Genomic DNA, 288358 nt, shown 5'->3' on the forward strand with positions numbered 1-288358 from the left:
TTTTTTCAGTTCCTCAACATGTAGAACATTGCATCAGATATTTATTTTTATTCCAATTCCAACCATTTGTCATTTGTACAGAGGTTCTAAGTTTGTTTTAAAATGGGAAGGAAGCAGCTTCCCTCCTTCAGGGCCCAAGATTGTCTAGTCTATGTGCCAAACTTGGGTGTTTCCATCTCTGACAAGGCTGGTAACTCTGTGGCTAGGGTGCCAGCACCCTAGAAACAGAACCCAAGCATCTCCTCAGGCATGTGGCCCCCTCAGACCTTCATCTCCTTCTCAGGCAGGGGCTTCTCCTCACTGCTGCTGCTTCGCAAAGACCAGACTGTCTCCTACTTTCCAAGAAACCCAGCACAACTCTTCTCAGTAGCTTAGGCTAGAATATGTCTTGCAAGTCACCCTTCCTTTGACCCAGAAACAGAAATTTCTCCTGAGACAAGGAAGCATGGGAGATCATGCTATCTTTGTGAAATGGGTGGAGAATGAGAAGGACCAGGAGGAAAAGAAAGCAAATTAGTATCTCAGTGGGTCATTCTGTCACGTAAACATTGCAGACAAGTAGAAAGGAAATAGGCAAAGAGGACAAGATAGGCCCTTGTAGGTTACCTGAGATTGCAGTAGGCTGTAGTGCCTGGCTACCCAAGCGTGATTCTAGCACCAGCAACAACTGTATCTCATGGCAGTTTGTTAGGAACGTAGAAACTCATTGTGCTCCCAAGTCCACGAATGAGCACTAATAAATGCTAATGAATGGTACTGTCACAAGATTCCCTGGTGGTTTGTATGCATATTAAAGCTCTAAAACTACTGTATAGAGGGCAAAAAGCACAAAGTATGCTCGCCCAAAGTATAGTATATAGATCATTTGGTTACAACACAGGGTTTGTGCAAGAGAAGAAGTTTGATGTGTCTAGAGTCTAGAAATGATGGCTCAAGAGACTTGAAAGACATGTTCAAGGAATTAGAAGTTTCCCTGTATTCATCGGGGGGATCGTTGGAAATTTTTGCACCATTTGTGAAAGAGTATGGTAATCTGTAGCCTTAAATATTCTCTGTAGGATATGCCTTTAAGTCCATCTGACACTTTCAAAATACATAGGCTTTTTCAGGCTGCTGGAAGGCCATTAATTTACTGACATTTTATGATGTAAAGATGTTCTGATTAATGACTTGTGAGAATAATTTTAGCTCTTAGGGTCACTGGGTTCTGCAAAGAGGCAGTGGGAGCTACGATCTCAGGGATAAGAGAGATTGAATGAATGTTCACAGTCACAAACAGAATATGTAGGGCTAACAGGCCACCAGGAACACCGTATATGAATCCTTCAGGTTTTTTAACACTAAAGTGTGCACCTTTTTTCATCTGCCCTTTGAATTCTTATTTGAATCCTCATCCGAGATAGGTCAGATGCAGAGCGGAGCCAGCTCTCCTCATCCTCCTGAAACAGCCTCCAGGTTAGTCATTTGCAGCCATCACTGCACATTAGAATCACCTGGGGAGCTTGAAACACTCCATCTGCCCAGCCATATTCCCAGACTAATCAAGTGATTATTTCTAGTAGTGCTAATAATCAGCCAGGTATGGCTAGAATCACTTAAATGCCCTCAAACTGAGAATTACAATAAAAGAGGAAGTATTCTTCTGGTTCAGTGTTTGGAGTGAACCAGAAGATTATCATTTATTAGGTCCATAACACTGAGATCTGTGTTTCATGTGCATCATCTGTTAAGGAGTCCCCTAGAGAGATAACGGTGTGTCAAGGAAGATTTTTACCATAATCCCCCCTTTTACGAAACAGCAAATGGAGGCTCAAAGAAAAGAATGCAGTTGCCTACACTCAGGAAGCAGTTGAGCTGAGATTCAACCCAGTGGAGTAAGACTTGGAGCCTGACTCCTGGTCCAAATCACAAATCCTGAGAATTGCATGTGAATTCATTCATTCTTCCTGATGCTGATCCAAGGCTATTGAGTACAAAGTATTTTGTTGTTGTTTTCAATCCTCACCCAAGGATATTTTTCCATTGAATTTTAGAGAGAGTGAAAGGGAGGGGGAGAGACTGGGAGAGAGAGAGAAGCATTGATGTGAAGGAGACACATTGATTGGTTCTTTCATACCCTGCTCCTTAGCCCAGGTGTCTTTTTGGACATCAGACACCTTTCCCAAAGCCCTGATCTTTGTCAACCTTCTAACTAGGATCAATGTTTATTTCTCCAAACTAATTTGGAGACTGACATCACCAATCTGTTCTTGACCTTGGTAATACGTTTATTTACCTTCCCACTGCCGATCTAGACTCAATAATATTGTCTGGTTCTCACTTGGAAATCTATATACAGGGTGGGGCAAAAGTAGGTTTGCAATTGTGAGTATGTGAAACAGAGTTTACTCTTGTTTTAGTGTTTATTAGATATGGAATTATTTTCCATAAAAACAACCATAAACCTACATTTGCCTCACCCTGTATTTCTTGATTCATATTAATATATGAGAATTTTTTTTTTTTTACTTTAACTGTTTGGGTTCTTGCACAACATTTAAGTGACTACCTAGAGTCAGACAGACCTGAGCTGGAATTTTGAGTATGCTATTAGCCTGCTGTGTCACTTTGGGAAAGTCCCTTAACTTTTTACAATCTTAGGTACCTCATTTGAAAATTGTGACTACAAACCTAACCTCAGAGATTAATGTGAAGATTAAATGAAGTAAAGCATATTAAACACTAAGCACAGTGGGTAGTATAATTACCTACTCAGGCAATCAGTTAATGATGGCCATGTAAGACACACACAGCGAATGGGAGAAAGAGAGAGAGAGAGAGAGAGAGAGAGAGAGAGAGAGAGAATTTTATTTAATCTTCTTGCAGACTCAAATGCTAAAAATGATAATGTTAGGAAATTCTGACTTAGAATAAGGAATGTATCACCCATTAATAAAGAATGTATCACCCATAAATAAAGGAGTTAAGTTATGGTTATAATATCCAAAAACAGACTGAGTCAAGTTCACATAATGTGATGGTCAAAACATTGTGAGTGACAAAATATTTACCATAAAAAAAAAAATCATGAATTTAGATGACTGCCCCTGCTTCTCCATGACCTAAATCTTTTTAGATCTCCTATCACTCAAGGGAAATTTGTTGAAAAATGCCCCTGCATCCTCCCCTCTTTGGATGTTCCCTTCTTCCTCAGCTTACATCAGTGTGAACTGCTTTCATCCCCGTGAGTCTTCACCTCTGTGGGAGAGGATGCACACAAATATTTTGAGGGAATTTATGTCAATGGGCTCTAAAAATAAAAAAACAAAACAAAACAAAAAACAACTACAACAACAAACCAGACAGTGCTGCTGTGCTGCCCGTGACCCTCAGCATCAGGGTGCCTACACAGAACTGCAATCTCAGGAAGTGGGGAGCAGATCTGAAGTGAGAAGTGACACAAAATGATTAATTCCGCTCCACAGACCCAGGGTGCTGGCAGGCTGAGGACCAAGTCAAGCGTCTTAGTCGTGAATTTGTTTGTGAAGGTGTCTGTGATTTGCACCACAAGGAAAGATGAAGAGGACATAAAACCACATTTTAGGACTATGTGTGATGGTGAGAAAATATTTTATTGGTGGTGTTATTTCCTGACAGCTTTGATGAACCTGCAGACTTCCTCTCTCTCCTCCATTCATGCTTCCACATGTGTCCCTGTTAATGTTAACCCTCCTACTAAAAACAAAATAAACACACATAGTTACTATGAGTCAGAAGCATTTAACATGCATTTCCATTATGGCCTTTGCAAATGAGGGCAGGTAAACAGTGCCAGCTCTGCAGGTGGGTAAGCTGGACATGAATCTCAGCTCTGTGGTTACTGACCCTGCAACTTGGGCAAGTTACTTAACCTTCCTTTGCCTCAGTTTCCTCATCTGACTTAAAAAGATTGACGATGATAATAGTACATATCTCATGGCCTACTCAGTTTTGCAGTTGGAACATGAAAGCAGGTATAGACAGTATGTAAACTAGTGAGCATGGCTGTGTTCCCAATAAAACTTTATTTATAAATCAGGGGCAGGCAGAACTTGGCCAGAGATAGTTTGCCAACCCTTGACTTAGGTAATCTTAGATGTGGGAGGAACTTTAGGGATCACCTATTTTACATATGAGACAACTAAGAGACAGGAAGAGGCTGTAACTTGACCACCTCTCCCCTAAGCCTCCCCCAAAAATCATCTCACAAGTAGTGTTACAGAAAAACTAGTTATTTTTCTTACATAACTCATGATATAGTTTTCATCTGCAGAGTTCCAATAATGATGTCTTATTTTTCAGAAACAAAGTTCTCCCTAGGATGCATCTCATACTTTCCACTTATCTTAGATTCATTCCCCAGAAGCAGACCAAGAGAGAAGGATTCTTGGACAAGTGATAAGCAAGTAGGGGAAATAAGACAGGAAGTGGGAGGGTAAACCAGCAAAGGATGATAGCTCTTCTCAGGATACATTGGAACATGACTGCACGGGGATCCCTGGAGTGCGGACTGCTTCTGAGCTGTCCTGTTCCCTGCCAGGTAATCACTGCCTAATGGACACCCCGGGAGGTTGCAAACTCTCCAGGTCTTTCTCAGTGGCCCAAAGCTGCCCCGGTGGCCCAAGAGTGGTATACTGAAGAGGTTGCATACAGGATGTAGAAATTACTCCAAAAAATGTGTATGTGCTTGTGTGATTTGGGGGAGATATGTAATGCAGAAATGATCTGAGGGAACTTAGGAGGGGCACTGGTGTCTTCTTCAGGCCCTTAGTAGCAAAGGCAAGCACAGTAATTAACCTGTGGAGGCATAGACCAGAGGTTCCCGCGAGAGGCTAGATACTTATTTCAGGTTTCTTGTTTTATCTATAATAATTCATGTGAATTTTGTGTTTTATTTAAGATCACAATGATTACTTACTTGAGGGTCTTTCTAAATCTAGTTGCTGTCTTCAAAAGTTGTTTTAACTGATGATACATGATTTTTTAAATCTTTATATTTTAGATTTTTTTTCCTACCACCACTCTCCCACTGTACTTTCTTTCCTAGTAACACTTCAGTTTGGGTCAAATAACATCTTAATGATTTTCTTTTCTTGTGTCCTGGTAATACTCCCCTCTCTGGATAGAAGAACTCAGGCTCCCAAAAGAAAACACACACACACACACACACACACACACACAGTTAGATGAGCATCCATTTTACTATTCACGTTTCTTATAGTAAGTTCTTAAGGGCTTTTCCAGTCTAATTTTAAAAGAATCTGGTGTACAAGATGAAATACAATATTTCTTCCCCAAGTCAGTTCAACTTCACACTAAGATTAAAAAGAAATACAATGCTATGCCATTCCTTCCAAATATTCTCATGTCCCTTTGAATATAAAGATGACATAAAAGACCCCCTCAAATCACTAGTGCCTTTTCCATGATATGAGAGGTATTTTGTTTTTTGTTCCGGTGAATATCTTACTGTGTTTTACCACTAGTGGATCTTTTTTTTTTAGTAAAGGCTTTCCCAGTTGTGACCTCTTTTTCCTGAAATCTCCTTGGATTATGCTCTTCTTAGTTTATGCCTTTCTTTTTTTTTTTTTTTAAATATATTTTATTGATTTTTTACAGAGAGGAAGGGAGAGGGATAGAGAGTTAGAAACATCGATGAGAGAGAAACATCGACCAGCTGCCTCCTGCACATCTCCCACTGGGGATGTGCCCGCAACCAATGTACATGCCCCTGACCGGAATCGAACCCGGGACCCTTGAGTCCGCAGGCCGACGCTCTATCCACTGAGCCAAACCGGTCTCGGCTATGCCTTTCTTATAACATTAATATTCTATTGCTTAATCATTTTTTTTTTTTTTGCTATCTTCCTCACCCTGCTACAATTTAGCTCCTTAAGGAAAGGAACTTTATCTAATCTATCTTTTTGTTCTCTGCAGAACCAAGTGAATTTCTATGTACATAGATGTGCAGTATATTCACTGAATTGCTGAATTTGATTTTGGCAGCCTGTATCATAGAGGTGACCTTGTCGTCTAATGATGTTCAGGTTAACGTCACATTTGAATGCTGATCACTCACACTAGTGATCTTTTCCCTTTTGACATCCTCGCCCCAGGATATGTTTTTATTGGTTGTTTTGAAAAAGAGGAAGGGGAAGGGGGCATGTGGGGGGGGGGGGTTAGAGAGAGAGAGAGAGAGAGAGAGAGAGAGAGAGAAACATCTATGTGAGAGGAAAAACATTTATATGAGAAACAATGATCAGCTGCCTCCCTATGCACAACAATCAGGGATGGAACCACTTTGATCAGGGATGGAATCAGCAGCCTAAGTATGTATGTGCCCTGCCTGACCTGGAATCGAACCCGCAGTCTTTTGGTGTATGGGATGACACTCCAACCAACTGAGCCACTCTGGCAGGGCCCACACTAGTGACTTCTGATGATCAGAGATACTTAAGAGTTAGGAAGCCCTCACTTCAGTCTAAACTATAAGAGTATATCTTATAAAATTTTGGCAGGTTGTTCCTACCCAAATTGTTTAGTGTGAGATTCCCAAATGTTTGCATACCGCCTACATTTTTTTTTTCAAATCTGTGCACCACCTGCTCTGCTTTTCCTTAAAAACATTTTCTTTTTTTAATTATTAATTTCAGAGAGAGGGAAGGAGAGGGAGAGATAGAAACATCAATGATGAGAGAGAATCATTGATCAGCTGCCTCCTACATGCTCCCAAAGGGGATCAAGCCCACAACCTGGGCACGTGCCCTGACTGGGGAATGGAACCCGAAAGGTGACCTCCTGTTTTATGGGTTGATGCTTAACCATTGAGCAACACCAGCTGGGTGGCTTTTTTTTATCAGTATGTTCTTAAACTTACACAGTTTTAACTGAAATAAATTTATTTAAATGAAAGATGCTATTACTATCTTCATGGAACTCTATTATTGACCACAAATAAAGTATATACATAATGATAAAGACCAATGATTTGTATCCGAAGACTTTTATCCCTCAGTTCAAATGGACAAGGAACAAGTAAGTCATAGAGGAATATTGACAAACTGTGACTTTCTTTGTGACTAACTCAGGTTGAAAGAGAGTTGAGACACATGGTGATATTCCTATTTATACCTCTGTCCATGCAATATCCAGAATCATCTCTTAAACCATCAAGGGTCTTCATGCCAACTTCTGGATAAAGTGCATGTTTGGAGCATGCCAAATTCCCAACGTTCCCATTGCTTTTTGTTGATGCATCATTGGCTCTAATAGCTATATCACTCAATTCTAAATTTCCAAAAAGATAAATTATATTTAGCAAAAATCCCACAAATATTTCAATTACAAATGGGCAAAAGGCCCTTAATAGACATTTCTCCAAAGAAGATACATGCATGGCTAACAGGTACATGAAAAAGTGCTGAACATCACTAATCATTAGGGAAAAGTGTATCAAAAACCTAAGTGAGATATCAGCTCATTCCCTGTTATAGAGACTACTGTCAAAAAGACAAGAGATAACAAATGCTGTTGAGGATATGGAGGAAAAGGAACACTTGTGAACTGTTGGTGGGATTGTAAAGTGATATAGCCACTTTTGAAAACAGTATGGAGGTTTCTCAAAAAATAATAATAACACTACCATATGATCCAGCAATTCCACTCCTGCAGAATATATTCTAGGGAAACAAAACACATATATGCAATAGACATCTGCAGCACCATTTCATAGCGCTATTATTTATAGTAGCCAGGACATGGAAACAACCTAAGTGTCCATCAACAAATTAATGGATAAAGAAGTTGTGATATATATGACAAAAAAAGACAAATGACGGGCTCACTTACATGTGGGATCCAAACAACAACAACAGACTCATAGAGGAGGAGATTAGATTTGTGGTTACCAGAGGCGGGTGTGGGGAAGCTGGATGAAGACAATCAAGGCTACACATTCCAGTTATACGTAAGCACTAGCGATGTAATGTACAACATGATGACTATCGTTAACACTGCTGCATGATATCTTTGAAAGCTGTGAAGACAGTAAATTCTTTGAGTTCTCATCACAAAGAGAACCTTTTTTGGTGTATCTATATGAGATGATGGATGTTAGCTAAATTAATTGGGGTAGCCATTTCACAATATGTGTAAATCAAATCATTATGCTGTACAATGAAACATATATACAATGCTATATGTCAATTATAGCTCAATACAACTGGAAAAATTAAAAAGACAAGTTACATTTAAAACAGTAAACCCTGGTAGACATTGGTTGATGGGCTTTCTCGCCTGAAAGGGATTGACTTTATCTTAAGGAGCAGTGGCTGTGCTCTCTGCACCACATGGGACAGCCCTCTGTAGGAACACTTGTACTCATGGCCCTTAATCATTGACCCTAAAACCAAATTCATCTTCTTGGGAGCTTGGACCTAAATGATCTTCATGCAATTTCTGTGATGAGAGAATTATGTTAAAACAAACGGAAGGAAAGAGTGTTGATTACCACCTATTCTTTAGGTTTCCAATTAGAGAAAATATTCACTCTAACAGACTTTGCCTGGTTCTCCATTGCTCCTTTTCTGCAGAAAAGCTTTTCTTAATCACAAAACCTTTGACACTTTCAGAAATTGTGAAATGGGGATAATATTAGAACTTACCTCATAGTAAGTTCTAATTAATTAGGTGTAGTAGAGAGGTTAGAATATAAGGTCAGGAAAGGTCATTTAATATCAACAATGACTTACATTTTATAGTTCTATACCAAACAAAGCTCTATTTCTATTATTAAGGAAAATTATATGTTAACATCTAATTGATTATTAATATGGGAAATAATGTATTTAATTGCTTAGACAGCAAAAAGGTTGTTGTGAAATTCATTTATTCAACAAAGTATAAGTGGAACTAATGAAATTATTTGATATAAACATTATAATATTTTTACTACTAGTATAGGTCTCTGTTACCCAAATATTCAAGTATTAAAGATGTTCTATACCTAGTCATTCTTGTTCATAATTTTATTAAAATTTTCTATTGATCTTTGCATGTATTTACATGTTTATTCATTTATAGCATGATTATTTTTAAAGTTTTCAGGGTGACTTTTTCATACATGACTATGTGAGTTGCTAAAATATTAAGTAGTAATCATCTACCCTTGACATAAATCTGAGAGACCACATATTCCTAGACTGATGTGTTCATTCATTCATTCTTACTGGCTACTTGCAAGGACACTGCTTTAAGTGAATGTTCTGGAACCTCTTCTAGTCATACCCAAGTCCCTATGTCACAAAATCTTTATCAAAAATTTATGGTTAGTAATAATACCTCTTCTACCTATGGTAGGAATGTGTGGTTTTTATCTGTACAACCTCCATTCCTTCTCTTTCTTGTAATAGCACATTAACATCTTCCTTTGGATAATCATTTCTCAACCATTCCTAGTCCAATGGTTTGGATATGGTTTACCCCAACTTCAGGACCAGGGGTGAGAGCCAGCTCACCAAGAAGAACAAGTGCTGGTTGACGATGGAACTATGATCCAAGGCCCCATAGACTGGCCTATCTTGTAGTTTTGGTGGAGTTACTAAAATGCTCATCTTCTCAGGGTTGGTAATTGAAATCATGGGAGATAGTAGCTGATGGCCATCTTTGGAAAAGAGCCTGTGTGAGAATGAAGTCAACTTTCATAAAATCAAATTGTGAATGAAATAGGTTAAGCCTCTAAGTCCACCGATACTCCGAGCTGAACACCCTGGACTTTTTTAGTTACATGACCTAATATTCACTTTTGCTAATTCGAGTTTGGTTTCCGTCACTTGCAACCCAAGAGCACTGAATAATACACTACTGAGTAATACACTTCAAATAATTAAATGTGTAATTGTTGATGTTTATCATAGAGTGAGCAAGCTAGTAAGCAAGCACTCAAGAAATATTAGCTATGAATAATAATTATAATTTATCAGTTAGAGTACCTCAAACATGTTAGGGCCTGTAGAGTAATAAAAATAAGAATGAAAGTCCCTTGTAGAATTGGAGCAAATGGAGATGTTTGCAAAGAGAATTTTAACAAAATCAAAAACAAAAAAAGGAAGATGCTAAACCTGGTTTTAGATGCATAGAAGTGGGGAGAGACTGACCCTGACTGAGGATGGAGACAGATGGTGCTTTTTAATACCTTCATAAGCCCAAGTCCTCTCTCTAACTTTTGGAGACCCCTTGACACAATATAAAGCAGATTAAAATGTAACTTCCCCGTGTAAAATTTAAATGTGTGCAATTATAGACATGGTATTACATTTTATAGACATTTTATTAAACATTAACTAATTTCAACATTGCAGTTTGCTTTTTAAATATGGAGCCAATATGGACATATTTGAAAATTTCAACATTTTTATAGGTTCTCAAAATGGTTATAGACCCTGGACTCTCTAACTCATCTAGTGGGAAAGAGCCCTGACACAGGGGTATCAGGAAAGGACTCAGTGGTGTGACTCACATTTGGAAAACTCCTTTTTACACATTGACTCACCTATCTATGGGCATCTCTCAATGGCCTTCCCTAAGAAACCAACTGGCAAGAGATTTTAAAAATATATTCCTTAGGACCTTCCGTGTCACTGCTTATACATCAGTTTTGTTCCATTACTTATATTGATAAGGCACACCTCCCCTTTAGATTTTGAGAAGCAGTTGGTAAAAAGAGACTTTTCTCCTATTGTATCCTTTCATAGCATAAGGGATGTGCTATTTCATTACTGCTCAAACTGCACGTGAATAGGGTTAGCATCCCCAGGGTGTTGGTGCTTAGGTAATGTCCTCACCTAACAATTTTACCTAGATTTAGAGCATCCGTGATTTTTTAATGTAATTTTTTCTTTATTGATTAAGGTATTAAATATGTGTCCTTATGCCCCCTTTCCCTCCCCATCCCCTCCCCACCCCCACTCATGCCCTCACCCCCTCGTTTCTGTGTCCATTGGTTAGGCTTATATGCATGTATACAAATCCTTTGGTTGATCTCTCCCCCTTACTCCCACCCTCCCCTGCCTTCCCTTTGAGGTTTGACGGTCTGATAGATGCTTCTCTGACTCTGGATCTGCTTTTGTTCATCACTTTGTGTAGTTCATCATATTCCATAAATGAGTGAGATCATGTGATATGTCTCTTTCTATGACTGGCTAATTTCACTTAGCATAATGCTCTCCAGTTCCATCCACGCTGTTGCAAATGGTAAGAATTCCTCCTTTTTTACTGCAGCATAGTATTCCATTGTGTAGATGTATCACAGTTTTTTAATCTACTCATCTACTGATGGGCACTTAGGCTGTTTGCAAATCTTAGTTATGGTAAATTGTGCTGCTATAAATATAGGGGTGCATATATCCTTTCTGATTGGTGTTTCTAATTTCTTGGGATATATTCCTAGAAGTGGGATCACTGGGTCAAATGGGCGTTCCATTTTTAGTTATTTAAGGAAACGCCATACTGTTCTCCACAGTGGCTATACCAGTCTGCAGTCCCACCAGCAATGCAAGAGGGTTCCTTTTTCTCTGCATCCTTGCCAGCACTTGCCATTTGTTGATTTGTTGATGATAGCCATTCTGACAAGTGTGTGATGGTACCACACTGTTGTTTTGATTTGCATCTCTAGGATGATTAGTGACTTTGAGCATGTTTTTATATGTCTCTTGGCTTTCCTTATGTCTTCGTTTGAAAAGTATCTATTTAGGTCCATTGCCCACTTTTTGAGTGGGTTGTTTATCTTCCTTTTGTTAAGTTGTATGAGTTCCCTGTAAATGATGGAGATTAAATCCTTATCTGAGATAGCATTGGCAAATATGTTCTCCCATTCAGTGGGCTTTCTTGTTGTTTTGTTTATGGTTTCTTTTGCTGTGCAGAAGCTTTTTATTTTGATATAGTCCCATTTGTTTATTTTCTCTTTAGTTTCCATTGCCCTAGGAGCAGTATCAGTGAAGAAATTGCTTTAGCATATGTCTGAGATTTTGCTGCCTGTGGATTCCTCTAGTATTTTTATAGTTTCCCATCTTATGTTTAAGTCCTTTATCCATTTTGAGTTTATTTTTGTGTATGGTGTAAGTTGGTGGTCCAGTTTCATTTTTTTGCATGTATCTGTCCAATTTTCCCAACACCATTTATTGAAGAGACTGTCTTGACTCCATTGTATGTTTATGCCTCCTTTCCATGATTTTATTCTATATTTGAGGCACACTTTTCTGGACTCTTGAAGATTCATTACTTTGAGGTAGTGCTAAAAGGTATACTCCTTCAAAAAGTGTCCTGTAACTCCAGCTCTCAACATTTCCGGTTGGTGATGTGATTGTTAAATCCAATCTCTGTTAGGTTCAGAAATCCTTTGTCTGGCCTAAGAGTTTATTTCTGTTATGTTGACTCAGGCTGAGATAAGTTGAGAATAGTAGAGGAGATAAAATTAGAAGAGTATTATTTATAAAGTCACACAGTTATCAGGAAGGGCCTGAGTCCTTTAATATTTTCTTATAAACTGTGATTTTATGGCAACTTAACCCCTACTTCTGTAACCTCATAGATAAAATGGGGGTAATAGTAGTTAACATTTTACAGGCATATAGTGAGGATTAAATAAGTACATTTACTGTATAAAAAGAATTTGCAACAGCATCTGACATATTGATGGTATTTTACTATTACATGTTACATTTTTAGTTAAAGATCAAAATTGATTTATATGTCATGAGATATTGTGGTCAAGCATTTTATGCAAGTTTTGATGTTAGTGCTACTTGCTGAAGGAGAAACATCCAGGAGTTGGTGGGCATTTCTAATTCTGCAGAGTAAAACTTCATTGAGCAATAAGCCCATATTTTGGAATTTATGGTCATTTAGGAGCAATTTTATTTTCCAGTGTTTGTGAAGGCAATGATTTTAGGCAAATACATAAAAGGTATTTTTGACCAGCATAAGGGAAAAATATTTGATAAAATTAAATTGCTCTAGGAGTATTCATTAGCACATAAAAATAAAGGTGCATTCATATATAAATTTTATTTTAAATGGTTCTTACTTGTATATTACAGTGCATCCAGGAAGCCATATACTTGATAATACTTTACTAGTAATTGGTAAGTTTGTGCTATTGTATCATCCCCATCAACTTTATTCCACCACCACCACTGGGCTGTGCAAACCAGAAATGCATGAGCCATCCTTGAATTCTTCCCTCCAGCCCCCCATCCCATCTGTCACAAAGGTTAGCCAGTTATCCCACATAACTCCAGCCACTTCTCTCCATCTTCAGTCACTATCCTAATTCAGACCAAAATCACCTCTCACCTGGACTCCTGCTATAACAGATCCCCTACAGCCATTACTCTCTTTCTCCAGGGTGATTCACACTCATCTTGCCACTCCTCTACAATAGATCAATGGTCCCAAATTACTTCTGCTCAGCTTTCTAACCACATCACCCTTAGAGCTCACTGACCTTTGTCCCCTAGTCTTACTGCTCTCCCTTCATTCTTCATCATGCTCTCCTCTCTTGGCCCAGGATATTTGTACATACTTACTGTATTTCTTCTTCCTGGAATACTCTTCCCTCAACTCTTCATCAGGCTTACCCATCTTTCAAATCTGAATTGAAGAATCTCTTCATGAGGCACAATGCATCCAAATCCTCAAACTGAGTTATTTGCACCAATTATGGATTCCTACTATTCTATTTTTCCCACTTCACAGTACACGCTCCATCTTTATTACGTCTACAATGGTTCCTTCCCACTCTGGAGTATAAGCTCCAAGTAGATAAGGACCACATCTGTCTTTTCAACACAACACCCCGCGTGCTTATAGAAAATGTTTGACATAGAATAGGTGCCCACCATATATTTACTAAATAGATGAATGACTACTATAGTGAAAGTTAATAGCACATGGCTAGTGACGGCTTTTATTCGGCACTTATATACTTCATATTCAAGATGACTTTGAATGATGATCTCTTAAGGGTGCTTACCTTTTGCCTTCTCATTGTATTTCTGGGATCATGGAGGATGCTCTCTAACAATGGACCCTCCCTTTGCACATCACTGTTCTAATGTTCACATCTCTAGGCAGTGTTGTCAGCAAAGTCTTCCAGAGAGATGTCTTAGTCTTAGTGTTGATTCGGCTTTTCAATAAGGATTCACTTTAGGTATACGTTGAAATCAGGTTTCATAACTAGTAGGGTTATCTCTTTAACTACATTAGTTACAACTACCGGTAAGAGATATCTCAGAGATGTTACCACACCAAGAACATAAATAACCTTTTATCTTTTTTCCTTTTGATTACTGCTGGATCTTGACTATATTTTCTTCTTAACCTTCCATTAATTCCCTTGAAATACATTCTCCTCTCTTCTCAGGCTTAATCTATGATAAATGTACCAAATTTATGTCCACTCAGTCTTTATAGATTAATGCTACTAAGCTTTGTTTGCTTTCCTGTCCATTCATTACACCTCATTCATTAAAATTTGCCAATCTTATTAATCACATGCCAAATGCTACGTATGTATTTGTAATTCTACAACAATCAAACGGAGAAGGTACTATTATTATTTTCATTTTCATAGAAGAGGGAACTAAGGTTTGGAGAGGGTAAGTGACCTGCCCAAGTCACAAAGGTTACTAAGTACTTGAGCTGAAATTTGAACCCAGAGTAGGCCTCTAGTTCCCGGGCCATCATCATTTTCAGTGGATGACAGTATTTGTGGTTTTGTTCTGTTTACTGAGTTTTAGTCTTTAGCCTAAACTGAAGTGAGCCTAAGTAGGAGGGGCAGGCAGTGTGGAAGGTGCCCTGTGGATAACCAGGGGTCAGAAGGAAAACCCTGTTTTGAGGTGTTGTCTAGAGGAAGAGATTTTTAGGGCTTCACCTTGGTTTGCCTGGGGTTCAGGAACCCTCTGGGTATAATGTTAACAATCTGAACTTTGTTTTCCCTCCTATATAGCAGTTTGTGTAAAAGATTCCCATTGTGTATAAGAGGAGGAAAGTGGAAAATGGGTCGTTTTTCTCTGCCATTGGTATACATTTTGATTTCTTTAAGTCTCAACCCAAGTAATTACAGAATTACAGATAGGAGAGCTACAGATTTCAATTCTCTTCCCTGGGCCTGGGGATTGGAGGGTGGTGGTGGTGGAGGGTCTGGGTGTGGGGTGTGGTGGAGGTTGGAGTGGGGGGGTGGTGGTGGTGGGGGGGGGGGGGGGTGTGTGTGTGTGTATCTTTGGATGGACTACTATGAGCCTGACAGCCCTGTAAGAACCCTTGGCTGGAGATCTGCATTGTTCATGGTGCTGTTTTACCTGCCTCTAAGGCAGAAACTCCCTTAATCTGTGAAGGCACAGGGCTCTCCCTTCCTGCTGGCCTTCCAGCCCCGGGGAGCTGTAGGCTCCCTGCCTCCCAGCTCTCCACACTTCCCTCTGAGTCATCCCCTTAGCTGCCCAGAGTGAGCCTCTGATCCAGGCAACAATAAGGACGTCAAGAAGTAAATGGGTCAAGTGCAGCTCCAACCAGGACCCTGAGGGGTCCTCGGTGCTGTGGAGACTTCGAGCCAGTTGAGCAATCCAGGCTCACTACTGCCTATTCCAGCGGCGGGCGTCCCCTTCTCTCCCCAGACACCAGCGGGCCAGCCTGGTGCGGGGAGCTCCTCTCCCCCCTTTCCCCCCTGTGGCCACCAAGGGCTCCCGAGTCTAGGGAGTTTCGCCACAGCGACCAGCCAGCAGTGGGCAAGGTGGGGGACCTGGGAGTCAAGGCTGTCTGGTAAGGGAAGCAGGTTTTGGAGTCCAATCCTGGTTCCACTTCTAGCCACCGGGTGATCTTGGCCAAGTTACTGAGCTTCCATGGCCACTTTCTAAATCCATAACATGGGGAAACTAAGGTGATAGCTAATCTAGGATAATTGTAGACATTAATTAATGAAGCACTCCTGGCACATAGTAGGCGCTCAGCTAATGGTAAAGATGGTTGGTAGGAGGAGGAGGAGTTCGAAGTTGAGCTTTGGTGTCCAGCATGTAGGTTAGACCTAAGACTCCTAAAGGTATTCACCCAGGGGAGGGGGAGGGGGAGGGGGTATAGGGAGCAGCTTCCAGGATAATCCCGGAGTGCCCGGGGCCATTCCTCCAGGCTCCTCCAGAAGGTCAGGATGCCCCGAGCCTGGGGGCACCTCGGGGCGTCAGTGGCACGTCTCTCCACCTGGGGCTGCGGAAAGACTCCTTCCACGAATTGAGTGTCTCCCTCCCGCTCCAGCCCCCGAGCGCGCTCGCGTCTCCTCGGGGTCTCGGCGGCCGAGGCTTGCCCGATCCGGTCTCAGGCGGAAACGAAGAGGCACCTTCGGGGTGTGCCGTCCCTCCGGGCCCCTGGAAAGGGAGAGAAGGCGAGTTGTGGTGCAGAGCGCTGGAGATCGCGGTGCCCCGGGCGGCCCCGGAGCCCCTCCCCATTGTGCCTGCCTTCTAGGGACCACTCTGGCTTTGGGCACAGCCCCGGAACAGCCGGTATCCCCGCCCGCCCCCTCCCTCCCTCCCTCCCTCCCCTTCCCTTCCCCTGCCCTCCCGGCTGGGGCGCACGCGGCGGGAGTGGGCTGCAGCGCAGCCCCGCGAGGTAAGGAGGGGCGGGCGCGCCCGGGGACTGAGCCTGCACTTGCGCGCGTGTGCGCGTGCCCCGAGGGGGCGTGGGGCCCGCGGGGCGCATCCCGCTCCGCCACCTGCCCTCTCGCACCCTCCTTAGGGTGCTGCCTCTTTCCATGTCCTACCCCCCGCTTCAAACCCCACTCTCCATGCTAATAGTCCCCCACTGCAGAGTCAGACTGAAACCTGGAGAGGCAGCGCTGCCTTCTCTCCCGTCGCCCCCCCTCGCCCTTCTGCTATAAATAATCCCGACTAGCGGGTCAGCCACGTCACACCGGGAGGAACCGGGACCCCGAGGGTTTCTTCTCAGGGAATAGGGGGCAAAGGGTGAGGAGCAGGATAAAGACATCGCTCGTGAGTAGTGAAGAAAAGCTTGCTCCTTGACTCCTAGGGAAAAATAGGCAGCATTTTATTCTTCTCTTTCTCTGGCTTCCTTTTTTATTGTTCCGTGTCTTTTTTATTCTCTACTCCTCCCCCCCCCCCCCGCCCTAAATCCAAAGGATTGCTCAACACTCCTCCCATTGGTTTATTTTCTCCCTCCCCCTTCCACTCCTGCTCCCACCACCCTCCCCTCCCCCCACCGCACAACCCCCACCTCCACTATCCTCTCGCCCCAGGCAGGGGATGCTCTTCGCCATGGAAATAAAGTTCAAACTCCTCTCCCCATCTGCTTGCTGAGACCAGAAGTGGTCTCCCAGGAACCCGTTTTCCGCTCGCACTCCACACCTGCTCTCGCCTAAATTTCTAATCTGGTTTTGCATATTTAAGAGGACACACACACACACACACACACACACACAACCTACAACCCGCGAGGTGCAAAACTGCCTCCTGCAACTACCGAAACTTACCAGCTGCTCTAGTTGTTTTTGTCTTAACGGGAGGACAACAGAGATTTTTACTCCGGGTCCTCTTGCGGGGTGATTTTTTTTATAGTATTCAAATATGTATATAGTATGCATATGTATGTTTTTCCTTTTTCCCCTTTAATTTATTTTTATTTATTTTTCTTAGCAAGAAAATCTGCTAGGTCCCAGGCAGCCGCCGCTGCCCCTTTGATGTTTTGGTACGCCGTGCGCATGCGCCTCACATTAGAATTACTGCACTGGGCAGACTAAGTTGGATCTCGTCTCTTCAGTGAAGCCCTCAATCCCATCAAAAACTAAAGGGATGTGGAGAGTTCGGAAAAAAGGCTGCTTTGGGATCTGGCCATTCCCCTTGCTAATCGCCGCTGTCTGTGCGCAGAGGTAAGTGTGCCTAAGGCTTCCGTTTTTTCCTTTTACACTTTGAAGGGCTCTGCATACCTCGGTGAAGCGGGATCGGTGGGGAGGATCAGATAGACGCTGAGGACGCCGTGCCTGCTGCCTGACTGATGCCTACTTATTGTCTTTTCTTTCTTTAGTGTCAATGATCCTAGTAACATGTCACTGGTTAAAGAGACGGTGGATAGACTCCTGAAAGGCTATGACATTCGTCTGAGACCAGATTTTGGAGGTAATGGGGTTGCCGTGGAAATAAGAAACAACCCAGCGATAGCCTCCTAAGCTGTCATTTGAGCGTTGTGCTGGCTTGTCTCTTCCCTCTCCCTCATCGTGGTGAATGGAATGTGTCTCAGTGTTACCATATTGAGACACTGACCCAAACTTAATCTGGCTGGTTACTAGATGGTCTCTCAGTGAGAGAGACCCTCCTAGCATGTATTGGCGCTTGCTGTCCTTGGGCTTCACAGTTATAAATCCTTTGCTTCACTGCCATTGCCTCATTCAGTTACAAATCTCAAGTTTGGTTAATGGTGTGCCCAGAGAACCTGGCTTAGTGAACATTCTGGAGGACAAGAAGTGCAGACAATTGGTTGAGAAGTGGCATTAACCCCCTGTGCCCGCCTACTTTGGAAGAGTTCTGACCACCGTTTAAAGTGCCTGGTGTCTGGATATTATCCAGTCCTGGGAGCCTCGCTGCAGGGGCAGTGGAATGGGGGGGGGGGGGGGTGTGGAGGGTGGGGGGAGGACTTCAGGTGCTTGCAGGGGAAGCAGGGAGAAGGGTCAGAGACCTCTTTCGCTGCAGCCTGAGAAACCTTGATATGCCCATTTAATTTTGCTTCAGAGTCTTATGAAGCTCGGAGAGTTAAAAGCTGCACACAAAAGCTGTGGGGGTGAATGAGGAGGAGGGTTTCAAGGCAATATATAAAATTCCCTTGGGCTGGAGTGTTCCTGTGCTTCTGTGAGTTGTGTGTATGCTCCCGCTGAGGCATCTACATGTGTAGACAGAGCTGGAATCCCTCGTCCCTCAGGACACGTGTGTGCCTGTTCAATACAGCATTTCCTAGAGGAGCTCCTGCCACCCTTTTAGAAAAGCAGGACTTGAAGGGTTTGAGGGTAAGCCGTGGGGAGGGACTTGGGGCAGAGTGTCCCATGCCCGGGGACAACTCTTGCTAAGAATGAATGAAGTTCTGAGAAATCACGTGGCTGGCCCTCTTGGTTTGCAGGTCCCCCCGTGGCCGTGGGAATGAATATTGACATTGCCAGCATCGATATGGTTTCTGAAGTCAATATGGTGAGTACTGAGGTTTATGACCGTGTCTCCTCAGACATTCATTGGGGACAGGGAGGCGAAAGGAGCCAGGGTGTGTGTGGCTATGTGTGTGAAGCGGGGGCAAGGACGGGATTTTTGCTTTGCAACCCCGTGTGTTTGTAGTTTCAGAGCCAGCTCTTTCTGGTCCCTCCAGATTTTTCCAACTTGATTCAACTACTTGGGACTTGGCATAAAGCAAGTAAAATGCAGCACACGTTCACATGCAGGAGACCCCTGCAGAAGCCACATTTCCTAAGGTCCTATTAGAAACCAGGTTCATCAAATAAATTTCTGGGTTTGGGGTGGGGTTAGCGGAAGAGGGGAAGGTTTTGATTTAACATGTAAGAGAGAATATTACCTACAAATTAAACTGTTGCAAAGAGGCTGAACAAATTCCCCAGGCAATATTCACATCCACTTGTTGCTTTCAGAGATGGCCTCTTTTCCAAGGGCAAGCCCCCCTCCAGCTCCTTTAAGCCTCCTGATCACCAAAATAAATAAAATAAAATCAGTCACCCTTGTGACCCATGTGTCATCTGCAGTCATTTCTGCAATGTTATTCACCTGATGTCCTCAGCTTGTACAAGTTACTGATAGCAGCACTCTTTCGTGGCTACCTCCTTGGACTTGGGGCAAGTGTTAACAGAAGAAGGCTGGGTGTTCCAAACTAGGAAACACTTGTGGGGGGGTTAGCCTCATGCAGGTCCGCCCCCTGCTGCCAATGTTGGGGCACTGCAGATACACAAGACAGACCAGTGTCCCAGATACCCCCACTTACTTTGGAGTTTTCTACTCCGTGTTTTGAAGTTTTCCCCTTCAAAAGTTTCTCCAAGAAGGGCACATGTGAATGTCAGGTTGCAGTCTTACTTTCAACTCTGGTAGCACAAAGCACATTTCTCAGAAGATTGTGTGGTGGCACGGTTCTGCCTAGAAATGAAATGCACTGTTGAAGAGAATGTTGCACCTGAGGTTTAATGCAAACACTTCTAAGCCAGCCAGCAGGATTTGAAATTTAGAACACATATCAACTAATCAGTGGTTCTCAACCTGTGGGTCGCGAACAATGAAAATACATCCTGCATAGCAGATATTTACGTTATGAATCATAACAGTAGCAAAATTACAGTTATGAAGTAGCAACAAAAATAATTTTATGGTTGGGGGTCACCACAACATGAGGAACTGTATTAAAGGGTTGTGGCATTAGGAAGGTTGAGAACCACTGAACTAGATCCAAAGTACTCTGTAGTGGACATGCTTTCCACATTACACCAATTTTCATAGTCCCAGAATTCAAATAAAGAGGAAGCTTAAGTAGCTATCCTTGTTCCCCTTTACACTGTCCAAAGATAGGTGATAACACTGCGGTATTAAAAGATTCTGAAACAGCTTATGACTGCTGGAGGGAATATTCAACTCCAGTGTGTCCCCAAAAATGTATACACACACTGAATAATTATAAAGGCAGTGTTTATTAAAATACATTTCATTTTAAAAACTGACACCCTCCAATAAGGACATGCATCTTCTTATTTTCTAATTATTTGGCAAGATTTGACCCTATAGGACATAAACACAAACTTAATGCAATCCTGAATGATTCAGAAACTCAGATTTCCCACACATTTTGTAAGTCTCATGTGGGTAGAGAATGCTTGTTTCTTAGGAAACTAATTTTTCATATATACAAATGTCCACTTTTGTGGGACTTTAGAGGTCTTTCATCAGTGTATGTTTTGAGTTTTACCATAAAAAATTAAAAATGTCCTAATGTGGGTGCTTCCTTAATCCCAGGTACTTGAATCTAAATTGTGTTGCTAAAACAAAGTAATATAAAAATTAAGTGTGGTTCACTGTGACTGAATTAGAGTCCTCTCTTTTGCATTTTGATTTATTTATGCTCTTTTCTCCTCCCAAATTTATTTTACTACCTTCCCCTTTATAGGGTCACAAGCACAGGAATTTATGGAAAAAAATAAGAAATATTTAAAATCCAGAGACAGCGGTGGCATAACTAGAAGTTGCTACAATAGATTAAGAACTTAGATGTATTATATCCCAAATTGTTTGGTACAGGGTTTTTCTTTTATTTTTTTTCTTGTTAAGCTTTGTTCATTTATTTTACCTGTATGCAGCATTTTGGGGAGGTATCTGAATTGGACACAATGCCAAGACCTGCTAGTCAAAATATAGACCCAGCTAAGGCGAGGTGTCATCTTTGAAAGTTATTTACTGTTGCTGAAAAATCATGGGATGCTGAAAGTGTAAAGACAAATGTCAGGTTGTAAATAGGACAGCGGTGCAGCATTAATGACTAGAACCCAGTGTTAAAACCCCTGCCAGACCCTTTCTTAGCCCGGTGCTTACACGTGGACTTGTCCAGACACATTCTGACTTGTAAAATCAACTTATTTCAGCTAGCAATTGTACTGACCTTACATTACTCCTCCAAAGAAACATTTTGTGATGCATGCTAGTTTATGTAAACATGGTTATTTGATTCAAAGCAGCAGATGGAAAAGTCCATAGCTGGTGTCTCAATAAAATAAGATGTGTGTGGCATTCTGCCTCCTGTGTACAGGTCTATAAGGATTAGGATTTTCTTTTTTATTAGATTCAGTTCTGGAAGAATGGTTGATTGATTAAGTGAAACCTCAAAATTGATTAACACCCATGTTTCTGCCTTATCATCCTTTGTGGCCTGCAACCTCTGGTGATTGTAACTTGCTTTTATTTTAGCAAATCTCCCTTTGAAGAATGGTGGGCACTAGAGTCCATTCACATTGATATCGACTCATTTGTACCAAAAGGAAAAGGTCCGTGTCCATTGTGATGACAATGCTAGAAACACCCTGACCTGAGCCAGGAGTCTTGGCTGCTAGCTCTGCTTCTGCGGTTCCGTCACCCTGAAAGAGTGACTCACCTGTTAAAGGGGACTAGTCGTCCCGTTTTACCTATCTTGGGTGACCACCAGAATTAATGAAAGGATGTATGTGGAAGGTATTGGTGTTCTGTGAGGGGAGCCTATATAGAAGACTTAACACCTGGCTATCACTTAAGAGACCCAGTGTCCACTTCAGCTGCTACCCTAGGTGAGGATGGGTCAGGAATGTACATCACTGTGTCTCAGTTTCCTCATGTTTGAAATGAAAGAGGACATATGAACTTGATTTCCAACTCAAGGTAACACGTGACTCTGGTCTGGTTTATTAATATAGCTCTGTTGGGTACGAAGAAGTTCTAGGAAAATCAGCACAGACTAAGGAAAATGCAGAAAACCTAAATGACATGCAGTCCCGAGTTCTTGCTCAGGAGGGTGACGATGGCATCTTACCCGGCCATGTGACTCAGGTTGGCTCAATGGAACATCTTTGGAGGAACATGGCATCAATTAGAATGTTCCTGAGCAGAGCGCTTGGCTTTCGAGTGACATATTTTTAGATGTCTTGGTTAAACTGGCAAGAATCTTTTTGTTAAGATTCTTGATGAAAAGTGCATTTTAAGATCCAAAATTGGCTCTGGGGATTAGGGACTGAAATAGCTTTTCTTCATTTAAAGCAGATCCTTCCCCGTCTTGAAACAACACATTTGCCATCCAGAGAGGGAAGCAATATTTCACTTTTGAGGAAAGAGTTCTAGTAAACACAAACACAAATTACCTTCTTATGGGATGGCAAGTGGAGAAAAGCACTGCCTTAACAGACACAACAAAACAAAAAACCCAGATGTTTTCTTTTCCAGCTGCAAAGTTTAAAATTCACTTCAGCACAAATACTTATTTAGTGGCTACTCTGATCCTGCCATGTGTTTGGCTTAGGAGCAGAGCAGTGAACAAGGCCAACTTTTCCCCTCCCCTCATGAAACTTAATATAGAGGTGTTCACTATTGATAATCCTGCAGGCTTCTACAGTACTTATACTCACTGTAAGTCTTATTTTCTCCCTAGAACTTTCTCTGAGCATCTAGTGAGTACCTCATGGTCTGTGTCTCCCATGGGTTTCTTTGTGACTTGTTGACTCCTACATCATTCATTTGTTATCTGATGGTTCAAGTTGCTTTATATTTACATATTTATTCTACCCTAATTTATATTTATAAAATACACAAAGACAAGGTTATTCTGTCTCTCCCTGTGGTTTTGACTATATAATGGTTGCTTGGATGTTTGACTCCTGGTGAATGCCACAAGTATTGGGTGAAGTATTTGTTTTTAAGGCAGTGATTTGTTATTATTCACTAGATATTAGGCCATATGTGTGGAGATAACCATACATAGAATCATAGTTCTAAATGTCAAGGCATTTTACTTTTTAAATCAACAGATGTAGAAAGAATGTAGGATCATCAGTGCTTTGAAAGATGGAATATTGAGAATATGGAGTACTGAGGTATTACACAGAAATTAGGTGAGTGAAGACAGGAGGTACAGGTCTCTGGATATATGTTCCATGCATAAAGGTGGCATAGAGGAGAATAAGACACAGGAAAAATATGGATTTTCATGTAACTTAAAATAGCTGGAGTTGGGAGTAGCTGTGAGGAGGTGTAATGTTGGTATTGAAATCAGAGATGGTGATCGGATTATGAATACCATTTTTGTGGCTTGCTGAGGAGTTTAATTTTTATTCCCAAGTCTGTAGGGATCCAGGAATGGATGTCCGTAGGAGAATCGCAGGAACAGATTCACACTTCAGGGTGAATTGAAGTGGAACAAGGCCTAAGGTTGGGAGATGAGATGGAAACCCAATGCAAAAATTCAGGAAGGATTGATGAATTAACTCAGGGATGCAAAGGAGATATAAAATCATGGCATTTATAAGGTAGAAGTAACAGGACTTGGTGAATCCCAGGTTTCTCATGGTGTCATTTATTGACACACAGAACAGGAAGAGCAACCAAATTGAGAAGGTAGGGGTGGGCAGTCTGGGAAATGTTGGCTTTTCTACACATGTGGAATCTCTGAGTAGAGATAGCCAGTAGGTGATTGGAAAATATAGGTCTAGAGCTAAGTAAGGAGCCATGACTAGAGAAATGAACTTGGACATGTCAGCTTGTAAGTGGCACTAGTAACAGCTGTGTGAATGGATACAATTGAAAAGGGAAAGTGAGAGACAGCTGAAAATGGAGTTCTGGTGAGCACTGTAACTCACATGGTGGAACCTGAGAAGTAGCCTCCTCTGGCGATGACTAAGCAGCTGAGCAGCAGTCAGAGAGTTAGTAGGAGAACCTTCAGATAATGTCTTCAAAGCTGAGGCAAAGGAGCGTTCACAAAAGGAAGAAATGGTCAGCAGTGTCTTATTGAGCAAACACACAAAAGAAACACAACTTCCACAGCTGAAAGCCCTTTTACATTAGGCCAAGAAGGAGCAGGGCCCGGGACGTGAAGTCTAAACCGGCAGCAACAGCGTTAAGTGCGAAAGGCGACGGGTCTGCTGTCCTGGAGTTGAGGAGCGCTTTTCGTTCTTGGTGTTTTGGAGAAGAAAGTTGTTTGGAAAGAATTTACACAAGTAAGGTGTAGGGGGGTGGGAAAAGGGGAAGCCTGGGTAGTTTTACGACAGGAGCGTAGTCCATAAGGAAGAAGTATTTTCTACTTTCGGTTGCTCACAGGCAACAGGACTGAAAGTTCATGCCCATGCAGATACTGTGGTCCTGTTTGTGGTTGGCTCGTGGCCAGTTGAATGTTGACTCATCGATCCAGCATCCATTCAGGAACAGGGGCAAGTTGTCAGCTGGCCCCCGGCTTTTAATGGTCTAACTGTTCTGTCCCGCTGTAATTTAATTTAGAACTCAGACTTGTTTTTCTTGTCAGTCAGATGCCACAGTGATATAATGAAGTAAGTTCTGAGACTTGTCTCTCGGAAATGGTAGCAGGAGCTCATTGGTAAGTGTAGGGAGGGGAGCTTTAGTGGTTGAAATTACTCTTCTGAAAAGTTTGGGTCTCAATTGAAGTAGGCGCAGGGGTGGGCAAACTTTTTGACTCGAGGGCCACAATGGGTTCTTAAACTGGACGGGAGGGCCGGAACAAAAGCATGGATGGAGTGTTTGTGTGAACTAATATAAATTCAAAGTAAACATCATTACATAAAAGGGTACGGTCTTTTTTTTTTTTAGTTTTAATCATTTCAAATGGGCCGGATCCAGCCCTCGGGCCGTAGTTTGCCCACGGCTGAAGTAGGGAGGGGGCACTTGCAAAAAGGACTCATAATTTGTCGGAGGAGCATCCTTTAGATCAGCGGTTCTCAACCTGTGGGTCGCGACCCCTTTGGGGGTCGAACGACCCTTTCACAGGGGTCGCCTAAGACCATCCTGCATATAAGATATTTACATTACGATTCATAACAGTAGCAACATTACAGTCATGAAGTAGCAACGAAAATGATTTCATGGTTGGGTCACAACATGAGGAACTGCATTTAAAGGGCCAGAAGGTTGAGAACCACTGCAGGGCAAAGATTGCAAATACAAAGCGGGAAGTGGGGTGGGGTGACAGCCAGCAATTGAAAGGATTGCTTGATTGAAGAACTCTGTATTCTCTGTGACATGGGAGACCTTTTCTGTTGAGGTTACAGGAGGGCTGCTACGGAGATGGGTGAGGTTACTCAGGACATACGGAGAAGGTTATGTGAGAACCATGAAGCATGCTGAAGGTGGATGTGAACACTCACTGACCACAGGCAGGCTCTAAATTATGCTTAGAAGCCTCCTACCCAATATTAGCAAGCCATTATGTTCTCACCTTCTTTTTCTGCTTTTCCTTCCCTTTCTCCCCTTGTACAGTGCTCAGCCTTTTTCACCACCATTGTAATACTAATATAATAAAATAATTAAGAAGCTACTGCTTATTGAGTCATAACTTGTGCAGGCATCCTGTTAATATGCATTATCTTATCTAATCCTCCTGTTAAAAAAGTGAGATGGTTACTAAGAATCTATTTACAAAAGAGGAACTTGAGGCCCAGAGAGGTTAAGTGACTTGTTCAAGGTCACACAGTTTTATTGTAGTTGTTTGTTTTTTTGTCTTGTTTTGTTTTCTGGATCAGACGAACTAAGCATAAGATGTTACTATCACTCCTCACCTTCTTTCCCTTGAAAAAAAATCTAGTATCATTAAAATAATTTTTTCAGGTAGATACTTTATTCAGTGTCTATTAAATATAAGATGTGCCCCCCTGTTCTTGAGAAACTTACATTTTATATTTCATATGTGAAGCATAATGTATACCAAGCAATAAAGAAAGATTTATGTAAGATGTTGTGGAGCCAAGGATATTGCTTTTGTCAATTCTTTCATTGTGAGTGGGTGCTGTTTAACTTGTTTAATAATTATGTTTTGCTTCAGCAGAGTCTGTCAGATAACCATTAAGGACAATAATTGTCACTAAATGTTGCATGGTATATGTTTGAGAACTGTCAGCTATCTCAGTGGATTTAGGCTGTGGGCGGGCGCTATGTGAAAAGACCATGCCCTTTCCCCTTTTTTTCTTTATTATCAAAAACTCATTTTCAATTGAGCTTTTTTTTGCATTGAGAATACATTTTTGTGATTTCTGAAGAATTGTTCCTGCAGATAATTCTCTTAAGGGTCGTTGTGTTTTTTCTTCTCTTCCCAGATCTTACTGTCCTCCATCCCACTTAATATATATGAGACTCCTTATAAAGGTTATATCTCTAGAAGATGTACACATCTATTTGAAAACAACAATGCCACTTGATTTTGACAGTTTATAAGTCGATTTCTCTTGGTTAACTCTTACGGCACATTTTTGGCTGTTGCTTTGTGGGTACCCTGAGCAATGCTCTTGCTCAAATGTGGCATGAAGTAAAGATCTGACTGTGGCTTTACCCTGCACGAGAAGGCAGGGGAGAGCAGTATATCTAGTGTTATATTTTAGAAGTACAGCATGTATGCTTTAGTATGCTCTCCCATCCCCATCCGTGATTAAGTGGTCATGGGAATTCCTATAAGAATGTAAATCATAGAACATAATTTTCTTAAACTTGGGGGGCGCCTTAATTTTAGGGGTGGGCACTCACTAGTTTTGTGATCCTTCTATGGCAGGGTTTCTTAACCTGGTAACAGATTATTCTCTGTTGGGGGCCTGTCTTGTTCATTATAAGATATTTAACAGTGTATCTGGCCTCTACTAAGAGGTACCTACTAGTAAAAGTTGTGAAAACCAAAAATGTCTCCAGAAATTGTCAAATGTGCCCCCGGGGGGGTGGGGCGGGGGACGGGGCCAGTATTGTCCCCAGTTGAGAACCACAGGTATAAAGAATAGTCTTGTGCTTTTTGTCTCCAAACAACCAGAGAAAAGGATTTTCTCATTGAGTAATAGGTTTTGTGCTTAATTGCAATGCCCATTTGTGTTTGGAAGTATACTGTGATAAAACACCAACAAACATCAAAGGCAAAATGGTCCACATTCAATCACTTCATTGAAATGGTGTTTTAATTTGCCTATGCTACCTTCTGGTTCTTGTCTATTTTCACATTTAACTTACTTTATTTTGTAGAGAAAATTTTATAGTCTACATTTTCACTTAGCAGACTATGAATATTTTCAGTTTTATGCTTTCTTTTAAAAAATATAAAGCTACACACCAATGAAAACTGGTGTATATGTGTATTTTTGTGCCTTTTCCATGAGCTTACAAACATATGAGTACATTGGTATTTTCTTTTTTACTCCTTGTGTATTGTTTTCAAAAAGGATTTTAAAAATACATTTAATAGATTATTAGTCATGTCTAGCTACAGATTATTTGAAAATCAACATATTTACTTTTACTTCTGCATCTTAACTACAATATACAAATCATATACAGAGTAGAGAGCTGTATTTAAGAAGCATGTAAATGGAATTTAAAAAAAAAGTTTTATGTATCAATTTGACTCATATTCACACGGCTACTCTTGGCTCTGTTTCTATCCTGATATTACCAGTTTTTCTGAAATCACAATTTACATTTTTGGATGCCATAAAAAATACTTTGAAATAAGAAAGTAGATGGTTTTGAGTTTTAAAAGATACAAGCATCAGGTTTGTATATTGCTTCCTGTTGGGCATTTTATTTTAAAATATATTTTATTAAACAAGGAGAAATAGGGTTAAATTATCCTTCTTATTTATATGGGAAAATCTTGGGGTGTCTTTAGCCCACTGGCTCTTGCTGATGCTCATTTGGTTGACATTCTGTCTGCATTTTTTACTGCCAAGTCTCATTGCCTTGCTCTATAACTTGGCACCTACTGCCAACCTACTCTCCAAGAGGTGTTAACTTAGAAGTAATTGTTTGGACCATTGAAGATGAAGTAACTTCTCTCCTAATACAGTGCCAACAATTAAATTAGTGAGGTTTGGGCGGTAAATCTATGTGTACCTTAGAAAAGTGATGCATGGATAAGCCATGAAGGAAGATTTGAGATTTTGAGGTGTGTGAATACAAAGGCATGGTCAGTGTCTATGCATCCCCAGCGCCTGACGCAATGGCTGACAATTAGTAGATGCTCAACAAATGTGGATTGAGTGGGTTTGTTGCAGGAGTCCTTGGAGGACTGCAATATATCAAATTAACAGCAAGTATTTATCAAGTGCTTATGTCACCAGCACTGTGCCAATGAGGCTGTATTGTGGAAGGATAGGAGATGGTTCTTGCGTGGGGACTAAGGCTCTCTCTAAAGTGCAGAAGGACTCATCTTCATTGGCTGTAGGGAGGTGAGGGTTGATGGAGAGAAGAGTGCTTCAGATGGTGGGAGAGTGAGTGGTGTTATCCCTCAGGTAGAAGAATCGAAATAAAAGATTGAGAACGAAGTTTTCACAGTGATTCTCAGACTTGGCTGTGCAATGGAGTCCTCTGAGTCTCGTGTGAATATTCATGTTTTCAGGGCCTGTGCCCAGCGTCTGACTCAGTGGGTCTGGCAGGGGGGTCGGGAACCTGCATGTTCAAAAGCCCTGACACTGGCTTAGAATTTTGCATTTCCGTGCACATAAGAATATAATGAATAATAATGGAAAACTAATAATAATAATAAAGGCTGTTTTATTCTGCTAATGGGACATGCTGACTAGTAGGGCTGCTAATTTAGATAATTTTAAGGTGTTTGCTGTTTTCTATCCATATAGTCCCATTTGTTCTGACCTTGCAACTTCTAAAGCACCAACAGGGAAAAAACAATGTTTTCGAGTGTGCTGTTCCCCGCTTCTGGGAGGGAGCATATGTTTTAGCCTAACTCTCAAATCTCCCTGCCTCTCCAGACTGCAAGTTAACTGGATTGACAAAGGACTATCTAAACAGACAACTGGCTTTTAAACAAATTTACAAAGATCATTTTGTTTAAATTGTCAGTTTTTGTGAGGTTGTGGACATTTCACTGATGGCAGATTTTATAAGAAATATTTTTTTAACCATAATCTTAGGTGAAATGATCTATAGGCCATTTTAAAAAATATCATAACATAAGAAGCAAAGCTGTGAAAGATTTTTAAATGTAAGTAAGAAGTTGCCAGTTATTAGGTTGTAAAATCTAATCACCATTCTGTGTCCTTACTGTTATGGAAGGCACTATGATCAAAAAAAGAAACTTAATTACTTTTTCTGTTAGTTTTCCTTGACCTACATACAGACAAAGAAACGTCAAGACTTATTTTGTAAATATGTACCACTGTTTCTTTGGCCAAATAAGTATTTGAGTTAATAGACTGAAGATCTCTTAAAGTGTTTTCTGATTGACCAGTTGCATAAATTACTCCTTTTTCAAGCTTGGCTTCGCCAGCCCTCGCTTTCTGCTCTGCTGGGGCTGATCTGCAAGGCTGTGTCAATTTGCATCTGGTTTATATGTTGGAAGAATGCTCATAGGTGTTTACTGGAATCACATGAATATGCCTGTGTGTTTTTTAAAAATAGGAGTCAATAGAGAATGATACCCTTATTATTTTAAAAGTCATAATCTTAGGTACTTGCCACATTTACAGGTGAAAGACCTGCAAAATTATAGACCCCAAGAAAAAGAGTTTTTCTTATTTCTTTCAGATTTTTTTGGAATGCTTTATTTTAGACTTTATTTTGGGATGCATTATGTTATTTTAGGGTTTTGGAGGCCAAATTCTGTTCTATAAAAAATGTGAATAAAACCATTTTGCCAATGCCTTTTTTTTAACACCACGAAGTAATATTTTCTGGCAATTATATTATTACTTGGTTATTTGGAAAGATCAAGTATCATTTTAATATCTTAATTGCACATTTTCTTAGAGACCATAAAACACTTTCTATTTACTGAGTCACCTTTGAAAACCACATTTTCAAATGACTTTATCTTGTTATTTTACAAAAGTGACTGTGCTTATCACCACCATCTAGACCACATGGGGGAAAATATGTTGTAACAGAATTTTCTTTACTTAGGATGCTTTAGTCAAGGACAAATGTTCTAAATGTGTCCTGTGGTAAAATTCCCAGATTTGGGGAAAAAACAAAAACAAAAACAAAAAGAAACCTCTTACTTATTTATGCTGTCATTTTAAAAAATAGCCATACTCCTGGAGCTCTGGGTTTCCAGTTTTACTGTTGTTTTAATGCTTAGTGCTGTCATAGCAGGAATAAACTGGACTAAATCAGACACTCCTTATGCTGTTGGGCTTTAAAGAGAGAGAGAAGATAGACAGACCCAGAGAGGAAGATGGAGAGAGACAAATGTGGTTTCTATCACTGAGGAGTTTGTAAAATTCTTCCAATAACGTGAGAAATAGCTGAAGACCTTTTCACATGGTTAGCTAGGTTTTGCTTCATATAAATGAGTATTTTATAAAATATGCCACAAGGATTGGCCATGTAAGAATGTGGATATATTCAGGGACTGTCCTTTTGAATTGATATGACAGGGAATCAACAATATGAAAGTACATGTGGATTATCTCTGCTCTTCTAAGCATTGGTAATTTATAAATAAACAATTTGAATAACCAGGGTCAATGAAAAATAGGATTTGAAAAAGTACGTTATACCTTTGACATAAAACTGAGTTATATTTTACTATGATTATCAATGTTACTAAAAATCACTACCATTTACTAAGAAGCTTCTGTCAAATGACATGTAATTTTTCAGTGATTTCACACTGAAATCTCAAAGACTGTGTAATAAGAAGTATTATCACCTTTTACAGGTGAGTAAACAGGATGGAAGATTTCTATGAGCTAGAACCTATAAGAACCAAGAAAACACAGCCCTCATTACTTCACTGCTAGAAAGTGGTGGAACTGGAGTTTGAGCCCAATATGTCCACTATACCATTTATTTTGTGTGTTTTTTCTCAACTTAAATTAAAGGGAAGTTGAAAGAATTGAATGGACCTGCCTCAATTATAATCTCCCAAGGTGATTGTTAATAATTGATCCAGCTTTCCAGATGACTTTGAGAAACCTACAAAAATCAAACAAGTAGAACATAAAAATAATATCTGTAATAGGCAAAAGTAGTCTAAGTCACAGATCAATTAAAACAGCAGTTATCACTGTTTCTTCATAATTAGGGTTTATGGGTAAGTTGATGATTATGATCTGTTCTTTTTCTTGGTTGTTATAAATGATCTTTCATCCCTGAGAAATGAATTCAGTTCTTGCTCAAAAAAACAAAAATCTGCTCTGAAAATAAGTATATGGTGATCCTGAGAATTAATAACAAAATTCATTTTTTATTAAATTTTATGAGAGACTATTAGAACCAAGAAAATGTCAGCCCTACATATCTTATTATTGTAATGAGGTGGTACCTAGCTCAGAATACTCAGTAAAATGATGATTGACATTTGTGTGAAATGATAATTGTGATGTATTTCAGGGTCAGTCTGAGAGAGTTTAGTTGGAATACATTTGTGTTCCTGAAGTTTGGAAAAATATGTGGCTTAAACACAATGTTTCTAAACTCCTTTTTTTTGCTTTATCAAATAAACAACCGGTTTGGTAAAAATTAAGGATTAAATTAGGCCAGATACGACCTAATTTTATTTATATATATAAAATTTTAAAGTTCTAAGTTCTGTATTTCTTCTAAAAGCAAGCTATTCTTGTCCTAAAATAGACTGTGCATTTTAAGAAGATTATTTCTATAATTAATGTGAAAAGGTCAGTAGGGCCAGTATTTATTTCAAAAGCAGAAACTAGTAAGTTCAGGATTTTCCCTCAACTTGTCACTGATGAGAAAACCTTGTACAAATTTCTTATATTATGCTCCACAGTTTCTATACCTGGGAATCAAGTGAAATATATAAGGTAACATTTAACTGTTATGTTTGCTTTGTAAAGCAGGTAATTTTGCCTATCTTATGCTTTTCTTAAAATTCTGTGATTATTAACTCTGAATAGTTATTACTTATTTCTGCCCCTGATAGAAAAATCAGTGATATAATAAACTCTAATGAAAAGTGAAGATCTTTATTAATGCCATTGCTCAGAAATGGATACTGTTGGCAAAATGACCACCAAACCTCCAGACTTTTAGGGAATTCACATGAAGGCACCCGAAATAGAATTACCACATTTTATAATATGATTTCTGCACTTAACATTTTGTGAACATCTTTGGATGCACCTAAAATTTTTCTACAACATAGTATCCAGTGGTTGCTTAGAATTTCACTGTATGACTGTACCATATCAACTCTCTGTTGAAGAACATTATCATTATTCATAGTTTTTACTATTGTGAGCTAAGCTATATTAAAGAGTCCCATGTGCTCCTTTGATGCAATTGTAAAATTACTTCCCCCTGTTAAATTCTTAGAAGTGAGCTTACTGGAACCCAGAGTATGTACATTTTAGATATTGAAACATATTAACAAAGCTATGCTTCCTTTATAAACAGTGCTAGTGTGTATTCACACCACCAGTGTCAGAGTTTCATTACAGACACAGACCAGGCCTGGGTGTCCCCCTTAGTATGTTCATTCTTTCTACCTTTGCTAATTTGTTAGGTGAAATTGTTAATTTTCTTGATTAATTAACATTTTTATGTCCAGGTAACTTTTTCAGATACTTTTTTGTGTTTATAGTCCATTGTGTTTCTTCCCTCTGAACGGCCTTTTCATGTCCTTTATTAGTTTCTTTTCTATAAGAGGACTCATTTTTTTCTTAACAGATTTATTGTCGGCTCTTATACATGGAGACAATAAACCTTTTGCAAAAATATTTTCTCATGTAGTAACTTTGTGAGAACTATCTTTTAGGTCCAGAAGATTTATGTTTGTATGTACTAAAATATGTTAGGATTTTTGACCTTGGTTTTCAGACTTTGAAAAGTCTTCTCCACCCCAAGATTTTTAAAACATGTTCAAATGATCTTTCAGTAGTTCATGTAATTTCTCACATAAATATTGAATCCATTTGAGATGTTTTAGAGTAAGTTCTAAAGCAGGACTAAACATAGATAGGAGAAATAGAGACACATAGATAGAAAGGTGTCATAGTAACATTTAATGAAATACTCTCTTTTCCCTAATGATTTGAAATGTCCATCATATAGGAAATCTTACGTCCTTAGATCTTTGTTTGTACTCTGTAATTTGCTGCATGAATATTTTTTCATATTTTTGTGCTAGGCCCATGTGCTTTTAATTGTTTTAGCTTTAAATAGCAATACAAATCTCCCCTTATTATATTTCTACTAATTATACTTAACTATTATAAAATAATTATGTTTTTAAATAATCATTAAATTTTGGCAAGTTAAAAAACACTACTAGTATTTTGTTAATCCTTTAAAATTTATTGAGGATTTAAAAAGGAAATTTACTTCTCAACAATATTGGTTTTTCCTTTTAAAGAACATAATATTTTTGTCCATTTATGCATATTCTTTTATGTCTTTCAGTAAAAATTTTCCATTTTCTCTATGTAAGTCTTGCATGTGTCTTGTTAAATTTATTTCCATAGGCCTTACATAATTCTTGTTAAATTTATTCTCCAGTACTTTGCAGTTTTTATGGTTATTGTAAATGGGATTTTTATATCCAATTATTATTATTTTCAATTCTTGCCAAAAGAACAAATGCCATATATCCATATCAAAAGGGGTATCTTTTAACTTAAAACTCAGGATTCCATTTCCATTTCAATTTATGCATGAGGGTGCCTTGGGTATTACTAACATATTTGAAATGTATATGTAGAAACATCATGTATCTTTTTGCAGCTTATTATGATCCTAATCCATTTAAACACTTTAAATGATTGTTTTATTTCAGTTTCAGTCTTCTATATAGGATTCATTTACTTGGGCCTATGGAACCAGCACGAATTATCACTTAGGGCATAGCCTTAAAGATTCCTTCTATTCTTTTAAAACTTAGATTTAAAGCAATAGTCTCTGATTACTATATCCTATTTTTACGTTGCACATTATAAACCTTATGAAAATAAGTAAACTATTTTGGATATATTAAGTCAAATCATCATCATGTCCTCCAGGTAAACTCTGCTGTCCATTACTTGAGGTGAGGTATCAATGGTTTCAGTACAGTCAGGCTGGCCTGGCTCAGTGGTTGAGCATAGACCCATGAACCCGGAGGTCATGGTTGAATTCCCGGTCAGGGCATATGCCCGGGTTGGGGGCTCAATCCCCAGTGTGAGGTGTGCACTTGGCAGTCCATCAGTTATTCTCTGTCATCATTGATGTTTCTATCTTTCTTTCCCTTCCCCTTCCTTTTTGAAATCAATAAAAATATATTTAAAAAATAGTTTCAGTACAAATAATTGAAGAAGGCTATTTCATATTGATAAATTTACAACAAGAGGAGGAAACAGTGTAACTGACACCCTGTGTGTAACTGTTGCTGCAAATACCGTTTTCAGAGTGTAGACTTGCCTGGATTCAACACTAAATCTGATCATAAGTTTTGTCCAGGGTCTTGATCACCAAAAGATCTAGAACTATAAAGCTCTCCCTTTATGGTAGTCTAAATTCAGAATTGGTTTGGCTGTTTCAAATACATGGACTTGTCCATGTGCTATACTAGACAGTTTGAATTGTCCTTTTGATCCCTTCAGCTAAGAATGGCTTAGTTATGTATGAAGTTGAGATTTCTATCTCAATGTATGTTACTAAAGTTCAAAGAAAATATGCTATATACATTTTAGGGGATTTAGTGGCTCCTTAGTTGAATTGTAACCTCTGTATTGGTTAAGTCAGGTGTGCCTGTGAGAGAAAAGTCAAAAGCTCAAACGTTGTAACAAAAAAGAATTTCTGTAAACTAGCTCAGCATTGTCAATAGCATATAGTATTTGGCTGTCATAGTATTTGTGACCTGATGACAGATGGACACTTTTGAGAAGTATTTGGTTGTCACAGGCATAGATATACACACACACACACACTATAATACAAAATTGAATATAAAATAGTTATTTTTTTCCTGTTTAAGTAGGAATTTAGCATCCTCAGGTTGAATTATTTAGTATTGATAAACTAAAATGATATGCATAGCACACTGGGATCTCACATGAAATAGCAATGCCACATACATCAGATTAAAAATACTGTATGTACATCCTGAAGAGGAAAAGGTTGTTTCCTGTAATACAGCATCTGCAAACCATGACAAGGCTGGGACACCATGCTGTTCTGCATGGGTTTAGTGAGTATATATTTTTACATGCAAAATGAAGTCTCTATATTGGGTGACTTTTATATTGAAGTATAGATATGCTGCACTGCAATGAATTGTATGTTTTTATTTTAAAAAATGTAGATATAGTACTATCATAAATAGAATACTGACTGCAACACAATTGAAAGGGAATTTGATTATTAATTATCTATAGGTTTATTTCCTCTCCTATCATAATTTTAAGGATATCATAACATTTTATCTCCAAAAATACCCTTTAAAAATTTTATTTTTTAAGCTGGATTTTAATGAGACATGCTTTTGATGAATGTTCTCATCTCTGTTCAGCTAGAGTTGGCCAAAGACTATTGATATTTTAGAGCAGGATTAAAGCAAATATGTCCGGTGCTTGTTTTTTTTATAAGTAAACTTTTATTGGACTATACCCATACCCATTTGGTTATATATTACCCCTACCTTCTTTTGCAATGTAAAGGCAGAGTTGAGCAGTTACAATAGAGACCACATAGCCTGCCAAGACCAAAATATTTACTAGAGAGTAATGACAGAAAAAATGTTTTCTGACCTTTGTTTTAGGATAATAACTGTGGCATGAAATATAAATTCCAACTCTGTATATAAACCAATGTAAAATATAGTATATGAAATTGAAATCACTACTTGGTTTTCTTCTTATCTATTAGGGCTTTATGTGGATGAGAGATGGTTCATATTAAATGTGTTGATGGTGTGATTTCATGGAGAAATACATTTTTATCAATTAAGGCTATAAGAAGCATAAAAAGGAACACATCTTTAGAATTAAAATTGGAGGAGTTATAGAAAACAGTGTGAGGCTCTTTGTCTCATATTAATTCCTAGATTTGCTCTTTAACTATCACAGATAGATTTTTAAAAAACTGACAATGTAGGTATATCAAGGGGAACACTTTGTAAAGTATAAGATTGTGTAAGTACTATGCTCTACACCTGAAATTAATACAAAATAATATTAACTGTAATCTGTAATTTAAAAAAATAATCCTATATAATAAAAGGGTAATCAGCAAAATGACTGAATGGCGAAACGACCAGTCGCTGTGATGCACACTGACCACCAAGGGGCAGACAGTCAACACAGGAACTGCTCCCTGGTGGTCAGTGCGCTCCCATAGGGGGAGCGCTGCTCAGCCACAAGCCAGGCTGATGACTGGCAAGCGTTCATAGTAAATTATAAAGTTTTATGACAATATCATATGGATACTTTTGAGAAGGTTAATATTTTGACTAATATAATAATTATAATCAAGAAAATATTTCTCCTCTTAGTCCTTAAAAGTTTTGTTGTATTGAAGAAATAATTGCATAGCCCATTAGACTATGCTTCATGAGGTCATGACCATGTCTGTTTTCTTGACTATTCCAACCATAACCAGATCCAGCTCACAAACGGTGTGACTCATGGCAGTTACATAATAAATGGACTAAGCTGATGGTAGAATAGCTTATAATTCCTCTTATTAGTATTTCTTGTTCCCAAGATGTTGTAGCACTACAAAATCATAGTTTTGTCCAAAAGCTTTTATCATTGCTTACATTCAACCTGCAACTCAAGGGTGTTTCCGTCAGTTTTCAGAGCTTTCCCTGCAAGTCCTGGCCCAGCGTCATCACAGGGGTCCTGCAGTGACTAGTATGTAAGGATCACATATCCATAGTGGTGATAGTGGAGCACAGGACTTTCAAATGCCACCACCTTGACATAGTTAGGCATTTCTTCCTTTCTGAAGTTTGTACATTGGAATTATGGCTCAGATTAGAAACAAACCAAAGAGCAGAGCTAAACAGGAATCCCAGATGGTACATAAAATGAGGTAGAATTGTTGTCACTTCACAGCTCATCCATGCACCATACTATTTCAGATGAAACATGAGTAGGAAAGTTACTAATGAACTAACTTAGTCCATCGGACACATAAAGCCAGGTTTTAACCTCAATCCTGGAACATCTTTATTCATACCAAATGACTCTGAAATTGGTTGAAAAGTATTTAAAGAACAGAATGAAACACAATCTGTTTTTTTGAGGGTTTTTTTTGTATTGCTTGATTAGAACTAAATGCATTTGGTTGTTAATTATCCAACTGGTTGAAATGCCGTTTTTCTTTGTTAAAACTGATAAAGGCAAGTTTAGTTGTGAAAATGTGTGGGGCATGTATTTTCTATTGGATGTTTTTATAAGCACGAGTAGTGTTACATAGTAGCTGAAGATCTGGAACGGGGCACCTTGGCTCTTCCACTTACCAGCTATGGAATACAGCCCAAATTACTTAATTCATTAAATCATCACTTCTCTCATCTATTGAATAGGAATACCAATAATATCAGCCTCCAAAGATTATTCTAAAAATTAAGTGATTTACTATACATAGAAGGCTTAGTAAAGTTCTTTGGTCATAATAAATCTCAATAAATCATACCCATTTACAATTCATACACACAGAAATTTAATTTTGTATGATGTCACAGGCCTCTGAGATATTCAGTACTTCAGTTTATACAGAATGGACAACAAGTCAAGGGTAACGATATCCTGAAGAGTATGGTTGTGTCATGGTCACAGAGCTGTGTGGTAGAAAGAATTCCTAGGAAGTAGGCTAGGATTCAGGAGACCTACTCACTAGTATGTGATCTAAAGTGATTTTTTTTTCCTTTCTTTTCGGGCCACAGTTACATTTCTGTGTGTGTGGAAGCGGGGGAAAGATTGCGTTTATATAGCCTTTCCAGTTCAGAAATCCTGAAAATCGTTGAGTCTTAAAAATAAAAAGAGCAGATTTTTTTATTTTTAAATTGTTAAATTTGAAACAAATTTGGAATGAACCAGAGGGAGGAGGAGTAAAAAAGACAGCATAGCTTATTAGGCCAGAAAAAAAGAGCTGACAAACTGTAGTTGTGTTGTTTATCAGAAAGTGTGCTTCTTTCCAACTGGATATTTTGCAATTGTTTTTGCAGAACAAGCATTTTGCTCATTCTGTAGAGCTTTAGGGATACCAACCTCCCAAGGTATCTGCCTGAAGGAGAAGGCTATGAAGTCGATGATGTTAATATTTCTATATGCTATTATCTGTTCATATTTCTGAGAATGTTCGTGAGAAGCTAAAATGTAAAACAAAACACCTACTATTCTCAGCTCTTTACAGAGGTAGTTTTCTTTCTGACTCAGATGCGTCTGATAATACTTGGGGCTATGAAATGTACATGATTCTAACAGAGCTTTATTTTTAAAGACAAAGATCTAAGGTTCATATATGGGAAATAGCCTCCTTCTGATTGGAACTAGCATGAGTCTCATCTCGGGAAATGCAGATGCCACAAAACATGGCTTTATAACTTCTGTTTACCTGGCATGATGGAAGGAAAGAAAATCACTTCTTTTTGCTTTGTAATGCTAAAAGACAACCTGGTCTTCCTGGATGCATTTGGAAGCAGTAGCCAAGGTCATTCTCAGAGTATCAGTAATAGCCAAGTAAAATATATGTGGTCAGAGCACAGGGCCCTTCCTACCTTCAAAGTTTGATGGGCCTGCTTTCCCAAGGCAGAGTCTATGTGACATCACGAGTTCCTCCCATCTCAGCCTCCGGAGTCTGGTTTAGAAGTGGTCTTCCAGCATGCGTTATGACCCATTATTTTTTTTTAACTTTTATAATTATAGTCTGCTACCCAGACTATTTCCTGGTTGAGTATAAATACTTCAAACAGCCCTAACCGGCTTGGCTCAGTGGATAGAGCGTCGGCCTGTAGACTGAAAGGTCCCAGGTTCGATTCCGGTCAAGGGCATGTATCTGGGTTGCGGACACATCCCCAGTAGGGGGTGTGCAGGAGGCAGCTGATCGATGTTTCTCTCTCATCTCATCGATGTTTCTGACTCTCTGTCCCTCTCCCTTCCTCTCTGTAAAAAATCAATAAAAATATATATTAAAAAAATACTTCAAACAATGATAATTCCAATAGTATAGTTTTTTAAATCACATTTCAGGGTTTTCAAAATACTTTAATAGATAGTTTACCTCATTTGATCCCCCCACCATTTCTGGAGGGTGAACATAATAAGTGTTTGTACTTCCTTCCTTCCCTCCCTCTCTTTCTCTTTTTAAAAAATAAAATGCAGAGAAGTTAAGTGACTTATTAATACTTAGTCAGATGGTTAACTAAATAGTAGTATTTGAACCAAAGTTCTGATCTTATAGACTGAAATTTAGTGTTCTACTTTCTAATTCAGGAAGCATGTTAGTGGACCTGTCATCAAGGAAAAGATTTTTTCAGATAATAAGAAAGTGATGGAGGATTTGGTCACCATGAATAAGATAGTTGCAGCCAGCACTCCGTACATTCTTTTAAAGAGTTGATAAACCCAATAGTTAATCCAAAAGGAGCAGCTCAGATTTGCTAAGCTTCGTTTCCTTTTAATGTCTTGGGTAATCTCAGGAAAACCACTAAAACCAATGGTCCTCCAGCTTTTCTTTCCCCATTAGATTTGTCTGGGTTTGAGATTGGCACATTAAATCAAGCAAGCATCGTAAATCATAGATGTACCTAGTCACAGCCCACAAAAGTACACCTCCTGCAGACAGTTCCCCCAAATCAGTAAATAAGATTTGTTATATCTGTTTTCTGCGGCAGTGTATTGGAGCAGCTATTGACTGTTTGGCAGACTTGATCGCTTGTTGAGGTCTAATGTGGCAAGCTGCGATGAGGAGTTCAGCCATGGCCCTTTTTCGTTCATTTCACAAAAGCAAATACGCCTTGTCCATGGTCCTAGAGGCCATAGCAAAACAATGGAGCTTCTCCCCTGCCATTGGACAGGGTACAAACTCTTGTAGGATGTGTGCATTCTTGTGAACTGGTTTCCAAGTGCATGGTCTGGACACAGGCAACTACATTAGCTTCTCAAGCACAAGTGAACGTAGGCAAGTTACTTAATTTCTAAACCTCTGTTTGCTCACCTGTACAAATGAAGTAAATCTCTCCCTGGATTTGATTGAAAATTAAATATGATCATTTACTTTAATTTTTTAGGATACTTCCTTTGCAGAGAAAGCACTCATGAAAAATCAGGTTTGATACATTCAAATGTTACTATCACGTTATGTCAAAAGATACTGTATTATCAAAGAAGCTATGGAGCCTGGCCAATGTTGCTCAGTGGTTGAGCATCAGTCCATGAACCAGGAAGTCAAGGTTCAATTTCCAGTCAGGGCACATGCCCCAGTTGCAGGTTCGATCCTTAGTAGGGGGTGTGCAGGAGGCAGCCGATCAATGATTCTCTCTCATCACTGATGTTTCTATCCCTCTATCTCTCTCCCTTCCTCTCTCTGAAATGAATAAAAATATTTTTTAATAAAAGAAGCCATGGAAAAAAGAGATGAAACAGGAGCAGCTGGTAACTGAATATTAAGGATTTAATTAGATGGATATATGTGAAATAATCCTTTGATTTTGTAACTACATAGTTTCAGAAAGATTTATTCATTGATAAAGCACACAAATAAAAATTAGCAAAGCAAAAAGGCACCTTACAGTTCACTAAGTCTGAGTCCCTTTATTTTTTTTTATAAAAGAGCTGAGTGTTCAGAGTTCTAGGTAACACAAGGCAGTATTCTGACATCCAGTGTTTATAAGCCATTCCTCCCTACCTGCCACTAGAGGCAGCACAGAATACTCCCTAATTATACAACTCATCATCTCATGGGCAGGTGGAGGCATGATTTTATGTTTGAAAGTTGCTAGGAATCCCCCCTCCCCCCCTTAACTTTAATGTGCTTATATTTCACTTGGCAGTAAATTATTCTAAAGACTAGTAGCTATGGTCATCATATGGCCACTCAACGCAAAATCTAATATCAACATTGGCTAAAGAGGGGAAACCAACATTGGAAAGGGGAACTATAAAAAATGACCACGCCACCTAAAAAATCAACTGTATTTTCTGTTCCACCTTGACCTTGCTTTACTTGTTGGAAAGAGTTCTTCAACTTTTTTATATCACAAAATATGTAGATTAAAAAAAACAACTTCAGATTGACTTGTATATTTTGTCTTTCCTTACCTTTATGCACTTGAAATCATTTTTTGTTTGTTTTATCAAATTGGGATATTATTTTGTATTTTAGTTTCCAATAAGAAATGTCACTGGGATTTTTTTCTGAATTTAGTCCTGTTCTTTTAATCTGCATTCCCTTTAGAAATTATGACCCATTTATCGAGAGTCTGTGTTTCATTTAATGAATGCCTCAATCTTTGATGAGACTCACATGTAAAGAGATTCTTTAAAAATAGTGAACTTCTCTAATATCAAAACATTTTTATGTTGAAATTTGATAAAAACTGAAGATTTCAATGTGAGGTTTCATTGATTTCCCCTCATCAGCAGAAATGGGGTGGCCGCTTTTTGTGGTAGATAATTCTCAGCGGGGAGAGCTCCATATAGCTTCCTGCATAAATTCATGCCTGAGTTCCTGGCAAATCTGTTTCTATTCAAACAAGGGGCAATGTCTTAGCAAAGGCCAAATATAATCAATGTACTTCCAAGCAAAGCAGTGTTGAGTGGCAGGATAATTGAAATAAACATCTGGTGAGTGAGTGCACTGGGTGAGTCTTCACGTCTCCTTGGATGGATTTTCCAGACTCTTTTCGAAGTGTCATTAGTTCAGCTGTAGCTCATGGTCTCCAGAAGGGACCTCTAACCCACCTATTCATTGCTCTTCTAGGATGTGCCTAAGGGCAGAGCAGTTTTCAAAATAGTGACATCCCAACTTAAGGTTTCTTTACAGACTCTGAAATGGCAGTCTGCTCCTGTTCATCACCACTTGTAAATTCTGCCCTGAAGCTACCTACTGTTCTTTGTTAACCTTAATAAAACTCAAAGGTAGTTGTTGTTAGATTGGTGCCTAAGAAACTGCCTCTACTACATGCCACAGCGATTTGTTTCAAGAATTAATAAATTCCACTTTGAACTACAATATGATATTGGAGTTTTGGTCAGTAACTTGTGTTATAGGTACGACACAGAGAATTCTGATTTATTTTATATATTGTAGTTCGTCATATGCCTTTCCTTAGATCTGAAAATAATGTGCATGTTTTAAGATGTCTTCTCAAAACACCCAGTACTTTATCCACGCCTCTCTTCTGTTGCCCTTCATGAATCAGGACATCTCTCTGTTATGTGGGTCACATTTAGAGCAACTTTCAGAAATCTTTGGCTTCTGTGGTATGCAGTGTTTATAAATGTTATGCTCTCAAAAAATCATGAATAATTTTACAGTTTTGTAGCATCACCTATAAAAGACTGCTTTATGGTGGAGTCATGATAGTAATAGGTATGTTTCCAGTTTTCACAATCAAGTGGACTTTCTACTAGGAACTATTGCAAAAGTCAGGGAAACCAGGGGAATTTTAATTGACAATTAAAAGCATTAGAATTCAATTCTGACTGTGGATTTATCACTTAAGTTATGGCAACGGGATGGTAATGTTCACAATTGCAGATGTCTGTATGAGGCTCTCTTTCTAGACATGGATTAAAACTTGATCTTTATTTTTCTTATCATTTATTATTTTTCTAGATTAGGAACTTTTTCTTTCAAAGGGATTCTTTTTCTTACTTTTTTCAAATCTGTTTTTATTGATTTCAGAAAGAGGAAGGGAGAGGTAGAGAGGTTTAGAAATATCAGTGATGAGAGAGAATCATTAATTGGCTGCCTCCTACACATCCCCTGTTGGGGATTGAGCCCACAACCTGGGCATGTGCCCTGACTGGGAATTGAACCATGACCTCCCAGTTCATAGGTCAATGCTCAACCACTAGCGACACCAGCCAGGCTGTTCATACTTACCCATATTTTAAAAGTTTTTTTTCCAAAGACTTTGTATTCTACAGTCTGAAAAGGATCTTATTTTAGATATAACTTATGTTAGAAATAAGAAAGATTTTCTAGGTCTGATGATTGGTCTAACCTCCCTGTCGCTTTGGTTTTAATGTAGAATAGTATGGTCACCTCTGCCATCAGAATAAATCTATTCATGAGCGGTACTCTGATAATGATGTATGTGGTACATACATGAGGTTGCTACTCTTCAATCACCATAGACAAACCCTTTTATATTACTATGAAACTAACTACAGTGTGGTAAGATATCTGAATGAGTATGCTGGTAACATCAGGATTGTTACCATAATCTGATTATCGTTATCTTAACTATTGTGGTCTAACAATTATTAATATACCCTTAAAAAGAGCAAAAAAGTACATTAGAAGATGCAAAAACTTGGGGATATTCAAATCGTCATGAGCAATAAAAATTTTGTCCTTCTTTCCATAATAACTGTGTGTGTGTGTGTGTGTGTGTGTTAAGTCTAAGTGTGACATGCAATGTTAGACCATTTGGATACACTGGTAGATAACACAAATTAAAGACTCCAACCATTGTCCTCAAGGCTGTAGTGGAAATCAGGGCTTACAGAATTGAAATTCAGAAATAACTCTGTAGTAAAACACCAGTTTTTAAAAAGTTTAGTGGAAGAGCTCTTCTGTGTAAGATAAAGCTGATTTTAAAGAAAGAGTGATTAATTCTCTCGGAGGAGGTCAGGAAATGTGATTCCTGAGCTGGTTTTCCTTCGGTGAAAAACGGGATAGAGGCTTTCTAGGTAAAAGGAGCAGCATGTGTCCAATGTGCAAAGTAATAAAACTGATGTTCAGGGATGTATACATGGATTGATATTGCTAAACTATACTGTACAAAATGAGAAGGCCCGGTAGAAATGTTACTGGAAAGCTATTTTATCTTCCAAGACATTGGGAGGAATGAAAATCGTTGAGGTTCACATAGATAATCATCTTTATTATATGCTGTGTATCTATCTGACATTACATTGGTTGTTACAGTCCTTTAATTAAAGAGTGAATTGCCCATGCCATGTTTTGTGTCTTACTTTGAGACTAATGCAAAGTGAATGAAATAAGAGAGATCTAGTACTTCATTTATGTGGTATTGCCTCATTTATTTCCATAGCATCTATGGCCGGTATAAAAAGGAGCCACAAAGCCTCTTCAGAGAGAGAATAGCCTAGAGGAAATTGGTGTTCTAGAAAATTAATCCTACCTTATTTACACGATGGTGGTCTACAGATTTGCATGCCTTATTTTTATAGTATTAGCAGAAATGTGATGATTCTGGGTCATGTACAAAGATGACCATCAGTAGTAGAACTAGTTAAGAGTAGAGAGGGAGAATAATTTGGCTTACACTATGTCGTATCAGTGTTAGGGCAAGATACTGTGCCATTATTCTTTTATTACTAGCTGCACCCTTTGGGTCTCTGTGTAAAGCATAGGCCCAGTCTTATTTGCTCTTTAGAAACCTGGACAGTTTATTTTCTTTATTATAAACTTAATTAAAAATTACTTACTTTAGTTTGTTTTAGGGTCCGCCTGCTTGCTAAAGTAGCAACTGCTTGAAAGGAGGGACATCGTCTTGAGAGGCAAGGAGTATGCTATTCTGTCTGGCTCTGTAGTGTAGTGGTCAAGGGTCCTGCATTTTGGGTCAGAGAAATTTGATTCAAATCCTAGCCTCCATCTCCCGAGCCTCATCTATATAATGGGGACCGTTTGCTACCCGTGTTCATGTTGTCTTGCTTTACTTATCACTTGTCTTCCCATCTAGAGTGCAAGCTTTATGAGAACAGGGGGCTGGGCATGTAGCTTATGTATCAAGTGCTCAGGGCACTGCATGGCAAACTACACGTTCTTAAAAATCTGTGGGGTGAATGAATTAATAGGCAGCATAGGTAGCTGCAGAGGGTTTTTGGAAGGTTAAACAAATTTATGTCTTTAAAGCTGTTAGCCTAGTGCCTATGATAGAGTAGGCAATTAATCTCAAAAGAGTCTTTTTATTTGATAGCTAATATTAAAACAGTTTTTATCTTACAACAGTTTTTAGCCCTGGCCTGTGTGGCTCAATTGGTTGGATGTTGTCTTGTGCAACAAAGGGTTGCAGGTTCGATTCCTGGTCAGGGCACTTGCCTGGATTTCAGCTCAATCCCTGACGGGGAGTGGGGACGGGGGGCCTTTGGGAAGCAGCCAACTAATGTTTGTCTCACATCAATATTCTCTCTCTCTTTCTCCCCATCTCTCTTCATCTCTCTATAAAAAATCAATAAACTGTTCTTAAAAAACACACAATATTTAATCACTTTTGTCCAAGTGTTTTTGTGTACGTATGTTTCCGTTTCTCTTGGACGGATATCCAATATGAAACGGGGTTAGTGTGTGTTGGTGGAGATACATGTTTTTAACTTGGTAAGAAACTGCCCAAGTCTTCTTCAAAGTGGTCATTTCATTTTACCTCCCACCAGCAGTATATGAAAGTGTGGTTCACTCTACATTCTTGCCAACCGTTGGTGTTCTTTATAAATTTAGCCATGCTCGTGGGGGTGTAGTGTTAACTCATTGTGGTTTTAATATGCATTTTCTCTTCTGACTAATGCTGTTGTGCAATTTTTCATATGACCAGTTGGCATATATTCTTTTAAAAAGTGTCTGTTTTAGTCTTTTGCTCATTTGTAATTGGGTTGTTTGTCATCTTATTATTGAGTTGTAGCAGCTATGTACACATTCTGGGCACAGTACCTTATGACGTGTGTGTGTGTGTGTGTGTGATTTTCCTATCTGTGGCTTGCCTATTCATTTTCATAACAAACATTTTCCCCCCTCAGTAGTTTTCTTTCAAAATAATTTTAGATTTACAAAGGAGTTGCAAAGATAGTCCAAAGTTCCCAAGTATCCTTTTCCTTGCTTCCTCTATTATTAACATGTTACATAACATTTTCAAAACTAAGAAATTCACATTGGTACAAGAGTATTAAATTCCCTACTGTGTTTTCTCCAGGGAGATTTATGGTTGCTGCTTTTATGTTTAGGTCTGTGATTCAACTTGAATTAATATTGTCCTATGGATTGAGGTAGGGAATCAAGATTGTTGTGTTGTGTTTTTTTTAATGGGTAACTAGTTTTCCAACATTACTGGTATTCGTTTGAACAATCAACCCTCTCCTATTGTATTGCTTTTACTCCTTTGTTAAAAATTAAAATATGTAACCATGGGCCTATTGCTCATTCTAGTGTGTTCCATTGTTTATCTCTTATGAAAATGTTATCTTGATTACTGCAGCTTTACATGATAGGACCATACACTTTTTAAAGGGGAAAATAGTATGTATTTTAGGTTTGCAGGCTATTGGGTCTCTTAAATTACTCAGCTCTGTTATAGAATGGCAGCAGCCACAGATAACATGTAAGTGAATGTCTGTGGCTCTGTTCCCCTAAAACTTAATGTACAAACAAGCATACAGCCTGTGGGCAATTTTTTGCTGATTGCTGCTTTAGAGTAAGACTTCAAATCAGGTAATGTAAGTCCTTCAATTTGGTTCTTCTTTTTCTTAATTGTTCTGGTTATTCTAGGTCCTTCGTAGATTTATATAAATTGTGGAAGACTTACTTTGATTGCATTGAACTTATAGATCAATTTGGGGAGAGTTGACACCTTAACAATATTGTGTCTTCCAATCCATGTGCATGATATATTTCTTCATTTATTTAGGTCTTCTCTAATTTATCTTATGAATATTTGTGTCCCGGTACTGCACAAGATTTGTTAAAATGTTCCCTTAGTATTTTGTGTTTTATATGTTTTTATAAATGTTTTTAATTTAATTTCCTGTTGTGTCACTGTTAACCTTGCTTTCCATGAGCTTTCTAAACTTCCTGATCAACCTTCATACTTTTGTTTGTAGATTCTTTAGGATTTTCCAAGGCTTTCTTTATTGTCGTGATTAAAATCTAATTTAATTCTGTTGCTATCAGAGAACATTATATATGACATCATTCCTTACAAAATTTAGAGACACTGAATATCCTGGGTTTATCTTAGTGAGTATTCCATGTGCACTAGAGAATTATGTGTGTTCCTCTGTCTATCTATAAATATTAATTAGGTTATCTGTCTTTAGAGTCATTCACACTTTCAGTGTCTTTGATTTTTTGGTCTACCTTATCTATTAACCACCTAGAGAAGGTTGTTAAAATTTCCAACCATAGTTGTGGATTTAGTCTGATTCTCCCTTTAGATCTATCAGTATTTACTTCATATATTTCAAAGCTATGCAATTAGATGCATACATATTTCATGTTGTCTTTTTGATAAATTGTTGCTGTGATTAGTGTGACATTTCCTGGTTATGTTTAGTCAGATTCCTTGTCTAGATTCTTAATTTGTCAGTTTTAAATACAGTCACTCCAGGGTTTTTGTTTGTTTGTTTGTTTTGGAGGCTGGAGTAACCTGAATCCTAAGCGATGGCCTCTTTGAGTCTCCCCTGCACAATGAGGGAGCCCATGAAGTCTCTGTTCTCTGGCTTGTTGGATGTTTATTGGACCAAAAAGAAAAATTAATTTGTTCACCCTACTTTATGTTCTGATTTAGATCATATTTTTTCCATCAATATATAGAAGTTATACTTAGGTTTTCATAACATGATGGAAATATAAATACTTTTAGATTATATATAATAGTTTATATCTCTATATATAAAAGCCTATGTGACCGAATGACCAGAACGACCAATCGTTATGATGTACACTGAACACCAGGGGGCAGACGCACAATGCAGGAGCTGCCCCCTTGTGGTCAGTGCACTCCCACAGTGGGAGAGCCGCTCAGCTGACCGACCTGTCCCCACCAGCCCAGCGGCAGCCACTCACTCCCTCAGTAGTCCTGCAGGTCCAGTCTCCAGAAACGGGCCAGGCACTGACGGACCAGCGCCATAGGCATGATCCTGAGAGCGCTGCTGGCCTTCTGGAAGTTGGCCTTGGCACTGCGGCCACTTTCCCTCCCTAGATGCTCCATAAGGAAGAAACTATAAAAGCGTCCACCAGGTGGCTCCTGACAACCAGCGCGAATGTCAGCAGGACGGATCTGGATCCCAGACCGGCAAGGGCATCCCACTGCCCACCCAGAGGGCTGATCATGTCCCTACCACGCCCCACTTCAGGACCCACTTGTGCACGAATTCGTGCACCGGGCCTCTAGTATAATAATATTTATGTTAACGTACAAGCATATTTATATATAAGAATAAAATTATATAAAATACAAATATAAAAAAATTACAATTCTTTAAAATATATAAAATAATTTATTTTACATATTCTTTTTTATATTATATGTACATTTTATATGTGTATATAAAATCATTTTATCAATGAAATAAAATTTCATTGTTAGGGTAGTTAACCTATTACACCAACTTTCTTTTAGTTATAGAGAGAAGAAATAGGTAAATACATAGATTTACATACAGATCCACACACAAAACTAAAAGAAAATGTCAATGTCAAAAAAATTTTACTAGGTTATTCTTGGAAAATAGACTAGATATCTGTGTAATATTGAATACGTGTAGCAGTAACTTAAGAATAAACACTTAAGCTTATAGGTCTCTAAAACTCTGTCATTAACATTAAAAAATAAAAGCATAATTAAATCACTATCTTTTATGTTATCAAAAGGAAAAGTAGCACATTTTAACATTTTGAAAATAAAGTACTCAAAGGCTATTGCAATTTAAAATGGATAATGGAAAAATTGCAACTGTCTATTTAAAGATTTGTGGTTGAAAGGTAATTAATTCTACCTTGCTAAAGGCAAATTATTTTCTCTTCCTTTGAATTCCACTCAGAGCACTTTTTTTAGTCTTTCTTTTTTTTTTTGCAACAAAGACTTGGCATAAAGAAGATTTTTGTAAGGCAGTTCAAGCTTTTTTTGAAAGGTAAATCTCATACATGTGCATAGCTCTTTGTATTTTTTCCTTGACTTGAGGATAGTTGTATAATTTAGCCAATGATGTTTTTTAAAAAAATATATTTTTCTTGATTTCAGAGAGTAAGGGAGAGGGAGAGATAGAAACATCAATGATGAGAATCATTGATTGTCTGCCTCCTCCATGCCCCCTACTGGAGATCTAGCCCCCAAACTGGGCATGTGCCCTTGACTAGAATTGAACCCAGGACCCTTCTGTCCTCAGGCCAATGCTCTATCCACTAAGCCAAATTGACCAGGGCTGCCAATGGGTTTTAATGTATATTTTTAAAAAAACCACTTACTCAAGAACTTTAAGGGATTTCACTAAATACTGAAAATTTGTTATTTAAAATATTCCACGTAATAGATGATACATGTTCATTTTAAAATAAATATATCAGGAAAAAATAATAGTGTTAGTTTAAAAGATTTGGGGAAAATTTGTGATGTTTCTTAAAAAGTTTGGAAACATCTTTTAATTGCATAAAATCTGAACTAGGAAAGCATTGATCAATAGGCTCCTTTGAACTAAATAGATTTTTACTTTCACATTGAAAAGAATATCGTACACATGATTCTATGATTATTGAAAACTTTAAGGAGATCCATGCTGGTAGCTTGATGTCATTCAAGGGGCCTTATAAAGTAAGAGAAGGTAGGAGAGAAGAAATCAATAACAATATCAGCAACAAAACACAAGCAAATAAAAATGTCCATTCACCAACTCCCCATTAAATATTACCCAAAATAATGTCACTTTATATACATTTACTATTAATCCCCACAACAATCCTATGATGTTCATTTTACAAAGGGAGCCCCATTTACCAGATCCCTAAGTCAATGTTCTTTCCATTATTCCACATTGACTTCAAGGTCATTCACCCTTTGTTTTATATATGAAAAAGAAAAGAAGAGGAGAGGGGAGGGGAGGGGAGGGGAGGGGAGGGGAAGGGAGGGGAGGGAAGGGGAGGGGAGGGGAGGAAAGGAAAGGAAAAAGAAAAACACACAAAAACAGAAACAGAGTCCCAGAAAAATACGGATATAAGGACTTGTATGCATGCATATAAGCATAACCAATAGACAGACACTAGGTGGGTGAGGGCATGTGCAGGAAGGGGTGGGTGGCCAGGGAGAGGTCAATGGGAGGAAAAGGAGACATACGTAATACTTTAAACAATAAATAATTTTTTAAAAAGATAGGGATAGTTAGTTTACGTAAGTACGTGGCAGGTTGGATATTCAGTTCCAAGCCTCCCAGTGCTTTCCTCTGTAACAGACACAGCAATGTTATCTGCAGAGTGATAGCCCTCATCTTAGGAAATGAACTTGGGGAGAACTTACATATTTTTTTTTTTTTAAATCTGCAAATCTGCACTCAGAAAACCCTGGGGACTTTCTACCACTTGCCTTGTTTTATTGTTATGAATGACTTCTTTTTTTTAATCACTCTCCTAGCCCTTAGCTTAGGATTTGAACCATGAAATCAATTTCCCTCTGAGTGTAAAGAGCTGTAGGAGGTAGTACTTTTAAAAAATATGTATTAATAGAGATAAGCAAGGCAATTAGTGTGTTTTCATATTCACCATGATTTGTCTCCCTCCTTTTCCACTCGAAAAAGAAGTCAAACTACTTGACTTTTTCATGCTTTTCTTTTATCCAAAATATCCAGTGGTCATTGTGATAAATGGCTTGAAAATGTTCCTTGGATGCTTCTTGTAGAACTAGAAAAATTATTTTTATTATATTTTAATATTTGTTTAGTTGATTGTTTTCAAAATGCTACATAGTCATTAAAAGGCATGGTGTTGGTAGTATTTGCAGAGGTACTGATAATTCCATTATTTAGAGATAGTCACATTCCGTATACTTTATTAATTTCAACTCTCCATTGAAATCTTAAACTCTTGAATAATTAGGAGAAAGGCCATGAACTTTCAGAGTTTACAGTGGCTCATAGAGGATTAAGTAGCGTTGTCCCCCCCCCCCCCCCGCTTATTCTACAGATGAAGAAATGAGCCTCAATTGGAATGATTTGCTCAGGGTCATTCTGACTGCTGGTTTAATGCATACATTGTGGGCTCTTAATGTAATTCAATTTTTAAAAAACCTTGCTAACTCCTTGTTTTCAAAGTGAGATTCTCTTCGCCTTGAGTGTAGCACCTATTATTGGTAGTAATTTGGGCCTTGGGAAGTGGTGCATGTTTTGTCTCTCAAATAAGAGAATTGACCTCTTAGTCTTCCATTTAGAATTATGTTTGAAATACAGTGATTGATTAAGCTGGTATTGGAGAAAGGGATTACTGTGTAGTCTTTGAAAAAGGGTGCCTTTCAGAAGAACCTGATGGATTACTGACCTTGATTTGCTGAGTGGGATTTATTAGTTTTTCAAACAAAACGTAAGGTTATTGCAGCTCCAGAGCATCAAAGCCAATAGAAATACAGGGATATGGTATTTTTGGTTCTTAACTGATTTTAAAGCATGCAATGACATTGGTGCTATTTTAAGTGTGGCTAGAAGACATTAAGTAAAACAAAATAGTTTAAATCTGTCTTAACTCTTCTTTAAAGGAAGAGCAGTGAGTCCCTCAAAGACACCAAGAGTTAACTTAATACATTTATGCGACACACACTCTTGACTATTTGAAGATGTAAAAGGATCAATTATGATGTATTTTAAGGCATCTATTTCAGTCATCCTTTTCCTATACCTGTATCCTTTGCATCTGTCACACAACAAAAAAATGCTCAAAGATTCATGCAAAGCCTTCTAAATGTCACAGTCAGGTCAAATCAGTATATCCCATATGCAATGAAGTAGTATTTTTCATGACTGCACTACTTTGCATAGCTTTTCAAAGAAAAGTAGAGGTGCAACATTGTTTACCTACCTCTTGACTTACAAAAGTTTATTACATATTTCCAAATGTTTCTGTAGGAAACATCCCAATATCTCGTGTTGAAGACAGTCAAGAAATCCTTAAATAATCTTGAATTAGACCAAGAGATCCAAGTAAAGGATATCTTCACCAAGAGTGATACAGTCAAGGGATCGATGCCCTCCAAAAACAAAGGCAGAATTACTGGAGGCTTCCTGAGTCAAGACCAGTTTGAGGTCAGGCCAGCAGCCCAGCTGGCAAGGGAATAAAATAAGCGACCTTCCATGAGGCCTTCTGCCTCTTCTATCAAGTAACTTGAAACATAACAAAACTCAGCTTGTGTGATGTAGAGAGAGAAGGAGAGCTGTCGGGGACAAAGGCCTTTTGTGACAAGAACGCTGTGTTGATATTATTGTCTTGATTATACTATCTCATATTCTAGGCTTTAAAGGTCATCAGCATCACAGACTGGCTGCCTTCTGCCCCAGCTCGCTGGGGAAACCGTAGTCATTGCTTAACAAAGAAAAAGGCAGCACATTTAAACTTGAGTTCCTGTGGAACGGCATGATTATGACCCTGCTGATTTCAGATTAGATTCTGCCTGTGAGATACAACACTTCAGCAATCTTAATGCCTGGACTCAGTGCTGCTTTCTACCAGCCAGTGCTTGCTAATGGCCATCACTGCCCCGCGGGCTGTGCCCTTCAGGTTTAGCCCTCTACAAACCTCAGCGATCAGGGCTTGGGAGAAGTTTGCCAGATGCTGAGTGAATTATGGCTAAGATTCCCTGCTGTCTTATGTATTCAAAGAAGGAAGATAATCATAATAAAAATCTTCCTTGAGCTTGAAACATTTTTTTTTTTAACCTAAAGCCTAACAGAGGGGCTCATGGAGTGAGAGTTCACCTTGGGGGAGGGTCAATAACTTTGAACTCAGTTTCTAAGGATTTCATACATATGATTCAAAAGTTCTACCTCGGGGAGTGTCTCCCCTCACATTTTGGGTATTATTGGGTTATTCACGTTTTTAATTGAAAAAAAAACTAAAGGCAGCTGAGAGGAGCCTGAGTCTTATGGGAAAAAAACACACAGCTATTATTGTGTAATAGCTATATCCAATATAATGATACATATAAACTATTCCCTCAAGAAATATTTTTCCACTTGTATAAAAATGTAATATTTAAGACTGCTCCTTGCAAAGTTATCAGGTTAGTAGAAAAAACTGTACAGAAGAAAAAAACTAATCAGTAAGAGAGTATTGGTTTTTCCCTAAAATTGAGGAGAACCCTTTGTAGACATTACCAGAGGACTTATATGCATGCATACAAGCATAATCAATAGACACAGACAGTAGGGGAGAGGGCCTCTGCTGGGGGGTAGGAGTTGGCGGGGAGAGGCCAATGGGGGGAAAAAGGAGCCATATGTAATACTTTCGACAATAAAGAATTAAAAAATAAAATAAAACAATATATTTTTAAATTCAGAATGTTACAAAAAGCATGCATAACATAGTTATATAAAATTTTATATTTATATTTGTTTTCTGGAGGATTATATAGCAGTCATTTAACAGTGGCTGTTTCTAGGTGGTGGGTTATATTTTATTATTTTCTCCTTTATTTTTTCCTGTGGTCTCTAGTTTTTCTAGAATTGTTATGTCTTATTTTAACAAGAAAAACAAATCAATTTTCACTTTGAGAAAATTAATCTTATCTGGAGACAAATAAATTGAAAAATTAATGTGTACGGAGCTACTGTGGACCTTACACTTGTTTGGGAATTTTGAGGCAGTTTGATGGCCAGCTCTCAGTGGCCTGTCAATCTTAGAACAGGGAGCTTGGGAGGTGCTTCTCTCCTTGGCTAACAGCACTCTTTTTACCCCTGCTTTCCCGTGTGGGATGTAGCATCATCCACGCTGCCCAGTTAGGGGTGGGAATGTGATGTCCTTCTTGGTTATAGGAAGTGTCCTGTGAAGATTCAGTGCAGTGGATCAGAGGGAGCATACGTAGCTTATCTGCTCCAATTTATTTTCATTTTCCAACTCATCACAGAAAACACAGGGGGTGACACTATGAAATCCCTTTCTTGTGAGCTGCCAACTCCTGGGGAGGCCTCACTCTGTGTCTGTTGTTGAGTGGCTCATTTCCTTGTGAGGTGTGCCCCAGACTGTATTTCTGGTTCAGCTAATAACACGGTGGAAACTCCACTAATACCTACAGAAATCTTCCTTTTCTGGTTACAATTTTAATCATTGAGCCTGAAATACCATTCAGCCACTGGAGTATAGAATCCACTATTTTGAATGACATTTACTTTCTCAAGGGTACCTTAATATAGCAGAAATTCAGGGTGATTCAGGGCAACTGTCTTCAGATTTTTATCCAGAATAATAAACCGTAAAAAAAAAAAAATCCCTCAAAATGAGTTTTAAAATGGAAACTTAAACAAAAAAAGTTCTAATGGCATTAAACCATTCATTGGTCTTCAATTTTTTCTATAACAATCCCCTTTCCCTTTTTAATAGTATTTTGTTATGGGATGATAATTGATATTTCTTTCTGTATTATTTTTATTTTTTGATCAGATGTGTAGGATTCAAACTATTATGAATACTATAGATAATAGATAATTCTCATGAGCATATGTTGTAGGACTTAATCAAGAGCATTTCCCTATAATAGTGTTCAATTAATCTAACATTAAATCACACAAAACAGAGTAATACTTGTGAATTAGATTTTAAAGTATTTAGATTACAATTTTAGGGGTGGCTGGATGTTAATTTGTGACAGCAATGACAACAGCAATGCTTTAAACATGGAAAACTTTGTAGTCAGTTAAAATGTTAAATGGCAAACTAATGGGAAAGAGAGGGTTAAGAAGCTAGAACCAATGAAAAGGACATTTTATACAGTAGTTTTCTAAGTTTTTATTACTCATTTACATATAGAGGTTCTGGGTAATGGATTATTCTCTCTCTCCCTCTCTCTCTGGAGGAGGAGGAGGAATTATGAGAAATGGCTATGGGATGTTTGTTTACTGACTTGAATTTTTCTTTAAGCAGAGTTTAAAAATAAAACAAAGACATCAAGTGGCGTTTCAGGTTTGCAAATGTACAATTTCCCAGTAACTTTCGATAACATTACATACCATCTGGAGAAATCTTGAGTGGACGATATGGTGCAAAATTTGACTTCATATTTAATGCTTCTCCACATAGAACAGTAAGTTTACACTTTGCAATTGAGATACAGGAAAATGTTTTCAATCCTCAGTCATCTCATACATACACAACCATGCATGCACACCCACACATGCATACATATCAGCAAATATATCCCCCACTGTTTGTGAATTGTTAAGGCAAATTTGTGTATCTAACCATGGGTCAACTCATTTAGATAATATATGGTTTTACATTATACCCATGATTCTCTTTTCATATTGGAACCAGGGCCATAGAATAGAAATTAAGTCAATTCTCACAATCTCTCCTTATATATTAATGCATAATCGAGTAGGTAATTCCCACATGCTTCTTTTTTGTCATCAAATGTAGACAATCATAGAAGAGTGTGTAACAATCTGGTCATTGATATTATTTTTTGTTTATACTTCTGATTACATTATAGACTCATTGTAAAAGATGTTTTCCTAAAATTATTTTATTAACATGATTAAGCCAGTGCTCAATATGTGATCACTGGATGAATGGTAAACAAAAAAATAGATATCTATTGTACAAAAGAGCCACATAGCAAGAGATATTGCTGTCATTTATTTGTTAATTTACTCTTTTTTTTTATTTGAAAGGTACATAATGAGCATGCGTTTTAAAGCACCAAACATCATTTTTTTTATTTAGTTCATAACAGCCTTTATTACTTCCAAAGTCAAACTCTTTATTAGTTTATATTACCTTCTTGGCTTTTATAGGCATTTGAGTTTGAGATCTTATTAGAGACTAGTGACCTGGTGCACAAATTTGTGCACATTGAAAGGAAATTAATTAGAAGAAATATTTTAATATTGCTATTCGCCCTTTCTTATAATAGAAGTGCCAACCAAATTCACAGTCAACAATGACAGATCAAAACACACATGTGCAATTGGCGCCAGCAAGAGCTTTATATGTATTGTGCATGCATGAGTCAACTTAGCCTTTTATAGATATAGAATAAACTTGCTTAATTAGACCTGCTTTCTGATTTAGCTAAACTTTTTCCAGCCCAGTGAAGCACCCCAACTTCTCTTTCAGGTAATTGTCAGCAACGCAGCAGTAAATATCAACACAAAGCAGATTATTATTGTAGATCACACAGTGAGAACAAAGAGTAAAATATTTAACTTCAGCAGTGTTTGACTATATTCTGTACAGTGAGAAAACCTGAAGTCATTTTTAAGGTTCACCATTTCTTACTTCTTTTCAGTTGGGTCAAGTTTCTAAGCTTTCTAAATCTTCTTTTTCTGGCTAATGAAAAAAAAAAAATAGGATTCCATTGAGTCTCCTATCTACCTACATCAGGACTTCTGTGAGGATCAAATGAGATGAGGTAGGGGAAAACTCTTCACAGACATTTGGTTAAAGTGTGAAATGTTTCCACCTGGCTATAAAGGAAATCGTGTTCCTGGGCTGAAGAAACTGCAAGGAGGCTAGTTGCTAGGGAGAGGAAGCTGGGCATTGCTATGTGATGTCATTACCTGGCACCCACAGTGACCATTTCCGGGCTGGGCTGTGCTGGGCTGGGCTGTGGGTCACAAATTTTGTGCCATGAGGTCTTGGTAACGTCAGTTGCAATTTGGTGGGCTGTCGCTCCGGGATGGTGGCAGGGCCTGTGTCCCACTTGGGGGAAGCTGAGTGTTGCTTTGTGGGTGCCAGGTCCATGGTACCGTTTCTCTGTAAATGGTCAGTGCACGTCATAGCAATTGGTTGGATGGGGAGAGGGACACTTAGCATATTAGCCTTTTATATATATAAATAATTTCTTATTATGACTATAGACATATATTTCACAGTGTATTTAGAGAAATATATGCCATATTATGTAGTGTTTTATGACCCAAGAATCCTTCAACATTAGAAAGTATATTAGTGCAATTCAGTATACTAATAGAGTAAAGGCAAAATATATTATCATCTCCATAGATGCTAAAAAGGTACTAGTAGTTCATTAAAGTGGTCAGATACCACATAAATATATAAAAATTGGTAGCTTTCCACTGTCTCAGTAGTCATCCATTAAAGTGTGATAGAAATATACATTGAAATATGCAGTTATTTATGAAAAGAAGAAGAAAGCTGAATGTGAATAATTTTACAAAAACACATTTTCTTGGAGCCATGTTATAAACACCTCAGTTCTCCCTAATTGATGTGAAAATACAGAATTGCCATCAAAATCTCAATGGGATTTCTTAAAAGTGAGAATGAGTCTTTCATTTCAGAGAATAAATTTCTGAATTAAGTAGATTAATGAAACTTAGTATATGAAAAATGGCATTTCAAATCAGTGGGGAAAAGGATGGAATATCTAAAATGATTAATGGTTATATTATAAAATGTGGAATTAATAAAAAAGAAGTTTTTTTCTCTTTTTTCAGAATCTGGGCAGGGAAAACCACTTAGAGCTAAGTGTTATTATCTATACTGTGTAAGCATTTCATTTTTACCAGTAAGGAAAAAATAGAAAAATGAGAAGAGACATTAATGTCAAATTAATATGTGAAATGTTCCTCAGCCTCAGTAATAATTAAGGGATGATAAATTAAAGTAATGAAAAGATATCACCTTATTTTTGGAAGACATTAAAATATCATTAGTATTCTAAACAATTCAAAATATTTGGCACTGGCTATTTGACAGTATCTATAAAAATAAAAAATACAGCATTTTTACTGCAATGATATTTGTTTGCAATGAATATCTGTTTCAGCATTATTTGTAATAGGAAAAAAACTTGAAAGCAACATAAAAGTACCTCAGTGAGGGAATGAATATATAAATTTTCGCAAACCAGTACAATAAAACAGTATGTAGAAATAAAAGAATAAGATGAATTTACATGTACTCATTTGAAAGCTATCTTGGTGTATCATGAAGTGAAAAGGCCTGTTGGAGACAAACATGTCTAGTGTGATCCCATTAGACCCACACCAAGTTGTGTGCAGTGGCTATGTGTGGGGTGTGGGTGTAAAATTGATGAAGAAATAACATTTCTTTTTACATTATGCACTTAAAAAATAAAAAGAAAAGGAAAGGATTGCAAAGTCCTAGACCTCAGTATCCATATGGAACATACATGGATTACAGCGAAGTAGGATGAATAGCAGGAAGACCTTTTAGGAGCTGTCTGCCTTAGTCCAAGTAGATGATCATTTATGGACTAGGGATCTGAATTAGGGGAAGGGTTTGGTTCTGTGGATAATTAGAATGTAGGCTCACCATGATTGAATAGAGAGGGAGAGACAGAGAAAGGACTAATACCTTGAGGCTAATTTTTTAATTAGTAAGTTAAAATCCTTTTCCTGGATTGTAGATATGATGGAAGTATTTGGAGAATTTGGCTACCATGTGTTAAAATTATGAGTAATCAAGTTTTATTTTTAAGTTCTGAAACACTAATGACTTATTTTCTGAGATCTTGGACTGAAGGCATTAGGTTGTTACTTAAACGTGATTGAAATATGGGTGTGTAATCAGAGTTCACAAACATGCCATACTTTTCCCTACTTGGAACATTGACTTAGCTATTAATCTATTTTTGCATTTGAGTTATAGGGAGTCCCCCTCCCTGGCACACCACTTTATTTATTGACCGCTTCACATGATGGTATTAGGTGATCAAGACTTGATATGTCACTGCCTCATGATACTCATTCTGTCCTGTGGATGGTGGAAAGTAAAGCAGCTGCTCTTTTATAGAATGCAGTGCATGTGCGAACAGAATTCCATTTTTCTCAATTTGCTCTAAGACAGTCTCCAGTAATAAAGGGCATAACTTTCTCAATTGAGAATTTCCTAGGCAGACCTCTTTTCCTTTTACAATGAAGAACTCCTGGAAGGCTAATCTTCCTTCTTTGTTTTGAAGATTCTGAAAGGGATGCTGCCCATTACACTGTTGGGCAAATATCCTTCAAAAATGGGCAGGGCAGTTTCTGCACCACTGATGGGCCCTTGGGTCAGATTCTAAAGGACACCCTCAGAAGCCGTCCTTCTAGTCTGGAATTAGTCCTTCTCTTATTAGATGATGGGAGTAATTGCTTTTATTCAATTACTCTCATAGTTTCATTCACATAGTTCCTATGAGTTGCATTTGCACCTAAGAAGTTTTCACTGAGTACATGGGTTGTAAATGCAAACATTCCTTAAGGAACACTAATGACAAGTTATGAGTCATTGACTTAAATCTCATAGGAAAAAACTTTAGTCTTACAGTTTTCATTTTTTATTATGCAAATCAAAATCATTTTCTACTTCTTAATAATTTTCTGGGACACTTGTATCATACTTAGAAAGCTTGTTTTCTTCTTCTTATCCTCCTCATTATTAATATTACTAGAGGCCCAGTACATGAATTCGTGCACAGGTGGGTTCTGGTCGACCCGGCCCCACTCAGGGCAGATCGGGGCTGGGCCTGTTGGGAGGAGGAGACAACGGGACGTTGGCCGGCCGGCCTGCCCTGATTGGGGCCCGCCCTGATCGGGGCCCAATCAGGGCCGGGCCGGCTGGGGGGAGGGGCTGCGGGTGATTGGCCAGCAGGCCCTGCCCCTGAATTGGGTGGGGGGCGCCAATCATGGGTCAGTGGCCAGGGGAGGGGCTGTGGGAGGTTGGCCAGCCAGCCCCACCCCCGATTGGTGTGTGTGGGGTGATTGGGGGCAGAGATGTCTGAGGGGAGGGGCCACGGGCTGATGGGGGATGGTGGGGGCTGATTGGGGGTGGGGAAGGCTGTGGGGAGGGGCTGTGAGCAGTGGGCCAGCTGATCCATCCTCAAATGGGGTGGGGGGACTTATAGGGGGCCAGCAGCCTAGAGGAGGGGCCATGGGTGGTTGGCTGGCTGGCCCTGCCCCTGATGAGAGTGGAGGGGCCGATTGGGGGTGCAGCTGGCCGGGGGGAGAGGCCTCAAACTGATTGGGGTGGTGGGGGCCCATCAGGGGTGGGGCCAGCAAGGGGGAGAGGCTGCAGGTGGTTGGCTGGCCGGCCCTGCCCATGATCAAGGTTGGGGGGGGCAATCTGGGGGGGGGGCTGGGTGGGGTGAGGGGCTGCAGGAGGTTGGCCAGACAGCCCTGCCCCCTAATCAGCTGGTTTGCTGGCTGCAATGGGCATCATTGCGACCGGTCGTTCTGGTTGTTATGGCATTCTGGTTGCTGGCTTTATATATATATATAGATTACTTTATTTTTCTGACCCTTTTCTGTTAATTATAAGACTAACACATCTTCTTAAAACCAATTTTGTTGTCATGGTAAATTTGGTATTATTTTCATTTTGTAATACTGGCTTTATTTACCCCCCTCCCTAAAAAAAACCAACAACCACCAAAAAAACCAACACATTCCCTTTTATGAAGAAAGATATTCAAATGGGGAGGGGCATATGGCTTTGATACAATTAAGAACCTTCTCAGAAGTGCAATGAAATGCTAGCCTGAGGAAAAATTGCTTTTAGGTGAAGGGATTATGAAGTACAAACTGGTCGTTACAAAATAGTCATGGGATGTAAAGAAGAGCACAGGGAATATAGTCAATAATATTGTAATAACTACGTATTGTGCTAAGTGGGTACTGAAAATATCAGGGGGAACATTGTAAAGTATATGATTGTCTAATCACTATGCTGTACACCTGAAACTAATACAAAAAATATTGAATGTAAACTGTAATTGAAAAATAAAATTTAAAAAAAGACAGTGAAGTAAATTTTTAAAAATTGCTTTTAGACATAGCATGGAGAACCTAAGGCAATCTCAGATCATTTATTTCTGAACTCAATAGAGTCATAGACACTGCAATGGTCACACAACTGAACACACTACAGCTGATATGAACATATCCCACCCACCCCCAAACCACTGAAAACATTTATTTTGGAGACAGGTTTCTTTGTCCCCCTGAAATCTAGCAATCACCATCCCTGCTTAAAGCACAAACATTGGATTTTTCTCACCTACTACAAAAAGCATTTTCCTAGCTGCTGTCCTGTAATCCATGTTTGATTGAGTTTAGAGCTTAAATCTATAAAAACAGTTCAGTCTCATACCGAGAAGGAGCTGTAGTGTTATAAGCAACAAGTGAAGAGCTTTTAAATGCCTCAGGCTAAACATTTAGGGGAGCATTTTTTTTTCCTTCTCAAAAGACAGCTCCTTGACTACATAAATCCTTCAATGCAGTTTGTTCAAGTCACGTGGAGGGAAAAGACCTGTATGGTAGCTTCAGTATTGCCCAAGCATATGATCTGATACATTTTTCTTAATGTAACTCGTGTTAGTGATTTCACTTTGATGCTGTACCAGTGAAAACTTTAGTACTTTGTCAAACTGCCTGGAATTGAATTCAGCTTCTCTCATTTCCTATATGTGTGACTTTGACACATTTATTTACCCTGTGTGTACCTTGGTTTCCTCCTATGTAAGAAAAGAGGATGATTGATCATATCCCCCTCCTAGGGTAGCTATGAAGAATAAATTGTGATAACTATGGGAATTGCCAGGCCCAGAATATGTGTTTCATAAATGTTACCTATTATTACCTGCCTCATTTATGTTGTCTTTTTCATGGGTTACTAATCTCTATATATAGAAGGCTAAGCGACCGGATGACTGGCCGACCGGCCGGTAGCTATGATGCGCACTGACCACCAGTGGGCAGACGCTCAATGCAGGAGCTGCTGAGCTGTAGTGACTTGGCAGCGGACGTTCTCGGGTGACGCACCCCGGAACCAGAGAGGAGGGAGTCCAGTTTCTCACGGGGCCACGCGATTCCACCTTCAGCAATGGGTTATGTTGTTGCTGGGGCACTATCGGCCCCAAATATGGTTTACTGCCTTGCTGTGGCGCCACCCCAGGTGTGGCTGGCTGGGGAAGGACTGCGGGAGGTTGGCTCCAGGGCATGTTCGGCCCCGTCTAGCCCAGTCCCGCACTGCCGGCCACATTCTAATTAATTTCCTTTCAATGTGCACGAATCTGTGCACTGGGCCACTAGTATATATATAATTTTGAAGATCATTCTATTTTCTGTTTTATTAATATTGTTACAAAATACAGAGTTTTCTGCAAAACTTGACTGATCGTCTCTGCAGGGGAGAAACTGTGATTAGAAAGCCTGTTACTTCACAGCTTTGTTCCTCAGCAGCCATCCATCTCCCCACTAATCGGCTGTTAATTTGAAGAACAGCCATTTCATTACAGTCCATGGTTCCGACCATCAGATGATCAGCTTGAATTTCAGTACATCTTGCATTTCCTTAGAAGGCATTTCTGGTCTCTAATAATATGTTAACCTTTGACACATAATCGAAGTAGAGGGACTTAACATAATGTAAAAAAATAATAATTATCCTTGCAATACAATCATGAACAGAATTCTGATTCATGAGTTTGCTAAGTGCTTTTTCCTATCCGGGAATAATATCTGCTGCTTACCAGCCTGACGTCAGTCTATACCTTTGTAAATATCTTGTTTTGAGGAGATACCACACAAAATTAAAAACAGTGCAACTTTTTTACTTTAGGCTGGAAAACAGGTTTTCTGGTGCCATGCATACTGAATGGATTAGATGAGAATTTAGAAGAGAAATTCATGTTATCACTTGAGGGTAATAAAAAAATAACTGTAATGTGAAAAAAATCAACCATTTTAACTACTGAAAGATTTCCTTAAAGCATTCTGTAATCAAAAGCCAATAATCATAAAATAGTAAGAGGCAATAACTTTCCTACACTAAGGATTTAATAAGTATCTCTCCAGCCATAAAACCATATTTATAAAGTCATTTCTCACACACAGAAATGCGTAGTTGAAGTGCGATAATGAGCCACAGGTAAAGAAGAATAAAGACCCCAAAGAGAAATAGTACAACCTTGCTGGGCAGCTGAAGATCGAAGCTCCCTGGGCCTGGAATCGCGCCCGGCATGAAATCTGAGTGTCCACATCAGTTTGGGACTGGAAGGGTCTCTTGAAGCTGTTGGAGTCTTAAGGACCCGAGAGCAAAGTGAAAAAACAAAACTGAGAAAAATCCCAGTCACTTGTGCCTGACCAGGTTCTTCTGTCCTCTCTCTGGGGATCCCCACTTTTCCTGCAAACTCTTGTGACCCTTGAAGCACCATTTCTGTTCATAGAAGAAGCCATGGAGGAGGAATAATGAGTAATTTGTCCATCTTAACTGGGCAGTTTTTTTTTAAAGGTAAATGGAAAATGTTCATAGATTTAGTGGAGCTGCCTATACTGTCCTCTTCTGGTTCCTAGCGATGTCATCCATGCTACTGGATCACCTGGTTTTACTCATTGGTTTCAGTCTTAAGCAGTCAATTCCCCTTTCAAATCTTGGGAAGTAAAATGATAAGAACAGGAATTAGGAGTGTGGACATGGGGAATTCTCTTTACCCATTTGTGATTCCCATCACTCGTGCTACCATACATGCAGTGCTTACTATATGGCAGGCACTAGGATAAATGTTTGCACACGCTATTTTGTTTAATATTCATGGCTACTCTCTCAATTGGGCCTTAATGTGCTAACTTATAGATAAGAAAACAGACAGAAAGGACACATGATGACCAGCCAGATTCAGCTCCAAACCTAGGGCTGTGCTCCAAACCCGGAGTTACGGTACAGGAAGCATTGTCTTTACATTCAAGAGCTTTTCTAGAACCTTCCTCTTTGTTTCCATAAGCCAAAAATGTATTTTATTTTCCTTTCAAAAATTCAACTTCAGTAGTTTTAAACCCCAATAAATATGTACTGACAATTTAATATTCACAGCATTTTTCACCAGAGCCGTCAATAAGAATGTGGGTAAAGGGGAATACAGTGATTCTTCCCCCAAATCTCTCTTATTCCCTAAGTCCAATTTTTATCATTTAATGCCACTTTGAGAAAAAATAGAGATCTCTGTGATAAATTATCTAGGAAAGCAACAATTTATTTCTATAATAAGATTAAAAGCATCACATCTTGAGTTAATTTTTCAGATTAGCCTGTCACTCAAAAGAAGAGTATGGGGCAAAGGATGAATAGTTTTCACCTAGGAAAACTGGAGGAGGAACATTTTCATAATCACCAATGTGGTGCCACTGAGGCAGGCAGATCTAGAAAAACAACAACAACAATTTCCTGGCCTTTAGACAGCATGATGACAAGCTATGGAATGAGGTCCTTGTAGTAATCTTTTTGGAGTTTTGCTTTGGGACTACCTACCCTTATTGCTGAGTTGAACACCAATTTCTTCTTCTGTCATGGTAAATTTGGTAAAGCTTCCTTGTCTACTGGAATCCAGAGCCTATAGAAAACCCAGCAGTCATGTTCAGTGATGTCCAAAATTACTTGACTGAGGTTGTCCATCACGGTGACTTCTCCAGCATTTGAAACACAGTGGACTGCTAGTGCTGAGGTGATGCCTCTCTGAAATGAATATTTATTGTCACCAGCTGCAGAGGAGGGGACTTAAATAGGACCATATGGGAAGAAAAAGCAATCAGTTTTGTTCAGGGTGCCATAAAGCAAGTTACTAAATTGATATATAAATTTATGCACTACATGGCTGACTTAACATGCCACAAACCAACACACTTAAAATTGATGCTCCATCCATCCAGCCTATAACCTGTTGTGTGCTCTCATCTGCTAAGATGCTGTAATGTGTGTCCATGAGCCAGGCTGGGCATGTTGTAGGGGAATCTGAATCTTGTAGGGTTACATGTGCAGGAGAGTATAGTGTAATGTATCATTGTTGACAAAGGGCCTTCATGTGTGCATTTTCCAGGAATTTAAATTCAATGGGAAATAGATTCTGGAGTTCATTCAATTGTGGCAGATGAAATGTACAGACCAAACTCTCAGAACTTGAGGGCAAAGATGGTGGCTTGTTAATTTTATGGTGACTATTTTTAGGCAGGTGGTCTGGTACAGGGTATGCATTTCATAAATATTTATGTAGCTAAAGAGGAAGACCATTCCCCTTTTCTTTCCTTTGCAAATCCTATCTAATCTTCCAAGCTCATTGTGGACCCATTTGCCTGTGATTCCTCTGATCATATGTAGCTGTACCATATATTAGGCATGGTTTACTTAAATGGCCAGTGATAGAGACAAAACACAAACAGGCTTACCTGAAGAAGGAATGTATTATCTCAGTAGTTACCATGACCAGGGATTGTCCTGGTTTTAGACAGACGCCTACATTTTGATAGCTATAATTTTCAGATAATTATGTCTTTGTTAAGTCAAATTTTGCTGCATAAGCTTCTACCTATTAGCCAGGGTTTCTAGCTCCAGAGTTATTCACAAATGGTCTCTTTCCCTTCCAGGTTGTGGCCTTATTCATTTGTGACTGAGCTAGCCTGCATAAATATTTCTCTCTTTCCCTCAAATATTATCAGACCGTCTCCTTTAACTACTCATGTTGCAGGATTTTGGGTTATATTGTCCTCTTGTCATTGTACTCAGAAGTGCTTTATTCATCCATCCACGTGTTCAACAAACATTTTTGAGTTACTACTCTGTGCTCGTCATTGGTGCTGCCAAGGATATAATAGTGAGTACCCTGACCAGAACGGAGACACATTCAGGGTACCATGTAGGCAGCAGTAGAGGATTGTAATAGAGATGGAGAATCTAATAATTAGAAAAGGCTTCATTTAGGGCGTGTTGTATACTCTAGGACCTAAAGAATTAATAACAGAGGGCTTGGTAGGAAGTGAAGAGCAGAGAAATACAGCAGAAGAAACAGATTGTGCCAAGGTTTAGCTGCTGGGTAACCTAGCCAATCTAGGAAATAAAATAAGTTAAATGTTCTGCAGAATAACCTCTGAGCTAGGACATTTCTGGAGATGAGGCTGGAAAAGTACACAGGTCCTCATCTACCACAATATAGAAGTTTAGACTCTCTACTGAGGACTGTGGGTCACTATTAAAAGACAGCCCTGGCTGAGTCACTCAGTTGGTTAGAGCATCATCCCAATACACCAAGGTTGCAGGTTCAATCTCTGGTTAGGGCACATACAAGAAACAACCAATGAATGCATAAATAAGTGGCACAACAAATTGATCTCTCTCTCTCTCTCTCTCTCTCTCTCTCTCTCTTTCTCTCTCCCCCTTCCTCCCCCTTCCCCCCTCCCTCTCTCTAAAAATATCAATAAATAAAAAAATTAAAGAATGAGGATCAGGGTAATGGCATGATCAGAACTGCATGTTGAGAAGCTGCCCCTGGAAAATGTGAAGAATAAGTCAGAGGGAACAAGATTGGAGGCAGAGAAACTCGTTTTAATCATCCACATGAGTCACAAGGTGGCCTATACACAGTTGGGAATTGTGGGATGGAGATAAGTGAGTGCCCTTTAAACTGCATTTACACAGAATAAAGTCCTTGCTGTGAAATGCAGATGTTCTTTTCGATATTTTGTTTTATACATAGCCTAGTGTTTCTATAAAATGAACAATAAAAACAATGAGCATCGTTTTTGGTTTCCTTTGGGTAGAAAGGAGGTGGGGAAGGCAAGATGCACCGGGAGCTGATTTCTTTGGAGGCCTGCCTTTCCAGGCGGACACTTTGTTCCCCCATGACTGCCTCCTCCATCCTCTCCGTTGTATTGGAGAGGGGCCATCACTGAGTGGAGAAGTGTCCAGTCACAGTTAGCCACAGGACACTTGATCTGGAGCACATCAGAGAAGGAAGATTTAGTAAGAGAGGTCCCGAAAGAGAGGAAATGAACACAGGTTGATGGCTTTTTCTTATTTAAAATATATATATTATATATATATATATATATATATATAATATATATAATATATATAATATTTATATTTATATAAACTAATACAATATTATATTAGTTTCAGTTGTACAACATAGATGTGTAACATTTATATACCTTAAGATATGATCACCATGATAAGTCTATTACCCATCTGTCACTGTGAAGAGTTGTTACAATATTATTGACTATATTCCCTGTGTTGTACGTTATATCCCCATGACTTACGTAATTTATGACTTCTTTTAAACTCTAGAGAGGAAAGTAAATACATGTGAATATCATCAAGAAATAAATATACATTCTTCTCTAGACATATTTCAGGCTGAGTTTTTAAATCCAGGAATAGTAATAGTTGTAAATCAGCAATCCATGCAAAACATTGAGATTGACTGAGATAAGGTGGGCATAGTGATCACCATGCGGGCATGGAGGATGAAATAAAAACTATGATTTTTTAATCATTCCCTTTGTCTTTGAGCCTTAGTTTATGACAAATTTCTCAAACCGCATGCCCATTACATTTTTTAGTATAGAATCCTTTTTAGTATATCTGTGGGTGAAAGTCACAGGGTAGCATGTTTCTTGTAATTGTCTCATCCAAAAGTGCAACAGCAGCCTTGCCAGGTAGAGATTTTCGTACTGGATGTATCCAAATAGAATTTGGGTTACCATCTGTCAGGAATTTGGGAGAAAGGATTCTTTCATTAAAGAGGAAGGTTGTTATAAGAAAATAGAATTATAATATTCCAACTACTTTTAACACCTTACGACTGACTGAATTTTCAATCAGTTTTGTTTTGGTCTAAAGCATAAGTGAATGTATTTTATGCTGTTTTATGCTATATTGTAAGCTAGCAACTATTTTACCTTTCTGTTTTATATGTTTGCTCCTATAACATATCATATTACAATTTTTACCAGGTTTTCCTTAAGTGGGCTTTTCTGAAGCAGAATTCTGAATCTTGGATTATAACTTACATTTGAGAATTTTTCATCTTAAATCTATTTTAACCACTTTAATACCTGTTTTAAAAATACTGATTAAATACAGAGATGAGGACAGTAGTCTTGTAGAATATTTTGCCTAACATTTTTGTTTTTGCTTTTTTTCTTGTTTGTATCTTATAAAAAAATTCTACCATCCATTCATTACTCAGAATTATTTTTGAGGTATAAGCATGTGTTAGGTCCTCTGTTCATCCCTGGGAATACAGCAGTAAGACATAGAGAAGCCTCCTGTTGGTAGAGCTTTCAGGCTGAGAAAAAAAATAAAAATCAGGAGGCATGTCTTAAATAACACGGAACATCCATGTAAATGGGGAAAGATTGGGAATGGTGTTTGCTGTGCTATGTGATCATTTCTCAATGAGGTTACAAAAATCTAATTCTACTAATTCCTATTCATTACATGGTCAATGAGTTGGAGACATGATGGACTAAACAAAGTTAATAATTCTTTACTGTAGGGTTTCTCAGAGATATTAATAAATGAATGTGGCTGGTAATTCTCTAAGAAAAAAAACACATAGAATATATGTAGTATTTTCCTAACACATTTGATCCTGTTTCTTGAGAAACATCTTAGTGGAACTATTATTGTGTGCAACACATTTTGGCTAGGCTGATGGTATATGTGAAAATTTTTAGCTCAATCAAGTAGGAAATTCTATGAAAGTCTAGAAATTCTGGAGTAAATAGAATAGTTACTGTCTACTTTTTCAAAACTGCTCATAAATGTCACTTAAACATGGAACAAAATACCCACCTCAAAATAAATAATCTTCTCAAACTTCGACGATGTTAAGTAGGGCAGATTTCATCAATCCATTTGAATGCCAAAGGGAGGGGATATATCTTTGATATTTATCTCATTCAGATCTGTAAATTCTGTGTTTTAAAAGAAGTAATGTGATCACACCATTGCCTCTGGAGTACCACCTTTTTAAATGAGATTGTGGGTTCCACACTATGTGGGAGAGTTACTTGCCCTAGATAGATTGGACAGTGGCCCAAAGAGCACTTAACTTGTACAGAGAAGGCAGCTTCAGTATTAACATACATTAAAGATGGCCTTTCCCCCATGAGACTACCTCTGAGACACTTTAGAGAAAGAAGCATTAAAGTGAGAAGGAATGATGTTGGTCTTTGAAAACTGTCACAGTAACTGCCTCATATTTCAGAGAGGAAGGGAGAGGGAGAGAATGATAGAAACATCAGTGATGAGAGAATCATTGATCAGCTGCCTTCTGCATGCCCCCTACTGGGGATCAAGCCAGCAACCGGGGCATGTGCCCTGACCAGGGATCAAACTGATGCTCGACCATTGAGCCACAATGGCCGGGATGAAAACTGTCACAGTAACTGTCTTGCTACAAAGTCCTCTAAATTCTCTTTCAATCAGGAACCAACCTGCTCCAGGGAACCAAACGAAGGCAGAAACACTAGCTGGATAGACTTGGGAGAATAGTTTGGGCCGGTCTCCTTGTGTAGAAAGCATATAGTTTTATTTTCCAGATCTCTGAAACCAAGGCATGCCCTTGCCACCTTCCCAGCCACATCCTTGGAAGGTAGTTTAATGTTGAATGAGAAGGTTTGAAAGCAGCAAAGCTTACTGTTCTTGATGAGGCTGAGATTGGGGAGAGAGCACACAATGGCATGGTCTGACCCCCTGCGGTCTGCCTCCAGCTAGCCCTTAAGTGGCTGGATGGTCCTGGGCAGAATTACAAGTGTCAGGATTTCAGTTTCCTCTTTCAATGTAGAGGATTGGACTCCAAACAAAGGGCTTCCTAATTCTAAGAAGTGGACTGTCGATGATGATTTGGGGATTCAGGACCATTGGATGCCTTCTGGATCATGTACCCAGAGAGCCTGGGAAGAATGAATGGCTGCGTCACCCTGGATTCAGACTGAATTTTCAGTTTGGTGTTAGGTATAGAAAGCACGTGGACAACTCTGCCCTCAAATGCATGGGGTCAGAATTCACACAGACTTTTTATAAAACTCTTATATGCTCATTATTAAAGTCCCTTGAATGAATTAAACCTGGTTAATTCCAGGTTTTGGGATGGAATGAATTGTACATTATCAGCTTGCTTCTGGTTTTGGGTAAGATATTATTCCTCTTCACAGAAAAAGGATCCAGAAAACAGGCCTATTCTAAGTGATATCTGTGCCATGTACCGACATGCATAACCTATTTTTAAATTGCCATTTATATTTCACTTTGGGAAAGTCAGAAATTTATTTTCATGTAGAACAACTCAGTTTACCATAGGATCCTAGTACATCTCTGGCGATTTCTCTTCTCTTTATAAATAAAGACGCGCAGTTATTAGAAGGAGACTTATTGAAGGTAATGTGCTAAAAATGACAGTAATGACTGTATATTGAGTTCCTACTCTGTACCCAAGCTCTTATATCTATTAGTTCTGCTTCTCGCTATGAGCCTGCCAGTGGGTTCCTTCTCCTGTATAGCCATGCTTACAATGTCATTCTATTCACCTGGTTGCTTTTAATCTGCATTTTCAGGGAAAACTACATTTGCTATTTAAAATATTGTCCTTTAAAACTGGGCCTAAACCTCCTTTTGCCCCTACCCTGTATTATATTTGGCATAGTGCTTAATACAAGATAGATAACCAAATATTTGGTGAAATGTATTTGTTGCTCTCATAGATGGATAATTATGTTACTAAATTTGTATATGCTATTCTATATTTGTTTTTCATCAGTCATATATCTCCTGTTAGGCAAGAGTGAAAGTATAAACTTATTATTGACTTAACAGCTCAAATTGATAGCCTTTTAGCTTAGTTGACAGCGAGAAGATTTTCCCATCATTTTAATGCTAAAATGAGAAGCATTATTACATTCACGACCAAACTATAAATTTTAATGCTTTTCTTAATGGATAAAAGTAGTGCTTTTTAAATTTAGTAAGTGTAGGAATGGCCTTTTAGTTAACCAAGTTTACACTTCTAGCGTATCTAATTTGCTTCAACTGACTCAGGCAAACGTGTTTTTTATTTTTATTTTTAATTTTTTTAATTTTTTTAAATGTATTTTATTGATTTTTTACAGAGAGGAAGTTGAGAGAGATAGAGAGTTAGAAACATCGATCAGCTGCCTCCTGCACATCTCCTACTGGGGATGTGCCCGCAACCTAGGTACATGCCCTTGACTGGAATTGAACCTGGCACCTTTCAGTCCACAAGCCGACGCTCTATCCACTGAGCCAAACCAGTTTCGGCCAAACGTTTTTTTTAATCAATCAGCTCAGTTCCTCTTGAGAAGCATGTGCCATACCATATACACAGTCATAAATAAATGAAAATATATATTTCCATTTGATAAAAGAAAAAAACAATAGCTGTACATTAAGAATAGTTCATGTTTGTTTTATTTGCTTGCTTAAAATAACAACCGCCCATACAGAACACTTGTGTTGGGCACACACAGCACTTCCATGTGTTTTTATACTTACAAGATGCTTGTAAGATGGGCATCTTTCTTTCCAATTTGTCGAGACTGGGGGACTCCTCTTGGAAGCAGCACAGGAAGTTAGTAATCTAGTCAGTGAGACTCCAGTTCCATCGCGATCTGTGAATTTAATAGGTAGACATCTGGTGAGTTTATTCTCTGCTGCGTTAAGCTCGCATCAGTTTCCTTTTTAGCAGGCAGCTTCCCTTATGCTGTGATTCAGAGACTCAGGTTCTTTCCATCTTGGGGCCTCTGTCATTCCCCAGGGTCATGGAAGGGCTCTTTGTTCTGAATGTGACGCATTGTACTGGCTTGCATTTGATGGCCTCAAATAATGAGAAGAGAGCAGGTGGGAGGACTGGGGGGGGGGGGGGGGGGGCGGGGGGGGAGGGCGGGCGGCGATAGTCCCAGGCGAGGCTTTGTAAAGTACAAGGCTTATGAAGTTGTGTGTATGCATGTGTGTACTCACTTGGGATAAGATCCTCAATTTTTTAAATATGTTTTTATTGATATTTAGAGATAGAGGAAGGAAGACGGATAGAGAGATAGAAACATCGATGAGAGAGAAACATCAACATCAATCAGCTACCTCCAACACACACACACACACACACACACACACACACACACACCTGGGGATTGAGCCTGCAACCCTGCAACCCAAGTATGTGCCCTGACTGGGAATAGAACCAGTGACCTCTTGGTTCCTGGGTTGATGCTCAACCACTGAGCCATACCAGCTGGGCAAGATCCTCAATTTTTAATAATGAGAATACTTCATTGAAAACATTACCTAAAGAGAAGGTCCCATGTGTTCAGGGTTATCTGGAGACTCAAATTTCGAGCCATTTAAATATACATCGTATCTTTACATAGTGTTCACATTTTCTAGAGTCAGTGCTACGATAATAAAATCCAATAAGCACAATGCTTAAAGTCTCCTGAGAAGCATGCCTGTACATTGTGCAGGGCCAGGACTCAGGAAGGCAGTGAGGGCGCAGAGTTAAGGGTTGTCAAGTGCTGATGCTGCACTTGCAGAAGGGAGCTATGTGTGGGTGGCCCTACTAACCAAGGAAGTGCTCTTCAGTCACAGAACTCCCGGCCTGTTGGTGCCATCAGTGGATATTAAAAATATCTGACGAAGGCACAGTCAGTGGTAAAGCTCTGTGCTCAATGCCACTTTCATCTCAACATTTTTCTTAAAAGACCGGCTTTGCCTCCGAAAGCGATCAGACACACTTCTGGTTCATCTCAGCACATCAGGCCTTCTCTTGCATGCACTGACTAAGCATATTCTGTTTGCTCCAGCCTGGCCTGCAAACTGGCCTCCTTCTCAGCTTCTGCAAGCTTGTTGAACATCTGAAAGCCAGGATGTGTACTTATCTTCAAACGTCCTTTATTTTTATGATGGTCAGGTCTCTTCAGAGGTGCTGCTTCAGAGAGAATGAGCCTCTCCCACACTGAGCAGAACAAAAATAAGCACCTAAAATACTGCAAAGGGTCTGCATAACACTACCCGCCTCTCTCTGCCAGGGGCTGTGTACTTTTCACTTCTTCTGTAAAATCGCTGCTTAGAATTGAAGGAAAAAATAAAAGTCAAATAAGAGAGGATAGTGTCCACCTATTGCAAATATACGTAAGTCAGGTAAGACCAGTTCATTGAAAAAAGGACTGACTCATACATGAGGTAGCATGCATTGTAATCAGCCAAGACAAATGCTTGTGGAAAGCTATGTGGGCCTTGTCTGTCTATTCCCTTCTCCCCAGTAGCTCTCGAAAAGTTATTGTTTTGTAACCGGCAAATTAATGAACCATTTGCAGGAAACTCCACGGGGGATCACAACCACAAGGATCATCCTATAAATAATCGCATTTTGGTGTACTTAATAATGTGCATCACTGGCCTGTGTACTGTAGGAAGAAAATGGGTTCTTAAAACTTAACGGCACAAATTTCTAAGATCAGTTTCAAGACCATTCTCAGATACACCATGGCTGGTGAAAGCAGCAATTTACATCAGTGATCACTCAATGAATTTCTTTGGTTTGAAAATAGAATGGTGATATGTATGTAACTTCTGTTTTCAATGTGAGTTTTTAAAAATAACTTCATGGCGTCATGTTAGCCATAAATGCAATTCTCTTGAAGACTAGAGCTATCCCAAATTCATTTCTCCTGATTAGCTCAACCAAAACCTGTGCTCTTAGAGAAAAGACATTTGTTTTATTTTTTTAATTAAAAAAAATATTTATGAAGCTTTCTCCCTTTATCTACACTTCAGCTTAGATCAGTGGTTCTCAACCTTCCTAATGCCGCAACCCTTTAATATAGTTCCTCATGTTGTGGTGACCCCCAATTTCATTGTTACAAATTGAACATAATTAAAGCAATAGTCATTAATCACAAAAACAATATGTAATTATATATGTGTTTTCCGATGGTCTTAGGCGACCCCTGTGAAAGGGTCGTTCGACCCCCAAAGGGGTGGCGACCCACAGGTTGAGAACCGCTGGCTTAGCTCATGGCGTAGTGCCCAATTTCTGGTATTTTGTAATGGGTAGTTATATGCATCGCCATCATAATATTATTTAGAAAAATCTGCTGAGTTTCTCTTTGGTATGGTTGTATTCAAAGTGAATACAATCTGTATAGCTTTGATGTTGTTTTTTCAAGGCAAAATGTGCAACAGCATTTCACAAATCCCTAAGTGTTAGAGTGTGGTCTGAGTTTTGCTCTTACTCTGAACACAAATTACAAAGCCATTTAAAAATCAGATTATAAAAATAATTAGCTTTTTATTTTTCTAAATTAGCATGTGTAGGAGTCTGCTACTAATTATTTAGAATCTAAAATTATTAATTGTAGTTAAATAAACTTAATAACTTTACTCTTATACTAGCTAACACATATGTAGGTGGAACCATATAAAATTGCTAAAAAAAAATCAAACATTTTTAACTAAAAAAAAAAATGTCTATTTCTTACAGTTTGATCTAAGAGTTAAATAATCATTGCCACCATTCTACTGGGGAAAAAAAAGAAGTCCTGAGGTGGTATGACTCTAAGCTGAGCATGTTTTAGTTCGCTAGAAATAGTTTCCCGTTTGAATTACTTCTGAATGAGTGCATTGCTCCAGAGAGCGCCCTGTAGGCCCTCTGGTTACTTTGGGCTTCTGAGTTGCAAGGCATACACTCTGCCAAGACCACAGGTGTTTTAATTATTCTGCAGGATCAAAGTGAGTTGATGCAATCTCCTTTTGCATGACATTAGGTTTCTGTATGTGTATTCAGGTTTCTGTATGTGTATTCAGGATCAAAGTGAGTTGATGCAATCACCTTTTGCATGACATTAGGTTTCTGTATGTGTATGCAGACAGAGCCCTCACAATGTATGCACAATTCAGTATTCAAATTCCAGAGAATTCTCAGGGATCAACATTCACCTTTTTCCTCTCCAAAAAATAATTTATTTTATGTATGCCCTAAATTGTTCTAGTTTTTGTTGTTGTTGCTGCTGCTGTATATAGATGGTTGATAGATAAATAGATAGATAGGTAGCCTCCCTCACTTTTTAGAAGCGATGATGGGAAATTACCATTCAAAATCAAAACTGGCAGTGAAGTGAGTGTTCAGAGGTAGCCCAATATGGTACTAAAAACATGGTCTCCATGGTCAGAGAGCCCCCTGGCCACATTAGACAGTTATTGTCTGAATGACATCAGTAAAGTCACTCACCTCTCTATGTTTCAGACGTGTCACCAGGAAAATGGAAATATGAGAATAATGATAATAATAGCAGCCAACACTTCATCTGAGCCAGGCATTCTACTAATCACTTTCCTCGGTGAACTTATTTACTAAAGGGAACTATTATTTCCTGTGTTTTACAGAGCATGGTGGCTCAGGGAGGGTAGGTAGCATGCCCAAGATCACCCAGCAGCTAATAAATGGAAAAGCCAGTATATAACTTATAGGGCTGTTGTAATGATTAATGAGATAATGCATGTGAAAAGTGTTAGCCTGAGACCAGTGTTAAGTATTAAAATAGGGGACAGACTAATTAGATAAAAAATACCGCAACTTATAGAGTAATAAAAAAGCACAAAATGATGGGGAACAAATCATGCAGACAAAGTGTATTTGTAATATTGATTAACTCAGCGTGAATGGAGCCCCCTGCTGTATTACCATAAGGGACAGAGATAACAGTTTTAGTGGCTCCAGGTTTTCATCATCCTTAGAATAAATCCTGTTATCACTGAGAAGTTAAGTCTCTAATAAAATGTAAAATGAACTAAGCAAAACTAGTGGAAAAGCTTATTGTCTTGACCATGTACATTTTGGTTTCAAATAAAAAAATATTCAGTTACTTCTTTAAAAACAGTTTTTTTCAATTGCAGTTTACATTCAATATTATTTTGTATTAGCTTCAGGTTGGCTTTACCTTTTGGGTGGTCTTAAATGTAGCTCTTATGTCTGAATGTGGCTCTAGCTTTTAGAGCTGCTACCGTGTACTTCTTACAAAACGCTGCCATTGAACCTTTGGTGTGATGGCTCCTATTAACGGGGACTGAGTTTTGCTCCATTGCATTCTAGTTTAGGAGGTTGAAAATGTGGAAATATGACCATGACCTGTAATTTGATTAGCACTTTGTAGGCTCAGATATATAAGACAGAGAGCACTGTAAAGAGTTAAGAATGTGGAATTGCCTTTTGTGGGAATATTTGCACTTCTGTCTGTCCTTCAGAAATCCTTGTCCACAGCCCTGGGGACTTTGCTAGTAGAATTTGAGAAGCTATGAAAAATAGAAAGAACGTTAGTGGCTTTGAGGGTGTTTGAAACATGGGACAGGTATAGAATGAAAACTCACTTTCAAAAGCCAGCAAATGGGGAGAAAAATTCCCTGGGGATGTTCAAGAATAATGATGAAGGAAGGGATTTGTTGTTGTTGTTGTTAATCCTCACTGGAAGACATTTTTCCATTGATTTTTTTAGAGAAAGTAGAAAGGAAGGGAGAGGGGAGGGAGGGAGGGAGGGAAGGAGGGAGGGAAGGAAAAACATCAATATGAGAAAGACATCTATTGGTTGTCTCCCTCACTTGCTCTGACTGGGTCTGGGTATCGAACCTGTGACCCTTTGTGCGCACTGAGCTGCCACACCGGGCAGGTGATTAATAAAGGAATCTAAAAAACCAAAATTTGAAAACCATGCAGGAAGAGTAAAAAAGTGAGAACAAGCTTTAGTGTGTCCATGAACAAACATTCATAAAAGACCAATTGTGTTCAAGATAAGATGCTTGGCTCCAGGCTGGGAGGGGAGGACAGAGCCCCCAGGAGCCACGGGGGCTATCTGAGGCCAGGATGGGGATGGGAGCTGAGCCAGGTAGGGGGACCTGGGCTGTAGGCTGGGCCAGGAAGGACCCGAGGACCAGGAAGTGCCAGGACCAGTAGCCAGGACCAGAGTGGCTACCCAGAGGTCCCCTCTCACGTGTGTTGCCACCAGTCACCCTTCCAGCCCCTGAGCAGGGATCCGAGAATGTGCCAAGCATCCCGGCCAGCATCCCGCTGGCCTGGGCCGGGCGGGCCTGTATATAGGGTCTGTTTGCAATAGGGAGCGACGTCTTCTATTTTTTACTGCTCCCTCCTCGACATTGTCTGGGGCAGGAGGAGAAGGTATTTTCGAGACAGCACAGGCAACACAAACAAAAATTGTGAAGTTGCCACTCAAAAAAAAAGATAAGATGCCTGGGTCATCTTGTAAATACATTAAAGAGGCAACAATTCAAGTCCATGAGGCCAGGATGCTACAGAGCACTGCTTTAAGGACTCAGGGGATGAATGTGGCCTGGGTCTGAGGGAGGAATGGGAGAGACCTTTATGAATGCTTGAGGATGGTAGGACTTGGGTAGGCAGAGAAGGAAGGGTGGAGGGGAAATAAGAAAAATGGAAAGTAAAAGGTGTGTTGGAGGATATGTAAAAAAGGTTTGTTCCAACAAAAGGTTCAGGAAGGTGATTAGTTGAAGATAAATGGAGTGACAGAATCCTGGGACATCAGAGACTTACACAGGGACCATCCACTCTATTGTAGTTTATTAACTTTGGGTGAGGAAATAAGAGATGCAGAGGGTGAAGTGTGTAGAAGAGTTTGAGAAGAGCCTTGTAAGGAGTTTGGACTTTACAAACAATGGACTCTCCTTGAAAGCTTTTGTAGATCAATCCATTGAGAGGAACTTCTATTGCAATAGGGAGGGTGCTATTAGAGCTAAAACTAGAGTGAACACAAACATTCATCTCCTCTGAGTATTAAAAAAGAAACAGATATAAAGGCTTTATGTTAGAGGAAAATGGTATTTCCCAATAGTGAGGGTGAAGACTGAAGTTAGTGCCAGAGGAAGATTCTGGGATCTCCTTTTATTGGTACCTAGGAGGAAAAATAGGGATGGATTTTTACTGCTCATTGATGAATGAAGTGTGAACATCCCTGGAAAAGAAAACACAGTTGACCACTTCAAGCTCTTACTTTTTGTGTGTTTTTCTAGATAAAACCCCTCAATCAATACAAAGGAGATGTGTGTGCTTTGTTAACAATAAGGCAAAAGGCTGAGGGTTTCTCATTTATTTGTGACTGTATTTCCTTTGCCTTCATGCTGAGCTCTCAAATAAGCAGAAAGACACATTTGTAATGTTAGATGCTATTTTTAGAATTTAACTCAACAAGGAATTATTTATGTATTTTGCTTTTGTTGCAGAAATAATTTATTTTTATGAAACAAAAAATATAGAGATTAACAAAAATAATTGAAGATCACTTGTTATATCACTACACAGAGTTCCACCACTTAATATTTATATTTTAGACACATTTCCAGTATATAAATATATATTTCTAAAATGGGATCATATTGTGCATATTGTTTACAGTATTCTTTTTAAAAAGATAATATATAATAATATAAAATATTAGTAGTGTGCTGAGAACATCTATTCATGTCAATATATATTTTTAGAATGATATCTTAATTTCTGCATATATTCTATTCTGTATTTGTAGTGTTTTATTTACTCAGTTTCATGCTGATTCTCTTTACTAATTTTTATTTTATTGCTAATACAGTAATAAGTATTTGGGTGAGATAAGTATCTCTGCATTGTCTTTCATTCATTCTTTCACATGGTTCAATAGATAGATTTATATTGCCATTATGTGCTAAGCTCTCTTTTGGGCATGAGGATACAGTGATGAACAAGTTTGAGAAAGCTTCATATTTTCATGGAATTTACCTTATAGTTGGGAGAGAGAAAAAATAAAAAAAGTAAGCCAATAAATGAATACAAGTAGTTGAGAAAAAAAAATAGTACCATAAACATAATAGAAAATGGGGGTGATAGGGCCTGCTGGGGATGGGAGGAAGATGATCAGGGAAAGGCCCATTTAGTTGGTTTGACCTTTGAGTTAAGCTCTGAGTCCCAAGGAAGAGCCGACCATCCTTAGGGACATAGCTTTTCCAGTATGTCAGGCGTTCAGATAAAATTGGTAAGACTAAAGAGCTTGGAGTATTGGTAAAGTAGGGAAAAGGCTAGTGTGGTTGGGCTTAGTGAGTTGAGGTGAGGGAAGAGAAGAGGTGGTGGGAGGTGAGATCAAAGAGGTACGTAGAGTCCAGGTCATGTAGGACTCGAAAGGTGAATGTAATAAATACGTTTGTGCTTTATTCTAAGAGTGACGAATAGCCTTTGGGTGATATTAACCAAAGGAAACATGATCTGCTTAACATATCTGCTACCGTGTGGAAGGTAAGGGTTAGAAACAGAGAGACAAGCAACAGTGGCAGTATAATCACTCACGAATAATGGTGTCTTAAACCAGATTGTTAGTATCGCAAACAGAGAGAAGCAGGAGATTTGTGCTAATATTTGAAGGTAGAGCTCTCAAAATGTACTGCTTAATTATTTTCTACAAATATCCCTAGGAATGTAAATGTCAGAGCAAAGGGTATGCACAGTTTAGAGACCCCTCTACATAGTCCCCAGTGTTCACAAGGGAATTTTGTACCATTTAACAGACAATTATGGTTTCTATAATTATCAGAAAGTATGCATTCACAGGAGTAAGGAACATCTTTGTTCTCAAGGAGGTGACAACTTAATATGTTGAGAATGTACTTATTGCTTACTCTTTTACTATGATATTTATTTAGTTGGTAATTTCTACATCAGATATAATGTCTTTTCTCCCATGGGTGGGGGGTGGTGGTGTGTGTAAAAACAGAAATACCTTGGCATCATAATCTATTTTTTTGTTTCAAACTATGAAATTAAATATTAAAAGATAATAGCAAAATAAAATATCACTGCCTACATCCAAATATCCACTAGAAGGTAAATACCAAGCAGAAAAATATTTAAAGAGTAGTAACAGGCAATTCACAAAATAGTAAAGTTAAAAAAGATAAGAAACAAACAGGAATTAATTTGTACTTTTTTTTAAATAACACTAAGCCAAAGACACCAGAAACGTTTGAGCCTTGGTATTAGAAAACAATTTACAAAGACAGCAAAAAACAAATATATTGCACATTTAGAAAATTTTGAAATGAAGAGATACATTTAAACACAACATTAGCAAAGCATTTACTGTAATATAATTATTTTATTCCTAGAAATGGCCTTTAAGACACCTAATCCAGTTGCCTCATTGTATAATTGAAGAATTGGGAGCCTCTACCATACAGTGGATGTCATCTCAGCCCATCCTGATGGGGCCATATGTCCCCAGTATGAATGGGGGAGACTTATTTTGTAGCATCACTCGACTTTTTTCTTCCAAGATAACAAAGCAATTGTTGTTAACCCTAGTTCCTAAGTTAATTAGCTTTAGTTCTTTTGAGTTGGAAACAGATCAGAGACTTGAGAGGGTTCACCCAAGGTCACAACAGAGGGACATGGAAGCACTAGGATTTGAGCCTGGTGTGTTTGACCTTGGAGACCTTGTATTTTTAAAAAGCAGTTTTAAATGTTTGCTTTTTTTTTTTTATTTACACACAGAAAAATGCACTCACTCTCAGATACAGTTCTGTGAGTTTTGACAAATGCCTGAAGCGATGAAGTACTATTGCAGTTAAGATGCAGAGCGGTTCTAGTTCCCCAAAGTGTTCCCTCATGCTGGCGCCTAAGTTGTCAACCTCTCCCACACCTCCAAATGCAGGGAATCACTCATGTGTTCTTTGACCATGAAGTTTTACCTTTTACAGAATGTTTTATTCATGGAATCATATAATATGTAGCCTTTTGAATCCGGCTTCCCTTGCTTAACTTTCTATATTTGAAAACCATTGATGATGCATATATAGCTTGTTCTTTGTTATTGGTGAGTAGTATTCTGACTCATAGACATACCACAGTTTGTTTATCTCTTCATCTGCTGAAGAAAGTTCATCCAGGCTTGGCAATTACTGTAGAGCTGCTGCAAGGATTCCCCCACAGCCGTAGGATTCCTAGCTCATATGCCAAATGTATGCTAACTTTATAAGAAACTGTCAAACTGTTTTCCAAGTGGTTGACACTGTGTACTCCCTCTTGCTATGTGTAAGTCTCCATTGTTCTGCATCTTCACCAGCTCGTGTAATTGTCAGTGGTTTCTAATGCTTTTATTTTAGCTTTTCTAATAGGGGTATAGGAATATCTCATTTTAGTTTTTAATTTGATTTTCCCTATTGACCTAGGATGTGTTCCATCATTTCAAGTGCTTATTTGCCATTTGTATATCTTGAATGGTTAAGTGTCTGCTCACATCTTTTGCCTATTTTTATGGGATTGTTTGTTGAATTTTGAGAATTCTTTATACATTTAGATATTTGGAAATCTGTCCTTTGGCAGATATGTGATTTGTGAATATTTTCTCCCAGTCTGTGGTTTTTCTTTTCACTGGCTTAATAATGTCTTTCCTGTAGCAAAACTTTAAAATGTTGCTGATACCCAAATTATATATTTTGTCTTATTATTGCGCTTTCGAGTTTATGTCTAAGAAATTTTTGCCTAACCCAAGGTCATAGAGGATTTCTCCCATATTTTCTTCTAAAAGTTTTATATTTTACATTTAAGTCTCTGACTAATTTTGAATTAATTTTTGTATAAGGTATAAATTATAGGTTGAGGTTCTTATTTATTTGTTTGTATATTTATTTGTTCATTTATGTAGATATAGATGTTCCAGTTGATGCAGACTTTTTGTTAAGAAGATTGTGTTTTCTCCAATATTGCTTTTGTGTCTTTATCAGAAAATATTGAGCTTATTTGTGTGGGTTAATTTTATTCTTCAATTTTATTGACATACTTTTCTATCAATACCATACTACCACACTGTCTTAGTGTAGCTTGATAATGTCTCAAAACCCAGTAGTGTGAATCCTCCAACTTTGTTCTTCCCCTTTAGAGTTGTTTTTATTTCTCATCCCTTTCATTTGCATGGATTTTTAGAATCAGCATATCTACAAAATATTCTGCTTGGATGTTGATGGAATTTTACTTATAGACCAATTGGGGAGAATTGACATCTTAACAAGATTCACTTTTTGAACCAGGAACATAGTATATGTCTGTATTTATTTATGCTTTTGGTGCGAGTGTGTGTGTGTGTGTGTGTGTGTGTGGGTGTGTTACTTTTAAGTACTTTAAGGAGATATATGAGGGAGAGAAAAATAAAACAAATAATAAACTCACCATTGAAATAGTCTTTATTCACATTTCAATTGGCTCCCCAATCTGACTACTATTTTTTACTTTGCATAGTCCTTAGGTGGTTTTTTAAAAATTCCTTCCAGGATGTTTAGTTGTAATTAGTGGGTGAGACAGCCTGTAGTGTGCGTATTCCCTCTTATTCGGAGTTGAAAGTGAATTGCTTTTAATTGTCATTATCATAGTCCTTCTTGTTTTGTGATGCCATGGATTGTGGAGCAGCCAGAAGTGGTTTATTTGTGTTGTTTTTCTCTTTTTCACTTTGAATAAACCAAATGTGAGGCGAGTTTCATAATGTGGGGTTGTTAAATGTTCAAAGGATTTGAACATTTATGTTAAATGTTCAAAGGATTTATCTTGGGCGGGTGGAGGCCTAGGAAAAAGGGTGGAACACAGAACCACTCTTTTTAAGCCCAGTAACAGTTAGTTAGGTTCAGGAGTTTCTTTCATTCTTGACATTGCCATGATGTGTCACTTAAAAATAAATAAAATGAAAGTTGATGTGACAGCAGAATCACCAGGGTCTGTCTAGGAGCATTTCTTAGCAGGCATTGCCTTGCTGACAAATAACTGGGGTTCGCCTATGACACAGGATTTCACAATATTCCATTTATTTAGCCCAAAAGAGAATACAATGTCCTGTGTCCAAACACAGCTCAGCTGAACGATAAATTCTAGTAGCATCCAAACAATATTATCTCCCCTATATCTTAAGAGGGCTTATTATCAAAGCTTAAGTAGCAGTATCTTCTAATAGAGATAATAAGCACATTTTCCACTTTATCTCCAAGAATTTGATATCACTAAGTGTGTCCTCTCAAGCACAACATAAATGGCTTATTTTATTTATATCCTACATTTTAGGCTATTTGTAACATAGACACATGCAAACAACGTATCTGGTTTCTTTTCTGTGTTCTAGTTTTATAATTCGTAAGTCTCCAAGGTTGCTTTTTTACAAATCAAGATGCTATTCTAGAGAGCCTCAGACTGATTTTTTTACTAAAGCAGAGTGCTGCAGAACCGTCCAGAGCATGAACTACAGTGATCCACCAAAGGAAATCTTACCTGCAGTTATTTGATATACCCTGAGGATATTCATATACCTTTTGTTAGAATAGAAGTTTGATTCTACAGCTACTCATTCAGAAGTAGGGTCGAGCTGAATTTTGAATGAGATCAAAATTTGTATATTTGTGAAACCAGGGAAAATACTTAATTTTTTTTTCGTGGCAGAGGGGTTATGCTTTTCTTATGGAAATTGTTCAATATTTTTAAGCAGATAATGTGTTACAAGTCATATTTAAAAATTATGTAACCAAATTAAGATATATAAATATCAACAAGAGTTGGAAAAACTCAGAGACTTCGAGGAGATTGAAGTGTATATTTTGTCCACAAAAGTATGCAGAAACATGATTCTAGGGTGTTCTTTTAAGCCCTCAACTAGGGCATTATGAACTGATTTTAAAATAGAAAGATAATTGTCCTTTCAAATGAATATTTGGCCCTTCATTTAGTCATCCAAATAAGGGTGAGAGCGCAATTACAGTGGACCCAAAGGCTTCTAATGCATAAAACATGTTACAATATATATGTAAATGCTTTATTCATAATCTATAGCCTTTGTAGTTTACACATTCCATTTGCATTATACATTTCATTGTCATCATAATCTTCTGGTTTGTTCAGGCATGTATTAAAACCCCCATTTAGAGCTAATGGAACTGAAGTGAAAAGAAACGGTATAAATCTCCATCCTAGACACAGTGGAGAAATGCTGGCACTGAGACTCTAAGGCCGCTGTTCCCTTTGTGACAACTCGCTTCCTCAGCAGCGAAGAGCCCAGCCTGCTGATTCATAATCCTGGGATTAAAGTTCTCACGAAATAGTGTTTGAGAGGATATTGTTTATTATCTGGGAAGCCACATGAGTTTCAGTGTAAATGTCACCTCTCCTGGGAAACTCACCTTCATGAGACCAGTTAGGATTTTCATCGACGAACTTACTATTACTACTATGATAAATTAACCACTTTTTAGAAGTGTTTTGTCTCACCTAAAACAATCCTGTATACCCCACTTTAGGAAAGACAAATTAATTATGAAGTAATTATTGCGTACCACTTCTCTTCCTGGGTAATGTGTAATAAATTTTATGAGGATATGCTCTCTTCACTTCTGTATTTATAGTTCCTACCATGGTGCCTGACACACAGTAGGTCTCAGTCAGAATGTGTCTAGTACATTAATATTTGCCTATTTATGTGAATAGTGTATGTGAATAGTGTATGGATGCTGTATGGCTGTATATATTTTCCTTTCTTATGAATACAGAAATGTTTGCCTTTCTCCCAAGTCCTCTTGGGTACAAAATAAGCGTACTTTCTGCTCACTTTTACAGGATTATACGTTGACAATGTATTTTCAACAAGCCTGGAGAGATAAGAGGCTGTCGTATAATGTCATACCTTTAAACTTAACTCTGGACAACCGCGTCGCAGACCAGCTCTGGGTGCCTGACACCTACTTCCTGAATGACAAGAAGTCGTTCGTGCACGGCGTGACCGTCAAGAACCGCATGATCCGCCTGCATCCCGACGGCACTGTCCTCTACGGCCTCAGGTCTGTAGTGCGCATTGCAGAATGGGGCTTTTCCTGAACCAAGTGGTTACTGCTTTCTGTCCGAGGGGAACGTGTTTGTGCTGTTTTCCTTACTCCTCCGCCAAGCCTCCCACGAAGCAGTTAAACCTCCTACCCCGCAGACATCTGATAGCTCAGGGAGCTTGCTTACAGAGGGACTTAGCCACAGCTAAGACTAAGCGTTTTTCTGAATTATATCAGCTGCTGATCCTAAAGCTGCTTTCTTTAAGGAGCAGGGATAAACAATGCCAAAATAGCTGAGACATAGAGTTTCCTTAAAGTGGAGAAAAACAATCGTGAATGCCTAACGCGTGTTTGAATGTGGCAGATGCGGTCTTGTTAGTTGCTCCTGAGCTGCAGGAACCGGGCCTGGTCCTCTGGTGACAGGAAGGCTTTCTGCGTCCTCTCACCCTCCAACGAGGAGTCAGACTTGCAGATAAAGTCATGATCTTAGACTTATTATTAATGAACTTACACTATTAAATGTGCCTTTCGTCAGAAGAGAATGGTGAGGTTCTGCTGTTTGGATGAGGCTAAATTGTAAAATAAGACAATTTCTTCTTTTAAAGTTTGATTTGCATTAAAACAAATAGTTTCTTTAAAAAGGAAGAAAAAAATACAGTATAAAGAATTCCTCTGCATTATAGTACAAGAAACTCTGAATTCGAAATGTTCAGTTGTCTTTGATCTATTCCATTTTCCATAAATATGTAGTTACTTTACCATAGTAATGACGATGATAATAGTCGTATTATTTCATGAACACTTGTTAGAAGTCAGCTAAGTACTATCCATACATTAATATAGTCAATTTTTACAACAACCTCATAAGTTAGAAACTGTTACAATCTTTATTTTCAAATAAAGAAACTGAGGCTGATGCCACTTGCTAAGATCACGAAGAGAGTAAACTGTGAGGATGGGATTCAAACACTTCCCAGTTCAGAGCCAGAGCTCTTAGCCAATACACTGGGATAACTCTCACTGAAACATGTTTCTTACCTGGGATATCTCGTTTTCATTACCTACTCTGTTCAGCATGCCAGACGAATACGTTGTCTGGATCCTTTTAAACTGGCTTCTGTATCATGTCTGTAGAGAAAATGACCTTTGACTGTGGAGAAAGGGAAAGTATGAAGCAGGGAGAGAGCATGTTTGTATCCTGTGTTAGCCTCTGAAGGTAAAGAGATGAATTGGAAATTTATAAATGTCTCATTTCAGTCTTTACCTGCACTCTAGACAAACCTGGTCAAGGTTGTCAACACATTGTAAATGCACCGATGCAACGCTGAATAGATGAGAAATAAGCAATCACCATGTCTTTGGAATTGAGAGGGAAAAGAGAGGACCAATATAGATGATAAATGTCTTCTTTCTATTGCTAAGCCAATAATCAGACAAAGAAAACTGATGATTGTTCATTCTTATCATTAGGAGGCACTGAACATAAGAGCTGTAGCTCAGACTCACAACAAGAGGAAGTCATCATTCTCCCCTCCCCACTCCCAATAAGGGCTGCTGGCAAGTAGGCAGGCTCCTAAAGACACCTGGCATGTGTAGAATTAGGACTTCTACACAGAGAAGGCTCTGAATTGTGATGGTCTTATCGGTTGTATTATTAATTCTGAATTTGAAATTGATAAGGTTTTTCAGGGAATTTATAAAAGTCCCATTCCAGTTTCTACTGATAGACAGAACAATTTGTTTCCTGGCTAGAAATTGAATGCAGATCACACATTCTTTTCTCAGCTCTAGGAGGTTCATTTGTGAGAAATAAATAAAAGAAATTCAATTGAAATTGCCACTGCCATGGTTGATTCAGTTCTATGTGGCCTCTCTTCCTATTTACCTACCTCCCACCCCGGTTAGTCTCTATTATTGATAGCCTAGTATGAAATGTATCTTATATTTGTGGCATGAACTCTGTCATTTCCATTTCAAAAACATTGTATGGTTTCCCTTAAACCAAGCCTTTCCTTTTATTCTCATCATGTGTTATCACTCTTCCATTTTCTCAACTGATTTGAAGATCTACAGGATACAGAAATAATTTTTACAAGTTATGAATAATGCTTTTTTGAAACTTAAATTTATAACTCGTGGCTAAATAATCATGAAACTCTTGAATATAGATTCTCCCTTCACTCTTGGCTGGTTGATAGTTCAGTTGTACCAATTTGATCTTAAAATCAAATACCTCCTGTCTTTTATGGTCCTATTTAGAAATTTCTTTCAAGAGATATGGCTGAAATGGGAAGAATATTTTCTTGGGAATAACCTAGCTGTAGTTGGTGACAAAGGACTTTTCAGTTCACTAGACTGAAGAATTCCTAGCCATTTATAAAGCAAGTATTTCAAACAGGTCAACTGTCTTTTATTTTAAAATAAAATTGGTCCAGTCAAATTATTTTCAGAACACTTTGAGGAAAAATGACACATAAAAATATAGGTGGTTGTTGTTATTGTTTGTTTCTTTTGTGGTTTTTGTTTTGTTTTTGTTAATGAACCCAGCAAAAGTACTAGCAGGTAAAAAATCAGGTTTAATCTGTTATTTACATGACATCACGAATAATGTTACATAGATATAAATCAGATCATTATTGACTTTGAAAAAGGAAGATATTTGTTAGTTTTCAAAAAGGTAATGAATAATTGCATTGGACAGAGAATCAGGAGACCTGCATCCTATTCTAGTCTTAAAATTAGTGGTTCTTACGTAAATCAGTTCTAAGTTTTATTCTAGCTCCCCAAATCCCATATTCATGCAATTTTTCTAATGTGTGGCGTAAATATTTTTAGGACTTCTACTTCATTATGCATATGGCTTGCAACGCTTTATATAATATTTTAGTGCTTCAGAAATTGCATTTATCTCCTTGAAAAAAAATCTTATTAGTTAGGAAAGCAAAAACAAAAATCATAGCATTCAGGTAAGCAAAAAAGCCTGAATTGTCAACTTTGACATCTCTTATGAGCATAACAATGTATATTTTTATTAAAACTTAGACTCTGAACCCAAATGGACTGTATATTATTTATGGAAAGTGACTAACATTATATCATAAGCATGTTATCACATTAAAAAATCTTCAACAAACACAATTAAAACAAAACTCCTTTTCTATGATGAGATGATGCATATTTAATATTGAAAATTTAGAAAATTCAGATAAGTTATGAATAAAATTACCCTTCATTTTTACCACTCAGAATTAATCATTATTCTGTACCTTGCTATATACTCTTGCAGGTATTTTTCCTAGTACAAAAAGCATATAGGTAGCTTTTCATAAAAAGAATCCACATTATTTTTCTTTAATTTTTTCTTTAATAATGAATCCTATATAATAAAAGGGTAATATGCAAATCGACCGAATGGCAGAATGACCGGTCGCTATGACGTGCACTGACCACCAGGGGGCAGACGCTCAATGCAAGAGCTGCCCCCTGGTGGTCAGTGTGCTCCCACAGGGGGAGTGCCGCTCAGCCAGAAGCCCAGAAGCCAGTTTCACGGCTGGCAAACGCAGCGCGGCAGGAGCCTCTCCCGCCTCCACCACAGCGCTAAGGATGTCCGACTGCCGGCTAAGCCATCAGTTGGACATCCCCCAAGGGTTCCTGGACTACGAGAGTATGCAGGCCAGGCTGAGGGACACCCCTCCCCCAAGTGCACGAATCTCGTGCACCGGGCCTCTAGTGTATTTATAAATATGCTTGCCATGTGAATACATCCCTTCTCACTATGAGTCTTTAACTGTTATAACACATATTTGGGATATAATTTTTTTATTTAATATAGGATATGGCTTATGGTTTTGAGATAAGGCACGATATGTGGTTGTAATAAAATGCAGGACTACTATTTAAAAGTTACTTAATATTTTAGCAACAAAGCTATTCGTGGCACAATTTATAATCTTACAGTTGTGCTGTTGTAATTTGTAGTCTCATTGGTTCAATAAATGGCCCAGGAGATGTACTGATGTGGATATTACTAGGACATTTCTTGTGGACAAAATGACTTCCTTACTCTTTCAGTAGTCGCTGACCTATCTAAAAATAGCTCTTTGTCATTTGGTGTGAGGGGGGAGCCCTTGACTTCCTATATCTGTATACCTCCCATATGTAACATTAGATCAGAAACATGTCACTTCTGATTAAAGGTTCACATTCTTGAAGAAAGATTCAGCAGGAAGCAGAAGGCAATTCAGCCACCTCCTGCTATGCATGTTCTGTCATTGGGAAAATGGCAAAGGATAACGTTAGCCTGTAATGAATTTAGACAAGCAGGATTATTAATTTTATCTTCCTCTGCTACTCCTGAAGCTTTACCACAGGATGTTAGGCAAGCGAATACCTGAGCAGCCATTCCCCATGGAAATGTAGCCTATCAAACATTAACATATCACTTTTTGACTCAGATTTTCTCTTTGGTTTAATTTATTTTCACAGAGATTTTCAGTGAATGTATTTTTTCAAGCAGAAAACAGGTATTTTTTTTTTAGACATGCAACCCTGTTCTCCAGATTTTCTCCATTCTCCTAAGCGGGAAAAATCACCTTCACGTATCTCCACCTCTGGGGGAGAAGATGCATATAATATAGTTTTATAAAATACATCCTCTTTAAAGAGCTGTCAGCAATTTTTCAAAGAACATTTTTTGCCCATCATTTTCCCGATAAGATAAAATGACTTAGATTTTTAAAAAAATGCATTTAGAAGTAACTTTTGACATCTTCAAGTTCATCTCTTTTTTTAAAAAAGAAAAATGATTTTAGAGAGGAAGAGAGAGAAAAAAATTGATATCAGAGAGAAACATCAATCGGTTGCCTCCTACACACACCCAACTAAGGACAGAGCTCACAACTTGTGTGCTATGTGCCTTGACCAGGAATCAAAGCTTCATAGGACAATGCTCCAGCCAAGTGAGCCACACCGGCCAGGGCTCATCTCCTCCTTTTTATAGAAGAGAATACGGGGGGAGGGGTGTCAGAGAGGGGAAAGATTGTGCCTAACATCACAATTAATGACAAAGGACAGAGTAGAATCTCAAACTCCCAGACCTCAGAAATGGAAGTGGCCTGTATTTAGCAGCCCTGGGAAATAATCCAGGACTCTCTCCGTTGCCAAATTCTGCATGACTTTTAGATGAAAACATTTAAAGAGGAAAAGAAAGTCTGCCCATCTTCTATTTTCTTCAATATTGCTGACTCATTTCCTTTCAGTAGTCAGTAGGCCTAACAGCTAGGTGGGTCTCTAGTTGTCCTCATGTCCATAGATTTATTTCAAATGACAGCTTATGTGGCAGCTCTGATATCCAAGGTGTGAAAGGACCAATGCAGAAAAAGTGAATGGTCAGAGACTCCAGGGAAGAAACCAGCTGCATTCCCAATAAAGATACGGATCTTAAGTTGTAGGCCCAAAGAATGAGTACAGTGTTGTCCACACTAAATTGGGCCTTGTCTGCCGTTAGCCATGCCTCTAACTTTCACACAACTGGAAAAGTTCCTTCATCCACCAGACTATTGGGGAAGATCCAGAATACACTGAAGAAATCTCTTTATTTTCTAGAACAAGAAAATAGATTTCTTTTCCCGGGGTATATTTCAGCCTTATTTCCCATGGGGAGAGAAGAAAAGGAGGAGAGAAAAAATTAGCTGACCTATGGAAATCACCTCCCCAAATTTTTTGTTAGCTTTTGGTAAAAGTTTTAATTACCTGATTTGCTAAATGGGTGATAAGGGGGGCTTTCTAGCCCACTCTTACCTCTTTATTCTGGAGGTAACAAGTAAAGTGTCTTCCTTTGGAAACCAGACCAATACAATAGGCTAATGACTCAAATCACATTCGCCATATGATGAAATGCTCAAGCTATTTTGCTTATCAGAGGCAGCCCATTCTCTGCACTCTTATGGGCAGAATAAAAGGCAATAAAATGCTCAATGGCTGTAAGTCCTTGGAGAAAAATACTAATTCTGTGTTGGATTGTTCCCATTAGCCATAAAAGAGACAGTAATTAGGACTTTATATTTTAGCCACTGTAACAAGCCGACAACTAAGGGAAATTACTGAAAATACCAGAATAAAAGCTAAAACTTCTTTAGCCATCAGAATACTAGGAGGCATCAGTGCATTTTCAGTGGCTCTCAACCTTCCTAATGCCGCGACCCTTTAATACAGTTCCTCATGTTGTGGTGACCCCCAACCATAAAATTATGTTCGTTGCTATCACAAAAACAATATGTAATTATATATGTGTTTTCCGATGGTCTTAGGCGACCCCTGTGAAAGGGTCCTTCGACCCTCAAAGGGGTCGTGACCCACAGGTTGAGAACCGCTGATTTAGATATTTGCATAGTGAGGCCACAGAACAGAAAACCAGTGGAGGAGCAGTAGAGCAGTGTTAAGAGCATGGGTGTGGAATCTGACTGACTTGCTTCAGGGCCTTCCTCCATCATTAACTAGCTTTGCTCCACTCTTCTGAGCTTCAACTCCCCTCATCAGTAATATAGAGCTTCATAGTACCTACCTTGTAGGATTCCTGGGGTGGGGGTGGGGATGGGGATCAGGGAAGGGGGAGGTAAATGAAGGAATACTTATAAAGCATTTAATAAAGTGTTTGGCACATGGCATGTTGTTTGTAGATTAATTGCTATCATTAAGATTGCTATGTGTATCTAACTTTGACCTGTTTCCCATCATGATTAGCATGGATAATACTGCTTGGTGATAAATCCTTATTGTGTATCAGCACGGTACTAGGTTGACACAGAGGCAGTTGTGATATTCAAAGCTTGGAGGTCAATGGGGGAAGAATATAGGTAATAGAGAGATGAGAAGTTGGATAGGATAGTAGACAGGAGCCAAGTTCTGTAATTTGTCCTTATAAGCTTTGTGCATTTTGAAAAAATTAACCTAACAACTCTAGATTGAAAATACTAATGCCGTTTAACTGATAAGAATGTGGTCAGAATTAAATAAGGTGACCCATGTAAAGTAGCTGGCACACAGTAGGTACGCAGTAAATAATAACGTTTGTTGTGGTTATGGTCATTACTGTAGTTACTAAGATAATTATAATAGAATCAATTGGGTACACTCTGTGCAGCATGTACTGTGCATCCATGGCATCTTCCTTTTTCAAAAAGAAAAAGGAAACTGAAGCTTAAACAAATTCACTAACTCATTCAAAGCAGCATATCCACACGTGTCAAAGCTGGGAATTGAATAATCCAAATCTATTTGACTCCAAAGCCCATGTCCTTTGTGTTTAATGCAGAGAAATGACCAAGCGCATGGACTGGGAGTTGGCAGAGCAGACATAGACATACTCAGACTTTTTATGAGACTAATGGCTTCATGCAGTTATTCATTTTGATGACCTAATATTGGGAATGTCTGTGTAGTGTTCCAAAAGGAAGCCTGAGAACATACTAGTAGCTCTCATTTACTTTTAATGACACAGGGCCATTGTAGTAAAGTGAATTGCTGAACCTTTCTTTCATTTATGCATTGACCTATCCAGTCAAGTTCTGATTGAGCAGGTCTTCTTGCTCTACATAGGGGGGAAGGGTTGCAGGCGTGACTAAGCCAGACATTGTCCCTACCTCCAGAAGCTCATACTCAATGAAGGAAACATATAAACCACCAGCCAAAAGGACATTTAATAGCAAATATGAGGCCCAAAAATGATGATGAATTCTATGAAGGAAATTAAACAAAATGAATGATCTGACAAGGAGCGCCTAGGAGAGGAATGTGGAGTCCTACTTCAGCAGGTGACATCTGACCCGAGACGTTATTTCTGAAGATGGACAGCAGCAATCTGGGAAGCGAGTGTCTGGTTAGAAAGGACAGAAGGGCAGTGGTCCTAAGAGCAGCACAAACTCATATGAACCAGGAAGGAAGATAAGTATCACTTGCTTCACCCAGAGCTCTGTCTCTTCTCTCACATTATTGCATTTTATGTTCTTTATAACTGACTACATTATTTACTGCTTTACTGCTCTTACTGGCCTCTCTCCACTAGAATATAAGCTCCCTGAGAGCGGAGACCTCTTGAGCAGAACCTGTCCCAGCGAATCAATGAAAAAAATAATAGAAAAGGTATTTGTCAAATGAATATATCGATAAATGAAGGTGTAATTGTGATTTATTCAGAGCACTTCTTATTTCATCAATCCAACTACCTGTCTCTGTTTATCAGGCAAATGGGACCTGTGGTCCTAGGGTTTGTTTCAGATTGATATAACATGCTGTGTCCATGCAGGTATCTCATGCAAAATCACACCTAACATTTTTAAACCATGGATTTGCATCCCGAAGTAAATTAGAGGAGTAGAAAGAGAAGCATAGAATGATATTGATATCATTTAGAATTCAGTTATCAAAGGTCACTATGTTTGGATGAGATGGGAAAAATGGATTGTCCTACCTACTAGTGCATTTCTCTTTCTACGTGGGAAGAGCTGTACCAACCGTGAGACCCTGCCTGAGGTGATATCAATTTCAGCAGGTGATAGGGAGGCGTTTTGAAAACAAAGACCAGCTGTTGTCAGGAACCCAGCTTTGCAAATTGCACCTTACATACAAATATGAGTTGACTGTGTAGAAATTTCCACTGGCGTGGTGTTTTCTTGTGCTGCCTTTTCATTTGTAGTCAGTGTGGTATTTTAAAAGTCAGAGACGTGAGGGTGCAGAGAACCAAATCCAGGTGGAATGCAGGTGACCCACTTTAGCCTTCTGCCCCAGAATGAGTCAAGGAGAAAACACTTCCTAATAAGAGCGAGTGCTTTTCAGACACACGCCACAGAAAATTTACTACCAGGGAGATGGGGGGGGGGGGGTTCTTTTTTTATTCATGATAATCCAGTGTTTTATGACTAAAAATGTGTATGGCTTCTCATGTCCATGAATTGCAGGTCAGAGATATCATATTCTTTGCTTAGCATTAAGCTTGTCTCTTATGTTGTTCTTTCCTGTCTGTCCTTGAGTGTGTGTGTGTGTGTGTGTGTTCAGATGCATGCACACATGTGTGTTTTCTGTGTTATGTAATAGAAAACAAGGCAGGCAGTGGAAGAACAGAGGTTGACTACTGTGTGGGGAAAAGAAACACTTACTTTGATCAGACAGTATTTTCCCAAATCATGAGTATTTAGCCCCTTTGGCTGGAATCATGGGTTGATTTCTTCACTTGGGAAGTTAGATTTAAACAACAAAACAGTCAGTCTTATATCCATGTAAAAGAGGCTGATAGTGTGATGATGAGAAACACTGCCTCCACCCAGTGGGCTCTTTCTTAGCTAATTTAATATGTGACTGAATTGTATATTTTGCTGCTACACAAATGTTATTAAGTTACTCAGTCTCTCTGTACTTAGTCATCCCCTGATGAGGGGTTGAGCCAAGCATAGGTCTGTTTTTTATTTGATCATGGGTGGAGTTACTTATGAGAAGGAAAAATGTATGTCCCCTGCATGGGTGGCCAGGGGCTGAGAAGGGATATGCATTGAAAGAAAAGAGGGGAAAATGAACACCATAATGAAAATGAACTTCTAAATTCTGTGCATAAGAAAAACAGTGTTTTGCTGTGAGAGGAGGCATTCTAAATAATATAGATTCTCAGTCATTTCAGGTTGAGAAAACTTCAGATTCTGAAATCACCTAAATGGCTGAATTTAGTCTGTTACCAGATAGGTTTTAATTTAGAGTTTATTTTGTTGCAAAGCTCTCAGGCCTCTTAGATCCAGAGGCCATATTTCTGGGTGACTTTTGCTTTGTGATTTTGTTCTTTTCAATGGATGCTCAGGGTTTTGTTTTTTTTCCATCATAAGTGAGGTGCTTGGCTCAGTTTTCTCTCTTGCAGTATTTTAAAATTGTGTAAAATCAAGTTACTGTCATTCAGTAACAACCTTCTTTAATCTCAATAAGTTACTGAGCCCTTTGAGCTTTCCGTTTCCATAGGATGGATAGAAAAGACTAAAATATACAGGGAGCCAAGTTTACAAGAAACCATTGCCTTAGTTGCTGCCTGTTGTGACCCAGTAGCAAGTGGGGGAAGGGCAGGGGAGGGTTTAATTCTGTGTGCCAGGTGCCTTCAGCTGGGCAGGCAGGGTTTTGTTCAGGAGAACGTCAGGGTCTACAGCCCTCTCTTCTAACCAGACACTGCGCATGAATGCTTTCCTTACATGAGCCATGCCCTTCTGTGCTTCAAAATACGGCTTCCCATCCCGCGTTTATCTTCCTCCATGCTCTGTGGTGAAGAGAACCAACTGAATCGAGAGGGGGTCGGGGCACCAGACTTCTTGACTTCTCTGGAGAACACCATCTGCGTGAGCAGATGGGAAACAAGACACAGGGCTGGAGGGGGACTCCAAGATCAAAAAGGAGGCATCTGTAATACTTTCGACAATAAAGATAAATTTTTTTTAAAAATCTTAAAAAAATAAGAAGAGAGGAATGATAAACAGATGTGATGGCAGGGTCGAACAATGAGTGCCAGTGGCTGGGAATTCTCTGCCTTCTGGCCCAGATAATGGTCACTGAGTGGCTCCCACCCATGGATTCCCAGGGTCCCCAGCACAGTGACGCCTGCCTGTGGGGCAGGCAGATTGCTCAGCACTGGGAATGGGCACACACTCCTTTGTCTGTCTGCTGATGGGAGAGCTCCAGTACTGTTGGTTAAAATTCCCCCGCAGCGGACAGCACGGTTTCCTTCCCATTAAGCTTTCCATGTGGCCACCGGCCAGCTGAATGGCTGCCTCCGTGTTCTGGTTGTAGAAGATTCTACACAGGTTAGATGTATCACTGTAAGTACTTTTTCAGATTGATACAAAGCGTATACTTTTGCTCATGATATTTTATTGCCATGTTCCTTTACTTTTTTCATTAGTTCAGTGGCTCTTTCAAGCATTTAAATCCACATTTATTGAGTAGTTATTTTTGTGCCAGGCCTACTGTACTAAATGCTTTTAAGCTTTAACTCCAAGAAGTAGGTGTTTTTATACAAGAGAAAAGCGATCCTCAGAAAGGTTACGTAATGTGCCTACAGTCACACAGCTGGCATTGGCAGAGTTGAATATTGAATTGAAGTCTATGTGACTCCTGAAATTAATCACAGTTACTCTGCATTACCACTTTTACTTTTCTATCTAAAACATGACTTCTTATAACTGGCAAAATTTAGTCTTCATGTTCTAAGGTAGACTAGGGGTGAGTGATTTGCTTTCTTAACTGTAGATCCTCTGGTATAGGAAAAAATCATGAATTCCGACGTCATCCAATTTCACTGGACCGCTCTTGCCGCCTTTGTAAATTGGCTATAATATCTAAGCTGCCTTCAGGGAGCACGTGAAGCACCTAGTTTCTATTAGATCAAGAAGTGAAAAAAAAGTTTTCCAAGTAATAAGCTTGGGGTGTGTGTGTGTGTGTGTGTGTGTGTGTGTGTGTGTAGGGGACAGTAACATGTAAACTGAGACCGAGTGAAGATGTAGGGTTAACCTGGTGAAACAGAGTATGCGGAAAAACAGAGAGAAGGGAATTCCAGGTCAAGGGAACAGCATGTGTGAACAGTGGAAGTGGAGGGGAAAGTAGGTAAAAGAATCTTAGGGTGGCTGCAGTACGGACTGTGCTTGGGAAGTATGTTAGCGAGGAAAGAAGGGTGTTTTGGGTAAGATCTGGAAGGTTGGACTTCAGGGCAAGGGAAGCCACTTTAGGTGAGTGTATGGTCAAATGTGCATTGCATGTACTCATCCATTTTATGACTTAGAATACAATTTTAAATTTTTGAGTTCTTAGACTAATAGCATTTATCATTATACTAAAAATCTTCTTATATCTTGACTACCAAGAATTCGTTGATAAAATAATATATAAGCATTTTTTTGGTAAAGGTAACATTGAATTTTTCTCATTTCCAAAGGAAATCTGGGTGTACTTCCTGCCTAAATTCATAATGCATTTCCCTAATATTTGGTAAATTTTTGCATTGGGAATCTTTATTTTAAAATACCATGTTACAGAGACAGGAAAAGATGGTTGAGACACTTCAGTAATAAATCATAATAAATAAATATGAAGCATTTAGAGACTTGGCATAGGTTCTTCAGAAATCAATAACCATTTCTGGGAAATGTAACCCTTTTTTCATGGATACTGACAAATAGATGAATAACACTTTTACTTAATCATGTAGGAAAATAAATACAGTATGGGGCAAAAGTAAGTTTACAGTTGTGAGTACACGAAAGGTTATTCTTGTATTATTATATATCAGTTATTGTATTATTTCCTACATGAACAACTGTAAACCTTCTTTGGCCCCACCTTGTAAATTATTAACTTATAATTTTTTTTAATATTTAAATATTGACAGAAAAACATCCTGCAAAGTTCTTCTGATTGGAAATAATTTGTTAATATACCAAGAAAATATTTTTAAGAACTATTTTAATAAAGCCAAGAAAGGTTTAGTGGTTGATAATCAGAAATTAGTGGGGAATGGCCAATTAGCAGAAATAATAATAAGCATAATTCGTATGATTTTCTTATGGCCAAAGGTGGTATCCGTCAAAGAATTGCTGGAAACTCCGTATAAATTAGTAAAAGTGATTTTCCTTCAACACCTTGCGTGTTACACCTCCACTTTGTTAATATATACTGACATGGATGGAGAAACATTGGCTAGATTTTCCCTGAAGACCTTCTCAACACGTAGGAGGAGGAGGAGAAACACTCCACCTCTTCACCCGCTTCTGTGACTCAGGGATCATCCCCCCACATTGATTAAGCTACACACTTAGAAATTGAGCACTTTTCTGGACTTATGTTTCAATAAAAAGTTTTAGAAGCAAAGTATTTCAATAAAGAGTTAAAAAGTATGCGCCCTTCTGTAGATTTGGTGACATATCCAAATGGGCCTCTAGAGAGCGTGCCTCTGACTTATGCGTGTGAACGGGAGAGGGCCTGTGCACTCTCTGTGACATCTCTGAAAAGCCGCGTTCTCCCATAGCTGAGTGTTCCTTGCATCTCATACATGTGTCCATCTGACTTGAAAAGAAGTATTTCACTCCAAAAATGGAACGAGCTCATCAGTGTAAATTGTATTTGTCTAATTTCAACATACTCTTACATTCATATAAAGAAGAGCAAGGAACAGACCAATATCCATGGAAGGTTGTTATCATTTCATTCTTCTACAACTCATATCTCTCAGCCAGTGCCACAGACTCACACATCCACTGTGGCTGGGGCTGGGGCTGGGGCTGGATGCAAGTCATGGAAGTATTTATTGTGTGTGACCAACCCAGCACTTCAAAAAATTAGGCTATTTGATTTCACTCATATGTGGGATATAAAACTGGAACTCATAGACACAGACAACAACAGTATGGTAGTTACCAAAGGGAAGAGTTTCAGAGGGGTAGTGGAGGGTAAAGAGGGCACAACATATGGTGACAGAAGATGATTTGACTTCGGGTGGTGGGCACACAGTGCAATATACAGATCATGTATCATAGAGGTGTACACTGGAAACCTATATGATCCTATTAACCAGTGTCACCCCAATGAATTTCAGAAAAAAAAATAAAAATAAAAAATTAGGACATTTCATTGTAAAATGTACACTTTCTAATTAACTTTTTTTTTTTAAATCCAAAGATCAGAAGCACAAGCTTTTATTTTCCACCTGGCTAAGCTGGAAATTGATACCTTATTCAGAAAGGGTATGCTTCCCCTAATTCACCACAATCTCCACCATTTTCTGCTCTCCTATGTTGAGGCTACTCCATATACTATGGAAGTCGTAACCTTGATGCTCTAGGCATCTGAGTTTGGAGCTCTCAATCAGACTTAAGTACCTGATATCAGCACTTATTATGTCATATCACCCTCTGCAATTTTCAGTGGATTAAAGTATAAGTTGGTTTGCTTAGAACTTAAGGTCAATTGCTGCTTGTTTTCATTCAGCTTTTCACCAGGTATAAATCTTAACAAACTTGCTTCCCACTCACAGTGCTCTGTCCATTTTACCTGTGAGCCCTGGCAGTGGTCACATGCTCTGGCTCTGGGCACATGCTCCATGCTGGCTGGAAAACCCTCCCAGCTACACTCCATTTGGCAAAATCTTGCCCATCCTCCGTCACCTGCTGAGAGCTTTTTTTCTGTGCAGTGACTGCCCATCTTCCAATCCTATTCCTGTTTGGAGTTTTTATTACACAAATTATTTATATCTAACACATATGCCTAATAATAAACATAAATCAGCATAATTTTTTATATTCAGAGCTAAAGTTTGTCGGAATGCCTATTCCATGCTAAACAATATTTATGTATTGTTTCAGTCCTTACATTCATACTAAGAGGTAAATGCCCTTAGTATTGTCATGCTGTTATTATTGAGGCTCAAAGAGGTTAAAAAATGTATCAAAGGTTACAATGCTCATTGCTTCTCAGATCAGTTTATCTCGTATCTAAGCTTTGCTGTTAAGGTTCTCAAGGCCCACAAACACATCTTAATAATTTAATGAAATATATTCTCCAGGGCTTAGCAAGCGCCCTGCAGGATATAGGCACTCTGTGGATTGATTAATATTGGTCAACTCCTTTATTGTCATTCAGGTATAATTATAAAGTCATTGACCAAGTTATGATAAACTTGCAAATTTTAAGTTTATACATTTATATACTACCCAACTCAAAAATCGTATTTTATCTTTAACATACTAAGAGTAGGCTAATGAGAATTAGCAGACATTAGCTTATTGCATTGTCTTTTTCTCACAGATAGTGTACATTTGGTAATTATGAATCTATTGCTTTTCCTGTCAGGAAATGACAGTCTAATATGCTTTCACGTGGGGGTAAGGAATTGAGGAGGACAGAAGGCTACTGAGGAAGCAAATACAGAATCAGATGTGTCCCAGCGGTACAACACATCTCAATCACTTAACAATAGCGGCTCTAGAAAGAATTACTCATTAGTGACATTATAATGTTACACCACCACAAATGCCTTAACTAATGCGAACTTCGAGCGTGAACATTATAACCAACAGGTAATGCTGCATCCCAGTGCTCTGAGGACAGTCTTTATTAATGGTTTTGTTAATAATTACCTGACAGAAATATAGCTTTACCGAGAGCTTGTTGTCATTAAGCATGCCTTGAAATGCTTTAATGTTTATAGGTTGCTTTACAACTCTTTAGCTATTTAATTACATTTAGCAACTCCTCAAGTTATTGTGTGTTTGATTGAGCTAAAATCCATTGCCAGTCAAATTAGCAAAGGTGGGCTGAGGCTGCGAAGGGCTTAGGCATTGGCTTCAGTTCCTGAGCATTAAAGAGAGAGGCTGCTTTAGTGAACCAGAAAGTGCAGGCTGCCACCGACACCAGCCTGTGCCACGGTTCGCCCCTGCCTTCCTCCTCCCTGACAGATGAGCCAGTTCTTTACACATCCTCTCCAGAAAGGGAAATCTACCATCTACCCTGGGGAGCCATTTCATTATTTTATAGCCTTCACTATCAGCCAAGTCATCTTTCTATTTAGCGTAAATCCTCCTTGTCCTTCATGTGAGAATTGATGACCAGAGCTCTCTGTTTGGTCCATAGCAGAAAATGTGAACAGCGATCATCACTCCCCTGAGCCCTCCATCTATACACAGAGCTGTTATTAAATCTATCCGTTTGCTCTCTCTCCTCAGCTGGGGCAGCAGCGCTCATTCAGCCATTTGTAAGCATTTAATTGGGTTTTATTCTCAATAACATTTTACTGAATTATGAAGCTATTTTGCCATGTTTTGTTTTCTAGAGAGAGAAACAGAAAGAAAGAGTGGGGGTAGAGGGAGAAAGAGAGAGAGAGAGAGAGAGAGAGAGAGAGAGAGAGCAGGATGGCAAGCTGGGGAGAATATTCACAGTGCAGTCATTCTTTAAATTTGTTGTCCATCCTCCCAAGCCCTACAGCCACCTCCCAGCCCTGCTCCCACCTCCCAGCTTGGATAAAATACAATTTTTAATATAAAAACTGTTACATATCTTTTCCCTTCTGATATTTTTTGTTATCAGTTCTCACTCTTCCTCCTGGTTCAGATATGCATTTTTTCATCCTTGTGTTTTATGATGTGCTATTGAGGGACTGAGTGAAAAAGGTGAAGGGATTAAGCAAAAAAAATGTCCATTGTTTTCGACATGTATTTATGATCTTTTTGTGAGCCTTTTCTGTTTCTTTGTAAACTTTGTTTAAAGTGAGCCCCAGGTTTTTTTATTATTATAATTCATTTTATTCTGCTTTAATTCTTTATTTAGTCAACCAAGCTTTTTTCTTAGTGTATCATCATTTGGGTACAAAGTGATTTTTTTCCCCCTGTTTTCAAACAACCCTGCATTATAGATGTGCTCTTGGGGGAACTTTTCAAATATAATTTTCTAACCTAGCTTGTAATTTTTTGTTTGAATCAGACTTCAGTTTTAAAAGAGCTCTCTGAATTCAGTTTTTAGTTGCTCCGACCCACATGTGGCCACCAACTCATTTCAGAACTCCATCCTAAGTAGCTTAACACTTCTGAAAAAATGGAAATAGTTTCCAGGAGTCAAAACAAATTTAGTCTTAATTGCTGTTTGCTGAGATTCTTAAGGTTATGCTTCCATGCAATTCTGAATGAATAATTGTCCAGAGATCAAGAGGACCTTTGCATTATAACAGCTCTTCTTTACCTGTGGGCTCAAGGTCACCCAGCAAGAGGCAGAATGGAGACCAGGGCCTAGGACAGCTGGTCTCCAAGGCCTCTGACCTCAATCTCTGGGCCCGTGTACATGAGAAGCGTACATTCATTTATCCAACACCATGCTCACCACTGCTGGTGTTACATGTCTCGTAAGGATGAACATTCTTGTACATGCTTCTTTGTCCTCTTCTGTGACTATTTCCCCCATAAACCCTAAAAGTAAAGTAACTGGCCAATAAGTGAAAAGTTCTGATATCCAAATTGCCCTTTATAAAGGTTGAACCAATTTAATATTCTTACTAGCAATTATGCAAACCCAGTTCATTAATATTCTCTTCAATTATTACATTTGTGAAAAAAGGAAAATTTGCTAGGCAAAAAAAAAAAAAGGGGTAGCCCATTATTTCCATGAAAATCGTAGGGTATATCCGCAGCATACACAATGTCACACGATTCCAGATGAATTTAAGAATTACTATAAAATTTGAAAGTGTGAAATCTTGATCTCATCTCAGGATGGAGAAGATTGTCTAGACATAAAGCAGTTTAAGAAATAAAAACGTAAATAATTGACAGTTTTGATAATAACAAAATAACATAAAAAAACTCTAATGAATAACTAAGGAAAAGAGATACACTCACTAGACAAAAAACTGTGAAATACATGAAAAAAAATTTACAATTAAAGAAATTGAAACTTCTGTTAAATCTAGAAAAACTTTCTGGTGATCATAGTTTTCGAAAAATGGAATCCATTCCTTTCAGAAAGAGTTCCAAGTCACTGGGGAGTCAAGTTATAACAATAATTATTGAGATCTTATGGGAGGAATTCAGTTATCAGAAAGATATTTGTGTATAAATGATACATGTGCATGTCATTTAATCATCTTTTCTACCTTCAGAATACATAGTCAAATGGTGACATGTCCACCAATATTTTAATGGCACAGGAAATTTATTGAAGCACCTAATTTGCTCCAGCATGCTGACCATATTTTCAACCATGAAATGTAATCCTCTGCATTATCAAATGTTCTCATATATGAACAAATGCTACTGCAAATAATAAACAAGTAGCAATGAATAGTCCTGGAGGAGACTAAGCAGTTAGGGAGAATTATCTTAGCTGTTTTCAGAAAGAAAAGCAATGCACATTCATCATAGGAAGAGTGAAATTTTAGAAAATATAAGAAAATAAAACCAATAATATTCCCATTTCTTACTTTATATTTTAATCATTTATCTGTATATTCAATATATTCAATTTATTTTTTATAAATGTTAACTATACTGCACTGCTTTCTAATATGCTATTTTATCTACAAAAAAAATCCAGAACATTTTGTATACCCCACTCCTCTCAAAGTGTTTTATTACATCATATGACTAAATCAAAATGCATTTAAATATCTCTATATGTGATACATAGAATCTTTTTATTTTTTAAAGTTGTACTAAGTATACTTCTATATAGTTTTGTATTATTGTGTTTTCACATTAACTTCTTGAATTTTTTTATTGATTGATTTGCGAGAGAGAGAGAGAGAGAGAGAGAGAAAGAGGGAGGAAGGGAGAGAGAGAGATCAACTTGTTGTTCCACTTATTTGTGCATTCATTGGTTGATTCTTGTATGTGCCCTGACCAGGGATCAAACCCACAACCTTGGATGATGCTCTAACCAACTGAGCCACCCAGGCAAGACTTACATTGACTTCTTCAAGTAAAATTTTAGAAACAAAGATTGGTACACTTAGTGGGTTTTGATTAATGTTGCCAAATTACTGTCTAGAAAGTTTGTACCAATTTAAAATTCTACCAGCAGCATGTGTGAGAGGATCTATTTCTCTGCAGAATCTCTAGTACTAAAATAGTCTAATTTCTTTAAATTTTTGCTGATTAGATAAGCAGTAACCATCGTGGCTTATTATCTATTTCTAATGAAAAATTATAGTTTCTAATTGTGGTAAGCATTTTCCCACATATTTGGTGCCTATTTTATGTAAAAAATTAACTCGTAAATACTAAAAATGCCATTGGTGACCTTAGATAGAAAGCCAGGTAGTTCTCCACCAAAATGGGTATATTTGGGAACAACAAAGAATTGCAACTTGGAACCTGCAGTCTAGTGGTGATTCACTCCCAAGTTCAAAGAACAACAGAGAGAAAGGTGGTTTTATAGTGGAAAGGGCAAGTTCAGAGGGGTTGTTGTAAAGAAAAAGTCCATTGGAGGAAACTTGGAATTTACAGTGTAATGGTTTTTCATTAGCTGAGTTATAAAAATCTTTCATTGGCTGTGTGGTTGCTGGGCAAGGAGAAAATCCTTCCTCTTCCTGCTGGAATAATTCCGTTGAAAAACAGCTTGCTGTTGGAGATAGAAATCACATCTCTTCCTGTTTGGAGTAATGGATGATGAGTTTAGGGTATGAGAGCGCCTCCTACAGGCTCTCTGAGCCCCAATTTATAAATTGGTCTCTGCTTATTAATCTTCATACTATTGAGATGGAAATATTTTGCCATTAGACTTCGGAGTAGCAAAAAGGACTGAGACAGCATTGTTTGTGGATTTTGTTGTCATGAGAAGTACAAGTTGAGTTGCCAGCATGTGACAGGAGGCAGCTCTGTGTAATTTATTTTTCGTGTTTAAAAAATAACAGCAGCGGTAACAACAGTAAAACCTATTTTCCTTCCCTGGTGAGGTTATCACACCTGAAGCTATGGACATGGGGAAAGTATGTGTGAGGTCATGTTAGAGGCTAGGTCAGTGTTTCCCACTGTACTTTTAGCAAATGTTCTATCTCAAGAGAGAGAAAAAAAGTGAATTGGGCATATATTTTCCTGAGACATCTGATGCCAGCTGCTCAGGGACAGTGCGTGTGTGTGTGTGTGTGTGTGTGTGTATGTGTGTGTGTGTATGTGTGTGGTGTGTGGGAGGGAGGTGGTTTAAAGGCCATCACACTCCCCTGTAGGTCATTCTGAAAGCCATACTCCCACTAGACATGTTATGTCATAGGGCTGACATCCTGCGTTGACTTCTCCCTTTGTCCATTTCGGCTTCTCCCTTTTTTCACAACTGATGATCCCTAATGAGCATCCTTTAGGGCCTACTTCTGGAAAATCTAATTTATAATAGACCCAGAGTCTACTAGGGATTCAAAAAATAGCAAATGAACAAATGTATGCACAGGCTGACTTCAGACAGTGACAAGTATTATGAAGGAAATACAACCGATGAGACAGTGGCCAGCAGTGGAGGAGCTACAGAGAGGGAAAAGGCTTCTTACATGGACAGTGGTGTCCTGAGACTAAACTCAGAGGAAGAAGGCAGCTTATTGAAGGTGGAGGAGACCTTCAGCCCTCATCCCTAAATATAAGGAATGAAATGCTTCTAATTTCTTTGACAGCCTAACCAGGAAAATCTTGGATTTTAAATACATTTCTATAATATATTCTACCAGTCAGGGGCCCAACAGGAAACAGATGGCATATTGAAAAGGGGATAATTTGAGAAGAATATAATAAAAAGGCAATTTACAAAGAGACAGAATAGCACTCCCTTTTTCCCTCCTAGAGATAGGATTAAAAAGTTGCCATTGGCTTCCTAGTATCCCAGGCTTAAAGGGGCAGAGGAGCAAATGGTCAGAGGAACCTGGACACAAGTCCTACAGAAAGGGAGCCTGGGGAAAAGATCCCTCCTCTCATTCTCCTTCCTCCCTCAAACCCCTGACCTGCTTCCCATTGGCCAAAGCCAGAGAACCAGAGAGGCAATTTTTGAAGACTCTGCAATCTAGTCTCTAGAGCTATAGACATTGATGGTTAAGGATGGAGGATGGAGTTGGAGAGGTGAAAGGAGACATCCAGTATGTAGTTTATATTTTAAAATAATACTGGATGAGATTTAGAAGAAATGACACTAGACCCATCTGAAGTTGTAACCTCCGTCTGTCACTGACTAGCTATAAATCAACATCACTAAGCCACTTTTTTTTACTTGTTGAAAAAAATTACATGGCTAGAATAAAACTGATGCATTTATTCTGAAATGGTATGACTCTGATATTCACAAATCAAATAAAGCATTTAAATATAGTTTAATGAATGCAACAAAAAATATCTGGCATAATATTGTTTTCAACTGTGAACACAAAAAATCATTGTTGAAATAACCAGAGTCCCAGCTCTGTGTCTTTCTAGTTGGTAATTGACTTTGGTTCAATAAAATCTCTTACAATGACCTGAAGTCAGATTTCTGTTGTTAGGCTATGAGTCAAAAAATAAAATGATGACTTTTTCTCAGGGACTCTGACTTCCTTCAAGACATACTTAGAGAGAAGAGAGGATATTGTCATTGCTGATATAAGGGCAGGATTTGTGGATGATACCATTGGGAATGTAACTTGGGAAATTTTGGTGAATAAGGGGCTGGCTGACTGGAGGAGAATAATAAAGGCTTAGATTGATATGGCCATGTCTATTAATATTTCTGATTGAATAGAATTTATATGCTCATAAAGTGAGATTGTGTTAGTTACTGCTATTTGGATTCCACAGCATGTTATTTAAGAAAATGTCTTTCAGAATCCTACCTGAATCTATAGCAGAAGTCTGTCTAGCCCTTTAATGGTCACGGTATCTTCCCAGAGGATAAGATTCCAGAAAAGCAGAGTCATAGAAGGCCAAACAGCTGCAGAAGAGTACAAATAGCTCTAATCTGAAACCCATGATTTATCAAAGGGGACCATGATTGCTAGCAATCTTACTTTTTTGGTGATTACAAGGTTGAGCCTAGTAGCGCATGTGACTCCATAGGAGGACTTGTTGAGAGCTTTTACAAATAATTATGCGTGAGTGTCGGAGAATTAATTTAAGCAGAAAGCCTCTGTGGAGGTCAATCAAGAGCGTAGGCTGGAAGGAGAATGCTGAGGGAGACCTTCAGTCAGGGGAGAATATGAAGTGGGACTCCTTGGGGAGAGGCCTGTGTTTGCTTGTCTGGGGTGGGCTCATCTCCATAATTGACTACAACAGGATGAACAGCTGTGAAGTACAGTATTTGAATGTGTGGATAAAACAAAATTACAAAATATGCAGGGTCATAGAACGTGTAATGTGTTTTCATAGGATTATAGAATTTTCAAGCTCATTTGGGATATAGGAAATGGGCCGTTGAGAAGCTAAATGACTTTATCAAGGTCAACTAGCTAGATAGTTATAGCTTACTTGTTAAGTATGTGGACTCCAGTCGGACATCCTAGATTCAAATCCCAATTCTAGCGCTCACTCTGTGACCCTTGAGAAAACCAGTCTACCTTTCGGTGCCTCAATCTTCTCATCTACAAAATGGAAATAGTAACAGGACCTAAAGTGGGAATAATAATAGGACATTCCTCATCTTATCTAATAAAGAGGGAATATGCTAATTGACCCTCACGCCATCGCAAAGATGGTGGCACCCACTGCCAATAAGAAGGGAATATGCTAATTGACTGCCACGCCCTCAAAGATGGCGGTGCCCACAGCCACAAGATGGTGACACCCAGTCCCCACAGTCCCCCAGCCGCCCAGGGCCAGCCCGAGGAGTGGGTAACCAGGGCCGACAGAGGCTTGTGCTGCTGGTAGTGGCGGCAGCAGAGGTATGATGGGGCGTCACCTTCTCCTGATCGCCGGGTCACCTCCCAGCCCTGAGGGCTCCTGGACTGTGAGAGGGGGCAGGATGGGCTGAGGGACCGCCCCCCCCCTCTCCAGTTCATGAATTTTCATGCACTGGGCCTCTAGTATTAAATAAGATGATACATTTCAGTAACCCTAGATGGTGTCTAGAACTTAGTAAGTGATTAATTAACATGAGGTATGTTATTATTGTTAAGAATGAGTTACCTAACTCCTACAGCAATATTCTTACCTACTCTAGAGCAAGTAAGAGCATATTACAAGAGGGATATAGGTGAGAAATTAGTTTCCTGGCTAAAAATGATTGTGAGACACTGAATAGTGTTAGTCTTCTTGAGTTGTAAAAGCAAAAAAAAAATTTAAATACCTTTGGGAGAAGTGACTCAGATGTGCTCCTTAAAAGTTTTCAAAATTTCAGGTTGTACTCTAATGCTAAAATTCAGTATTTGTATCTTTTCCCCTCTAGCTTACATTTTTAATTAGTTTGTTTTGCAGCTAGCAAAAAATATATGTCAATATATATTTTTGATAAATGACTTTTTTAACATACTATTTTTTCTCTAGTAATTATGCCTACTAATGCTACAGGATTCCTTTATTCTTTGTAATTAGAATAAGTTGTGATTTTATTTTTAAAATGTTTCTATTGATTCTTTAGAGAGAGGAAGGGAGAGGAAGTGAAAGATACATCTGTGTGAGAGAGAAACTTCAATTGGCTACCTCCTATACGTCCCCCTGTGGGGTGCATGGGATGATACTCAACCAACTGAGCCACACTGTCCAGGGCTAGAATAAGTTGAGCTTTTAAGTAAAAGCACTTTTTGAACAAAGTAAAAGCATACTGAGAATTAGAGCAATATGTTTTGAATATAGTTGGAGATGAAGCACCTGATATTCTTATAAAACATAGGAAGTTGTTGAAAAAACAATTTTTTTTGTGGAATGTGAAAGGTTATCTAGATAAAGAATTCAAGCAAAGTTGAAGTTCAAAGTTACTTTCTTATAATCTCTGGTTGAAATTCTGGCAAGTTTCTCACATGTGAAGACCCATGTTTAACCTGAGCACCTCCTGAAGAGCCTGCTGAAAGGCCTGAAACATGTCTGTTGATTATGATTCTGAGTTTTTTTCCTATTGGCTGAGGGGCAGAGGGGCAAAGGCATCTATTATTATTAACTCTCTTTGGCCATATTCGAACTTTGGATGACATGGTAGCATCATCAAATCTCACATAATGGCACCATTAAATACGGGGCATGGCTTTGGTACATAATTCTGCATAGCTGTTGTACATTTTGATTTTATAGATGCCTTTAAGAGACTGTGTGAGGATTTTATAGCACATGTCGTTTTTGGACGGCAGTGCCCAGTGGCTAAGGAATAAAGAGTTTATTCAACAATCTCTCAGCCCAGTCAGAATATTGACCTTTCTCAAATTGTGTTTTATCATGCAATAGTACTCAGCCCCAGGGAAGACCCATTTCTACTTTTAACTATGGAGGATCTGCCACTGGTAAATGAAGTACTTTCTGGAGGCATCATGAACTCTTTCCTTTGACTGAAGACAGAATCATTGCCATGTGTTTCACAGTAGTCCTCAAACTTAATCAGGATCCTGTAGAGTTAGTAGCCTCCCTTCAAAGACTCTAGTAGTGGTGTTGCATAATTTAAGGCCCGTTAGGGGTGTTTATCAGGATTCAGGAAGGTATGTTCATGAAAAGCCCATTAAGTATTTTTGTTGTTCTTATTCCCGGAGAAACTCAACCCTGTTATAAATTAGAAAGTCCCAAAGAATAGATTTGTATGCTCCTCACTGGGATTTTCCAAATAAGATTCATCCCAGGTAGCTTCTTGTATAAGGATGACTTGACTTTCAAACTTATTTGAGAATGTTTTAAATTTAATTAGGCACTTAATATAGAGTTGCTTCAAGGTCCTCCATTTGAGAATGCTTATAACCACGACTTTTCTTTTCTTTGTGTCACTATTTATTATTATCATTGCTATTCTAATCTTGGATTAGTGACACATGCCAGGCACCTGGCAAAGTACTTAAGATACAAGCAAGACAAACACAGTTCTGGTCCTTAGTCTCACAAAACACCTGGAAAAGATGCAGGTTTCTTATACATGTAACAAGCAGATGCATGTCTGTATTGTGTCTTAAAATCTATTAACTAGAGCTCCATATACACATATGGCATATTTTTGTATGTTTATGTGTTCAGAAGCTATTTACATCATATTGTATAGCTCTGGTTTGCCTCTAAGTCTGTGATTTTTCTACATTTTTTTCATGTATATAGGCACATATGTATACTACCAAAGAACCACTGGTCAAATGAGTTATCACTGTGTCTTCTCATTAGCAGGTAGTAATAACAAAAGTTACAGAATATTTTGTGAATTACAGATTCTTTCTACATTTAGCATTTCACAACAAATTATGATGGCAAGTATCTAATTCAGATATTTCAGGGTAACCAAGTGTTGGAGAATACAGGTCACTTGTCCCAGGTCACTCTTGTATGATCATGATTCCAAATGGATTACTTTGGCTACAGAGTTTCTGCTTTAATCCAGTAGGAGACACAAATGCCTCATAAGCATCAACTAGTAAACATTTACATATTTTTCAGCTTTATGAGGTATATTACCGCATTAAAGATGCAAAGCACTGGAGTAAATATGGGTGTTGTTGATGTGAGAAAAACACTTTCTTCTACTTTATTTTTCAAGCATGAGTGGAAACTCAGTGCTTCTGTGATATCATTAGTCGATTTCTTTTTCTTGTTCACAACACTCGTTCTCAGATGTTAACTGCCATGAATATGTATCAGCAGAAAGTGTGAACCACAACCTATAGTAGTGATTGCAAACTTCACTGATTTACACAGTTGGGCATCTGTTTATGGCTCCCTCCTTTTTTGTCACAGTAGTCCCCCCTATCTGTGGGGACGTGTTCCAAGACCCCCAGCGGATGCCTGCGACCACAGACAGTACTAAACCCTATAGATTCTGGGGTTTTTTGTGTGTTTTTTTCCCTGTACATATATACATTTTCACTTAAAGGAAGCACTTCCGGCTTCTCTCTGGCATGTCTGAATTACTACCATGACTACTTTGGGGCCATTATGAAGTAAAGTAAGGGTACCTGAACACAAGACAAGCACCGTGATACCTTGACAGCCAATCTGCTAACCAAGATGGCAACTAAGTGATTCACAGGTGGAGAGCGTCTACAGTGTGGAGACACTGAACAAAGCGGGACTCACATGCTAGGCAGGGCAGAGCAGAACAGCATGACACTGCATTCTGCTGAGAACATCACGCAATTTAAAACTTATGGATAGTTTATTTCTGGAACGTTGCACTTAATTTTCAGGGCACAGTTGAATGCAGGAAACCAAAACAACAGGAAATGAAGCCATAGATAAGGGGTCACTACTGTATTTTCATCCTACAACTGAGGAGTAGGACTCTTACACCTAACAGGAATTCCACACACTCAGTCTACTTCTGTCCAAGACCTTTTAATGGAAAAGGTCTAGCTATGCACCTTATTTCTCTGTTCCCAAAACACAGTAGAGTGCCTCTCAAAGTAGTCTGGCAAAGTTGGTCACATTCAACATCAATTTCTACTCTTTGTTATCTTTAGCAGATGTAATTTTTTAAAAAATTTCTTTTGTTAATCCTCATCCAAGGACATTTTTCCCATTGATTTTTAGAGTGGGAGAGAGGGACAGAGGGAGGGAAGGAGGGTGGGATGGAGGGAGGCGGAGAGAGAGAGAGAGAGGAAGAAACTTTGATGTGAGAGAGACAAATCTATTGGTTGACTCCCACACGCATCCCAACTGGGGGCTGGGGCTCAAACCTACAACCCAGATATGTGCCCTTGACTGGGAATCAAACCCACAACCCTTCGGTATACAGGCCGATGCTTTGACCACTGATCCATAGCAGCCAGGGCAGCAGATATGAATTTTTAAAGGACCCATTATATGCCATTACTCTTTTATATTCTTTATATAAATTATTATATCAGTTCTTACATAAACCCTGTTAGGTAATTATTATTGCTGTTAATAATATCCCCCCTTTTTATAGACAAACAAACTAAGGTTGCTTAGGAGATATTAACCATCTTGATGTGAATCAGGCAGTGAGGCCGAATTAGAATTCAGACCTGTGTCTGTTGAGTTCTAAGATTTGTGTTGTTGTTTTTTTTTTATTCATGACCTCATGCTGCCTCATTGTTCAGAAAACATATGTTGATAAATCGTCTAGGACTGTATGCTGTTTGGCTCCTTCTGCAGAGAGATTATGGAAGAATGATGACAGAGAAACATAAAGACATTAAAGGGACATATTCATTTCTCTCTGATAAAATAATAAAAGAACCAACTGTTCTAAATAAATAACTCCACCAGCCCATAGGAGAAAGCCCTCGAACAGGTCATAAGAATATAAGATCACTCAGGCAGGACAGAGCAATTCAGGTGATAGATGGAAGGCTGATTGTGACTTGTATTAAAGCATTTGCAAAGTACTATATTATGCACAGAAAGCTCAAAAATGATGGATCAAAGCCAAAATTGTTGAAGATTAGATTTCAGGGTCTACAGAAAGGGAGGAGAAGCCAGGTGAATGGAAGAAGAATGTCTGTGTTGATACCTTTAATCATCTGTGATGCTCCTAAAATAAGAGTCCTGGCACTGCCCCATCCCCCAAAAAACACAGGATTCTGCAGCACGGAAACTGCCTGTCTATCCAACACTCCCTGGTGATTTTGTGCACGTAGGCCATGGACCACACTTTGGGAAAATACTGATTTGGTCCAGTCTCTTTATTTTACAAATCAGCACGAGGTTCTAAGGGTAAATGGTTATCCAAAGTTTGCTGTACTCTCTCTCATTAGAGTTTTGGCTGAATCAGTCTCCTACAGGCCCAGTTCTGTCCTCTTTGATACTTGGATTTAATTTTTCCAACTCTAGCCACGGGCCAGCTAACAGCATGTATCCTTCTCTTTCTCTTCTAGAATCACAACCACAGCTGCCTGCATGATGGACCTCAGGCGGTACCCACTGGATGAACAAAACTGCACCTTGGAAATTGAAAGCTGTAAGTTTTTCTGAGAATCCAGCCAGACTGAACTCTGCTTCGGGTTCTCCAGACCACAGGCCTGCAGAGATTCTGCTAGCACAGTAACTGACGGAGGGAGGCACTCCTAGTACCTGCCCTCCTGCTGCTGCAATCCTCTTAGTCTTGTCCCCAAACCCCTGGGAGAGGTGTGAAGGGGAGAAGTAATCTAGCAATAAAAGGAAGATGCTAAGAGCCTCGAAGAAAACCAAGGGCTATTCTAGTCATTTAAAGCACTGTATTTGGTACAAATAGCTACCCCAGGCTTGGGACAATAGGTGAAGGTGGAGGGGGACACACGGTATCTGAAAAATTTTTGTCTCTCAGAAGCATTATCACTTTTGAATTGCAAAAGAAATGTGGCCTTCTGGGATAGCTGAAATCTCATAGAATGTGGATTAGTGAGATGTTGTTGCTTTTCTCCAGGGACTATTTTCAGTATCAAAATTTACTTTATATTCTTGCTGAAGGCCATCTGATGAGCAAGATGCGTGTATATATGTGTTTCTTCTCTTTCCTGCGTGGACCTGTTTTGCAGTATTGTTGCATTTCTAGGCCATAGTGTGTGTCCTTGAGGATTCAGTCACCTGCCTTGTTGAGTAGAATGTTGATGTCACAGCCCAGCTCCAATTCAGAGGTCACTCAGGGAGGTCTTTTGAAGTGGAATAGGATTTTGAATCTCTTTTCTCTGTCAGTTCTTTGTACAGTGTTCATACCTCATCCCACCAAACTATTGGAAGCTGACAATTTTCTATCTGGCGTTCTAGATAATGAGCAGCCAGCCTGCTGTGCGGGTACTCTCAGCCTTTGTCGGAAGCTCTTGCTGTGTCAGGCAGCGTGACTCTCCATCACTGCTCTGAGCAGAAATCCAGCATATCATGGGCATTTTTGCCCATTTCAAAAAAAAAAATAACTTCCAGGGATATTTCCATTTACACACATTTTTTTTAAGAACCTAATTTCATACTCGTATTTCCAAATCATCATTCTTTTCACATTAGATCTTTGCCATGTAGAACTGCTTAATAAAATTGCTCTATAGGATTTTTATGATTATTTTTATGTAAATATCTTTGGGATTAACTTTGCATTTTCATAACTAATAACACAGTTTAGAGTGCAGAATATTGTCCTTCAAAGTCCAAAACCTAGTTGTTTCAAATTGTTGATGTTAGGATATTTTGCAAAAAAATATGTGGCTTTGTACCACTCATGAATTTTTACAGTAAGAGAATTGTTCATGGTAGAATTTGACTGGATTTTAATAATCATTATTGTACATGTCATCTGAGCCTTCCGCAGCCTTCTTACTTGAAAGAACTAATGCCTTAAAGACACAGGCAACACCCAGAGTTGCATGGAATTAAATTATAATTGTGACCTGAATATTGAAAAATTAATAATTCCTTAGACTTTTGGAAAATTTATATTTTATAAAGTGGCTTTTATATATCTCATTGCATTTTACAGTTACCCTGGTAAATGAGGTAGCATAGATTTTTTCCAGCTTTATTGAGATATAATTGACAAACAATATTGTGTGAGTATGTACCATGTGATGATTTGATATATATAAGTTTTGTGAAATGATTACCACAGTAAGGTTAGTTAACACATCTATCACCTTACATGGTTACCTTGTTTTGATGTATGTGTTTGTGTCTGTTGGAAACTTTTAAGATTTACTCTTAGTGATCAACCGAAGGACTTGTATGCATGCATATAAGCATAACTAATGGACATAAGACACTGGGGGGTAAGGGAGGCCAGGGATTGTCAAGGGCGGGGGGGGGGGGGAGGACACATATGTAATACCCTTTGTAATACTTTTAGCAATAAAAATAAATAAATAAATAAATAAAAAAGATTTACTCTTAGCAACTTTCAAGTATACAGTACAGTATTATGAACTATAGTCACCATATTGTAGATTAGATAGCCACATATTATTCATTTTATAACTGAAAGTTTGTGCCCCTTAATCTCCTTCACCAATCTGCCCCAACCACCACACTTGGCAACCATCAGTTTACACTGTTTCTATCAGGTCAGTTTTCTCTTTTAGATTTCATGTAATTGATAACAAATGGTATTAGACTTTCTCTGCCTGACTTATTTCACTTAGCATAATACCCTCAAGTTATCCATGTTATCACAAAGGGCAGGATTTCCTTTGTTTTATGGCAGAATAATATTCCATTGCATATATCTATTAAAATAAAAGTGTAATATGCTAATTAGACCAGACAGCCGAACGACCTTCTAGATGATGCTGTGGCTGCGAGGGCTGAGCGAGCCCCTTGCACCAGTTTTGTGCATCAGGCCTGATATATATATATATATATATATATATATATATATATATATATTCATTCATCAATAGACAATTAGGTTGTTTCCATGCCTTGACTATCCTATATAATAAGAGCCTAATATGCAAATTGACCGACCAGTGGAACAACCGGTCGCTATGATACACACTGACCACCAGAGGGCAGACGCTCAACGCAGGAGCTGCCATCAGCCTGCAAACCCCAGGCCAGCCAAGGTGGGTGCCATTGGGGGCACCCCAATTGCCTGCTGGTCGCCCCACAGATTGGCCCTGATTGCTGGCCAGGCCTAGGGACCCTACCCATGCATGAATTTTATGCACCGGGCCTCTAGTTGTAAATAATGCTGTGGTGAACACGGGGGTGCAGATATCTCTTCAAGAATGATTTTATTTCCTTCACATATATACCCAGAAGTAAGAGTGCTGTGTCATATAGTAATTCTATTTATTCCCTTTAATAATGTTCTCATTTATTTTTTAAAGTCTCATCTTATTTTATTTAGTTTGTCTTTATTGTTTAAAGTATTACAGATGTCCCCTTTGTTTTTGCATTGACCTCCACCCGCCCCCCTCCCCCCCCCCCCACACACACACACACTCAACCCCTCCAGGCCTTCACCACACTATTGTCTGTGTCCATGGCTTATGCATATAAGTTCTTTGGTTAATCTCTTCCCCCTCCACCCCCACCTACCCACCCACCCTCACCTTCCCTCTGAGACTCGACAGTCTGTTCCATGCTTCTATGTCTCTGGATGTATTTTGTGCATCAGTTTATTTTGTCCATTAGATTCCACATTTTAGCGAGATCATGTGATACATGTCTTTCTCTGACTGGCTTATTTCACTTAGCATAATACTCTCTAGGTCCCTTCATGTAGTTTTATTTTTAATTTTTGAGAATCCTTCATAATAACTGTACCTATTTACATTCCCACCAACATTGTACAAGATTCCTTTTTCTTCACACCCTTACCAATATTTGTTATCTCCTGTCCTTTTTATGATAGCCATTCCTACAAGTGTGAGGTGATATCTCATCATGGTTTATATTTGCATTTCCATGATGATTAGTGATGTTGAGCACCTTTTCCTGTACCTGTTGGCATTTGTATGTCTCCTTTGGAAAAAAGGTCTCGTCAGTTTCTCAGCCTATTTTTAAATTGGATTATTTGTTTTTTTGCCATTGGGTTGTATGAGTTCATTATATATTTTGAATATTTGCTGCTTATCATTTTTTGCAAATATTTTTTTTGCCATTCCGTATGTTGCCTCTTCATTCTTTTAATGGCTTCCCTTGCTGTATGGAAACTTTTTAGTCTGATATAGCCCTGCTTGTTTATTTTGCTTACTTGCGCTTTTGGTGTTACATCCAAAATATCATTGCCAAGACTGATTTTTTTCCCTATGTTTTCTTTGGGAGTTTTACAGTTTCAGGTTTTACACTGGAATCTTTAATTCCTTTCAAGTCAATTTTTGTGAGTGGTTTAAGATAGGTTTCAAATATAATTATTTTGCGTGCGGATATCCTGTTTTCCCAGTACCAGTTATTGAGAAGACTAACTTTTCTCCATTGAGTATTCTTGGCTCCCTTTTCAAATATTATTTGGCCATGTATGCGAGGGTTTATTTCTGAGCTCTCAGTTCTGTCTCATTGGTCTATATGTCTGAATTTTTGAGAATTTTCCTTTTGTGGCTTAACATATGGCTGACTCTAGAAAATGTTCTATGTGTGCTTAAGACTGTTTATTCTATTGCTGTTTTATAGGATGTTCTGTAGATAGATGTCTGTTAGATCTATTTGCTCTATAGCAGTGATTTTTAACCAGTGTGCCACGGCTGGGCACTGACTATTTAGTCAAGGGTACAAACCTCTTTTCCCTTAAATTATCAGACAAAGAATGACAACAACCAACACAACGATAGCAATTTGGTGTGAATGGGTCAAAATTATACCTTTTTTGTGTCAGATCAGCAAAAATATATTTTTTGGTGTACCGCAGAATTTTAGAAATTAGCTTATGTGTGCCAGGAGATGAAAAAGGTTGAAAATCTCTGGTCTATAGTGTTGTTCAAATCTGCTATTTCCTATTGATTCTCTGTCCGATGATTTATCTATTGTTGGTAGTGGGGTATTAAAGTTCCTAACTATTATTGTATTGCTGTTTATTTCTCCTTTTCGTTCTGTTAGTATTTGCTTTATATATTTAGGTGTTCCAGTATGGCTCCATAAATATTTATGATTGTTATATCTTCTTGATGAATTTACCCCTCTGTTACTATATAATGACCTTTTTTGTCTCTTATAAGCATTTATAGCTTAAAGTCTATATGGTAGATATTAATATTCCTGTCTTTACAACTAGGGAAACAGACACAAAGGGGGAAAGTGCTATGTCTAAGAACATGCAACCACTGAGTAGCGCAGTGCTCTGAGCTAATGCGGGGATTGATAGCTGATTTATCTTAGTAAAGCCACTGATTTCGGAGAGATCAGATTAACAGGAAGATGGCTGTTCTAAAAATCAGGAAAATAGACTGTCCTTACAAAAAAAATGGGGCTTATTCATATTTATTTAAACAGTAAATCATTGTTATGGAAAATGAAATATGGTATTATATTAATAATATATTAATAACTATTATTAATATTATATTAATAATATATGTGATATCCAGGCCCTATTATTGTAAGCAGGTAGTAAACTAACTAAGCATATTGAAATTAGGATCTGATCCTTTAAATAACTACCTCTGAGGTTGATCTCTGATATTCTACCTTACTCATTTATTCTTTTCTGTTAAGTAAACTCTAGGAATTCACTCATCCTCTTTCTTCCTCCACCTCATCTCCTCTTTCTTTCTTTCCTCATGTCTACTTATTTCTCTTCTTTTCTCCCTCTTCCCTCCCTTTCTTTCTCCTCTCAAATACAGTTGACCCTAATAGTGGCATTACTAAATTCTTATCACCTTGTCTCCTTATCAACAATTAGTATATTGGTTTCATTTTAGAGAGGATAATATAACTTGATTCAGAACAGCTCGGAGTGGGGAAATATTGACTTGAGCTCATTGTTCATTTATTCATGCATTGGCTCATTCAAGAATTTACTCATTCATTAAATATTTATTGAACTTTAGTTATTTATAAGGCATTGTAATACACTATAAAAATTTAATAGTGAACAAATGTAGACAATGTCCCTGCCTTTATTATGCTGAGGGAGATAGGTTTTATTTAAATAAATATATGTGACAATGTAAAATTCCTTTAATGAAAGTGCTGCCAAAATGAGAACTTAGTTTAGTAACATCTTAAAGAAAGACTAGAGTAAATCTCGAAATAAAGTCCTGATGATTCTAGAAAGGTAGTGAACTGTGCTTATTTCAAAACTTTTCTTAGGCCCATCAGCATTGCTCAGTGGTTGAGCTTCGACCTATAAACCAGGACGTCACGTTTCGATTCCAGGTCAGGGCACATGCATGAGTTTCAGGCTCGATCTCCAGTATAGAGCATGCAGGAAGCAGCTGATCAATGATTCTTTCATCATTGATGTTTCTATCTCTCTCTTCCTCTTCCTTCCTCTCTGAAATCAATAAAAAATATATTTTTTTAAAAAAACACAAAACTTTTCTTAGATTTAGAGAAATGGAGAAGTTTTGTAGAATCAGTAAGATTTTGCTGAACTAAATGGGCCCTGATAATATGTATCACTATGTAGGAAATGAAACTTATATACTACACCCATGTATATATCTTGTCTATATCTTTCTCTGAAACTTTCAGTCAGATTGGGAAAAGTATACTGGCATATTCACCTATATATCCAGGGAAATATCACCCTCAAAGTACCAATGACAACAAAGTTATGTGCTAGCCTATAAAAGGTTCTTTAGAATGTTCTTGCTATTTAGGGATAAGATTAAGTCTTGTAAAGAAACTAGAGGCCCAGTGCATGAATTCATGCACCAGCGGGGTCCCTCGTCCTGGCCTGGGGAATTGAGCCCAAACCAGCTCTCTGACATCCCCCAAGGGGTACCAGATTGAGAGAGGATGCAGGACAGATTGAGGGACGCCCTGGTGCACAATAGGGGCCAGGGAGGTATGGGGGAGGTTGGCCAGCTGAAGAGGGACTGTGGGAGGGCTCCAGGGCATGTCCGGCCTGCCGTGCTCAGTCCCGATAGGCCAGACTCCAGCAGCAAGCTAACCTGCTGGTCGGAGCGTCTTCCCCCTGGTGGTCAGTGCACGTCATAGCTAGCAGTCGAGTGACCTTAGCATATCATTAGCATATTATGCTTTGATTGGTTGAATGGACGACTGGACACTTAGCATATTAGGCTTTTATTATATAGGACAGTGATGGCAAACCTTTTGAGCTCGGCGTGTCAGCATTTTGAAAAACCCTAACTTAGCTCTGGTGCCATGTCACATATAGAAATTATTTGATATGTGCAACCATAGTAAAACAAAGACTTATATTTTTGATATTTATTTTATATATTTAAATGCCATTTAACAAAGAAAAATCAACCAAAAAAATGAGTTCGCGTGTCATAGGTTCGCCATCACTGATATAGGATAATGAATTGTCCCAGGTATGCCTTTAAGTATACTAGTACTTAAGAGTATTAAGAGGGCCCTAATACTGTTAGGTCAAGTGAAACATTTGTCTCTTTTTAAAAATATATGAAGTTCAAACCATGTCGAGGAAACAACATTCCATTATATGGTAAGGTTACTTAGCAGGCTCCATCCAGAAGTGAAGAGAGAGGTGCAAGGAGTATTACAGATCTTTGAAATGGGAATAGGTAGGGGGCTACTCTGTGATATTCTGAGCCAGATCAGCCATCCAATATCAATATCAGCTATTGATTGTGAGGGACCCCTCTCCCTCCTCAGAAGAGACAGGCTGTCTTATATGGTATTGAACTCCTCTTGGGGTGTGGGATATAACATTGTCTTAACTGGATCTATTAACAGGCTTTTCATGTTACTAAAACTCCAAAGGTTCCGTTTCTCATTTGTTTGTGTGCTTTATCTCAGCCTATGGCTGGATGAGTTGGACTGGAGTTGTGTCAGAGAATAAGATCAGTGCTCTCATTCTCAACGTTGTTGGTTTTCTCAATCAATTTCAGCCTTAGTGCAATCTACACTGAACCAGAGGGGGTATAACTTTCTCCGTAACTCTTCCATAGTTAACGTCTCAGGGTTATGCCAAGTGTCAACTGAGGCAGAAAGTCAACCATCTCCTTTTAGCATTCCTTCTAGATCCTTTAAAAGCCATCCTACCACTGCCTTTTGTGGAAGCATCCAAAACCAGCTCTTGCTGGCCTCACACAGTCACTGATTATATGCCTGACATTGGGAAAGTCACCCTATGTAGCTGAGCCTCAGTTTCCTCAAATGGGATAATTTTATCTATCACACAGAGTTGTTATGAAGATTAAATGAACTAATATGATTTCATATAGATTAAGAATTTGTTGTCACATGGCAGGTATCTAATAAACAGTAACTTTAGTAATCAATAATTATTACTATAATAACATTAATTTTTATTATTATACTGCCACAGATTTGCTCTAGTGATGAGATCTGGTATATCCAGCCAAGAAGAGTCCCAAAGCACAGCATTGCCCTTGTCAACCTTTGCAGATCTTATTTCAGACCTTGCATTTACATTCCAATTAAGCCTCATTATCTGTAGGGCTATCTACTTGCGGTGCCTACAGTATTAGTTGCTATTAAATTTTTTTACTTTAGCCAAAGGGAAAATAATTGATAGCTAGCTTCAAAATTCAAAGAGGAGTATTTAAAAGCAAGCTCTTTGACATCTGTTCTTGGGTGAAATGAAAGGACAGTCCATTTGGGGTTTTGTTAACATTTAAACTGATCACCTGCTGATGAATCTAAAGCTTCTATGGTCAGTGCAGCAAAGATCCCTGGGGGGGTGGGGAGTGTGAGCGTGTGTTGGCACTGGCATCTCTTCTTCTAAAGAGATTCACCATGCTTTAGAAAGCAGAAAGTAGACATGTACTTGTTGTCTTACATAATCCATATTTTGATATCATATAAAAACAACTTAAATTATTGATAGAATAAAGGCTCTATTTTCTTCTCCACAATTCCATCCCAAACAATCCTTATTAAAGAGGTCAATATGGATTGATATATTTAAGCAACTTGGGGTATCGACAAAATTTACTATGGCACCGGGTTAATATATTTCAAATGCAGTTTGTGATGTGGACTAGTCAATATGCTAGCAGATAGACACACAGTATTTTTTTAAAACCTAGAGGAAATAAGAATGTATTGTGCTCCTTTACTCCCGAAGGGAAAACTAAAGGCACCTTAGAGTATGTCCATAGATTCAAAATACTTATCCCAGAGGAGTAGTAATTAGCTCGGGTTTGAGCTAGTGTGATCTAGTGGATGGGAGGATATTCATTGACTCTGAGTAGCTGTTTAATATGTGTTGATCATGCTAACCAAACAGGTCACTTAGCTTTTCAAGCTATGGTTTCTCCTCTCTGCAATGTTGTGATACCTGATAGGTAATGTAATAATCAAGACAGAGATGTTTGTGCAATGCTTGGTACCGATATTTCCGTAAGTAGCAGCTGTTATCATTATAGCATATTATTATCATTATCCGATCAGGCCTGGAACAGTGTGCTCAATTAGAGTCACAACATTTTAAGAGGGATATTTAGCAATCAGAAAACCAAAATGTAAACAATACATAAACCATGAATGTGAAGAACCAGTAGAAGAAATGAGTGGGCAAAGGGGTGCATTTACCTTGAGGATGGAAGACTTAGGGAGGCATGGTGGTAATATTTAATGGATAGCTATTTTAAAATAACTGCAGAATTTCCTCTGAAGGGAGCAGACTGTGTCTTCCCTGAGGGCAAAACTAGACTAATGGTAGAAGATGCCAAAAGGCAATTTAGGGCTGAAATTTTTTTTTTTTTTTTTTAAGTCTTGGCAATTACAGCTGGTGAAAAATCCTGTGGGTGGCTATATACTGTAAAGGCACTTTCTGGGAACGAATGAATTCTTGCACTGGGCACAGGATGAGATTATATGAATTCTAAGGAGCTCTGGCTTCATGCAAAAATGTGTAGGACTTTAGTTAAAAGATGATTAGCTAAGCACTGGTTTATATGAGGATGCAGATCCCATATGCATATGCCTTTGGGAGCAATGCTACTTAAGAGGAAAACCACATCCCTGCTAAGATTTTAAATAGAACACTGTGTGTGTTACTGTGGTCTATTGCTACTTATCTAGCAATCTTTCTTTTCTCAGATTTTTCTGACAGGAGTCCATTGTCCAGTTATGTCTGTGAAAAATAAGGCTGAAGCCCCCACATATTCCTGTGTTTCCAAAAATCTAGAACCCCATTGAGGCCTTTGGTCTCCTTCAGGCTTTCAGAATCATCACACCAGAAGAGAAGGTGCCCGAGCCTGTGCAGGTGGTGCGGTAAACAGTGAAGCCACCAGTGCTTCAGGTGATCCTTGAATTCTTTCAAGTTAGAAAAAATATTCCCGTGACATTGCCGTGGAGCTTAGTCATAATTACTAATGGAAGGAAAAGCAGAGAACGTTGCAAAGTCTTCTTGGTGTCACTGCATACAAATTTAATTTGCATCGTTGGCCTGTTTTGATATTTTCATAAATTGCATCTAGTGTAGAAGTGAGGTGGTTTTTCCCCCGACCTTGCTGTGTGTAGATACTTTGATGGAACATGACTTCATTTAGCTATTATTAGTTCCTCATAACCCTAGGTAAGTGCCAGAATGTGTATTTAGAATCTCTGGGACCTCGTGCAGATAATATTTGTGACCTTCATGTATCTCTGGACTTCAAGACTTCTGTCCTTTTACCTCTTCCATCATTAGAAAGCAACTTAGTTATAAAGGGTTCATCTTGATACTGAGTGTGAAAAACGAAAACAATGAACTCTACAGATCCCTCAGTAAAGAGCAATCCTTTTTTTAATTTACATTTTCTAAATTTTCTCTTCTATAGTCTTTATTTTCTCTTTCTGCAATCCCTACTAGACAGATCTTCCACATCTACCTACCATGGCTCTGAACTGAAATTTGTATATTTGTATCTTCCAGATTAGTAATATTTATTTTACTCTAAAAATTATTACTAGTATTATATTTTGGCAGTCATAGTTTAAATTTCTAAGAACTTTCTTATTCTTTGGTTGCTTATTTTCCATAGTCAATTGTTCTTAGTCATAAAAGATACCAATTTATTTTTATTTAAAAGTTATCAATTTAATTTTTTGTACAAGTGTTCTACTCTTTGTCTTTCTATTTCCTTTTATATGTTTATTGTGGCCTTTCTTTTTCATGCTAATGATTTTCTTTATATGTCTACTGACCTTGGTAGTCAAGTCATACTTGTAAATAAAAGGCTAGTTGGACCTGAACATGTTACTGATGTGGGTTCTCTGACCTGACATGGGTTTCCTCAGCACTTCTATATGATTGTGACTGTTTTCATAGCCATCGTCTTCTTTGAATGGGGCGGGGCAGGAGGAGAGGTGGGCATACAGATCAGACAGCCTCCCTCTTTAGAAGAGCAGGCCAGGCCTCTTCAGAGGTACCAAGGCTCCTCTGAGGCTTAGGCGCTTCAGAATATTTCACTCTTTCACTCCTGGAAGGAACGGATGGAACTACAACTTATCTTTCCCCCTTCCTTTGTAGAGGTGCCCAACACTATCTGGGGCTCTCTTCTGACTCTCTCCCTCTCCAGCCCAATATAAAATCTAGGAACCCAGGCAGCACCCACTTTGTTCAAGGAGCCTTCTTTCAGCATTATCTTGGGTAAAGTGTAGACGGAAGAGGAGTGGTCTAAAAGCAAAAAGAATTTAATAATTAAAGAGCTGTAGAAGTATTGTATACCCCATGGGTCAGCCTTTGAACTAATAAGATCCCAATACAGGATTATCTATTTTGTAATATGTCAATATCTGACACATAACTGTTTTTCTTCTCTTAAATACCATTGATTGTAAGACTCACCAATACACTAATAAGAAAGATAAAATTGAGCCTACTCTTCTCTTGGTTAGATATATCCTGATTTCAAAAATACAAAAATGTAAAAGGAACCTAACATGCATTGGACTGGAAGAAGTATAGTTATTTTCTTAATTGCAAAGGGAACCATTATTTTATTATTCCTAAGTGGGCGAACCAAAAAGAGGCACCATTTATAGTATCAAATTAGTATCTCCCAGTTTCACAGGTGAACATCTGCCTGCTCGGTTTATTGTCCCTCACGGCACCGTTAGGCTGTTTCTGACTTGGCATGCAGAGTGAAGCCAATAATGAAGTGAGCGTGTACCATAGTAAGCTCTGGCCCAAAGGGTAGAATGTGGGTAGACTGTGTTATCCTGGCAGTGGTCAAGACTTCCACTTGAATCAACAGATACCTTTGGAATCTAGAGTTTTTGACACAGAGAATTTGGAGAGAAATCTTTTAGCAGTAGACGCAATCCCTTATTGGATTTTTGCCCTGTAACATTGAAAAGACATAGGTATAACGACTATGCCAACCCCCGGGTACATTGAATGCGCTGGCTTCCATCCCTCACCGGTATTAAGCTGTCATGGCAATTCTATGAGCCCAGCGCCCAAGAACTGCTCACCCCTCTGACCATGTGGTGAGCACAGCTCAGGGATGTGCTGGCACAGGCTGGGCTTGCAACTCAATGAACAGCAAGGAGCAGTTACAAGGAAACTGGTTCCCATGTGGCTTCTTTAAGGTAAAGCACTTTCTTACAGACTAAATGAGGCCCTAGGTCCCCGAGGACTCTGGGCGTTGGGTGAGGCTCTGCTCAAAACCTCACATTGTGTCTGTTTACCTTGTTGAGGATGATGCCCACCTTCTTTTCTGTTGCTAATGCTCATTTTTCCCCGTGCTTTGAAATTACCCAGGAGAGTTCAAAATGCAGTTTAAGTGGTCACCGTATCATTATCCATTTGTCTATGGCAAATCTCCTGGGGGGTGAGGGGTGGGGATACAAACTTGTTCACCTGGTTTTCCTTTGGGCTCAGGAAAAGGGCCAATAATGCCATCATCCTGCAAAAACTGTCTCTTCCTGGCTGGGCTTCATTTTATTCTTGATCCTAATTAAGTGGAATTGCCACACTGTGGCTTTTTTAGCATTTTTACTGATGGCTGGAAAGCATTCTGTGAAACCTGATGTGAACATCCTAAGCCCGAGGTGTAAATACACCCACAGACCTTCCCTGAAGCCTTTCCGGGAGCCGCACCTTGTTTTGGTCTGACAGTTACAGCCCAATGAGTTGCAGCTCAGATGGGTTTTTTCAGACTGTGAACCTTGCTGCCTGTGTTGTTACCACTTGAAAACACTTCCTTTCAGGATGCTTTCAATACTGCTGATTCATTCTTGCAAATCAAATACCTCCTTCTTCGTGGTGGCTTCCAGAGCCTACCACCTACGTCTACTCACCCCTCCATTGTAGCCAGTATCATGATTATTATATTTATTGTCATGTAATAATAGTAACTACCATTGATTAAATGCTTACTTTGTGCCAGGCATTGTGCTCTGTGTTTAGAGACGTTTTCTCGCCTAAATCTCCCCTATGGCAGCTACTAATATCATTTCTGCTACAAGTGAGACGTGATGCCCTAGAGAAGTTGTGTAACTTACAAAAGGCCACACAGGTTAGCAAGTGAATGTCTAGTTGAACAAAACAGAATCCAGCGTAGCTAGTTTAAGCAGAAGGAGACTTACTTGGCTTACAGAATTCTTGGGAAGACTGAAGAAACGGTCTCTAGGCTGAGATTTTTGATGTGACTCTTGCAGTCACAGCCTAGGCTTGTATTGGCAAGGTACTCTCTGCTCCTGCCTAGCTATGGTGACCGCCTGCTGAATTGAGGGCCACTGCTATAGCTGCTACAGCAAAACCACTCTGCTTCTTGCTTCTCAGGTAGTCAGCACCAATAAAATGATGTTTTGTGCCTTTCCTCTCTCTCCACTCAATTCAGTTCTGATTTAAAGTCTCCAGCAAGTGCATCTGACTGGCAGAGCCTGGATCACATTCAGAACCGTAGACAAAAGTGAGCCTGGGGAAGGCAGTAAGTCAGTGCCCAATGTAGAACAGAGTGGCCAAGCTGAGATTGGAACCTAGATCAGTCTGATTTTAGAACCCAAGTCTCTAACCATTAATACATATTATTTCCTTGTTTAAAACCCTAACATAAAATTAATACATTCCTCTTTGTATTATAAACAATATATTTCTAGCGATCTACATTTACTAAATCCTACTGCTGATGCTGGCAATTCAGATATGCCAAAGATAATCCATAGCATGTTTCCTTTAAGCAAAATAGTGAAAGTTCTTGACTTAATAAGGAATGAAAAAATGTGTATGCTGAAATTGCTATGATAGGGTAAGAACAGATCTATCCATAACATTGTGAAGAAGGCAAAAGAAATTCATGCTAGTGTTCTGAGAGAAAGACCACGTTCACATAACTTTTGTTGTAGTATAGTGTTATTGTTACAGAAAAACCAGAGAAGAACCAAGCAACGCTTAGAAAGACGGAGTTACATTTATGACGCGCGGGCCCAGAGGAAAATGTCTCTCACATTCTGGGTGAAATCACAGACGAAGTTTCCCATATTTATATGATCTTACCTTCTTTGTCTCCCAAATATGGGGTTTTTCCGGTTCCCTTTGCAAGTTCTTAAAGGGCCCTATGTGCTGGGGCTTTGAGACCTCGACCAAAGGCTTGGCCTGACGCCAGCACTGATAACTTCGTCTGGGGAAGGTTTAATGGCCTCTCTGAAATGGGAGTAGTCTTATTTTCCTTATTGTTTAAGCTGGCAAGCATTTACAGAAGCCAGAAATAGCAGGGTTAAAATTTCAAACAGCAGTTTCTATATAAGACGGATGCTTCATTATAATTGTTTTATCTCATTATTAGTTATTTTACAGTGCCTGATTTATAAGTTAAACTTTATCACAGGTATGTCTGTGTAGGAAAATAATATTATATTCAGACATCCACAAGGGATCTTGGAACATATCCCCTGTGGATAAGGGTAACTACGGTACCAGGAGAATTGATGCTACAGTCAAATGAGCATTAATGGTGGAGTTGGGCATTGTGTTGTTAAGCTGTTTTAAAGTAGGAAGTTCTTCTAGTCCCTTTTGGTCCCTGTAAGTAAGGGAGTTTTATACTCTGTTGGTATGTGATCTTAATATCATATCCATAAGTGCATCAAGAATCTCTTAAAATGTCCATCGGGTGGCTCAGTTGGTTGGAATATCATCCCATATACCAAAGGGTTGTGGGCTCAATTCCCAGTCAGGGCACATACCTGGGTTGCAGGTTTGATCCCTGGTCAGGGTGCATATGGGGAGGCAATTAATTGATGCTTCTCTCCCTCTATCCCTTCCTCTCTCTTGAAAATCAATAAAAGCATATCCTTCGGTAAGGATTAAAAAAAGAAGAAGAAGTAGCTTGCAAACCATTGCTAGTCACTTTATTTATCAGAATTTTTTCTGATAAGCAGGATTTTTTAAAATTTATTTCTTACTAAAAAAGGTCACTCTTACTATTAGATTAATTGATTTCAAATGCCCTTTTTTATCCCTTTTAGAAATAAATATTTGTTATGGATATATATTCAGGAGCATTTTGTTTGTACTTAAACCTCTGACCTAAAGTACTTCTTTAGTCTAAACTTAATTACATTTGCTGCCATGTGGTAAGGGTTGTGGACAAAAATGGGAAAAATACATTAAGGATGAGCTGGCCTTTGAGTTGAGTAATTGTGACTGTTCTGAATTATAATTGTATCAGAATCACTTAATGTCTGAGCAGAAGAATATTATAAATTACTTACATAGGCAAAAAAGTTTTTACTTGAATATATCTTTCCAATTTTACTTTATCTTTCTAGGGCTTTAAGGAAAAAAGAAAAGAAAGGTCATACTAACTGGCTACAATTTTCTGTTTGCAAAGATGTATTAGTGGAATGTTCCTTAAATTTTAGCAAAAATACCCTTTTCAGATTTGAACAAGTATTTTCAATGTAATACTAACCAGTTTGTGCTGAGCATTTTAATTATAATCTTATTTAATCTTCACCACAGCTCCTTGGGTAGGAAGGTACAATGACATCCCTATAAATAGGGAAACTGAGGGCCAAAACATATCTTTGAAAACGATGAGTTTGGAATTCATTTATTCCAGAAACTTTAGCTACAAAGTTTGGTAACTTAACCATGCTGCTGGTGCTCATGCATTTAGTTAATGAAAACCAAGCAGGCTTGAGAACAGAACTTCACACTGTAGCTCATATTCAATTAAACACATACTTACCTGATACCTTACTAGGCCTGGGAAACCATGAAACCAGCTGAGAGAACATTATATAAAAAAGACTTGTTCAAGAGCCAATAAAAGATTTATTAGAAGCAAAAGGGGTTTGTGATCCTCGTTTTAACCATCTCTCTCTTCTGGTCAATCTGAGACAACGAGAATGCTTTATCAGGTTTTCCAGAAAGAAAAATACAGATAATCTGCCTGATTCTCCACTGCCAAGCAGGAGATGAATGACAGTCCTGGAGCAATGAGCGATCTTCAGTCCCTCTAATCACTCTGCCCTAACACATTAACATCCCAGTGGGCCACCATCCAGCTCCTTCCCTAGAAGTGGGTGGAATTTACTTACTCAGTGTGGCCCTCTTGCCTCCTCACACTAACAAAGTCTACATTGTTACTTTCCCAGATCTAATTTCTGATAGTTTAAGTTTTTTTGATTAATCATTCTATGCATCTATGACTCAAAAATATGACAATTTTTGAAGTGTGATATATTTGTGGATTTTTTTCTTTGTTTAATTCTGTGAACGTTTGCTTCATGCATCTTACAACTATTTTTTGTGGCATACACATTGATAATTGTTATGCCTTTCTGGTGCCTTTTCCCTTTTATTATTATGAAATGTCTCTTTTTATCTCTGGTAATATTTATTATCCTCAAAGTGTATTTTATTTTATATTAAGAGATCCATCTAGCATTATCACGCTTCTGTTTTGCATCATTAATCATTTTCTATCCATTTAGTTGCCATGTATCTCTGCCTCATCTTATTTACTTTAGTTCTTCCTTCTGTCAGTCATTTCTACATTCTGATTCATAAAAAAACACTCATCCTAGAATTGTTTCATTAACAAATTTTATAACCGCATCAGATATATTTTTATCTAAACTGTTAGTAAAAATTCGAATAATATACAAGAACCCTACCCACATACACATCGGCTACTTAATACAAATTTGTTTTCTATTTATTCAACTAGCTATAGATCCAGTTAACCCTCTAATTTAGTTTTTATTTCACCTCCCAGTCAATATGATTATCCCTAGAATTTAAAAAGGGGGGAGGGGTTAGAGCTAAAGCATAAAATATGGATAGCTAACATTTATTAAACACTGTGTCCGACAGTGTTACAAATTAGTTATATGAAACGTTTAATTTAATCCTGTAAAGAACTGTGAATATACATACTTTCAGATGAGGAAACTGGAGCACAGAGAAGTTAAGCAATGTTGCCAAGGTTTCACAGAGCAGTGGAATCAGAATTTAGACCCAGGACATTTGGTTCCTCAGCCTAAGCCATTAGCAAGCACTCATGCACCGCAATGTTACTGAAAGATCATTGTATTGGGGGTCATGAGACCTAAGTCAGAGCCATTGATTGGTATCAGCCATCAATTAAATTCTTCAGAGACTGGAGAATGTAGACCAGATAGTCACCAGTCACACAAATTATGGTTATTATTGATTTAGATGTCTGATCATTTCCATATGAAGAAGAGGCAAAGAGAGTCATAAATACTACCACATGGAACTTTGGTTAAGGTCCTGGATGAATATTTCTGTGTCTAAGTCGTAGACAGAGCTGGAGTTTGAGCACAACAGTCTCCGCATCCAGAATTTGACTGTCAGGTTTAGCCTCATGGGCATGAGATCCTGGCAGGGTAGGGCCCCATGATTAGAGGGCCCCAGGCTTGGCGGCATGCTCTGCTGTCACTGCCCTGGAATTCTTAATCATGTGTGAGGAAGGGACACCTCATTTTAATTCTGCACACCACAAATTACATCACCAGTCCCGCTCAGTCCCACTGCAGTGGTCCTGGCTGCTGCACTGAGAGGAGGCTTGGTGTCGGGGATGCTCCCTAATACAGGGGCATGATTCAGTCCTTAGTGGCAACTGATAAGCCATCAGTGAGTGCTGAGTCTCTTGGTTTGGTGGTCTCTTCTCTGTTGTTTCTTGCCTTTAGACTCTGGAAGAGCAGAATTTTCCATTGCATCGTATTGCTATCTTCAGCCAAGTTCTGTAGGTCAATTATTTATAATTGAAGAATAATTGAACCTGTTTACTTAGATCTTGCATATACAAAGAGAAAGAGGCATTTCCTTTTTTTCTTTATTTTTTTTATCACCATTTATCTCCCCTAAACTCTCTTCCACCTCCAACCACCCCCCATATTCCCACAATCACCACTCTGTTGTCTATGTCTATGAGTTCTTAAATAGATATTTGTTAATATGTGGTCCAGGTTATCTCTCCGGGCATGGTTCCTAATGCTAATATTATACAGGTTGTCCCTCCAAAAATGTATGCACACTGTAACAGCTGATACCTCGATTTTGAAAATGAAATGTATTATAATAAGCATGACCTTTATAGTTATTCCAAGTGTGTGTATACATTTTTGGGACACCCTATTTATTCTCTGTTGGCTCTGATGTGAAGTTTTCTATGCCATCTGAGAATTCAGAATTTCATATTTTAAATAGAACAAGGCCTTTTTCTACTCTGTGAAACTATTTCACATTCGACTTCCTCTTATTCCCATCACTCCACCTCAGGAGAATATCTCAGTGATCAAAGAAACTAAATGAAAGTTGTTTTGCAAAGCATATAGCCTATTAATGTTTCTATGATATCACAGATTTTTAAAAATCTGTCTTGTCAAATTGACCCACCGTTCTCACCAAAAAAGGGGGGGAGGGCATGGTTTGCCATTTTCTGACATATGCTCCTGCTTGACAAAGTTAGTAGAAGCAAACCTGTCAAATGCCAGAGTGTTGAGTATTAAACTTTCAACAAAATGTCAGGAGAAATGGGAAAACTGGTGGATTTAAGAAAATCTGTCATAAAGATTGCATTGCATGTTTCATTCTGCCTAACTTTGGGTGACATATGGAAGTTTAAAAATATAACCTAATGATGTATCTTTACGGTAAGAAGTTTATGTAACCTAATTGCCACAAAACTGTCATCGCTGGTTAATTTATTAGAGTCATAAGAAGATGTTGTGCTCTTAAAACTTAGCCAGAATGAATTCTGTCCAAGCACACTGATGGCCCCTGAACCATAACTCTTCTATTTTTTGACACTTCTTTGCAACCTGAGAAGATGCAGATGGTTGAATGTAGGTATACTGTTCTATCATTTTCCTTGGAGCACTGGTGTGGATGCAAAGAACACAGCCGAGTCTGGGACAGTGCTGAGAGCCTTCTGTTTCAGGAGAAACCTAGGTGTAAAGCATTGGGAGGCAGGAGATAGAGACTAATGTAAAGTCCTGATCATTTATGGAAAATATTATCCCTCAAATTCCACCCAAATTTCAGTGATTTTTAAAAATATACATTTTTATTGATTTCATAGAAGAATGGAAAGGGTGAGAGAGATAGAAACGTCAATGATGAGATAGAATCACTGATGGGCTGCCCCCTGCATGTCTCATAGTAGAGATTGAGACCACAACCCAGGCATGTGCCCTGACCGGGAATCGAATTGTGACCTCCTGGTTCATAGGTCGATGCTCAACCACTGAGCCATGCTGGCTGGGGCACACAAATTTCTTTAGCTTTTTTAAAAATTTTGAAATCACTTTAGATTTATACAAGAGTTTCAAAGATAGAACAGGGTTCCCTCAGTGTTTTCACGCATTTTCCTCTACTATGATGCATTTATCAAAACTAAGAAATTAACATCAGTAAAATTCTATTTACTAAACCAATCTTTATTAAGATTTAAGCATTTTTCTACTATGGGCTTTATTTCTGTTCAAGAATCAATCAAGATGTTGCATCTAACCATTATGCCTTGTTAGTCTTTTAATGTGACAGTTTCTCAGACTTCACTTTTGTTTCATAACCTTGGCACTTTGGAAGAGTACTGGTCAAGTATTTTTAGGGTGTCCCTCAACTTGAGTTTGTCTGATATTTTTCACGATTAGACTGATCTACCCAAATCTTTAATTTACTTTCTTCAGAATGTATGCAAAATTTCAGCAGAGCTGACTCCAAGGAGGAGGAGAGCCGGGCTACACTGAGATATTTGCATTTGATCATTTAAAGTCCAATATGATGAAACTGGACTAATTGTCTTATTAGTTTTAAACATTGGTTATTATAAGTTTATCATGGAAATTTTATTTCAAAAAGAAAAATAATATCAAGTAATATGTGTCAGGCACTGTGTTTTATGTATGTTGCCTAATTTTATTGTCAAAATAACCCTATGAATTGGGTGTTATTATTATTATTTTCATTATCATCACAAGTACTATTCTTATTATCTTTATCTTGGATTTTAGGAAATGTAAGCTTAGGAAGCATTTAGTGGAGTTCCCAGTTGTAGCACAGCTCATAATATCTGAGAAATACAGAATGACATGTGGGTATTATATGTGATTTTATTTCCATTTTCAGCAAAATCATCTATTTTTACTAGGGTAATTAATCAATATATTGCCATTGAAAACAAATTGGAATTTAAGGATGATTAAAGATTTGGCAATATATTAAACTTTATTCTATATAATTGGCAATAAAATAGAATAATTTTTTTAAAGTTAAAGCATTATCTGATTTTACGGAGATTGTTCTATGGCAGAAGACTGATTAAATGCATAATGGCCAATATATCTCATGTTATCTATCTTCTAAAGTTAAAATTAATCAAAAATGTTACTTGTTTCCATAAGACAATGTGCCAACAAAAATTTGGTTTGTGTAATACTAAGCCAGCATCATAAGCAAATTATACCTCTCAGTTTGAAAAATGTGAATAGGCTATAAATCTGTGGAATAATGCATCTTTAAATGGTTATTTTTAACATATTAACATACTAATTTTTAAAGCCTTCTTCCTGTGGCATCTTTGATGAATGGTGTTTTGAAAATCTTTTCTACTGGATCTTTCTGAAATGCGTTTCACAATTTGGAACCAAAGGACAGGCAACGCATCTACGGGACATACACCTAATAAAATCATTGTAAAGGAACATGTATTGAAACACAATTTCCCACTATTGCAAATTGTTCCATAAATTCTTATAATTATGGCCAGTAAGTTTGCACCTCCTGGACTGGGAGTAACTTTAAATTGAAAGATATATATACTTAGCTTATAATCCCAAATCATAGTCCTATTGTCTGTGTTCTGACCAAATGGAATTTTGGACTTTCTCTTTCAAAATCTGCTGTTGACTTTCTGTGCCAGTCTTATAAAATTTAGTTGAAAGTAAATCCTTAAAGCTGTTGGGATTTTTATCTGGTTCATTTTTTAAAAGTACAGCATTTAAAAATCTCTAGATGTGTTTATCTTTCATAGTTTAGCTTTTTAAACTAACAGTTTCTTATGTAATATTACATTTGATTTTAGACTTCCTAAGTTTAAGTATAAAATTTTGACTATATAATTCCTTCTTGAAGAAAAATGGTTGACATGAAAGATAGGGTTGCTCATATCTTTTTCATGGGGCTTATTGCCCATTTCAGTATGAAAAATATGAGCAGGTATTGGCATTAGGTAATAGATGGATTCTGTCTGGTATGGATATTCTACACTTTCCACAGCTAACTCGTACCAATGATTTTAATACACATGCTCTTTGATTCTGTGAAATCTTTCAGAGGACTGGTTTTGACCAAAAAATTTAATATTTTGACACATAAATCTTAGAATAGTTTCAGGTTACACTGATAACACAAAAAGATATTCTCTCAGCAGAGCAAACAGGAGACCTAAGGCTGAAGAATGCTTGAGTGAATACAGCCCCTCGGTTCCCCAAGGGAGATTTGGTGGTATTAGTACTTCACCTGTCAGGTGAGAGACTGTCATAACACAGGAAGCTCACATGGGGATGAACAATGCCTACCCTGTCATAGGATTAGAAAACAGACATTTATTTTATATACAAATTGCCACATTTGTATTTGATCATCTATACTAATAAAAGGGTAATATGCTAATTAGACTAGGTCAACTGGACATCTTCCGGACATCTGACTTCCTTCCGGACAAAGCCACGGTGGCGGGGGCCGAGGCAGAGGCGGTTAGGGGCGATCAGGCTGGCGGGGGAGCAAGCAGTTAGAGGGTGATCAGGCCAGCAGGGGAGAGCAGTTAGGGAGCGATCAGGCCGGCAGGGGAGAGCAGTTGGGGAAGATCAGGCTGGCAGGGTAGGGCAGTTGGTGGTGATCAGGCCGGCAGGCAGAGGTGGTTAGGGGCGATCAGACAGGCAGGCAGAGGCAGTTAGGGGAGATCAGGCAGGCAGCCAGGCAAGCGGTTAGGAGCCAGCGGACACAGATTGTGAGAGGGATATCCGACTGTAGTTTAGGCCCAATCCCACAGGGGTCCCAGATTGGAGAGGCTGAAGGCCAGGCTGAGGGACACCCTCCCCCCCCCGACCCCCCCTGCACAAATTTTGTGCACCGGGCCTCTAGTCTATATTTATAAAAGGCTGAATGCAGTGTCCCCTTGGGAGTTTGACCGGGAGTTCGATTACTCGCTATGATGTGCGCTGACCACCAGGGGTTGGCACAGAATGAAGGAAGGCCCTGGCCAGCAGCCAGAAGGCCTCTTCCGGCCCTGATCACCAGCCAGGCATAGGGACCCTACCAGTGCACAAATTTCATGCACGAATTTCTTGCACCGGGCCTCTCGTGATATATAAATATCCAAAGTAAAGTATAATTATTTTTTATCATCACTTCTTCCTACATCTCAGGGATAATCAGTGTTGATAGATTATTTAGCCCTTTTAGAATCTTCCTATGCATACTGTTTTGTGATCACTTCCTCAGTACTGTATATGTCATGGGCTTCCTTCAATGTCAATACTAATAGTTATCACCCACTTTTTCAACACTTACATACTATTACATTGTATAAATGTACCATAAACAATCAGTATTCTATTGATGAACCTTTAGGGCTTCTCTAAGTTTTCATAGTCATACACAGTGGAAGCAATGAAAAGCACTATGCACCTGTTTGCACTCTTATCTTCTTTTTAAAAAAAATATATTTTATTGATTTTTTTACAGAGAGGAAGGGAGAGGAATAGAGAGTTAGAAACATCTATGAGAGAGAAACATCGGTCAGCTGCTTCCTTCACACTCCCTACTGGGGATGTGCCCGCAACCAAGGTACATGCCCTTGACCGGAATCGAACCTGGGACCCTTGAGTCCGCAGGCTGACGCTCTATCCACTGAGCCAAACCAGTTAGGGCTCTTATCTTCTTTAGGATATTAGGTTAATAGCAAGAACATTCTGAAGAACATTTTATAGGCTAGCACATAACTTTGTTGTCTTTGATACTTTGAAGGTGATATTTCCCTGGAAATATAAGAGAGTATGCCAGTATCCCTTTTCCAATCTGCCTGAAAGATTCAGAGAAAGATATAGACAAGATATGTACATGGGTGTAGTATATAAGTTTCATTTCCTGCATAATTATAAATATTCTCAGGGCCCATTTAGTTCAGCAAAATCCCATTGACTCTATAAAACTTCTCCATTCCTCTAAATCTAAGAAAAGTTTAGAAGTTAGCACAGTTCACTGCCTTTCTAGAATCATCAGCACTTTATTTCAAGATGTATTCTAGTTTTTCTTTAAGATGTTACTAAACTAAATTCTCATCTTGGCAGCACTTTCACTAATGGGATTTTACATTGTTACGTATATTTACTTAAATAAAACCTATCTCCCTCAGCATAATAAAGGCAGGAACATTGTCTACATTTGTTCACTATTATATCTTTAGAGCTTATTACAATGCCTTGTGAATAACTAGAGCTCAATAAATATTTAATGAATGAGTAAATTCTTGGAATGATCTAATGCATGAATGAATGAACAATGAGCTCAGGTCAATATTTTCATTTGAAATATTTATGTATACATCATGTTGTTCCCTAAAGGATTATATAAATTGAAAACATTCAAATGGTGTGTTTTATCCATATTTAAATTTATTTTTGAGCCGAAACCGGTTTGGCTCAGTGGATAGAGTGTCGGCCTGCGGACTGAAAGGTCCCAGGTTCGATTCCGGTCAAGGGCATGTACCTGGGTTGCGGGCACATCCCCAGTGGGAGATGTGCAGGAGGCGGCTGATCGATGTTTCTCTCCCATCGATGTTTCTGGCTCTCTGTCTCTCTCCCTTCCTCTCTGTAAAAAATCAATAAAATATATTTTAAATAAATAAATAAATAAATTTATTTTTGCTAGTCTGATCAATAGAGATTGTTTCATCTAATTAACCTGAATTTTTTTCCATTATTTGTCAGATATTAATATTTTTCTTTTATCAATTTTATTCTATTTATTTCTTTTTTTCTTTTTATTTGAAGAAGGGTAATTCTTTGTCCAAAGACTTTCAGGTCATCAGTGGTCTTTTCATTTGGTTTGTGATGAATTTTGTCATAGAGGAGTTGAACTTTTTATGTGATCATTAGCAGGTCTTTTACTTTCTAACCTATTAGAAAGATATTGTGCTTTTCTTATGATATTTTGGTACTGGAAGATAATGAAAGTATTTTCTTAGATAATCATATATACTCTCCTAATATATTGATATATCCCATTACTTCCATAAATTCTTTGTCAGAATTCTAAATGCCAGTCAGACTCCCAGGCTGTATAAGAAATAAGCCCGTGTACTCTCAATCAAAGGAATGGATGGAGTTGGCAGCCCACATTTAGCAAATGTGTAGTGTATTGGGTTACAAAACTCATGTCTGTTTTAATCTCTGGACTGTCTTTACTGTAGAGACATTAGAACAATATTAAAAATTATTTAAGCTGTTCCTGTGGCATTAACTAACAATAAGGTCCTTTAGGCTGGGAGATTTTATGGGGGAAATTGTGTCACTATATAAGCCATTGGCAAAGATTGCAAGCTTAAATAAATCTATGAGAGCCACGTAGCTTAAGTGCAAACCTCAGATGGGTGAAAATGATTGGTGGGTCCATTTTCTCAAACCACAGATTTGTGGTGGTTGTCTCGTGGTCATTTTGGCAGAATAATTTGGACAGGAAAGGGGAATAGCAGACAAGAAACAGTTTAAGTTGGGAGTAGTCAGGAAATATCCAGCGACATCTAGGGGTCCACTCAGCTTCTGAAAATGTATTTCTACAGGTGTACCCCCACCATACATACACAGCTGCAATGGGTAGCAGTTATTAAAAGCTGATTATGTGACAGGCACTGTTCTTTAAGCTTTTCTGGACTTATCTAACTTGATCCTCATAATAAGCCTGTAAACTAGAGACTGTTATTTTTTCTTATTTTGTGGCTAAGGAAACAGAGGTGAAGACAGAGTCATCGCTGACCTAAACTGGCATAGGTTGAAAGAAGTGAGGGAGGCAATTTGGACCCTGGAATGTTTTAAAAAATATTTTTTTATTGATTTCAGAGAGGAAGAGAGAGATAAAGACATCAATGATGAGAGAGAATCATTGATCTCCCACCTCCTGCATGTTCCTCACTTAGGATCGAGCCTGCAACCTGGGCATGTGTCCTGACCGAGAATTGAGCCATGACCTCCTGGTTCATAGATTGACGCTCAACCATTGAGCAACACCAGCCAGGCTGGAATTTTGATTCAAGAGCCCAAGTGCATGGCCACTCCACATATTGCCATTCACCTCCTGACAACTCCACTCTGAAAAAGTGGCCCAGGGAATATTTTTGTAGTACTTCATGTTTGTCAAGATAATTTCACAATCTTAACACATTTATGTATCCCAGCCATCTATTGAACTCCCAAAGCTTTCTCATCCTGGTTTCATAGATGGGGGAACTGAGGCACAGAATTTTTATGTTGTCAAAGGCCACACAAGAAGTTAGTGCCAGACCCCAGGACAGAATGCAGATGTTAGGATCTTTCTAGAGTGTTCATTTCATTCTTTCTCCCAATAACAGCAGCAAGGGCCACATTGGAATAGTAGGTTAATCATACCAACATTTTATTTTCTTATTTTTATTTATTTTTCAATTACCATTTACATTCAATATTGTTTTGAACTAGTTTCAGGTGTACAGCGCAGTGGTTAAACAACCATGTGCTTTGCAAAGTGTTCCCCCAATAATTCCCAGTACACACCTGGCACCATGCATAGTCATTACAATATTATTTACTTTATTCCCTGTGCTGTACTTTACATCTCTGTTACTATTTTTTTAACAACCAATCTGTACTTCTCAAGCCCTTTACCTTTTTCATCCATTCGCCCAACCATATAATTCCACTTATGTGTGGAATCTAAAGAACAACATAAAGGAACAAACAAAACAGAAACAGTCTCACAGACACAGAGAATGTACCAACATTTTTAACTGGACCAACATAGGCATTAATGTAGCAGTGTATTCGTCATTTAAAATGGGTGTTTCACCCAATGTCTTTAGACTCACCTGCTATGTTATAAATTCTTATATGGGAAAATGATATTGAGGGAATAAGTATACACAAGAGACAAAACTCATTTCCTTTGAGGAAAAAATGTACATAAAACAGAAGTGTGGCCCGGCTAACATGGCTCAGAGGTTGAGTGTCCACCTATGAACCAGGAGGTCAAGGTTTGATTCCTGGTCAGAGCCCTGATAGGGAGCTCAGTCCCCAGTGTGAGGCATGCAGGAGGCAGCCTATCAATGATTCTTTCTTATCATTGATGTTTCTATCTCTCTCTCCCTCTCCTTTCCTCTCTGAAATCAATAAAAATATATTTTAAAAAAATGTGTTTCAAGCTTATTCCATATTTAATAGAAGGGACACTTCAAATAAAAAAACAAAAGCCTGTCTAATTGCCACATATTCTCCCATTCTCTCTGTGATGCCCCTCAAACTGACTAACTCCTTTCCTCTTTATTGTATTGGCAAATACTTTTTCCATTTTCTGGGGTATAGTTCCATAGCCAACTCTCCCAGATTCACCTGTCTTTTAAAAAAATTACTTTGGTAGGGAAAACAATCAAATTGGTGGAGTCCCCTTACTATTAAGGCTTTTAGTGCTCCATAGCAGTTCTTGCAATGTATAAAGTATGCATTTACTCTGGTATTTATTTTTTAATGTCTGTTTTCCCAGGCAGGTGTATTCTCCACTAGATCAGAAGCCATGTTTATGTCACTCAATGTTCAATGTCTAGAGCAGGAGTGGGGAACGTCCTGCCCACGGGCCATAGAAGGCCCTATAAATCATTTGGTCTGTCCCTGCCAGGGTAGCTGCAGGCGGGACCCAAAGTTCAATAAATCTAGGAGCTTTTTTCATAGCAACATAAATTTATAGTAAGTGAATTTAAGTGAATGATGTTGTAAATATCCAAATGGACCTTGGCAGAAACAGGTTCCCCACTGTTGGTCTAGTGATTAGCACAGAGCATGGCACAGAGGAAGCATGCAGTTCACATTCGTCAGTATAATAAAAGAATTTTGCTTTCAGATTTTGTGAGTTTAAAGATTCTTAAAGTACTGATTGCTAACAAGCTAAGATCAATGTCCCTCTCTCCCATTGTGCCAGCCAGAACCTTTGTACATCCCTAAAAGGAAAAGCAACCTGAAACACTAAGGAAATGTAAAGTGACTGTTTCAAGCATCAATAATCAAGACTGTGTTTGTTTCATAAAGAATTTTTCAAATGAAAGGGGCCTCTGCACCTCACCACTGCTAAGAAAGAAATGAGAGAAAAGTTTGCTGGAAAACGTGTTTACAGGGACACGTTGTGAAATATTTTGCAGTAAAGACTTCAAAAATGATTGATGTGCTAGAATTCAGTTCTATGTGCAGTGTGTGTAGAGATACAGATACACTAGCCAGATGTTTGCAGCTGGAGTAGAAGAGAATACTCATCCCGTTTTTGCGATGGGGGCTCTTAACTTAAGAAAGACCAGAGGAAATCAGAGACCTGGAATTGTCTGGAAAATGCTCCACAGGGAAACTCCAGCTGCATTGGGGATTCGTTTTCTAGTTGATTACCTGGGTATCTAGCCTGTGGTCCTGGGGAAGACTCTGTAAAGGAGCAATAAGGTATCATTTTAAGAATAGAAATCAGGAGCACAACTCAGAGGACGAATGAAGAGGAGTCCCAGCAAATGTAAAACTATATAATCCCACCATCTCTTTCTTACCACCCCAAACACCGCATGTCGGGAGACAATCCTCCTCTGCCCAACTCTCAGGATGGGGATGTTGGGTAAGATGCATCTGGAGAAGATAATCTCTGTGAGGCGAAGTCTGCACCTGCGTGGCTCACCTAGTACAGAGTCTGTCTGCCTTATAGTAATCATGGAGACATAATTGTTTTGAATTGAGAAAACTTTCACCTTGTGCCTGGGCTTTGGCACAGTTATCCTCGGTAAAGTTAAATATCCCAAGAGCCAAAGTTGCATTCCAGATAAGGCTTCATTTAAGAGCTGAGATCATCTCATCTCCGTATCAAAACCAACTTGTATTCCTGGTACATGGCTGGTGCTATTAGTAAATAGGTGCTGGCTGAGTAAATGGATGAATGGCTGGACAAATGAGTGAAGGTGAACACTTATGGTACCACAAGAGAAGCCTCGGGCAAATTCCCCACTTTTTAAGTCTTAAGCTAATTATACCAAAGACAAACTGATCAGCATGTTCCACTCCACCTGGTCCCCTCCATCAATTATACACCACCATGTAGCAGATGAAAGCTCCAGATGCCCATCTATATTTTAACAAGTTAAGGGTAATAAGAAGTGGAGAAAAAGGATATCTCTAAGAATAAATTCTTCACCCACATTTATAAGGTTAGTTTTACAGTTGTTTTTGTAACTAAACTGCTTCATCTCTTTAATAAGCTAGTTGACCACATATTTTCCTAAGGGAGTATTTATTGAATTTGGAGACATGGACCTTTATCAAAATTTTAGACCCACCCTAAATCATCCTAAATATAACCTAAAAGCTTTCTCTGAGCCTTGAAGGCTCCATGGGATTAACCCTAGGTTAAGGAACTTCATTATAGTGGGAAATTTTAACACTGATGGCATACTTGATGTTATTGTTTTTGTTGTTATCACATATATTTATAATATATGTTATATGATAATATTATAACATATTGCTAATTTGTTGGTGTGATGTATAGATAACATGATATTTGCCTCAACTATTCTGTGTTGGGGGTGAGCAGAGGTTTGTTGGATCTTTGGCAGCCTTTTTTCATAAGAGGTTGCCAAGAAGCCAGCACAAGGGGATGCATGGCAGGACTGGAGGACTCTGGGTACCCAAGGGTTACCTGAATAGAAAACGGAATCTTGGTTTGTCAAAGTGAAGAATAAGCCTGTCTGGGTGAGTGTAGAACAGTGATTTCGAATTCACCCCTATTCTCCTGCCCTGGGTACCCTTCTTGCCTTACCTGTAAAGGAGGGCACAAGTTCCCTTCACATCCTTTTCTTCACCTGAATCTTCAGGATGATAATGCTATAGTGGTGGCATGGCTAGTGATCATGGCTGCCATTATTGAATGCCTTCTATGTTCAGAGCTATACTCAGTGCCTGTCACTTTGACAATAGCCCCACCAGATATTGTGATCTCCATTTTACAGCTATGGAAACTGAAGCTGCGGAAGTTTAAGCGTTTCACCCAAGGTCACACAAACTGGTAAATGCACATGCTGGAATTTGAACCCAGCTCTGCCTGTTTCCAAAGCTCACGTTTCTTCTACTGGAAAGGATGAAAAGGGGGAATAAGAATAGGAGGGTCCTTCCAAATTCGCCATTTCGGTACATGCATCTGTGTTTCAGCATCTTCTCTTGTTCTGAGGTTTTATGGTGGGGTCTTTGAAGTCAGGTAAAGATCTGTGTATTTTAGAGCCCATGACAGTTTTATATCTTTCCTCGAACCCCACCCCTTTACTCTCCCTCACATCCAATAAATCCCATTTCCTTTCTTGAGTACAATTGATTTCATCACATTGGGTGACACCAACACACAGCCATTTTATTTCACCTCTAGAGTCTCTCATTGTGGCTCCCTGTGATAAATATGTGTGCAGCCTCACGTTTATAGCACTGTGTTGTCAAAGATGTCTGCCTTACTTAAAACTTGATTGAACTCACCTCTTGACACTCCATGTTTTCTAATTTTCCAAGGTCAGACTTCTTTGAGAGCATTGCCTGTCCTGACTGGAAAGGTTTACTGACTCAGCATTGCTCCTGAAACTTTGCACAGGAAGCTAATCCCCTCCCCGCCCCCCACAGGCGCATTGCAGTTCAGTCCTCAACTCCCGAATTTATTACTTGCAAATGCAATTGGTAAAAAGCACTTGCATTCTAAATAGAGATGTATAGAATATTTGAGCATGTCATTAAGGAAAAGAAAGAGAAAGGCATTTATACAGTGAAGGTGATCTGGCTTTCCATAAAATAGTAAAGTTGATTTTCTTTGCCTAAGTGACAGTTCATACTCTCAAAGGTAAATTAAGTTCCTGCAGAGCTAAAATTTTGTAGAGATAATTTCGTTTTTCATTATAGAGATCTGGAATAAGACAGACCTGACTCTAATAAAAATAGACTGTATTTCAGAGGGTGTGTTTCATAATGTGTGGTCCTCAGACCATTTGCATCAAACTGACCTGGGATATTTACCTAAAATGGAGACATCGGGACTCAAGCTTAATGAATCAGATTCTCTAGAGATAGACCCCTAAGCAAATAATAATAATAATAACAACAACAACAACAGATAGGAAAGTCATTTGTAAGGTAATTAAATGCCATAAATTCTATCAAGTTAGTAAGTATTGACTTCTCAGTATTTTTGCCTCTCTCTTTGCACCTTGCCCGTTTCCTCCTTCAGGCTTTTTTTCAGTATTTTTTCATATTTTCCCTCTGGGAAGAATGCATTCAGCACTTCCATACTGTAACACCAATAACTGGCCATGATTCCAAGTGTTCCCTCCCTCCCAGGAGCAGGATCTACAATTTAGCACATGTTAAACTCTTAGCTTCATTTCAACCAAAGGAGTGAAGCGCTAATGGTGCAATTTGAGCTGAGTCAGGGAGGGGAGATAATTGGAAGTGGTGGACAGTGAAGTCTTATTTTAATGGATACCAAAATTTATGTATGAAAATCTTCTCTCTCTATGTCCAGAGAGTATTACCTCAATATCCAGAATACATTCGCAGCTGCAAGGGGAGAACCAGTGTAACAGAAATGAAATGAAATTTGAGAATGCTCATTTAAGATATCAAAATAGAGATCTTCATGTAGGTATATTGCTCTGTGTTTATTGTGTGATTATTTTTGTCTTTTTGCTTAAATTTTTGAAATGCTTACAAATCAAGCATACATCTCAGAACCCCCAAAAAAGGGCAAAATCCTTAAAACCCAGGAAATGTAAATACACACACAAACTGCAGTAGTGATTATGCCTGATGTATTAAGGAGTTGTGTTTGAAACTTTTTGTAAGTTACACAGAGCATAGTTGCCTATCAAGGCCTGCATTGTCCGCCATTTTGTTTTTGCTTTTGTTTTTGTTGGTGTTTGGTTGTACATGTGTCTTGGCTGCTTGGACAACTGTAATGGGTTGATGTTCGAAATAACTCTCTTTCACTTGGCACCAGCTCCTGGAGACATTGTCTTTCTATTTCAGTCATTCTCCATCTGCCTCCCATCTAACCTCAGGCAGGTGCATAGACAGGCCATGTGCATATTCCTAAAAGACTCAAAGTGTGTTTTATATGGTTCATTTAAAATAATACCTAATGTCATTTGTAAGGTTCTTTATACCAGAAAGTAAGAGACGGTTATTTAACAAAGAGGAATGAGACTAAGGAAATCAAATTTCTAGTCCAGTTGAATGACTTTACAAAGACACTTCTCTAGATCATCTTACCTTTCATATGAGCCGCTTTGACTAGCTCTCCTGTGACCTGTGTGGGTGGACTCCAACATTCAAAATTTCACCAGGCACTTTTGAATTAAACTATAACTGATTTCCTTTTAATAGTTCCCAATTTTGCTTCAAAATCAAAATATTTTCTTTTCAAATGTACTACATGTTGTGTTACTGATACTTATGGATCTGTGGCTTTTACCACTGATGGCTATCCCCTTCAAACCAGAATAATTATAATATACTTTTATCAAGTTGTATTTTTAGCAAAATAGGATTAGTTTAGGGAAATGCATTTTATTCAGTCACAGAAATTCTCATAAGTGTTTTTCACTTTTGCATCACCATGAATCAGTCACCATGTTTGCTATTAGCTTAAAGCCAAAAATGGTACCAGTTGGTGAAAACATGTGTTCAGCCCCAGAACTGTAAAAAAAAAATCATGTGACTTCAATTCAAATATATCTTTCCAAGCCACTGAACTAGGTCTTCTCTTTTTTTCAGAGTAAGCTAGATTCCTATATTTTAATATAAAATTATTTTTAAAAAACAGTTGTCAATTATAATATTTAGTCCAATAGTCAACAATTTGTGACCTATGTCCTAAAGATTTAAACTTGATCTCTTCCTGCTTGGTGTTTTGAAGTAATATGTTTGATAAGTACTGATAGAATACTTACTGTGGATTATGATCTATGCTAGTGTCTGAGAACTAGCTCAGCTCATGCCCTCTAGGAGTTTCCTGAATAAAGAAGGATGTGAGAAGCAAATAATCATTTTCTAAATCTCCTTGTTGTGTTGCAGACTGAGCTATATACTGTAAGGAATAATAACATGTATAAAATGTGATTTTTTTTTGTTTACTAGGAATATTCATGCATTTATCTGTTCAACAAATCTCTTAGCCATCTATTATGTCCAGCACTACCCTCAGCACTAGAGATAAGCAGTTAAAAAATATATTTTGCCCTTGAGAAGATTAAATTCTACTGTTTGAAGCATAAAGGAAAGTAGCAACATATGCTATGAAGATTATAATGCAAGGTAGGGAAATAGCGAGTTTTATGGTGATCAAGGAAGGCCATTCCAAAAAGGAGAAATTTAAACAGAGACCTGAAGAAAGTTAGGAGTTGAACCATGGGTATATTCAGGAAAGATCATCTCTATGAAAAAAAGTAGAGTAGGTGCAAAGGCCCTGGGGAAACCAGTTTGAAGGTTCTTGCTGATAGCTCAGAGAAGAGATTTGATAGCTTGGACAGGGTGGAGTTGGTGTGAAATGACTGAGTCTTGGGTATATTGAAAAGGAAATACCAGTAGTTTATGCTAATGGTTCAGTGAGTAGCCTGAGAGAAATGAGGAGTCAAGGATGACTTAGCAATTGAAAGAATAGAGGTTTTATTTACTAATATTGGGACCTCTATGTGAAGAACAAGTTTATTTTAGATATCAAGATTTCCATTTTGAAGAAGTTTGAGGTGCCTCTAAACATTCAAGTCTAGATGAAATGCCAAGATGGGACTTGGAACCAAAAGAAAACACTAAGCTAGAGATGGTAGAGATGGCAACATGAAAAGGGAGATAAAAGAGGGAACGCAACTGAGTGGAGCCGAGTTGAAGTACTGTGAGTGGTCGGAGAATGAAGACATTGCTGTGATCTGAAAAATCTGGAAACTGCTCAGTGAGGAGATGGACTCTGGGGGAGGAAGAACTGTGAAATAAATGTAGTTTGAGGCAGCAAAGCCCTAACATTGAAAGAGCACAGAGGCTCGAGGTGAGGGTAAATAGCTGAGAAAGATCAAAAGACTTTAGTCTTCCATCTTCTTCTCCCATCGTTCAGGAGAATCCTGAATATTTCAATATGCAATGGCTGATAAAAATGTATTCCATCAATGGAATAATGTGTGAGAGGTGAATTTTTCAATTAGTTTATTATAAAACCATTAAAAACACACACACACAAAACAGAAGTGTGTTATCTATTTGAAGTGCTTCTGTAAGTCACAGAACCAGTGGGAATCTGTGGGTACACTTAGCCCAGAAAGGCAGAATATATGTGTATGTGACTGATATCTCTTTTGTGTATGAGTTAAGAAGGGGCCCTTACTTAGTCTTACTTTTTAATGATTATTTCCCCATAGATATTGTCCTTGGTTGTACAAGTGATTTTTTTTTAATCCTCACCCAATAATATTTTTTCCATTGATTTCTAGAGAAAGTGGAAGGGAGGGAGGAGAGGGGGAGAGAGAGAGAGAGAGAGTGAAACATTGATGTGAGAGAGACACATCTATTGGTTGCCTCTCACACTCGCCCCTACTGGGGCTGAGAAACCTGATACATGCCCTTGAAAGGGAATTGAACCCACGACCCTTCAATCAGAGGGGCGATGCTCTAACCACTGAACAACCCAACCAGGGTGCAAGCAATGTTTTCATGTAACACACATTTGCTTATGGAATTCCAATTGGCATTGGAATTTCCAAGAAGGTGAAAGAATGTAGGCATCCACCTAGAAAACAGCTAGTGCTATAAGTTTAGAACATTGATGCCCCCAGCACTTCACAGTTTTGACTCTTCTATAAATAAGTATTCTGCTTATTCCCTGAGTGGGAAACCTGTTGCAATGATTTTAATGCAGCAGAGCTTAGTGCACTCATCTTGGCAGGGTGGAAGGTAGGTTCTGGATCCACACTACCCGGCTCAGATCCCGACTCACCGCTGCTTTCATAACTCATCCTTTAATTGTCTCATCTGTAAAAGCCCAGTTACAATACCCAGTTATCATTGGCGTGAATTTTAAATGAGTGAATGAAGCATGCAAAAGGCTAGAACAATATCTGGAACTGAATAAGCATTCAATAAATATGAATTATTTTTATTATTATGAATATTATCTAAGTGATGTTGATAGGAGGAAAGCGGGTGCACGGATGCTTTCCTGACATAGCACACAAAGTTCAGCTGGATTGGCTCAGCGGTTGAGTACCAGGAGGTCATGGTTCGATTCCCAGTCAAAGTACATGCCTGAGTTGCAGGCTCAATCCCAGAAGGGGGTGTGCAGGAGGCAGCCAATCAATGATTCTCTCTCATCATTGATCTCTCTGTCTCTCTCTCTCCCTTTCTCTTCCTCTCCCTTCCTCTCTGAAATCAATGAAAAAAATTTTTTTTTAATTTTTTAAAAAATAAGCACATGAAAAGAATGAGCCATGAAGAGTATTGTACCTTAGTGAGTGTTAAGTTATCCTGACTTGTAGGTCACATATAAATTAATATGTTTCTCAGACTTGAGAATATATTTTAGAAATGACCCAGAATAGAGGCAACAATCTCAAATACTTGTGGGAGTTAGGAAGAAAGAGAAAGTAAGTGGAACTGGCCATGCATACAAAAGCAGGTGAGGGGGCTATGGAGGGCTAGACAGTGCATTCCCCTAACTCCCAAAGAGGGCAGCAGCGTCAGCTGCACAGGTGGTGGCCATGTAGGTCCATCCTGTTCAGGAACGCAGTCCCAGTGGGGCCACATTCTCAGATTCTTTTCTAGAACTTGCAAATTCAGTGATGTGAAATTAAGACATGAAATGTTTGGTGGGTAGTTAAAAAAAATTCCAATACCAGGGGTGGTCCAGAACAACACAGCTGCAGGTCTGATTTGATCTGTTTGTCACCTCTGAGGAAAATGACAATAAGAAAAATTCAGCAGACAAGAAAGAATTTAAATAATTAACTAATAGTTGAATTCATGTCATTGTAAAACATTTTTATGATTCTCCTTTGGGTCAGTCAACAGGACTTTTGGGACCTCTTCTCATTCTTAGATTCTTAGCACTGATATATAAAGTTTTTCTCTTTCATTATTGCATGAAACAGCTGTTGTCCCTGACAACCAGCTCTGGAATAAGGCTCTGCTGCATAGTTGGATTGTGTTTCTATTTCACACCATCCCATCCGTGACTTCAAGGAAATTCAGAACAGTGCACTTTTAAAATGTCTAATCCACAGGATGCATTAAAGACTATTATGAGATATTAGACTAGACCTTGTTTTATCTTTAGGTACATATTTTAGAAATTTAGAAATGTCCCAAGATAGATGATTGATAGATAGATAGATAGATAGATAGATAGATAGATAGATAGATAGTTATGTCGATACGGTCATTACAAGATAATTCTTTGTGTATGATTCAAATGAATGGCCATTATTTTTTACCAAACTTTGAGGTCATTCTAAAAGTATTCTTCCCAGAAAGTTTCTGCCTAGATCATAGCCACTCTTTTATAATCTGGAAATTGATTTGTATCAGAGTGGGGGATGGAGACAAGAATAAGACTTAACACACCCTTGATACTCAGTCTGACCAGCTGTCAGAGCTAAAAGGAGGAAGAGGTGAGAAAAAGTGTAGGAATACCAATCTCAGAACTCTTAAGTAATAACAACATAGTGTTACATGATATTTCTAAAAGAAGGTTAGGAACATTATTTTGTGCACTCTAGAAAATTCATAGGAAAATAGATGCTGACTTCCCTGGAGTCTAAAGTTTGGTCTATCTTGTCAATGTCAGTGGCTCCTTCCACCAATCTGGTCATCAAAGGGACCTCTTTAATACCCAAACACAGGGCTACTCTTCCAAGTCAGATTTCCAGTGAGTAATAAAGGTGGCTGTTGCCTACCGACCTCAGTTTATATTGCCACCTTTTTGGAAGGAAGATTCTTGAAGTTTGTGGAAAAGAAATCTTTTCTTTTCTTACAAGTAGTGGACGATTTAATTCCCTGGCTGAAAGACTCTGAGTACCTTATCTTACCAGAACACCAAACTGAATTCTGATCCACAGCCAATGGGAGGTTTAGAACACAGTTTCTCCAGGCAAAATTAGATTTACAGAGTTTGGTTGCAAAGTCCCTGGCACATTTTGGAGATAGTATATCTGTTCACATTCTCTTTCTAGATAGACCATCCCAAGTCATGTTGGCTCCTAAGCTTATTTTTAACTCTGCTTCCATATAAGCCAGATCTCTCGAAGCTGGAGCTAAATTCAGATTTACCAGCGTTGTGATTGATAGCCTGAACTAAGCCTACTACTGTTTAGCAAAGGACAAGTCACACTTCTGTAACTCACTCTATTTCTCCTTTGTAGTAAATTACTCAGTTGTTTTCCTGTATGCAATCTGGTATATTTTTCCTCGTCATTTTTGAAAAATAGCTTCTTGAAAAGAATATATCCCAATGCCATGTACTACTGAACTCTCACCTAAGTTCTTTCTTTTCAACAATTAGCCTTAGGGTTTTAGGCCTGCCACTGACTTCATTATGCCGAGCTTCAGCTGTCACTGAGATGATAGATTAGAAACTTACTGGAAGATTCTAGACACCAGGTGGTCATCAACAGATGGGAAGGAGGAGACTGGTGAGCAGAAACGGTTTAAATCATTACAAAATATAAGATTTGAAGAGACCAGTCAGAGAAACTCCTTGACAGCACTCATCACCGTCTCAAGTTAGGGGCACTATAAGAAAGCCACCATTTAATATTTAACTCTGAAGAAAAACAAGAACACAAACACGTGTACTGAAGAATATTTTAAATGTTTCAGATCAATGTTAACATGGTTTAATTATAGTTATTGAAGAAGACAACAAACTTGTAATAAGAAGTCTTTATGTAGCTTGGCAAATCCATTCCCAAGGGCAAAAAGAAACTCCACCCCAAGTATATCAGCTGCCTTGTTTTGTTTTGTTGAAATAAAATTGACATAAAACATTGTATTAGTTTAAGGTATAAAACAATGATTTGGCATATGTATATATTGCAAAATGATTACCATATAAGTTTCGTTAACACTCATCACCTCTCATAGTCAATTTTTTTTCTTGTGATGGGAACTTTTAAGATTTACTCTCTTAGAAACTTTCCAATAAACAATACAGTGTTATTAACTATAGTCAGCATACTGTACATTACATCCATAGAACTTCTTCATCTTATAACTGGAAATGTATAACTTTGGACTGTCTTACTCATTTCCCCCACCACCTACCACCCACCTCTAGCAGTCAACAATCTGTTCTCTGTTTCTATGAGTTCAGTTTTTTAGATTCCTCATATAAATGGAATCCTACAGTGTTTATCTTTCTCTGTCTGACTTATTTCACTTAACATAATGCCCTTAAGGTCCACAATGAACATAGGGGTTCAGAGATCACTTCAAGGTAGTGATTGTATTTCCTTTGGAAATATATCCAGAAGTAGCATTGCTATATCATACGGTCATTCTATTTTTAATTTTTTGAGGAATCTCCATACTGTTTTTCATAGTGGCTGCGCCAGTTTACATCCTTACCAACAGTGCACAAGGGTTTCATTTTCTCTACATCCTCACCAACACTTGTTAACTTGATGGTAGCATTCTAACTGGTGTGAGATATCTTGTGGTTTTGATTTGTACTTCCCTGATTATTACTGATGTTGAACACCTTTGCATGTACCTGTTGGCAATTTATATGTATTTTTTGGATAAATGTCTATTCAGTTTCTCTGTGCATTTTTAAATCAGATTGTTTGGTTTTTGCTGTTGAGTAGCATGAGTTCTTTCTATATTCTGGATATGATCCCCTTATTGGATATACGATTTGCAAATGTTTGCTTCCATTTCATTGGTTGCCTTTTCATTTTGTTGATGGTATCCTTTGCTGTGCAGAAGGTTTTTAGCCTGATGTAGTCCCACTAATTTTAGCTTTTTGATTTCTAATGGAAACTTGATAAATTTAGTTACTCAGGTGAAAAAATGCAATTTCTTCTTCTGTCCTTTCCCCCCACCTCTGAGAAGTCTCACATTCCCCCGTCATAAATTATGTTTCTTTTTCATGTTATTATATAGTCTGGCCACAGACTATATAATTTGTTCTCTCTAGGTTAAAGGATATGTTCAATTCTTTCTTATATAAATTTTATCTTTAGGAAGGAAATGGAGGTGTTCACTCATGTGTACATGAAGTCTGCATTCCATGTGCATATTTTAATGCATATTCTTATCTATGTGGTTTAAAAATAGAACTGCTATTAAAATGTTATTTTTAGGGGGAAATGTTGCTTTTAAAACTCGTTAATTGAGAACAATTCAATAGTCTCTTGGCAGAAGCTACCAGCTTCCCTGCTGGAAATCTATTTCTCAGCATAGATTTGGGCATGCTAATCTATTCACAGCCATAAAGAGAAACTGGGAACTTTATCAGAATTTCTATGGCAAGTGACTCTAGTAATAAAACCTAAAGAAATAGGAAAGCAGGCATTCCCAGGGTTAGAAGTTGCCAAATGTAGACCATCGGGTCTAGTGAGACCCATAGATATTACTTAGTTGCCATTATATAATTGGGTCGCTTTCTAGCTGCCAAGCAACAAGATCTAAGGACACTGATTTTGTCATAAAAATAAAAGCTGCTATACAGCCCTAGCCGGCTTGGCTCTGTAGATAGAGCATCGACCTGCGGACTAAAGGGTTGTGAGTTTGATTCCAGTCAAGAGTATATGCCTAGGTTATGGGCTTGATCTCCAGTAGGGGGCATGCAGGAGGCAGCTGATTGGTGATTCTCTCTCATCATTGATGTTTCTCTCTCTCTCTCTCTATCTCTCTCTCTCCCTCCCTCCCTCCCTCTCTATCTCTCTCTCCCTCTCCCTTCCCCTCTGAAATCAATAAAAAAATATATTTTTAAAAAGTTGCTGTACAGGACCCTATATTATACTTTCAAACACATTTCTAAATGTGAAAACTTTACCTCAAACTGGAATGAAAGAAACAGCAGTCTGTTGTTCCAGACATTTGGAAGATAAGTAACTAAAATTATACCTAACTAGACACCCGGTGCATGAAAATTCATGCACTGGAGAGGGGGGTCCCTCCGCCTGGCCTTCCCCTCTCACAGGGGCAGGAGGCAACCCGGTGATCAGGGGAAGGAGACGCCCCCATCACACCTCTGCTGCTGCCACTGCCAGCAGCACAAGCCTCGGCCAGCCCTGGTTACCTGAGCCTCAGGCAGCCCAAGGCTGCTGGGCAGCCGCCATCCAAGGCTTGCCTGCACCTCGGGCCAGCTCTAGGCGGCTGCCCAGCTGACATCCAAGGCTTGCCTGCACGTCGGGCCGGCCCTGTGGGGCTGGGGGGCTGAGGGCAGGTCCAGCCGCACCATGTGCCTGCCACCCCCCCAGCTGGGCTGAAAGGACTGGGGGACTCTGGCGGGCCTCAGGGGACAGGGCGCCACCATTTTGTGGCTATGGGCACCACCATCTTTGTGATGGTGTGATGGTCAATTTGCATATTCAATCTTTATTAGATTCCTAACAGGTTCTACAAGTCCTCCCTCTGAGTATCTCAGAACTCCTTTGCTTGTCCAAACCCAGAGATACTCCTCTAGTCTAAGCCTTTACCATATCTTGTTAGGACCACTATAGTTTCTTAGACAGACAATGAAAAATGAAATGAGCCCTCCTCCCCGCCCCCCAAAAAAATAAAATAAAACAGGTGGAATGTATACTAAAGCAATTAGACCATGTGGGAAGAGGATGCATCTTCTAAAGCAGGCAGCCTCTACTCAAATCCAGAACACCATTGCCACATAGTTGTTTTTATTTTTCAAGAGAAGTTAGAAAGCTCCAAAATGTTAAGAGTTAGCAATAAGTAATGTCTGGAGGCCAAGCCAGACCTCTAGGTCCATGTTTGGCAGCTTCTGACTGACAGCGCCCTGCGTTTAGTTGTTTCTGTCTTCGGTTGTCATCTCTCAAACATTGCTAGATAAATCTTTCTAAAACTGACCCTTGCATCATATCTTACTGCTAAAGAATTTAAAGCAGTTTCCATGAACTACAGTGTCAAACCAGAATTTTTGTTCCAGTACTCAAGACCTAATTGTCCAGTTTTGATTTTAAAATTATTTGGGATTTGTCTAATAGGAGATTGAGAATCCATTAAGGGCTTTCACACAGACAGTTGACATGGTCCATACTGCTGGTGGTTTGGCTTTCAGACCAGGGCTATGATATAGGATTGAGAATTAACTTCTAGGCACAGTCAGTGCATCTCCTAGTGTAGGCAAGAGAAACTGAATTAACAATTTGCTAAGTTTAAGTTGAGTAGGAAAACCAGTATAGTTAGGAAAATATCATTAACTTTGAGAAATGAAAACAGTTTCATTAGCAGAAATCTCAGTAATGAACAGGGTTTGGGAGATTATGGTCTAACTGCTTTCTCTGTAGTCTAGCAATGTGTTCATTTAAAAGCGACTCATTTCATTTCTGTGTGCAAGGAATTGTGATATCTATGCTTTTCTATATCCCATGCGTTTTTCTCATTTAATATTTGCAAGGAGCCTTTTGAGTTGGGATAAGTATCATCTTTTTGTATGAGGAAGGGGTATCTAAGATTTCTCTAAAACCACAGGTTTGATCAGTAGTTGAATCTAAAGTGATACATCTGTTTCCAAAATCCTAGCATAGTAAAAATTTCACTTTACCGGGTCTGTAAAGGCAAGTTCTATGGACACTGTAAACATTTACTACATTCGTCATTCCATCCCCTAACCGATAACACTCAACACAGAGACACAGAGGTCTCCAATCAAATCAGTGGCCTACAGTGGACCGTTCGTTGTCACTATAATTGATTTTTCAGCAATTAATCCCAGCAAATTATTAGTACTTTTGGAAATGTTTGTCTTTAGTTGATAGAGTTCTGCATTTTTCTAAATGTTTTTTCTCTGTACTATGTCTTTTAAATATTTTTAGGAGATGGAAATGCATATGAAGGGGGCGTCGGGGTGTGCATGTGAGATCTAGATAATAGATTAAACAAGATTTTTGTATGAAATGAGGTCACAAAATGAAAGCATATTTGGGGAGGGCTTAGACTTGCCCATGCATGGGAGACAGTGGATTTGGGGTTCCTTCATCAGGAATGCTGTCTGCAGTGAACTGTCCCTCTGCTGAGCTGCCCGGCCACAGATGGACTATGGTGCTTTATTCCAGATGAATTTTGAAAATGTCCCATTAAAATGCCTCTTTATAGAGGAGACACTTAATGCTGTGAAATTCTGTTAACTATTTACTGGTTTTAATGTTTTGAAGCTAAAGTTGGTCTCTGGGCATATATGTGATTCCCACCAACTTTGAAATATGTTATAACATTCTCTGACAATCAAAGTGACATTTCTTGGATGTTTTAAAGATAAGGAAAAATTGGGCTTTAAATAATGCAACTGCAGAAGACACAAACTATAATCAATGCATATGTATAAATAAATTATGCTGTTGGTATGAAATGTGTGAAAGTTGAATTAAATATAACAAATAACCTAGAAATTGCAATGTGCGAATTGGAAAAGATTGAAAGAAGATAATAATTCCTAGTCACTGCTTTTGGAGAAAAAACTAAATGCTACTTCATATTTTAGTAAGCTCAAAATAGGCGATTGGTTGTTTTTAACATTTTATTTGCATTTTCAAAAGCAAAAACAATAATAGCTAACATTGAGTTCTTAATATGTGCCAGGGCTCATGCTGATCTTTCCATGGGGATTATCTCATTTTGTCTTTACAATAACTCCATGTGTTTGAATTCAGTTATAACATTTTTAATGTGTTTTTAAAATCATATACAGAAAATGTCTCTCCTGTTTACAATTTGAAATAGTTTATTAAAATGCTAAATTGTGAGCTAAAGAAATTCGAAGAATGGAGAAGTTAATATGGACTATTGATATCAAGAGGTTCCTAATCAGGAATTGGAAAGATTAATAAATTAGAAAATATGTTTATTATTTCTCACAGATTTTCTTCCTTATTTGTGCAATCTCTCTTAGAGGAACATCTGAATTTCTAAAAGGGATTTCTCGTTAAAAAATAATTTTGGTAATCTTTACCAACAGAGTAGATTTATAACCAATTCATTCTAATAACCATGCCCTGATTTTTCCATTAAAAATGGAGTACAGTGTGGCTCAGTGGTTGAGCACTGACCCATGCACCAAGAGGTCACCAGTTCACTTCCCAGTCAGCACACATGCCAAGGTTGCAGGCTCTCTCCCCTGTGGGGGGCATGCAGGAGGCAGCCTATCAATGTTTCTCTCTAATCAGTGTTTCTCTCTCTCTCTCCCTCTCCTTTCCTCTCTCTCTAAAAAATCAATAAAAACATATTTTTAAAAATGGAGAACCATTCATTTATCCACCTATGCATGCATGCATGCATACATTCATACCATGTGTTAAGTAGGACAAGTTTGAATGTTATTCCTGCTTTCAAGGTACCCAGATGACTGGCATTTAGATAGAAATTTTTCTTTAGTTAAATTAGATCTCTGCTGATTTTGCCTCGTCAAATGATTGATTCTAAATTTATAGTCCTTTGCGCACATTTGTTTGAATGAGATTCAAGTATCCAAATGTGGAGAACAATCGCTTTCCCATTTCCTAGCTAAGAGCAGTGGAAACACAGAAACCCTTAGATGGTAGAGAGATAACACATATTCTTTGGTCATTGCTTCATCAGCAGCATTGTGCCTTGGAGCTAGCTGAGCCAGTCATGCTTTTCATTTTAGATGCCGTTTTGAAAGAGATTCCCTTTTCATGACTGTCATTTCCTTTCGAGATGGCTTATTGTATTCATTAGAATCTAGGTTACTTTTTATAACCCTGAGTCTCTAGGGGGCTGGGCAGAACAAAGTGCTCCCTGACATAAAAGTGCCAACTTATCTAGCTTCACAGAAGTCATGCTGGCTGAGCTGAGAACTTTCTATGCCAGCTCACTGGACACCTGGAGTACCTGCTACCCTCCAGGTGCAGGCACAAAGCCCACCTACGCATAACCCGGCCCTAAGGAGGGTCCCAAGTTGTGCAACATGTTCAGATGCCAGAGACAGAAAGGGGAGTCATTCGCAAATCACACTTTGCAACAAGAATAGGAGTAAAATAACATATATCTCAATATATTCCTTACACTGCTGTGTCAGAGGCTTGTGGGCATCTTGCTTGAACAGGGCAGTTCATATGAGAAGCTCAAACGCATAAAAAAACACGTTGGAGGCAGACAGGCAAAGGATAGATTCCGGGCTCGGCTGCTTACCAGTTGATTGGAGCAGATATTGTAACCTCTCTATACCTCTAAACCTTCATCTGCAAAACTGTGATAATAATACTTGTCCAGTAGGGTTATTTAATGTGCATAGAAATGTCTGGTTGTTAAGAAGTGCCTCTAGGACTAGGTAAATAACACGTGGTGGTGGTGGTGGCAGTAGAGTGAAGTATATCTAATGAGGGAATATGTGCACTTTGAGTGGTTCAGACATTAAAGTCCTGCAGACAACAAGGCAATCAGCCATGAAAGAATTATTCTAAAAATTGAGGTATTCCATAAGAATGTCAAATTTTGTTTTCATTTACTCAGGAAAGGGGGGATTTAATATGAGCTACCTATATTGTCTTCTAATAAATGGCCATTTAATCTAGGCCTCAAAAGATTAACTTGTGGAAAAAAAACAACAACATTTGTTAACTCTTTTTTTCCCCCACACAGAACCAGGCAAAGCTAGGATATGAACGTAGGCTATCAAGATATGTCTATGATACAGAGCATTGGTTTGTACTTCCTAGTAACTCTCCTTAAACTGTTTCCCTTTAGTGATTGCTCTGAGCTTCCCTTAGTGTCAGTAATTTGTCTGAACATGTCTAAACCCTTCTCCATCTAAAAAAATAACCATTTGTGTTAACAACTGGAGACATGAGGAAATCCATGGGAGTGACATTAGATGGTGAAAGCATCTTCTAATAAAACCCAGAAAGGCTTTCCTGATCAAAGCATTTTTTTAAAAAAATACTTATTGAATGGTTCTCCCGGGCAAGTTACTTTATCCTGTAGAATAAAAATTCTTTGAGACAATATAAAAATTACTGAGTACTTTTAATTTGCAAGGAATCTTGCTTATTGTGTATAATCATTATAGTGATGATGGTGGATATTTTGTGCTGATTTACTATTCATTAACTATCAAACTTGAGAATTGTATGTAAAAAAACACTTAAAATAAAGTTAGACTTTTTTGCTTTAGTATAAGAATACAAGTGCCTTATTATCCAATGGCAAGCAAGATGTAATTTAAGCAGTAGAGGCAAAGCTGTGGCAAAAATTTTTCTATTTCTCACCTGAAGGTATTCTGTGAGACTTTTTAGAAAAAAATATATTTGTATTGATTTCAGAGATGAAAGAAGAGGGAGAGCGAGATAGAAACATCAATGATGAGAGAGAATCATTGATTGGCTGCCTCCTGCACGCCCCCCACTGGGGTTTGAGCTGCATCTAGGGCAAGTGCCCTGACCCAGATGCCCTAACCTGGCATTGAACCATGACCTACTGGTACATAGGTTGATGCCCAACCACTTAGCAACACCGCTGAGCTCTGTGAGACTTTTTGATACCTGTAGTATTCTTTGGTTCCTTCCTTGCTTTTAGGATAAGATATTCTAGACTAGATTGTACATTTATTGCCCCAAACTGGGAATGAGATATTTTTCTAAATTGTCATGGTTCTTTTCATTAAGAAATTATGGAGACTATAATCTAGGCAATAGGGGTGTTCATTGCTACAGGGTGGTCATTTCTGAGGTGTGTTTAGTGCTCAGGCCTAGGAAATACATATTCTTTTAAAGATAATTTTTTTTCATCTGTGGCTCTCTTCTACCATAACGAATATCCCAGTTCTCAATGTTTCTGACTGCTTATAAACCAAAATGAGGTTAAAAATAACCGAATCATAAAATTAATATGAGTATTAAGAGGTAATTTAAAGGATTTCATTGTGTTTGGTATATGGCAAAGTTTAAATAGGTAGACTCTTGTTATCTTTTGTCATCACCACCATACTATTAGATATTCTAATAAAAACATATCTATCCCCCTGCCACCTATGCCCAGAGAGAAGTCTTGTGCCTTGAGAAACTGTGTGTGTGTGTGTCTGTCTGTTTGTGTGTGTGTCTGTTTGTGTGTATGTGTCTGTTACTCTGTGTGTGTGTGTGTGTGTGTGTGTGTGTTATGTGCCTTAGTTTCTTTGTGCTTCTGTAGTCCTACTGTAGACTGTGGGGCTGATAAACAACAGACATTTATTTCATATGGTTCTGGAGGTGGAAGTCCAAGTTGAAGACACCATCAGATTCAGTGCCAAGTGAGAGCCCATCTTCTCGCTGTGTCCTCACCTGGCAGAAGGGGTGTTGGAGCCTTGATTCCATCATGAGGGCTCCACCTCCAGGACTTAATCACGTCCCATGTGAATTTGTGAGCACACGGACATTCAGTCTATAGCAAGATGTGACCTTGTGCTCTTGAAGGGTATTTCATTTCACACCTAGCCGCAATGCCGTTTAAAACAATAAAGCAAATTTGAGTTTTATTGAAGTTTATCAGTGTTGTTATGCAGAGGCCCTAAAACATGCATTATATTGTCAGCACTGCATAATAGTGAGGGAGTGGGAAAAGGACATGGGCAAGACAAAATAGCATATATTTTAAAAATTGTTTTTCTGAGTTTGGAATGCATATGTATTTTTTCTAGTACATCTAATTTGAGAACAGTGTGGACTAAGTATGTTTAGCTATGATAAGACCACTTAGGGTTTTTCCCCTTCCTGCAAAAAATAAGTAAAAGAGAGAGAAACACATAAAAGTTGCCACCGGCAGGTATCCCAGGAGGCAAAACTGTCTCCATGTAATTCCATATTCTGCCTAAGGCTTTTTGGATACAAAGAAAAAGCCCACTTACACCAGCTCAGTAAAGGACACTGACTGGTCTACCTTTAAATTCATGACCACAAACTAAAGGTTAGTGTTTAATGCTATTGGATAATAATATACCTGCCTGGTTCATTCATTCTTCCTTTCTCCCCTGTCTGCTTATTTTCATGCCTTCTCCCCTGTCTGCTTATTTTCTCTGTACCTTATCCTGGATTCTCAATCTCAGCTAATATCCTTGCTTTCCACCTCACTAAGAAAGCTGAGTCATCATATGAAAACTTAGAATATTCCCACCACCACACCTCCCCACCTTCCAGCTTGCACACTCACACTTCTCTGCCTTCCCCCTGCTGTTGTCATGCTTCCATCTAAATGTAGCTCCTTCATCCTGCCCACTCCAGGGGATGACTGTAGCAATTCGCCCTCTCTTTCCTATATCACCACTTCTTACCTTTTACCTCTGTGTTGATCACTCCCATCAATATTGCATGCTTTTGGGATTTCTTCCAAATTTAGGAAAATAAAACAAAATGTTTTCGTACACAACAAAGCCTGCTAGCTACCATGCTACTGCTTTTTCCCCTTTGGTAGCAAAATTCCTTTAGTCACCTCTTCTCCCATTTTATCATAAAACCATACCATTAGGCCTTTTCCTTCCACCATGCCACCAAAACTGGGTTTGTCGTGGTTGCCAATGACCTTCACATTGCTAACTCAAGTGGCCAACGCTTCAGTTCTCATCTTGTGCGATGTGTTACTGCATGATCATTTGATTGCTCCCTTCTAATTGCATTTTCCTCCTTTGATTTTATTCACCACACTCTCTCTAGGTTTTCTTCTTCTAATTTTTCTTCTTAGACTCCTTTTCAGTTTCTTCCTCTTCAAAATGAACTATCTTATTTTATTTATATTTTTAGTCTTACCTAAGGATATGCTTTTATTGACTTTAAACGAGAGGAAGGGAGATGAAGAGAGAAAGGAGCATCGATGTGAGAGAGAAACATCCTCCTGGCTGGTGTGGCTCAGTTGGTTGACCATAGTCCTGTGCACCAAAAAGTCACTCATTGCTGATCAGGGCATATGCCCAGGTTGTGGGTTCAGTCCCGTGTTGGGGTTCCTGCAGGAGGCAAACCAATGTTTCTTTCTCCCTCTCCCTTCTTCTTTCTCTAAAATCAATAAAAACATATATTTTTAAAAAGAGAGGAACATCAATCAGTTACCTCCTGTACCTACCCCGACAGAGGATTGAACCCATGACCTGGATATGTGCCCTGACCAGGAATTGAACCTGGGACCCTTTGGTGCACAGAACAATGCTCCAAACATCTGAGCCACACCAGCCAAGGCTCTCAACATGAATTCTTAACACAAGAGCACACTCAGTTTTTGGATTTCTTCCTTCAACTGGCTCATAAGTTTCATGGCTTTAAATATCATCAATATGCTGATTACACCTAAATATTTATCTCTAATCCAGACTTCACTCCCAAACACCAGATTTTATATAGTCACTTGTATGTCCCTAACTGCACTGCTTATCTTCTTGCCAGAATTTGTAATGTGTGAGCTCTTCCCATCTCACTTAATGTCAACTCCATCCTTCCATTTGCTCAGGGCAGAAACCTTAGAATACAGTTGTCCATTCTCTTTATTTCACATCCTACATGAACTCGTATTAGCTGAGACTTCAGAACATTTGTAAAATTCCACCACTTTTCACCACCTCTTTTGCTTCCACCATGCTAGAAGGTACTACGATCTCTCATGTAAATTACTACAAGAGGCTTCTGGCCGGTTTCCCTTATTCACACATTACCAGCCCCATATTGATTATTGTCAAATAGAGGCTAGAATCATTCTCTTAATATACATGCCAGATCTTGTCCTCTTTTTTTCTCAAAGCCCTCAGAGTAGAAATTAATTCCAAACAATAACCTGTCTGATTTTGTATTATATGCACCCCTCCCTCAGTGCCTCTCTGACCTCATCTCCTATTCATTCGCCTTGCTTATTCTGTTCCAGCCTCACTGAATTCTCATTGCCCTTCCCATACATCACTCATCATCCCAGCCTGGGGCTTCTGCACTGTCTCCTCTTCCACAGATAGGCTCATGACTAGGTTCTCCATCAGCTTTAAGTCTTTGCTCACAGGTCAGCTTTGCCATGAGGCTTGCACTGTCAACTCTATTTAAAACTGCAACCTACTAGTGGATGCCTTCACAAGACTCCACATACTTCCTACCTTGCTCTACGTTTTTGTCCATAGCATATAAATCATATTACTCTCTAGCATAGTATATAATTCACCTGTTTGTTATGCTCACTATCTTGTTCTCCTGCTAGAATGCATTCCCAGTGAGGACAGGTGTTTTTTTAATGTTCTTTTTAAAGCAATGTGTCTGCCATAAGTGCTGAGAACATTTATTGAATGCGATGCTTAGTTCTCAGCACATATGGCAGGCATATCGCTTTGAAAAGAACATTGAACAAGAACACAACAAGCAATCTCAGAGATATCTCACCCTGCCCCCCCACCAAAAAAAATAATTCCAAGATTATTTGTGAAAATACAAGATTCTTGGGTACTGGGACCTAAACTAGGCTTTAGGAACCAGAGTACCTCTCTGTCCATGTCCCTCTCTGGCTCTCTGGGATCTTTTTCTCAGGAGCCTGATGAACGTTTTCCCTGCCGTCTGCTTCCCTGTTCTGTGTCTGCATATTGACTGTTTCCATTTTTTTATAGCTTGTGATGGTATCTTTGTTCTGAATTCTCCCCTCTCTTTCCAAATCATGACCTTTTCATATTCTAATATTTAGATTCCAGATTCTTAGCAAAGGAACACGATTGATCGAGCCTAGAGAAGACATGCACCAAGTATAATCAGCTCTGGCTGGGGCGGGGGGTCCAATCCAGGCAAAGCAGGGACTGTGGAGAGGAGCGGTTCCCACTGAGGATGGCTTTGGGGGGCAGAGACCCTAACTTTATCCACAATAGTCATCCTTTTTAATATGCCAAATTTCTAGCATAAATTATGAAGACATAGGAGCCAGATTCAAATCATAGAGGATATCCTAGTTCAAGGTCACTCCTTTAAGAAAACATTAAGTTATTCTGGTGGTTCTTTATTAAAACAAATCTTAAAATACGGAGTCCGGTTAGCCTATTCAAAGACCTATTTGCTTAAATTTGAGTAGGTTTAAAAAATCTTTAAATGTAGCAAAATATCAATTTTCCTTTGACTTCATTCATCTGATCCTATTAATGTGTTTGTCTCTAAACTGTTTTAATTTATTTTTAAATATTTATTGTTGAAAGTATTACATATGTCCCCTTTATTCCCCAAATGACCCCTTCTAACCCACCCCTACCCACTGCCCCAGGCCTTCATCAACCTATTCTCTGTTTATATGGGTTATGCATATATGCATACAAGTTCTTTAGTTAATCTCTTCCCTCCCACCCACCCACCCACTCTCACCTTCCCTCTGAGATTCCACAGTCTGTACCTTCTACTCTGTTTTAAATTTAAATTCTGGCTTTGAATTTCACTTACCTCAATTTTGCTCCTTTTATTTTAAAACCATGTATCCATCACTGTGCCCTGTTATGTTGGTGAAACTTGAGGATGATAACAAAACAAGGAATAAGAACTAAAGTACTATGTCAATAGGTTAATAACAGAAGTCTGTTGTTGAAGACATTTTCATGAGATAAACAAGACACTTTATAAAAGTATCATCACTGCATAAAGCATGAACCAAGAGGACCTATTCCTTTATAGTGTGAATACTAAATGAACCTCCAAACGCTGTCATATGCTTCACAGAATGGCAAAGCTCCCATCTAAATAAAGAACATCAGGATATCTTCCCATCTGTGAATTTATATATTTTGACATGACTTACGTCCAGTATTTTTTTAAGTCAGTTACTAATCTGATAGATTTTAAAAGACATACCTACTGAGGATGTTTTCGGTTTATTTTGAACACATGCAGATGATGAAACCAATGTTATCTCATACAGATGCTAATCAACAGGGTTTATTTATTCATCCGAAAACATTTATTTAGCACCCACTCTGTACCAAACAATAACCTAAATGTTTTATATACCACAATGAACACACAGACATACTCCTGCCCTATAGAAATGTGCATTTAGTGTAGAGAGACAGACAATGGAGTAAACAAATAGAGATGCTCATTCCTGAATGATCAACTGTAAAGAAAATTAAACAAGGTAAAAATGGAGAGGGTAACAGTTGTGGGGAATCAGGGTGACAGCTCAGCTTAAGATAAGGAGGCTAGGCTCCTTGAGGAGGCCATTGAAGCTGAAACCTGCACAAGGAAAAAGAGACATCACAGGAGTATGTGCATGAAGGGAGTGCAAGGCAAGTGCTAAGACCTTGAGAATGAGAGAGGCAGGAAGAGATTAAACCAAGAATATAAATGCATAGCCCATGGAGACAGACAATAGTGCAGTGAAGGCCTGGGGTGGGGTGGGAGCAGGGTGGAGGGGGGCAAAGAGTAAAAAATGGGAAACATCTCTAAATTCTCAACAATAAAATAATTTAAAAAATAAAAATAATAAAGAACAAAGAGAAAGCCAGTGTCGTTTGGCTGAAAAATGTAGGCAGGCCCAGAGTCAGGTCAATAAGGAGGTTTGTTTTATCATAAGGTGAAATGGGAAGCATGGGAAGATTTTGAGCAGAGTGGCATGGTCAGAGTTATTCTTGTGGAAGATCACTGGCTACTCTAGGTTATGGGGAAATAAAGGTGGAAGCGGGGAAACCAGTTAGACAGCTGTAGCAATTTTGCAGGCATGAGATGTTGTAGTCATGGTGAGAGAGGGAGAGTACAGCCCACGGAACACGCTAGAGTTTTATTTCAGACATTTAGACAGATTTAGATATAAATGCTTTCAACCAAAATAGAGGTCCATTATGTCAGATACAGACTCCAAGATTACAGAGTCTCATAGTTTCCAGGATACCCCACATCTAAGAAAATATAAAGATGTGTATCCTCTAAATCTAGAACAGTCTTGAATTTTTTTAAAAATATATTTTATTGATTTTTTACAGAGAGGAAGGGAGAGGGATAGAGAGTTAGAAACATCGATGAGAGAGAAACATCGATCAGCTGCCTCTTGCACAGCCCCTACTGGGATGTGCCCGCTACCAAGGTACATGCCCTTGACTGGAATCGAAGTTGGGACCCTTGAGTCCGCAGGCTGACGCTCTATCCCTTGAGCCAAACAGGTTAGGGCCATTCTTGAATTTTTAAAGGAATTTTTCAAACTCTTAGAAAAGGGGTTCTCTCCATGCATGAAAGTGTGATCGTATATCAGAACCAGGTGGTACATTTGTTAATGTACCTACACAGTTGGATGTCCTGTAGGTAGGGCTCGGGAACAGGTCCTGGAGTAAATGGTTGGCTCACTAAAATTTGAGGACACTGCTCAGGTGAATCACTCTTTAAGTCATGGGGATATTATATTAAACCAGAGGCCCAGTGCATGGAATTTGTGCATGGGTAGGGTCCCTAGCAGCTGCTGGCCAGGGCCTTCCTTCGTACCACGCTGCCCCCTGGTGGTCAGTGCACATCATAGCGAGCAATCGAACTCCTGGTTGGTTGAACTTCTGAGGGGACACTTTGCATATCAGGCTTTTATATATATAGATACCAATCTGCTGTGTTGGTAATATTAGATCTTTATTTTCTTCCCCCTCATCCTAGAAACCATTTTTACTGTAAAATCATAGTTCTATAAAGATAACATGGTTTGGAGGAAACTACCCTGGAATTTGAATATTAGTTGAGTTTTGTTCCAGTCAGAAAATTGCTCTATTATCTGAAATTGCATGTTCCTTAGGGACTTAGGAAATAAGTTTTAGTACTTAGGGCTTTTTGTTTTGCTTTATTAAATCTTTGAGGCTAGTGTGCTTTAATGTAGGATATTAAAGAATAATTAAGTTACCAATATGCAAGCTACTAATAAAAAAAAAGTCGATTTGAATTGGTAGGATCAGCCTAAGGCACCGGGTACATTGGACTTATCCTCTGTCAAATCTAAGGCATTGCCTTAGTTAATTATAGACATTCAGGCAACTTGTCTTAGACAAGCTGAGTTGCAAATATTCAATGTGCAAATGCTAGACCTACAACTTAGGAGTCCTACCACAGCTTGCAAAAATCACCTAAACACCCCACCATCTTGAAAATTGTTTGCTTTTGGTATTTACTGGTTTGAAATCACTGACCTAATTATCTTTAGGTTAGAATAAAAGCAAAGCTTCTATGTCTGTTAATAACCAATAGTGGAAAGATTGGTTTACCCAATTTAGAAAGCAAGGTACTGGCAGAGGTGACCAACAGCACATGATGACTCTATAATTATGGAAATTGCCTCTGTCATCTTTAGGATGTAAACTCATGGATTCGGGTGACATTTTACTCATAATTGCATTTTAAAAATCAGCACAATGGTGTTATTTCTGGTGTTTGTACTTGAATTCAAATTATTTCCGATGGGGTGGGGTATGCACTCTCCAGTTCACCACTATCAGGACTTACACATCACCCAATTTGTTTGGCATCTGAAGCATTTGAGAATCTTAACCCTTGACTGACTGTCAAACATTTTAACCCGGCTGCTGGTTGTGCAAACTATTTTCTAACTCAAACTAAACCTAAAAGTTATGTTTGGAAGCTTAAGTTTTAAACTATGTAAAATTTAAAAAATAAAAACTTTGCTTTAGCTATAGACATCAATAATCAGAATGATAATGAGCAGTAATCATTAAGCCAGTGTACTAAGTGCTTTGCAAGTATTTTCTCTAGTTCTGAGAACATAAAAACACAAGTGGCATTATTTGCTTTCTTAGAGCACTTAGGCTTTGGAGACGGAGTGGGAAGTAGGCAGTATGTGAATGAAACCTCTGCTTGTTTGTTATACTAGACCATGCCATTCCAAGATAGCAGGTTTATTAGTTATTTATTTCTGGATAACAAACTACCCTGAAGCTTAACAGTTTATAAGAGCAGGCATTTATTAGCTCATAGTTTCTGAGAGTTAGTAATCAGCTTTGTGGTCAAGCTGATGGTCAGGGCCATGGTCTCATCTGAAGGCTCAACTGGGCAATGGCCCATTTTTAAGCTCACTCAGAGTTGTGGCAAATCTCAGTTCTTCACATAGGTCCTGTTGAACTGAGGGCCTCGTTCCTCTATCTATTGCCTGGAGGCCTCCCTTGGTTCCTTATCATTTAGGACTCTCCACAGTGCAGCTCATGGAATCTGAAAGAGAGAGAGGAAAAACTCACCCAAAAGCCTCAGTCTTTTTATAAGCCAACCTCAGAAGTGGCATCCATCACTTGTGCTGTTTTCTGAGTCCTAGAAGTACTTCACTAAGTCCAGCCCACACTCCCGAGGAATTAGCCCCCACCATTTGTGGGTAGGAATAGCTTAGAATGTTTGGACATATCTACATGTCATGTATTTATCTTTCATGTCAATATTTTTGCAAATTACTTAAGGAATGATTTTTTTCTCAACCCAAGAATATAATTAGTACTTTAGAATAGAGCAGATTTGCATTAACATTGGTTAAGGCTCTAGGCATTATTTGAGCTTTTTTCTATATAACTTTTTCTTTAAGAAGAAAGTATCTTATTACATGTAATAAGCTCTAATTCTTAGCTTCCTAGCCTGCACTAATGAAGTGACTTTCAGAGTCTTGTATAGGTATTTAGAGGCCAAACAAAGAGAGTTGGCATTTCACTTTATTTACATATGTATACCTTTTACCAGGCTGATAGCATGATATAAATAGAGAATAGTTTCAATTGTGTACAAATGCTTTATGGTAGTTCCTTTGCTAAATACACAAGTTTTACTTCATCAGAGAAAAAAACAAATTATATATATATAATATGCATTTATTTTTTAAAATTTCAAATATATGAGTGGGGTGGTCAAAAGTAGGTTTACAGTTGTGACTTTGTGAAACAGAGTTTATTCTTGTATTATTTATTAATTACTAGAGGCCCAGTGCATAGATTCGTGCACCGATGGGGTCCCTCGGCCTGGCCTGTGCCGTCTCGCAATCTGGGACCCTCGGGGGATGTCAGACTGCCAGTTTTGGCTCAGTCCCTGCAGGCCAGGCCGAGGGACCCCACCGGTGCACGAATCCATGCACCAGGCCTCTGGTATGCGTATAAGATCTTTGGTTAATCTCTCCCACCCTCACCCCTTCCACCTTCCCTCTGAGATTCATCCATCTGTTCCATGTTTCCAAGTCTGTGCATTGAGCAGCTGCCCTCTGATAGTCAATGTGCATCATAGCTACCGGTCGAATGGTCACTTAGGCTTATATATATATATATATAATAATACAACCTATATTTTATATATATATATATATATATATAAAATAATATAATATATATATATATATATATATATATATATAGTATTATTTTACATAAAAACAACTATAAACTGACTTTTTCCCACCCCGTACGTGTATATGTTTATATATACTAAATCTATGGAATAAAACTGATTTTTAAAAGTCCTAATTGCTATACACAGATGTGAACATTGGACAGTAAAGAAGGCAGATAAGGAAAAAAAATCGATCCATTTGAAGTATGGTGTTGGAGAAGACCTCTATGGATACGCTGTACCACCAGAAAGACGAACAAGTGGGCCCAAGAGCAAATTAAGCCTGAAACATAGCTGGAGGCAGAAATGGCAAAACCGAAGCTGTCTTACTTTGGGCACATCGTGAGGAGGCAGGGTTATTTGGAAAAGACAATAATGCTGAGGAAAATAGAAGGCAGCAGGAAAGGAGGAAGACCAAACATGAGATGGATTGACTTCATAAAAGAAGCTGTGGGCACGACTCCTCAGGAGCTGAGCAGGGCTGTTGAGGACAAAGTATTGTGGACATCACTCATCCATAGGGTCGCCAGAAGTCGGAGCCAACTAAACCGCATGAAACACACCAAGGTCCCCAGCTATTCAAAAGCAAATTGTTTTTATTTCTACTAGAAGAAACAAGATTGCTAGTTTTGTGTAATTTGTAATAATTTAAATTAAAATGAATTATTTAGAGCTTTCCTTAAATTCCAAATTAGAGATCTCTAAAGCAGTGCTAATCAAAGTATGATCTAGGGATCCCTGGAAGGTTCCTGGGAGGTTCCAAAAGAGCTAAGGGAACTTGCCAGGCCTCCAGTAGCCCAAACCCAAAGCTGGCTCACCTTGATTTCTCTTACTTGGACCACTAGCTTAACTGCTTCATCTCTCCGGACATTCGAAAGAAAGATTTAAGGAACACTGTGTAGCTAAAAGTGCAGGCACAGCCACCGGATCACCCTGCTTCCATACTTCCATACGGAGACAACAAAGACTGAGACTTGCATTGAAATTCAAGTTAAGAAATGATCTTTAAAGCACAAAATCTGACATTTCACTTGATTATGACTGATTTCCTATTCTTTCACATCCTAAGATTTGAATTTGAAAATAGTCATCACACAAAAAGTAGGTCATCTTTGATGTGGGATGAACACTGGGCCATTACTTGATGGTGTCCTCTCTAAGATGCCACTAGGTAATCACGCCTGCCTCACCCTTGGCCGATGATTTTGAGCTGCTCGGGTCTAGAAGTGATTTGATAGCACAGAAATGGTGTCTAGCAGGCCATCTAAAGAGCAGAGTGAAGAATAGGATGCAATTACAGAGTCAGGGCAATCACGCAGTGTCTTTGGAAGGTTTGCATTGCTGAATTTAAAGAGCTGTGGCTGACAAGTGTGCCTCTCCCTCCTGAAAACGCCCTGCACGTTTCATCGGCCGTGGACTGCACTCGGTGTTGCTCCTTTGCACAGCACACAGCCCCCCCGCCTGGAGTGGAGTGGGTTCTGACTGTGGCTGACAGACTTCTAAGCGGTCGCAGAGTGAGTCATGAAAATGCTCACCTTCTTACATTCAGTTGTGCCGCTTTCCAGAAATGTCTGTCTGCCTTGCTCCATTAAAAGACAAGTTGATCTCTGTTGTTTGCAAATGTTTTTTAGAGGAAAAAAAATGTTTAATCCACTAAAGAAGCAAGATAAGTTTCTGGGGAACAGTGAGCCTTCTCAAAGGCTTACCTGGCTTTTTGGGGAACATTAACTAAATCACCCTAAAATGTATGAATACCTCCAGCAATTTATGGAACACATCTGGGTCGGCATGTTTTATATCCTAAAAAAATAAAGTAAAACAAAATGCATATGGTCAATAGGTTTGGGAAATTCCAGGGGTAAGTAAAGTTAAACAGATTGTTTATTGCGGGATTTCCTAAATTTTGTTAAATGTTTGTAACTATAAGAGGGGGCCAAAATATGCAGTGACTCAACAATATATGGACTGTAGAAGTCTTTTCCATGAAGCACATGACAGAGGCTTAGTGTTCCTCAGAACATAAATTTTTACTAGTAGTTATTTAAAAACCAATAGAATTTTAAATACTAATAAGGCAGTAATATACTAAATTTTTTTACAACGAGGTATTTAATTCAAAAACATTTTTAAAGTGCTGTAATAGAAATATACAGGGCAGGGAATTTGAGATAAGATAGTTCTTAAAAAATATAAACCATCCATGACTAGTGTAAATTATTCCCAACCCATAATTCTCAGTTGTCAGAAGTTGGTTGTGATGACTGAGAATTAACGGGTTAAAGCAACTACTGTGTTATTGTATAACTATTGCTATGTTAGATGCAATGAGAGATAGATAATTACCCTACAACATTCAGCAGTCCAATTGAGGAACTAAGTTTAAATAAGTAGCAAGAAAAAAACAAGTCACTTTAATTTCCCCCTTTAAAAATAAATGTCACCAGCCACCACTGTTTAATTTCTTCGTAAGTTCATATCCTTTGTGCAGTAAAATTCTTCTAAAATGAAATATTTACTTAGTAGATAACAAGTAGACATGTAGACTGACATTAAGAGAGAAAAAGTTTTAAAATGCCATGTTATGTAATAAGAAAATGTCATAATTGTGAGAACCTGTTCAGTTATGTGTTTTTAAAATGGCATTTTTACTCCTTAGCTCTCATATACTGGATGTTTTTACCAATATTTGAAAGACAGCTTGTTTATCATTCATGTCTTATGTAAATTTGCATATTTATATATTTATCTATCCTGCTCTGAGACTTGTAACATTTTATACAGTTTTTAAGTCCTCCAAGTAAATTCCAATAAATTTGTATTTTGGATTATTCATAGGCCATCTGAATCTATCTGGGTTGTGGTTTTAATGATAAGAATACAATAGAATTTAATGACTCCGTTTCTAGAGTCCCATGAATAAAATATAAAAGATGAATTTAATTTGCAAGACATTAATGAGGAGTTCCTGTGCACCGCCCCCCTTCTGATATCTTTTACAAGAAATCTAATTATTTTCACTCATTATAATTATGAAAGCTGTAAAAGTCAGGTCATATATATTTGCATATGTTTTATTTTTTAATCACTTTGAGGGACTGCTAACTGTTCCTCCAGAGAAAATTCAAAGAAAAAGAAAACTAGGTCTGCTTTCAGGTAATCCACATGGTATCTGAGCTAGCTTTGAACTTGACCACAGTGGCACTGTCAGGGATTTTTGGTCTTTCATCTTCAGAAATCGATGATGCAAGCTCATCCGTTTCCTTTCCATCTGCAATATTCTATACTTGGTTAAACCAAAATGAAGTCAAGAACATTGGGGTTTTTAAGATCAGCACTAGCCAAGTTGTATACACAACACATTGCTCTCTGGTGTCAGATTCCAAAATCCTAAATATCAAAATAAACTTAAATGTTTTATTATAATTTCCAAACACTTTGGAGAGTTCTGTAAGTGTCCTTGATTGAACAGCTGGGTTTCTCATTGTGCACATCCTTGTATTTGCTCATGAAATAACAGCAAAGGTATTTAAAAAAAGGTGCTATCTAACCTTGTTAAGCATTGTATTTTACAAGTAGAACTCAGCTTTTTTGCATAAAAACTCCATGAGTAGTGATGATGATGATGATCATCATCATCATCCCAATTTACAAGTGAGAAAATGAAACATAGAGAGCAGTTAGGAAACTTGCTCAGCTATTACATAAGGAGAGGTATATAATGAAGAACCTTTGGATTATTCTATGTTATTATTGGGTGTCATTTTTATTCATTCAGAAGATATTTAATGCCAGCCATGTGCCAGGTAGTGTGACAGGAGCAAGAGACAGACGTATAAACATGATGAATACCTTATCAATGCCAAGTGTCTGGATATTGCCCAAATCCACCTGTGCATTGCATAATTGTTTTGTTAATTCTATTATATATTCAGGGTTGAATATATTCACCCTAAAATGTATGAATACCTCCAGCAATTTATGGAACATGTCTGGGTGGGCATGCTTTATATCCTAAAATAAATAAATAAATAAATAAATAAATAAATAAATAAATATGCAAATGGTCAATAGGTTTGATAAAAGTCTGGGTTTCATAATAATGTTTCTATCTATTTAACAGCTGCTAGGCATCTCCTATGCAACTGTAGAGCAGTGCCATAGCTGGTGCCTCTGCCTGCAGAGAGCTGCTCTTAGATTTGTGGTGCTGGACAAAGATGGTAGATATACTGGAGAGAGGAAGCTGCAGGACCAGAAACACACCCCTCACTAGGTTAGACTTAATCCTCTATTGAAAATGGTGAGGGTTTTCTCTCAACCTCTTCTTCTGAAGATGGCTGCATTTGACAAAAGCTTTTATAAAAAAGAACACCCACACAATTGCCTTCTGGTTTAATAAATACCTTTATTTATGCTTATATACCAATTTTACAATGCATTTCTAACTATAGAGGTTAATCCTCTGAGTAAATTTCTTTTATCTTTCCATTTTAAACTATTTTATCAAAGGTGGGATTGTCATTGATTTAAAACAATTTCATAACAGAGATGTGTGCAAATAACAAATGAGAAATTAGGTTATATTTGAGATGAAGCTCTGAACTGTGAGGGTCCCCAGGGTCATATTAGGAAAGTTCTCTTTTAGGACAGACACCCCCGTCCTGAGGATAAGTTAAAGAATATAATGAGGTAGATTAATGGGGTGTGAGGAGCTCTTTTCTGAGAATCTGTTTCCTATGCCATTCCCTTGAACTTTTCTTTAAAATCAAAGTTTTATATGCAGAAAGACATTGTCTAACAAAACAAAGGGCTCTAAGTGAGATCACACTAATAAAAATGTTGGTGGTTTATAATATAATAAAACTACAATTTTGGTTACAGTATAATTTAAGATGTTCTCAACTAAACAAGCCTTTTCAAAATCATTAGCTATTATCCAGAAGCCTATAGATGCAAAACCAGAAGTTCAAGTCTCAAGAACGCTTCCAAAAAACTGTATGACTGCATCATTGTGCCTATGAATAAGGGGGACTGCAGATTTCTAGAAAAGTTAAGACGCTGCCTGAGCTGTGCTATAGTTTATATAAATTTTCAAACCAAGGGCATTGCAGTTCTTTGAAAAATATTTTTTCCACTTTTATGGAGATCTTTCTCTCTCTCTTTGAAGGCAATATGGTTTCTTCAAAACCATAAGAGCTAAGAGTCAGAGGATTGTAATTATAGTTCTTCGTGCTATACTAGCTAGTCACATGTCAAAAGGCAAAGAATTTAGGCAATCTTTTTAATTTGTTTCATTGCTTTTGAAATTGGGGGAGCAATACCTGTCCTGTTTTCTATACTTTAAAAAATTCAACTATCAAGATACAAAAGTTCTTTGAAGAGATAATTAGGATACACAAAGATAATATATGCTTTTATGGGAGGTTGTGGGGGATTAGTTCATGAAATATCAATATTCACTGGATTTCATTGCATGCTTCCTTGTACAGCATTGTTTACAATCTAATATGTGGTTATTCATTGCGGTTATATGTGTGCTTACTTATTAGAATATGTGTGCTTATTGTACTCTGCCCCACGGATTGAAAATATCATTATAACAGGGGACATGTCTTTATTGTACAGAGTCCTATCCCCAGCATCTGTGCATTGATGAGCATAGTAGATGCTCAGTAAATAGTTGTTGAATGAATGGAAGTATACCTCCTAAATGCACTGTGCATTGATAGAATACACTATATACATTTGTATTTATTTCTTAAAACTATTAGGATCAATGTTGTTTTGAGGTTTGTTTTGGAGAGAATTTTGGAATTCAGATATGCTACAAAATCAAATTTGGAGGTCATGTCTATGAATATTAACAAATTAATGACTCCCTTAATAGTCATTTCTCTTCTGACTTAAAACTCAAATATCTTATATGGAGGGGGGAAGTTTGATAGTATTCAGTGCTGTATTGATAACTTAAATGATATTCCTCTTCTTTTGTCTTCTCTTAGAGTGCCATCAGGGTTATGTAATAATATGATAATGTTTGAGAGAATGAGATTCATACTCAGATAAATCTAGGTTCAAGTTCCAACTATGCCACTTCCTAGTTGCAAGACTTAATGTGAGCTGTTAATTTCTCTGAGCCTGTGCTTCCTCTGGGGGCCTAATTATGCTTCCCTCATCAGTTTGTTGTGGGGATTAAATGTGCTAATGTACTTGAGGTGCTTAGCATGGTACCTAACATATAATAATACCCCTTAACTATAGCTATTGTCATTTACATAATTCATCTACTAACCTTATTCTGTCTGTTTGTTTTTCATTTTGTGTGTCTTTATGTGTGTGTGTGTGTGTTTGTGTGTTTTCTTTACAGATGGATATACCACTGACGACATTGAGTTTTACTGGCGTGGGGAAGATAAAGCAGTAACGGGAGTAACAAAGATTGAACTTCCACAGTTCTCTATTGTAGATTACAAACTCATCACCAAAAAGGTTGTTTTCTCCACAGGTTTGTATCAGGGAAGAGGGTTAAGGTAAAAGAGTCATCGTTGTTTATAAACAGGGGTCACTTATATCAGGATTGAGTCCCAGGGAAGGATGGTGACTCTAGAAGACTGATCTGCTGAAAACCATCAGGTCCCCAGCAATCCCATTGCTCATTTGCAGCCCATCTGGTTATTTTCCTGAAGGCACCCCCAGCAATGCTGAAAGATTTAGCGCCGTGTCTCTCATTGGCCAACGAAGGGACTAATTGTTGTACAAAGGATAGAGAAAGGAATGAAGACCTGGGTCAGTTCCCCTGATTTTATGCATCTCACAGAATTGATCATCATTCTTTCAAATACGCTGGGAATAACCAAGTCACAGTTCACTCAAGTCTGACCACAGCGAAATTCTCTGAAGAGAGTAGGGTAGGAGAATTTCACATTTTCCTCGGAGGATGGGAATTGCTTTATGTAGTGTGACTCCCTGTTTTGCAAGTAAACACCTTTCCAGATCCTGAGGTTATCCTGATGCTTTTGCTGCCCTTACCCTGCTAGTATTGAGGTTTTAGGTTGTCAAACTTTGTTTCATCAGCACAAATTTTTAACAAGAAAGCCCAGTAAAGTGGTAATTTGCTACATCACTCATTAAGGGGGAAAATAATCAGCCCACAGGAATATGTCTCATTGAAGTGAATCCCGCACATGGAAATAGCTAGCCCTATAACTGTAAATTTTGAGTTTCCCCTCTGATTTGGGTACTTCCTGTCCCTAAAAACAACTTCAGGCAAGAGTTGCATGGCTTAGTAAGAATACAGTGTAGCCTTTGGCTTTAAAAAAAAAAAAGAACAATAATAACAGAAACTTTTCCTAAGTATGAAGTCTTTTGAATTGCTAAAACTATATAAATGAGTTCCTACTTAAAATACTCTTACTTTCATATAAAGATACTATTTATCAGTGTGAACCATCTATGTTCTAACGACGTGTTCTGTTACACATATTGTCTAAAGTGTAAATCCCAGGTCACCACATCAAAGGATCCTGCTTCAGGAATGTGATGCTTTAGTTGTATCTCCCACAGATACTGCTCAGGAATAGTGATTCTCCACCTTTGAGTAGGTCAGGGATCCCTTTAAGAACGGGGGTGGGGAACCTTTATTTCTGCCAAGGGCCATTTGGATATTTATGACAGCATTCGCGGGCCATACAAAATTATCAACTTAAAAATTAGCCTGCCCTATTTGGTCAAACATTTAATTAACTCGCCACTAATGCCTTGGCAGGGCCGGACCAAATGATTTTGTAGGCCTTAAGTGGCCCATGGGCCGGACGTTCCCCACCCCTGCTTTAGAACTTAGATGAATACACTGATTTTAGGAAAAAAAAAATTATGCCTACACTTGAAAACCATCCTGAAATTTCAGGGAGTTGCTGCATTGTCTGAAGTACAGCCATTGATCCAGACTTAAAAACCATCCTGGGGCTTTGTGTGTGAAGAGCTAGCTATCTTTTACTAGCATCAGAGTGTGCAACCTGATTCTTATATGCAAAACATACCTTAACGGGTGGACTAGCTAAGAAACAATTGAGGGGGGACAAAGGGACTGTCCCAAATTGTCTTGTCATCACAGTTTTGGATAATGAGTATTTTTTGATCCAGTACATGAGGCCAAGCAGAGAAAACCGGAAATTCTGTTAATGATAAGAATGGGATGTAGTCAACATGGAGTAACTCCTGCTAATTAAAAACGCAGTGTTCTCAGACATCTTTTGCAGAAGAAAGTGTTTACTCTTCACCAGAAGCTAAACTTGAATTTAGGAAAATATATAGATTGTTTAGGGGCCTTTAAAGGAAAGTATCCTACAAGTATTGATTGATAATGATGATCTAAAATTGCCTTTCTAGGTTCCTATCCCAGGTTGTCCCTCAGTTTTAAGTTGAAGAGAAACATTGGGTACTTTATCCTGCAAACGTATATGCCTTCCATCCTGATCACTATCCTCTCCTGGGTCTCCTTCTGGATTAATTACGATGCTTCAGCTGCAAGAGTGGCATTAGGTAGGCCATTTTCTTTCTGCTTGAGGAGTTGACTCATGCATGTGTGCATGTGTGTGCGAGTATGTGCATGCATGTGTGTCCAAAAATGCACTTTCCTTCCTGGAATTTGTAACACATGATGAAACCAGACTGCACACATTACAAGGATTTGACTCTGAGACTTTGGGTGATCTGATTCAGCGTTAAATCAATTAAACACATATTAAAGCTCTTTCATGTCAAAATTAGTTAACTAGATAGCTGTTGGTAATGTAATTAGTCCCATCCGTGTGATATTTTTATTGAAGCATAATTCCTGTAATATCACTTGATAATTATTAAATTTCTATCTGCGCTTCTTTACCTGGAAAGATGACCCTCCCATCTTTTTGTTGTTCTGAGCAAAACAACAGGAAATGTAGTGTGTAAAAAGTAGCTAAGCAGGAGGAAGTCTAAAGTCTTATGAATATTTTGGACTGGCATGGCAGGGGACAGGAGAAAACCAAGCAAAAATTTTAGGAAATAATCTATGGCATCAGATATCTAGTGCTTGATTTTTCTTTTGTTATAAGACCAAAGAAAGAGAATAAATTCTATTTCATGGACATTTTCATGATGCTAACTCCAGATATGGTAAATTTATGACCTTTTACACAACCTTTATTACTTTGAATTCTGACTAATTCCTTTCAATTTTGAAATGTTAACTCCTCCACCATGAGATCTCAATGCAACTGTTACTTCCTTGGAGAAGTCATTTATTTATTCATTCAACAAGGACTTGTTGAATGCCTACGATGTGCCCTGCCAGATACTCTCAGCACTGGAGATGAATCCGTGCCCTTCTGGAAGTTATGTGCCAGCAGTAAAAGATAGACAATAAATTGAATAGCCATGCAAATTATATAATATGGTCAGTCTATTGAGGGAAGTAAGCAAGGGGGAGGTTAGTTATGCCAGGGGGTACAGTTTAGAATAATCATGGTAGAATTTACTCAGAAATTGTCAATGGAACAGACTTGAAGAGGATGAAAAGCCACAGTTACCTGGATGAGAATATTCCAGTCCGTGAGCACATCAATGAGGTGGCAGCAAGGCAAATGCAGAGAGAGTTCAGGAGCTAGGATAGTGTGTGTGTGAGGGGACGGAAAGATTATGAAGTGGCTTGAGGGCCATAATAAAGGCTTCACTTTTATGCTGACCAACAGAGTTATTGAGCAAAGAAGTAACATGATTTGATTTCAGTTTTGAAGGAATCACGTTGGCTGCTGTGTTGAGCTTAGATTGTGGTAGTTCAAGAAAGGAAGGGAGAAGTAATGACCTCCTGTTCTGAGTCCAGTCCCTGTGCCTTAACCTCTTAAAGTGCTAGAGAGCTCCCCTCTGTAGGCCAGCCACTGTTATGCATTCTTTTGTGATGTCATTTTCCTCCTGGTACTGGAAGATCCTTTGGAGAAAGGTCAATATCTAATTTTTCTTCCATTACATCTATAGTGTCTCCCATAGAAAATGATGTTCAGTAAATATTTGCTGAATAAAGGAATGAATGAAATTTGTAAATATCTTATTTCAAAGTGAATATTTGTTTTCTATTTTATATCTATTACAGGAATAATAAGTAATTTATTTACTTCTTTATATAAATTTTATTTTATTTTTTCCATCCCCATTTATCCCTTCTATACTCTCTTCCACCCCCACCCCCGCTGCAATCACTACACTGTTGTCCATATCCATGAGTTTGTTCTCTCTCTCTCTCTCTCTCTCTCTCTCTCTTTCTTCCCCCCAATTCATCCATCTCCCTATGTGAACAATTTATTACTAGGTCAGAAATGCCTTAAAATGAGATTTAGATAAATAGTAAAATCAGCGTTGTCAGTTTTATGATATGCATGCCATACAGGATAATCTGTGGTTGACATAAAGAAGAGAAAAATGAAATTGGGAAATGTTTCAAAAAGATTAATATTGTCATAAAAAAGAAACATCTGAGAACTGTAATACACCTAGCTCTAAAGCAAGGCCAGGGTTTTTCTGGTCATGCTCAGAATTAGATGCTCAAATTTATTTTTTCTGCTGAGCCAGTGTTGCCCAGTAGTTGAGCATCGACTCATGCACCAAAGTGTCACTGGGTCAAATCCTGGTCAGGCCACAGGCCTGGGTGGTGGGCTCAATCCCCAGTGAAGGACATGCAGGAGGCAGTTGATAGATGTTTCTCTCTCATTGACATTTCTATCTCTCCCTCTCCCTCCCTCCCCCTTCTTCTCTGTCTAAAATCAATTAAAAAAACACACATATCTATTAAAAAATTATTTTTTCTATATTTGTTTTAGGAGCATGCATAAAAACAAGACAAAAATTATGATCTTATTAGAGAGAGAAAATTAAATCAGGAAACTTATGTCCCAAAAAAAATCACAGAAATGAAACATAACTTCTGGGATGTGTTATTAGGTAGTGTTTAAGGACACAGGTTTCTGAGTTGGAGAGGTCCCAGTTCATATGTAGACTGCCTAACCTCCCACCTACGGGATCTTGACTCTGAGCTCTGCCGATTTTTACAAGGAACTTATCCTACCAGGTACTCTGGACCCCCATGCTTTTTCCTGCATAGCAATGTCTATTCCTCCAATCATACCTTTGAGGGAAACTACTCCCCCCAGTTCGAGGTGCTTACATAGCTGGATGAATAATTATAATTATAAATGCCATTGCTTAGTGTGGCATTTTCCATAAGGAATCTTGCAATACTGCTGTATAATTTATCTGTGTATTACATGCCTCAGTGCCCAATTTAGAAACACGAAGGTTAGGTTTCAACTTCTCTATTATCCTAGATCTGCAGTTTCCACATTTTTACAATCATTTGTCCATATCATCTATAAAATGCATTGATTGATTTTTTTACTGTTGTAATTATTTTATTTCCCCTTCCTAACAAATTATTTGGAGGGAGTGTTCTTTATTCCTGTCTTGTATGCTTCTCTATACCTGCCCCCATAGCTACCAGAGTGACTATCATAAACACAATTTGCCCCTATATCTCCCTGCTCCAAGCTGGCCAGTGGCCCTACATTGCCTATAATTTCAAGTTCAGACTCCTCGTTAGGCTCTGTATATATGGCCCTCCATGATGTAGCTCTTACTTAACCTTCAGTCTCCTCACCATTCTTCCCACCATATCCTCACGTAACCACGTTGACTTTGTGGGAGTCTTTCAGTGAGCTGTATACCTTCACCCCACACAGAAAACTCTCTCCACCACCAATGCCCTGACGTCTAACTTAAACTTCACTTTTGACCTTCAGTCCTGGGTTGTCTGGGTCACTCCCACTCATTCTTCAAAACGGAGCTCCAAAACCTGTGTTTCCTCTATATTCTCAACATACAGCCTACAGGTATCTAACACAGCAGCATTTAAATCACTTTTCCCCCTCCCATTAGATATATAACTGTAATATATAAATATAACTAAAGAAGGATTCTAAATAAGTAATGTTTATTACAAATAGATGATTTGTGCATATCCCCAGGGCCTGTCACAGAGCTGAACTATAATAAGTGCCCAGTAAATATTTTGTGGCATATGGGAATGACTAAAAGAGTACAGTAATCTTTCCAGCTGTAATGAGAGCAGCAAGGACACAGGAGCATCATTATTCTAACTCTCTTTTTTTCTTTTTCCAGGAATTACAACTGTCCTTACAATGACCACCATCAACACTCACCTCCGGGAGACTCTCCCTAAAATCCCCTACGTGAAGGCCATTGACATGTACCTGATGGGGTGCTTTGTCTTTGTTTTTATGGCCCTTCTGGAATATGCTCTGGTCAACTACATCTTCTTTGGGAGGGGACCCCAACGCCAAAAGAAAGCAGCCGAGAAGGCGAGCGCCAACAGTGATAAGATGCGCCTGGATGTCAACAAGGTAAATGCGGGTCAGGCCTTCCTTGCTTCTTAAACGCATAGAAGAATGCCAGCAATGTAGGTCAAAGGTCTTGTTTAACAAATGAGGAAACCATGGCCCGGGGAAGAGAATGGGTAATTTTCCACAAATCATGAAGATAATTAGCGATGGAGGCACAATTACAGCCCAAATCTGTGACACAACATTTAGATGCCCTTTACCTTAACACTAGGGTTGCCCAGACCACAGTCACCTGAAAACCACCTTGGTGACTTTTTCAATATATGAGTATGATGTGTGCTATTATTTACTTGATATCTCTTGAATTTTACTCACATTATTTAAAATTATTTAAAAAGGAAATTTCGTATCACACAAATCAGTATCACTTGCTAAAAGATAAGCTTAGGTATAAATAAATAAAAATGTTAATGATGTTATTAAATACTAGGTTATAGTAGATGAAGGCTCGGGGCCTGAGCTCTGCATGCTCTTGGATTTAGAAGGGAGATAAGCGAGTACAGAGGTGTATTTAAGACTTACCAGCAGCAAACTGAGACTTTCTCTTTGAAGTCATCAGAAGGAGGGGGTACGGGGGAGGGGAGAAAAGAATCATTTTCTCCTTAAGTGACAGATAATTACTGAATGCCTTGCACATGTGCCACTTAAAATCACTGGAGCATTTGACTACAGGAGGCCACTATCCTGCTTAAATCAGGCACAGGCAAAGAATAATTCCCAGTTATAAACTGGTTCATTCTTTAAGGCAATAATTCTCAGCCTTCAGCGCCTGGTTGAATGACTGGCAGAGCAGTAAAAATACGGAAGGCTGGGTGTCTTCCCCAGAAATTCTGATTTGATTGCCCTGGGGTATGCCTGAGCATCGTAGTTCAGAGTGCTGGAACTAGGAAGACAGTAATCCTTCTAAACCTCTGGAACTGTTAACCATACCACTGATTATTTAATTGATGTTTTAATATTTCAAACATCAATTTAATTCCAAGGATAGAAGACCATAAATAACATCTATCATTGAGTTTTATTTGGAGCAAATCCAGTGAAAGCTGCTGGCTCACTAATGTCTGCACGTATCCATAGGTCTGATAATTGATGGGCTATTCTCTAACCAAAGGCACTCCTTTCCTGGGAGATGTTATTTGTAAGGATGCAAATCTTACATACGGCCCTTGAAAGCCAAGGAACCAAGGTCTGGGAAACTGTCAGTTTCTTTCTAGTGTCTGAGGCAGTGGTTCTCAACCTTCTGGCCCTTTAAATACAGTTCCTCATGTTGTGACCCAACCATAAAATCATTTTCATTTCTACTTCATAACTGTAATTTTGCTACTGTTAGGAATCGTAATGTAAATATCTGATATGCAGGATGGTCTTAGGCGACCCCTGTGAAAGGGTCGTTCGACCCCCAAAGGGGTCGCGACCCACAGATTGAGAACCGCTGGTCTGAGGTTTCAGTTATTGAAAACTGTCCATAGATTCCAACGTAGCATTGAGGCTCTCAGGCTGTGCTATTTAAACCCATTTTATGATTGCCCTGATACAGTGGCCTTAATAAAGGAAAGAAAATGAATAAATAAATAAATAAATAAATAAATAAATAAATAAATAAAAGCTGTCTCATATTCCTGCCATTTGAAATGAGTCTAAATCAATTGCCTAATGCAAAGCTGACTTAATACCATCTGATCTTTTTTTTCACTTTCATCTCTCCACTTTTTTTAGACCAATTTGCATTTAAATGACAAATTTAAGACCTAGAGAGTGGCATGTTGACAGCAAACTGATGGTTTTAAATTCAGGGTACTTAGGTGGAGGTGCCCTGTGGTGGTAAAAAAAGCTGGTTCTCTTGGCTGACGGTGGACCCACAATTCAGAATATAGAATACGAGAGAACAACAGACATACCTACACTTCCTCTAATGCAGTGACCAACACGCAGGCAGCCATGCCCCAGGGATCTCTGGGCATGCAGACATTATGGGTTGTCAAAACAGGGGGGAAAGGGTTGCTTCTGGTACTTAGTGAGTAGATACAGGCCAGGGATGCTGCTGAACAGCGATGGTGCATCATGCAGCTTCCCCATAACAAAGAATTGTCCCTCCCAGAATGTCAGTGTCACCCAGCTAAAGACCCCTGCTCTAGTCCAATTCTCTGACTTTAAGTAGGAGAAACTGAGGCCCAGAAACAATGTTTGTCCTAGTCTTAAACTCTCTAAGACAGGTGGTTTCTCCACTTTCTTTGATCACCAAGCATAGCATTAGAACAGCAGGAGTTACCATTTAGCACAATGTTAGTGAAGAACTATTTCGAGGTCAGTCAAGTGCAAGACTTACTCTCTGTTTAATAGTTGTGTGACAATAGGCAAAAGAAAATGAGTCTCGCTAACCTTCAGTTGCCCCATCTGTAAAACAAGGTTAATTCCTCTTTCATAGTTTTCTTATGAAGAGTGTTTGTGACACTGTATAAAGGGTGTAACATAGTCCTCAGTACATGGTACGCACTCAGTAAGTGGAAAATATTAGTAAAATATTAAAATGTTATAAACAGTAGACATTATCCATCTAGACCTGTTGGCAAAGCTTGCTTGTGTATTTTACACAAATAGCTTATAGCAGTGGTAGGCAAACTGCGGCTCGCAAGCCACATGCGGCTCTTTGGCCCCTTGAGTGTGGCCACGAAGTTTCAATCGCACTGTACGTGCACGCCCACACATGGTATTTTGTGGAAGAGCCACACCCAAGGGGAAGGGCCGCAGTTTGCCGGCCCCTGGCTTATAGGATGCAGTCCCATCCCTAAAAGAGGGAATTATCTGCGGAGAAATGTTTCAGGTCAGAAGTTGTAAAATCAAAGCAGGGAAATCATGTATCATCAACAGGTATTAGCTTTAAAATCCATAGCACATGAACTACTTCAAATGGTATCAGTCATTTCTGAGGTCAGAATAGTCACAGCTGCCTTGATTAGATTAAGACAAAAAGGTGATCAGCTAGCCTTTCAGATGCCCCTGGTTTCCTTTTGACCCCAGCATGGAAGGTTAGGGGAGACCCACATGGGGATCTGACTACACAGAGCTTTCTTTGTGGGAGTGTCATGATAGTGCCACCTATTTTTTTTTAATCAATAATGTCCCTTTTTTCCAACTGTAATTCTTAAGTTATTTTTTTGTTGTCCAAAGATTGGGCACATCTAATCAGCTAAGTATTGTTGGCTGCTTTGGAAAAATTAGCCAGTAGGGAGGGGATTGACTTTTTCATGTTCCTTTTGATGGTTTCCTAGAGATGGGAGCTGTAAGTCAGGTCATCCAAAGTGAGGTTGATACTGTGCTCTCTGTGCTGAGGTCAGGGCGGAGTGGAAGTGGAAGCCTGGCCACGCAGGAGCCAACGTTGCTTCCACGGCACGCTTTCACATGTGTCCATCTCTTCTCTGTATTAACTTCCTGTAAGGCTTTATTTTGTTAGCAAGATAAATACAGTTCTCAATACAGTTCTTATCCTGTCATTTAATGCAGAAACTAAAACTTTTCAGGAAAGTCAAGTTTTCAAGGTTGAACAGCAGTTCTCAATACAGTTCTTATCCTGTCATTTAATGCAGAAACTAAAACTTTTCAGGAAAGTCAAGTTTTCAAGGTTGAACAGCAAAGTTAACAAAATTTCTGAGGCTTGAGCTGGGTTTTCCAGGCTACTTATCCAGAGTGTGGCCCGCTGTGCTAACAAGTGAAAAAATAATACCGAATTGAAAAGCTGATTCCACATTCGATTGTATACTCATTTCACCTAAAAAACCCACCTGACTACATGAGAGTCCGTGACTGACAAGCAATGTCACTTTCCAGTTGTCTTCAATGTGACAGATTAAGTTACAAAATCCTAAGATTTTTAAAATAAACCTCAAACCAACAAGAGGTCTACTTAACATTTCTTTTTCCCAAGTGTCTTCTAGAGAGGTTAAAAAAAAAAAAAAAAGAGTCTCTCTCCTAATGTTAGAAGAGTCCTTCCTATTATCCCTTGCATTCTTCTATTTGTGTGTGTGTGTATGTGTGTGTGTGTGTGTGTGTGTGTGTGTGTGTTTCCTTATAGAATTTGCTTTGGATTAATGTTATGCACTTTTCTTGCTTATCCCTTCAATTTTTCAGCTCCCTTTATGTTGTTTTCTTGTTTATTTGTCTGCTAATAACTGAATATATACATTTTTGAGAATTTAGTTACTCCTACCTTTCCACCACGTTGATTCTTGCATACCTGAAATTATTTTTGAGAGATCCATAGCCACCAGTTTTCCAAGTAAAGCTGCACCGAAAATACCTCTATGTGGGAGCATTCTTTATTCTGCATTTTCTGCATTTATGGGTATTGTGTCTATATTGTCTTTATCCATTGTGCCTAAGTTTGTGTTATACAAAGCCACGGAGATCTTTTAAATCAATTCATTTCTCGTGCTTGGAATTAGTTTTTTTAATACATTAAAAAGATACAAGTAAATAGAAGTCCTATTCTCTGTGATCGTCAGTCTTTCTAAAGACCAGTGGCATTTATCTATATGTAGTTTACTTTAACCACCAATCTTCATCTAGTGGCATCAGTCAATTTAATTAGCACATTCTCTACTTTGTCTTCCAGATTTTTTATAAAGATATTAAACAAAATGGGACCCAATATCGATCCTTGTGGGACCCAACTGGAAGCTTCTCCCCAACTAGACGGACTACCAATTACGATTTCTCTCTATATACGGTTAGCTAGCCAGTTTTTAATCCATTTATTTGTATTTCTGTTGGGGACAATTTGTTTAGCTGTTCCCTTTAAAACAATGTATGCGTTCTTTGCAGATAACCTATGGACTTGTACCCACAGAGATGTGGGAATACGTTGAATGTTTTTGTGAGACCCTCATGGGGTTTTCCCAGGTTTGCTTTTGTAAGATACAGCGACGATGAATCTAAGCTTCAGTGTTCCACTCAGTCGAGATTGTTGTGCTAGAGAATGAAACCAAGTGGATCATCTCTTGAGATTCCTGTTCATTTGTACTGAGAGGGTAGAGTGTCATCCCGTGTCTGCCATTCCTTAGTGCTCTTGTGTGTCTTTGGGCTAGTGGAATAGGCGAAGAAGAATTGTGCATTTCTCCTGTTGGTTGGCTCAGAACTGAGGAACTTGTTTTTGTCCTAGATTATGAATTTGTGCTGAAGAATGTTATGTTTGCATCAAGTCCTTGTTGCTTCGTTGTTACTTATTTTACAAATAAGTATTATCTTGGCAGACCCAGCACTATTTTATTGATAGAAAGGAGGCAGTGATTGACATTGTTCTGCATCAAAACTCTTGAATGAAATTTTCCAAAAAAAAAACCAGTAGTAAGGCTCCTACTTAGAGTTTAGTTTCTGAGTTTCTGTGCTTACAATTCTTAATTGGCAAATTGTCATTCATATTGACCTCCATATTGGAGGAGGAGGAAGAGGAGGAGCAGGAGGAGGAGAAGGAAGAAAAGTATGGTGATGATGATGATGATGATGATGATGATTGTCACCATTTTACCTTATCACACACTACTTGTCCGACTCCAGTTTTTTTAAATTTCTATTTCTTGGTGAGGTAGTGAATGATAATAAATGCTTGTGAATCTTTCTTACGAGGACTTGATGCCAGATGAGCTATCATTATTGTATCTTCTGAGTATCATGTTCTTCCTTAATTTTATTGCCCTGACCTCAAATTCCTCAGTACCCATTATTATTGCTCTTGGGGTGGAGAACAAGGATGGTTAACCTATTAAATAATGACTTTAAGTTGTTTTTTAACTTGGTTACTTATTGTATTACATATAGTAACAGAGTATGATAAACTAGATTCCGGGAGATGTTTGAAACTCTGTTCATCACTATTTTAGTTCTAATCCCCTAAAGATCCAGTCCCTACTATGTCTGTTCTCTCAGGCTCTCTCATTTGTGTTGTTCTTGTTTTGAATTCTAGCTACTGTTTTTGAAATTGAAGTAGACTGGTTTGATTGGGCTGTATTCTGGGTAGAATGTTAATGATTTAGAAAATGTTCTACAGCTGGAGTTTAGGTTTATGATGAAAACAGTTGTATTTTTTCAAAATTAAAATCAAAGTATACTACATGATTGGTCTAATGACTGGGTAAAGTTACATGAAAATTCAGAAAATCCTCAGATCATGAGGCTATTTTAAAGAAAATATGTCTCTTTGGTGCATTAAATTGTTCAGTTGATAGCTTGAAAGAGTTAATGATACCCTGATGACATGTTAAAGAGAATGTTCAATTATTCACATTGAAATATGAATCTTAATGTCTTCTGCTTTTTAAAATATTTATTGTTGAAAGTATTAAATATGTCTCCTTTTTTCCCATTGACCCCTTCTAGCCTGCCCCTCCCCAACCACCCCACCCTAGTCCTTCACCACCCTATTGTCTGTGTCCATGGGTTATGCATATATGCATGCAAGTTGTTTGGTTGATCTCTTCCCACCCAACCCTGCCTTCCCTCTGAGATACTGTCCTTTGTTTGGTATGTCTATTCTATCACCTGAGTCCTCTTTCGGGTTCATATGTGAACTGTGAAACAAGGACCAGTATTCAAAACTTAGAATAATGAGCTGTTAAACCTGTAACTTGTAAAAGCATCAAGATATATGGCACAATCCTCAGAGGCAGCAGGATGCACTGGGAAGCTGATGCCTTTTTGAATCATACTCTACTGGGCTCACATTCAGGCATGGTCTTTCATGAGCCATGTGCCATTAGATGTGTTTAACCTTTCCATCCCTCAAGTTCCTCAACTGAAAACTGAAACACTAATTTCTGCCCCATTGAGCTACTGTGAGCATTAAATTAGATAATTAAGGGCCTTATATGGTGCCAGGCAAAGAGCACTTGATAGTTGCTATATTCTGGAGGTGATAGCGGGGAGTATATGTTTCTCAAGGGGTTCCTTTGTTGCTCTATTACTATTTTTCTGACTATAAAACTAATTCAGGATCATTATTTTTTATAAAAAGTGCAAAAGGCAATGTAAATCACCTAAACCCCCACACCTAGATATAATCATTGTCAACATTGCCTTTTATTCACAATTAGTGACGTGTTTATATACATAATTTTGCTCTACTATTGTGTATACTGCTGTTTTCCACTTAGTCTCTTTGTATACTTAAAGTATACATCATTCTAATAGCTACAAGATATTTTATTGAATTTATATACCATAATTTATGGAATGAGTACCTGTTGTTAGATATTTGCATTGTTTCTAAGTGTTTTTCTATTATAAATAAGTCTAAAATAAGCATCCCATTACTGATTTGTTTGTACATGATTGACTCCTAATCTATTTGTTAACATGGAATTTCTGGGTCAAAAAGTGTCTTTAAAACAGTGATCCACATTGCCAAATTGTTCCCCAGAAAATTTCTGCTATAGTGTGCATACCTATTAGCACCATATGAGAGCATAGCAGTACACACACACACACACACACACATATCACCTAGCCCTTAAAATGACAAATAGAAAACTGATGTCTGTGTCTTAGAGAAGTGGGGATAATGTATCTAAAAACCCATGTGCACTTTTTCTCCTCCCTGCCCAAAGCCATCGAGTAAAACAGCAATAGAACAAAACAACACTCAACTCAAACTGAGGCTCTGCAGAGAGGCAGAGATGCATAAGCAGAGCCAACGTTGCTGCAAGCAGAATCCAAAGAAATCTGCTCAAGCTGCAGTTGAGCAAATGGGGAGACCTTATAAGAAGGTCCACATCAAAATGAAGCATCTAAACAAGGAAACACCATGGCAACCATTCAGGAAAACTGCCAATGAGTCCATTTCCTTTTTCTCTCTCTCCCTCTTTCTCTCTCTCTTTCCCTTCCTTCCTCCTTCTCCTCTCCCTCCCCCGCACCCCAACACACATACATGAGCAACAGAGTGAAACTCAGCATGCAAAAGACAGATAATGACTCTTTTATTGGGGGAAAAATTACTTTTTGATAAATTAAATTTTTTCAGAATACATGATTTTTTTTTTATTTTTACCAAAAATTGAAAGAGAATATGAAACAAAAGGTCAAGGATGAGATGATAAACAAAAGGTAATTAAGGAGGCAAAATGAAAGCAAAACAGTCTTTATAGAAACTAATAACTAAATCTAAAATAGTAAGAAAGAGAATCAAGATGGCAAACATCAAGGCATTAACACAAAGTTCAAGCTATAGAAAAAAATGCCAACTGCAGAGGAAAAGAGATGTAGAGATATAAACCTCTTAGAGTCAACACAGTAAATATATAGGACAGGACAGTGGTTTAAACATGCAGAACCATGATGTCCATGAAGTATAGATGGAAAAAATGGAATAGAAAAAATACAGTCATGTGCCCCTTAACAATGGGGTATGTTCTGAGAAATGCATCATTATGTGATTTCGTCACTGCATGAACCTTGTGCACTTACACAAGCCTCATTGGCACAGCCTACTCCACACCAGGGCTATAGAGCAGAGCCTATTGCTCCTAGGCTACAAGCTGTACAGCATGTTACTGTACCAAAAAAACAGCACAAGATTAAATCAAGCACAAGAGATAATGATGCAATCAAGAGACACAGTAAACAGGAGGAGATGTGTGAGGCTGCTGCTTGCATAACACAGCCTACTATTTTGCAGCAAGCTGCTTTTTTAATAAGTAGAAAGAGTACACTCTAAAATAGTAACACAAAATATACTATAGTGAATACTCAAACCAGTAACATAGTCGTTTATTATTATTGCATAAGCATTAGGCACCATGCATGATTGTACGTGCTATACTTTTATATGATTGGCAGCGCAGTAGGTTTGTTTACACCAGCATCACCACACACATGAGTAATGTGTTGCCCTAAGACATAGAAATGGCTGTAACTTTATTATAATCCATGGAAGGAATTTCCAACCTTTTTTATCTCATGGTGCACACAAACTAATTAGTAAAATTCGGCACCATACCAAAAAATATATATATTTTGTCCATCTGACAAAAAAAAAAGGATAATTTTGATTCATTCACACTGGACAACTATTGTCGTGTTGGCTGTTGTCATTTTTTATTTGACATTCTAAAGAAAAAGAGGTCACTGCCCTTGCCCAGCCCTTTTGGGTCAGTGGTTGAGAGTCAACCTATAAACCAGGAGGTCACGGTTGGATTCCTGGTCAGTGCACATGCTTGGGTCGTGGGTTCAGGAGGCAGCCAATCGATGATTTTCCCTCATCATCAATGTTTCTATCTCTTCTCTCTCTCCCGTCCTCTCTCTGAAATCAGTAAAAACACATTTAATAAAAAAAAAAAATAGGTCAGTGCCCTTGTGTTGCATACTTTAAAAATTCTTGTGGCACACTGGCTGAAAACCGCTGATCTATGGGATTATGAAATGTGGGCCACTGTTGACTGAAAAATCATTTTGTGGCACATGACTGTATTTATATCTGACATCAATAACTAATTATAATAATTATACTAATATGTAATTCTTGAATGCCTTCTCTGTGCTTAGACATTTTACAAATATTATGTCATAAGTCCCTAGTATTGCCATATATTATTATAATTTCACAAATGATTAACTGACACCCAGAGAGTATAATTAACTTAAGGTTAGACAGCTAAGAAATGGTTGAACAGAAAATATGACTAGAGGCTACACTCTTAACGGCTATGCTATATATTATATATTTATACATATCTGCAATGAAATTAATCAGTAGGCCAAAAGGATATACTGTATTCCAAGATTAAAAATTAGACAATCTCGCTCCCTCCTTGTTATATTCTTCTGAAATTGCTAACCTTCCATTCAGAAAAAGTGAATGAGCTACAAGGAAGAAAAAAGATAGGTCTCAAACTATCATAGCAATATTAAATTTTATAAGACAACGGAAAATGTGGCAAGGTTCTGGAGGGAAGAAAATATAACCTAAGAATATTATTATTGACATATAAAAACAAAAGAAAGACAGTCTTATCCTCAACATCCAAGTCCAAGTCCTTAGGGAACATAGCATCCATGAGTCCTTATTTTAAAAAATAAAATAATAGTTAAATAAAAAAGTCTAGCCCCTAATAAAAGATAGTCAATATGAGGAACTTTAAAATAGGAAAAGGCAGTATGCTAGCATTTAGAACTAAAGGTGGCATCCGAAACTGAAGCTATACAATTCCAGAAGTTAAAGTTACAGAATAAAAGATAATTGAAATATTTTTAAAAATTAGATACTAAAGAGATGTAAAAAAGATCAGGTTGGGTGTTGTTGAGAAGGGAGAAAGTGTTTGTTTTCTAATTTATAACAAGGACTTGATATTTACTTTTTCATTTTTAGAGGTTGTGAATCAAGAGGTTGAAGATGAAGGATATGTTTTAAATTAACATGGATAACTACTATGAGAGTATTTCTCACTGGGTCTACCATAGACTGACTGCAGCAGGGTCACCTGGGAGGCTTGCATAAACCGTTGATTCTACCTGATACATTATAAACTAAAACCTTTCGTGGGGAAGCTGAGGGAGCTACCTTTTATTCTCTCAGATATCTGTGGTATACACTGAAGCATGGAAGACTGAGGACCATTATGGTAGAACAAAAAACTGACAATTCATCTTATAAAAACCTTTGATAATAAAAAAAAAAGAAGTAAAGAAAGATGCAGATACTGTAGCTAAAGCTAGACATCAGAAATAAGGATAAAGACATCTTAAAAGCAGAGTTTGAGCAGAAATTAAGATTTAAGACCAAGCTTGTTTTAACTGTTATAATTAGAGCAAATTATCGACTCACCTATCAAAATAATATTTTAAAGTTGAATCAAGCAACTAACCCCCACAAATGCTATTTATTAGAAACTAGAGGCCCATTGCAGGAAGATTCCTGCAAGAATAGGACTTCGCTCCCGTCTCTGCCATTCCTACCCCGCCCTTCTCTGCCGCTCCTACCCCACCCCTCTCTGCCACTTCTCTTCCACCCGTCTCTGCTACCTCGGCTCCTTTGTTTAGCTTTCTTCTATGGTGTCTTCAGTCTTTGCTCCCAGCCAGTATATGCAAATTAGCCACCATCTTTGTTGGCGGTTAATTTGCATATCACTCTGATTAGCCAATGTTGGGTGTAGCGAAGTACGGTCAGTTTGCATCTTTGTCTATTATTAGATAGGATACTTCTAAAGTAAAGGTATTGGAAAATATTCTAAGTCATATCCAAAGAAGATTGAGGATTGAACATTATTACTGTATAAAGATGAATTGAAGAAAAAATATATTAATACAGATATATTTTATAAAAATTGCAATCCAAAATAAAGATATTAATTAATAAGTCATATGTAATTAATCAACTTCACATTAAAATAGCCTCTAAATAAATCAAAATGATAAGAAATAAAAAATATAAAATGACAGAAACATTAGGTAAGTAGTATATTGAATAAAGTTTATTAATTTATAAACTCATTCTTATACAACTTACGTGTCAAAGATACAATAAAAATTAAATGGAAGAACATTTAGAAAATAATAGCAATTTAAAATGTTAAATAATTCTAAGGAATGTGGTTGAAATAGTTAACAGTGAGAAAGTTGTAGCTTCAAATACCTTTGTAGCAAATAATTTTTTAAATGAATTAAATGCATAATTCAAGAAGTTTAAAAATGAGCAACAAACTATCTAAAAGCAGAAGAAAGTATTAATATCAAATGAGAAAATCAAAACAAAATAATGTACAAATATATCAGTTCTTTACAAAGAAATCTGAGTAAAATAGGGAAATAAATGATCAAGAAAAAAACTTATTAAAGTAACAAAGAGGGAGCCAATATGGATACACCAAAGTAAAAAAGTGTAAAATAATAATTATTATTATATAGGAAGGTGACATTAAAAGAAAATTGTGCAGAGATCTTAGTAAATGTGGATAAAATACATGACATTCTTTGAAAATATAAATTAGCAAAAATGACCATAGGAAAAAAAATAAAAACAGACCAATTACAAAAGATAAAACTAAAAAAAAAAAAGAAAAATGTTAATTTTTGCTCCCAGAAAAAATTCCTTTCTTAGGAAGCTAAGAAAAGGCCATATGGACGATTTTCGATGGGTGTGCCACTGCACACTGGTGTGCCCCAAGAATTTTTAAAACATACAATACCTGACTACTTAGTCAGGGGTACTGACCTCTTTTTCCCTAGAGTTTCAAATAAAAAAATCACCAACAGCCAACACAAAAACAGCTGTCTGGTGTGAATAAATCAAAATTATACCTATTTTTTGTCAGATCGGCAAAAAAAAAAAAAAAATTGGTGTGCCACAGAATTTTAGTAATTGGTTTATGTGTGTCATGAGATTGTAAATCACTGGCCTAGAAGGATTCACCAATAAATCAAGTCCAGCATTAAAAAGCAAATACTTCCAGTGGTATTTTAATTCTTGCAGATCATAGCAGAAATAGGAAAACTTCCAAATGATTCTGGAAAGTAGCATAATGTAAAAAAGATGCCAAAGCCAAATGTAAAAGAACAAAAGTACATGAAGGAAACTGGGTTCACTTCACTAACAAATATCACGGAAGGAAAAAAAAAAATCCTTAAATAAATCTACCAAGTTGAATCCAGAGAATACTAAAAGCAAATAACAGTATAATCACAGTGTCATTTCAGAAGAGAGTAATAATATATTTAACCTTATAAAGAGATTTGATTTGTATATTTCTTTTTCCTTACCATTCTCAACAGGTAAAACTTTTCTTTCCACAATTAGCCTAATTGGGGCGGGGGGCGGGGAGGGGGGGGGCTTCCTTTCTAGTTACATCTTTAAAGCACACACACACACTTACTATACCTCACTATACTTTCCACACTCTTACACATACAAACCACACGCAAACATGTCTTACTTCTCCCATTTCTTCATGTATCACTGAACCAGAATAACCCAAGATAATTACATATAAATAGCTCATGCTCATTTCTAATAGTTATTGCTTATATTATACTAGAGGCCCAGTGCATGAAATCTGTGCATGGGTAGGGTCCCTAGGCCTGGCCAGCAATCAGGGCTGATCTGTGGGGTGACCAGCGGGGCGATCGGGGCCCCTGCTCGCACCTGCCTTGGCTGGCCTGGTGCAGCCCCCTCGCCGGCCCTGCCTCCCACCACTGCCACCAGTTGCCTCCCTCTGCAGGGCGTCCTGTGGGGCAATCAGGGGGTGGGGCACCGCTGGCACCCGCCTTGGCTGGCGACTTGGCACTGCCTGCTTGCCGGCCCCGCCCCCTGCTGCCACCACTGGTCGGGGCCTACGGGCAGCTCCTGCATGGAGTGTCATAGCGACCCTGGTGGTCAGTGCGCATCATAGCAACCAGTTGTTTTACCGGTCATTCCACCGTTGGGTTGATTTGCATATTAGGGTTTTATTATATAGGATTCTTATAATTATTGTTGTCTGAAAGAAGGGAGGGGGAGGGAAGGAGGAAGTTAAGGGGCAGGAGGAGGTGGGTGATCTGGACTGACAGTAACTGCTCTTCCCTGGGAGCAGTCAAGCCCATGCTATTCAGCTTTCGTACTGAAGTTGTCACCAAAGTCAAGATTCTAGTGACACAGTTGGACAGAGACCCCATATTCTTTCCCAAGCTGGGACATCCCTGTAACAACACTGCACATGGCTCCCTGCAGGTATAGGTCCCCATGGAAAACTAATACTCTCTAACTCAGGAGACTCAAGATTCAAGTCTCAGCTCTGACACTTCATAAGCCATATTTTTAACATCAGACAACTCCAGGCACTTGTCGTCTCCACCTTAAGCATCATTGAATGTCTACTGAATCATCCTTCCTGAAATGTGTTAGTTCCATAGCCTCATATCTATTAAACGTACTACAATTTATTTCTACTATACGCAAATTTGCTCATTAATTTAAAATTTACAAACACTTGCACAGAGCATATATCCTACTCTGTGACTAGGAACAATTTTTTAACAAGTTTTCTTTTGGAAAATTTGGGGAAACGTCTATAATGAGAAATACTATCAAATAATTTCCTGGGTCAAGGACACTTAAAAGTACTTTGGACCCAACTCTTACTCTAAAAATGGCTCATCCAAAAACATATACTTCTTACATTGTCAATATTAGAAGAGAAATTAAATAGTAAACTGTAAAGTAAGCGGTAAATAACCAAGCTGACAGGCCCATTAGATTAGGATAATATTGGGACTTGGTGTAGTAACACTTATAGTTTTTACATTGTTTCCTGTGATACCTCATTTAATTATCTCAGATCACCAGATAAAAGGAAGTGTTGGGGAGGGGAAGAATTCCTCCCATTTACCCTCCTTTAGTTCTTCTAGCTGGGCTAAAATAAAATTTATAGGAGACCTAGAGTAACAGGAGAAAAAAATTAATACATGCACATGGGACACTCACAATATCTCAGATCATCAATTGAGACTCAAAGAAATGATCAAACCAGGCACTTTTTTATACTTTTGAGACAACGAAACAATACATTTCTGAGGAAATTGACAGGATAGAGAATTAATACCCATTAGGAAGGAATCTAAGCACGGTCTGGGCTTGGGTAGTAAATTAGTGAAGGTTGTACAAGACTTGTTTAGATGAGCTTTTCTCATGTGGATTCTTTCAACTGTGAGAGAGGTTGTCTGTCAGCCCTCAGGAGTAACCAGGACACCCATCACATGGGAGACTCACTTATCTCCTGCTTTTCGTGGCAAAGAGAGGTCAGGGTTTTCTTCTTGCACAGGCTGTTTCTTAAGTAACTTTAATTCAAAATAATCAATATGCATATTTTGGGCGGCCTGTTTTAGGTCCTGACAGTAAGTATAATCCCCATTTCATAGATGAGAAAATGGGTCATCCATGAAGTCATCATGAGACCCACTTGCAGGACCAGTCCTGGAAGCTGCCGGACTGCCCTGGGTCACCACCTGGTCAGTTTCTCTTGGAGGCCCTCCCATGCAGTGGGCCTGCCGCCTCCTGTCTGGCAAGAAGGCAGAAACATGCTATGCCTTCTAGAATGAGAATCACAACCAAGGAATTACATTTGGAAAATATATTTATTGTCAGAATATCCAGGCCACCACTATACAAAACTTAGTAAGCAGCAGAGAAAGTTTATTGTGGTTTTTATTATTTTTTTTAATCTTTATTGTTGAGAGTATTACAGATGTCCTGCTTTCTGCCCCACCCCTCCCCCCATTGAGCCCCTTCACCCAGTTCCCACCCCACCCCAGGCCTTCACCACCCTACTGCCTGTGTCCATAGGTAATGCATATATGCGTACAAGTTCTTTGGTTAATCTCTCCCCCTCCCCTTTCCCTCTGAGATTCATCAGTCTGTTTCATGTTTCCATGCCTCTGATTCTATTTTATCCAACAGTTTATTTTTTCATTAGATTTCTTTGTGGTTTTGCAAAGCACACAGCAATACTTTGCCCCTTCGGATGCTCAGTTCCATTCCAGCGTTTCAAATACATCACCACTCACACAGCATGTGGTTACATCAGGTCTGGGTTCAAACCCACTTTGTAGTGGGTTGCTAACATAGTCTCTCAGGAGAAATGTGTCCTCGGGTTCAATTTTAAGACAATGATTCACCTACTTGTAATGTTTCTGATGTTAGTGTAATACTTACATATACTATAAACATTTAATATCTTTTCTTCTTTATAAATACCTGCCAATAAGTTGACGGTGTATTTTGCAGTTGATAAAATCTCAGATTCTATTCAATTTAGTAACAGCTGTAGTATCATGAACACATGATTCCTGAGAAAACTCTACAAAGATTCTGAACTCTTGAGAAGTATAAAGTCCAAAAGAAAACTGTGTGTTCCATGGGCAGCTTTGGGAATCAAAGACTGGCATTAAATTTTTATTCCCCATCTTTCCAAGAATGATAAATTATTTTGTAAAACAACAAGCACAGCACCTCCAGCATCCTGGCGTTCCTAGAGAAATTAGGAATTTTTTATGGCCTCTGCTGAGAAGAGGTTTGCGGGATATTTGATGCTTGTTTCATTTTGGCAAAGGGCACCCGGGGAACCATAAAAATGGACCCAGACATAATTTTGAAATCTCCCTCAGCAATAAACAAGCTGTCTCTGCCTCTCAACACTTGTAGCTGCTGCTACAGAAATTTCTGGAAGCTAGATTAGCCTCAAGGGCACCATAGCAGGTTCCTCCATTGACACCTGCTGTGACTCGCCACAGGGGAGTGAGCATCTCTGAGTCAGTCCTGTAGGACAAGCCTGCCAACCCCAGGTGCCACCCTGTGGGTGCCCTACAGGAAGGAACCCTCAACAGTGAACACTGCTTCCCGCAGCATCGCAGGTTTCCTTGGCCGGGATCAGGTTGCTTTAGTTCAGCAGTTGAGAATGTTGGCCCCTGAAGCTGTAGTCACTGGCTTCCTCCCTAGGAGAGTCCTTCAGCCTCACTTAGCTCCACTGCAGGATAACACCGGGCTTTTCTCACCAGGGATGCAGATTTGGAAAGAGCGTCACCAATGGGTTGATCGCTAAGCAAGTATTTACCAGATTTCTGCTCCTGGAGACCAGCTCACTGGTTAAGAGCACAGGCAGAGCTCGCTTAGTCAATCCTACTTGATTCTGCATTTGAGACAACCCGGAGTTCAAGCCCCATGACTGTTCTTATCAGCGATGTGAGCACAGGAAAGCTCTCTGAGCCTCAGTTTCTTCCTTTGTGAAATGGGACTTAATAGTTCAACCTTCAACAGATGGTTTTAAAGATTGCAGGAGGCAGGACATAGACCAGTGATGGCGAACCTTTTGAGCTCAGCATGTCAGCATTTTGAAAAACCCTAACTTAACTCTGGTGCCGTGTCACATATAGAAATTTTTTGATATTTGCAACCATAGTAAAACAAAGGTTTATATTTTTGATATTTATTTTATATATTTAAATGCCATTTAACAAAGAAAAATCAACCAAAAAAATGAGTTCATGTGTCATAGGTTCGCCATCACTGTGTAGACAGTACTTGTCAGGTAGTTAGCATTAGATAAACCGTAACCCTGAAGTTGATGTCTACCATGGAGGGGACCACAAGGACAGAACTCTGCCTTTTCCTGTTACTTAGGAATTGTTTCTAAGTTCAGAAGCACTGTCCCTCTCTGTCCCTCTCTGTCTGTTGCCCCTGGAAGACTCTCTTAAACAGTATTAGATCATCAGAAGGAAGAGCATACAGCACAGATGGCACGTGCCACTGAGTTTCCGAGGACGGAGATGTTCCCTCCAGACGCATGTTTAGGAAAAGCTTCACCCAGTAAGAGGTGCATTCCGTCTCAGAAACAGAAGCAAGGAGCAAACTGGGAATTTAAGCCCAGATCTTTCTTTTCTGTCAGAGAGAGAGAATTTTCAATATTTTACACAGAATCTAGCTGATGTTTTATTCTTCAACAAAGCATCCGATCAGCAGTTGGGTTTGCTGTCCTTTCCTGTCTTCCTAAATTCATAATTTTCTTCATTCCCTAAGTCAGCCTGTAGCCTGTACTTTGTAACGTGCAGTCACTTTCCCTTCCCGCCATCTGCTGACCTCAGAGTTAGTGTCAAAATGGAGCGGACAGATGTTTGACAAGGCTGTGTCAGATTAACAGGAGTTCTCCTAACGAGAGTTGGGCTGTGAGAGTGGATGGTGCATTTGGCATGTTCTCGTTTGGGTAATTCACCGTGTAATTGGCTAAATGCACAGAAGCCATCAGCCCACAGCTGCACAAGGGATCCCTAGCCGCGTTGGATTTTATGGTTGCTGCTCCAGCTCAGTCTCCCTGAGGGTTTAGCTGGTACCCTGGTTGTGAATAATTCAGCATTTCAAAAGGGGAGCACAAGAAATGACCAATTAACTCCTCCACCCCTTTATTATATGGAGGATGGAGATTTTGTTTAGCACACTTGGAGAGCTACCCAATGTTCATTGAAAATTCCTTTTTTCAAAAAAATTTTACAGTCATCGACTTTAAAAACATCAAAAGATCTCAGAGGTCATTTAAGCCAGTGCTTCTCAATCTTGAGTGTGTGTGAAAGCTATCTAGGTACCTTGTCAATGGAACCTTTATTCAGTGGGCCTTTATTCAATGGAACCTTTATTCAGTTCTCAACCTGGGGGTCGAACGACCCTTTCACAGGGGTCGCCTAAGACCATCCGAAAACACATATATAATTATATATTGTTTTTGTGATTAGTCACTATGCTTTAATTATGTTCAATTTGTAACAATGAAAAGACATCCTGCATATCAGATATTTATATTATGATTCATAACAGTAGCAAATTTACAGTTATGAAGTAGCAACGAAAATAATTTTATGGTTGGGGGTCACCACAACATGAGGAACTGTATTAAAGGGTCTCGGCATTAGGAAGGTTGAGAACCACTGGTCTAGGGTGAGGCTTGAGATAGTAACAACTCCCTGGTGATGCCAAAGCTGTTGAGTTGACCTCCACACCGAACACACGGATGTCACCCAGGGAGCAGACATGAGTTGCACCTCGAGTACCAACCCGGAATGACTCGTGGTTGCCTTGACAACTAACTATACTGCAAATTCTGTAGTTGACTGGGTCCAGGGGGTCAATTCACAATGCCTATCACAGGCTTAAGAATAGGAAACTTTACTTCAAAATATTCTCTTTTGTTGTTGTTGTTGTTTTTAATTACCTTTTACTTTTTTTACAACATTTTGTTAGTTCCTTAGTTTTGTGGGGTTTCTTGAGGTATAATGTAACATAATTCTAGTTTCAGATGTACAATGTTATGATGATATTAGTATATATTACAAAATGATCACCTCGATAAATCCAGTTAACATATACCACCATACATGGTTAACAATTTTTTTGTGTGATGTTTCATTTTTATATTCAGACACTGGAACCTAGAAATACCAGCGGTTTGCTCAGGATTATGTAAGCTAGCTAGAGGTAGAGCTGGGACTAATGAAAGCTGCCGTGTAAACCTAGGTTTCTCTCTCTGGCTGCACATTTTTATCACTGACTGCATGTGAAGCTGTTTTAAAACAGCTTTCTTCAGTTCTTTAATTGGCAGAACCAGCCACAGAGTCCAATTTGGATTCAAAAAGCCAGGACACCGAGCCTAGGTCAACCTCTGAAAAGTCCTGCAACTTTGGGGAAAGAATTTCTCCGAGATGAGGAAGTCCATGTCTGCTCTTTCTAATTCATTCTGATGCTCAGACAAAGGATATGAAAGCCATTTGACAAATCATAAGTGACTTAAATAAATGGAGGACATTTTCATGAAAATTGCTGCAAGATAACATTAAACTTTCCCTCAAGATTATTGATTTTGAAAAGAAAAATTGTATTTTTATAATTATAAATTATACTTGACGTTATCATTGTCATAGGTTGAATTTTATCTGAGACCGTTAAAAATGGCTGTTTTGGATTGTATTGCAGGAAATCAGAGGTCCTTCTGATTTCCCACCCACCTGTACTGTACAGAGCAGAGGCATGGGTGGAGGCTCTCTCAAGCCAGCCAGCCAAAGTCTTGTCGGTGGTTCCTTGTTCTGAGATGAGATGGCTGCCAGAAGCAATGAGGCTTTGTGTTTCCTCATTCATATTCAGAAGGAGAAGTGGGGAGTTTTTCAATCCAAAGGCCTCCAACAAACCTTTGCTTTCTTTTCATTGGTTGAGTTGACTTAAGCCTCCCACCTCTGAACCAATCCAAGGCAAGGGGAGGGGAAATGCCAATGTCAGGTCCACATCTGGAAGAGGGTCAGTCTCTACTGTTGTTGCAGTGGGTGGGATAGGTTTAACTACAACACTCCCTGCAAGGGACTACCTGGAAAATGTAGAGTCAGTCTCACCTGCCTATAGAAGTCAGTGACTATCACAGTAACTCTTACCCTCTGTTATGCACCTAATTATATGCCAGACGTGATGGTATACAATGGTAGGCTCCTTGAATAACTTGTCTTAATCTTAAAACAAACCTGCATATAATGTAGCTTCATTTTAAAGAAGAAGAGGCTATGTAACTTCATTTTAAAGATGAGGAAACTGAGGCTGGGCTAAGCTGTGGAACTTGCCCCAGGTCACCCAGCTAATCAGTAGAGCAGCTAGAATTTAAGGCTGATTCCAAAATCTTGTCTTCAAGACTTAATTAACTCTATAGCTGTTCTTATCCACACCGGAATTCATCTATGAAATGTAATTTCATATTATCATTATCGTCCTAATGAAACTTTCTTTATAGATGCATTTAATTTGGAGAAAGAGAGACAGAGTTCCCCTAAGTAAGTGAAGCGGGAAATAAATCCGAAAACCTAGTTTACTGATGGCTGCAAACTCTCCATTCTTAAACTTTAACTCATCCTGTAGGCAAATAACAGAATGCAACATTTTGAGTTACTTCTTGCCTCTGCCCACTACAAGGATAAAGAACCAAACAAAGCCCCCGAATGAAGCATCAGGAAGAAACGTTACTCACTGTCTTTTCTTAGGCATGTGAATAATGAGGTGTCAGCTTTAGATACTTTCCTGGGAGACTGCAGCCAGAGGAGTCACACAGCCTAGAATCTGTAGGAAGCTCCCTGCCACCTGGCTGCAGCAAGGAGAAGCATTCATGTTTCCTAAGAGTGACTGACCAACTGCTGTGTCGCCCTCTGTCACCACATCCACAGCAGTTTAAGTTGAGAACTGGGTTACCATCCCAGCCCTCTCCTGATCCTGATATAGCACAAGTTCAGTTCCTTCGCCTGCTTACCTCTACAACAAGCATGACAAGCTCGAGGCCTGCAGACTGCATGCCTTGTTTATTTGGCCCGTATTGGCCTTTGAGTTTGATATGCTTGTTCTACAATAATAAAAGTTACTGTTATACCAATTTGACAGTTGAAAAAACTAAGGCTCAGAAAGGTTAAAATTTCTTGCCCACGATCACAGTGCTTAGTGACCTTGACTTTAACCCTATCTGCTTTTAACTTGGCTTCAGAGCCCAATATAGCCTCTGCTCAAAAGAAGGTGAATGCTTACTGGTTTACCCTGTGAGTTCCCACAGCCTAGAGGTAAAGACTTGAGGTATTGTGGGAGCCTGTTTAAAATAGAACCTCTTATTTCACAAGGTGGCTCTTCCTAAAATGCTGACATGTACTATGTGGTTAGGTCTATGGTGGTTGCATCTGTACTGCACATGGAAAGGCTTTTTTTCCCTTGTGATTATTCCCTAAACAAAATGCAGTACAACAACTACTTACATAGCATTTACATTGTATTAGGTATTATAAGTAATCTAGAGATGATTTAAAGTACAAGGGAGGATGTGCATAGATGATATGCAAATACTATATCATGTTGTATAAAGGACTTGAGTATCCATGAATTTTGGTATCTGCGGGGGAAGAGCTTCTAGAATCAATTCCCCTTGGACACAGAGGTACCATTATACTTTTAAGCTTGTACACATTGTATGCAATAAAGATAAAATAACTGATGTTAATGGCAGTGTTACTATAACAAATATAAATGGCAAATAATTACATCAGGATTTGTAAGCCCCAGATAATTTCTTAGTAGAAGAGTGAGAAACTGCAAAAATCCAAGAAATCTTAACTCTGCAATTCCCACTTACTGTCACTAGTGTGTGGGTGGGAAATCTCTTCTCTCCCATAAAATGACATTGTGGCCTGAGTAACTTGAAATGTTAAGGCAGTGAACTGTTAACCACCAGGGAATATCCAGAGCATTCTTTCCAAAGGAAAACACTCGGAAACTACCTAGTGTGCACTCAGTATTCTAAGAGGCGAACAAACGTTCACTCAACCACAGAATAACATGGGGATTCTAGGAGAGCAAGAGAAGGCCACCAACTTTGGCTTTTCAAATCCCTCCCCCAGAATAAATGGAGAAAAAGTCAGCAAATGTGGAGTTTAGAACTGGAATGTAAATGTAGGTGAACTCTGTTGAAACACCCAGGTAGCTGAAAGAAGGTGGTCATTTTTAGGAAAAGCCAGTAGAATAAAAAAGATCTGAGATGATTTTCACTCTTTTTTGTTTTGTTTGTTTGTTTCTATTATGCTATCATAAAGGGCTTGAAATATCACAACATATTATGAGGACGGAGTTAGTACTATTAACATTTCATAAACAATCCTTTCCATAAAACCCCAGAAATTCATGGATAGCTAGAAGCTAATTAAGTGGCAAAGCAGTAATTGAAATTTATGTTTGCAGATTCGAACCTTCAACTCTTTCTAGTAAATATTTTCACTCTAGGGTGAGGCCCCTTTGAAGTGGACACCGGCGGCTCTCAGATATGAACAGCCTCATGTTGTTGTTTTGGTTTTTGATTTTTAAATTCACGTGGGTAGAGCACATTAGTACATGTCTCAAGGTTTCCTTAGTAAAATGATTCCCTATTAAGGGATTGAATTAATGAATTCATTCATTATAGACCAGTGACCTGCATGACCCTACTTTATTAGTCATTACAAGAGAAAGATACTCTGCTTCAGACACTTGGCTTAGTGGGTGAATCACGTGAGCTTGGTGAGGTTTTAGGTTATTGTTCTAGTAATAGCAAAGTTTTTAGAGGTAGATCTCAGAAGCAGAAAGGGAGGAGTAAGGTTTTTCCTCTCTGAAGGACCCCAGAAGATACAGTTTTTCTAAAGGTCATGATTGATACAGGATCAGCAGTGCGAGGATATTCAATAGCATGAGCTGTCCAGTAGTGGATGTGCCTGCTCTTTCTGGTCCTTCTTTGGATCCCTGCCTTTCCTAACCTCCACAGGCAGAGTGGAAAGAACACTGACTTCAGAGTGAGAGCCGGCTCTAATCCTGGCTCACCCTGAGCGCTGGTGTCCTTCATGCAGAAAATCTAGGTGGATTTAGGGAAGTTTTTGCTAACTCCCTTCACCAGCTTACGTCCTGTTGCTATGACCTCACAGAACCCTCGTTCCCTTGTGATGGCAAACTTGGACAGGGACTATCTATCCCCTGTTGCTGTGTATCCCTAACACTGACCACTACAGTGGGGACAAAGAAGTATTCAAACTAGAACTCGCTTACATGATTTCACATGACCCAATCAGGCTGTGGAGATGTAATGGAAAGCAGGAAAAAAAAGTTGGCCCTGTAGTGAACTAGACTGAAAAATACAGGCCTACTCGAAGGACATTTAAATCCAGATTTTTAAAAATCACTAAATAGTGGTCAAAATCACATATATCTAAGCATTCAGCCTGCTGCATCAAATTTCTTTTAGATTTAATTAAGAAAAAGTGTGCCTTTTAGTTCCATTGAATGTACGATTACCAGTCACTTAAAAAATGTTTGGGGTAACAGAGGAATGATGGATAAGGAAAATTCACCAGGCAAAAATCTTGTGGTCTTATGCCTCCCTTGAAGATTGTGATCCTAATCCAGTACTGGGATTGTGAATGAAAAAAATAAATATACCTTCAGAATTATCTCATCTGTCAAATTTTGAATTTCATAGAGAATGAAACAGAAACTCACCAAAATTATACACATTATTCAGGAATCATTTGTTCTAAACTTAGAACATTACCAAACTTCCCTTAATAATACTCCACTGCTCTTATTATTTTATTATGATTATTATTATTAATTTACATTTTTCCCCAGCCATGTCTGGTATATACTCATAAGTGGTCTTATTAACAGTTGCCCAGCAGAAAAGCAAATATCCTGGTGCTTAGAGGGGGAGAGTTTCCCAAATATCATCATGCATAGTAGCCAAGGGAGATTTTTACTAAGTGGCTATTTCTTAGGTAGTTAAAATAACAGTTAACAACACAGGGCATAACCTGAAATAACAAAGGATGGAGGGTTCCCGTTCCCATCAGCCTCACCTCCTTGAACTTGGAACGTCCCAGTCATCTCCCCAGCACCCCCAAGCTTTGGACCCTGATGATCAAGGTTTGGGTTCCAGCTCTTCCATTTAGGACTGTGGGCAATTTGGTGAATGACTTCACTTATAACCTAAAAAAAAATTTCTTTCCAAAGGATGGTTTTGAGCATTCAGTGAGACTTTCTGCAAAGGACTGATACACAGTAGGCAATTTTAAATATTCCTTTCCTCTGAAGGGCCATCAAACTATTACCTGGCCTTTTCTTGACCGAGTGTTTCAACATTTATTGGGCTTAATTTCCAAATCTTATAAACTTTTAAAATTATTCTTAAGAATATATTTGTTGCCGGACTGGCTTGGCTCAGTGGATAGAGCGTCAGCCTGGGGACTGAAGGGTCCCGGGTTCGATTCCGGTCAAGGGCATGTACCTTGGTTGCGGGCACATCCCCATTGGGGGGCATGCAGGAGGCAGCTGATCGATCTCTCTCATCGATGTTTCTGGCTCTCTGTCCCTCTCCCTTCTTCTCTGTGAAAAATCAATAAAATATATTAAAAAAAAAAGAAAAGAAAAGAAAAAAAAGAATATATTTGTTTAACATTTACACTCAGCAAAATACTACCATAAACCAAAAATAGAGAATATCTGATCAGTGGGCAGAGATTAATTGCTCAATTATTATGTTCCCACATGTTTTATAGCCTCTATTTCTCAAAAGAGTTCAGATTTGAATTTATAATGCAGGGTCATTAAACCACATTTGAAAGCTAATTGATAATATATAATCTCAGCAACATTCTTTTTGCCTTCTGCATTATTAATGAAGCTCAGAGCATTATATCTTCCAATTAAGTGTTTGGTTATATTCCTTGCTTCCATATATCATCAGTTCCTATCATTGGCCATTTTTCTTTTATTTTGTAATTTCAAAAATTTTACTGGAAGTTGGTATATCCTGATTCTCCACCAAAATAAATATAACCTGCTATTAAGAATAACGTGTTGTGGCTAGGTTTTATTATCTATAGCTATTGGGCCTCTTAAAAATAAGACACAAATTGTCCCTTCTTTAAAAAACATTATGAATCACTCAATCTTTGGGAACCATGCTGTCAGTATTCATTCTTTACTTTTAGCGTGGCCAATAAGAAATCATCCAGGAGAGAAAAGGGTCACCCTATCAGCACAGCCACCTTAATTCTACTCCCTGGGCCCAGAATTCAACTCAGTACACCCAGCTCTTGGCTGACTCTCTTCTCGAATCCTGCCTCCTTCCATTCCCTCTCAAGTCAGTCCCTCACCCCTCACCCACTCACCATCCCACCACCCACAGTCTGCCCAGCTGTCTTTTTTCAAGTTTCGTATTCTGAGTTCTATTGCATTTTGACAAGTCACAGGTTGCCTGCATTTATATTGTTCAAAATTCTTTTTTTACCTTATTCATATCGACGCTACAAATTTAAGGTGGATATCTTGTAAGTGTGGGTGTTAAGCATCAATTAAATGAAGTTATACAAAAATGTTTCTGGTAAATGCTTAATAAATATCACCTACTGTTTTTAGTTTTAGTTTTATCATGAATTCATCTGTAATTAGGCTACTAGCACAAGCACTGAAATTTAGTAATTTATCCCCTAATATTATTTTATATCTAGTACAGCTTAATATTTTATGTATTAGTTTCAAGACTATAAATTATTTAAAAGGTATCATGCCTTCTATGTCTCTGTATCTCCTAAGTAGAAATAGTGAAAATGGTACTAGCAATAGTCTATTATACCATGACACCGTTATAGCAATCTTCTAGGGTTAGATTACCATATCATTTGATAGATGAAGAAGCTGAAATTCACATAGCTTATGATGGCAGGACCACAATTCAACTTTAGATAATGTAACCACAAAGCCAGTTCTCTTAACCACTATGATAATACAAAGTTGACCCTTGAACAACAGCGGGGTTAGGGGACCAACCCTTGCACAGTTGAAAATCCATGTCTAACTTTGGATTCCCCCAAAACTTAACTTGTCTCTTAGTAACTATGGGGGATTTGATCCAGGACCTCCTGCAGATACCTAAATGGGGAGATGCTCAAGTTCCCTAAAAAATGACATATACATCAATGCATGCAGTTGACTCTCTACATCTACAGACTCTCAACCTCAGATTGAAAACAGTATTGATATTGATTAAAAAAAAATCCATATGTAAGAGGGCCCATACATTTAGAACCCATGTTGTTCAAGGGCCAACTGTACTACCTAAACTATATATCATAATGCCCTTCTACAATAAGCATCTAAAAGGCTTATTGTCTTGATTGTCTCATTTGATTCTTCTCTCTTGCAGATGGACCCCCACGAGAACATCTTACTGAGCACTCTAGAGATAAAAAATGAAATGGCCACATCTGAGGCTGTGATGGGACTTGGAGACCCCAGGAGCACAATGCTGGCTTACGATGCGGCCAACATCCAGTATCGGAAAGCCGGGCTGCCCAGGCATACTTTTGGCCGAAATGCCCTGGAACGACACGTGGCACAGAAGAAAAGCCGCCTGCGGAGACGCGCCTCCCAACTGAAAATCACCATCCCCGACTTGACTGATGTGAATGCCATAGACCGGTGGTCCCGCATATTCTTCCCAGTGGTTTTTTCCTTCTTCAACATCGTCTATTGGCTTTACTATGTGAACTAAAACATAGCCTCCCTCGGGAAGCAAGGACTAGATGCCTCCTCAAACCAGTTGTACAGCCTAACTTAGGACTTGGAAAACACATCAATCCAGGACAAAAGTGATGCTAAAATACCTTAGTTGCTGGCCTATCCTGTGGTCCATTTCATACCATTGGGGTTGCTTCTGCTAAGTAATGAGTACACTAAGGGCCTTGTGGTTTTGCAGTTAAAATGCAAGTGATTTGTACACATGCTGGCAAGACTGAGTCTGAGTGTTCCACTTCATCTGCTTAGTGTGCAGCTGGCACGGAGGGGAATTATTTAGAAGATATTCTTAGAAGGCTCGATAGCACTATCAGTCATTTCTCTGAGAAGTCATATCCAGATATTCCCATCTTCCTTCCCAAGGGTGGCATGCTGCTGAGATGACACCATGCTTAGGAAACATTATCCTCAATGCCATGCGAACATGCTTACAGAAGATGGTCTCTGCCCATCTTATTAAGGCGATAATGGTGCCCTGGGATGAAAATTCCCACTGGATTCTAGAAGGTTCTCATGTAGTTCAAACAAGATGTGGGGAGTCAAGACAGAGATTCAGGAAGCCAAGTTGGCCAGTTTCAGATTGCTTGAGCACTGGGAATCAACTATGACGTCTTCCATTTTGGCATGTAGAGCCCAGGAGAATTCTAAACGTTATCATGCATGATGACCAAAGAAACTTTTCTAAAACTCTATTTCCTAGGTGGTTAAAAGAAGAGTTAAAAACCCAGAGCAGAGTGGGAAATCCAGAAATGACTGTTGGAAAAAAATTGAAGCAAGCAAGTATCCTGACCCTTATCAATCCACACAGCTTCTGGTTTATACATATTATGGTCAGTGGCAAAGGTAGAATGAGAGATTTTTTTGTTCCAACTTCACAAGCTTTTGAAAGCATGCCTATAGAGGCTTATATAGTTTATTTAATTAAAAGATACCCACAAAAGAGAAAAGTTAGCCAAATTAGCGTCATCTTAGATGCAGGTTAGATTGAGAGTTATCAAATATGTGAATATAAAGCGCAAACAGGTTGCTATTCTCACACTACATTAGCTGTCTCTGCAACATTTTTCCCTATAAGTTCATTTCTGACTTTAATAGGGTATTTCCAAAGAGGGATTTGTTCACTTCTTTAAAGAATTAATGTTCCTTTCCAGCTTTCTTGCTTCTGAAATTCTGATTATATTCTTAGGAGACAGAAGTAGTAAGGCTTTGGAGAGACTGAGTGAATTCTATTTCCTTATGTGCAATGAAATTCACCTTGCTATTTTTCATAGCAAACAATACTTCAAAGATTATGTGCACAAGTAGCGCTAGTTTGTGGGTTTATTAGGTTTTATCTTTTTAAGGTTGCTTTCGTTGTGTATGTTGCAATCTCCCCAATCAAGGAAAATTTGATAAGAGTGGAAAATAGGATAACAAAGCCACATTAACTGATGCAGGATATGGACCTCAGTTGATACTGCAGAAAAATGTCTAACTGATAATCAGGTAGGCACGATGTATTGTTTTATTCCATTTTTAAATTGTCATTGTACTTCGTTCTATACCAATTAGACAAATGCATTCATATGCTGGACAGTAAGAAGAGTAAGCTAATATATTTTTATTTCTATTCATGTGAGGGTTATATTTTGCTTTTTTCATTGAGAAAATAGTAAACTGCTTAATTTTCCGTAAAGTTTGATTTGATTGAACTTCTCTTTGGAGCATGACTTTGCTCTGTCTATTTAAAAAACAAAAACCACTTCTTTTCAGAGTAACATTTCCTAATTTTGCATAATAGCCAAGATCATTATCTGACTGTGGATACATGTTATGCTTTTTCCCCCTGATGATTTAGCTGCTTGGAATAGGGTAGGTCCTATTGTCCTTCGATTCCAAGTATCTGACAAGAAGAAGGAAAAAAAGTTTAGTACTTAGCCTTCTGAATGTGGCTCAAGATTAGAGGGTATTTTTCTCCCCACCTGTATCAGGGACGGTGGCCCTTATTTCTTGATTATACACTTGAACACCTCTGAGTATGATCTGTGGGCAGAATCCATCCAAGCTTCCGCCCATGGGCTCAGATTAGAGATTCTTTAAGCTTCTCCAGGGACACACTTCCATGTAGGCAGCAATCTGGGGGCACCACACTAATAAAAGTGCCTGCCCTTGTCACCAGGGGTTAGTCTGAATAGCATATACCAGGAAGGAGCATATTAATAACTCAGGTGCACAACTCCAAAATGCCATTCTGGAATGGTTTTTCTAGAGACAAACCTGAGCCCAAGTCAAGAAGTGGGCTCTTATTTGTAATTATTGTAAAAGCCATAAAAATCCTTGGTATTGTCATGTAACAAATATTTGATATCCGAAGAAGTCAACAGAGTAATCTAGATCGGAGTGGAGAGAAGCAACCTCGCAGCATGAGCGTCAAAAGCATATAACCAGGGATTCATTTCTACCCCCAGTGATAAGCAGAAACCGGAAAAGGAGAAAAGATGGAAACTAGAACAGATGCCCTAGAGCAGAATCCATATGTTGGCATTCAATAACCACATAGTTAGAAACAACTGACTCATCTTGCCCAGAGGTAACAAACGGTAGATATAGAATTTATTCTTTATATGTTTACTGTGGTTGAATTGGTTTGAGAGGAGGGGCTCGGGGAAGGGTGTTAGATATTACAAGTCCACAAAGACCAGTCACCTTGATATCCAGTGGTTAAAATTAGGGACCACAAAAGTGTGTTTTGGCAATTCTGATATGCTATTACTATCAGCTTATACATTTATGTACAGGTTTTTTTAAAATTATAAAACAGCCAGATAGCCAGCAATTAAGGTGTTTTATCATCTTTGTGACATTCATAGGTGAATTCTGACTCTAAAATTCACAGTCGAAATGAAATCTTTGATCTCAATCTGTATATATATACATATTGTACATGACTGCTAGTAGGTATGAAATGCATTTTCAGAACTGAAAACTCATGCAACAACATCATGTGTTTGCATAGGGAATGTTACAGTTCTTTCCACTACAGTTTTACTAACGGGAAAGACATAAGATAAGCAGTGCCGTCTAGACATTTCCTCTTCTCATTTCTTCAAAAGCTGTGCTCGGTTAAAATAATAATAATAATAATAATAATAGTTTATGAACCAAAAGACTTTACATTGTAGCTTTAGTAACAAAAAAAGGTATCTGTCAGCTTTAAAAAGCACAACACATAGAGAAAGTTCAGTAGAAAGCATAAAGGAGAAATGAATCCTGCTTATTTTAAGCCAGACCTGCATTAAATTGGCAACTCACCCAATTTTCATTTTCTATAGATAACTGTGTTCCAGTCTTATGATTAACTTCATACTCAACAACAAAAACAACCAAGCAATCAGCAAACAACAGGTCATACAACAGTGTACATGTATATATGTATATATAGAGATCCATATAAACATACATGCATATATATGCATTCATACATTGGAAAACAAAAGGAATAAGCTAATATCTTTTATTTCCTTCATTCAACCAGTGTATGAGTGCTTTTAACTTGGCAACACAAATCCACAAATTGAAACAAGTGATACAGGGTACTGAGCATTTCTCTATCAGCAAATAATGCCTACTGTTCTTAGGAACCATTGCACAATCCGACACTACAATAGTGCTGTACCTCAGAACATTGGAAACTCACTAGCTCTCGCATTGCTTGTCTACTTGCTCTTTTTCAAGGAAACAAATAACATTATCCATTGGTCATTTAAAAACAAAAATGTCTTAAGAAAACAGAAAATGATTTTTAAAAATCCTTCCAGGAGGAGGAAAAAAAATAACTAAACCTCACCATGTTGGTTAGGGCAAATATCTCAACTGTAGCAATCATGCCATTTTGCTAAGTGTACAGAGTCTACGTAATGTGAGCAACCATAACTTTCACTGAGTGTGTGTAAATATTAAAACGGATTTCTTAAATATTTTTAACTTCTAATTTGTATTTTATGGTACGGCAGTGTGCGAATTCTGTTTATGGCTTATGTTGATGTGTTATAATAGACTGTAAATAATTAAATATGCTGTAAATCAATAGTCAATAGATACAAATAATTATTTCATTTTTTTCTCAATTTTTATTTCTTTTTTACTAAGTACAGTTACTGCAGTGCCCCAACAGAGTAATTGAAACATCCTTTTTGCATAAATGGTTTGGGATCCCAGATAGAAGGATTTCAGTTTGATAACACACACACATCTATACACACGTGCTCACTCACACACACCTGCACACATTCACTCATAGACTCATACATATCTACACATACACACTCTCAGTCACACACATCTACACACACACACTTGCTCACACACACACATGCATCTACACACACATTCAAACACAATATTCTTTCCCTTGCCCACTCACTCCCACTCTTACTCCCTCTGTGGGAAACACACAGTATTCATGTAGTGAATGTAACAAACCAAGAGAGAGCCTTAGAAATGGCAATTGGGAAAAGTAGAAATCATCATCATTTACTTGAAAGGGTTTTTATGTGTCAGAATTCAAGAAACCAAAGGTTGTAACTTACATGTCAATTTTCAAAGAGTAAAAGTTTCTATTGACAGCACTACAGGAAATAAAATTGCTTATGATGCATACCTGCTCCAGAAATTTGTTACACACAATACATCCTAGAAGACATTTTTTTTAATAATAGCATTTTGTCCTTAGATAGTATTCTTTCTTTCAACCAAAGACTCCAGAGTTATTAAAAAACAAAAAAGGAAAGAAAAAATGAAAAATGAGGGAAAATTTTAAAAAAAGACACTGCTTTACACCAAAGGTATGAACACAATTTTCCAAGTACACTAGGAACATTGTCAAAAATAGTAAAGAGCCAACATAATGCTAATTAAGATACTACCCTAAAGAAATCATTTAAGAAAAAAATACATAAAAGCAGCAGTACTCTTAAATATCTGTTGTTATTTGGATAGGGAAGTAAAACATTTCTATAGATGTTTGCAAAATTGTGACATCAGATATTAATTTGCGCAAAATTGTGACATCAGATATTAATTTGCTTTGAGAAGTTTTTTGTGACAACTATGATCCAAAATGATGAAAAACTTTGTGTTTTTTAACTTTCAAAAGCAAATGTCTCTCTCCTGTATCATGTCCACTAAGCTGATGCCCATGTGTGTGTCCTTGCACTGTTTTTCCCTTTGAGGTTCAGTAATTTGTGTTCAACCACACTCCTTTTTAACATAATTCAAAGTTGCAAATAATTTAAATTCCATAACATTTTTTTTATTTTTATTTGCATGGGTGTTTAGTTTTGTTATGAATATTGTCCCTGCGCAGTTCTGAACTGTCCTTTTATAAAAAGTGATATTCTAGTTCCTTCACAATGTAGTGTCTATCCGCCTTACTATTTACCTTGTAGCCTTTCTTAATATGCACATAATGCAGATTTTCCAATGGCTAGGAAATGCAAACCACAAGTGGATATCATCACATCTATTTTTCATGTCTTTCTAAAAACAGGACTACTAACATCTCTGGGATACATGAGATAGTAACAAATGAGGATTACAAATGAGTAGCACATAAGAATTATTTTCTTGAATTTAAACTTATTACAGTCAGTTTCAGCATGTAAATATATAATAATGTTGGCTAGTGTGTAATTCTTGAACTAAAAAATATAAATAAAACTTGAAAGGATGTGTGTGTGTGTGGTTTCATTGGATTCAGAAATTTTTTTCTCTATTAGTATGAGTTAGGTTAAGGAAGGAAGGCTTTTGTGAAGAGCAAGGAGGAGCTTCGGAACTTGGGACCAGCTGTTGGGCAGACTTGAATCTGAGCTCTGATTTATCATATATTAGGTATCCTAGAGGCCTGATGCATGAAATTTGTGCAAGAGTAGGCCTTCCTTGGCCCCAGCTGCGGGCACCAGCTTCCCTCTGGCACCCAGGACCCAGGCTTCCCTCCGGCCACTGGCAGGCACCCAGGACCTGGGCTTCCCTCATAGCCCCGGCTTTGTCCAGAAGGTCATCCAGTCTAATTAGCATATTATGCTTTTATTATTATAGATGATTATGCAGCTACTTAATCTCAGTTTTCTTATCTGTAAAGCAAAAATATAATTGTAACTGTACATCCTTCAAAGGGCTATTGTGAAGATGAAATGAAATAACCCGTAAGAAGTTCTTAGCACAATACAAGACATGTGATAAGTGGTGTGTAAACAGTAAGTAGTATTGTTGTTCCTCTTGTTAAGTATAGTCATTACTAGAATATTCAGTACATACATCACAGAATCTTATGCTCATGATTATTAAATGTTCTGGTAGATTAGATATTTTATATTGAGGATAATCAAGAACTTGGCTTCAATTACGAAAACACGGTAAACATAAGGTGCTCATTCATTTAACATTCAACAGATATCTGCTGAAGACATTATGTTAAGTACCTTGCATATTTAATATTCATCTAATCCTTACCATCTTCCTAAAACTTGAAGACACTCAAGATCAGAAAGAATAAGAATCTTGCCCATGAGCATGAAAGAACTTGGATTTCTACCCAGGCTGGAGTGACCCTCAAATCCTTGCAATTTCTTTCCATCTCATCATTAAAAGTAAGTGACCAGGCTCATTATTTTGGTCGTTTGTCAAGAAACGTGTGCTGAGAGCCCACCATCTGCCAGATCTCATGCTGGGTTTGGAAAGATAGAGGCCTGACCTGGATTACAGGGCAGCTCTCTAACACATGGGAACTCTCCCGAGACTGGTGTCTTTCACTCTTACTGATTTCAGAATGTCCAAGTAGTGCCCCATTTGACTCTGTCAGCTTGAGCGAGGGGACCTGTCAGGATAAAATTGCCCAATAAAGTCAGGATTTACAGGAGATATAGCTACTAAGGGCTGACCATTGAAAAGGCTCACCTGTAGGAAGAGTGCCAACCCAGTTCTTCTCAATCTTATGATGTAAATTGCAAATTGTATAATCTAGAAGTGTAAAGTACGTGTACATTTGACATCCCTCCTGCTACGTTGTCAGCATATCTATCCAACAGAACAAATATGCTCAAACCCCTGAGCATGTGAGTATGAGCCTATGTGAGTCGGTTATGGTGAGAGGTCTGTTGCTTACCTTAGGAAGAGAATATTCCCAGATATTTCCCCCAACACAAGAGATTGATTGGTAATTAGAAAATTCCCCCACTCATATTCTAACTACTACAATTTCCTAAAATGGAGCTTTCAATATCTTGCTTTCCTCCGAAATTTGTTCAAATTCTGAAATACATGTGACATTTTTCATGTTGAATATTTCTCTAAGCCACAAAACCCACCTCCCAGGATAATACCAGTTTAGTGGGGAAAGTACTCAGGGATGATAGTAGGCCCAATCAGTCTGTAATCCTTGAGTTTTTAAAGCAGGAAGTAGCAAAATAATGTAAACCCATTTTTGTCCCTAAAATTGCGGTGTCAGAGTATGAGCCAATATGCAAGCCCTCTGCCACCCTACTCATCATGGCATCACTCCTCATGGCATCTTGAGTCAGAGAATAATCTGGGGTGACAAGTTTCAGACAAGCCCCAGAATGATTAGGCTTCTTTGAACCAAGCCTGATTGAAAAAAATGGAAGGATTTTCTTCACCTAGTCTTCTTTACATGCTTAAAAACACACTTGGAGGGATCAGAGACTCACTTGAGGTTGGCAACCTTTCAGAAGTGGCTTTCCAAATCTTTATTTATGCATTCTATTTTGTATTCCACTTGCTAGGAATTCATTTAAAAGATCTCTCTCTCTCTCTCTCTCTCTCTCTCTATATATATATATATATATATATATATATATATAATTAGTCCTTTGCTTTTCTTCTCTCTTTATTAATTATATATATATATATATATATATATATATATATATATATACAAAACTCTTGATGCATACAAAGTGCAACATGATTAATAAATAAAAACTGTTTTACCTGTTTTAAAAGCCTTCATCTAAAATTAAATTACAGGGATCTTGCCAGTTTGAAGTAAGCTTTTCCCATTTCACCGTTGGCAGATATTAAGGATGCTGGCTCCTGGCTCTGGTTCTTGTTCCAGGAGAAGTCTCAGAGCACTTGGGATGGCCCTTTTGGGAGCCCTGGTTTGGAGGGGACAGGAAAAAACAAATGCTCAGAGAGTTCCCCAAGCCCCCACAGCATATGCAGACCCGGTGGTGCCTCCTGCTTCCAATCTCCTCTTCCCAGCTGTATTAGTCTGCATTCTCCAGAAAAACAGAGCCAATAGGATGTGTGGGTAAGTATAGAGAGAATTTAAGGATTTTGTTCATGCAATTTTGAAGGCTAGCATGTCCAAAATCTTCTGGGTTGACCAGCAGGCTGGAGACCAGAAAAGATCTCCTATTGTGGTTCAAGTCCAAAGGGTATCTGTTGGCCAAATTTCTTCTTGCTCAAAGGGGATCAGCCTTTTGTTCTAGTCAGGCCTTCACCTGATTGGATGACACCCATCCATATTATGGAGGGCAATCTGCCTTACTCAAAGTCCATTGATTTAAATGTTAATCTCATCCAAAAACAGCCTTATGGAAATATCTAGAATAACATTTGATTACATATCTGGGTATCATAGTCCAAACAACTTGACATATAAAACTAACCAGCACCACAAGCGCATGCCCAGATATCTAATCATGTCATGTCCCTTTATGAAACCTTCGAAGCTTCTACTTTAGCATAAGGAGAGCCTAAGTTGATCATGATACTCAAGGTCCTTTGTGATCTGTTTGTTGTTCATTTTTAATTTCTAGACCTTGTTTTCTTCATCCTGCCCTTGAATCCCAGGCTCCCACCAGGTTGAATTACTTTCAATTCCATGGGGACACTGTTCGCTCCCTTGCCTCTAGCTTTTGCTCTTACTGTTTCTTCCTAAGGTACTTTTCTTCATCCCTGAAACTCACTCCTTTATTAATTCCTATTCATATTTTCCAGGTAAAAACTTAGACATCACTTCATTTGGGAGAGTTCTCCTGACTCCAAAAACTGATGATTAATCCCAGCAGTCAGCACCCTGCTTAGCACAGCATCTGCTTAGTAACTATTTGTTATATAACTGAATAAAGTCTATGTGTTCTGCAGAACCAAGAATAATCCTGAGTATGAGTAAGTGTAGTGTCAGGTGACAGCCTAAGCTATTTAACAATGGGTACTTTTGCTCATGGAACCAACGTTCTTAGCACTCTCTGGGTTTTGCTCCCACTTCTCAGGGTCCTTTGCTGATTTCTCATCTGCTTGACAACCTCTTCACACTGGAGTGCCTCTAATTTATATCTTCATTCCACACTCCTTTCCTAAACTCCAGTCATTTTCTTGACATTATATTTTGGATAGCAAATGGACATCCCAAACTCAAAATGTTCATAATTGGTCTTTCCCCCAAAGTGGGTGGCAACTTCAGTTACTCTGGCAAGAAAAACCCTGTAGTTATTTTTTATTCTTCTTTTTCTCTGACCTAGCATCTAATTCAGCAGAAAAGCGTGGTGGCTATAACTTCAAAATGTATCTTGACTCCTCACCCTCTTCCCTGAACCATCCTTGTCTGAGCCACCACAGGCTTTACCTAGACTATTCTGAGAACCTGGTCTTCTTGATGCTGCCCTACAGACGGTTGTCAACACAGCAGCCAGACTGATCATTTTAAAAGGTAAGTCAGGTCATGGAATTGCTCTGACCAACTGCCTAACTGGTGGCACCTTAGCCTTTGGGAGGTTGGACAAGTGAATGCTTACTCTCATTTTTAATACTTTACTATTAAGAGAATTGCTAAGTCAAATTATATGGACCTTTTTGAGGCTTGAATGCACACCATCACTTTGTGCTCATCATCCGTAAATGAGAGTATCTGGTTTCCCAATTCTCTCCAACGTTGTTATAATTTTGTCTCATGTTAAAACATTTCCCAATTTATTAGCCATGAAATACAGCCATTTCATTTTGTATGTATTTGGTGGTTAGTGAGATCTATGCTTATCAGTCACTTTTCTTTCATGCACTGCCTAGAAATGGCAAGTTTGAAAATAGACGCAGTTCTAGGCTAACAAAGTTAAACTCAGTGAAATGACAGGCAGCTTACAATGGAACCAGTACTCGTACATAATTTTTCCTGAAGGATGTAAGAAAATGTTCATTATTTCCAATTACCTTTGGTTTAGTCCTTTGCTTTTCTTCTCCTACTAACGAATGACCAAGAATACAGATGCATCTCTTTGTCAATGAGTGTCCTTCATGGTTCTTTTGCCAGTGATTATTTATTATGCATATATTATAGGTTATAGTTGAGGACACTGAAATGTCCATCTAGGGTTTCTGAATAATGGAAGAAGCTGGGTAAATAGACACGTTACTGTCAAAAATTATTTCCGAAGAATTCATATAAGCCTGAGGATTCCATCATTCCTTGAGGGAAATAAGTTGCAAGATGCACAAGTGTTGTCTTAACATAGAATAAAAGTTAGGTTCGGGGACCCTTTGTAAGTTCTGCAATTCTAGAAGGCAGCATCTCTGATATCCCTCAAGAATATGTCTGAATTGGTATAGTATCAGTTTTAACTTTTCTAAATGCTCCCACAGAATTTTTAGAGATGCAGAAAACTAAGACCAAGAGAGGATTAAAAGCTAGGTCCCCTGGTACTTAGTCCAACGTGCTATCATTACAGTGTGTCCTTTCCAATATAACCCAGCAATTATAGATTATAATGACCAAATTTCAATCTAAGCAATGGGGCATAGGGGGTGGTACCACATCTAACAAGAATCAAGTTAATTCTTGAGTTGCTAGACCAAGGTTTTCCAAAATGTTGCCTGCTGGTGGATCACTTGTATCTAAGTAATAGCGACTGGTTCTGTTCCAGTGCTACCAAAACATGGTCTCTGGGATTGGAATCTGAAAAAGCTCCATTTTTTTTTAACAAGAACACAGAGGTTATTCTGTTGCACAGCATTTTCTAAGATAATCATTGCCTCTCTTTCTTTTTGGGGAAGGCATTAGGATGGATTCAAATTTGACTTCAGCTTCTCATAGATATTGTTGTGGTACTTATGTCTGATTATTTTAATTCAGTTATTAATCTGAGGAGAGTGCGAGAAAGGAAAAAATAATGTGAGAGACTCAGGGTGCAGAAACAAATGAACTATTAATGATCCAGGTGTGGGTGAACAGTATTCCACACTCACACCAAAAAAAAAACAAAACACCAGAGCATTTCTTATTTAAGAGGGCCTTCACTTAACTGTTTTAATAAGAGCCAGTCAACTGGAAAACACCTTGGAACAAATGATAAAGAACACAGTGTCTCATGCATAAACAATACGGCGTCCGAAGAGGCGGGTGGATGGGCTTGCAGCCAGACAGGTCTGGGTATGAATCCCAACTCCTCTCCTATTAGCCATGCAGCCTTGCTTGAACAGTTTAAACACTCTAATCCTCAGTTTCATTATCTGTCAAATGAGGCTCACATTCAGTTGACCCTCAGTTAAGCTCAAGATAAAAATGAGTTTGTAATCAAAAATGTAGACTCTGACCAATGCCAAAGAATGTGGTTAACACAGATGTACTGGGTCTTGTAACTGGTAGCTTTTTCTGGTTTAGGACCATCCAAATGTACTGTTTATGGTTTTATTGACTTGCGCGATAAAAACAAACAAACAAGAACATACCTCAATTCTTTTTCCTCATCTCAGATAAAATGTAAGAAACAAAGAAACAAGCACTTAGCTGCAGATTGTTTTAATCTTTTGTATTGCTAACACATCCTTTCACTGGGAAAGATAAGTCTATTGCTCCGATGAAAAGGAAGTCACATGAAGCTATCAGACCCAACTCAACTTCACTTGCTGCCTTTGAATAAACAAATGAAATGGGCCCTATTTTTTGTGTTCGGGTGGCACTACCAATCAAGGTACCTCACATTCCCAACCTCCAGAGTGGACTCTGTGATTTAATCAGCCAGTCCTCCTAAACTCAGTACTGGGATAGGCATGTCACCCCCCAGGCCGTGTGGAGTCCTTTTAGTGACGCTGGTAGGAGTCTAATTTCATTGATCTGAGAAGTTGAGCAAGAAAAACTGTAACCAGCTGACTATGTCCTCCCAACCTCTGATTCTGACAGCTAACTCAGTGGTCTTCAGCAATGGTTTTCTGTTTCCAGGATTTTAAGTAAATGCTCCAAGATATTGTAATTGTTGCCATGATTGTTGCTGTTCTTGTGTTGGTATGAAACTATGAATGTCATAACTCTGCATTTTATCCCATTAATTTTGACCTGACCCTGGAAGATGCATACCTGCAGGCATATGTATTCTCCTGATTCTGAAGCCTGGGTGAGCTTCAGAGCATGCGGTCGGCTGAGAGGGCCGTAAACAAGACTGGCTTTCTGAGAAAGAGCCTGCCAGGGATGCTGCTACAAGCATATTGTGTGAGCAGCTGGCCTCAGCAGCACTGAGAATCTACCAAAAAAGAAGGTAGAGAAATAAATTTGCAAGCAACAGTTTGGGATCAAGGGGGTCCAGAAGGCATGGCCTTTCCTTGTATCCCTACTGCCTCTGGGAAGTTTCCTGAAGAGAGATGCCTCAGCCCATCCATCTGCTGGAATGGAGTTAGGGGTTTGCTGTAAAGCCCATCTACAGTTTCAATGAGATTTATCTTATTCCAAACTCCAATTATCATTTACTCAGTGGTTGCATCTCCTCCATGGAATAGGCTGTGCCACCTCCTTGGCTGCCAGGCCAAGTGGAGGGCTTCCAGGTTGCTTTTTTCTCCTGCCTCCACCCCTCCCAGCCTTGAACCTCTCCCAATCAGAAGTGGTCAGCTCAGCCTAGCCAGTAGTCCTCAGAGGTATTTAGATTGTAAGACAGAATGACAACGGAGAGAATAACTTTTGAAATCAGACAAACCTGTTTTTCCCCCCTGGTCCAAATGGATTTGATCAGGGGACCCCTTCTGACAATTGTCAGAGAGAATGGGGTTGAGTTGTTGACCCCAAAATTTTCTATTATCACACCCCATAATGGTTTCTCATTCTTACCTTTCTTCTTCAGAATAGTAGCCCAATCTTTTTTTCTCTAAGCATTTAAAAGAATCAATTCTGTCAGTCTCAACCCTTTCAAGTACAAAAAGAGGGCTTCTGCCAAGGAAAGCCAAGAGATGAGAAAGAGTCTGTAGCATTTGGAGGGTGGAAGAGGGGGGATAGATGGGGGAAGGTAACCACAGGGCCTGCATATTGTGATGAAGCTCAGACACAAAGCAAGTGAATGAGGTCTGTATCCCATGGAGTCCCTGATGGACAGAAATCCAGTTCATTTACTTCTGTAGTCTGGACGTTCACACATTAAAGTCACTGCTATTAGTCTGTCTCAGAGCAATGTCCAAATAATGTAATAACATTTCACAGTTATTAGCCTTTTCTAAGTTATTGCACTTTGCTCAGTCCTGGCAAGAAGCCCATGTCCGGGAGCAAAACTCAACTTTTAAACACTGTAGTGTTTGTCCTATTTTAAATAATGGATCTGTCAATGGAGACAGAGGAATTTTACGATCCTTAAAGAATTATTCACTTATCTATTTTAAATGTAAGGGGTTTCATGCTCTTGCCTGATTAAATCAAAGTCAGGGCAGTGATTTCTCTACAAGTGTCAGAAGAAATAGTGAAACCACATTTCTGTCTTTTGAGTTCACTGGTCTATGAGGTTCCAGTAACCCAAAAAGAAAATGTTCAGCATAATAGAAGATTAGAGCTGTGAAAGTTACCTTGAGGAGCTATGTTTGTGAGGGACAGAGGGAGCATGTACCACACAGTAAAGGGATAACATCTGTTATCCTAAATATCTTATTATGGCCCATAATGACATTTGGTCTCTTCTCAATGGCCTATTCGTTCCCATTATATCTAGATAATATTGGGAAAAGTCACCTACCTTTACTTACTCTTTTATTCTTGAATCTCAAAGAAGCATTGGACAATACAGCAGTACTATCTGTAAAATATTGAGTTTCTCTCAAGAAATGTAGTGTGCCCAACGAGAGACAACAGCTCTTCCTCACTATCTTATAAGACACGTCTCATCAGAGTCTAGAAAAGCTATCCTTTCACATTGCTGACCCACAGCCTCTACCTACATAGGAATTGAGCCACAGAGATTGATACAGTTAATCTAGGACAAGCAAACAGACAGTCACAGGGACTCCAGGGGCTTCTGGTACCTGGAGGGACAGCTGTGTACATGTTGATGAGTGGATAGAAAGTTGTTCTTTAAGAGGGAAGAATTAAGCAAATGTCTGGAAGATACAAGTGTTGAGGGAAAAGGGGGAAAGGAGAGAAAATCCCTGGGTTCTTGGCAGCTGTCCTCATGAGGTATGGTTATTACTAAGACTTTTTACAAGATACCTAGGTTCCTCACAATACACCTGCTGTACTCAGCTTGAGTCAGTTTCTATTTCTTGCTATTTTTAGCTTGAGCATTTCATATGTATGCATCTTGATTGAGAGATGTTATGTATTAATTGCAGATTCATTAGGATAAAAGAACAGACATGTACTATGGGCCAAATCAGGTGTCCTCACTCAAAATAACTACAGGCAGAACTAGTAATCATAGCCAAAGGTTTTCACTGGAATAGTCAAATTTTACCTCCCTACTCTTTTATATAAGAAATTTCCTTTTACAGATAAGAAAAAGGAGGCTCAGAAAGGTTAAATAACTTCACAACAGCATAAATCATCTTTGACAGAAACAGAACTAGCCTGAAGTCTTCTGATTTCCACACCCCTGCCTGTGCCATGGCAGATGAAGCTGACCATCTCATTAGTTATAATTGACAATCAAGGGCTCCAACAATGTCCTAATTGTTCCCAGCTAAACCAATCACTAGCGTCGGTGGATTCAGATGGTTGCTTGTTCTCTGGGTCTCAGTCTTCATTTGGAAAATGCACACAAGGTGGTGGAGAAGATTTGAGATAAATAGAAAGGACCCAGCAAGTATCTGGCATCTGAATAAGTTTTACCCAATACACTCCATTACAGTATGGAACTACCCATTCCAGGTAAATGAAGCAAGGGAGAGGTGGACTCAGCGGCGTCTGCCTCCTTCTCTGCACCTTCAGATGTCTCAGTAGCCAAGTGACCCACCAGCAGAGCAGGTAAGTGCTTAAAGCCTTAAGAAGGGCTGCTCTCTACCTAATAGTGAGTGGGTGCTATGCCTCTCCAGGCTCTGCATTTTATTGTTTTACCCATGAGGCCTTATCTTAGCCATATTTCTTTTTTTCTAAGATATGTTTTTATCGAAATCAGAGAGTATAAAGGAGAGGGAGAAAGAGATAGAAACATCAATGATAAGAGAGAATCATCAATGGGCTGCCTCCTGCACACCCCCACTGGGGATCGAGCCATAACCCTGGACATGTGCCCTGACCAGGAATCAAACTGTGATGCTCAACCGCTGAGCCACATTGGCAGAGCTTAGCCATATTTTTTTTCATAGCTCCTCCCTTTTGAATGCTGGATGGGGGTGGGTAAATGAGTGGAATTCCCAGTTTCTGCTGCTAGTTTTGCTGTGCATAGCCTGACTTGGGTTCTCTAGGTGAGTTCCTTTCATGAGTATATTTCTATTCCTACTAAACTTTCTCATGGTGTCTTCTCTTTCTTTTATTTTGCTTAGTCACATTCTGATCACTTTCAATCCCACCCAAGCCTTGGAGGGATTGGAGAGATTTTCTCTGACATTTTTGGACATTTTTCCTTTTATCTCCCCTAAGTAAAGTATGAACAAATGTATACCAGGAAAGCATTAAAAGCCTGCCCGTTCTCTACCATCTTTCGCTCCCTCTCTATAAATTGCTTGGCTGTTTTTGTTTTGTTTCCCCAACAGTAACAATTCCCACTTTGTCAACCACCTTCACTTTATTTCTTCTCTCTCTCGCTGTAAAACATTGGGAACACTTTGTACAGGAGACACTGGATAAAAATAAGTTGAATGGCACCTAACATGAATGGCACGGCAATGCTCGTCCTGGGTGCATATGTGCAAGAGTTGAAGTGCTTAGTCTCTTCAGATCTCTGAGTTCGTCCTCAAACCCTTGTGTAGGAACTAAGGAACCTCTGGAAGGGGTGACTGAGGCACTCTGTTTACTGAGTTCTCCTGATTTCTCAATAGGGCTGCATTATCCCCTCCCAGAAAGAGAAGGCAGAGTTGTAGTGTTATATTATTTATTTTAAAGATAAATCTGAGAGCCCCAGGGTTTGGTGTGAAGCGGATCGAAAGATCAGCTCAGTTCTGGTCGCAATGCTGCCTGGCATCATAGCCAGACGTGGAGAAAGTACCCCACTGGTTGAGCTTGTGCCGGGAAGGAGGGCCAGACACACTGACCTTGAACCCAACCTGAGAACTGGATCTCAGATTGAAGCCTTAAAAGAAGAAATTCATCCAAATAGTGTTAAACGTTACTAAGTCTGTGTGTGACCCCCACGGAGTCTTAAACTTGGTGTTCAAGGTCATAGTTCTCTTGTTTGGGGGAAATCTGTCATTGAAACATCTTGGTTTTTCAAAGTCAGGCTGAGAGGCTGTCCTGGAGGAAGAGGTAGGGATGTGAGGAGCCTAGAGTCTGTCTTCACAGGTGGCAGGGTTTAACTCACGTGAATTACTTGATTCTTAGTTGTGCTTCCTCTGTCTACAGAGCACCCTGGGCAGCGAGCGTCGGGGGTAAGGAGGGGGCAGTGTATGCACATCTGCAAACACGTGGCAGGGAAGGCAGAGGAGAAGGAGGTACCCCCAAGAACAGTGGACCCTGGAACAGTCTACTGAGATCCATTAGAAAGGTTCAAGTTTCCCTTTCGGCATTGCAATTCCTGTGTGTTCTACTGAAGTCTCTAGTAACGTTCGGTTAAACACCATCACCTGGTGTCGGTTGTGCATGTGGGGAAGATGATGTGTGTTTGGGTCATGGGTGGGGTCAAGCAGGCTGGAAAGGGTCCTCAGTGCCAAGAGAGGCGTCATCGGAGGAACAGAGCACAGAGTGCTAGGAAACAAGAGACAGCCATAGTGGATTTTAGCAATACATGGGAATGGGCAAAGTCGATTTACAGTTGTTTGCATGGAAAATAATACAATAATTAATGAATAATAGTACATGAATAGACTGTTTCACATACTCACAACTGGAAACCTACTTTTGCCCCACCCTGTACTGTCACTTCCAGAGGATTTGCTGAGCTGCTTTGAAGAAATGGGGGTGGGAGGAGGGAGAAACTGATGGACTGTCTGCAGCTGGGTAGGACGGGGCCCAGACCGTGTTAGTAGACTGCTGAAAACTGCAGCTGCTGGAGAAAGGAAGACTTCTAGATTCTACATGCAAAGTCCTTTATTTGTGTGGCATTGGGTTTCTTCAGCTGATCTTTACTCTTTGTGATATATTACCCTTCCACTTTTTTCTCGTCTGATAATTCCGCATACCTGCAGTCTCACCTCTAAGCAGAATTTTTATCTGTTTCTGCCTGCATTTCCATGGCAATGTTTGGATTCAGGATCCAGTAAGTTGAATCTCTGGGGTAGAAATTCAAAGAAGAAAATAAGGAGGACTGGTGGAAGAAAGGAAGGAAAATTCAAGGAGGAGATGGGGCAAATGGGGAGGTGGGGGAAAGTGTAGTAGGTTGAACAATTGCTTAAGCTAAACTTTGCAGCACTGATTTACTTAGGATCTTCCAGAGTTAGGACATCATCATCTCATTTAACCCACTGTCACCAACTGTCACATGTCAGCGATGTGATTCTGGGTGATGACTTTTATATTTGGCTGCATTATTATCTGGAACCCAGTGGGAACTAACTCTAAATATCACTCCAAAGGGTCATGTCACTGTCAGACCAGTCAGGGCACACAGAAATGGGCACAGGGAAATGTGCCTCCACTGTACATGGCTACCTGGTAGAGGCACTCGCTTGTGCACAGTGACGTGGTCTTGGCTCCATCCCTTCACCTTCTAATCACTGGCTAATATGTACTGAGCACTTATCCAAGCTACAACCACTGAGGAAGATCAGTGCTATAATTACCCATATTTTAAATGAGAAATGTATGGTTTAGAGAGGTTCTGAAACTCACTCGAGGAACCAGGTCACGTGGTAAAGAATAAAGATGCACATACAGCCCGTGCTGTTAACCACCACGCTGCCGGGTTTTCCTTCTCCTCGTTTACAACGATCTCTTTTCTGTCTCTCAATTCCCTTGCATGTGCTTTACTCATCTCAGGTGACTCTCATTTTGTTAAATCTCTGCCTGCTTTGAGTGCCTGAAGCATGGGCCAATACTCGTAATTTTCCACATCTGAGCTTTATGCTGCTGGTGTCTTTGCTCTGAAGGGCTTCTGGGTGACAATCAGCAGCCATCTTCCAGCCCTCATTGTCGGTGATGTGCTCAGAGAATGAAAAGCCTCGTTAATAGATCTGAAACCTGGAGATCTAGGGGTCTTGTCAGAACTTCTCACAAAGTGGTTATCCAGAGGGAGCAATTTCTTTAAATCCTTGGGGCCTCCATTTCCTCATCTATGAAGGAAGCAGATATAAAGCTTGTTACATAAAATTGTTGTATGGAACAAATGAGCTAAAGCAAAAAATAGTTCCTAAACTTATGCCTAGTATAGAGTAAGTGCTCTACAAATTTTGGCTACTATTATTATTTATTAGGAAATGTTTGACATCCACATTTAGCAGAGAAAAGAAACAGATCGAGAAGTGAGGTGACATGCCTCAAGTTTTACAACTAGTGAATGGCAGAGGCAAAGGCCTCTTTCATTCAATAAGCATTCCCTGATCATCTACTATGTGCCAGGATCTGTGAGACATGCTAGAGATGCTCAGATTAATGTGCACAGTGTGACCTTTGATTAAGTTCTCACTTTCCAATATAGCTCATTTCTCTGAATATTTATAAATACTCTCAAGAAGAAAAATGCTGAGGATCCTGGAGAAATGAGCTATCCTCTCAAGGTCAAATGGTGGATGCTGTATACAAAATAATCATTCACACATCCTGACACCTAAGCTGTTGCCCATTCCATTCCATTGTGCTGCCTTAAGCTGAATGTAATTAGGAAAGTATATCTTTAGAAAACTAACACCCATTAGATGATATGTTCCAACATCAACTATAAATTATTCTCTCCATCAGTGCAGGAAATTGGGTGTTGACTGTATTTAAGCTAGGGGGGAAAAAAAGCATTGATTTAAATTCTACATGAGAATATCATTTAGAAAGTGAGGCCTCCGTAAAAAGAGCCAAGGGCTTAAGAGTGTAGAAAACTTGATTCTTGTCCAGCTTGCTCCTAGCTATGTTGCTTAATCCTATGTTGAATGACCAGGATTTCATTTCTGGTACAAACAGAATGTAAGTGTGAGGAGAGGCTAGACTGAGGAGGTAGGGAGTGTGAAGTGGATTGAAATGTTTATAGGCTGCCTTTCCTGCTGGCACTGTATATATGCATTTATATTTATATTTTACTTTATTTTATTCTTAGTTCTTGGAGGAATCGCCACTTAATAGAGTCTTTATACCCAAAGAACAAAAGAGGGTGCGTTCATATCCACTGGAAGATATTGGTTCCCAGGTGTAAATGCAGGGGCCCAGGTTCTGGCAAATGCAACTGAATAAACAGGACGTGGCCAGCGCCTTCCCAGTGTCAGGAATGGAGCAGCAGAAAGGAGCCTTTTTCCTGTCATAGCTTCACCGCAGGTCTTGTCCTGGCCAAAATTAGAATCAGAGGCAACATTTAAAAAAAGGTGACCTCAGGCAACATGAAGCAGAGAGAGAAGAAATAGAAATATGACAGATATTGCCATGTTGGAGGTGAGCAATGGATAGTGCCTACCATATGCCAAGCGTTGTTCATAAGTTGTTTCTAATACTTTTATAACAAGTTAAATATGACATCTCTATTTTAATGATGAAGAAGTGGAGACTCGGTGGGATTAAATGATTACCCAAGACTAAATGGTAGCTATCGGAGCTTAGATTTAAACTCTATTTATCCCTAAAATCAATTCACTTTCAACATGCTATGTGGGTGTGGCTATGGAATGATTTGGAAAACTAAAAATACACTTCTCAGATATATTTGGTCTTTAGTCATAGTTCCTGGTTCACAGCTCCCCAAATCCTTGGATTCCCTCAGTTTCTGAAAACACTTCAGAACCATAAAGGTGAGATGGGTGTCTTATTATTCATAACAAGCCCTTTCCACCACAGCTTAGTTTATGTTAATAAGGTGACATGCAAATAGCCTAAGAATGGGGGCTGGTTGCCAAGGGAACCAACTAGAGAGGGTTGGGACTTTCATTCCCACCCTGGTTTCCAGGGAGGAGAGGGGCTAGTGGGTGAATCAATCATGATTAATTAAGTTCATTAATCATGCCTATTAATGAAGCTTCCCTACCAACCCCAAAAGAGGGGGTTTGGAGCGCTTCCGCATTGGGAAATCAGAAACTTCCCACATGGCACCATCGCCAAGCTCCCTGGGGACAGAAGTTCCTCTATTTGGAATCTCTCCCTATGTATCTCTTCATCTGGCTATTGATTCATATCCTTTAATATGCTTTGTAATAAATCAGTGATCTAGTGAATGAAGTGAGTCCTGTGAGCCATTCTAGCAACTTAATCAAACATAAGGAGGGGGTCATGGGAACCTCTGACTTATACCCCGTCAGTCAGAAGTACTAGGTCATGGCCTGGACTGATAATTGGCATCCTGAGTTGAAGCAGGTTATTGGAACCTCCAGTTTATAACCAGTCAGTCAGAAGCACAGGTAACAACCTGGACTCGTGATTGGCATCTGAAGTTCTGGGCAGTTTGTGAACTGAACTCTTTACCTGTGGAACCTGATGCTATCCCCGGACAGACAGCACCAGGATTGAGCTGAATTCTTGGACATCCTGCAGGTCTCTGAGAATTTCTGCTTGGGGTGGAGAAGCCTCTACAAGTTGGAATTTGTCCAGGAACCCTTTCACTGCCTGTATTCAAACTAAAAAAAAACTCAGTTTCCTCCTCAGTGAAACAAAGGTTGGAGTCCCACCTGGAAGCATGATTTTGAACAAACAGAAGCTTAACATCCTTTTACATCTGCATTAGCAAAGAACACATAATAACTCAAAAGGAACCTCATCTAATTTTCAGTAAATAAAATCCACTTTGGGTAAATAGGGGAAACAAGATAAGCACAATATTCATGTAAGATCCTGCAAGTGGGGATAAATAACTATAAATAGAAAAGTATGTTTCAGTTTCTCAAGATTTATGAAGGCTAAGAACTAAAACAGAGATAGATCTCTAGGTGTAGTGACCTGATAGTAAATCATGGAGAGGAATGGTTGGAGGGATTTTTTAAAGGTCATTTATTCTAGTGCATCTGCTTCACCTTCATGCCCCCAAGTAATCTTCCGGGCTCTTCTTAAACATGTTCAGAAATGCAGAACTCACAATTTTGGAAAATTTTTGCATTGAGTTCAACTTTATGTCATGGTAAATTATAGAGAAATATAATGCCTAAATTATTCGTTTTAGTTGAAAAATAGTATTAATTTGGTGCTGTCTTTGGAGTCCTCACAAATAAGATGAAACGAAGGGGAGGAAAGGATCAAACATTTTGGTGGAACGCTTTCAAGATAATGTGTAATCAAAATAATTAATGCAAGTGCACATGTGATATTAGTTTCTGGAAACGTTTATCTTATGAAATGAGTCATAATTATAATGGCAAGGCTTGGCATTAAAACAAAGGGATGAAAGTCTCTTTACAAATTTTCTCTCTCTCTCTTTTTTTTTTTTTTTCAATAGGATCTGGCCAAATTACTTGGGGTTGGTTGTTTCATGAGATTCATGACCAAAACTATTCATTTTAGATTGTAGCTTTTTTATGAGGCCACCTTTTCTTGGATGAGTTGGTTTGATTAAAAGAGGGCATAGCATATAATAAAATGATAGTTGGTCTCATAAAATGTACTTAGGAAGTATAGAAGAAATAAATTTTCTGGATACTATAGACTGAATTGTACCCCCCGGCACCCAAATTCATATGTTGAACTCATATACCCAATGTAACAGTACTTGGAGATAAGATCTTTAGGAGATAATTAAAGCTAAATTAAGTCAGGAGTGGGGCCTTGATCCAATGGGATTAGTGTGCTTATATAGTGCTCAGTCTCTGGCATTTTGCTATGGCATCCCAGTGTCAACAATAAACAAAAAGTTGATTAGGTATTCCATAAGCAAATAGTATTTATTTTGGAAAAAGAAAGAGTTGTGATTTGGTATGTGCAGCCATGGCAGGCCACAAGTAAGTCCCCCAGGAGCCAGAAGAAGAAAATTCTTTTCAGAGGAAAAGAATAAGTTAAGGGGAGAGACTGTAATAACCACAGAGCTCTATTATAACCACAGAACTCTTCTAATAGGGCTTTAGCAACCTACATAGGATGTGAGGGCTCCTTCTATAGACCTTCCCAATTCCTGTGTTGGTTAAGTTCTCTGTCATAAATTTTGACAGAGGGTATCATTGTTAATCACAGGTTATATATTTCCCCACACTATACTCTCTGATTTCCTCTTGTTTACCTCTCTAGCCTCACATCTTACCATTCTCCATCCACACCATTCTTGACTTCCAATCAGACTGAATTATTTTTAGTTCACTAAATCCATACCCTTGTCCTCCTCACTCCTGACCCCTAATGTGCTCTCCACAGTAACTCATGTCATCTTTTAAAAATCAAATGCAATCATATCGCTGCTCTGCCCAATCCTCAGTGAAACTTTATTGCAATTACGTTCAAGCCAAAATCTTTAATCTGATCCTCAGAACTCTGAACAGTGAGGTCTCTGCTCATCTCCCTACCTCATCTTGCAGTGTGACTCCGGAGCTCCCTCTTCCACTCACATTGATTTCTTGAGTGTCTCTTCTTCCCCCTCCCTTGCCTACTAGCTCTTCATCCTTTGGAAAAATAAGCAGAAATGAGATAAGCCATCCCCATCTTCTGTGATTTTCCTTTGTACTATTCCTCTCCTGCACTCATCACAGTTTGTAAGTGTATCTTATATTTTGATTACTCTTGGGCTTTCCCAATCTATAGAAAAGTCAGAGACTGTGTAACTTGGTCACCACTGTATCCCCAGTATCTATCACAAAGCCTGGCACATAACCATTTGTTCAATGAATAATTTCAGTTAATTTCTTTTACCTCCTTTACTCTTTCCTCTCTACCTCAACCTCTGAAACCTTCTTCAGGTCTTATCACAGAAAGCATTCTTCTAAGACATCCTATCCTTCTCTCCTCCTAAAACTCTCTTCCTGCATCTTATCATCTCCCTGTCTGCATAGCCCTCCCTTCCATTAAACTGTGATCTAAAGCTGTGGGCCATACTTATGTACTCCTGTAGCATTAGGGCTGTGCAGTGTGTCAGGGTCTCAAGATTATTTACTTACAAATGACTAAATTATACAGCCCAATGCTATCCAGTGGATATTAGCTAGCATGCCAGTTATTTTAAAAATAATCTCAGTTCTTCTTCTTTTTTTAAGAAATGCATCTGTGAAATGAGTGTCGGTGTATTTGTGTCAGAAGAACGCTGATATTGACTGGAGTGTGTCCTTGGTGTTTTCCATGGAGTCAGCACAATGGTCTCAAAAAGCACAGGCAGTAGAGAGGGGCTCAGCATGGCTCTAAGATGCTTGTCTGGATGGCATCATTTTAACCAAATTGATTTATTATTTGAGCATCACCCAGCTGTGCAGTAATCCTCCCAGAGATTAGCTTTGGTGTCCTCATTTGCTTCTGAAAGTGCAAGTAGCTCTGGCAGGAGTTATCCTCTCCCCATTCTCCCTGAGATGATAAAAATGGGAAAACCTTTTTAGGGAAGAATGTGGATGGGGCCGAAACCGGTTTGGCTCAGTGGATAGAGCGTCGGCCTGCGGACTGAAAGGTCCCAGGTTCGATTCCGGTCAAGGGCATGTACCTGGGTTGCGGGCACATCCCCAGTGGGAGGTGTGCAGGAGGCAGCTGGTCGATGTTTCTCTCTCATCGATGTTTCTAACTCTCTATCTCTCTCCCTTCCTCTCTGTAAAAAATCAATAAAATATATTAAAAAAAAGATATCCCTATACTTTATTAAAAAAAAAAAAAGAATGTGGATGGGAAATGATCTTTTTCAAGCTCGAGAACAGCATGATAGACATCATACAGGGTCTATCTGGACTATACCCACTCTAAATGGCCTCTATCCATGGAAACCAGAAGGGGGAAGGGGGAGTTCATGTCTTCTTGTGCCATACATATAAACCCATCTCCCTGATAGATGTTATTGGATCCAGTGTTTGACCTCCATGGGTTCATTCCAGTTCCTCTCCTAGAAGTTTAGAATTGGTATTTCCAGATGCTGGCCACCTCTTCCTTTTGCTTGAGTTAAGAAGACATATGCTATGGAATACAGAGCATTCATTTTGCTTCACAGGCAGAGGAGAAAGAGAAAGTGGATTCTGCCAGGAGGAAAGGATGACAGACAAAGGAAAACAGGGATGACAGATAATGTGGTTCAGGAGGGACAGAGACGGCTATATAGGTGAGGACAGTGTTACCTGCCTGGCAGCCTGGCATGTTTCCTTGTTCCCACCCTTTTGAAGACTGGACTGCCCATGTTTCCTGTGGTTTAGACTCTTGCTTCTTTCTAAGTTGCTCTCTTGGTTTAATATAGTTTTGAGTGGATTTCCCTTACTTGAAACCAAAAGTGTTTGAGCAAGACAAGCATTTTATACTAATATCGAGTCTTAAGGCTTAGTGACTTACAAAAAAAAAAAAAAAAAAGTGGAACTGAGACCTCCAGAGAAGTGGACAGACAGGGAAATTGGACTGAAAAGAGGTAATTTGGGATTCAACTGGACTGATAAGACAGTTTTCTATTCTTCTATAGAAGACATCAAATAAGAAAGGGAATCAAAGTGGACTGACTGTTGTCTCTGTATTTGTTTCTCAGAATTGTAGAGAAGTCAGCAGATGACTAGAAAGCAGTGCTCCAAATGGCGTGGAAAATCAAGTCAGTTGCTAATTATTTATTGGTTAAATTACTGAAAGAAGTGCTTGTCTCCCAGGCCCAAACATTCTGTTTTCCTGGATAATTCTCACTCTTTTTAAGTCACAAAAAAAAGGAATTTTTAGGCTCCAAAGTCAGTTGAGGACACAATGGTTTGCAGTAAATGAGGTGTGAAGACAATTGTGCCCTCTGAAATAAACCCTGATATCTGTGATTGTAAAAACAGAATTGTAAAGTGGTACGGCTGGCTTTCCACCTGGTTTATTAGCTGGTTTTGTGGGTCCCAATGGTGACTGAGGTCTAATGTTGGGGTAGTAGCAGCATCATTGGAATAAGTGTAGAACTAAGGTAACTATTTTCAAAAGGGATATCCTTAAAGTTTATCCATACAATAAGTTTGCAGAAGATGTAAAGTAATTGCAATACTTTAGAGTTAACACACAATGCAAACATTTTCCTATGATGTTCTGTTAGTTCCATCCCTTAACACAGGTAATGACACCATAGCTACCATTTTCGAAGTTTATTGCATGTGAGGCACTATGCAAAGGACTGCATGAATAGTCATTTGAGCCATTCAGCAACCTTATGATGGGCATAATTTTGTAAAAAATAGTGTATGTAGATCAGAGAGAAGAGAGCATATATTTAAAGAAACTACATATTTATGGAGATTTGAACTAGTCTTCATTCTTAATAAATCATTGCAATATATCAAATGCATGTAAGACCAAAAGTGCATTTGAATAGGTTTGGTTAGATACCCTAAGGGCACATCTCAGAGGAATGATCAGAAAAAAAATATTTTAACACCTAAAATCCCACATCTGGGTAAAAGTAGTAAATTTTCAGGCTCTCCTAGAGCTTCATTCTTCTTTTTTTTTTTCTGAAAAGATCTACTGTTAAGTATTCTATGGTGTCTTCAAGTCTTATTTATCTTCCAATTGGAAAAACTAAAAGAAAGGGAGATTTTATTCACAAAGCAGTTACCCAAAATTATTTCCATAAGTTGAAGTTTTTCTACTTTGGTAATAAGCAAAAAATATTATTTATATGTAATCACAATGTTTGTCTTCCTCAATGCTTATAATGTTCCCTCCCGTGTGTGTGTGTGTGTGTGTGTGTGTGAGAATGTGTGTGTATGTGTGTGTTCTAGATTGGAAAATAACACAAGAAAGGTTTAAGAGATCTAAATTATAGTTCTACTGATAGGGGCAGGAATAGAATATTGAGGACCAGCTATAATTGTAAGAAATATTAATCATGCATTGTTTTGTTCTGATTAAAGAAGGCACATTCTAACCTGGCTGAGAGTTGCACGTGGGACCTGGGAGCTCAACTGGAAATACAGATTATCATGGAAAGACTAACAACCTTGTTGCAGAAACCAGAATCACCTGCCCTTTGCATATTGCTAGCCCTTTGAAGACCCCTAGCCCTTTGTATACCACTAGCCCTTTGAAGACCCCCAGCCTTTGCATACCTGCAGGCCTTTGCACATCTCCAGCCTGCATTACCTGTAAACTGCCCATTTGGCATACCCTTTTGCCTGCTTCCCCATGTAATCCTTGTCCTTCCACCCAATATAAGCAGCTGGCTTATGGGGAGAGGCAGAGCAGATTTTTGGGGTGACCTGCTGCTCTCCCATACTGCCGGCAGTATTGAAATAAACACTCATATGATTCAACACCGTATCTGCTGAATTGGTTCAAGTAGTGACAGGGAGCACAGACCCATTGATTGTCTGGTTACACTACCTTTTACTTTAGTTTTCTAGGTGTACGTGGGCAATCACTTAACTCGCATTCACCATTTTTCTCAGTTGTAAACTTGAAATTTAAATATGAGTAGTCTTGTTTTAAGAACAAAAATGCAAGTGAATGGTATTACATGCTTCATCTTGTTGATATTTTTCCCAACATGGGGTGGTGACCATTCAAAAACCATGACAGACTTTCCATTGAGAGGGTTTTCCAAAGGGCTCTTGCTTTCTTCCTTATGTTGCATATTCCTTAGACCTTTAGAAAACTTTATTTGATGGGGAAACTGTAATTTCTTCTGAGGGTTAAAGGGGATTGTTGTAGCATGAAATCGTACAAGTGTGATTGAAACAAATGGAGCATTTAAATCAATAACAACAAATCATTAGAACAGCTGGTAATTAACCTTTCATCTCCGTAAAGGATTATTTAGACGGCAGCACAGGGCAGCAGCATCTTGTACACAAGTGTGGTGTTAGCAGGAAACCTGCTGGTCCAGAGACTGTTTTAATCATGAGTTAGAAATATGAAATGGAGCATAATTTGATTTTAAAATTGACGCTATGCAGATGCAAAACTTCCAAAGGTGACTGAAGATAATAGTGCAGGGTTTCCCATTTACATAGCAGTCTCATCTCCAGATTATAGCGTATTTTTGTAAACATAATTTACTTATGCTCTGCATGACTGGGGTAAAAAGAAATAGCTTTTTTGAAAAATGAGAAATATAGCATGTAAAGAGAAAACAGTGTATTCTTCTAAGCAAGGGGCAGCAGAGACAAGGGTGCTTTTTCTCAAGCCAAATGTGTGGTTCTGTATGTGACAAATTAATTTATCTCTCACCTTTAGGGAGATCTCAAAAGGGTTCCAGTGTCATTTGAAAGAAGTTAGGCCTCAGCAAAGGCAATGGGCCTGGTGTGTAGCATAGCCTCAGCGACACCCAGCTACTTAGATACCCTTGTAAGTCAAATGGTGGAGCAGATCTCATCCTTTTGTCATTTACTCACTCAACTAAGTTATCAGAGCTATGTCCATGGCTCTTTGTGAGACACTCGGAGAACACAGTGACAAGTTAACCTACTCAGAAGAGGTTAAGGAGGAAAAAAAGGAGGACCTCTCTAATACTTTCAACAATAACGATTTAAAAAATTAAAAAATAATAAAAAAAAACAAGTGAACCTACTCTCCAAACTCCAGGAATACAAAAGCTAATAAAGGCATATAGGCAACTTCCAACGGCTAGAATAGTCACTGGATAAAGTGGGAACATAGAAAAGGAACATGTAATTCACTCTTTTTTAAAAAAAATTTTAATTAAATTTATTGGGGTGACATTGGTTCGCAAAACCATACAGGTTTCAAGTGCACAACTCAACGAATCGAATTAAAAGTGGAGGAAGAAATTCTGATAAAAGCATTATGATTTTCTCTAGACAGCATCTTCACCATGCCTATTGTAAATAGGTGACAGAAAATGCCAACTAAATGGTCCGGGCCCTTTTCATTCTTAGGATCACAGAAAAGGTACTGCTTTTGTCCATCTTAAAACTCTCCCTCTTTCTACTGCATTTGATGTGAACATGCATAAATTCTGTATCATTTGATACTACCATTTTCAGATTTCTTGCATTTATTGAATCCAGGTAGGGTAGGGGTGGAGAAGTCATTTATTCAAATAATACGTTTGAATTGTCAGTAAGTATTTGATGCTGACTAGCCAAAAATGAGAATGAATAAAACCTTTCTCAACATAGAGGAGATGTTCAGTGAAATGTTAATATTAGTTACAATATCCACTACTGCTATTTGCAGGACACTGTGACAAATAATCCAGAGGACATGAGAATTTATAACTCCATTTGTTGATGAGGAAAATCACGCAGAGGGAGATTAAGCATCACATACAGAGCCTGCCCAGCTCATGGCCCAATCTGTTTTGTCTTCTTTCTGGAAACACACTCAGATTTCCCAGCTTTCCTGTTCAGTTAGTCGTGGCCATGTTGCATGTTCTAGCCTTCTGAGAGCAGTGAGGAGTGCCGCTTCCAAGCTTGACTCATAATAATATCCCAAACTCAACCCTCCATACTTCTTTCTCCTTCCACCATAAACTTTCAAAGCCATCTCAGAGAATGGGAAAATTACAAGAAGGCTGAACCTGGAACCTTGAATCCCTACTTGGAGGATGGCCGCTAACCAATCAGGAGTACTTCTTTTAGTCTTTCCATGAAAGAACAGTAAACATATATTGTATTAAATTACTGAGATTTAGGAATTAATATTTTTACAGCAGCTAGTGTTACCCTAATCAATACATGCAGCTAGTAACTGGAGGAAATAGGATTTGAATCAAGGCAGGCCTTGCTCCAAAGCATATGCTCTTAACTACTTCTCAACTGTCAGACAATATAATGCCTCCAATATGTTGCCTCCGGGACTGTTATAATGGGGACACTATATTAGAAGCTAATTACCTGAAACATTTGCAGAATAGTTCCCAAGCCTCAAGCTCAGTGTTATTCCATCCAGAAGGTGCATTTTTTTTTTCTCTAAGAACTCAGAATCATAGAAAATATAATATGCCTGATAGATTACAAAATGGGGCTGCTCACTTGTTTATGACAACATATTTACTGATTTAGTGTTTTTATTGATTAAGGTCATTTTAACAGCAGTACCCAAGAAACACAAGTTATTTGGGCTTCACTGACTAAAGACAAGTAATTCTTTGTCATCTAGTGCTACGGAACCTAGGGACTTGCATGTGCATCAGAATCGGGCAAGATAAAAAGGAAACCAATTCCTTCTTCTGGGTGCATTCATGATAATTGGGGATGATAAAAATCATCAAGATGTGATGACACAACCATTAAGTTTATCCAGAATCTTGGTCTAAGTATTTTTTGTGGAAGTCCATCTCACCCGTTCAAGAAAACGAGTTGTGGTTAAACCCATTGATCCATTCTGATGTCACAGATAGTCCTCTTGAGCTCTCAATCCCCCTGAACTCTGAAGAAAATAATGTGCCACAGGGATTCAAGAGAAAATGCTATATTTACAAGGTCTTTGAAAAATCTGTTCTGTTGTGGTTTGATCTACTTATTATTTCTAAAAGATGGATCTAAAATAGGAAGGTAATATCACTCTGAGCATTGTTTGAGTGGCAATATGAAACTCTTTGGTTATACCAACACTTAAAACTAGGTGCAGTAAAGAGCCCCTTACTTTAATTTAACTATCTTTGGTAGTAGGAATATCTTTTTATCTAAGAAAATCTCTTCCATCTGTTTGTTGTTTTGTTGTTCCTTTTTTTTTTTTTTTTTTTTTTGCTTGAAGCTATTAATAAGCCACAAAGTCAAAATCTCAAAAGACATAAAAATCCCCCTTGAGCATGAAGTATACGAACCAAAATTTAAACTACCTGAAAATGACTCACTTCAGAGCTTTTCCCAAAAGTAGATTGTGATCAGCAAGAAGAAAGGTGCTGAAAAGAGAGCACAAAGTTCAAAGGAAAAGAGATTCAGAGCTCCCCAAACTTAATTTCTTCCACTTCTCTGCTTTGCCCTGGGCCAGTTTGATAATGAAATTTTATGCTTACGTTGTATGCAGAAAGTAGAAATAAAATGCAATAGTATCTTTTAAGTCATGGCTGTGTTGCATGAACATCCCTATTTTTTCATCCCTAATATACCTATGAAAGCCAAGCAAATTAATGATAAAAGTTTTTGAAATGTTTCTAATTGATGGTAATAATTCATGTACAAACTTAGTTGGTGCTGTCTAATTTAAAACTCATTTCCATGGTATATGTGTAGTCTTCACTTTAATATTCAAAGCACTTTGTTTGAATTGAATTTCTCGTGCTTATTAATCACATGCAATATTGGGAATGGAACCTCAAATAACATTGCCCCTAGAGAGTGGCTTTCTCACAGTTTGCCAGAGTACATTAAGTATTAAAATATAGCAGGAGAAATTATTCCTCCGTGCTTACCTGTTATGTAAGATATTTCAAAATTTATATCCTACTTCCTGAGATATTTTGTGATAGCTATATTCTTATCAACCTCCTTCCTTTTCACTCCTAGGAGAAGTGTCTTAAAAACAAGATGATAAATTAATATGCATTTATCTTAGCTCACCCATGTGTTTCATAGTCCTTATTTGTGATGGATTATAGCGGGGCCAACACCCTTCCTTTATAAACCAAGAAAGGAAGATAATTGGTCAGATTCGGAAACATTTGCTGGGCATCATTTCCCAACAAGGAGTAGTGTCACCTTGGGCATTAGGTGTAAGCCAGGTGCTATAGGTAAGCTTCCCAGAAATCTCCACTTTTAGAGTTGCACAATCTCAAAGGAATTTTTGAATTTCATTTTTGCCATTTATAGTTCTATTGGGAACCTCATAGAAGGAAGCCAGGCTATATAATTTGGGTCAGAATTATGGTATTCCAGGATCCCTTGGCCAAAATACCATCTAATACAGTATCCCCCTATCTCCAATCCCCTGTAACAACTGACAATGCCACATTTATCTCTTACCATTTAAATAATCAAAATAATATTTATTGCACTGATAAGATCCAGATTTGACAAAGCAACAGATAAAGGGGCTCTCATATCTTCAGTAGGTTAGGAAGATGAAGAATTAAATAATAAATTCTACATATAGGTATGTGCCCTTGACCAGAATCAAACCCGGGACCCTCTATCCACTGAGGCTGATACTCTATCCACTGAGCCAAACCAGCTAGGGCTAACTGTAAGATATTTTAATGTGCATTTCAAAAAAATTATATTGTCTTACATACCACATTGTCATTATCAACATGAAATCAACTTCAATTCCTTTGGTCTAATACCAAATCTGCACTTACATTTCTCTAATAAAATGTTTATACCTGGTTTATTCAAATTTAAGCAGGGTTCACCAATGGTATTAAGTTGTTAATGCTTAAGTATTAAGTGTCAATGCTGAAGTTGTTAATAATAACATTATTGTTTAAGTCTCTTTTAAGATAGAACACTGTCCCTCTCCACTCCCATTTTTATGCTACTGATTTGCTAAAAATCCAGAGAAGGCTTGCTGCTCCACATTCTGAATTTGGCAGATGGTTTGCTCATGGTATAATTGAACTTATTTATTATGACTGTATTTTTGTACACTAGAATGTATAGCTAAAACTGATCAAATTCAGGAAGAATTTGAGTTTTCACATCTATTGTGGGGTCATATTTTATGAGGACACATGTCTAAATCCTTCATTGACTTTCACTTAATGACTTACCATAATTTGATGACCATTTACTTAAATCAGCTATTTTATTGGACATGGTGAAATGCTTTTTCTAATTCTATCATCTCTTTAGCTTTTATAAAATGGAATTTTCTCATTTCCCAGGGCCATTTAATTCCCTTGAGGCAGGATTCATAAGGCAAAAGCAGTACAAAATTTCTTTATTTCATTTTAAGTTATCAGTGTTCAGAGTAAGAGTTAATATACTAGCAATTTTTAGTGGTGCCCAGTGACTTGTATTTTGTTTCTATATATCCTTATCGGGGGGTGTGGGTGGGGGCATGTTTTCCTAGGAACTCATGGCAAATCCTGTTCTAGCTTAGGTTGTCAAAAGCATTTTTTCATATTCTCAGTGGCACCTCTGGAATCAGAAAACCAAACCAACCAAACCAAACTTTAAAATAGCAGAGGAAGAATGGCCCAAAGATCAGGCTGATTAATAAAGGAAACATGTTGGTAGCAACAAAGGTAACCTGAGTACAATAACACCTTTCTAATTATGGTAATCACTGTAACCATATACATTCCGGGTGCACAAAGTTTGTTTGTTTTTGGAATATGTTTTTGGCAGGTTGTGGTCTGTTTTTCTCTTTGCAGACAAGTAAGATATTTGTAGAATACCGGGAATTTTCACTGGGTAACATGCTTCTGTTGGTGCTCACTCACTCAGAAACTAAGAGGTCTCCGTGGCCACTTCTGAACGGTAATGATGAGCTACCCACTGTGTATTGCTCTTGTAGGAGTTGGAAATTGAAGGCTAGGGACACGGTAGGCAGCCCCAAGAGGAGTGTTGATGTGTTAGGATCCAGAGGAGAATTTTGTGGGAACTGTAACAATTTACCAAACATTTAAAATAGTATTACTATAGATTATGCTAAAGCAGTGTGCATAACAACGTTCTTTTAACTTTTTATATGACTGATTTTAGGTCGTTTCCCACTGATATTAGCCATGAAACAGAGGCAAGCTGCTTGGTTTGCTGCTCCCGAATTCTGTCAAATGATAATACTCTTCATGAACTTTGATCTATGTTGAGAAGCCCTTTCGTGCCACCCTCGCACAAAAGCTAGTTTCTGAATTCGAGCACTTTTAATCCCCATGCTGTACTGTTTCTATTCGCACCAAACATGGCACAGGCTCACAAAGAACCCAAAAGGCTGTGTGCTGAGTATTTGCAGCGTGGTCCAGGGGGAAGCAGGGAGCAAGGAGCATCAGCCAGTCAGTGACACAAACAGTAGCATGTAGGTGCAAACAAATGGTTCCTCCTAAATGTCATGGGTATGTGTTGTCCACCCTATTTCTAATCCTCAGCATTTTCTTGGACATTTTATCTCTTTCTTGGGCTTTTCGTAATTGGAAACTGCTGGGTTGCAGGAAATTCTCCATCTTTTGAGCGTTTGTGGGAGAAACAAATCCCAGGGAGCGCTTTCCCGGGTCCTTTGCAGCCAAGACACAAACTTGTGGCTCAAGCTTTGTTTGTCAAAAGCAATAGCCTGAGACGGAAACTAGTGACTTAGAGAAAAAGGGTCAAGGGAAGAGTTGCACTAAGAGCTTTCCAATGGCACTGGTGGCAAAATCCGCGTGATCTCTGCTGCGTGGCTGCAGCGTGAGGCGTGACGTCCTGTGCTCACTGCTGTCCCCACCTGGTTCTGAGTGTGACTTTACTATGATGGTGGTGATCTGGATTCCAGCTGTGCTTGCCTAGTGTCAGAATCTGACTTTCCAGTCCTTCACCCTGTGCCTTTGTGAGCTGCCAATATCGTTTTAATAAATTCCCTTTTAGCTGAAATAAACAAGACGTGGCTTCTGTTGTTTATGATTATGGCTCATGAGCAGTGTAATCATCATCATCATTATCATCTTCATCATCCTTAATGTTACTGTTCATTTAAGATGCCAGGAATTCTGCTAAGCACTCACTTCATGGGCATTATGGCAAATACCTCTTTCAGCAAATAATGGTCTATCAGCAATTCTAAGAGACGGGCTCCATCAATATCCTCATTTCACGTTTGACAAAACTGAAGCTTGAAGAAGTTAAGAAATTTGGCCGAAGTTAATAAGCACAAAAGCGAGGATCTGGATTCAAGCACTTTGCATCCCCATACTGTACTGTTTCTATTCATAATAGTAGTATCCTTGGTGTTATTATTCTACTTCCTCACTCCTTAACAAACTTTATTATTTCCCATCATTTTAATGTCTTACTGCTATAACATTTTCAGTCCTTGAAATGATTGTGGAAGGTACTATTAGCCTCATTTTATAGATCAGAAAACACCGAAGATACTTGAGTTATTCAAGGTCAATGTAGTTGGTAGGTGATGGAACCTGGGGTTGAGCCCAGATCTTCAACTCAGTGGGATTCAAGTTTTGCTAACACTAGTAAAATTCTAAAGGAGGATTTACAGGGACCATTTTAATAATGGTAACTACACTGCACAACAATGAGAAAGCAGGGACCATCTGCTTTTCAATTAGGTTTGTATTCCCAACGGATCTAGGATCCTAATACTTTTTCATTAAATACTTGGGGTGATAAATTGAACCAAGGGATATTATATCCCTTAACCTTAATGAGGGAATACTGCTTATATTGGTAGAATATTTTTTCTTTTCAATATATAGAAGCCTGGCTTCCCTGAAAAAAAGCCTCCTTTGTCTTGTCCACATGAGAAAATAATACTTAAGGCTAAAATGCAAACTCCCACAAAAAAAAAAATGGAATATATATTAAGTTTTTAACAGGAAAAAAAATGTATCCACAGGACTAGATTCATGGAAGCATTCATATAAACTAGCGAAAAACTGCAAATAATTTAAAATTTATCAGGATAGCTTTAACTTTAATTCATTTTTTAATAGTCCACATTCGCTGTTGTTCATTAAAAGCATGATGGTTAAATAGCGTTTGGAAGTCTTCCATCCAAATCCATGTAATAACAGCTCAGACCCTCTGCCCACCGCTTCTACCTTATTTCCTACCACCCTTCCCCTCCTTCACTCCATTCCAGCCACACTGACCTTCTCAGTGTTCCTGAATTGTCATCAAGGCTTTTCCCTCAGGATAGTTGCGTTTTCCCTTTTCTCTGCCTTAAACAGTATTCCCCCTGATAGCCATGTCGCTAGTTCCCTCACTTTTCTCATGCTTCCATGCAAATGTCAGAGCTGTATCAGAGAACCATGGAAATGGTACTGAGTATGTAAATTAGCATCATTTTGTGCTTCCTCCTTACCCTCGCCCTACTTGATTCTTCTTCATTTCACTTCTATTTGACATAGTGTGTGTGTATTTAGTTGTTTGGTTGTTTTTTAAAAAAATTCCCACTAAATACATGCTTCACAAACAAACTTCCTGTTCTGTTTTGGTCACCAGTGCTAGACACATAGTTATAGGTCAAAAAATGTTTGTTGGGTGAAAGAAGTTGGTTTGGTCTCATGTGAGCACACTGCTGGACTTCTGGTTGAGTGTCTACTCTTGCCTTTTTGAAAAATCACCTTCGTTTCTCTGCATAGGTGAGCTGAACCCTGCTGGTCACTTTTCGTCTGTTTGGCATTCCATATTGGGCACTCATTCTGTTCCTTATCGCAGTGTGTTTGAAATTAGTGCTTCCTTCTTATGCTCCCTGACACTAGTCTGGGATGTTTGGTCTTCCCCATAAATCACCTTGAATGTTAGCAAGTAGAATGCTGTGTATTGTGTATTTTAAAAATGGATCTTATGAATTAGAAATGAAAATGTATAGAAAGCCATTCATAAAAAGAAGGAATAAGGGAGGGAGGGAGAGCGGGGAGGAAGGAAGGAAGGAAGGAAGGAAGGAAGGAAGGAAGGAAGGAAGGAAGGAAGGAAGGAAAGAAGGAGGAAATCTGTATTACTATTCAGTCATTGGCATGAAATTGAGAGGAAAAAAAAAAACACTTCAATTTGTGTATTTGTTGTTCTCATTCCTATACTAGCTGAAAAGAACTAGACTAAGATTAGTGCCCTCCCAGTGTCCTCCCTAGAGATGACCCTCTTTGGTGCCTTATCCAAGAACTGAAAAAAATCTGAAAGCAGAACCAGAACTGGCATAAAATTAGTCTTAAATAGGACTCATATATAAGCCTATCTATTGAGTGAAAATGTGAAATGCAAAGCAAAATTACAAAACACAGAGTAATTTCACAAACTCAAATTAATTTTGTTCAATTCCCTAATCTAAAACCAACCAAAGGACCTTAACTATATATTAATAGGGTGAGTGGATTTAAGCAACAGCAAAAACAAAAAAGAAGAATGTTGATTTTTATAAACAAACTAACCCATTTGAGATACTGCCCCCACCACACATTAGTAGTGTAACCTTGGGCAAGATCCCTGACCTCTCTGAGCCTTAGTTCTTATAAACATCGAATTGCAACAAGAAACACAAAATAGCTACAGAAGATTCAGAGTATGTTATTGTGGCTTGTAATAAGTATATATTTGGTCTGTATCCACTGATCCTGGCACACAGATTCTAAAACCCTTGGAATTTCCCACGTGAGGACAGCTATCAAGCAGTCTCCAGTGTTAATGAGATGAGTTTTGGCCCTCACCGAAGGGTGGGAGCTGGTCGCCAGAACAACCAGCTTTGTGACCAGAGGACTGGGACTGTCCGTCTCACCCTTCTAACTTCCAAGGAGGGAGAGGGGCTGAAGGTTGAGTCATTTCCCAGGGGCTCCTGTGTTAATCAAGCACACCTATGTAATGACTCCTCCATGAAAACCAATAGGACAGGGCTTAAAGAGATGACACAGGTTGGTGAGCACGTGGAGATGAGAAGAGACTGTTGGGTTCAGAGAGGGCATGGAAGTTCCACATACCTCTGCCCCAGGCATCTCTTCTGTCTGGCGGTTCCTGAGTTATCCCTTTGATAATAGCTGGTAGTCTAGTAAGTAAAACATTTCTCTGAGTTCTATGATCTGCTGTAGCAAACGGATTAAACCCAAAAAAGGGGTCATGGGAACCTCTGATCTATAGCCAGTGAGACAAGGACAGGTAACAGTGGGCATCCTGACTTGGAGGGGGTCTTTGGGACCTCCAGTCTGCAGCCAGTGGGCAGAACAATCTGGGCTTGCAACTGGCCCCATACATGAGGCTTTCGGATGTGATTCTCCCTTCAGGCTGTCAGTCCCAGAATTGAGTTAAACTGAAGGACATCTGCTTTGCTGGCGTGGCTCGGTGGTTGAGCATCGACCTATGAACCAGGAGCTCACGGTTTGATTTCCGGTTAGGTCACATGCCTGGGTTGTAGGCTCGATCCCCAAGAGGCAGCTGATGAATGATTCTATCTCATCATTCATGTTTCTATCTCTCCATCTTCCTTCCTCTCTGAAAGCAATAAAAATATTTTTTTAAAAAATAAGTAAATAAATAAAGTATAGGACATCCAACCAGTATCCAAAGAATTGCTTGGTGCTGTGGCATGAGGGGGTGGGGGATGGGAAGAGGGAGGTAGTCTCCCCATATAGTGAAATTGGGTCCCTAGTCTCCCCATATAATGAAATTGGGTCCAAGATAAAATGTTGAACTATAAGCCTGGTGCAGCTACAAAATGGCCTTCTCTTGCTCTGCTTCAAACTCATGTTCAGTCCCTGTTTCAAAGCCCCAGTGAATTAGCTGACGCTATGGTGTGATAACAAGGCAACCTCGCCGGCATCTGAGATTTCCGAATGGAAGCTTACCTTCAGGGTTTGCTCCATAGCTTGCAATCCACAAATCACTTAAGCTATCCAGGTCCTATGAACTTTAAATGGTCTCCAGAGGAAACTATTCTAATAGCCTTATTTTATTGTTAGTACAACTGTAACGAATGATTGTCAGTCCCTTACTGAAAAATGTATGAGACGAGATAATAAAAAGAGGGGATTGTACAATAAATCATTTTGACCAGGTATGGAAGTAATAAACAGATCAACGGAAAGGCTAGCACCTTGACTAATGGCACCATCACATTTGTTTCTAGGGGAACAACCAGTGCTGAATCCTTTTGCTGAATGTGTGCCATTGCAGAAAACAAAACTATTCTGGCTTATTTTATTGTTTTTGATTTATTTTATTTTATTTTTTCAAAAATCACAGAAGTTTGAGACTTGTTGGTAATAGGAAGAGTACAAGTTTGAATTATATATAAATACACATCTTGTGCAGCGATGCTACAATAACTTTTCCCATTATTTTAATGATATTTGCAATGCTCCAATCACTCAAATAATAGCATAGGAAAAATTAATAGCTATTGTGCAAAACTTAATATCAAAAGCTTTGGATGTAAATTAAGATTGGGAAACAACTTCATATAGGCATGCAGACTGAAAATGGAGTTGCAGAAATTCGTGGAACAACTTTTCAAATCCTCACCAGTTTTCACTCCTCATTTCAGTGGGGGGGTGGGGGGGAAGGAAAGGAATTTAACTGAATAGAAAACTTCTAAGAGGAGCTGATGGTACTGATGGGAGCTGCCTTATTGGATTCTGTAGGCTCATTTGTTCCCTTTAATGTCAGTCCTAATACTGATTTAGAAGTTTTATGACTGAATCAAATGACAGACTTAGAATTATTCGTAATTTGTGGTACCTGGAAGGGTGAAATGGATCCTTAAAAGCAGCTTTATTGAAATATAATTGTTATATACTATACTACACATATTTAAAGTGTACAGTTCCATAAGTTCTGACATTTTTATATACTCATGAACCTTCACTACAATCAGACAATGAACTTTTTTTTTTTATCACTCACGAAGGTTACCTCATGCTCCCTTGCAATCCCTTATTCCCACCTCTCCCTGAACTTGCCCCCTGGGCAACAACTAATCTGTTTCCTTTCACTATACATTGGTCTGCATTTCCAAAAGCAATCCTAGAATCATGTGGTATATCTCCTTTTATGCCTGCCTTCTTTCATTCAGCATAATTTAGATTTGTTCATGTTACATGTACTGACAGTTTATTCCCTTTTATTGCTGAGTAGAAGTCATTATATGGATAGTCCACACTTTGGCAGTTATTAATGGCTATTTCCGTGTTTCCATTTGGGGGCCATCCTAGCTAATAAAGAGGGGATATGCTAATTGACCCTCACACCATCACAAAAGATGGCAGCGCCCACAGCCAGTAAGGAGGGATATGCTAATTGACTGCCCCTCCCTCAAAGATGGCGGTGCTCATAGCCACAAGATGGCTGGCAGGGGAGGACAGTTGTGGGCAATCAAGCCAGCAGGGGAGGGCAGTTGCGGGGGACCAGGCCTGCAGGGGAGGGCAGTTAGGGGTGACCGGGCAGGCAGGGGAGGGCAGTTGGGGGCGACCAGGCTGGCAGAGTAGGGCAGTTGGGGGCGATTGGGTCGGCAGGGGAGCAGTTAGGCTTCGATCATGCTGGCAGGGGAGTGGTTAGGGAGTGATTAGTCCAGCAGACAGAAGCGGTTAGGGGCAATCAGGAAGGCAGGCAGGTGAGCAGTTGGGAGCTAGCAATCCCAGATTGTGAGAGGGTTCCCAGATTGTAGAGGGTGTAGGCTGGACTGAGGGGACTGCCCCCCAGTGCACGAATTTCATGCACCAGGCCTCTAGTTATAAATAAAGCTGCTATAAACATTGTACTGGAACCATAACCAAGTCCTGCTGCCCGTCGCTACCAGAGTCAATAAGTAGAGACAAGGTTGAAACTTTGAGGTGCTTTTATTAAGATGCCGGTGATCTGAGAGAGCGACAGATATGCTACCCCACAAACTGGTCTGACATCTCTTCTCAGACCAGCCATTATATAGGGTTCGAGGATGGGGGGGGAATCTAAAAACTATGTGAGTTCTGATGGTCTGTTTTCTATCATCGTCCTCATAAAGAGCAGCCCAAGACACTGTCTCCCTTCAGAAGACCTGTCCTTGATCTGCTCTTAAAATGTATCGCCTTTTGAGTGATGGGCTCATCTGGTCCTCCAGACTGCTTATCTTTATCTTCTTTTCTGAGTAATGGATCCATCTGGGCTTCCAGTTTGCTTTATCTTTAGGACAGTTTTTCTTCTTACAACACGTCCTCCACGGTTTCCCAAGGTCTGTAAGAAAAATCTCTTATCTATGGTTAGCGCAGTGAATAGCTATCCATCAGCTCTGATTCTGTTCTTATGGCATACCCTTCCCCTATCCTTTCCCCACACTTAGTATTAAATCTCATATCTATGAGATTAGTTTCATATGGAAAGTGCCTTGCTGCTGAGGGGCTTTATTCCTGGCCTGTCTCAGTACAAGTATCTCGAGACACATAAGCTTTTATCTCTTGGGAAAATACCCAGGTAAATACCAGGGAGTGAAATGACTAGATCATAAGTTAGTAGTATACTTAACTTTTGAAGAACTATAAGCTGTTTTCCAAAGTGATTGTACCATTTTACAATCCCCGTAGCAGAGTGTAAATTCCAGTTGTCCACATCCTTACTGACACTTGGTATGCTCAGTCTTTTAAATCTTAGCCCTCCTGAAAAGTGTGTAGTGGTTTCCCATTTGTGCTTTTAATTTGCATTCCCTTAATGACTACTCATATTGAGCATCTTTCTATATATTTGTTGATTCAAATTTTCTGCCCTGTTTTAAAAATTGAGTTATTTCTGACTGAGTTTTTAGAGTTCTTCATATATGTACTTTATTAGATATACTAGAGCAGTGATGGCGAACCTTTTGAGCTCGGCATGTCAGCATTTTAAAAAACCCTAACTTAACTCTGGTGCCCTGTGACATATAGAAATTTTTTGATATTTGCAACCATAGTAAAACAAAGACTTATATTTTTGATATTTATTTTATATATTTAAATGCCATTTAACAAAGAAAAATTAACCAAAAAAATGAGTTCGCGTGTCACTTCTGACACGCGTGTCATAGGTTCGCCATCACTGTACTAGAGGCTCGGTGCACAAAATTTGTGCACAGGGGGAAATGTCCCTCAGCCCGGCCTATGCCCTCTCACAATCTGGGACCCCTCAGGTAGGGTCCCTAGGCCTGGCAGGTGATCAGGGCCTATCGGGGCTTTCCTTCATCCTGCTTCCAGCAACTGGCCCCACCCCTACCGCTGCCACTGCTTGCCATCTGTGCGGCCCTGCCCCCTCCATCCCCCGTCACTGGTCGTCTCCCTCTGTGGGCAACAGGCATGGAGTGCGATCGCTTGGCTGGCCTGGGCCTCCCTCTGCAGGGCAATTGCTGGCCAGCCCCACACACCCCCACCGCATCGCTTGCCAGTGGCCTGGGCCTCCCTCTGTGGGGCAATCGTGGGGCGATGGGCCCCCCCAACTCATTCCATCGCACCTACCTTGTCTGGCCCGGTGCCAGTGCATGTCATAGCGTGGTCGTCCAGAAGATCATCTGGACAGTCGTTCTGCTGTTCGGTTGTTCAGTCAATTTGCATATCATATTTTTATTATTATAGATACTTTACAAACATTTTCTCCCAGTGGATTCTCTTAACAGTCTTTTAAAAAGCAAACTTTTTTTGGTTTTGGTTTTTAATTTTGATAAAGTTTAACTTAGAAATTTAGTTTTCTATAAACTGAGCTTGTTATGTTGTATCTAACAAATCTTTGCCTAACTCAAGATTACAAAAATTCTCACCCATGATTTCTTCCAAAGTTTTATAATTTTAGGTTTTTATGCTTAGTTTTATGGTCCATTTTGAGACAAATGTCTGTGTATGGTATGAGGTATGGAAACAAAGGTGACCTTTTTGCATATGAATATTTTTTCAAGCACAATTTAGTTTTTAAAATAACTACTCTTTTCCCACTGAATTGTCTTTGCATCATTGCCAAAAATTCGTGTGTTTGGGTTTTTTTTTGTATGGGCTTATTTATGTTTATCATTATCTTTGTTCCACAACCACATTGTCTAGGTTACTCTGGCTTTCAAAAAGCATTCGACTCTAAAAGTCTTCATTACTGTGGCTTTGTAGTAAGTTTTGAAATTGTGAAATGTGAGTCTTCCAACTTTTTGCTTATTTTTCAAGATTATTTGGCTATTCTGGGTCTCTTGAATTTCCATACAAATTTCAGAATCTGTTTGTCAATACATAGTAATTTTTAGTGTTCCCTTATAATTCTTTTCATTTCCTCTTCCTTGTTGAAGAATGATTTTATTGTATATTCATTTCTCAGCTGATGCTTTTTACTTCTGGACTCTAAAGATGTGTTTTCAGTTGCACGATTGCATTACTTCTGCTGAGAAGTCTGCTGTTGTCTTTAACTTTGCTCTCCTTCACATAAGATTTATCCCTAGGTGAGTGATTTGATTATGATGTGCCATGATAGTTTTCTTCATGTTTCTTGTGCCTGAGATATTTTTTAGTTGCTTGGACCTATAGTGTATAGTTTCCATCAAATTTGAAAAGTTCTCAGTCAATATATCTTGATATAATTTTTCTGTGCCTGCCTACTCCTGTCCTCTAGCTACTCTAATTGCATGTACATGAAACCACTGATACTCTGTTGATTTTCTATTCTTTATTATTACTGTGCTGCACTGTGGAAAGGTTGATACATCCTCAAGTTTCCTAACCTGTACTGAAATATTTAATCTGCCATTAAATCAGCTTAATGCATTCTTCATCTGAGTCATTGTTGTTTTCATTTCTGAAAGTTCAGCTTAACTGGTTTTTATATGTTTCATGTTTCAACTTAACTTTTTGGAAGTGCACATTATAATTGCTATTTTAATGTCCTCATCGGCTAATCCTAAATTTTGTGTCAGTTCTATGTCACTATTTCCAGCCCTGGGTGAGTGCCAGGCATCTTAACCTTTAGTGCTTTGGGATGGTTCTTTTGCTCATCTGGGATCGAGTTAAGAAAATGACACTCATGCTCTCTCAGTGCTCTGCTGTACACTCGACGAAGGCCCTTTGCAGATCTCTGTGGTTCTCTCTGTATAGTTTTCTCCTCTCCAGTGCTCTGTCCTGTGAACTTTTAATTGTCTTGGTTTCCTTGTACTCTCAGCTATAATTCCTCAACTCAGGGAGTCTGGTGGGTCCTGCCTGCACCATGACTTAGAAACTCTCTCAGGGCATTAAGCTGAGGCAATTCTAGGGTTCACCTCATATATTTCTTGTTGCTCAAGGGTCTGTTCCTCATTACTTGATATTCGTTGTCTTGAAAACTGTTATGTCATGTATTTTCGTGGTTATTATAAAATGATTCAGGTGGTAGGGTAAATATGACCCCTACTGTAACATATTGACTGGAATCAGAAATTTACACCTGGAGAGGGCTTTTTAAAAATATAATTTCAAATATTCCATGTGGCCAGGGCCTCCACATTTCAGAAACCTGACATACCCCAATATATTTTTAATCCTACAGCTCTATTACCTTTTATTCATCCATGCATTCATCCAGTCATTATTCAATAAATATCTGAATGTCTACTAGTGTGATGCATTCTGCTGGTTACTATGAATATAATAGGGGCAAAGCCACGTACATCTTGCCTTAATGAGGCCCATTGCCTAGTCAAGGAGAAATACAGGCTGGGGCAAAAGTAGGTTTACAACTGTGAGTACATGTAACAGAGTTTATTCTTGTATTATTAATTATTGTATTATTTTTTATACAAACAACTATAAACCTACTTTTGCCACACTGTGTATGTTTCCAATTTCTAAGATAAGTAATCTTTAAAAAAAATGGTATATGGTCCTATGCGCCTTTTTTAAAAAATGAATCCAATAGTGATAACTTTGTAATATGTCAGCCTTTGTAATACGACATCCTATATAATAAAAGGCTAATATGCAAATCGACCGAACAGAGGAACAACCGGTCACTATGATGCACACTGACCACCAGGGGGCAGGCGCTCAATGCAGGAGCTGCCCCCTGGATGTCAGTGCACTCCTGCAGGGGGAGTGCCGCTCAGCCAGAAGCTGGGCTCACAGCTGGCGAGTGCAGTGGCGGTGGCAGGACATCCCCCAAGGGCTCCCAGACTGCAAGAGGGCACAGGCCGGGCTGAGGGACTGTCCCCCCCCCCCAGCACAAATTTCGTGCACTGGGCCTCTAGTAATATACAATAGGTCAACACGGAGCTACATTTCTCAGTGTTCACTCTCTTGACTGTCTCCAGTGAGTGTGTACTCCCGGGAAGATTCCTGGGAGATTTGGAGGGTGGAAGGGAAGCAGCACTCATTATTTAGCTCAGGCACGTATTTGCTGATCTGCCGACTTACTTTGTTTTCAGGAAGCAGGATCTGAGACTGTTCTACCTTCCCCTGGATCTTCTTCAGCTTCTCTGACTTCTGAGCAAGGTATGTCTTTAGTTTTGTGATAGCAGACCCTGGACTTCTGCAGGGTACGATTGTCGCTAAGATCGGAGACAAAAATGTAAGGGTGTCAGTCCATCTCGTAGGGACCCTGCTGGTGCGAGTGGTTGCCAGCTTGCTCTTCTTCTCCCCCACTCTTCACATGTTATCTTCCTTCCAACACAGAGGCAACAGCCTTGCTGCTTAACTGGCCTCCACAATTGCTTAGGGCCCATTCCCTGTTTGAAATCCCTTTATCTATTTATATCTACATTCTTTGAAGCTCTTCTAGCAGCCGTGTGAATTGAGGATGCAAGAAACAGGGTGCCTTTTATCCTCAACTCTGGGCCTTCCTATAATTTCAGAATAATGGAGGAAATGCCCCTCGGGATCTTGTTAAATTTTATCCTGAAGATAATGTGGAGCCATGGAAGGATTTTAGGATGGGTCATAACACAGGATTTGCACTTTAGAAAAAATAACTCTGACTCCTCTATTAAAGGCCATAAGACTAGAGGCAGGATGTCAAGTAAAGATGCTCTCGGGGCAATCCAGGGGGGCAATAATGATAAGGCCATGAAAAAGGGCAAAGAAAATTAACAGGCTGTGATAGAGATTTTAGGAAGTAGAGACACTTTGATGGATTTTACCAGTAGTTCATAAAGTAGTTGTATTTTGGCAGAGCAAACAAGAAGTGAAAACATGCAGGAGGAAATCGCTCATCGGGGGCATTCAGGGTTCCAAGACTCCTAAATAGGAAAATATATTGAGGACAAAAGTATCTTAGCAAGGTATCTCAGCACCTGTGCATCACGCTACTTCTAAAATAGATAATCAAGCTTCTGAACATTTTGGCTCATGGACCTCCTGCATCCCTGGGAGCTTGTTAGGAGTGCAGAAGTCAGCCCCACCAGTAACTTCCTGAAGCAAAATCTGCATCTTTATAAGATCCCTACATGCACATCAGTAAATGAAAAAATCTGCAAAGATTCTAGCAGGCTGCCGTTTGCGACAACATGGATAGACCTTGAGGGCATTATGTTAAGTGAAATCAGACAGAAAAAGACAATTACCATAGGATCTCACTTATAGTTGGGATCTAAAACAACAAAAAACAAACAAACAAAAACTCACCGAAACAAAACAAGCAAGCAAACAAAAAACTGAGCTCATAAATACAGACAAAAGATTGGGGGTTACCAGAGGGATGGGGGTTGGGGGTGGCAAAATGGGTCAAGGACATCAAAAGGTACAAATTTCCAGTTATAAAATAAATAAGTCATGGGGATGTCATGTACAGCATGGTGACTATAGGTATTACTGTTGCAAATTTGAAAGTTGCTAAGAGTAAACCAAAAAAATTCTCATCACAAGAAAAAAATAAATGTGTAACTATGTGTGGTGATAGATGTGAACTAGACTTTTTGTGGTGATTATTCTGCAATATATAGAAACATTGAATCATTGTGTTGTACACCTGAAGCTAGTATAATGTTATATCTCAATTAAACCCTGATTAAAAAATAATAAAATAAGTGATTTAAAAAAAAAATGAAAAGATTCTAGCAGGCTGGACAAATCTGTATTACATTTTACGCTTCCAGTCCTTTAAAATAAAACATTCCAGACCAGAGAGAAAATGACTGGTATAGAAATTTTCAGAATTTTCCCTCCTCACCCTCAGGGTATCAAGGAAAAGCCACATGTTCTTCTTCACACTTCCCACCTCTCAAGTACTAGTTTAGCTTCTTCCAACTCGTCTGAGCAGGTGGGACTCCTGACATCTTACCACTGCTTCTAATTTCCGAACATCACAACAGCCATGGTTGTCGGTGGGGTTTTCCAAAGCATTTGGCATGTGGCAGACTTAGCCCAACCCTGGCAAAGCTAATAATAGCAGGCTTCCAAAGCAGACATAAAGCATTATCTAGTTATAACTAGATTAAAGAAGTTTCTTCCAATGAATGCATTTTTCCCTTTTTTAATTTTCTTCTACTAATAATGAGCAGAGAATAGATGAGGCTATTCATACCTCTGAAATTATATATATATATATATATGTGTGTGTGTGTGTGTGTGTGTGTGTGTGTGTGTGTGTGTATAGTTGTTGTTGATTTCAGAGAGGAAGGGAGAGGGAGAGAGAGAGAAACATCAATAAGAGAGAATCATTGATAGGCTGCCTCCTGCATGCCCCCTACATGGGGATCAAGCCCGCAATGGGGCATGTGCCCTGACTGGAAATCTAACTGTGACCTACTGGTTCATAAGTCAATGCTCAAGCACTGAGTCACACCAGCCCGGCTGAATTCTTTTCATGAAGCAAGGATGAGAACTGGACTTAGGAGTGAAGGCATTGTGTTCTGGCCCACACCCTGGGTCTTCCTTATCAATAAGGAACAATAGTCCATTACAGCAGCACTCAGATGAGGTCCTGGCATTTCAGCTGGCATGAAGCAGTGCCCAGTACTGTGCTCGACCGCTATTAATTGGCTGAGATCTAAGTAAAAGAGCAGCTATGATATACCTGGTTGATTTTCAATCTTAGCCAACTAAACAAATTGCCTAGAGTATTCTGCAGTGCTTTGCCCGGTCAGGCCACATTTCCGAAATCATCTCATGCTATTCCGCTCGCCTTATTCCCGCCACGTGATTTTCTTCCATTTTCTCTAACAAGTCAAGGTGATGACTTCCCCAGGGGGTTCACACACGTGTTTCCTGTGCCTGCACCCTCCCTATCCCCTTCTTGACTGTGCCATTCCCTTGCTTAGTTTTCATCTCAGACAAGCCTTTCAAGACCCCTTTGTATCTGCCTTCCACTTAAAGTAGGTCCCCTAAATATTTTGTTCATACCACCCTGTTCTTTTCTATCATAGCATTTATTACATTTGTAACTATCTCTTTACTTCTCAATCCTTCCTCTAAATAATAAGCTCCATGAGACCAATTCTGACTTATCGACCCAGGGCCTTCTACATAGTCATTGTCCAAAGACATGATATTAGTTGTACAGATACACATATGCTATCCTATCACCAAAAGTGAGCACTTGGTGATAAGCCCCTTTTATGATCTATATATTTGTTATGTATTTAACCCTCTGTTCTTTTGTCACTGTGCTCATCCACAGTGCATGATGAGAATTATCAGCTCCTGTAAGAAAACATGTTTTTATTCTTTTTCATATAACCAACCAGGGGATAGTTTGTTGAGTCCTCTACAACATAGCAAGTGCATATCCGATAGGGGAGAGTTGAAATATGTTAAAGCTCAACATTACGTGGTAAAGGAGGCCAGGTGTTTTCGAAATTACATTGTGATGAATGGTTTCCTTTTTTTCTCTAGACTCTTTTTTCTTGCCCAGAATTGGAAAATTAAGTCATGTTTCTTTTTATCTGTGAGATTCAGAAAGAGATGGTCGTGCATTATTAGAGATTTGAGTTAAATTATTCTAGAAGATATTTCTTATACCCTGAGTGCTGTTTGTCCATGAGCGAATAAAGAAGGGGGTCATGATTTGGGGAAAGAGAAGGACTTTTGAAGAATTTAACTTTTGACATTATTAATTGAATTATATATGTAACATCAGGTAGTATTACCCCAAATGGATGGAGAGATAGTGGTCTGCATTTTCTGACTCTGAAAAAAACAAAATCATGTCTGGTGTCCTTTTCATGAGCTCATTCAACATTTATGTGTCTATTTAAAAAAAAAGTATCTATGTGTGTCAGGTACTGTTCTAGGATCCCAAGGCATAGGGACGAAGGAAATCAAAGTCCCTGCCTACACAATTATCATCAGAGGGGATAGATGGGTAATAAAACACATAAACAAGAACAAGATAATTCCACAATCAAAAAGTGACACAAAGAAAGTCAGTCAGGGGGCTTTTATATAGAAGGTTCCTGAAGGATAAAAGTGACTTTAGCTTGGGTGATCAGGAAGGCTTTACAAGTGAGGGACTCATGAGTGGATACCTGAATGCTAAGGAGCCATCAGACTCTTTTTACCTCTTCCCCCACCTTCCTTCTTCTCTTTAGTTTACTAGTACCTCATCCAAAATTCTTGTGAAAGAGACCATGGTCCCACTTGGATGAAGTACCCACTTCTTACCACGGAATGAGGAGGTCACACCACACAACGTGGCCATCAGGGAAAGCTGCGTAGATGAAGGGGCAGTGGAAGGGATCGTTGTGGCTGGGCAGACAATCTCAGTGTTGTCCGAAAGACTGCTGATTGTGTCTTCCCACTCACAACCCCCTGATCATTTGCAAGGAAGAAAGGAGAAAAGATGAGAAGAAGGTGAATGAGTGAGAGAGAGAGGTGTTCCGCTTTAAAGTGAGGGGGTAGAATTCAGGCCACCACAGAGCTCATACCTCAAGCTCCTGACTTAAAACTCAATGTGATTAATTTAGTGTCCAAATTACACAGAGTTAAACAGTCCAGTTTCAAGGAAACATTTTCTCGATTGATTCTAACTATATCTCCTTAATGTACCACTGTACAGGTGAAAAAAATTTCACTGTTGCTCTTTTGTTGATGTATTGGTTTAATATACTTTTTTATTATTTAGACTTTTCAAAGTATGTCTTTCTATATATAACTAGTACGTGTCCAGGTGGTGAGATAGTTAAATGCTGTTAAACAACTTTACCGTTGTGTCCCCATCCCTTGTGTTTTCTGTTTAATACCAAACCCTGCCCAGTAATAATGGAGGTTTATGATCTGTAATTTTAAAATCAGACTGTATTGTCCTTCCTTATATTATCGCTCCTAAATGTGAACTACCCCCTATCTTCTCACTTTCTTACTTCAGTGAAATTTTTGACATCACCAAAGAGGAATCAAATACAAATTTTTCAATGCTGACAGAAGAGGAATCTATAATAATAAAAGTGTAATATGCTAATTAGACCAGACAGCTCAACAACCTCCCAGACGACCTTCTGGACAAAGCCGGGGCTGCGACGGCCAAGGCAAGCCGCCGTGGCTACAAGGGCCAAGCCCCTTGCATGAATTTCGTGCATCGGGCCTGTAGTAATGTCTATAAAATGTCTAGTACTTTCCTCCTGAGAACCTGAAAATTGGTGAACCCATTACAATTCAACCAGTTAACAAATTAGGGGGATTCCTAAATTTGATTTTCTTCTTAACATTCACTCATTTAATCAACTTAAACATGTGAGCCTACAGTGACAGTTTCTATTTAAGAACTGGGTGCACCCAACACTGTGCTGGGTGCTGAAAACAGGCTAGAGGAATTCTTAGTGTGCTGAAGGAAATTATTAGTGAGAGAATCAATATAATTTTAAGAATGAAAATGGCCTATACTATTTAGTGAGCATGTTACTTGCCAAGCATTGTGCTTAAGTCTTTTATATACATTTTCACATTGGAATCGCACAACAACCCAAAGTGACTATTCTTGTTCTCACTATAAAGATGGGAGGTTTCAGAAGGAAACTGCTATAATCTTTGTCACTCTAAAACATACATTTGAACAGTCTTATTGAGGACCACACACCCCAGGCTGAAATCTGCTACATATTGCTGATTAACAATAGGGCACGGTACCATTTCCCCTGAATCTGAAATGGCATCAGGTACTCTCACCTATGCAATATGCCAGTTCTCCATTATCAAGCAAGAGAAAATGTAACCTTCAAAGAAACATTGCCTTCAGAGAAAGAGGTTAACTGTCATCTCCAATCATGCAACAAATTGGTAAGCTTAACAGGTACTTCCTTTATCTGGAAATCAGTTCTCCAGGATCTTTTTCACTGACAAAAGAAAATGGCCACTTTTTCAATGGTTAGCATATTTTCTTGGGAAAAAAAAAAAGACCTTTAATCCAGTTAAAATACCATTTCTTAGTTTTATTGCCATTTCTCACATTGTCTCTGAAATCATACTCACTAATGAGATGAAGGTTCAGAGATGAAGTCTCTACTATGAAAACTAATCTTGACAAGTGTTCGTTATTTCTAATCATATTCCCATGCCTGTGTCCCACTTCCAAAGATTCTGATTTCATTGGCCTGGGGTGTAGCCCAAAGATTGGAATTTTTTTTTAAAGTTCCCCAGAAAACTTTTAGATGTTAGATTCAGAACCATCCCTTTGTTTATAAAATGAGGGCCTTTTAAATAATATTTTTCAAACATCATTTAAGGAGTAGATTCCTTTGTATGAAACACAAATCAAGGAGTAAGATTTAATCAAAAGCTTCATACAAAGGAACTGATAATGTTTGTGGAGCTCACTCAGGTGAATGACAAAGCTGCTGGCAGGACCTGTTGAAAGCTAACAGTTTAGGACTTCCACCTGCCACTCCAGGTCCACTCCAGAACTGAGGGTGTGATTTGGGAAAACCTGAGGCCAATCTGTGGCACCCTAGTTGGAAATCAGCTCTGCCTTAAGACACGGACATTGGACCAAGGACTCCTAAGAGCATAGTTTAAAAACCACTCAGTGACCTCTCTGTCCTCTGTGGGGATTGATACCATACCAGTATAGCCCAGCAAACAACAAATGCATGTTGATTTTTTATCCATGCAATAAATATCTCTTAATGATCTACAGCAGAAGGTACTGCTCTAAGTGCTGGAGATACATGAGTGAACAAAACAAACCTAGTCTTGATCTCAAGAAATTTTCAATATTATGGTGGAGGCATGACAACAAATAATAAATACAGATAAAATCCTATAACTTATGATAAACGTTAAGGAGGCAGTGTGAGAGGATAACCGTGAGAAGCCTACATTAGTCAGGGAGGTCAGAGACAGTCACTCTGTGAAGGGGATGTTTACGCCAAGGTTGAAAGATTGGCGAAAACCAGCCATATTGATGTGGATGTGCAGGTGGTGGTGGGAGAATATGAATTAATTTTAAGAGTTGGGAATGGCATTTGCAAAGACCCTGAGAAGGAAAAAACCTTGCTGAGTTCGAGAGTAAAGTCAACCAATATATCTAAAGCTTAAAATGTAGGCAGGAGAACTGGCCTGAGAAAAGGAGCAAAGTACCCAAGGAGCCAGATTATACTGGACCTTCAGGGTCATGATGAGAATTTGTAACTGTGTCCTAAGAGCAGGGTAGGTCATTGGAAGATAGAGACATGATGTCATGTAACTTTAAAAGTGGTCACTTTGTCTGTGGCATGACAAATGAATTGTGGGGGAATAAGAATAGAAGTGGGAAATCTACTTTGGTGGCTATGGAAGGAGCCAAAGGGGAGAAATGTGGCTGGTCCAGGGTTCTGGCCTGGGTAGCTACAAGGAGTGAATTTTACATTTCCTTAAAAGTAGAATCCAAAATACTTACCTGCAGTAGGTAACATCCAGTCCCATCACTGGGTCACTGAGTGCCATGGACGGAGAACCTGATGTGTCTGGATTTTAATTTCCTGATCTGTCTGGAAAGTTGGTATGCAGTTATCCTGATCACACAGGATTTTTATGGGGGGAGAAATCATCCCTAAGGAACCTTTATGAACATATCACATGCAATGGGAACGCCGAGGTACAAGCTACAGCATTGTCCTAGTGGAAGTCACTGACATCGATTTCAAAAAGTTGTCAAGGGTAAATGGACAGATAATATTATACTGAGTTTCAATATCTAGACTATTTACTTCTCAATAAGGATTGATGTCTTGGGTCTGACTGTGTGATTTATTAGCTTTGTAACCTTGAAAATGCCAATAATATCAGGTCGCATACTATGTGCCTAACTTTATGCTTAGTAAGCATTTTACACACCTCAGCTCATTTATTCTTCACAACAATTGACTTGTCTTCATTTAATACATAAGGAAGCTATAGCTCAATGAGGTTACGTTACTTGACCTCACCAAATCACTAGAAGGTGTCTCTGGCAGAGCCGGAACTCAACCCAGGATCGCAATACCAAGCTCAGCGCTCCACGTTTCAATTTCCACAGCTTGACATAGATAGACTCCTGCTAGCTTTACATGTTGGTGGGAAGATCAAATCAAATAGCATATGCAAAATATCTTTGTAAATTATAATACACTTTAGTAAATACATGGGTTTTAGACAGGTTGTAAAATTCATTTTATTATTTTTTTCTATAAAACAGCTATGGATTAAATGCTTAGAAACCTGAGTGTTCGATATTCTGGTGAGGCCTGAAGAAGTGCTTTTTCTTTCATATTTTTGTGGACTTTTGTGTTTGTCCTTTATTTTTTAATCTGGATTTCCTCTCCTGAATCCTGTCTACAATGATCTGCTTAGGATAACATGTTTTTGTCTGCCTCCAAGTCTGTTATTTCAGAGCTGTTATTGATAAGCTGGAAGCTTTTCAGGATGTCTCAAAATGGTGCAATTTCAATTAACTTCTGTGCCAGCAATCAAGAATTGTAACTTCAAAATGTCTTCATAGACACACAGCCCCAGTTAAGGTCACATCCCATAGAAATTTGAGGGGATATCTCTGTCTCATTTTTAACTGTGTTCAACACTGTAAACAATTTAGAAAAATGGGGAATTACCCAGATAATCTAGCACTAAAGAATTACATCCTTGTATTGAAAATACTAAAGGCCCAGTGCATGAAATTTGTGCAAGGGTAGGGTCCCTAGGCCTGGCCGGCAATCAGGGCCAATCAGGGCCTTCCTTCCCCTGGCTGCCAGCTGCCGGCCTGGGCCCTTCCTTCATTCTGCGCCACCCCCTGGTGGTCATCACATGTCATAGCGAGTGGTCAAACTCCTGATGAGTCGAACTCCAGTTGGTCGAACTCCTGAGGGGACAATTTTCATATTAGCCTTTTATTATATAGGATGCCAGGGAGAATAGGTTGATTTAAATTAAGCAGATAATTGATGCAAAGAGTTACAAGACAATGCTTTCCTTTTCAGATTTAGACTAGCAAGTGTCACCCTTAAGCATTTCAGATACATTGTTGATTGATTGGAAAGTCTATAGAAATGCACAAATAATCTATGTTTAGTCTAACAAGATGATAAAAACATGCAGATGCAGCATGTTTTAGGCTAGCTTTCCCTAGGTCCTGAGTAGAAGGCTTAGATGTTGATGGCACTCCGTGCAGAGCAAGCTCATGGTGAACTTGAGAAAAACGCAATTTGTGGTGAGTTACATCACCACTTAGGAAGAACTTAGGTTAGCTGTCTGTTACTTCCATTTAAGTGAGTGTTGACTCATCCTAGACTCTTCTGGTTCAGTTGTGATCAGCCAAGCAAGGCCAAATCCTCATTCAGGGAAGAAAACAGTCAGTGTCTGAACTTCCCTGAACAAAATCTCTGCCTACATATTTTCTCTGCTCCAAAAGGCTAACTGCATTCATTTATGAGCTGCTTGGATACTTTGAAAAGCCTTCCAACAACTGAAATTTTCGTCGGAAAATTTCAAGTGAATGAAACCATTTACATGCAAAACTCTCTAACTGGGAATGTTGTACTTTTTCTGAGTTATGTAGACCTTGAGGAGCAGCACAGTGGAGCTATCAGGTAAACACAGTGATGTCCAAGACATGTGCCCATAGCCAAACCCTGCTCAGTTGTAACCATTAGATCTGCCAATCAATCAATATAGTCATTAGCAAAAGGTTAGTGTATAACAGTAGCCTCTTTTCTGGGTGAAGTGTGCAGCAAAAAAGGACACAGACCCTTTCCTCAAAGTTCATGAGATCCAGTTGAAGAGAAAAGCCATGTGCACAAATGAAATTTAACCAGTTAATTGCCATGCGTACGAAACGGAAACCATCCCCACATACCACGATATTCTGAATTTAATTTAAAAAATCAATTTGCAATGAATATTATAAAAATAAATATATTACTCACAATTCGGGTATTCTTGAATATTTTCAGTTGAAAATTCTCACAACAAATGATTTTAAAGCATCTATAGATGCTTATGGCATACAAAGGATTAAGGTACTATGCAGTTTACAAATGATATAATAAATTCTACTCAATTAATGTACATAGCTACCATTTATTCAGCAACTTCTAAACAACCATGGACAAACAAGGACTAAGCTCAATTAGAAGAGAGTTAACATCTCACCAAGTTACTCAAGACTACACTGGCATGATCCTCTTTAAGTTGATCATTGAAAATAGAAGGATTAGATGGCAGGAAAGAAAAAAGACCAAACACAATTGTTTAGTCCAGACCCATAGTACAGGAACTTAGACTGGGAGGAACTAGAGTGTGGTTTGAAATTGTTAAACCTGTTTCTCTTTTTTAAAAACATGTTTTTATTGTTTCCAGACAGAGGAAAGGAGAGGGAGAGAGAGAAGGATTGAGCCCACAACCTGGGCATGTGCCCCAACCAGGAATGGAACCTTGATGTGACTTCCTGGTTCATGGGTCAATGCTCAACCACTGAGCCACAACAGCCAGGCTAAACCTGTTTTCTCTGGTTTAAATATTTGATTTTGCAAAAACATTTAACTCCATAACAACTTCTCAGTTTTCCTCAGAGTATGGCATTGTCTTCATTGGAGCCTGGTCCACACTCCATGCTGCGATTTACACTTGGACATGTGTGGTGAGGTGGGTGTGACAGAAATCTCTGCCTGAGACCAAGGAACCTTCCAGAGGTTCTGGGTGAGAATTTGATGTCAGATAGGCCTAAATTCAAATCCTGGCACTGCCAAATCCTTGAGCAAGTTACTTTACTTTGCTACACCTCAGTTTTCTCATAATGAAATAAACATTCATTATAATATAATACTCTGTTTCAGATTCTTTGAAGATGTAGATATAGCAGAGATCAGCGCAGACAACACTCTCTTTTGCCTTCCTGGAGATAGTGACAATATCTGCCTTATAGGATTTTGCTGAGATTAAAAGACATTAAGCACTCAGCACAGTACCAAGCACAGGGCTAGTGCTCTATAAATGTTAGTAGCTGTTACTGAGTTAGGCAGGTATACATGGTTCAGTTAGGAGGACTTAGTCATAATACAGGGAGTGCACTTATTATTATGTAATTATTAGTTGCATATGGACTGCACTATGGGTTTGTGCAAAAACTCTAAATAGAAATGAGAAACAGGAAACTTGACAGGCACCAGAAGTAACTAACTCACCAGGAAACGTTGTTGGAGGCCATGTGGCAAAGTGGGACACACAAGAAAAAGAGAGAATCAGCCTTCTGCCTCTGCCTGAAACAGCGTAGAATTGTCACCGTGGGTTTTGTAGTTGGTAGTGGCACTGATAGACAGAAAGTGTGACAATGGAGGTACCAAAGGTATAAGGTAATGCTCAGAGGAAACAAGTAGTGGAGCATAGAGAAGGAGCCCTGATGCCCGGAAGATGTAAAGCTGCAGAGATAGGACCTGCCTGAGAAGAGAGCCAGAACACGTGGGGAAAACATGGTCCTCTTTTTATGATAACCGACCTACACTTGGCCACAAGTCACCAGTGTGGTTTGTGGAATGCATGTAAAGGGGAACACCTCTCCAGAAGTAGAAGGCCTTCAAAGCAGGAAGAAGAACGAGTCTGTGAACTGTGCTTGACTGACTCCTGCAGAACGTTGCTAGAGCCTTGGTGGTGGATGCCATCTCCATCCACAGCTGTGATCGTAGCCTAAATGCTCAAGCCATGTTCTACTCTGGCTCTGCTGTTTATAAAGAAGCGTGCTGAGAAGAGGTCTTCATTGGAAGATATGGCAAACCCTACAGTAAAAATTATGAAATGTATTCATGTGGGTGTGTTTGGAGCAACAGTATAAAAAAAAAAAAATAACACGAACAATGAAAACGATCACCATGAATACAGAGATCAATGCCTGCCTTTAAATGAATATTTAGTAAATAGTAAATGCCCAAAATGAAAGAGATCTATTTTAGAGAAAAATCAATATGGCCAGACTGTGTAAGAACATTAACTTTAATGGTTCTCATTTTTTTATGTGTAAATTCTACTTCAAAAAGAGCAAAGGGGCAATAAAACCACTTAGGCTGGCCCTTGGCTATTTTTCTCACATGGCAGCTGTATTTCTGTGGCTCAACCTAATTCTTGGCCATGCAGAGGAACCAAAGTTTTGCCTCACGATCCCCAATAACTGCTTTGACTTCTTCTATGGTGAACTGACCATTTTAAGTGCAGTTTACTTATAATCACTCTTGATTTGATTTTTATGATTAAGTTTGTTCTTTCATCAAATAGTAATTGAATTATTTCTATGTACCCAGCAAACACTGTGATGGGCACAGAAGGTACAGGGGTGGACAAGGCAGATCAGGTCCCTGTTCCCATAAAGATGATATTTTATGATGTGAGACAGGCCATAAAGAAGAAAACAGGTAATTGAGATTGTTTCAAAGGGTAGTGATGCTATAAAAACTAAAGCAATGCACTAAACAGAGCTTCTGTGTGGTAGAAGGGTGCTCATGCGTTAAGTACTATATGAAGTAAGGATATTCGGGACAAGTTTACTTAAAGGGTGAGCTTTGAGATCTGAATAATGAGAAACCAGCTATGTGAAGAGTTGTGGGAAGAACAGTCTAGGCCAGTGATGGCGAACCTCTGACATGCGAACTCATTTTTTTGGCTGATTTTTCTTTGTTAAATGGCATTTAAATATATAAAATAAGTATCAAAAATATAAGTCTTTGTTTTACTATGGTTGCAAATATCAAAAAATTTCTATATGTGACACGGCACCAGAGTTAAGTTAGGGTTTTTCAAAATGTTGACACGCCGAGCTCAAAAGGTTCGCCATCACTGGTCTAGGCAGAGTGATTGGTGAGTGAAAAGCTCTGGGTCAGAAATAAGCTTAAGGAGAATAAATTCGTGAAACAGAAGTCCAGTAAGCTGTAGCATAATGAGAAAGTGGGATAGTAGTAAGAAATGAGATTAAAGAGAGAGGAAAAGTCCAGAAAATGCTATACTTTCTAGACCTGGGAAATAAGATTACATTTTATCTGGAGTGCACTGGGAACGGATTGGACCGTATTAAGCAGTCTGTGAAATAACTTACTAAGATTATTGGGTTTCAGTGTAAAGAATGGGTTGATCAATAAATCTCTAACTTAATAATGGCTTAGTTAGAAAGTAACTTGCAATTTAATTGCCAAATTCAAATGTCAAAATTCATTCACTCAACAAATAGTTGTTGAACATTCCACGCTATGCATTGGGAATACAGAGGCAAATAAGATGTTGCCTCTGCCATCAAGAATCTCACAGTCCAGCAAAACAAAAACAAAACAACAACAATAAAAAAAACTACAGAAATTAAACAAATAATCAATTGCAGTTTTGACTTTACCCAGATGAAGGTACAGATGTTTCTACCTAATTTGAATTTAACATGAACTAAAGCAGCAATTTTCATCCATTTTCATCTCATGACACAAGTAAACTAATTAATAAAATTCTGAGGCACACCAAAAAAATTATTTTTTGCCAGTCTGACAAAAAATAGGTACAATGTTGATTCACTCACACCAGATGGTTATTATTGTATTGGCTATTGTCATTTTTTTATTTGACAAACTAAAGAAATAGAGGTCAGAGGTCCTCTTTTTAAAAATTTCAGTGGCTCACTGGTTGAAAATCTCTGGACTAGAGGATTGGAATGTGTGACTCCATTGAAAAAGCTCCATTGTTTCCCGAGTATCTGCTAATAAGCAAATGCCTTGACATTCGGCCTTCTTTACTTGCAATGTATGCAAAATCAAGTCAAACTAGCTTAAGGCAAAAAGAAGTTTATGGGCAATGTATTGCTTGATGTAACTGAACACTTGATCAGAAGAGGCATGGCTAGGCTCAGTCTTACTTAACGTAAGGAGTCAGATAATGAAATTCAATGCAATTAGAGAGCCTGGAAAATAAAGACACAATTTTGGAAAAGAAGTTGCCACAACAGTTTCCAGATCCATAAACAAACTCTGTCCAAATCCTTTGATGATCCTTGATTTGTGCATGAATCAAGGAAGTTCAAAGTTCTCACTGTGAAGCACCAGAGGGAAGACTGAAAAAGCTGAGCAGTTTAAACTGCTGCCCTCCACAGGGGAGAGGAGTTGGGATTTTGAGTCTTATCTCAAATAAATGTGAAGACTTAGGAGAAAATATGCTGATAATGAGAAAAATTATGTAAAAACCCAGAGCAGAAATGGAAACCGTAAGAACTAAGTGAATATTTTAGAACTGAAAGTACAGTACCTGAAATGACCAATTTTTTGGGTAGACTTGATGGCAAGTTGCCAGGTAAGAAGATTAATAAACAAAAATTAACTAATTCGTCAGCATCTGACCTATCTCATAGGCTGTAGTTTATCACCTCTGACTTAAAACTTTGCCTCATACATTTTGCCTTCTTTGTTAGTCTTCACTAGTATATGTTTACACAGATATGTATATATGTGTGTATACATATGTGTGTGTGTGTGTGTTACTACATAGCAAAAGGCTATGGTCAGATACCTAGCCAATCATACAAACAAAAATTGAAGTAAATGCAGAAAACTTACATTTAGAAATTCTTACAGATTTCATTCATATATCTACATTTTTACAATACTTTTAGATTATAAATAGTCATATATTTAGAGTTAGAATTAAGAGGAGACTCTTTAGACCACATTTCATAAAATAAAAGTTAAATATAATTTATTTGTGCTTAGTATAAGACTTTAAGATGAAATTTATCTATTTTGTCCTAACATAATGAAATTGAACAGAAACAATATAGTACATAAAGGGTAATCAAAAGACATCAATTTCAGCAAAAAGTTTAAAAACTAATCAAGAAAATGCTAGATATTTGAAATGTTTAATCTTAATGGTACTTCCTGGAGCCATCTTAATAGCTGTTTTATAGCAGGCTAACATTCATGGTAGATGTTATAAGAATATCTTTTGACCTTTAATAAAATTTAAGAACTAGGATAGTAAGTGTGGACTTAAACTTTGGTTTCCATGGAGAAAGCTACAATTTTATAATAAAAGTAACAAATGGTGGAACAAAAGAACAGTGTAGTATAATTCAGTACAGAATGTCAATATTTACTCTAACAAGGAAAATGCAGAGGTTGGATTGATTTTCAAAAATAGCATATGCAAATTAAAAGAAATCTACCTTCTTTTCATCGTCCAAGAGCAAAATAATTGTTGTGAATGTAAAAACATTGGTGAACAAGAATGCATTAGACTTGCGCATTTATGATCAATTGATTTTGGACAGGCATGCCACAGCCATTCAATGGGGAAAAAACAGTTTATTTAACAAATGATGCTTCAACAACTGAATAGTACATGGAAAAGGATGAGGTGAGACCCAGACCTCACTTTATATACAAATATTGATGCAAAATTGATCAAAACCCAAAATGTGTAAGCTAAAACTATAAAACTCTTGGAAGAAAAAATAAGGGTAGATCTTCCTGAACTTTGTTTTAGGAATGATATTCCTAGATATGACACCAAAATCACAACAATAAAAGAAAAATAGGTAAATTGTACTTCATTAAACTAGTTGACCAGGACAGAAATAGTAATAACACCACCAAGGTGGCTGTTAACTTGAAGGGATGTGACCAGATTCAAGAGGTATTCAGGGAGCAACATTAACAAAGTCATTTGAAATTGAATTAGCTTAGATGTTTTTAAAAGCCTTTGGTCAGCAGCATCAAGTAAGGGGCAGAGTAACTCCCCACCTTACGACTCCCCTGCAGAAAGCAGCCACAGGTATACCTCAGTTCATGGCACTTCACTTTACTGTGGTTCACAGTCATTGCGTTTTTACATTATCAAAGGGTTTGTGGCAACCCTAATTGGAGCAGGTCTATTGGTGCCATTTTCCCAACAGCATATACTTGCTTCGTGTCTCTGTGTCATGTTTTGGTAATCTTGCACTACTTCAAATGTTTCCGTTATGATTTTATGTGTTACGGTGATCTGTGATCAGTCATCTTTGATGTTGCTATTTTAGTTGCTTTGGGAACCCATGAAACACACCCTCATAAGACAGGAATCTTAATTAACATAGTGTTTGTGTTATGACGGCTTCACCACCAGGTCCTTCTCTTAGCTCTCTTCCTCTCCCCTGGCCTCCCTGTTCTCTGAGACACAATAATCCTGAAATTAAGTGAATTAATAACCCTACAATGGCCTTGAAATGTTCCAATGGAGGGAAGTGTTGTACCTCCTCACTTTAAGTCAAAAGCTAGAAATGATTAAGCTTAGAGGGGAACACATGTCAAAAGCCAAGAATGGCCAAAAGCTAGGCCTCTTGTACCAAACAGTGAGCCAGGTTATGAATGCAAAGGGAAAGTTCTTAAAGGAAATTAAAAGCACTACTCCAGTAAACACATAAACGATAAGAGTGTGAGACAGCCTCATTGCTGATACGGAGAAAGTTGGAGTGGTCTGGATAGAAGATGAAACAGCCGGAACATTCCCTTAAGCCCAAGCCTAATCCAGAGCAAGGCCTTTCTCCAATTCTCTGATGTCAGGGAGAGGTGAGGAAGCTGCAGAAGAAAAATAGGAAGCTAGCTCACCTTTAGGAGCTTCTAACTATCCTCAAGTAAGTCCTAGTTCTCTGCAGGGATGCTTCTTTCAAAAAGGTTCAGTGACATTTTCACTTTCTCTGTAGCTCCCATGTACAGCATTTTTACCTCTGGAAATGTAAATCCCTAGCGTTGCAGTGGCCTCCTACCCTGTCCCATTTCCTTCCAGGAAGAAATAGATCATCTTCATCCATCACATAACCTATTGGCCTTCTGAGTAACCCCAGCCCTGCAGCACTGGGCCTGCATCCAAGGATGCAGGGTTTGGACATCTGCTGGGTGTCTTTGACCACCGGCCAGGCAGGATGACTGAGAATGTGGATTTGCTTTTTAGAGTTTAATTACACAAAGAGTTAAGTTATTAACCTTCTGCAGCAATCACCTTAAAATCAAGTTAGTGTGACTCCTAAGGCTAGAATAACATAGCATGGAAGAGCCAATAAAAGCTAATAAATCGTGGGAAAAGGTACATTTTCCTTATCAAAAAAAGAGTGTGTGAGAAAACCAAAACCCCATGGCAGAGCAAAACACTTATTTTAGCTTGCCAGATGGGGATCTGAGGTCCCGGGGGTAGGGACCGATCTGTGGGGTGCCTCCTCACACTAATGAGGTTTGCCCTAGAATCCGAGGAGACAGATGGAGCTGCAGGTTGGAACCCCTTGGCAATCTCCCTGGGAGTTCATGTGAGCTCATTGGTCCAAGTCCTCCCTCTGGCCACTCCCCTTTCTCTTCCCAGCTTCTCCCTCCTCTTTTACTTGTGTTAGTAACTTTGGTAATGCCTTGTGTCCCAGTAAATGTTCTCCCCTGCACACTTCCTCCTTTTCTGGCCTCACACAATTCAGTCACTTCTTTCTTTTTGTGCATTCCCTTTTACCTGCCCCCAGCATTTGGATTTGTAACAGCTCCATCCATCTTGATCCTTTCTGACCCCATTAAATTCCTGTTTATTCACAAGTGTGCCAGAAAGAGGCCACGTATGAATTCATGAGAAGGAAAGAAAGATGCTGTTAGAAATTTTCAAATCTGTGTCTGGTACTCAATTTAAGGATTTTTTTTTTCTGCTGGAAAAATAAAAAGGGAGGAAATGCTTTGTTCATTTGAGGAAGTGGGGGGGGGGGGGGGGGGCCCTTCTGGCCCACTGCTGGCCTTTAGAACTCCACAGATCACAGCTAATGTGGATGATGTCATCTCACATGGTGAGAAATCAGTGGATTTCCATAAATCATGGCAGATTCACCGGGGAGAGGATAATTCCAGGCACCAAGCATTGTGCCAAAATCATGTGGTTCACTAGTGTGGGGAACTGGTTACCTAGCCTTTCATATAGAAATGCCTGCACTACAAGGAACAATCCCACTAGCATTTTGGACCCCAGAGCCCTCCCATGTACTATACCATGTTCCTCCAGTGGCAGCCAGAGTGCCCCTTGCCTAAAGAAAGTCCACCTTTTAAGAATACTTGAAGTGATGTGGTGTATATATTCAATAATATAGCATTCAGCCGGCAAAAAAAAAGAAATCCTGTCACTTGCTATAATGTGGATGAGCCTTGAGGACTTCATGCTAAGTGAAATAAGCCAGTCACAAAAAGACAAATACTGTATGATTCCTTACATGTGGTATCTAAAGTAGTCCACATCATAGAAACAGAAAGTAGAGCGGTGGTTAACAGGGAAAGTGGGGAGAGGAAATTGGAGGGTTGTTCTAAATGGGTATAATTTCAGTTTGCAAGATAAAAGTATCTGGAGATTTGTTTCACAATGGTGTGAATATCCTTAACATTATACTTAAATATACACTTAACTTATACATGTAAAAAGGTTAATGAGCCCGAGTCTGTTTTGCTCAGTGGATACAGCATTAGCCCTCAGACTGAAGGGTCCCAGGTTTGATTAAAGTCAAGAGCATGTACCTCGGCTGCAGACTCAATCGCAGGCCCTGGTTGGGGTGCGTGCAGGAGGCAACTAATTTATGTGTCTCTCTCACATTCATGTTTCTCTCTCTGTATTTCTCCCCCTCCCTTCCACTCTCTCTAAAAATCAGTGGAAAATCCATCCTCCGGTGAGGATTAACAACAACCAAAAAAAATGGTTAAGATGATAAATTTTGTTATGTTTTATGTACCACAAAAAAAGAATATACATAATTGTTAAACTTTAAACAAGAGAGAGAAAGAGAGAGAGAGAGAGAGAAGATGAAAGAAAGAAAGAAAGAAAGAAAGAAAGAAAGAAAGAAAGAAAGAAAGAAAGAAAGAAAAACTCATTTAGGGTAGCAGGGTACTTAGAGTTGGAGGAAGACTGTAAGATTGCTGGGGTCCAACCCCAGCAGGTCCAGGGGTCCCCAAAGGTGTGGACGGAGTCGGCGAAGAAGGAATGACATGGAGACAGCCTTCAGTTGATCAGCAGCCTAGCCAGGATCTCTAGCCAGGAACTCCAGCCAAGTTCTGGTCAGGATCTCCAGAGAAGTTCTGGTGCCATGTTCTCTCGCTAGGTTCTCCAGCCAGGTTTCTCCAGGTTCTCCAGCTAGGTTCGGTCACCAGGTTCTTTAGCCAGGTGTTCTATCCAGGTTCTCCAGCCATGTTCTGTCTAGGTTCTCCAGCCAAGTTCTGTAGCCAGGTTCTGTCCAGGATCTTTTGCCATGTTCTCTCCCTAGGTTCTCTCTCTAGGTTCTGTGTCTAGGTTCTCCAGCCAAGTCCTGTCTCTAGGTTCTGTGTCCTGTTGTCTTGTTACATCTGTATTTATATCAGTTGATTCCAATCCTATCAATCTCTATTCCAAAGGTTAGGGCGTTTCTTATCTCCATTCCAGGGAGTAAAGATTATGTAGCTTAAGTGTGATTGTTTGTAGTTAAAGTGATTACCCGCCTGGCACTTAGTTAAGGGGTTTTATCCCCTCCCTAACTTCAGGGAAAAATCCCTACCTGGGGAAACAACCTTTCTCGGAGAGGTGACCTTGGTTAAAACACATAGCGCCAAGAAGGTGAGCAAACATATTAAGAACAGTATACCATATATGCCAGGTCCCTTGAAACAGCAAGGATGGACCGGCTCCCGGCATAAGATGAAAGTATTGTCAGAGCCTTGTAGCTTCCATAAAGCATGGTAATGCTACATTATTGACGATAACTAAATAATCATTAAAGGAGGGCCATACGTAGGTCAATGATGAGAATTATGGTATTAAGCCCAAAATCATGTATACATTTTGCTGGACACCCTGTATATGCTGAGATGTATAAGCAAATTAGATAAGTTCTCGGCCCCAAAGAGGAAAGACCTAATGCAGGTGGGTTCTAGGGGTTGGAGAAGAGGCTTGGAAAGGAATGAAAGTACATGGTGGGATTGTAGGTGCTCTCCAATTTAGGGAGGACTTAAGGGTTGATGCTGGAGACTGTGAATTTTGTTGATTCCCCCAACCAACTCCAAATCCAGTGAGTGGCTACACATTAGCATTCTAGTATTTCCCTTGGAAAGGCAGAAAAAAACTATTCCTTTCTACCTAGTGACCTCTACATTGTGCCTCACCCCAATCTCCCACTCTTCCCTTTAACAAAATATCTCCCAAATATTTTGATGCCTCCAGGATTTTGGTACCAGGTTTGAAAGTCATTACAAAAGCTCACATGGCTTTTATTTTATGTCTTCATGGAGTTCATGGTTATTGAATTCTATAATCAAATGTAGGTTTTCATGGGTAAGTTACAGAGAAGTGAGATTCATTGAACACCAGCCAGCAGCCTTGCTGGAAAGGCCTGGCTATGCGTGTTTCCAAACCTTCATTGTGGAGACATCATAGACCCTGGACATAGACCCAGAGGGGTATATCTGCAGCTACTTAGAAATCCCCAATTTGCAAATACTTTTATAAAGGTGGCTTGGGATGGCAGCCCGGGTCCGTGCCCCCACTCAATCTGCATTCTGATGTACAGTGGGGGCTTGACTTAGGAGTTTAATTCGTTCCAAGACCGAGCTCATTAAGGAGCTCGTTAAGGAGCTCTTTAACTCAAATTACTCTATCAACTCTCAGCCAAGAGACAGCCAGTATCTCAAAAAACTCGTTAGTCTGGACACTCGTAAGTCAAGGCCCCACTGTATATGCTTGCTAGCCTGTAATTAAGCCACAGCCCCCTTTCCGCTTATGTCCTAGCTAGCTTTGCAAAACCTGTTTCCCTAAATGCTTATCTTACAGGGGCCATAAAACCATACATAGCCGCACAAGGGGGTCTGACTGCCAGACGGGGTCTTGGTCGCTATATCACTCCCCCCCTTATAACCGTCACAGGGGCTGAAAAGTCCAGAAGCCTAGTCCATATTTGGGAGACAAGGAAACTAGGGGGATAAAAGGGAAAGCTCCGCCGAATTCCTGGCTCAGCTTTGGGTACTGATTCCTCTGAGCCCGCACCTGTAATAGAAGTGCATTTTCTGAATCTTCCAAGTGCCTGGTTGTCTGTCTTCCCACCACTTGGAAATTTGCCATAACACTTTCATAGCATATAAATTCCCTTTCAAAAGCATTAGTATTTGAAAAATGTAAGTGTTCTCTTTAGATTCTTAATTCTATATATTAGGGGAGAAATTGCTCATGAATCGGTTCCCTGGAGAATAATGTTTCTTGGGCTTAACTTCTAGAGAGAGATTCCATGATAGTTACACAGCATATTCTTGGCTAAAGAACCACTCATTCATTAAATGCCTCCCTGCCTCATGCCACCCTTACAGGGTATACAAGTAGGTACTTCCTCAAAATTAAAATTAATGTGGCATTGGGATTTTCAAAATTAATAAAAATCTTGATTATTAAATCTGTGAAGGTCACAGGTCTATGGCAAAGCATGATGCAAAAAAATGAGGCATTTAAGCACAAAGATGTCACAGTTATTTGGATGGAGGTTTCTATTGCAGCTTAACCACTTATTATTTACTAGAGGCCTTGTGCACCAAAATTTGTGTGGTGGTGGGGGGGGGTATCCCTCAGCCAGGCCTGCCCCCTCTCACAGTCCGGGAGCCCTCAGGGGATGTCCTACTGATGGCTTAGGCCTGCCACCCATGGGGAGCGGGCCTAAGCCATAATCTGGCCTCCCTCTGCAGGAGGCAACCGGGCCGATCAGGGGAAGGCGCTGCCCCCATCACCCCACTACTTCTGCCGCTGCCAGCCGAGGTGGCTGCTGGCCCTCGGCCTTCACTTCTTAGCGCTGTCCCCGCCCCTTACCCACTGATGGGTGGGGGGAAATCTGAGGCCAGGCCAGCTGGGGGAGGGGCTGTGAGAGGTTGAGGCACAGCAGGTTGCACCCTGTCCAGCTTCTGCAGAGGCATGGCACTGGGACCGGGCCCACACTGTGGTTGCCTTTGTGGAAGGGGCAGCACTGGGACCAGGACTGCGCAGCCCCCTCTCCTGCTGCCTCTACAGAAGGGGCTGTGGCGCTGGACTGGCCCGTGCTGCTGCCTCTCCCACGCCGCCTGCCTTCGGCCCTCGCAGCCGCTGCAGCTTTGTCCATAAGGACATCCGGAAGAGGTCTGGTCTATCCGGTCTAATTAGCATATCACCCTTTTATTGGTATAGATGATATTGGAGAAGTTCCAAACTAGTTCTTCATTTGTAAAATGCAACATAATGAATGCCTCTTTAGGCTTTAAAGTGATCTAAGAAGAGCTTCAATGGTGCATTCAGCACAGCACCAGCCACAGGCCAGAACTGAAATGAGGGTGAGATGGTTTTCCTGTGTTGTCCTGCTGGTCTCCTGCCCCCACAGCCCATTCTCCACTTGGTGGCCAGAGTGGTCTTTGAAAACGTAAATTAGTTCCTATTACATGTGTTGTAAAAGCCTTCCAGTGACCTCCCACTGCTGTCAGAAGACCATTCAAAGGAGGGGTGCTTTTTTGGCCTCTTCTCAAACCATCCTCCCGCTCATTAATTGTGCGTCAACCATGTGGCCCTTTCTTCTGTTTCTCGCCTGCACAGGCCTCCTCTCCACACCCAGGCCTTTGCACTTCTTCCCTCTTCCTGGAAGATGCCCATCCCTGCATCTTTGCTTGGTTGACTCTTTCTTATATGAGGTTCTATGTCACCTCCTCGGAGAAGCCATCTCTAACCACTTCATCCGCCGTTCACTCTACATACCATGATTTGATCTTATTAACTCAATAACTCTCATCATGATATGTAATTATTGTGGTAATTTTTCTTCTTTTCTATTGTCTTTCTATCCCAACTAGTATATAATTAAGATTCTTTTCTGCATGGTTCACTGAATCCCCACTTCTGCTTGGCATATAGCAAGCACTCAATAAATGCTGGCTGAGGGGATGGAAGGAAGGAAGGAAAGAATATGCCACTGGTTGATGCAGTATATGGTAACGGTGTGGTAGGAAAATGATATAAAAATCTACATTACAAAGAAAATATCACAAAAAAGGGCTGATGTAGTCTTCTAACGCAGCTCAGAAAAATGGGACATTGAAAGAGAAGTAGAAACGTGATAGAGGGAGGAACTTTTAGGGAGTTGTTTAACCTTCAGATGTCTGAGTTTTAGGGGTGGAGACAGGCCTGCCCCTCATGCATGGGGATGTTCTGGAGCCAGAGATAATGCGTAAAAGCTGCTGAGCGCTAATTAACTCTGTCTGGGCTCAGGAAGCAGGTCTGGGTGGCTGCTTGCAAGGTCCGTAGCTGAAAATATTTCTTGCCAACTGCCTGGAGGGGCTGATAAGAGAAATGACTGCATTCTGGAAATTAACATATTCTAAGCAGGTCAGAGACCTGGTTGTTGAAAACCGGGGTAAAGATGGAAAGAAAGGTAAAGCTACCCCCATTTTAGTTACCGTGCCTCAGGAATGAAACTGAATTCCTTGACAAGGACCGTTGCCTTGGAGTCAGCAGTGGGTGGCAGTTGAGTTTAATTTTGAGGGGTAGCTACTGGCAAAAACAGGGATTAAAAAGTATGCTTGTATTTTTTGTGCTGACTTCTCAGTTCTCTTCACTTTGCCCTCTCCTATTTGAGCAGTGACTTCCACACTTATTTTTCCTCTTCCCTTGAAAAGCAGAGTATTTCTGCTACCCCACTTTATATGCATTCTCTGGGTGATTTCCTAAGTACCAGATCTCCCAGGACATCATAGTTTAGGAGAATGAGCACCGAGCTTAACATCAGAAAAGATAAGGATTCTGTCTCTGGTCCCTGTTCTGTAGGGGTATTAATTATGATTTCTTTGGTTGAAATTCGCAGCATTCCAGATCAAAAACTTAAGAAAATCATTGGCTTACATAATTGAAGTCCAAGGGAGGTGCAGACTTTAGGCAGGGATTTAGCAACAGCAGCAAGGTTGGCCTCCTTTCCATCTCTCAACCCTCCTTCTTTTGACCTAATTCAAACTCTAACCCTTTTTAATTAGACAGTGTTTCATTATTGACTATCTCTGATGGACTATCTCTGATAGCAAAGGCTGGGACTGGAAAATCTAGGGGCAGAAATATAATACTGGGGACCAGCTATAATTGTAAGAGATATTAACCATGCTCTGTTGATTGTGATTGTTTTGTTCTGATTAAAGTAAGCACATTCTAACCTGGCTGGGAGTTGCATGTGGGACCTGGGAGCTCACCTGGAAATGCAGCCCATCCTCGCCATCCTGGAGCTGCCTATTGTCACGGAAAGACTAACAACCTTGTTGCAGAAACCAGAGCCCTTTGCATATTGCTAGCCCTTTGAAGACCCCCAGCCTTTACATACCTGCAGGCCTTTGCACATCTCCAGCCCCTGTTACCTGTAAAATGGCCCCGTTTGATGTCCCCAGGACCACATGAAAGGAGGGAGGAGATGTTTACCAAAGGAAAGGATGCTTGTCAGAAAGGCGACCACCTTTGCTATTATTTTCTCATCTGTAAAATAATTGCATTTAGTAAGATTCCAAATGTGGATATGCTCTGAAAACCATAAATCCTTTCATCAATGAAAGCTGGTGTGGTCATGTAAAAACTTGTCTTGGTTTTTCGATTCCAGAATCTTTGCTATGCAAGCTATCAGTTGGCTTGTAGGGCTGCTGGAAAGATTAAGTGGGACTGTGTGTATGAGAGCATTTTACAGAACACTTAGCAAGAAGCTAGTGCCCAGTCTTAGTATCTCTCCCCCATGCTAGGCAATTTGCCAAAAGTTTTACTTGAAGAATATAATGGTTGAAATTAGTCATTTCTACTAAGCAACAAAGCCATTTGGGAATGAGTAGGTAAAACTTCCAGTATTAGTGTGTGTGTGTGTGTGTGTGTATATATATATATGTATATATATATATAAACAAACACACTTTGGGTGAAATCATGAGAATACACAATTCATGGATATGCTTGTGGATATGCTTGTTTGGACTGATTGGTATTCTTGTTGTTATACCTTGAATAGAATGGATATTATGTTTATTTTTTAGGTAATAATAGAGTAATATAAAATATCTGGGAGCTATTTTGCTGCACCTGACTATTAAGTGCACTGGCTTCTAGATACATTTTGTTTCTATCATTTACAAACCACTATAACACTATAAACATTACCCTTTCTGGATGGAATTACCTATAAAATAATTTGTTATGTAATGTTGCCAATTATCAGGCTAAAGCATACCCATTAGGGGCATTTACCTTGTAATTTGTGATGAGAGACTGGGTGAAACAAAGCATGAAATATGATTATTGCGGCTGAGGATATAAGGATACAAAGCCACTCATTTATTTCAGGACTGGGAATTAATTGAATGGGATATGTTAACTTTAGAAAGAGGATTGCCACAGAGCACAGCTTTTTCTGCTACCTCTTCTACACTCAGATGATTTCCCCTCAAGAATCCAGTCTTCATCCAGTTCCATAACTGCCCTGTCCCACCATCTCTCCTCCTCCTCTACCTTAGACCTCCAAATTCTAATGCTCTGGACCTCTGTCTCTCACTAGGTTTGACCATTCAAAAAGCAGCTTATTGAAGGAGTCAGTGCATGTTCTCTGGAGAAAAAATGTCTGGCTCTAAACCCTGGCTTTGCCATTTACTAGTATTAAAACTTTCAGGGCCTCAGTTTCCTCATTCTGTAAAATAATGATAGTAATGATAGCAATTAACTCACAAGACTGTTACAAGGATTAAATGAGCTAACTGTTCATTAAGTGTAAGTTTTTCAATAAATGTTATAGTGATTTTTTTCATTACAAAGGCAATTGATAACATTACAGAAACATGAAATATAAAAACACAAGCATAGTCCTAGTAGCCTAACCCTGTGGTCGGCAAACTGTGGCTCGTGAGCCACATGCAGCTCTTCGGCCCCTTAATGTGGCTCTTCCTAAGCCTTAGGAGTACCCTAGTTAAGTTAATAACAGTGTACCTACCTATATAGTTTAAGTTTAAAAAATTTGGCTCTCAAAAGAAATTTCAATCGTTGTACTGTTGATATTTGGCTCTGTTGACTAATGAGTTTGCCGACCACTGGCCTAACCCATACCTAGCTTTTGAAAATGGAATTTTGTCTTCTGTATCTTTTCCATGGTATAGAGAAAACACAAATGTGATCATTAGCTTTTTTTTTTTTAATATATTTTATTGATTTTTTACAGAGAGGAAGGGAGAGAGAGATAGAGAGTTAGAAACATCGATGAGAGAGAAACATCGACCAGCTGCCTCCTGCACACCTCCCACTGGGGATGTGCCCGCAACCCAGGTACATGCCCTTGACCGGAATCGAACCTGGGACCCCCCAGTCCGCAGGCTGACGCTCTATCCACTGAGCCAAACCGGTTTCGGCGATCATTAGCTTTTTATACTTTTTTATTACAGAAAAATTTTCCCACATATCCTATATAATAAAAGGCTAATATGCAAATCGACTGAACGGCAGAATGACCGGTCGCTATGATGCACACTGACCACCAGGGGGCAGATGCTTAACACAGGAGCTTCCCTCTGGTGGTCAGTGCACTCCCACAGAGGGAGCGCCGCTCAGCTGAGATACACCCCCCTCCCCAGTGCACAAATGTCATGCACCAGGCCTCTAGTATAACTATAAAGACCAAAAATGCACTTCCCAATTTGAGAAGATCTCTGTAGCAAAAGAGAATTTGTTAAATTTTAAGTATATATATTGCAGGAGTTGAGTACTTCATTAAACAAGTAGCTCATCTTTGAGTTTGATTATCAGGTTAGGCCCATATTCTATAAAGTTCCACCATCCCATGGAGCACTTTGGGTGAATTTAATGTATTAGAATCACAGGTTTGGGCTTTGAGGTCAGCCAAGCCTGGGTCCAAATCCCAAATCTGGAGGTTTTGATCTTAGGCAAATGACTGAACTTCTCAGATGCCTCATCTGGAAGAATGAGGTTAATAACACTACCTCATTGTGAGAATTATAGTAAGTGTAATAAATTACTCTTATTTTAGCTAATACAATGGACACTGATGAACTTTCCTGCAGAGAAACTAAAAGGAAAAGCTGGATGCATTGATATTCTTTAGGGAGTCTGGGCATTGACTATGCTTCTCTTTCCTCGTATGTCCCAGGCCCACTGCAATCAACTATTGCACTGATGCTAGAGAACAAGGAGTGCTACATGTTTGAAGTCAGAAGTGCTCATTGACAAGACCCCAAGTATGAAAGGGCTGTGAGGTAAGACTGGAGCTTTCTGATTCAGCAAGATCCCTTATGCATGGACAGTGTCATTGTCAGCTGTGACTCCATCAGACATTTTGGGCTATAGAGCAGGTCAGGATGCTGTAAGAAAATTCCACAGACTGAGTGACTTAACAGAAATTTATTGCTCACAGTTCTGGAATCTGGAAGTTTAAGATTAAGACATCAACTCAGTGTCTGATGAACAGCCCTCTTCCTGGCTTGTGGATGGCTACCTTCTCCCTGTGCTCATGTGGCCTTTTCCAAGTGTGCATGGGGAATGTGGGGGACACTGAGCTCCCCCGTGTCTCTTCTTATAAGGACACTAATCCCACCCTTATGATTCATTTAATCATGTTATTCCTTTATAGGCACTATCTACAAATACAATCACATTGAAAGTTAGGGCCTCAACATATGAATTTTGAGGGACACAGGGGCAAAGGGAAGCCATACTAAATTATGTTACATCTGTTCTTCCCAATGAGAGTTGTGTCAGGATCAGATTAAAAGTGGTGTGTGTGTGTGCGTGCGTGTGTGCGTGTGTATGTGTGTGTGTGTGTTTGTGTCCGCTTCCTCCAAACTATAAGCCACCAGCGTGAGTTGCTGCAGGTGCCCACTGATAGATGCGTCGTCCAAGTGACCAGTCTCATCTCATTAAAGGCAAAGGCTGAGACTGGAAAATCTAGGGCTAAAGTGATGGAAAGAAAGGTGGTGGCCCCAGTTTCTTGCTTTTACCACCAAGATAATTCTCAAGTGTCGCACTCAGGAGGTGGAAGCCACACCTCTCCTACTTGTTTTCTGTTAAATAGACCTCTGGAAAGCTCTAATAACCCAGGATGTTAGATGTTATTGAGAGGCGCATTACACATTGAGATTTCCAATCATGACTCCTTCCAAGAGTTTTCAAAGTAGCTTTCCTGCCTCTTCCTTGAGGATGTGTCTTCTTCAGCTCACTCCTTGCTAATGTATGACACCAGACTTGAGTTCCTGGAGAGAAGTGATTAAGGAGCACAGGCCCCTTACTGAGAAACACATTAGCACAACCTCTAAAATATGCTCTTTAGACTCACTTGATCTATGATATATGTTATCATTTAATAAATATTGGGCTAGCTTAGGCTCTCTCTACATGTACCAGAAACATCTGTTGACATGATCCTTTAGGCAAGACAAAATACATACTCTGGTCATTGCTACAAAGTCTTTTACTTTTTATTTTTTCAAAATAGAATTGTGATTCAAGAAACTTAAATGGCATAATTATAAAGTGTGCATTGAGAAAGTGTTCATTTCTCCTTAAAATATTAATTAGGCCCTTCTTAATGTCTATTGCAGATCTCATTCTAAACTCATTTCTCTTCCAACTGCCTCTTTCGATTATGCATAAATAGGATGAAATTACATATTATATACAAATATGTTCAGAAATTATGTGAATAAAATGCACAATAGGTTTCAGCATTCTTCTCATCCATTGATCAGATTAGAAATAAAATAAGCAATCTGCTCTCTCTGTGTATCCACCTGGTCTATTCCTTTTTCACAGTAGCACTATGGAGCACATTAAGCAATAGAAAGAAAAGAATCGGTCATTTTTACCTCTATCTGAAAGAAAATTTAGTTTCTTTGTATATTTCCTGAACAGGTAAATTCATCATTATTGTTGCTATTATTATCCCCATCTCTTCATTTTGCAGCCTCTTCTGTCAGCTCCTTACCTCGAAGTTTCAAATGGATCTCTAAACCCAAATTCTATTTTCAATGGAGGAGTGAAAGGAAGAATGTTTAGTGGGCAATTGGAAATATGATCGTTTTTAGTAATGTTTGTCCAAACCATAAATATTTTGTTTCCCCAGAAGGTTCACAGTGGCAAGACTTTCCAAAAATGTAATCTTAGAACAGTCTGCAAATTGATTTTCTTTCCTTGTGCTTTCAGGCTGTTGCTTGAAACTGTGTGGGTACGCACCGTGAGTATATGTGATAAACAGCTAATTACCTGTCAGTTACCATGGCAATGTGCATAGGAAGACTAAGAAGCTCAGGTAGCTCTGTTACCCAGCTTGAGAGAAGAAAACCTTCAAATATCTTACCTCTCAAGCCCTACTGAAGTTCCTGGCAGCAATTTTAGGATGCTCTTCATTTGTCAAGTTCTTATGGAACGGATTTCGCTTCTTTCCTTTGAGTGGAGACTGTGTCAATTTGAGTGAGAGGTGGAGAGAATCAACTTGGAAGAAATTTTGAGATGCTAACACAATAGACTCCTGGCTTAGCTCTGCGGAGTTCTGTTAGCAACAGTTGATATAGCACTGGCCCAGCAAGAAGCCTTCTTCAAGGAGCTCTGCCTAGCCCCATGAATCCCAAACAACAACAACAAAAAAAACCTATAGGTCACCAAGAAAACAGTAATTTATTCTTTCTACAAACATTTTTGAGCACCTACTATGGGTCGGCACTCTGCTAGTCTCAGGGGATAACATACACAGTGAACTGGATGTTAGTAAGTCCCTACTTTGGGAGAGACTTCCATTCATTCAAAAAATACTTCTTAAGTATTTACCATGCTCTAAGCACTATGTTGGGTGACCTGGAAATGATAAAGAGAGAAACACAACCCAGATTTGGAGGAGAGATCAGCAGTAAGGAAAAACATCTAGGAGGAAGTTGGCCAGGAAAGGTGGGGAGGGTGGGAGGATGTGATAGGAAGTATTTCAGAGAAAGCGGTAATCTTGTGAACAAGATCGGAGGCAGGTAAATATGGCAGATTCAGGGAAAAGTGGTGACTATGTCTGGAGAGCAGAGTTCAAGATCAGTGAGGTAGCGCCACAGAGACGTAAGCAGGGCCAAATCATAAAAGGCCTTAAATAAATTGTGGCGATTGTATTTTTGAAAGACGACTACCTCTCCCATCCCACATGCTCTTAAAAATGTCACTTTCTCATTTCTTTCCATCAAATGGTGGTGTGTATGCTCCACCTTCTTGAACCTGGATATTTCCATTTCTGAGACTCGTTTATATAATGCCATACACTTCCATCTTGTTCTCTGAGGACATTTGCTTTTGAAACTGTCACGGTACAGTCAGGAAGCCCAAACTAGTCCATGCAAAAAGACCATGAAGAGAGCCCACATTAAAGTATTTTTGGCAATCGCTGGCTGATGTCCAGCCAACAGCTCACATCAGCCACTAGACATGGGAGTGAATTCTCCTCCAGATGGTGCCAGCCCCCAGCAGTCAGGTTACTCCCAGGCTTCAAGCATTCACAGATGAGATCTCAGACAATTTAGCTCAGAAACAAGCTGCCCCCAGTGAGATCCTAGCCCTAGCTAGCTATATTATAGAGGAGTAGCAAATAGACTACTTCTTAAAGAGTCTGCCCATTTTTTCTGAGTGGGGAGCCCCTGAAGAGTTTTAAGCAGATAAGTAACAGGCTCAGGTTCTCATATTAGAAAGATCATTCTGGCTCTGATGTGTGTGAAACAGTAGTGAGGGTAAACTCCGGAGTCAAGACGACCAGTTGGGAAGACCAGCTATTGCACAAATTCAGGCAATATGTAAAAATGACCTGAACTTAAGTGATATTAGAAGAGATGAAGAAAATAATTCAAGAGTTGCATAGGAGCTAGAATCTTTAGGGCCTGATGTTAGATTGGATATGGCAGGTGGAGGAGAGAAATACAGGAAACCAAGGGTATGTTAGGGTTGTTGTCTTGGTAACCAGGTAACTGGCGGTGCCTTCTATTTTGATAGGGAGCATTGGAAGAAGAGTCACACATTTAGGTGTAGGAATATTCCAGAGAGTCAGAAAGTGGGAGATAAATGATTCTTTGGATGTCCTATGGATCCTTCATACTCCAAAACTACAATTAAAGATGTCCAGGGAAGTACTTGGTTGCACATGACATTTACAGATGTCTTCTTCTGTTCTCCTAAGTCAAAGAGCAAAAGGTGGAGCAGCCTATCTCAGAATCTCTGCAAATTAGTTGGAGGTGATTGATTGGCAAGCTCATGAGTGAAGCCTGTCTCATTTCAAGGTCCTGCACCAAGAACTGAGGGTGTCAAAGTGATGAGTTAGATAGAATTTCAAATTCAGTCCTTAGTCCAGGAGTCTAACAGCAAGGTAAAACTTGCAATGATATATCATTTAAAAAGGGCAAGAACATAATTTAAAAAATAGACATGAGTCCTAGTGGATTATCAAAGTGCATAATAAAGAGAAGAAATGTGAGCAAGAGAATGCTTAGATACAAAGCAAAGAAAGAAGAGGGAGATGCTATGGCATGGGTTACGTTGGAAGGTAAGCTCTTGTATCGGGCTTCCTTGTGTCAAAGACCAGGTCTTCCACTTGGTAGCTTGGGAAAGTTTTAAACTTCTTCCCCGTCTATGTAGATGCAAAACTACCTAGAGAATTATTTAATAACAAATATGTTGATGTTGTCCTTATCCAAAAAGGAGAAATGTTTTGGTGAGCCATGTAATCATTCTTTTCTATGAACACTCCTAAGTAATAATAGAGATGATGGCTCTTTTCATCATCTTGGTGCCCCTGGAGGCTGCTGGGACAGGACTTCTAAAATGACAAATATGTCTGAAAGGCTATGGCCCAAGGCCACTTTTGCTGACAATAAGTGGGGTCTCCAGAACCAGAGGGAGCACACAGTTCTTCTTAAAATTCAAGGTGTTTATACTCAAGATGAAACTGAATTCTGTCTAGGCAGAAGATGTGCATGTGTACAAAGCAAAGAACAACACAGTGACTCCTGGTGGCAAACTGAACAAAACCAGACCATCTCGGTCTCATGGAAGCGGTACCACGGTCCGTGCCAAATTCTGAAGCAACCTTCCTGCTAAGGCCATTGGACACAGTATCCCTGTAATGCTGTCCCCTTCAAAGATTTAAACTTATTGAAAAGTAAATAAATAAAATGGGTTTGTTCTCTTGTTTAAAAAACATACTAATGGTGATGAGGAAGTTATTGATGATTATGGCAGCTACCTCTCATTAAGTGCTCACTGGATTCCAGGCAATGGGCTAAGTACTTTATATATGCATAATTTATGTTTTAATCCTTTCATAAAATCTAGCAGGCAGACACTATTGTGATCTTTAGCCTATAGGTGGGGTTCTGGATTGAAATGCCCCAGTGTTCAGATTCACAGCTCTGCTACTCTGTGGCCTTATAACCTCACCTGTGTGTACAAAGAGGATAATAACAGCACGTTCTCATAGCTTTGCTGTGTGAATTCCTGAACAGATACATAAAAAAAAAAAAACATACAAAAAAAACCACTAGCCTGGCGCCTGGCACAGAGTATAGAGCTCTTTGGGTGTGTGGCCTCCATCCTGTTGCACCTTCCCACTTCAGTTGGCTTGTGTTTGCCTTGTCTGTGACTGCCAAATTCCCTGCCCTCCTTCAACCAGCAGGTAGTGTTTGAATACCGAACATATGCACAGTTTGTTGCTAGCTATTGGAGAAAATGGCAAAGATAGATTATTCCTTTGATTATTCCTCTGGTAAATAAAAAGGGTCTTATATATTAAACTAGAGTCCTGGTGCATGAAATTTATGCATAGGGGGAGGGGGTCCCCTCAGCCCAGCCTGCACCCTCTCCAATCCAGGACCTCTTGGGGGATGTCCAACTGCCGGTTTAGGCCCCAGTTTCGGGCCTAATCCGGCAGTCAGACATCCCTCTCAAAATCCTGGACCCCTGGCTCCTAATCACTCACCTGCCTGCCTGCCTGGTCACCCCTAACTGCCCCCCTCCTACTGGCCTGATCACCCCTCACTGCCTCTATGTGTTGGTCTAATTGCCCCTAACTGCCCCCCCCCCCCCCGCTGCTGGCCTGGTCGCCCCTAACTGCCTCTTGCTGCCAGCCAGGTCACCCCCAACTGCCCCCCTCTGCCAGCCTGGTCGCCCCTCACTGCCCCTCCTTCCAGCCTAATCTCCCCCAACTGCCTCCCCCGCCAGCCTGGTCGCCCCATGCAACCTGCTTGTTCAGTCATTTGGTTGTCCCTCACTAACCCCCCTGCCAGCCTGTTCATAGGCAGCCATCTTGTGAGGGAGTGAGGGTTAATTTGCATATTACCTCTTTATTATATAGGATAATTTAGAACCAATCTGAAGATTTTCCTCCATTATTACTAATTAGGAAGCTTTTCAGTAAAAAGACCATTATTCTCTTTATGAACCCCTCCCCCCACCAACATTTTCTTTTATAGGAAATACTAGACACCTGGTGCACGAAATTCATGCCTGGGTAGGGTCTCTAGGCCTGGCTGGCGATCAGGGCCAAATGGGGCCTTCTGGCTGCCAGCCAGGGCCTCCCTTCCCCAGCTGCCAGCTGTTGGCTGGGCCTTCCTTTGTTCCGCGCCGCTCCCTGGTGGTCAGCGCAAGTCATAGCGAGCAATCAATCTCCCGGTCGAACTTCCATGGGGACAATTTGCATATTAGGCATATATATATATATATATATATATATATATATATATATAATATTTAACTAATTAATATAATTTAAAGAGGACAGGGTCTATGAGTACAGGACCAAATGTCAATTCTGAAGCTATAAGGACAACTTGGGGGAGGGGGGGGAGAAATAAACAAATGCAAAATAAAGTCACATGTTTTGTTAAAAGCCTTTTAATCAGCCTCAATCTCATGCTTCAAATGTACCACTCCCTAGGGCAGTGATGGCGAACCTATGACATGCGTGTCAGAGGTGACACACGAACTCGTTTTTTTGGTTGATTTTTCTTTGTTAAATGGCATTTAAATATATAAAATAAATATCAAAAGTATAAATCTTTGTTTTACTATGGTTGCAAATATCAACAAATTTCTATATGTGACACGGCACCAGAGTTAAGTTAGGGTTTTTCAAAATGCTGACACGCCGAGCTCAAAAGGTTCGCCGTCACTGCCCTAGGGCTTACTGAAGACAAATGGGTCAGTCCATTCCCAGACAGAAAGCATTAGGAAACCTTACCTTTCCACTAAAAGCTTCTAGATTTTGACTCGCAAGGGCTCTTATTCTTGTCACACAGTATGGCTACAGGAAATTAGCCCTGCAGAGTATGTGCTGGATTCTGTGCTGACTTTCCCTCGGTGTCCTGCCCCGTTAGCCTTTGATTACACTCCCCAGGTCACCACTGCCCCTCATTTTGCCCCAAGCACTGTAGTGCTAGCTCCGAGCCCATCTATTCTCCACCCATCACGCTGCCTTGCTCCCCACCGTGTTAGATTTCATTTTCCTCATGATGAAAAGTCCCTTTTGAGGCCATTTGTTTGATAGAAAACCTTTTTCAAGGACTGTTTTATCAGAGAAGTTGCAATAACTTCTGTGACAGGAAGTGGTTGGTCTCTGTCCCTTTCCTTTCAAAAGGCTCATGTGAAGTTGGAGAAGTCAACCAGTTTCTCCCCAGTTCAGCTCAGCTGCTGTCAATATTGCCCTACTTGGCTCCACTAGTACCCTGGACCTCTCCATTGACCTTCACCTCAGAAGAACCAGTCAGATTCTTCCCTGAAGAGAGAAAACTGCTCTAAGAAAATCTGGCATCTTTAAGGAAAGCAGCTGGAAACTTCTAAATGGTAGCTTTTTTCTGAACCAAATGAATACTTTATAACAATTAAGACCAGATAAAATTCCATGAACCTGAAAAACACTAGGTTTTGAACAAGTAAAGGGTAATTCTGACTTTAAAATTGCAAATTAAGTATATAGAATTTTCTTGAAGCTGAGCCTCTAAATAAATTTAAAGCATGTTCTAAATGATAGAATTCAAAGGGGGATCCACTAGGCTGTTTGGGAAATACCTTTATTCTTTGACCAAAACTGAGATGGATAGTCCTCATCACCAACAGGCAGAATGTTAGACTGAATGTAATTCAAATTGAGTTCATATTTTTTAGGCCAACTTGGCATGAATTCTGTACCAGGCACTGTGCCCAGATTAAGACAGCAGAAAAGCCAATCTATTGAGCCTTGTGGACACATATTGGACAATTCTAGCAATTAAATGAATCTGTAGAGATTCTATAAAAAGAGAGTAGCTCTACCTTCCTCAAAGTGTACTGAAAATTGTTACAATATTAACAAAGTAAGTTGAGAAACTTTGGATTCAACAAGCATAGACAGGTTTCTCTACTGTGAGGCTTTATGATAGGTTTTGTAAATCTCCATGACAAGTGTAGAGAATGCAAAGTTGTCTGCGTGTGCTCACTGAGAAACTTTTATCTTTGGGGCATCTTTCAGGGCTGTGGCATGGTCTTTGGGAATCATTATATGATTGTTTCTTCCCCCCCCTCAACAGTAACATGTTAGGATAGAGAGAATGGTGCGTGTACAGACCCCGAGCTTGTCACTCCTGCTAGCAAAGGAGAAAGTACAGCAATATGCTAATGTCCATTGACTTCTTTGTCTCATTATGCAGTGGCTTTCAGGTTTTGATTAATGAAAGCATTATTGGAAACAACCATCCTTGGTTCTTTTTCGGGCACGCAGCACATTATCCCTAAAGGTGGGCACATTCATCTTTCCTACTTTGTTTGTTTTTACTCTCCTTGGTCTTTGTAAGTGGCTACCTATACCAGTTCTGGAATAGTTTGCATTTGGGCTAATTTGACCACAAGAAAATACCCTTCAATGGGGGGGGGGGGGGTCTACGATAAAAAGTACATATGACTCCTCATACATGGCTTGTACTCCTAACATACTTCTTGTCTGGTTGTGAGACCCAACTTAAATAAAGCCATCTATTCAAGTCTGTGCTTTAAAGAGATGGACTTAAGCAACTTGAAAAGCTATGAAACGAATGCCTGTGTACTGTTGTTTGGTCTGTTATCTGGCAAAGGCAACAAAAAGCAAAATAATTAAGTTTAAGGAAGGGCAAGGAATAGAAGACCCAGCTCTGACTTTTGGAACAAAGACTTCTCTTCTTGTGGGAAAATGTGAGCCTGGGAGTGGTGAGCTGTAAAGAAGTGGGTGTTGCTGTAAATCAGAGAAGGCAAGACCTGGGAAGAAACAGACCATCTACATTAGGCCACTCACATTAAAAAAAAAAAAAAAAAATGAACTGTCTAAGGCTTCCTGGAGTGTGTTTGGGGAGAATGCCCAGGATCACTCATACAATCAAGAGACCTAGAGGTTGAACTCTGTTCTTGTAATGACCAATGAATTGTTCTTTTGCATCCACTACACTATCTTAAAGGATTTTCTATCCCATATTTCTGACACTAGAGACCCAGGTTTTTCCCTATTCAATTCCATCCAATGCTTTCTCATCTTGGCTGATGTCATCACCATCTATCTAGTTGTGAAATCCTCAGCCAAGGATTTATTTTTTATTTCTGTCTTTTCCTTTGTTCTTCCGCACAATCCATCTTCAAGCCCTGTCGTTAGAGGCACCTCTCACCAACATCAGAGAGGTGTTACCGGACAGCTCCTGAGTCGGTGGGAAAGGGCTGTGCCCAACCTCGATCCTTGTCTTCTCATATAAATGAATTTATACGAGCGACCTTGATTAAATTGTGAAAAGCCAGTATATTAAAGCAAGGAAAACACCCACCTTTATTAAAGAAGCAAAGCAAGCAAATCTATTGTGTGTCATCGGGCTTGGAGCACAGATGGGCTTTTCCAGCTAATCCAGAAAAGTTGGGGTCCAAGGCATTATATACCCTCCTGTCTATAGATCTCAAAATTCCTCTGCTGAATATTTTGGTATAGATTAATTCTCAAGGTCCCTTTTCCTTTGTTGCAGCTTTCCCAGAATTCATGAGAAGCACCTGGCAGTTTTATCTTGCCAAGCCTTGAGACTGCAGGCTTCTCTACTTCGGAAGTAAAACTGCCCTTTTCTTTTCCTTTCCCCTTCCCCCTCCTTCCCTGCATTCTCTCATTAGGGAGGCTTTTAACCATCTGCTCTCAAGTG

The 288358-nt window shown here is 39.0% G+C and overlaps 1 protein-coding gene across 4 annotated transcripts; it reads left to right on the forward strand.

Annotated features, from left to right (window-relative positions):
• Positions 1–16604: 16604 nt before the first annotated feature.
• On the forward strand, positions 16605–212538 carry GABRB2 (gamma-aminobutyric acid type A receptor subunit beta2). 4 transcript variants are annotated; one of them, XM_070414478.1, is made up of 11 exons: positions 16605–16668; positions 17709–17941; positions 18097–18188; positions 19180–19247; positions 85243–85463; positions 112900–112982; positions 174152–174289; positions 176173–176325; positions 179989–180230; positions 184840–184953; positions 206459–212538. In XM_070414478.1, the coding sequence occupies exons 2-11, from the start codon at positions 17865–17867 to the stop codon at positions 206804–206806; spliced, it is 1536 nt and encodes a 511-aa protein (XP_070270579.1). In that variant the 5' UTR covers positions 16605–16668; positions 17709–17864; the 3' UTR covers positions 206807–212538. The 4 variants fall into 4 exon arrangements, with proteins under 4 accessions (XP_070270579.1, XP_070270577.1, XP_070270578.1 ...); XM_070414476.1 differs by lacking the exon at positions 16605–16668 and adding an exon at positions 16979–17048; XM_070414477.1 differs by lacking the exon at positions 16605–16668 and adding an exon at positions 17393–17614.
• Positions 212539–288358: the final 75820 nt, after the last annotated feature.

Source organism: Myotis yumanensis, unplaced genomic scaffold (assembly GCF_028538775.1).
Source record: "Myotis yumanensis isolate MYYU_CA2020_CCGP unplaced genomic scaffold, mMyoYum1.0.hap1 SCAF_5, whole genome shotgun sequence".
Lineage (NCBI taxonomy): Eukaryota > Metazoa > Chordata > Mammalia > Chiroptera > Vespertilionidae > Myotis > Myotis yumanensis.

Bases quoted from the DNA above. Each gene is read 5' to 3' on its own strand.
- GABRB2 (XM_070414478.1), top strand. From the start codon at position 17,865: ATGTGGAGAGTTCGGAAAAAAGGCTGCTTTGGGATCTGGCCATTCCCC. The intron at 18,189-19,179 runs GTAATGGGGTTG...CTTGGTTTGCAG, and splicing joins TCTGAGACCAGATTTTGGAG to GTCCCCCCGTGGCCGTGGGA. The intron at 174,290-176,172 runs GTTTGTATCAGG...TTGCCTTTCTAG, and splicing joins AAAGGTTGTTTTCTCCACAG to GTTCCTATCCCAGGTTGTCC.